The 275,247-nt window shown below is 57.1% G+C and overlaps 11 protein-coding genes across 14 annotated transcripts; 4 read left to right on the forward strand and 7 right to left on the reverse strand.

The window, feature by feature from the left end:
• Nucleotides 1-1,586: 1,586 nt before the first annotated feature.
• On the reverse strand, nucleotides 1,587-12,822 carry ENDOV (endonuclease V; the record flags this gene model as incomplete). Of its 2 annotated transcripts, none has more annotated exons than XM_082492034.1 (9): nucleotides 1,587-1,758; nucleotides 2,828-2,904; nucleotides 9,133-9,261; nucleotides 9,926-9,994; nucleotides 10,104-10,216; nucleotides 10,319-10,358; nucleotides 10,801-10,935; nucleotides 12,117-12,288; nucleotides 12,770-12,822. In XM_082492034.1, the coding sequence occupies 9 exons, from the start codon at nucleotides 12,820-12,822 to the stop codon at nucleotides 1,728-1,730; spliced, it is 819 nt and encodes a 272-aa protein (XP_082348160.1). In that variant the 3' UTR covers nucleotides 1,587-1,727. The 2 variants fall into 2 exon arrangements, 1 of the variants encoding a protein (XP_082348160.1); XR_014269788.1 differs by having other exon boundaries at nucleotides 1,643-1,758; nucleotides 1,909-2,904.
• A 9-nt stretch (nucleotides 12,823-12,831) lies between these two features.
• Nucleotides 12,832-65,790, reverse strand: RNF213 (ring finger protein 213). Its single transcript, XM_082492030.1, has 66 exons — nucleotides 65,702-65,790; nucleotides 63,969-64,190; nucleotides 62,731-63,381; nucleotides 62,141-62,322; nucleotides 61,270-61,428; nucleotides 60,787-60,980; nucleotides 60,274-60,551; nucleotides 58,844-59,112; nucleotides 57,627-57,815; nucleotides 56,900-57,098; nucleotides 56,160-56,215; nucleotides 55,716-55,869; nucleotides 54,894-55,046; nucleotides 54,129-54,227; nucleotides 53,677-53,799; nucleotides 53,101-53,281; nucleotides 51,854-52,027; nucleotides 51,420-51,578; nucleotides 50,534-51,129; nucleotides 50,065-50,230; nucleotides 49,220-49,437; nucleotides 48,511-48,651; nucleotides 48,140-48,301; nucleotides 46,556-47,696; nucleotides 44,646-44,839; nucleotides 44,097-44,249; nucleotides 39,802-43,395; nucleotides 38,813-38,949; nucleotides 38,397-38,492; nucleotides 37,843-37,961; nucleotides 37,132-37,254; nucleotides 36,348-36,421; nucleotides 35,363-35,510; nucleotides 34,877-35,012; nucleotides 34,251-34,439; nucleotides 33,649-33,788; nucleotides 33,059-33,213; nucleotides 32,536-32,748; nucleotides 31,974-32,155; nucleotides 31,076-31,196; nucleotides 30,865-30,965; nucleotides 30,416-30,595; nucleotides 29,726-29,889; nucleotides 29,529-29,631; nucleotides 28,737-28,851; nucleotides 27,657-27,867; nucleotides 26,478-26,668; nucleotides 26,032-26,160; nucleotides 25,070-25,180; nucleotides 24,584-24,826; nucleotides 23,819-23,900; nucleotides 23,158-23,192; nucleotides 22,729-22,823; nucleotides 21,803-21,962; nucleotides 21,295-21,475; nucleotides 19,111-19,205; nucleotides 18,287-18,538; nucleotides 17,846-17,978; nucleotides 17,064-17,147; nucleotides 16,506-16,686; nucleotides 16,179-16,380; nucleotides 15,956-16,033; nucleotides 15,448-15,645; nucleotides 14,536-14,625; nucleotides 14,239-14,417; nucleotides 12,832-13,696 (listed from the first exon to the last, which is right to left on the reverse strand). Exons 1-66 carry the CDS (start codon nucleotides 65,729-65,731, stop codon nucleotides 13,543-13,545), a joined length of 15,417 nt encoding a protein of 5,138 aa, XP_082348156.1. The 5' UTR covers nucleotides 65,732-65,790; the 3' UTR covers nucleotides 12,832-13,542.
• A 6,658-nt stretch (nucleotides 65,791-72,448) lies between these two features.
• Nucleotides 72,449-80,301, reverse strand: SLC26A11 (solute carrier family 26 member 11). Of its 2 annotated transcripts, none has more exons than XM_082492355.1 (16): nucleotides 79,922-80,301; nucleotides 79,530-79,722; nucleotides 79,250-79,335; nucleotides 78,346-78,425; nucleotides 77,376-77,518; nucleotides 76,913-77,088; nucleotides 76,683-76,755; nucleotides 76,233-76,283; nucleotides 75,835-75,895; nucleotides 75,408-75,463; nucleotides 75,159-75,299; nucleotides 74,911-75,038; nucleotides 74,403-74,502; nucleotides 74,001-74,134; nucleotides 73,577-73,649; nucleotides 72,449-73,337 (listed from the first exon to the last, which is right to left on the reverse strand). In XM_082492355.1, exons 1-16 carry the CDS (start codon nucleotides 80,096-80,098, stop codon nucleotides 73,243-73,245), a joined length of 1,767 nt encoding a protein of 588 aa, XP_082348481.1. In that variant the 5' UTR covers nucleotides 80,099-80,301; the 3' UTR covers nucleotides 72,449-73,242. The 2 variants fall into 2 exon arrangements, with proteins under 2 accessions (XP_082348481.1, XP_082348480.1); XM_082492354.1 differs by having other exon boundaries at nucleotides 74,001-74,137.
• A 124-nt stretch (nucleotides 80,302-80,425) lies between these two features.
• SGSH (N-sulfoglucosamine sulfohydrolase) lies at nucleotides 80,426-84,255 on the forward strand (the record flags this gene model as incomplete). The annotated part of the gene is made up of 8 exons (XM_082492356.1): nucleotides 80,426-80,513; nucleotides 80,871-81,031; nucleotides 81,264-81,369; nucleotides 81,950-82,100; nucleotides 82,363-82,519; nucleotides 82,733-82,814; nucleotides 82,898-83,101; nucleotides 83,455-84,255. The coding sequence occupies 8 exons, from the start codon at nucleotides 80,426-80,428 to the stop codon at nucleotides 84,012-84,014; spliced, it is 1,509 nt and encodes a 502-aa protein (XP_082348482.1). The 3' UTR covers nucleotides 84,015-84,255.
• A 150-nt stretch (nucleotides 84,256-84,405) lies between these two features.
• GAA (alpha glucosidase) lies at nucleotides 84,406-91,793 on the reverse strand (the record flags this gene model as incomplete). Its single annotated transcript, XM_082492059.1, has 19 exons — nucleotides 84,406-85,260; nucleotides 85,725-85,877; nucleotides 86,324-86,488; nucleotides 86,650-86,748; nucleotides 86,976-87,117; nucleotides 87,216-87,364; nucleotides 87,619-87,770; nucleotides 87,904-88,037; nucleotides 88,428-88,545; nucleotides 88,668-88,752; nucleotides 88,874-88,987; nucleotides 89,160-89,270; nucleotides 89,428-89,559; nucleotides 89,701-89,819; nucleotides 89,963-90,082; nucleotides 90,166-90,262; nucleotides 90,664-90,829; nucleotides 91,194-91,339; nucleotides 91,419-91,793. 19 exons carry the CDS (start codon nucleotides 91,791-91,793, stop codon nucleotides 85,201-85,203), a joined length of 2,637 nt encoding a protein of 878 aa, XP_082348185.1. The 3' UTR covers nucleotides 84,406-85,200.
• A 308-nt stretch (nucleotides 91,794-92,101) lies between these two features.
• CCDC40 (coiled-coil domain 40 molecular ruler complex subunit) lies at nucleotides 92,102-104,931 on the reverse strand (the record flags this gene model as incomplete). The annotated part of the gene is made up of 19 exons (XM_082491984.1): nucleotides 92,102-92,364; nucleotides 92,921-93,079; nucleotides 93,332-93,520; nucleotides 94,173-94,293; nucleotides 94,893-94,984; nucleotides 95,108-95,277; nucleotides 95,819-96,032; nucleotides 96,802-97,047; nucleotides 98,353-98,535; nucleotides 98,644-98,887; nucleotides 99,632-99,753; nucleotides 100,146-100,268; nucleotides 101,149-101,306; nucleotides 102,150-102,369; nucleotides 102,458-102,541; nucleotides 103,065-103,222; nucleotides 103,423-103,588; nucleotides 103,981-104,112; nucleotides 104,833-104,931. 19 exons carry the CDS (start codon nucleotides 104,929-104,931, stop codon nucleotides 92,119-92,121), a joined length of 3,126 nt encoding a protein of 1,041 aa, XP_082348110.1. The 3' UTR covers nucleotides 92,102-92,118.
• Nucleotides 104,932-112,194: 7,263 nt separating this feature from the next.
• Nucleotides 112,195-140,291, forward strand: TBC1D16 (TBC1 domain family member 16; the record flags this gene model as incomplete). Of its 2 annotated transcripts, none has more annotated exons than XM_082492197.1 (11): nucleotides 112,195-112,372; nucleotides 113,421-114,042; nucleotides 130,037-130,234; nucleotides 131,021-131,168; nucleotides 132,228-132,395; nucleotides 133,090-133,238; nucleotides 134,042-134,176; nucleotides 135,300-135,486; nucleotides 136,641-136,820; nucleotides 137,360-137,506; nucleotides 138,045-140,291. In XM_082492197.1, 11 exons carry the CDS (start codon nucleotides 112,195-112,197, stop codon nucleotides 138,288-138,290), a joined length of 2,358 nt encoding a protein of 785 aa, XP_082348323.1. In that variant the 3' UTR covers nucleotides 138,291-140,291. The 2 variants fall into 2 exon arrangements, with proteins under 2 accessions (XP_082348323.1, XP_082348324.1); XM_082492198.1 differs by having other exon boundaries at nucleotides 130,073-130,234.
• A 22,063-nt stretch (nucleotides 140,292-162,354) lies between these two features.
• Nucleotides 162,355-166,286, forward strand: CBX4 (chromobox 4). Its single transcript, XM_082492337.1, has 5 exons — nucleotides 162,355-162,455; nucleotides 162,577-162,620; nucleotides 163,430-163,495; nucleotides 164,196-164,262; nucleotides 164,803-166,286. Exons 1-5 carry the CDS (start codon nucleotides 162,387-162,389, stop codon nucleotides 166,135-166,137), a joined length of 1,581 nt encoding a protein of 526 aa, XP_082348463.1. The 5' UTR covers nucleotides 162,355-162,386; the 3' UTR covers nucleotides 166,138-166,286.
• A 19,803-nt stretch (nucleotides 166,287-186,089) lies between these two features.
• On the forward strand, nucleotides 186,090-188,777 carry CBX8 (chromobox 8). Its single transcript, XM_082492025.1, has 5 exons — nucleotides 186,090-186,185; nucleotides 186,588-186,631; nucleotides 186,816-186,881; nucleotides 186,956-187,046; nucleotides 187,232-188,777. Exons 1-5 carry the CDS (start codon nucleotides 186,117-186,119, stop codon nucleotides 188,069-188,071), a joined length of 1,110 nt encoding a protein of 369 aa, XP_082348151.1. The 5' UTR covers nucleotides 186,090-186,116; the 3' UTR covers nucleotides 188,072-188,777.
• Nucleotides 188,778-195,985: 7,208 nt separating this feature from the next.
• Nucleotides 195,986-200,525, reverse strand: CBX2 (chromobox 2; the record flags this gene model as incomplete). The annotated part of the gene is made up of 5 exons (XM_082492165.1): nucleotides 200,451-200,525; nucleotides 200,322-200,365; nucleotides 199,692-199,757; nucleotides 197,821-197,890; nucleotides 195,986-197,335 (listed from the first exon to the last, which is right to left on the reverse strand). Exons 1-5 carry the CDS (start codon nucleotides 200,520-200,522, stop codon nucleotides 195,986-195,988), a joined length of 1,602 nt encoding a protein of 533 aa, XP_082348291.1. The 5' UTR covers nucleotides 200,523-200,525.
• An 8,272-nt stretch (nucleotides 200,526-208,797) lies between these two features.
• Nucleotides 208,798-229,069, reverse strand: ENPP7 (ectonucleotide pyrophosphatase/phosphodiesterase 7; the record flags this gene model as incomplete). Its single annotated transcript, XM_082492324.1, has 10 exons — nucleotides 208,798-208,886; nucleotides 210,386-210,599; nucleotides 211,219-211,839; nucleotides 212,728-212,873; nucleotides 214,613-214,868; nucleotides 218,024-218,189; nucleotides 223,472-223,722; nucleotides 224,806-225,106; nucleotides 225,897-226,086; nucleotides 228,946-229,069. 10 exons carry the CDS (start codon nucleotides 229,067-229,069, stop codon nucleotides 208,798-208,800), a joined length of 2,358 nt encoding a protein of 785 aa, XP_082348450.1.
• Nucleotides 229,070-275,247: the final 46,178 nt, after the last annotated feature.

Raw genomic sequence — 275,247 nt, forward strand, 5'->3', positions numbered from 1 at the left:
CGTCCGTGGCACTGGGAGCGAGGCGAGAAGGCTGTCCTGGCGTCCCCTCGGCTGAGGAGGACTGCCCACCAGCCTCCGCACCCCTCTCCCCGGCCACAGCCAGCACCAGATGCAAACCCAAACCCAAACCCTTCCTCTTCCACCGGCCCTCCAGGCGGCCCCTCTGATCCCACGCACATCACCGGCATCAAAGGAGCACACTTCCACTGCAATGTTTTTCCCTTCCCAGTCTCTGTCCACCCACGTAACAAAAAAAGAGAAGAGCAACAAAAGCCGTTGAGATAAATTTATGTAGAAGTGAGGCGCTTTGCAGCATTTAAAACAGACCACAGTGGTCCTGACCCTGAGCACCCCCCTCCCATCCCAGGAAAACATCCTTTTTCCTCTTCAGGCTGGAATCTTACACAGCCATGTTTTTTTTAAATCAACACGCCAGAGTTTTGGCTGTGCTCAAGAACTCACGTATCTGCTCCTGTTGTTCTTCAGAAATGGTCAGGGAAAACCTGCCGAATATGACCAAAACCGCACACCTTTGGAGGAGAAGCGTTAGCTCTGCAAATTGGACGAGACTCGCTGTATTGATTCAGGGATAAAACCTGTTTGTTCTGTGCTCTGCTGCTGAAGCGAAGCTTCACAAATGGCTTAACCGATGGGTGTTGGTCCAAGCGGACCGGGCACAGAGAGCCTCCTCCTTACCTGAGACGAGCGCTCCCAGTCCACTCAGACTGCAAAAACTTGAACCTGGGATCTGGCCACCATGCCCGATGTGTGCATTAGGAGGGACCTCCCTCCCCATTCTCCTTGACAGGCAATTCCCCTTTCCCCAGAGATGATCTTTCCTTCAGGAAGAGCTGGTCTGCACCGTGAGCCCCCACCTCAGGCCATGTGGAGAGTGTGACAGTAACACCAAGCATGTCTGGGGACCACAATGCCCCTCCATCCGAGTCGTGCTTCAGCAGCAATGCCCAGCAAGTGCCCACCGAGACCAGCAACGCTAGCGCACCATGTGCCCCATGCAGATAACAACCCGCACACAGCCACTGAGTCTGCGTCGTGGCTGCATGGCACCAAGGCAGGAGCCACTGACACCAAATAGACAGGAAGCTTCTCAGGTTCTGCAGCTCAGACCTCCGAGCCTCTTCCAAAATCCACAGCAGACTGTTGGCTCCATCCCCTCCCTTGTGAGTCAAACGCCCACCTGAAACACAGCGTCCTCTGCCCGTCTGTCAGGACCAGCCAGAGCTGTGTACTGGGCTTCTGTTCCCCGGAGACACACAAAGGGAATGTGGGAGCACAGGCTGCAGGGACTGGGTGGAAGCTGTTCCAAAAACGACAAGAAGGGAAGTTTCTGTGCCACAGAGGTGTGGTGGTAGCCAAAGGCCAGCTCTGGAGTTTGTTTATAACTAAGTTAAGTGCCTCAGCAGCTCTTTGTAAATCACCTCCTGCAATTGCCCAAGTACTCAAGTTGTTGCAAACTTACAAGGGTACCTTTGCTTACACAAATATTTTTACAATGCTTAAAAATCAACCCTGAGAGATATGCCCCAAAAATTATCCTTGCAGAGGAGGTGGTCTGTCTGCCCACCAGAACCCCGCAGAGTGGCTGGCGTTGTCCTGCGCTGCTCTCCCCTGGGGCGGCGCTCGGCTGTTGCACTCGACAGAACCACAGTCTTGGTAGAGGAGAGGATCCAGTGAAGAGGAGCGCTGCAGCTTCTTCTGGCATTAGACTAATCATCCAGTTCAGCCTCCTTTTTTCCACTAGGAACAAAAGCAAGGAAGGGTCACAGACTTAAAAAGCAGAAACCAAGAAGACTAAATAACTATGTCACTTAATAAGGGGCTCAGACACACAGGTTTTGAGATACGTGGTCATAAATGCAATGAGTTTGGGTTTTCTGTCACACAGACTTCCAAACTAGTTAGCCTTTGTGTGAGCTTCAGCATCCTCCAAGGCAGGAAGGCGTTAGAGGTGTCAGAGATGCAGCTCCAGCACAAACGGGGGACAGCCAGCCTGGCCGTGCACAGGGCTACCCCCACGGCTTGGCCACGCTGTGCAACAGCCACTACAAGAGCAGAGAGAGCCCCTTCTGCTTCTGGCTGTATGACTCAAAGAATAGAGGAGCTGAGCAGAGCACGACGAGTTGCACCATCCGAGTGCTGTAAGGAATCCATATGGAGCTGCCTCAGTCAGTCACTACTGCCACCAGCACCCTTCACTGCTTCACCACCAGGACCCTCAGAGCAGAGTGGGCTTTGAGTCCTTCACCCACCCCCGAGCAGCTCTCCAGCCAGGGCTGTCTGCTCTCTATCCAGCCCGGCACTGGTGTGGGTCTGAGGGAACCCAACAACGCTCTTGGGAACTGTGCTGCAGAGGCAGCGCAGCCACAACACAAACTCCTACGCCTCAGCGGGCTTGCTGTGGATTTACACCGTTAACAGAGCGGCCGCTGGCCTCCATTATGTAAGTGGGGGGGAGTCTGACCCTCCCCTTGCTCTCTGGGGGCAGAAACCAGCTCCCTGCAGGATATTTCTGTCCACCCTCGTGTCACATCTGTGGGCGTTAGTGCTTTGCTTATCACAGGTGCCGGAAACAGGCCAAATCCCCAACGACCTTCCCCAGCCTAGGACACAGCGCTCTGCGGAAGAAACGTGTGAAGTGGCATGGGTACAATCACCAGAAATCACCCTTTATGGAGGCAGCATACCTCCTGATGTCACTTGAGCTCACCTTGTTACCTCGTCTGTCCCTTTAATGCCATTACTGAAGATCATTACATGAGCAGATCCCCTTTGGAACGGCAGCTGCTTGGGCTGCCCACACACCTACCTCTCTGGCCCAGAAGACACGACCTCCAGTGGTGAACACAGCCGCTTCCGAATATACTCCCTCGATCTAATATCAGCCTGGAATTAAGGAGGAAAATGAGTGAAAACGGATTGATCAGCCTGCTTGGTGCCCCCTCTTTGCTCTCTCAGTATGCCCCTGCACACCCTCATGTCACTGCATCACAAATAGCTTTTATACGACTCCGTTGCAAAGAGGAACCTGCACGTTTCTTTCCTTGTTTGGTTTCTGTGCCTCACCGCAAGCTGCTTGGGAGAGTGAAGACTTAAAATGAAGAAACAGAGGGTCCTGGACCAAACAGCCATACTGGAGTACAGTTCATTTCAGTAGCAGAAAGGACATTCGCTGAACCCTCGCTGTCTGCCCCTTTACTTCTCAGAGGAGTAAGGAGGTGAGGCATTGGGCACAGAGCCTTCCTGCCAGCCGGTGCCTAAGGTCTCCTCAGCCCTGACCTACCCCAGGCACGGCAGGATCAACAGCCAAAGTGGGACCCAGACTGGGCTTTCTCAGCAGATCCCAGCTGCAGCTGAGTGCCATCAGCCTTCACCGGGGGTCCCTGTGGGACCCAGAGGATGAACGAGCACAGGGCTTCCAGCACACACGGCAGTGCAGTGAGCATTCCTGCAGCGAGCACCGACACAGCTGGAATCCCCCACCTTATACCTACACTGAATGGCTCCTGATACCCTCCTCACTGTCCAGGGATGTTACAGGCCAGTGAGGATTTCCAGAGGCTTAGTAAGAAGGTGTTCACTGGCAAAGGGAGAGTTGCTGGGGTGATAGGCTGCTTTTCCATTATGCCTCATCTCTATGCCAGAACTGCAACCCCTCTTTGATGAACCCTGACAGCAGACTCGGACTGGAGGAGACCTGGGAGTCTGAGAGTGGTCTAGTGCTTTCATCCTTTGAACCGACCCAAACGACTTCTTCCACATGTAGGCACCTCCAAATGCAGTGCAGGGAAACGTAACGAGCAGCTAAGCTCCTTCACAGGCCCTCCCCAGCAACAGCTCCTCACTATCTGATGAGAGATGGAATAGACTTGTTAGAAACTTGAGTCTTCCTTCCCTTGAGAGGAGATATTCCAAAAAGTAAACTGGCTCTCCCATTGAACCAACAGAAGCTGCTCCGCCACCCTCACTCTGTAAAGGGATCACATGCTGTGATCACATGCAGTGAGTAATGCTGATGAGTTCCTGTGCATCAGCAAAACACTTGCAGATAAAGAAGCTCAAAAAGAATGACCCCCCTTCAGCCCAGGACTCTGCCCACGCGTCTGTTTCTTGGGTTCTTCTTCATCCCTTTTGCTCAAAGCTATCAAAATCCTTCAGCCTATACTGATGTACAGAAGCAGAATGTCCCCTGGCCCCCAGAAAGGTGCTGGAGTGCCAAAACCATATGCATGTGAGGGCAGATCTCTGCAGCATTACCAGGCAATTTAGCAGGAAACAGTGGCTCATAGGTCCCTCCTCAAAAGGTGAGGAAATACTGGAGCCTTTTATGGACTTGTCCTGGGGCAGCAGAACGCCCCACGGACTCTGCTGCAATAACCTCCACTGCACACTCAGTGAGATAGAAGCTGTGTCCCAGGACGATGCTAACAGGGACTCCCACTGGCATTGCAAACAGGAGCAGGGCTGCAGACTCCAGGCTCACAGCACTCCAAGATCACCTTTATAGTTGTCTTTATAGCTGTGACACTGTGATGGTCCCAAAGGATGAGCTTTTCTGGTCACTAATTAGCTGAGAAATGGAACTCTGCCCTCCACAGGGAACTGTAAATTGAGAGGGGAAGCAGAGCTACGGAGAGGGCTGTGAAGAGTTTGGGAATATGGCAATCCAGCAGGCACGTTCTCAACAGGACATGGGATGAAAAGAGAGAAGCTGGCATTACCCATTCTTGTACCCATCCCTTTCCTTCCTCTGTTCCAGCAGTTGTATGATGCAGCAACAGATGGAGAAGCACACCGCTCGTCTGCTGCATATCCTTTTCCCTAGGCAAGAGCTTGGCTCATCCTGCCTATGCGCCTGATGGGCTGGCTGTGTGATGGTAATTATGCAGCTAAAGCAGGTAAAAACATCCACTAAAAGCAAACAGAGGTAAGACACAAGCACATCCTTGGCTCTATTGCTTCCTGGCACTGGTTGCAAGGCAAGCGACTGACACACCTTTCACACTGTCCTACCTCATATGAGTCCAGAGGCGAAGCTGCCAAGGAAGGCAATGGGAGCAGTTTACACGCCAGGCCGTATCCATGCTCTGGGCTCTGCCTTCCAGTACCAAAATCAAAAGCAGTAATGTTGAGACTACCAAATTGGCAGTTTACTGCCCTCTTCATTTGAAATTGATCTTGGAGCCATCACCAAACCTCATCAAATCCACCCTCGCACAAGTCTCCGGTTCCTCCCCCTTCTGGTATAGCCTCCTGTGACATGAGCCCTCCTGTGCTCAGCAAGAAAACCAGATTGCTGTGTCTTATCCACGATGCAGGATAGCATGTAGGCAGAGTGGGGCAAGGGGAACACCAGTGGAAATCCCAAGAGCTACAGAAAGCGTTGCTGCACATTTACTGGATGTTCATGTCCCCCCGAAGAGTTACTGTTCAGCTTTCCAGTGCAGAAGACTCTCAGATGCTATCACAAGCACGCAGACCTTGGGCTCTTGAGCAACTTTGAGAATTGGGAGTTGATTTTTACATTCCCTCAAAGTTTTTTTCTTTGTTAGAAACTTCCTTTCTCAAAAACACCACTTCGCTGTGACATTTTGGAACAGCTGCTGTGCCCCACCTCAAAGGCAAAGTGTCTCTCTCCACTTAAAAAGCAGTATGTGACCTTCCCAGCTGGAAAAGCTTCACAGCATATGATGATCATGCTAATAAAGTGGGTTAACACATCCCCAGTGGCTGTCCTTGAAGCATTTGCCACTCTCATCACGGTGCTGCTTCTGAAGAGTCTCTCCCGTACCTCAAGCAGCTCCCCGCCACCCCTCCGTCCCTAGCCAGACCTTGCGGGTGGAGGCTCTGCCTGCGTACTGCTGGAAAGGCAGCTCCACAACTGCTTAACGATTCTGCAAGCTCGAGAATGAAAAGTTGTTACATAAGGGGTGGTTTGTTTGGGAGATTTTTTTCCTTTCTCTCTATAATTGGACAGTTTCATAACCGAACTGACAAATAACTTTGATCACTCTTCAGGATAAGAGATTACGTGATGTATTTTATAACAAGGGAAGGAGGTTGTTCAATAGAGTCCCTACTGGGAGACCAAGGTAGCAAGAGTCGCAACTACAAACTATTTTTCTCAGGAAGAAAAACCCCAACCACATTCTGCTGATAACATAAGCTAATGCTTGATTAGGTGGCAAGTTACGGGCCAGTCCTCACTCCTAACGCAGTCCTGAGAGACAGCTTAACCCAGCGTATTAACCAAGAGGCCAATCAATAAGATGGATAACTGCCCTGTAATAATCCTCACAGATTGTTTCTATTTTCAGAGGGGACTAGTGCTGGCATTAGGGTCTGGAATTGTTGCTTTGCCTATTTTATGAGGGGCAGTGGCGATCCCTGTGTATAAAGCAAGCTCGCAGTGGGGGGGACATCTGAAGAGAGAGAGAGAGAGTTTCAGGCTATCTGCTACTGATTTCCCTGCTGGGCAGCAGGAGCTATTCACAGAGAGGAGAGGGATGACAGCTTCCTTCTCAGTTCTCCTAAGGGCAAGTGTGTAATATTCACATGAAGTGACCTGCAGAAACTCACGGCTCTGGGCAGGCCTGCTTTTGTCCTTCTTGGTGGGCTGGAGCAACATCAGGCTGTCCCATCAGCCCCATCCTGAGCCAGCAGGGACCAGCTGGGCACGGTGCCAGCTGGAGCTAAAGGGATCATCAGGAGAGCTGGAGGCTGGTGTGCAGCCAACCAGGAACCCGGCACAGCGAGAGCAGAGGAATCGCTCCCGGTGCAATCCCTGTCAGCTGGAGAGTGTTAAAAGCTTCTGTTTCCCCGCTGTGCGTGGGGATCCTGGGTCTGAGCAAGCTGGGAGCGTGGGCAAACACTGGAGAGGGGTTTTGACCTCTGCCAGAAGTAGGCAAGGGCAGTTGCTCTCAGGAGGGCTTGGTATTGTTCCAGGGCCACTCAGTTTGAATGTTTTGCTGTTATTCTGGGATGACAGCTCCTGCCTACCTCAATCCCTGTCTGGGTAGCTCCAAATGACCAAATCTCTGCAGAAGAACCTCAAAATGTCACAAGCTGGCTGGGCAGAGATCATCTCCATGCGAGCAAAATTATGCCAGATTGGCCTTGCACTTACACGTGGAATAAGGACTGAGTGGGATGTAAACAGTGATTGTAGGTGATAATGAACTTCCCTCTGCTTTCTCTGAAAGATCACCACTCTCACCCGCATCACAGCCACAGCTCCTTTGGCAGCACGACCACACTGTGGGCTGAATGCAAATCAAACCATTTCTGATCACTGCCGAGATGGTGTTGCATGCCCAGGAAGCACAACAGACCCCATACAGGCTGACCAGCCATACCTCTAGGAAAGTAGAAGGCTTAAGTTCCCACAGCAGTTGCACAGCACTACACATGCTGCAGCATGGCACTGCCTTCACATGAACCATAAACGCAGCCTCAAGAAGGCATGAGCGGCTGAGCTCTCTTAAGAGCATTATACTTCTGGGGCTACCAGAACTTACAAACTAAGAGCTAATGATCCAGCAGTCTTTCATGACACGAGCAAAGCCACAAGCACAGCACGCATCAGCTCTGCCAGCTTGTTCTGGGGACACACCATAGCAAAAAGGCCAAGTCAGTCATCCACAGCAGGATTCTCCACAGCCTTCTACCTCCTAATTCCAGGTTTAGATGCTCAAGAGCTGAGGCTTCCAGCACTATGTCAAGATCTGTGACAGTTACCATACAGAGGAACTCCAACAGGGACAAGTCCCATGGAAAGGTTTAAGTGTCCTTGTCTCCTGCCATCCCTCTACCTCTACAGTAAACACACTCCCTTTTGGATTTTTAATCTCTCTGTAAGAAGAGCGACAATTCATTCCATCACTTTAAATAAAGGTTGCAGTTAGAGAACTGGAAGAGTCTCAGAACATAGACAAATACTGGAGACAGCTGAAAATGAAATGAGGGTGATGTAAAAGCTCCAAGACACCATTTTGTTTCCAAAGGGAATGCTCTTCCCCTTTCCTCTGCACACTCCGAACTGCAGAGCTAGCTCAGAGCGCTGCGGAGGCATCCGTCCCTTGCTGGAGGAGATTGCATAAGATCCATCAGCCTACTCCCGTCTGGCAGGCAGTGGTTTATGAGATCAGAAACTCCAGTTCTGGTGTGGACGCTTCAAGGTTTGTTTTGCTTTAAGGTGTTAGATTTTTGTCTGGTTTATAACTACAGACTCAAGATTCTGTTTTCAGAAAACACTGCAGTACCAGTGAGAAGCTCCTGTGTGCAGAGACTGCGCAACAGCCCTCGGCAGGATCACCTCAGTGCTGCTCTGAGGAGCTGCAGAGCAAAGGTGGCCAGACACCTGACAAGCACAGCGGTGCAGCAATGCGAACGGCGTGTTCCAGGGCAACGTTACAAACACGGACATCTGAACGGGCCCTGCTCCCTGGCCTGTCGCTGGGTCGGACCTGCCTGAGCCACAAACAACAGGGTGACCCTGACAGAAGGGAAGCACTTGTCAGGCTAGAAGTCCCAGAGGCTTTACACTTCTCCAGATCCTTTCATCAAGCCCTGCTGCCATTTAACTAGTCTGAAGCTGAGCCTTGGTGGCAGCTGCGGCTCAGTGACGGCGATCCAGTGCTGTCACCTACTGGCTGGCTGCCTCCTCGGAGCCTGCAGCTCCTTGCGGAGTGCAGTAGCAGGGAAAAGCCCAGAGGAGCAGCACTGCAGTCTGTGCTAGGCTCAAAGAGCCCAGGAAAACTGCATTTCCAGCTCCTGTGTATTAACACCAGCATCACAGAAGTTGACTGCAGAGAGGAACCAAGAAATCAGTCAGGCTGGGTCTGCAGTAAGGGCTGTGTGTGCTTCTGGGCACTGACTCAGAAGAACAAGCGAGGAAGAAGGAAAGATCAGTGAGCTACCGTGTAAACACCACCACAACAGGCTGGGGAAAACAGGCCAGGAAGAAGGGTGCCAGCTGCAGAACTGCCAGCTGCAGATGGGTGGCAAACTGAGGCTCTGAAACATTGCCACAGGCTTGGCATCCACAGCCCCCTCCGCTGCTGCTTCCCTGCTCCAGGCCTGCCTTCCCCTTCCTCGGCTCCCCTGCTTCTGTACCTGACGGATGGGCTCCGGGACCCGGTACCTGCAGCAGGACTTGACGAGACGCACGGCTGTCTCCAAGCACACCCTGTGACCCACAGAGATATAAAGCGGCTTAGAGCTGTTGTTGTAGCTACGCAGGACCTGTGCATTCAGAAAGAAGAAAGATCAAATACTTAAGAGGCTTATTTTAACAAATACAGAGTGGCAGAATAATTATAAGCTAGCCAGCTGCCTTCAGAAGGTGGGATGCTGGCTCTGTATTTGGCAACTCCCAGCCTTCTAGAACCTCTTCTGCTTCCCAGTATCTCCTCATAGGGACTGTTTGCCCTTTTGGACCCCTGTGGCGCTTCCCCAAATGCCTCACGCTGCTCTGGAAGGCAGTGAGACTTGCTAATGCAGACTATGTTGAAATAACACCAGACACAGGAAGTTTCTTACATCTGCCCGTTTCCTCTGCACAGCGCTCTTCTGAGTCAGATGCTCCCATATTGCATCCTGGTAAGCTGCTGCAGAATTGGCACCTCTCCTTGACTGCGGCTCACGAATGGGGGTGCAGGAGCATGGCACCTCAGGTACCATAGCCACAGATGTGAATATATCCAACACCTGAACTGTGAACTCTTTCTACAAACGTCTGAGCTCACAGAAAGGGGAAAGCAGTGTTACCAGTCCCCTGTTGACACTGAGTCTTCCTAAACTAACATCACTGAGACAGTCCCACTACAAAGACATCCTCCATTGCTCCCAGCTACACAAAGCTGGAAGTCTCAATGGCCAAATGAATAGGAAACTCCCCACAGCTTACCATGCCCCAGGCTCTCCCTGAAGTGCCTGTCAGTGGGAATGTATCTCCTTCCCTCTGCAGGGCACGAATCTAGGGATAAACACACACATGGCCAGTTGGTTAGGAAGCACGTGTATGAGGCTGTACCAATTCTCTTGGGGTATTAAAGAGCGGTAATAAATTCCCAGCCTGGCCTAACCTGCTCTCTGTGCAGCTCATCCCTGACCAAGCCGTCCACCTGCAGGAGGTTCTTGGCCACTCCAATGCACGGTAGATCCGTCAGGACTCCAAGGTGACAGGCCACACCAAATCCTGCCAACAAGAAGACACTGTAACTGCAGGACACCGGAGAACAGGAATCTCAAGCAGCAGCATGGGGACTCCAGAGAGCAGGACTCTCCAGTAAAGTCCTACCTCTGGGATGGAGCAGGCCATTCCCATCTACAAGAAGTACCTGAAAAAGTCAAAAAAGAAACGTCATTTCCTTTGCATTGAAAGCCACTTGGATAGGCAAACAGTGATGCTGACCCTGTGAGGAAAGGGAATTCTGTCTCAGTCCTTTTACTTCTCTCTATAAGGGCCTTCCTGCGGTGCTATCTACACCTGACTCTAAATGATTCGCAGCATAAGCTCTTAGTGGCTGGCAGCACTCTTCACCAGCACTGCCCACAGAAAGGGACTGCCATTGCCAGGGGAGGCTCGGCTGTTCACGGCTTGGCATCCCCGGGCCCTAAGGAAAGGGCAATAGATGCTTCAATACAACTCTGACACTACACTTTCCGCCCCACCAGTGGGAAAGAGCCAGACAGTGCAGTCTCAGGAGAGGGAAGAACACTTTCCAGCAGTACTCCGCACCCTCATGACATCTCAACTTGGGACAAAGAAATATGCCACACCTGAGGTCTGAGCCCGGGCTCCTCCTGCTGAAGTCTCTGAACAGCTTCCACCAGGAAAGGGACTTCTCGGAAGGCTAAGAATCCTGCCACGTACGGGGCGCCCACAGTCACCATCCGGCAATCCTCATACAGCACCTGGAAGCAGCGGGACAGTGCAGAGACAATGACCTCCAGGACTTGGCCGGGTGGTTCCTAACTGTTTCAGACACGTCTCCTCTAGTTTATGTCCTCTAATCTCATAATTTTTTAAATACTCTGTTTCTGGATCTCTCCCACAAAGCCAAGGCCATTGGGTTGTCTCAGTCTGCTACTCAGTTGGGGAAGGGGGTGGGTAACAGACTGCTGACAGAAGAGGGCTGAACATCACCTACCATACCCTGCTTGAGAGTGAAGTCCTTGAAACAAAATTAGGGCAGCTATTCAAATACACAGCGGGGGACCTCAAAGTTCGCCCAGTCAGAGCGTTATCAAAGAGCATCTGTCTCTATGCAGGGATAGGCCAAAAGAAACCCTGTAAGATGGGACAAAACAACGTTCATGCAGGGGAAGTCAAGAATCAAGGCAGGATTTTAATTCAGTTCATAAAAATTCCAGCGGCCAATATCAAGCTTTATTTCTCTGGTTTTTATAGGTTTTATAGTTAAAGATAATTTTTATGTCATTTTGAAAGCTGGGAAAGAGACCAAAAAATCTTTATTAATTCAAGTAAATGACTGTGGGATATGGGATTCACAGTAGTTTTGAAAAGGCTTTTACATGTTACATCCCATATTATTAGTTGATTCCCAGCAAGAACTCACAAACAAGACATCTGCTATTTGAGTGCTACAAATGCTTTAATTTCCTCTCCTGATCAGCACTGAGTAACAATGGTCCTTTTTGGCTCCTTGTGGGTAGTGGCTGAGCGATTATTTTCAACAGATACCTAAAGCAGTTACAGACTTCTGTGCCTGACCACGGACTACATCTCATCACGGTATTTTCTGATTTCCCAAGTAACTTAAATACATACTAAAGCTATCCCTCAACGCCTCCTAAATTCCCAGTAATCCTACGAACCTCTCACAATCAGGAGCAGTTTGCTTCACATCTTCCTAAACTTATGCCTAAACCCTTATATGTACTTTTTGCTCTGTTTCTCTTTCTTGCAGAACGTAGGGTTGGAGGCTTTGCTGAACATACACGCGGTGACTTGCTGACGGCCGGTGAGGCAGAGGCGCAGTGACAATGGACTTTGTGTAAGTTTTCTAATGACCCTCACGCTGAGGCACACCTGGACACAAGCCCAAGGGGTGAAGCTGCTCCCTCGCCGTTACCTCAAGAGCCGGGTAGCTGAGAACCACCAGGGAAGCGCAGGCGCTGGTGTCGTCTCCTTTGATGTAGGATAAGTCCACGCCTCCCACTCTCTCCAGTCCCGCAAAACTCGCGTCCTTCTGCCACTCCTCGGTGTCCTCCTCAAGCACGCTGGCCTTCAGCCGGGCCTGCTCGCTGGGCAGGACACAGCCGCCGTCAGGCGAGGCCCTTCCTCTGGGCTCCAGGCCTGGCCCGGCACCAACCACACCGCGGGGCCGGGAGGAGCCCACGGACCCAACCGCGGGGACAGAGCTCCGGGGGGCTCCTCTCGAGGGGCGCCATCGTTCGTGGGGACGCCGGAACCCACCCCCACGCCCCCCCCGCTCTCTCCGGAAAGGGGAGCCGGGCGATGCGGGTCCCCTCGCTTCTCCTCAGGAGGGCCGCGGGCGGGCGGGATCCCAGGGAAGGGAAGAGGGGGGGAACCCGCCGCGGTTGGCCCGGGGCCGAGGGGGCAGAGAAGCGGGAAGCCCGGCCCGGGGCCGCCCCGCCACACAGGGCCCAGCCCGGGACAGCGCACGGTTGCCATGGCCACCGCGGCCCCCACGCGCGCGTGTCCCGTTCCTCCACACCCCCCACCCCCGTGGCGCATGCGCAGGGCGCGCGGCGCGGCCGTTACCGTTCCCAGCGGCGCAGAGTGGTGTCCGGCGGCGGCGCGGCGGAGGCCGCCATGGCGGCGCGACGACAGGAGGTGTCACCGCCGTGTCCTCCACCCCCCCGGGAACGCGGGCGAAGAGCGGCCGTTCCGGGAGCGGCAGAGGAGAAGGAAGAGGCGGCGGCAGCGGGAGAAAGAACGAGCTTTATTGGGAAGGAGCGGCGGGGCGGGAGCGGGCCCGGCCCCGGCCCTGGGGCTGCGGGCGGAGCGGCGGCGGCCGCCGGGGTTAAGGCAGTGAAGGAGCAGCGTCCCTCGGTGTCTTCGTGTTCTCCCAGCTCGGTCCCCGTCCCGCAGGGGCGCTGCAGGGGCTCCCCGGGAAGGGGCCTGTTCCGCGTCTCGGTGACAAGAAATGTCAGGAGAAATGCAGATTGCGAAAAAAAAAACCCAACCAAAAAAACAACCCGCCCCCCCCCCCCTTTCCCAGCACTAGGGAAGAATGCTTTTTACAAAAATCCTTCATCTTTAGGGGTGGGCGGCTTTGTTCGTTTGGTTTCTTTGATGCCTTAAAAAAAAAAAAAAAAAAATCCCTGCTGAAAGGTGCAGCTTTGTGTTCTCCACTGTCCTGATACATGGAAGCATCTAATCTCTGCATCATCCTTTTGGTACTGAAGTTAGTAAAAAAATGAAACCCAAACGACGACCCCCCAAAAACCCCGAGCCCCTGAGCTTCCGGACACCCCCCGCCGTGTCTGTGGCACTACAGTCCCCCGCGCAGGAGGGCGGAGGTGCGAATGCCCCTAACTTTCCCTACGCTCTCTTTTGAAGAGAGCGGCTGCTTTCCATGTAGCAGTAGCGTGAGAGAGGAGAATCTCATCTGGGAACATCTCTTCCAGCTCTGTAGCTAACTCGGAGTCTTTTGCGTCGAGGTAAGGAATGAGCGATTCCTTCAGGCTGGAAAACAAAGAGCAAAAGTAGTATTAATAGATGGTGTATGGCAAACCACAAACACCACATAGTGTTTTGTGCGGTAGGAATGCTCCAACATTAGGTACAAAGAGTTTTAATATGTGTATTTTGCAATGAGGATTAAACAGCCAGTCAGGTTTATAGAGAGGCTCAAGAACCCAGAAAGGGGATGCTGCAGGCCAGAACCATTATGGCCAAGCTGCATGTGGGGAGAGCTGACGGTGCTCATCTGAGTGACTGCAGAAGAGCTTGTGTTTATCTTTAGTGCTCATGAACAGCAGCTCCTGATATATTCCAGCAGTGCTCCCAAAATAGCTGGTGTAAATGAAGAAGAGTCACACGTGCCAGAAACAGGCAGCATGTCTTAGAATTGGCTGCATATTCTAAACGTTGACAGTTGTGCTCTGCATCCAGCCGGGCAGTCATTTGCCAAGGGAACCGTTTCCATCATGTGCATTTTCAGAGGCAGAGAAGCTTAAGTTAGTAACAGCAGCTGCGGGTTGGTTTGGGCTGCATAAAACTGTTACCTCCATGTCGGTCGGAATTCATCCACAGCTTGGACACGTCTCAGCTTCAAGATGATCATTTCATGGAGCTCCTGCAGGAAGGTTTCCAGCCTTGAGTGGACAAGGAAGGCGTTGAGGAGCTTGGCAATCTCTGGACTGAGCTCATCTTTGTAGGCTTTACTGATGTCTACAAAAGGATCCTAAAAATGCAGTGAGGGAAAAAAAAAAAAGCAACTAACCAACCATACACATGTGAGCAACTTCACTGAGAGACAAAGAAACAACCGATTAGACACTGAAGTTATCAGTGTACATTACCCTTTTGAGGCGCAGAAGCTGCTCAGATTTGTGGGTAGAGAGAAGTTGCCATAGGGCTATGTTGTGCTTCAGGTGGCATCGTCTAAAGGCCTGAAAGAAAAACACATCTATGGAGCGAAACTGGATGTAAGGGATGTATTTAGGAACCTGTCCACCCCTTGCCCTGCCCACACAGGTCGAAACTGCAGAGGAGCAGAAGTGCAGAGAGAGTTCAGCAGGGAGTTCACTGAGCCCCTTTAGCCTGGGTGTAGAAGTACGTCTGCAATAGGCTTTTCTCTCCCTCTTCCCCATTTTAACTGTGGTAATCCATCTTTTTGGTACCATGAAAGGGAGCTGGAAAGTGATAGGGCTGTGTCACACTTGTGATAACATAGTGCCTTTGCCCCCTTATCAGTAAAGGGCCTCTTTTCACACATCGTTAGGAGATAAAACCTTCCCCTGTCACCACTTTTGAGAGGTAAAGGGATATTTTCAATCCTGCTCAGCACCAGGCAAGCCAGTGTCACTGAAAGCTGACTCATAATTGAAAGTTCTGCCTTTTCTCAGTTTTAGCATTGCAACTAATTACACTGACACTCAACTGAGAATTCTCCTTCCTGGTGCTGACAGAAGAGCTTGGATCTGCAGAGAAGAGTTCAGCCTTCCGCACATCCTGCACCTGACCTTTCTGTAGGGCTTTGCAAGAACCCACTGAGCATCACAAGCTATTAGATGCTCCCACCTTGCAAACACTGGTTACAGGTGAAGGGAAAATTCTTTCCCCCCACTGCTGAATATGGTGGGGAGGGAATTCTATCACATACCTTTTCAAGCTGAACTTTTGCTGGGCTAGGAGATCAGACTGGCTGGATTTAGTATAAACCAGTGCAGATTTTATCCTGTAAGAATAAAAGCTTTGCTCCCAGGGCTCACCTGCAGTACACGAGGGTTCGTCTGATCACCCATCTGCAGAACATTTTCAATGTAGTCAGTCAGAAGCATTTCAGCATTCTCTCCAGCCATGGCCAGGAATCCCAAGGTAATTTCAGTGACAGTTAGAGCATCACAGACATCACTGTAAGACTGTAGCTCCCCACTGATCATGTTCATCACAGAACTGGGAAGAGCACTCTGAAAACCATGAAGTCAAAGCAGTTGCTAACGTTAGTTTAGAGCCACTCCTCATTGCTAGCCAAGCTGCCATAGTCATAGAAGATGGCAGAGCCCCAAATTTAGGAAACTGAAAATGCTTAACTATATCCCTTTCCTTTGTATATCCGGACTGACAAAAGAAGGCCAGCTTGTACATATTCAAGGCATGCTGAGAGATTAGCAGACAAGCCTTCAGATAAACAAGGCAAGTAACAGAAGACAAACCTAACATTTCTTGGGATGTCAGGAGTCACATGCTTGCCCTGTTTCCTCCAATGCAGAAACTCACCTGATCCAGCTTATTCCTGACATCATTAAACAGCTGTTCATAATTCCGATCGTGTCTGTACACGAGGGTAGGTATTCCCTGTCAGGACAGAAACCATGGCTGTAAAGCTTTGGTAGCACTGCTAACCCTGCTACAGTGCATGCCATGCTGTAGCAAACACTGCAGGGCTCCAACATCAGCCAAGAAGTTGTCTGCAGAAAACATAGCTGCTGCCTTCTCCTACCTTTAGGGTGATGAGTGGTTTCCCCTGCAGGAATTTGCTGATGACTTGCTGCTGGATCCTTTCCAGATCAAAGTCCTGCAACGTCTCCCCTCCCTTCTCCATGCTGTACTGGCAGTTGGACAAGATCAGAGGAATCAGGTCTCTCTCAACCTCATAGCTGATCAAGTGGAGGTCAGCCACTTCTGACGCACTGATCAAGTACCTGCAGAAGCGAAAACAGTCTTCATTTCGAGCAAGAAGCCTTCATGAAGCAGGGAAAGCTGATTGTGGTAGCAAGTAATACAACAGAGCCAAAAAAAATAATGCGTAGCTGGAATAGCAACATACCTATCATCTTCCTTGGTGTGTTTGTTCACCAAGTGGATAAAGTCATTGTGCAGACTGATGAGGTAACTGGCTAAGGCTGTGGAGCAGAGGCCCAGGCCCTGGCGACGTGGCAGAAGGACCTCAAGCTCGCTGTCCAGGGTCAGGTCAGCATCACAGTAGCCTTTAGGAAGCTTAATTTCCCCTGAAATAAAAGGCAGAGAAGACTGCTGCTTGAGGTGGCCCAGAGCCAGCCCACGATGAGCACGCCTCTCCTGAGCCGACCCAGGTCAGGAGAAAGCACAGAACCTGGAAAAAGCAGCGCTCTTTCCATTACTTATAAGCATTAAAGAGAGCAAGTTCAGGTGAGACTACTACAAGAGTGAAACAAATTCTTCCATTTGCACCCAGATCTTCTTAAACCTTTAATGGCCAAGGCCAGTTTTGAGGATATGTCTCAGCATCACTGATGGGAGGAACTTGGAACTGCCGAAGGGGAGTAGTAGAGGAGCACTGTCTGACAGCCGGCAAGCTCTTGTCTCCATCACTCTCAGAACAGTGCTGGGAAAGAAGGGTACTTACCATTGGTGTCCAGCGAGCTTCTCAGCTTGTTCCAAACAGACAGAAACACATTCACTCTCCTCTGTAATAGGTCCCTCATCACATCTGAGGAATAACGGAAAGACAGACCCTTGAAACAGCTTTTACTGGCAACAGCATGAAATTCTGTAATATATGAATTTTCAAAGCACATCACTGAACTCTAGGCAACTGCTCAAACCGATCAAGAGAGACTAAATAGACATTAAACAGTTTTCTAATATTATCAAATTGAATAATTTCCTCTGTCTGTATTCTTCCGTATTGACTGCTGTTGGCCCAGGCTACAAGGCTGGATGGATCCTTGGTCTGATTCTGACTTTTAAGTACTTCTCCATAAGTACTTTAAAACATAAATAATTGTACTTAAGTACAATTGAAGGAGTTGCTACAAAGTGCCTGTATGCCGCTCACAAATGGAAGGGAAGGACATCTACTCCACCTCTTTGGCAGGCCCTACTCTAGGGCAGAGCTTAAAAATTCAACGTACCCACTGCTGCATTCAGGGATTTATCTTGCCTATCTCTGAGCAGAGTCCCCACCCCTTGTGAACAACCTTCCTGTGCTTAATTATCTTTAAAGCCATCTGATGACTTTTCCAAGCATAACTCCACAGTTAAGGTCTCCAATTCATGTGGATGGGAGTTAAAAGGGAAATATGAGGGCTTAAGATTGCAAGGTCAAGACAAGTTTTCACTTTCATTTTCAACCGGACTACCCAGTGCTTTTTGTTTCACTAATTAGTTTTGGTAGAGGTTTCTCACCTGAGAGGGGTTCCTTGAGGAAGTCTCGGATTGAGCAGTGCCTGACATCAGTGGTGTTCTGAAATCGCCTCACCAAGTCCCTCTGCAGAGCCAGAATCTCTGGTAAGAATTTAACCAGCCTCAGTTCTGGTTCCTGGAAGAGGAAAGGGGACTATGAGCAAGGTTGTCCTCGGACAAACCAGCTTTGCATACTTTTGTGGAATTACTTTTAAAAATGTTTAAAAGAAAAATATACTTTACACGTGCCATTCCCAAGATTATAGAAAGTTACAAGAATAAAGACACTGTATAATCAAACGGTGGTTTGGTCCTGGGCAGCTGGCTCTGGGCGCCCTTGCCTGAGCAGAGGGTTGGACCAGATGACCTCCAGAGGTCCCTTCCAACCTCAGCCAGCCTGTGACACTGGGAGCTGATCTCCGAACATTGCAGTCTCTCACCCACCTTCTGCAGAAACTTCCAAAGGAGAGGGACGGTGTCCTTGGCATTCTTTTGCTGGACTACATGGCCCAGGTTCTCCACTGAAATCCTCTTTCGGCAGCTCCACATCTTGGAATGATGTATGTGACTGTCCTTTGGCAGCTGGGACAGGAAGTTTACCGGATCACCATACACTATTTTCACTATTGGATTGGAAGAAATTCTCTCATCCTCTTGTATCTGTCTATTTAACTTCAGAAGTTTTTTATCCAAATCCTGCATTAAAAAAGAAAAAAAAAAAGGAAATTATATCAGAATTGGCAGTGTCCTGCCATGTTGAACTGCCACTAGAGTATAGTTCCCTAATAGCTTGATGAACAAATACGTCAAAGCGGAAGAAGAACTCCTAGGGAGGGCACATAAAGCACATACTGCAATACAGCTGTTTATACCATAAAGTTATTTTTTGTTCTCCAGCTCATTCAACTCACAGATCTTCCGTTCTTGAGATGTTGTATATGGGGGCAAAAAAAGGCAGACAGGATGCATTTGGGGCAACCACATGCCCACTTGGACAAATACTTTCAACTGAGTTAAGACATTTTTGCTTTTCTGGCTATACAAAATCATCATAGCACAATTCTAGTCTCAGATACTCATTTCCACAGGTAGAATAAAGTTTGCTGACTCTTACAAACTAAAGCTAACCTGCAGATGTGTCACAGATGGCTTGGCTTTAGGAATAGCTGGGTGAAAAGTGTAGTACAGATATTACAGCAGGTCAGATTTACAAATAAGTGGATTTTCAACTGCTCAACTACTGAAATTTTATACCGCAAATTTCTCACCTCCAGTTCAGGAACAATAACTGTGTTTGCAACAATTTCTTCCCATTTATTTCTATTCACCTTGGTGGACAGCACACCATCAAATTGAACTGGCCCTGCAACAGGAATATTTAGTCTCTTACATCTGCAATATTTCAGTTAAAAGCAAGCACAGATTCTCTAAGCTTCCACATGTGACATCCTTACGAGTTAGCTTGATGAGCCAAGAGCAATTACAGAAGTCTTAGAAGCTAAACAAGTACTTTGGTCTAGCTGGAGAGCTAAAACAGCACAGTGACTTCAGGTTTTCTGAAGCTTCAGTCCCATCATTTGTTTGAATGATGTGGATGTTTATACAAGTAATTTGTAATCCCAGAAAGGTTAAACAAGTTGTCCAAGGTCAGACCATGATCAATGACAGACCAAAGAACAGAGCTTGGAATACCAATTTGTGCTGTCACACTAAAAATGTGGCTATTGCATATAAATCCCCAGTATGACGCAATGACTCATGCCAACTTGAACTCCAGATTCCACCATGAACCATATTCTGCCATTCCTCTTCTACCAAATAGCTTCTTGGTAGTCATTTAGAGGGCAGCATATGGATTATACACAGCATGAGCTACTGCACAAGCTACCTCTGCTTGTGAGCTGAAAGCTCTGTCAATGTATCATGAGGTTATTTATTCAATAATTACTTTTCGGAATTATGCACCAAACCTTGCAAACCCCACATACTCAATGGAAAGAGAAGTGAACGATCAAAAATTCTTCACTGCCTACAGCAAGAAACAAGCCTCAAACTTCCGGATCTTCCTCATCACGGAATCACAGAATCACGGAGTTTCAGAGTTATAAGGGACCTCTAGAGATCATCTAGCCCAACTCCCCTGCCAAAGCAGGATTGCCCAGAGCACATCACTCAGGACTGCATCCAGGTGGGTCTTGAAAATCTCCAGAGAAGGGGACTCCACCACCTCCCTGGGCAGCCTGTGCCAGTGCTCTGTCACCCTCACCGTAAAGAAGTTTTTCCGTGTGTTTGAACAGAACTTCCTGTGTTCTAACTTGTGCCCATTGCCCCTCGTCCTGTCACTGGGAACCACTGAAAAGAGCCTGGCTCCATCCTCCTTCAGCCCACCCTTTAGATACCTGTACGCCATAATAAGGTCTCCCCTCAGCCTTCTCTTCTCCAGGCTAAAGAGTCCCAGCGCTCTCAGCCTTTCCTCATAAGGCAGATGCTCCAAGCCCTTAATCATCTTAGCTGCCCTTCGCTGGACTCTCTCCAGCTGTTCCCTGTCCCTCTTGAACTGGGGAGCCCAAAACTGGACACAGTATTCCAGTTGCGGCCTCACCAGTGCAGAGTAGAGGGGGAGAATGACCTCCTTCTACCTACTGGCCACACTCTTCCCTATGCAGCCCAGGATTCCATTGGCCTTTTTGGCAACAAGGGCACATTGCTGGGCCATGGATAATTTACTGTCTACCACGACCCCCAGATCCTTCTCCTCAGAACTGCTTCCCAGCAGGTCTGCCCCTAACCTATACTGGTGCTTTGCAGTCTTCCTCTCCAGGTGCAGGACCTTGCACTTGCTTTTGTTGAACCTCATTAGGTTCTTCTCTGCCCAGCTCTCCAGCCTGTCCAGGTCATGCTGGATGGCAGCACGGCCCTCTGGGGTGTCAGCCACCCCTCCCAGTTTGGTATCATCAGCAAACTTGCTGAGGATACACTCTGTCGCCTCATCCAGGTCATTAATGAATATATTGAACAAAATTGGACCGAGTATTGACCCCTGGGGGACACCACTGGTTACAGGCCTTCAACTAGACTCTGTGTTGCTGATCACAACCCTCTGAGTTCTGTCCCACAGCCAACTCTCAATCCACCTCGCTGTCACCTCATCTAGCCCATACTTCCTCAGCTTCCTAATGAGGATGTCATGGGAGACAGTGTCAAAAGCCTTGCTAAAGTCAAGGTAGATGACATCTACGACTCTCCCCTCATCCAGCCAACCAGTTATAACATCATAGAAAGCTATCAGATTGGTCAAGCATAATTTACCCTTGGTAAATCCATGTTGACCACTTCCAATAAGCTCAGCTACTGCCTGTTGGGAACGGTCTATTAGCAGAGCAGCTAAATAACTCCTGCCCTTGAAATGCTGATACAGCTTGCAGGGTGATATGGTGGGTAGTCTTCCTTACACTGGCCTGGTTGCTGATGCGGGTCCTTGAGGAGGCTGCCGAGGACAAGATGAAGGATGTTGATAGTCTCATCCACACTCTTCCCCAAAATTTTTGTCAGCTGTGCCAAGTCCTCCCGAATATGCTGCTGTAGGAAACTCACTGGGTTGTGCACTGGTGGCTTGATAATCTTCTGCAGTGACTAAAGAGAAACAAAAGGGAAGAACGAGCATAGCCAATAACATCCAGCTCAAGCACAAGGTATGCAGAGCTACAGTCTTACCAGAAAGTCTCAACTCCATCCTACAGGATTCCTGCCACTTGAACAAATAAAGGCAGGTATGTGTCTATATGTGCGCTTGCAAGTGCATGAAGGAACCAAAACTACTCCTGGGCAAGGAGGGAAGTGAATTTGGGTCTTGCATCTTGAAAGACTGCCCTAGTTACTTGGCAATATGATGAAAAGGACCAGCATACAAAGGTTTCACTACATTTCATGTGGCCACTTGGAACTATTAATGGAAGATACCTGAGGATCTTTTGTGGCTCCCAGCAACATTGTCAAATGTGTGAGCAAACGTATCAGAATGAAGACAACTGGGGACATGGCCCGATCAGACACTCCCGTTGTTTTTCTGTGTTGTGGATCTCCAAGTATGTGGCCAGTTTGAGTTCTGTCCTCATGACTCCTGTTGGAAAGTGTATATAAATATATTATTTTTTTGCCTTGACAAAAAACACACAAGAGATGTCTTTGATACCCATAGTGTCTTTTTGACCTGTAAGTTCTTTGAATGCCATAAAATCTGCCAATTAAAAGTGCTACAGGGGAATGAGGACTTCCGGTAAGTTTTGCACCCAAATAAGCTGATTTGTTTGTTTTTGCTGGCTGAATACTCTTCCTTGGACATCTCTTCCTAATAAATTTTCTATGAAAGAGGTAGCGTCCAGCCCTGTAGGGCAAGATTAGCCAGCTCTGTGCTGGATAGATGAGAAGTCACTGCTGTTAGAATTAGTAACTTTAACATTCTTACACAAGAGCTGCAAGTGCTAATCCAGAGAATTGAGGAGGAGGGAGCACAAGTTATAGTTACTGGAGCTCTGGTAGAAGTTCTTCAATCATGTTGATCCATTTAAGAAAATGTTGGCTATTACTATATGTTAGTATAGGACCACAGAAGCTATATGAGCCTGGATAAGCAGGGAGATGAAAAACCCTAAACCAGCAGCTTGACAAGATCTTATGTTAAAGCAGTTTCTGCAAATTCAGAGTTATACCAGCACTCCTAACAGCTGAGCCTGTTCTCCTCAGAGGCCCACGTCCCAGCTAACGGGGAATCCCACATGCCACCTTTCAGGTAGCAGTGTGAAGTGGTTGGTACCTTTTGCCCTGAAAGCATGACAGGCAAGCACTACATCATTTACCACTGAAAAGGTTAATGAAGCAAAGCATACTGGAATTCATGAAAGCCCGGTAGTGGTTTATGTTGTTCTCCTCCAACTTGGACACCACAGTCAAGACAGCGGCTCGTTTCCATGGGGCGGCCACACTAGCAAAAAGCAAAATGAGAACACTGAACTCCTGAGTAAGAGCCACTCCAGCAGAGAAAAAGAATGAAACAAAAATACAAGCTTTAACTGGTTAATTAAAAAAACGCTATGTACTGGGCAATGGACCTCTGCCTCTATTGTTTCCTAGATTTATGGTATAAACTGTGTTAGAACTATTCTAAATTTTACATTACAATGGCAAAATTATTAGTAATATAGAGAATTTAGAAAATGAACTACTGTGCAATAGAACATAAAAATCAGTCAATAAAATAAAACAGTTTACTCTTGAAAACACCACCTGCTTAAACCCCCCCAAACTCAAATTCTTACCTCTCCTACAGCGCAGGGGTGGCCATTTGGACATGCTATCAAGAAAGAGAAAAAAACAGGACAGTATTATAAAACAGACATTTATAAAGCCCCTGTTCTTTCCTTTCATAGGGACCATCATCTTGGAGCAAGAAATACGTTTCAAGATCTAATCAAAAGCACTGACAGCCCCAAAGCTCAAAGGAGCAATAGACTCACATGGGAACCCAAGGGATTTCTCAGTGCTTCTCTCCTTGAGGAACAAGGAATGGAAGCCTGAAAGATTCTGTTACCAAATACCAAATGGGCGGGTAAGCATGACTGCTCCCAGCCCCGGATTCCCAGTCTGCGGTAAGATCCTACTGTGGAAAGCAGAGAACTGAAAGCTGGCCAGGAAGGTGGCAAAGTGCTCCTCTTCAGCTCACACCACTAACATTGCCAGAAGTAACAGGACAGGTCTTCTGCACTCTCAAACTCTGTAAATGGCTATCAACTGGAGACTAAACAGAAGCTAAAATCACTGTAGTGTGTTACTCCCATAAACAGTAGCTATAAATCTTAATTTACAAAGGATAATTCATGCTGAGAAAAGGAGTGTGTCTGTCCTCACATTTAGAACAGTTTCATGCAAAACCCAAGGATTATCCTTCAATTTCTTTCAGACCCAGTCAGGAGCACTTACTGTACCAGCGCAGAGAGGCCACTCCTTCCCAGGACCTCGCCTGAGCCATTATATCTTCTGGCATTGTAGGCAGAAAAGAGTGCTAAGGAGGAAAAAGGAGAAAAAGGTGACAAATGAATATATAAATCTGTTCTTTCCGGTAGCAGTTGCTCACTGGTTCCTTATTCATGATGGGGAACAGAAGACGTCTGAAAGCAGAGGTCATGCAGATGACGTACATGCACATTTTCAAATTCTGCCTTTGAAAATCCACTCTTAAGAACTGTCAACATTGATCAGCCTTGCATATGCACTCTCCAGACATCCTGAACTGGATTCCTCTCGGAGTGGCCTGGTGTACCCCGGTGTGTACCAGCACATTCCCTTACGCCCTGCAGAGCCAGTGGTAGAGCAGCAGATCCCTCCACCCTGCCTCAGCCTAGGGCTCCATGAGCCATGACCCTCTAGAGCACACAGCGTATTACCCTCTGGAGCACCACAGCATGACCCGCCAAATGCTTTCAGACTTGCTCACTCAAATAGCAGCAAAAGCATTTGCCTGATACTGCTCAGGACGCAGAATTACCTTGAAAAGGTACCAGTCCAGAGCTGCTTGTTGTGCTAATTAATCCCAACAACACTGAAATAATCACACATCAGTAATTCACAGCTAAAACAGTAAGGAGGTGCTTTCGATGTGAAGAAAGCTTAGGTTATAGAGGATCTAGCAGCTACATGAAAGAACTAGCAATACGCTGAATTGCCATCTGAGTTAAATCTCTTTACCTCCATGGTGCACGGAGAGAATGCCAGATTCCTGAGGGGCTGCAGGACACGGTTCTGCCCGCACAGCAGGACAGCTGCGGTGTGAACAGCCATTTCAATCAGTGCTCCATCATGGCTGAAGCTTTGAAGATCCACTGTCAGTGACGGCAGCACATTCATCACAAGAGAAGCTGCAAAGTGCTGCACATCTGGAGAATTCAGGACTTGGGAGTTCTGGATGAACTTAGTCATAGCATCTGTTTGCTGAAAGCACATATTTAAAAGAAATAAAACCAGCATGATGTCGCTTACCAAACTGAAGAGGACTATCAGCTGCTTCCCGTGCTGTGTTGCCCCTGCTTTGAAAACATTTTCAGTCTGCTCTGATCAGGACGTAATTGTAAGCGGGGCGGAAGAACAAAAGGCTCTTCCACCAATGATTTAAATCTCATTCATCCTTATCAATGAAGCATATTTGTCACAAACTCCCAAACTGAAATATCTTACCTGCTGTTTGGGATGAAGATTTGAGTCACTAACTCCGTACAGGGCAGTGACCTCTCTGAAAATAGCCAGGAGCAGATGGACAGACTGAACAGCCGGGGAACTGCTCGACGCCTAGAAAAGAAGAACTGATGATATGGTGCAGAAGAGGCTGTAGTTGTCACAGCTAAAGTCTGACAAGGTTTCAGCTGGTTACTGGATGTACAGGCTTTAGCAGGTCCGTGGTAAGGCTCTCCCCACAAATGGGAGGGGATAGAGCTGAAATGGCTGTTCAAGCCATAAATGAGTAATCTGATAGCACTCTAGCTGATTGAGGGTTTTACATCAGAAGCCTTTCAAGTATTTTATTCTTCTAACATCCAATTGGAATTGCGATGTCACTAGGCAGCAACATGTACACACCTTCCTTCAAATCAAATCAACACTCAAGTGGAAAAAAAAAAAGTCCCAACCAGCATATAATAGATGGTACTGAGACAACCAAAGGTGCATTGTTTGCAAACTTCTTCCTGAAGATTTTCATACACAAAATACATATCGGAAAAAGGTCACAATTACACAGAAATCACATGTTGGATTTTTGCATGGCAAGATACAAGGCTAGGCAGATATGGACAGGCAGGGAGGGGGCTTAAAGCTTCTTTGATTATCTGCCTACTCTCCAGTCAGTTGGCTACAAGGTGCCTGTATTGCTTACTGTAAAATAAACTGCTGTGATACATTACAAGGGGAGAAAAGTGAGATGAGGCAACCAACACAAATAACCTCAGTTACGTATGCTAGAACACAGGTGCGAAAGTAAAGCAGACATATATGTGTCTGACAGGATAAGCCACAGCAATTTCCAAGCAAAGGCAAGCCAGGCATCTCCACTGGAATTGACACTGCCGACAGAAACACAGAGAGCTTAAACACTGGCCATCCAGAACCCACAGTAGGATTATGGTGAGGAGAACGTGCCGTACCTTCTCTGCTTCTAGAAGACCCTCAGTCTTACACTCAATCATGGCTTTCCCCACGGCATCACGCAGGACTCTGTAATTCTTGCCACATGCCAGGTAACGATCAATGTGATTAGACTGGCTGTTCTGTACCTACAAAGGGAAAAGCCCATGGTGAGCTCTGTGGACATTATTAACCAGCCATTGGATAAGCCAGCATCCCCTCTTCCTCCCAAGAACTGTGTCATTTCAGCCTTCGCAAAGAGGCAGCAGGCAGGCAGGCATGGCAATCCGAATGGCTTCTCAGTGCCGTAAGACACTCCGTAGAGAGTGAGGATAAGTCACCTTCACAACCACTCCCGCTGCGGTGAGACCCTAGAGCCATGCAACAGTAAAAACACCCCAAAGCAGCACAAACTGAAGACTAAGAGGAGACCAAAGCTATCTCCAAGGAGACACCTCTTCTTTACCTGTTGCAGAATTTCCACTGGGAACACCCAGTTAAACTTTGTCTCTGTGACAAGCTTCTGAGCAAATTCCATCCCATACTGACTAGCAATTTTCCGGACCAGGTAAACGTGATGCCAGCTGTTCTTAGCGAGGCCACAGAATCTCCTCACATTTGCCAGGTAACGCTGCTTCTCCTCTACCTGGTCTTGCTCTGGAGAGGGGGGCGGGGAAATAATAAAAAGGTTAAAACCACATCCTACCTTGTAAAACTTTTCTGTCAGAACTGGCTGTAACACCAAGCTCCTTTTACCAGCACTAACTACACAGGAGAAGTTCAGAGCTCTCTCTTCCTCAGATGCTTATCTAGAGTGTTTCCTCAGCCAGATTTTAGACAATGATTCATTTCTTCGACAGAGGACGGCACACTCTACTTCTATTTCCTTCTCTCAAGGACATGTTTTCCCATTTACTGGTGGTTCATTCTCAGAGCTCTTCCATCTTGCTCAGTAACGTCTTTCCATTGTCTCAACTGCCAAGGCGATGGTGCTCCCTAAGAACGATCTCCTGGGATGCACTTCGCTAGCCTGACATCCTCGATGCGAGGGCTGGACACTGAAGTCCCTTAGAATTACTTGTTACTGCACTTTGATGCTTCATGGACTGTAAGTATCTGAGAGTCTCCACACACTGTTCTGCTTTATTGGGTCAGCAAATCAGTTCAAAACTGCTTTTACTTTTTTTTTTTTAAAGCATCTCTTCATCCTTTTTAGCTGTGCAGAGCTCTCATTCATATAAAACAATAAGGCTTACAGTGGTCACGTATCCGAAGCATCATTTATACTTTATTCATTTATTCATTAAAGTTCAATTTAGTTGGTCCTAAATAATATTTAATTGTTAGCATCTGGAGGATAAATCTCCTTCCAAAGGTGCAACTGCTCTGTAACTACACCCTAGGGGTCACCGGCACAGCCTTGCTACTAGTTATAGAGCACTTCTAATACATGGCAAAGAGGACAAATAATGACTGATGCTCCTTACGAAAGCGAAAAGAAGAAAGCTGATGCACTCATTTTTGGCTATGCATCAAAACAAGTTCTAGCACAGCACAGATGCAATGGCTGTGTCCAGCCTGTCTCCCGTGGTGACTTTGCTCTGTACACAGCTTTTCCATTTGATAGCCGAATAATTAGACTTACCTGTGGGCTCATGCAAGTCAAAGAGTAGCTCTGCAGCCTTACTCAGGTACAAGCGGACTTTGGCTACTGCCTGCAGATATTCAACGGATGATTCCTGAGGAGTTTCTTGATTGTTCTTTGGGAGATAGTTCTCTGGAAAGCCTCTCTCTCCAGGCAGATAGTTTATATGCTTATATCCGAGGCTGCCCTCAGACTTTTCACACATGGAATCCTAAAGATGGGCCAGAATATTGCAGAACCGCTTAAATCAGATGTTCTGTGCATTGGTACTTTATACCTCCGATGCATCCTCACTGCAGTAAGCACATTAAACTTTCATGTCTCTCACGGCACCCTCCACCCCGAAGCCATTAGCTCCTCCCTGTCACCTCTCCGGTGCTTAACCTAAACCTCTGCCACATCACCAACCACCTTCTTCTGCAAGACGCCCAAGCTCTCCCCAGTACTTCCTAAGTGTGTAGCTGAGCAAGAGTTACGAGCATGCTGACTGGCCACACGCATACTGAAACACACACCACACATTCCAAGACGCCAAGCTCTACCTGTCTTTCCCTTAGCAAGAATACACATTTTGATCTTATCTACAAAGTCACCATTTTGATGAGAACTATAAGAAATGAAACCGCTACCATGCTCCCAAGTTCATTTAAAGTTGTCCAAAGCATTAAAAGTTATGCAAGGGGAGGAAAGGGAACAATCCAAACAGCATAATAATCTAAGGCTTTGCAAACAAAGTGTCTGTGAGTACAAGAAAGTAGTCGAGTAGTGGACTACTGCAACTGAAATGGCCCTGCTTGCTGCACTCCTATGTTGGAGTTTGAGTCTTCTTGGGCCTCACTTAACACTTCGACACCTGTCCAAGGTGTCCAAGAGAAAGAAGCCTTCGGAAAGCAAGGCTAGTTACTGGAGAGCAGGTTCTGATGAGGTGATTTGACATCATCTTCCTTTTGGGCTTTCTAGCTGGGCAGCCAGTTATGCGCACAAGAAACTTGCCTAAAATTGCAGAAGAATTTCTATTCTTGGCTTTTTTATTCCTGCAACAGTTTTATTGCCCAGCTCTTACCTACCCAGCACTCTTACCTCCAAGCAGTTGACAAAAAGCAAGTAGAGTTCTTTTTTATCATTTTTCTCTAGGATCTTGTTGTGCTCTACCCGGGACAGGTAGTCTTGCACGTCATTTTTCACTTCATTGAAGCTACAGGAGAGAGAAACACCTCCTTACCACAGCTGCAATACTGACGGCTACTACTTATGTTCTAAATCATGATCAAACTACTAGTTATGTCCGTGTGACAGGTGGGGGTCACTCTGGATCCATCTGGAAGACGGAAAAGCAACTGTGCCATGTTTTGCAAGATGTCGTCTAGATTCTATCATCAACAATGCTAAATTAGCATTCGTAGGACATAAGCCATCTGATCTATTTTAGGCATCTGATTTAGGAGATGGTCACACTTGAGAAATGGCTTTCTGTGCGCTGACTGCAAAGGGAGGCTGGAAGAGCTAGTGTGAATGGAGAGGTCTGTCTAAGCATAGAAAAGATCATTCTTGATTAAATGTCTGTGGATGAGGAGTATTGCTTTGCTGATCTGGAGCATCTCAATCACTCAGCCACCCATGTTCGGCACAGGTTTAGGTTAAGAATAGCTAGGTAAACCTTGGCACAGATTGGTCAGACACTTCAACACAAGCCACATGCAAGCCCGCCAAATAGCATAACTAATACAAAGAAGCGGGATAAGTTTCATTTGTAATGATTAAAATTCAATGAATAGCATGGAAGTGAGGAGAACAACGGTTTGCTGAGGTCATGAAAACCAAAGCTGAACCATCCCCTAGTGTAACAGCCATCAGTTGTCTGCCTGTGCTCACCTGTACTTCAAGAGAAGCTTCAGCATTACTGAGCGGATGATGGGAGTTTCATCCACTTCATCGTTAAATGGGGACAGGAATTTTGTGTAGATAGCAGGGTGATCTGTGGAGACAAGAAAAAGACAAGTTGGGCAGTGAGAGAAAGTGGCAAGAGAATCAGCTCCATGAGGCTGAGCATCAGGATGAAGGGAGCTCACCTGAACCTTTCAGGAGGCTTCTGTGAACAAACAGCAGATTAAGGAGCTCTTGGATCACCTCTGGCTCAGGGGGTTCATTGTCCTTGAAGCACATGGTAGTGACCATGTCTATGAAGAAATTATTGCATCTCTGCCGGAACAGGGCATTTCTTGCTATGGCATCTCTAGGGGAAGAGTAAAAAGCATTAGGACAATGTTCAAATACTGAACCACTTAAATAATGGATGAAGCAAAGCAGACACGGGCAAAAGACACTGAGGTGAGATACTTTTCCAGCTTTCCAAAATGCTGGATTTGTGCAACACTTCAGTAGTATTGTCTGCAAAGGCTGTATCACATTGACAACTGCGATCACAAATGGCAGTGTGATGCCAGATACATTTACCGAGATTTTTTTGATAAGATATCACAAAGCGATCCAAGGCAACAAGCAGTTCCCTCGTCCGATTCAGCCACTGACAGTGCTTTAGCTTTAGCTTTAGCTAAAGTGCTTTAGCTTTCCTCCCTTCTTTTGAAACAATAAACAGAAAACGGACAGGACTCATTCTAGTTCCAGAAAGAGCAGAGCGGAGTTCCCTCCACCCATTCTGTTTGTGTTGACAACTTCCACGAAGTTGAATTCTGCAAATCAGAATTTCTTCACACAACTGGCCCCGCTGCAACGCTTCCACCTGAGACAGGCTGGAGTACCTGAGCTCCACAGAGACATTTAAATTAACATCCTCCAAAGCAACTCTGCAGTATGGACAATGCATCTGCGCTGGTACTAGCCATATTCTGATGCACTTCTGACAGACCACGTGGTAGCAAGGCAGGCAGACTGGATCCTTCGGCTCTCTTAAGCAGATCGGACATGACTTCAGATCGTATCTGTGATTCAGAAACAGTAACGAGCACAGTTGTTCATGTGGTCTTACCAAAACCCTTTAATAAGATGTTAATCTGCAACTAGACCAAGAGGAGATAGTGTAAAACCTGTCGGCTAACTGCTTAGCTTCAGGGTGCAGCATAAAAGGGAAGTTATTGCTCTCCATTTGGTTTTCATTGCATTGTATGCAGCACCACCTTACGCCCAAGAACCTGCTGGCAGCGTAGGCAATATTCCTACTGGACCCTGTGACTTGTCTCAATGTCACTACCTGTAGAGCCTGTTGCTGACTTCTTCTTTACATTGGCACAGTACTTTCATCACTGCAACAAAAGTTGGATGAGTCTTCATGTCTGAATCGTGCTGAAAACACTGCAGAGGAGAAGGACAAAGCTAAATGACTCAGCTCTAACACCAGAGACAAAAATTCACATTATCAGCAGAAGCAAACAGGGAAGAGGTGAAATCACATCTTTGCTTACCTTGGCAAGAAGCAAAGTATATTTTTTCACTAAATTCACAACTTCTGGCATCAGAGTGTCGATGCCAAACAACACGTGTTCTACAAACAGAGACATGGAGAAAACCCGGTTCCAGCAGACTCTGTGGGAAGGAAAACGTGATTTCAAGAAGTGCAATTGTGAGCCGAGAGCACGAATGTAAGCCCAACATCAGGTTCACTCTAATGATCTCGCTGCTTTTCATGCTCACCACTACAGCATTTGTGGACTTCTTGTGCATCTTCTTGCTTTGCCTTTTGGTTATCAGCCCTGGCGTTTTGTCAAGGACAAAACACACAACAGCACCTAACACAGCGAGCTTACGGCATAGGAGCCTGTCCTGTGGACAGCACTGCATCAGAACTAGGACCACCGCAAAGACCTTATCATACCTCTAACTTCTGTATCAAGTAATTAAAAAAAAATAATCACAGTTAACTACTCTTTCTTCACTTCAGTTAAAGTAAACAAGGTCTGCAAGAAACTGGGGTAGCTCTCTGGGCTTGTCTTCCCAGACACAAGACTCCATCGTAGATGTAGTGAAGTTCCCCATCTCTCTCAGTCTTTATGCACATGGGATGAAGAGGAGAGACATTGCTAGTTAACAGGAACCTAATGAAAGTTTTAAATAACCCCTGAGCCCCACTGGAATGTACTGGATGATACTGTCAGATTTAGAGGGAGAATCTACGTGAGATGAGGGGGGGAAAAAAACTGGTTCTTGATGCTTGGTATGTAATTGAGTCTAGTAGGAATGTGGAAAGGTTTGCAAAGTCTTCGTCTAAGAAAAGCATCAACGGAGCAGCTTTCAGCCTGTACTAATATTCTTATTAACAGCAAGGCAAAAGAATGAGATTGTGAGCAGATCTGTGGTACATACTTGAGTTCTTTTAGCAGCTGATGACACCGACTCCCACTGCTCTGCAAATCCTTCTCTTTACAAAGAAATTCAACAGGCATATGAAGGTTCTTCACTTTCTGCAGCCAGATCTCTGGATGGGCTGTTTCCACTTGATTCTCCAGCTCTTCAGCACATACAATTGCAGCTAACACATCCAAAACCTAGACACACACACAGGGTGTAAGTATAACACAACAGTTGCATTTCAGAGTTATTTATGAACCTTAGGCTCTCAATCTGGTTTGCTATAGCATGTGTTCTACTGAATAAAGTTCTACTTGATTATCTTAAGCTCTGGAATTCTCATGCTCATGGCTTGGATCACTAGCACATCCTATTAACTAATGCACAAGCAGGGCAAACTATCTTAAATCAAATGATAACATAGCAGATTATTCCTAATACTGAGGACCCTGACTGAGCTTGTGCTTCCCACTTTACTACTGCTGAAACCAAGAGGGGACTGAACACTAGCTAATTCAGCAAAGATAGAGCTCTCTGCTAGGGCTGAGGATCACAAAATGCCTGGTAGTGACTCTACCATCTCTGAATGCGGTATTCCATGTCCTTCCTGGTTAATAAGGTAGTCAGCTACATGGGGGTGTACAGCCAGAATCCTAGAAAAGTTCTGCAGGCGGCTCTTGAACTGGTTGTATCCAAGGTGGACCCAAGGCAAGGATGGCACCGTCTCCTCTCTTCTGGGAGATGTTGCCTTCCATTCCTCTATGCAGGATAAGAACGCAGTTCGCAGACACTGAAAGTTTAGAAAAAAGTTAAAATAAAAATTAAAAAAGAACTTTTATAATTCATTTTGTACTGGAAATCCTGGCAAAAATCTCTGAAAGGATCAGTGCTTTACAAAGATGGCCTTAAATGATGTGTCAATTGTTATAGGTGGTCCTATGGAAGTCAGCTTCCAATGCATCTGCTTTGTGGCTACCTTGCTATTTGCCTCAGAAGGGGATTTTGTCTGAAAGGCAAGATTGACACAGAAGGGCGTGTTCACAGGCATCATGCTCTTCTCTCCATCCAAAGGATTTCCAGCTCTTGTTCCAGACACTGACCTGCAGTTCGTCTAGGGAGGACACACCAATGGTCAAGACAATAAAGTCTGTGACATAGCACTGGAAGAGCATCTGCCTTTCTTCCTCAGTCAGAGCAGAGAGAAATTTTCCCAGTGCAGTTTTCTGGAAGATCTCCACAAACTTCTCAGCTTGGTCTGGAAAATGAGAATGCAGAGGAAAGCTGAATATTAGGAGGAGGCTGGGTTTGACATAGCTTCTATCCTAAAGAGACTGACACCTAATTAATCACGGATGCATACAGCACTCCCCTCATTCAGAGCACTAACAAGGGATTTGAGGCCAGGCCTTCTCAGCCCTGTGCTGTATTTATGGAATCTCACCTTGTCATTAACTCTTGGCATTTCCACAGCATTTTGAATACAAGGGCACAGAATAAGTGAGAAAGACCAACAGTGAGAAGCACAAAGAAAAAGCCAGTTGCACAAAGCTCTGCTGGCTCATATGAGCACAGAGGGACTGAAGGTGACTCCAGGGTCACAGGAACCTATAGGCACAGTAGCGACAAACCAGAGTTTACAGGACAGGTGGATGGAGATGCTCTGTGTCACAAGCTCAAGCCAGGCCCTCACCTTCAGTGTTTTGGATGTACTGAGCTTCCAACCACATCTCATCCAAGTACTCCTTTATCCTCCAGCTGAAGGGCATCTCATTCCCAGCGTCAGCAGACACCATCATGTTGTTCTGCACCAGAATTATCTCTGGCTGAGAGCTAGGAGATTAAAAGGTCATTAATGCACTGGGCTTTTACCTGGGAAACGCAGAAAACAGAGGCAGGAAGCTGCAGAAAGCAAGAAATTAGCCCTAGAAGGGGATAAGGGAAAGGGAAAGAAGTGAAGGACTCATTAATACAGCTCATCCTGCCAACGGTGTAGCATTAGGACTTACTCGGTAAGCATTCCCTGGCAGAAGGGCTGTAATGGCAGGATACATGGGCTTCAAGGGCTGGGTAAGAAGTGTGAGCATGCCAAGAGCTAGAGAGCAAAGCCCAGGAGTACTGGGGATAAGGTAGAAAAAACAGACTTCTGAAGTCCCCGAGAACTGCCCTGCTGCCTTCGGCACAGCACAGGGGAGCAACCAACAGTGTTAATCTCCCAAGTGGATTTAAAGCCAGTGCTGGACTGGGCTCAGTGCTGGCAGCCAAGCCCTCCTGCTGCTCTCTCCAGTGGCTCACCTGTTCTTACCCACACCGTAAGGGACAGTCAGAAGTTTTGTATCACTGAAGATGAACATCCACAGGTTTGTCACCCACTCAGCTGCCGGCCTGACCAACAGCTCCAGATTGCCATTTCTGTCTATGATGGCAATCAGGAGAGCCAGGAATGGAGTGATCACGTTCTGGACTCGCTTCCACAAGGTGTGCCTTCGGGGGCAGAAAGAGACCAAGAAACCCAGAGGGAAGGTGAGCAATGGTATCAGCAAATCAGGAGGTGGTTGTCCTGAAAAAATGCTGACATTTGCATGTGAGAATGTCCTAATCCTGCTTTTCAGGAGAAAAAACACTACCAATAAAACACCCTACACTTCTCTCACTCGTGGCTCGCCTGTAATCCCACTGTTCCACTCAAAGCACTTGTGCATTCATGCATTCCTGCCCCAGAAGAGCCCATTCAGCTGTAAGTCGCCCTCCCTCAAGAGCCAGGAGAGGACAAAACTGCCTTCGGAGAGTTTCCAGCACAGACTGGGGACTAACACTGCAAATATTCAGATTACACAAAACTGCTGTCTCTGCTGCACAGTTGCCATTTGTAGACTTTTCTTGGAAGCCTGCAGGTTACAAGATATTGCTGCTGTCCTCACCTGAAGGTGCCTGCCTCCTGGAGAGCACTGAGGTTGGAAGCCTCCCGAAGCACCCAGTTTTTTGGGTGAAGGGAATTTTCTTCTTGTTTCTTCAAAAGGTTGGACAGACGAGCCTTTGTTATCTTCAGGAAAGAGGCTAGAAAACAACAGGGGACTTGCATTTTCTCTTCCATTGGCATAGGATCCAAATCCAAATATCACACCAAGCACAGCATTTTACAATTGTTTCAATAATCAGACAACTGGGGAAAAACCAGCCACCAGAACTAGCACAGCCAGAGAAAAAGTCACGACCTGAACTCAGGAAAAGCCCTAAAGCATCAAAGGAGTGACAGACCGGAGTACAGACACACACTCTTGGGACATTGCCTGGGATATCCACCTTGTCTACGCTACAGCACAGACCACTGACCTTTGGGTCCCCAGTGTTTCAGTGCTCCCCTGGATGCTCAGCAACACTACCTCCTGCAGCCAGGGAGCACGTACCTTTCAAGTCATCCTCTTTGGACAGAAGGCCAAGGAGAATCTTAATTCGCTTTCTGCTTCGACTAAGATCTTCATTTTGGTCCCGTAGCATCCCCACAGCACTTTGTACACAGGTCCTCAGGAGTACAGTGGTGTCCAGGATTTCACTCTTCCCAGGAACAGCATGAAAACAGAGTTCATTACTCTTCAGTTTTACACCCTTGCCCCCAACACATCCCTCTTAAAACAATTATAGTGCTCTTAGAAAGGGCCAGTGCCCCTTCCATCCCATCTCCCAATTTTCCTCTTATCTCAGGCTGCATGCAAATCCAAGTTCTTCTTTTGCTATCAAGTACACGATGCAACTTCTGTGGCCCTTTCAAATTGGCATGCAACACAGCATTTGTATTACTGTAAGATTCATATGGGGGAAAATTCAGCAGTTCAGGGAAAAAAGTGGAAATTATAAACATGACCAGGGAAAATATGCCCTCTCTGGGAGGTGCTTAGGCACTAGAGGGGCAAAAGCCACATGTAGTCACCCTCATACTGGGCATCCTCCAGACGATGCTGTCAGGGGAATGGGTGCCAGTCTTAACATAGCTGCAACGCAGCAAAGTCCACAGCCAGCTCCAAGATGGCTTCAAAGGCACACCTCAATCAGAAAGCACAAACAGCTGGAGTGACAGGCACAGAATCACAGTTCTCAGCTTCAGGGTGCAGAAAGACAACAGAAGCTTTTAAAGCTGATTTTTAAAAATTAAGAGTATGAAATAACTAAGGAATTAGAGGGTCCTTAGAATGGTTTACTTCTTTAATGATGCTGATTTAGATTGGGCTGCAGGGGGAGGAATTTGTGTCTCATCATTAACATTCATGACGCAAATAATATTGCTGATGGATTTCAAGTGAATGGGGATACAAAAGGTGCATGGCACCTATGCATGACAAGGAGCAGAGAGCCATACTGAGAGCTGAGAAGCAAACAAATGTATTCTGAACTGACCTCATAGTGCTCTGCTTCTGACACCTCCACCTCGTTTTCCTCCTGTTCTTCTCCATTCACAGGCAGAGCTACAACTAAGGTGTAGAATTTTTATTAGAAAGATGCAGTACACTTCTGCATCAGTCAGATAAGAGTTTTTTTAGCAACTGCATCCCAGAGTAGCAGAACATCTGTCAGAGATCCATTAGCACCTGCACGAGTAGCTGAGATCCACCTCTCAACACAGCTACAGCTGCTAAGGCTGTCAAGCTTCATGCAGCAAGAACTGGAAGAAATACGACACTCAGAGCTAATGCACTAAGCTCTAACAGAATCCTGTAGGGCAGTATGGTGAAAGGAAAAAGTGTAAGAACAAAACTGAGGGGAAAGAAAAAGTCTTTTGTAACCTTCCTACAGATATGAGTGATATTCCTACACGCAAGTGATATTCTCTGGAGTGATTCCTTGTCAGTGTTCTCTGCTGCGCAGCATCTGCTGCCTCCCATGCTGAGACAGAGTACTCAGGGTGTTGAGCTGTGCAAATACCACATTTTTGTCAAGAGAAAAAGGGAAAACTACCAAATTAACTTACTTGATGACCCAAAGTTGCAGTAACGAACTAAATACAAATACAAGTTGGTAGCCATGTGGTGACCCCCACAAAAAACTGATGCTGAGCAGGGAAAATCATTAGATATGTTGTAGCAGGCAAAAGTTCCACTAGCACCAAGTCTGGGGCTGCATCTCCCCTTTTCCCCACCGGCATATCAACACCGCTGGCTGGCACAGCCAGCATGCAGCTCACCTTTGGTTTTACCCGAATCCTCACAGAACATCTGGCTGATGGTGAGGTTCTGCAAGGCAGTCATATCGGAGATCATGTCCTTGGATCTGTGGAGATCGTCTATATGCACTGACTGCCACAGTCCTAAAGGCAGCGGACAACAACAACAAAAAATAAATAAATCATTTCATGCCTGCAGCATGCTCTTCTAGAAGAGCTTCCCAAGAATTATCTCCCAGTACCTGTGGGCTAGCAGTTCACATTCAGAGTTCACTTACTCTCACTTCTTGATGTAGAAAGGGAAAGCAGCAATTCATTTTGAACATACCAACGCACACTACCCTGACTGACAGGGCATGCACGCTACCCAGGCTTTGAGGCTCTTAGAACCCACCACACACAGCAGGAACCTTGCCACTGAAAGCAGAACACATCAGCACGGAGGACAATATGCCAATGCAGTTAGCATTGTGTTTGTTCGCTGCTCTCCAGCTGACTAGAAAGAGGACTCATCCATCAGAGGGCAAGGCAAGGTGCTCTCACAGAGGAGAGTGGGACTCCAGGGTAGTGACTCCCAGGGGCAGTCCCCGTGGGTAAGGGGAGCAGCTCTGACAACCCACAGGACGCACTGATTCCAGATTTGAAGCATTAAAAAGGAAGGTGAACAAGAGAAACGTTGCTCTGGTATGTTTGCTGGTTGAAGAGTGAGGCGCAACAGATGGCCAGACCCACCTCCGTGGAATCCCACGTAGGATGTTCCTCCTTCCACCCGGGAAAGCTTCATAATAAAGTAAACAAAGACAGAGACTTCTCCCAGGTCCACCTTGTTGATTTCATTAACAACAGTGTATCTACAACAATAGAGGAAATGCTGTTGACAGATCAAAGACAGACAAAATTTCATGGCCACAATTCTTTCCCCCGTACAGACATAAGCGACTCACTCAGCCCTTCCTCCCATCTGGCTCTGCTGAGCCGCCACCTCGAGCTATGCCTCGAATGATGCCCCTGAAACTCAGCTCTTCAGGACTTCTGCAGCCCATGGCAAGAACTCATATTTCAAAGGGGATTGTCTGGTAATTTGACCCATCCTAGTTTGTTTTGATTTGGGTTATGAATTATTATTTGAAATAAAATTAGTGCTTCTAGATTCATTCTACTACAGAATAAACAAAGGATTACACATTCCTGATTCCGAAATCCCCAAAACAGCACTAATAATCAAACGGTGGTGAGGAGTCCCCAAGCAGAAGAGCTAGCTGGGAACCACTTCACACTTGACTTACTTGGCTGAGGCAATGAGCTGGGCATTTTGAGAGCCATCTTCAAAGTCTGTCTGAATAATAAGGACTTTATTTCCTGATGTGGCATCAAGGAAATCTCTGAAGAGTGAAAGGGGATTTTAAAGAAGTCACAAAGGGTAAAAAAAAAAACATTAAAGACTGTAGTAGTAATCACTCCACATCAGCTTTGTCGGCTGCAGGCAGGAGATTAAAGCACCGATCCTATAGAGATGGTGTAACTTCAAAACCCCCCTCAGTATAATGGAGCCAATGCAGTTTGCACCGAGGCAGTCCACTGCTCAGCACAGCACGGGCTCTTGCCTCCCTTTGCCACATGTGCTACTCCAAACGTTCTGCCCACGCATCTTCCCCCCAGGTGATGTCCTATTCAGAGCGGAATAATGCAAACCCAGACTCACCGGATGCCCTTCAGGAATGAGTACTCTGTGTCAAATTGCTGCAGGAACAGGATTTGAGGCCTTTGCGCTTTACCCTGTACTTCTCTCTCCAGACACGCAGCGTCAGCACTGGTAAGAAGCCTCGAGAAGGTGGTGACCTGGGAGTGCAAGATGTAGGTTTGTTCTTTGCTCAGGAATGCAGCAGGAAGGCAGCACTTACTCATCTGTGCTCCCGGATGCTGCTAACTTGCTGTGGAGCTGGACTGCACCCCAAAAAACACATTTATTTGCCTTGCTAGTAGGCAAAGGGTCAACATGGGCTGTTCCACCAACCCAGGGCCACTGCTGGGTAGCTCGACAATGACTCTTGGTGCTGCCAGAGACGAGGCAGTGAGGCAGCCGAGAAGGGGCAGCCAAGGCTTTGAGAAACTTCTCGTGAACCCCTGCAGCGTGCCCTCCCTGCAGCGCTCGCAGGGAGCAGCAACTCCAGCCCCCAGAGAAAGCACGTTGTTTCCATGGGAGGCAGGAGAGAGAAATTCTCCAGCCAATCGCAGCTGAAGTTCTTTAGCTTTGGTACTAGGCAAAAGTAAACCCATTAAAGGCCCACAAGATCTCTGGCTGTTTGTGGCTTAGCTGGGTTAAAAGCTTTTGTGTCTTTAAGACCAGAGGCAGAAACAAAGAAATGAGAGTTCAAAGGCTCCTGACAACTTTTTTCTGGTTTGCTGGCTATGTTCATGGAGACAGAACTCCTTTCAAAGTAAAGAGATGCCCAAACTCACTTAAAACCCCCACTTGCCAGGGAGCATCACACACTGCTTCGTGCATAGTGGAGGTATGAGATTCTTCAGGATGCAGTAACACACCTGCCGAAACACGCACCTCTGCACACCTGGGCGCTGAGCGGCAAGGCTGTTACCACGCTCCCTCGGGTGCAGCCGTAGCGCGGCCCTGGCAGTATAAACCTCAGTGCAAGCTGGGAGGGTTTGGAGAGGACGCTGGAGGACACCTACCTCTGTAAAGACCGTTTGGTACCCAGACCCAGCGTGGACGTGAGCTCGGAGGAAGTCTGCAAAAGACGTGTGTTGCTGCTGCTTGAAGTATATATTGGCCAGAGAATCTGCCATAAACAAACCCACTGAGTTGCAGAGGCGGATCACAGAGTCCGGGGTGGCACAGTTCAGCAGTGCCAGCTGGGCTTCTTTCTTCACGCAGGACAGGAGTTCGCTAGGAGGACACACTGGTTTCAGCCTTTCCGTTGTCTGCAGGACCACGGAGGCACAGGTATTGGAGTGGTAGCCCACAAACACATCAGAAGGGCTGTATTTCTGCTTGCTTATGAGGTGATCTTCTGTATTGGTTGCGGTGAACTCACGCACCCACTTCTTCAGCTCTTTCACAATTTCTCTTTGCCCCTTGTCCAGGACAGTACTGATATCCAGGTAGTGCTTCTCCAGCCGGTTGATCAACGGGATGGGGAAGTGCTTATATACCACATCTTTCTCCTCAATGACTATCAAACGGAACTTTGGGTGCACTCGGCACTTCACCCGGTGGGTGCCCAGTCCCAAATCAACATACTTCTGGCCAGCAAGGTACACGTAGTATTGATTGAGGGCATCATAGAGGCTTTCATATAGGTTTTGCAAGTTGAGGAGCACAACGATTTGACCAGTTTCCATGCAGACCTTCACACGGTTGATGTTCCTGCATATCTGGGTGTACTCTTGGTCCTTAGGAAAACTGGAGCCAAAGATAATTTCTGGCTGTTGCCGGGCAGTAAAAAAAGCTTGCTGGAGGATCTGCAGTGCTGCATAATTCTCAGTCAACACAAGCAGGTACCTGCAATCACCGTCCTGAACACTGCTGTAAATGTTTTGTCGTACCAGCTCAATTCTACTGATATCGCGAGCACGTATTTCTCCTTTTTCTGGTAACTGTGAGGTGAATATTTCCAAGGCATTGACATCATCTTTGCCCCCAAAGTTACGAAGAACAACTTCAGCTATATCTTGAGGTGTCGGCTCGCTTTTGGAGCTCTTAGCTAAGGCAAAAAACATCTTTATGAGGCTGTAGTAGTCACGTAGACCAAAGAACTCCCTGTCTTGGGCCTTGCAAATATTTTCATATGCATCCGCAAAGTGACAAAAATACTGTTCAACCTTCTGCAAAGCCCCTCGTGCTGAGGAACAAATCCCTTTCGCACTTTCTATGAGCTCTTCTTTGCTGGGGTCACCCCGTGAGACAAAGATGCCTCGATTCATTTTAGCAGGGTCCAAAGCCCAGTTGGAAATCCCGATGAAGCCAACCTTTTTGTGAGGAAGAGGGACATCATCTATGCAGCCATCTTCCAAAAGTGGATGCAAAGTCTTCAAGGGCATTTTGGGAGAGTCTTCTGCGAGCCCAATCTCATCCAAAACCACCACTGAGACGTACTCCTCTAAGTTCTTCCCTTCCTGGAATCGAGCACAGTGCTTGAAAGTGCCTATGATTCCTTCTGGAGTGGAGAGAGGGCTGCACTGAAAAGACACTAGGTGGATCTGCTTCAGGTCCTTGAACAAATCTGAATGAGCTGCTTGGCCCTGCATGGCATCAGCCACAATGGTTTTCGCAAGGGATTTGGAGCTCCCAGGCTTCCCAACAAGAAAAAGAGGGATTTTCAACTCAATGCAGATGACCATCATAAAGACATTTTCCTTCAAGGCCAAGTTTCTTGCTATGGTATCTCGGAGGTGCACACCATTCAGAAATAAGTCCTGCATCAGGGAGATTTCTTCCAAAATTTTTTTCTGGCTATCGTAAGGTTTTGGAAGGACCTTGCTGATAGCACTCCTATATGCCTCCTTTTTTTCCAAAGACGCATGATAGCAGACCCCAACTGCTAGCACCAAGGACCAGATAATGTTGTTTCTCTCAACGGTGCTCTTTGGAGCTCTCTTCTCAGCGAAGTACTTCTCCAGTTCTGTCAGCAGTAGTTTACTGTGCTTGTGAAACCACTTGAAAACTTCCATGCAGCGTTCCACATCCCGCAGGCTGACAAAGCTGCATTCATCATCTCTCTGCCTCATGTATTGCTGGGAAGTGAAAAGCACTTCTGTAATTACCTCTGCTTCAAACGGCATCATTGGGACATGCTCAGTAACTCTTTGCACAATCTGTTGTATATACATTTTTTCAGTTAAGTTGTTCAGCTGCCCAAAATCCCACACTAATGGGATCATGCTGGGTGGGAGTGCATGGACCCGGTACACAAGCTGTCTCAGTGGAATAGACCCAAGCTTATCCTTCGTCTCATCTGCTTTGACACGGTAGCCCAATCCAGCTAATTCCAGGCGTTGAATCATCTTTGGTGTGTGCTTACGATAAGGGTTGCAGGCTGCTATGATCTGCAAGCCAGAGCAAGAGACCAAAGGCTTCCCCTGTACTGTGTGGTCGCACAGAACTTCCTTGATGCTGCTTACAGCCTCTGTTGTGTTGGCTTCATCGAAAAAGAGGACTGTGTCCAATCCGTGCTGCTCCTTATTGGTTTTAGCAAGGGCTTCTGCTTCTTTGATCCTGGCGTAAATCATCTCTGCAGTAGTACCTCCATGAACTTTTACAAGCTTCATGTTCTCTACCTCTACATAGCTTCTGCGTAACTTGCACAGAAAATTTATAAGTCTTGTTTTCCCGCAGCCTGTTTCTCCCATGATGACAACTGGGATGTTACATCTGAATCGCATCTCAATAGCCAAGATTTTTAGCACGTTGTCTGTTGTGAGCTCGTATGTCTCGTCAGGGTCTATTACCCAGGGGATTCCCAAAACCATGCAAAGCTTCTCCAGCTTCTCATGACGAGGCAACTGATCAAATTGAATATTGAAGGGAACTCTTTGGAGTAACAAGCCATTGTACAACTGTGAAGTCATGACATTTCTCTTGATAATGCTGTCATTCAAAGGATTAATGGCATCAACACCACCGCTGCCATTAGGCTTAAAGTGGAAACCAATGAATGTCATGGACACACGATCTTCATTGAAAAACAAATAAGGATGAGGCTCAGACTCCCACTTTTTCCTAATGCGGAAAGGAAGAAGATCTTCTTCTGCAATGTTCTCCAGGTTGGAAGACTGCCTTCCTGAACTTTGATCAGAAATGTTTAGGGAGGGTGTTGCAAAATCCCTGGCCATTAAAATCATGAAGGTCACGACAAAGTTTTTGAAACCTTTCAAAGTGTCCTGGACAAAGTCAGGGTTGCAAAAGACAGAAGCTTCACAGTCTCTCAACTGAACATTGAGAAACCATGTGAAGTTTCGGAGTTCTGACCAGGAGGGATCTGTGATTCCGCAGTGCAGGAGGAACTGCTGCAGGCATTCTGCTGGGCTTCCTTCCACAGAGTGCGCTTCGTAACAGAACGTGTCCAGATTGTACCCCTGATCATGTCTTTTCAGATACTGGAAAGGTCTCTGGAAAGCCTCACTGCAAAATTCCTCCTCATCCATTCCTGGATCTGAAACATCCCCAGACTGGTTCCCAAGCGTCTCCATTTCTAGTACTTCCTTGGGAGACTTGCATGTTACTTTAGGGAACACATCAAAGAAATTATATTTCTGGCTCGCTGACATCTGGAGTAGAGGAAAACAAAATAATGTCATCACAAAGCTGTAGCTCTAATCTTCTTCAGCTTGTTTAATCCGTTCTTAATGGTATTCTTGTCTAAAATCACAGACCTAACTGAACAACAGCGGTTAGGCTATACAACCATGACACTTTTCCCACTGTGTTACTTCTTCTGCTCAAAGTGCATCACATCTGTTAATCCTATTTCGTCCTACAGTCTCCTTCCTGTAACATTAGTGCCGTGTTACCTTCAGCCCCTTCTCAGTGCTACCTCAAAGAAAAAGAAAACTAAATGCAAGAAACTGTTATTTACCCCTGTCATTTCTACACTCTGTTCTTATAGCTGCATATAAATATTCTAGTACTTTCAAACATGCAAAGTAACATGAGGAAGGTTAGATTTTCCATTTTTATGTCTCCTATAAATGTTACAATGGGCCAGTGAGGCTTGGACTAACAGGCCTTCAGAAATTACCAACCCAAGAAAACCACAACAGTGTAATTTACTGTATGGTTTTAATATCACTCTGTACAACACCAGGGACACCACTTTGTGATGGACACGTGCAGCACAACCCAATACAAACAGGGAATTACTATGCTATGTTTACAGTTATAGTCTCTACAACTCACGTGCAGCTATATACACACATATGTGCAAATGGACTGAGAAATTAAAGGAAATCAAGTATTGCTGTGTACATACATGTCTTGCTGCTTTGTTTGGCACTGGTGATACCTCAAGGATTTCGATGATATACAAATGGCACTTTTGTCGTAGCCACATATTTCCATTATTATCTGTCAGATACTGCAAAACCAACAGCTTGAATAGAAATTCTGGAATTCCACTTCGTACCTATCATGAGAAAAGACACAAATGCATTTCCTCTTTATTTACTCATCATAACTTCACAGGATTATAGAACAGTTAAGGGTGGAAAGGATCTCTGGAGACATCTTGTCCAACCCCCTGCTCAAAGCAGGCTCAGCTACGGCAGGTTGCCCAAGACCACATCCAGACAGGTTTTTAATCTCTCCAGGGTTGGAGACTCTACAGCTTCTCTGGGCAGCCTGTTCCAGAGCTCAACACCTTCATGGTAAAGAGTTCTTTATGTTATTTACATACACAATAATTAGAAAACACATCCTAGTGAAATGGCTTACTAAGAAACAAAAGCTTTAAAGAAACAACTTCTGCAAAGATCCACACAGAACTTCTAGCGTAAGGCAGCTGTGGGAGGGATGTACTTACTGAAGAGGTGATATCAAAATGGAATATCATGGGCTTTGTCTGGTGTTTTCTCTTCAGAAAAGGCAGAAGAGACTTTAGTACTTTATCTTCATCCACTTCTGGTTCAATTAGTCTGATGGTTTTCAGAAGTTTTGTATAGTCAGGCTGCTCTTCTTGCAGTCTCTCGTGTAGCCTCTTCACATACAGAGATTTCCCTGTTATCATAAAAAACATCAAAAGAACTAAAGCCATAAATATTGAATAAATCATATTAATGTCATAATAGAAAGAAGGAAGTCAAATGGTTAAGTACCCTGTCCTCTGAAATCCCTGAACCTTCCTAAAAGGCATTCCAGAAGAAAGCCTAAATCTGGTTAGAGCAGCTGCAGCCTGGAGTCAAAGCCATTGTTGGCTACTGAAGGCTGTCACTATCCACATGGCTTGCTTTGCTTAGACCACCCGAGAAAGGCTTTACTTTTTATTAGGACTTGAATCTACTCTATCATGTGGTTGTTTCTGAAGTCAAACACTGGGGGGCAGGGGGGGAAATGGTTGTTGTCAAGATAAAAGCACTCTCAAGTTTCCTATCCTGTAGAAACTAATTTTGCCAGTGTTTGGGCAAAGCCAGTGACTCGGGTTTGTTGTTTGCAGTTGGCTGTAGCCTGCATCTGCTGCTCCCCAGATTAACATGGGGAATGGACAGACTGTCCACTGGCTACACCCCATCACACCCTTTACGCTGGATGTAGCGCAGGAGCTGGCTGCGGTAGGTTCATTCCACAAATAGTTCCCGGTTACGGGTCTCTGGGTAAAGCTCTCTCTTCTGACCTTTTGGAAGCTCCACACTCACCCTCGGCAGTATGAAAGGTTTGTAACACAACAAAAAGAGTGGGTTTATATAGCTTTCCAGACTGAAACTAAGGCACCAGCCTTTCACAGGTAACAGCCAAGAGCTGCCCTGCATTTCTGAAGTTTGACAAAGGATGTAATTTGTTACCAAAACTGTTTTGTATTTTCTCACCAGTCCCTGGAAAATAACGCAGCACGCTTTCCCTTTTGAGACCAACGTTTTTCATTGGGGTGGTACTCTATCAAAGCCCAAGAACGGCTGCTGTAAGGAAGAAGCGAGGGCTGATATTGCTCCTGTAGGCATGCACGAGAAGTACTTCAAAGGAATTATAGAAGACTCAAAGTTTACACAAGAAACACACACAGCTGGACAGCCAAAGCTCCTTCTGGACTACCAATCTCCAACAGGGGACAACAGCTAAGGAACAGGGTGAGAACACAGCTGCCACACAGCGACTCTTTCCCAGTATTTTTTCAGTGATTTGCAGCTCAGGAACTCCAGTGTCAGAGATAGCATCTTTGTGCTTAATAGCACTTGATGGATGTTTCTCTCATGACTATATCTAATCATTTTTTAAGGCTGTGTAAAGCCATGGGTTCCACAGTTTAACTAAACACTGTTTGAAGAACCACCTCCTCCTGTTTGCTTTTCAGCCTGCCAAGTAGTTTTACTTAATGCCCTCCAGCTTTCTGCATTAGGAGACAGGCAACGATCGTTTCCTATGCAAGAAAACCAGGCAGGCTTTACAACCCTCGTCCCATCTCACATGTATTTTCCTGCAGGGATATTTTAACCTCAGGAGGTCATATTCATCTTATCCAGAATTAGCTATCTAGTTTATGTTAATGATGTAAGTCAGCAGAAAGAGACAGATGTCCGAATAGCAAGATGAACCATCTTTAGAGATGCTTATCTCAGGACAAGATGAGCTGTCCTTACAGCTTTCATCTCACTCCACTGACTATAGTCTGAATCATTCTTTTTGACTAGATATTTATGACTTGGGCAGAAAACCTGGCAAGGTGAACCCCACTCCAGTTTTTAAAACTCAGCAGACCCCGCTTTGCATGTGACATCTTACCCACGCCAGCTCTTTTGGAGGACACAATCCCAACACACATATTGTCCTTGAACACAGAAGCAGCTGAGCTTGAAGGCTGAGCGACCCTGTAGTGGTGCTGAAGGTATCGCTGGATTTCAGCTAGCGGCCTCTGAGGTATCATGTGCACTTTGTACTGGCTGAAGACAGAAGGGATGTAGCTGTGCTCCCTCTCGCAGTTGCAGAGAATGATGAGGCGATAGGTGCTGTTGCAGCGCTGCAGGTGTTGGAATAGTTCCTCTGCTCTGCAGCTGACATCGTAACTCAGCTCATCTGCGTACAGCATGGTGTAAATTTTCTCTCCTCCACTGCAGGGAATGAGGCACCTCCTGAGGAAGAGCCCCACTTGCTCAGCAGTGGTCTGAGGAGCGCACAGGAGAACTTCGTCAAAAGTGGGAAGGGGCTGGTTGGGGCTGTTCATGTAAATAGCCAGAGCAGATGTGAGCACCTCAGACCGAGGGCATGTGATGAGGTTGGGCTGACCAACACACAGAAGATCCTGTGGAAAGTCTCGTGTGACGTGATCTCTCTCCCAGCTGGCCAGATTCTTCAGCCACTCACCAAGCGTATCAATATCCAGGCAGTTTGGAAGGAAGGAGCCCATGTTGCTCATGTAGCACTCCCAGATGCATTTCAGCCGTGCAGTCAGCTCCTTCTCCCCATCCAGCATCACTTGGAAGTCAGAAATAGGCTTCCTTGAGCTGGAAGGCACCTCACTCCTGGAGGCTCTAAGGACATCCTGCTTGGTGCAGTTGTGTTTCAGGAATGAAAGCATCATCAGGGCTTCCTGGCTGGGCATCCCCTGCCCCAGTTCTGTGCACAGATAGACCAGCTGCTCCGCAGTGTAGTAGTTCAGGTAGAAATGCTGGAATCGTTTTTCATACATGAAGCTTTTCCAATTCTCCAGGAAACTCTCCATGGTCTTGCAGAGGCCTGGGAGCACAGCTGCCATAGCTCCTTGCCCTTCCAGCACTGGGATCGGTTCCAAAGAGAAGTCTATAAGAACGCATGATTCTCTTTCGGGTGAACAATACACACGGGCAAGCCAGGAGCGGAAGAGCATGTTCCCAGCTGAATACAGGTCTATAAAGGCCTGTGCAAGTCTTTGGACATTGGAAAAGATCTGTGTAAGGATAGAGGAGAGAGAAAAAAACTAAGCTGATTTACCAAGACAAGTCCCAGTCACTAAACCACAGGAAAAACTGTCAGTGAAAAGCAAGGCTTTAGTCCCAAGCCAGGTGTGTCAGGCCTTGTACAGTAACTGCGGCTTTTTAACAGCACTGTTCCCAGGAAGCCAGTAAGGAATCCCCAGCTTGCTGCGAAAGCCCAGCAACCCTCCCGGCAAGAAGCACCCCCGGTGCAACCAGAGGACAAGGGTACCAGTGCACTCCCCAGTCTCCAGCTTAGTTTCACCTTAACAGGGAACGCAAGAAGCAGGAACATCTATCTGCCTGTTACTATTCACCCCAGCAACTCAGCTGTAGACCACAGTCTTAAAAGCTTATATTCAAGGCAAAATCCAACCCCAGCCTCAACATCAGTAACCCACTGGGTTTGAAGCCTGACCTCAGAGAACTTCTCCACCTCCAAGCCTTGCTCTCCCTTCGCCGACATGAGCATCAGTTTGTTCTGCAGTTCACGGAGCTCTGCCAGAGAGTATTTCCATGATGCCTCGTTATCCCCAGAGCTCCCTGGGAGGGTGAAGCGCAGGACATTGTCCAAAGAAACCTGCCAGAGAATAAGTCATTAGCAGTGATGTGCACTGAGGTTCTACTCCTGAGGTAGTGCTATATGCCCTGCAAGGGGAGCGCTTAGAAGGCAGCAGCCCCAAAAAGGAACTGTGCAGAGTGGGAGAAAAGCTTCAGCACATTTCTGACAGTCCCCAACACGCCAGCAGTGTTGTATGCAGGAGGGGAGGGAAAACCAGGCAGCCTCACCTTTTGGCCATCAGCTGGTGCTCTGAGAACATATATTCCTCTGCTGTTGATGGCAGCTGCCAGCGACAGTGACGACAGCTCCACAGACCCGTGGCTCTCTTTCACTGTTTTCAACCACTCTAAGTGCTGAGCTGAAGCACGCTGTGGGAAGAGAAGACATGGCACTGCCCTAATCACTCTGACTTGGCACTTCCTTCCAGAGTTACATCTGTGTTCAGGACAAACAGCTTGGGCTGGCATAAGAGTTTCAAGGACAGGGAAGGAAGAAAGGAATGACTACTGGCCACAGCCTGATCTTTCTGCACAGCTGTCCTTTACCAACACCATGAGAGGCTGAACAAACAGAACCCACAGTGCTCCAATGCCTCTTGCTATAGAAACGTGCCCTGCTGCAAAGAATACGACAGAGTTCCCAGCCATCTGCCTGCCTTCTTTTGCATCATCATTCCAACTCCTACAAGAGCAAAGCTACACCATGTCACACTTGAAAGCCTCAGCAGTGCTCTGGAGAAATCCGTGCTATGTCAGTTACTGTTGCTGCAGTGAATTTTTGTGCCACAGAAACACAAAATATTTTTCTTCCAATAACAAGAGCTGCTGTGACATCCTCACGCAAGTGCAATTTGTCCTGTGCAGTCAATCCCCCAGAAACTCTTGGAAGGCAGAAACGCAAAAGGATACAGAGAGGACTTGCTCCAGCAGAACTCACCAGTTTCTTGGGAAGATTCTCATCGCTGTCCAGGGCTCTCCACAGCTTCGTCAAGCAGCGCATGAAGTCCTCAAACCCTGATTCTTGCCTAAGCTCATAGAGCAGGGAAGAGTAGCCATGCACAGTGTCATGGAAACACGCCACACGGTCCACATCCATGTCATTTTCCCCAGCAGAGATGGAGGCCAAGTCTACAAATACCTTCAGCTCATTTATATCTTAAGCGAGATAAACACATGAATGAACAACAAATGAGGCAACTTTAATGCAATTCCACATCACCAACTTTTACAGAAAATGCAGAAAAAATGTCTTTGTGCAACTTCCTTCCACTCATCCTGCCAGCAACTTTGCTAGGTGATTCATCTGCATTAATGACATCCTTGGCCCTGATCGCCACGAACAGCAGATTTGCAGCCGTGATGGAAGCAGTACAAAGGGGGGGGTGGGTGTGTCTGTGCATGTAAGACAATTGAGCTGGCAGACACACAACTAATCAGACCGCTGCCACCCTGTTAAACGGATGGCCTCTGTTCTCTTAAATAACCAGTCTGAACTGAATAGTAGAACCTATTCCAACCCATCAGATCGAGCCCAGCTATCGGGCAGGGTAGCTACTGCGTGCTGCACAACACTACAGTAGCATGAGCACATTTAAAGGGACTACTTCATAGCACGTTCCACACTGAAACCCGTAAGAGATGCTTGTAACTATCAATATCAGATGCTGTGAAGGCATAAAGCAGATAGCAGATGGGTCAGAGATATGGCATTCCTTCTGCCCCCACACAAACTGGCATCCCTTCTGGTACCATCTGCCTAATTTCTGGGTGAGCAGCACACACCTTTCAATGCTTCTCTGACCCAGCAGACAAACTCCTTCTGCTGGGCCAGCTCCCCCAGACACCCACGACGGTTCACAGTGATCCCCTCCAGCAGTCTCTTGGCATGCATAAGCTCGGGGCTGATGGAGTCCAGCTTTTGTGTCTTGTACGATTCAAGCTTTTCTGTCTACAAACCAAGCAGTGAAAACAAATGTTCAGTCTGGAAATGGGAAATTCAATCCGTTCTCCAGCAGGGAAAGGAAAGCCCTCTGCCAAGCCACACCCCAAACAGAGGAATACCATCTTTTCTCTTTTAAGAAATACTACACAAAAGCACTTTGTTTGAACACTTAATTTTTATCTCAAATAAGCATTCTGAGACAGGGAACGGCTCTTGACAGACTGGAATAGGCTTGTGGGAAGGTTCAGGTTTACCCAAGCCTTCTAGCCATCACCCTGACAGTACAGAGCTGAAGAACTGCATACTTACGATGTCCAACAAGTTTTCTAGGACTCTGAAGTCACCAGAGAGGTTTAAAATCTCTTTGACATTGGCAATGATCTTCGCAGCATCAAAAGTTAAATGCATTTCATGGTATTGCTGGATCTGCTGAAATCGCTGATCAACCCAGTCTCTGTCTTCTCCAGGTGCAAGCTCACATATGGTATTTAGTTCAGTTCTGATATCTTCAGGATGATTTGTGAATTCCTGAAAAATTGTATCAACTGCAGCAAGTGTGAGACTTCCAGATCTGAGATCACCATACAGCCTTCCATAGTTCGCAAAACAAGGGAAGATTAGACTGCTGAAAACATTATCAAGGTCCAATGTAGGAACAATGTGGTCCTCCTCCTCCTCCTCTTCTGAACTTTCATAGTCCTCTCCTGCCTTCTGCGCTGCTTCTTCCCAGAACTGCTGGAAGATCAGGCTGTCCTTAAGAGAGTGCATTTTCTGGGCAAATTCTTTCAGCTCTGGGCTTAAGCTGTAGTAGGTCCGTAGGGGTCTCTTTCCCACATTCACAACTGTATTTAGTCTTTTTGAGCGAAGATCTTCCAAGTGTTCAAATTCCACTTCACCTACATCCACTTTAAAACAGAGAGATAGGTCAGAGGTAGATGAGATGTCTCTCTTGTGTCCAGCTTACTGCATCTAATCTGCCAAGCTGCATAATGCTATGGGGCACGTGGACCTCTACAAATACCATTTGGTGCATAAGCACTCATTTGATCCCTCAAATGCTCTGGGTTTACGTGCCCCACCCCTCCTCATCCTTGCTGTGGTTTAGAATGAAACCTGTTTACCAAGCCTAGTTGTTTTCAAAGAAAATTATGTTTTCTGGAGTTGCCACTCTCAAATTGCTCCCCCAAAACACTACCTTTCACAGATGCCTGCACCTTCCTACACATGCTCAGAAAGGTTCCTATTGCTTTTTTCTCCTTCCTGAGAAGCGTTACTTCTTCTTGCCTCCTCTGCAGCAATTCTTTCAGTTCTCTCTGGAGTAGTTCTTTGTCTTCACTTAACAGCTGCTGGTGCTCTGAAAGAAAACTCATCTGTAGTCACAAGGCAGATACTTCCCACCCCCTGCACCCATGACTCAGGTTTGGATTTGCAGTCTCACAAACACCACAGTGAAATGCAGACAACACAAACTGGAGTTGGGAGCTCCATATAAAGGACAAAGACAAAGGCAGTACTGCTAACTGCTGAAGCACCTAATTCGCATCGCTAATCAGCAAAGTAGGTTAACCCAGTAGGCCATCGGTCACTACAATGTAAGCCAACAATGCCACTTTTGGATAGTGCTCTTACTTATCTCCCAGATACAGATGAACTGTTTCTCATGCTGGAAAATCTCTTCCAGATGTTTCACAAGGATACACCCTTTCCAGATGTCAGCAGTGACACTCGTAAACACAGAATCTGCTGTGGCCATTACATTCTTTGCTTCATCTGTAAGTTTTTCTAGGAGCTCTGTGTTTGTTCCTGTTCCAGAAACAAAGCATATAAAACCTCGATCAGCCCTGCTTCACAAAAACTAGGCAGAATCAATAACTATTCAATGTCATGATACAGAGTCCTTTCATTTCACATTCGAATCCCTACCCAAAAGTCTGTGAACTCATCACACCACTCTCCAACCCCTCCAGCTCTGGAGCTCCCAACATAGGAAAGACATGGACCTGTTGGAGTGGGGCCAGAGGAGGCAACAAAGATACTCCGAGGGCTGGAGCCCCTCTGCTGGGAGGACAGGAGGAGAGAGTTGGGGGTGTTCAGCCTGGAGAAGAGAAGGCTCCGGGGAGACCTTGCTGTGGCCTTCCAGTGCCTAAAGGGGCTGCAGGAGAGGTGGAGAGGGACTTTTTACAAGGGCATGTAGTGATAGGACAAGGGGGAATGGCTTCAAACTGGAAGGAGGGAGATTTAGATTAGATATTAGGGAGAAATGTTCCACTTTGTGGAACAGGTTGCCCAGAGAAGCTGTGGCTGCCCCATCCCTGGAGGTGTTCAAGGCCGGGTTGGAGCAACCTGGGCTGGGGGGAGGTGTCCCTGCCCGGGGCAGGGGGGTTGGAACTGGATGATCTTCAAGGTCCCTTCCAACCCAAACCATTCTATGATTCTATATTTTTTTGAACAGAAACAGCTAGGATCTCAGGAAAGCAATTCAGAAACCTTCCCATGGAGAGCTCGTACCCAAAACCTGTGGAGGAAACATGAGCCATTTTGATCCATTCACATGGCCAAGACTTTTGCATTTTTGTGTAGCAACAATTTATTAGAATTTCTCAGAGAAATAAGTTATGTTCTACAAATCCACTTGATCTACAGGTTCAGCAGTCCAGTACAAATCCTAAACTGGCTGCAGTGGATTAGCACAAGAGGAATACTAGCTCACTTCTTCTTAGCCTTTCTTCTCCAAAACCAGGCTGAACACCTTGAGATAGGGAACAAAACAAGAGCAGGACAATTTTTCTGTATTTGTTCACTGCTCTGCAAAGTGGGAGTGGCAAGGCAGAGAACAGCTTTTCATAGAGTCCTATAAATATAACTAACAGACATACCATTAAAGCTGAAGATATGTTTGATGTCAGGCCACGTAAGCACGTGGTGCAAAATCTCATCAAAGTCATCCTCAGACTGCCCACCCTTGACTGGCCATGACTTCACAACAATAGTTGATACAAGCTGGCTGAATCGGCCCATGTTGTAGGAAGATATCTTCTCGAGGAGATTTCTCTGCGTCTGCCCAAGACACACAAGACAGAGGGGAGGAATGCATCAGTGTTTTGGATGATACTGCGTCCGTCTTTCTCTCGGGATCGGACACTGATGTCAAGAAGTCACACCTTGGAGGTGTGGCTGAGGCATATTCCAAAAAAGCTGTATGACATGACTGACACCAGAAGCCATGATGGCAAAAGCACTACAAGTATTTTCATGGACCCTTTATAAGTGGATCCTCATTTCCTGCTTTTTTGTCAGCATTTTTTTTGTTGGTTTAACAAACTTAAACAATCCACAGCAACTCAGGCAATGAGAGCAATGTGCAACTCGCCTTCCAGCACAATGCACAACCCCACACTATGCAACGGGAAATTTAACATTTCCTTTTCCTACCTTGAGGGAAAAGGCAATACCTGGCAAGCCGCAGTTACAGCCTCTGTGGCACAATTACAGAAACACCAGCCAATGGAAGAGTCAAGTTCTGTAAATTTGCAGTACTGACAGCAGTAGACTAAGATTTGGTTAACAGGAAGCTCCTATAAGGCAAAAGGCAGATTTCTTATCAGGTTAAAAGTTTCCAAAGCGTTTCTCTTCTGAAAGCACGAAGGAGTGCTGCTATTAAGACAACGAAAGGCTAGCAGGCTACTGGAGTCTCCGACACCAAGAATACAGCATGGTACAGTTTCGTGTCCAATTTTTGAGCCTCCAGAACATGGTTTATAACAGGAATGGCAATGTTTAGACCAAAGCCACAGTGTTTTCGTGTGCCTATTCAGGCTCTAGAAGCTATTCTCTAAGCATGGCAGATGACTGTCTATCTGCTCTGAACTCAGCCCATGCAGTGACTGCCTGCGGTCCCCCCTACCTCCTGAATTCTTCTCTCCAGATCTGCAAGTAAAGTCTTCTTCCACGTCTCAGTGAACTGTCCATCTGGAAAGCGGATCTTCACAAATTCATCCCAGGCCTGCAGGTGAGAAGCAAACAAACCCAAAACACTAAGTGCTGAGATTTAACATTCAAGTAAGTAAATTAAAAGAACTATGCTGAGGAGAGGCCACACACTCATCAGACAGTCTGCAGTCCTTTCAGATGTTTCCATCCAGAAGAAGAGCACTCCCTGAGCTGCAAAAGGCAGCTTCTAAGCCCCAACAGTGTCAAAATGTCCCAGTTGCTAGAGGAGACATTTGGATGAACCACTTCCACCTTGGTGCTGGAAAATCTCCCTGGGAGGGCTGGGAGCAGAGCAAGGCAGACCGTAAGGAGTTGCCCTGCGCTTTGCCTGCTGGAAGGCTTGAAGGACGGCCAGGAGGACGTACAGGGTGAGCAAGACAACAGCTCCAGCTAAACACCAACAAGGGGCAGCTCCTCATCCCAGCAACACGTCTTTGAACATCCAGGAAAAAGGAGAAATAAGGTGAGCTGAGCAGCACCAATTAAAGCCCTTTGCTTTTCAGCCCAATAGTGTTCAAAACAAGGCAGCCTCTCAGCTGGCAGTCCACACTGCCTGTCCCCATCTCATTCCTTACGCAGCCACAGCAGCTACGGTCCCCAGCAAAGAGCCATTAGGCTAAAGACTATATGGTTAAGCTACAGTAAAATGCTTTTTTATTCGTATTATTAGATGACAAACCCGAAGTTCCCAATGAAAAGAAAACATCACACGCTCTAGGTGTTCGACCAATAACTTTTTGCTTAAAGCATTTCGGAACCAGGTTCGAGTGTCTCTCAGAGCTTCATTGAATACTTCTATCACTGGAATTTCCTGCCCAGCATCTTGTGGAACCTGCTGCACAAACGGGAGAAGGGAAAAAAAAAAAAAAAAAAAAAAGGAACAGTTCAAGCAGGAGAGCAACGTACAACTGATTTAAATGAGTATTTCTAAAAGAGAAGGTCTAGATGCATCCAAGGCATAAACATGCCCAGCAACAGAGACCCACCACTACTTGAATAAAGGATAGATGGAGGGTGGGAAAATGCAATGCTTGTAAATAGTTTGCGCTTAAGAATGCTTATTCCAGGAAGTAAAGACAACATATGTTTAAGGGAAAAAAAAAAAAAAAACAGACATAAACCAAAACCCATGACAGCCAACTAGACATTTAACCTTATTTTCAATAAGAATAATTAAAATCATTAAGTGATTTCACAGCTTTTAGAAAGTACCACAATCTTGGTTAATTTAGAGTATTAAGTTTTCTAAATTGAGAATGGACATGATCTATCCCTGGGGGCATTCAAGGCCAGGTTGGACGGGGCTTGGAGCAACCTGGGTTGGGGGGAGGTGGCCCTGCCCAGGGCGGGGGGGTGGGAACTCGATGATCTTCAAGGTCCCTTCCAACCCAAACCATTCTGTGATTCTGTGATTCTATAAAACCAGTCTGCTGTACCATTTTAGTAATAATTCTTAGATATCTTGTTCATATCAACCCATGAATGGTTCCTTGGTACTCACTGCTGTGGGCTGAAGTTTGGCAACCTTTGAAATCATCATGGCAGAAGTGGCAGGAATCGTGTACCACCTCCCCCACTTCAGGTACTTGCAGACCTTCTTGTGCAGCTTGAGGCAATAGGTCAGGCAGGACTTCCAAGAGCGAGCTTCCAGAACTCTGAAGGACAGGAATAAAGAGGAAGAATTTATTTTCTGCTCAGAGGAAAAATAAAAAAAGAAAAAAAAAGAAAAAAGAAAAACCCCACCAAATTCAATACAGTGTGGCAACTAACCATCCCTCCCTCAGATGGATTTAAAAAATGTTGGTATTTGAGAGGGATAGAAATAGAGGATTCTTCTATTCTTACAGATTTCAATGCATATATTCAAGCTACAAGGATAACCCCACCCCACAGGCACGGTGTAAATAAAATGAATGATGCTCCCACAAAAGTGCACTTCAGTTACCTGGCCCATTTCTCATCCAAGGTACACAGCAGTGTCTTTAGAAGACTCTCTACTTGCTAAGAATAAAAAGACAGAAATCTTACATTGTGGAAGGAATTTTACAGATCGGTTTCTCATTAGTTGAGGGGATGCTGTGAAAGAGGGAATTCAGTATTCTTCCATGCCTTTTCCAATGCTTTTATGAATACACTATAAAATTGCAAGAATTATTTACTGGATATCAGAGTCAACATACAGGTGGCTGTATTATTTGTACAAACGAATAATAGCACTTCTTACAATCTAGGGGTTTAAAATTTATTATTAGTAGTTGCAAAGTGCAGTTCCTGCTGTCCTCCCACAAATATAAGTGTTTTCACAACAGGCAAGCACATCTCTCAAACCAGCAGCGCCTTGCCCAAACAAACCCCAAGAGCTGTGCCAAAAATAGTTTCAGGCAGCCGTCTGAACATCTCGGGATTAAAATATTTGCCATCAGTGACCAAGAGCAAATCCAGATAAGCAGACCCTTCTCGCATTACCGTCAACATTTTTTGCTACAGACACACCTTCTCACCTTCTCTTAGGAGTCTTCTACTTCAGAGCACCTATTTTTGCTTTTAGCTAAATTTTCAGCTCTTTGTGATCTGACCTGCTACCAACCACGTACCCTTTAGTGACAGTCAGTTCTGCTAAAAGGTACACTACAGCCCAGTTTCAGCCTTTATCCCTTAGCTGGGTAAAGCTGCCAGAAGACAAACCTCAGAACTGCTCCACGAAACGTCAATGTTCTCTAATCTGTAAGAAACACCTTGAAGAGTAACTAACAAATCACTGGAGAAGTCTTGTATAAATTCAGCCAGGCTCTTCAGGGGCAGCACAGAGATCCAGGACTTGACCAGAGTCCTGTCGAATTCCATCAAGTATTTCTTTTCTTTCATTAGTTGCAGTAGGGTCCCCCTGGAGGGAAGACAAAACAAAATCTTCAAGTTTTCAAGGTAGAAAAGGCTAAGAGCTTGTTCAGCCCACAGAGGACTCTTATTCTCACTCCTGTGCTTTTTTCATTTACAGCTGAAGATCGGTAGAGACCCAAGACTCAGTGATCGCAGAAGCAGTGTCAAACTACTAAGCGGAAGCACTCAAGGAGAATAAACCCCAGGTCTTGCTCAGATTCTGCACAATGCGTATCATGAGCTGCTTTAACTCACACCAGGCATGACCAACTGCGCAAGCTGCTCCACAGCTTGCAGGGTTAAGGGTGGTTTGTGTCTGAAAGGTAATATACTGCACAGCTTTGCTATACACCATAGTCTCTGAGCAACCAATGTATAGTTTGGTGTTGAGACACTAAATACCCACCATCGACATGCTGTGTTTGTGATTTTTTAAAAACAAGGGAGGAAAAAGAAACAGGAGATAAAGTAAGGTGATCACCACCAACTACAATGTCAAGGCACTGGATAAAAATAGTAATTCTGGAAAACTCACATATACTGCTTCTTCCTTATTTCAGCAAACGGAAGCCCTTCGAGCCCTGCCCAGGTATCTTCTTCCATTGGCAAGTGGTCATGCTGCAAAGGAGCAGCAAGGAAATGCAGAAGAGGAAGAATCCACACCCACTGGTCTACTTGGTTATCAATGCACCTCTGGCACAACTCTGTCAGGTGAACCTTCAAACTGAAAAAAAAAAATACCACAACAAACACACACAGTAAAAGAATAGCTTTTTGCAGGACCCAAGAATGTCCTTGGGGGTGAGAGCAGACTCCATCTCAATCTCAATCTCAGTCTCGCTATGTACCTTCAAATAGCTTCTGGTGATTATTTTAGCTCAATCTTGTCTTCATTGAAGATTGTATATGGTAAAACTTTAAGACTCACAGCTGTAATCTCTCTGCACAGACTTAATACAGCATTAAGAAGAAGTAGCAATACTTTATCTACAGTTTCCACATAAGCCCCCCCCCCAGCTCAGTCAGGGATGGGGTGACACAGACACACAGAGCCAGGCATTCTAGGGACAATTCGCAGCCTCCTTGGTTGGCCTCCAAAAGGAAATTTAACAGCTGCGGCTCGGCAGGTGAAGTAGAAATTCGAGTGCCAGATAAGCAGTTAGATAACAGTCTAATAAGCAGGCACTCCGAGGAAAAAAATCAACAAAAACCATGTAATGATGCACACCAGAGGAGACAAGAAGAATCCAAATATGGCATTTAAATTTAAAGGAGTAAACACACGATGATCCTGATCATTGGAGTTTTTAAGTATGAATAGCAAACAGGTAAGAATCTAGAAACTGCTTGACAGAAAAGGGAAACAAATAACATTTTTATATACAATGAAAACCCAATAGTTTTAACTCAGTTTACTAATCTGACAACAGTGACAAGCTGCAACAAGGGAAATCCTGTTTGGACAAAAGGAAAACATTTTTCACATCAAGAAAGGTATGTTACTGTAAGAGGGCCCCAGAGAGGTTGTGCAATCTTCATCCCCAGAGTTTTTCAGAACTTGACTGCAACCTTGCCTGGACGTTAGCTCTGCTTTGAGCAGGAGGTTGGAACAGAGACCTCCAAGGATACCTTCAAATCTAATTTTTTTTCTGATTCTCTGACACTAGAGATCTGAATCCCTTACTGTTTTATCACAGGGTGCTACGCTCGCAGCAAAACCAGCACTTGTAAGTGCTCCAGTAACATACATACCTGGTAACTGCTGCAAAAGTCTTTGTGATTTGATGATTTTCATCCAGTATGGTTTGTTGTGACACCTTATCCAAGCACAAGAGGCTACACAGGTCAGCCAGATAGTTTTTAAATGTTGGCAGCTCGAGCCTTTCAACTACTGTGAGAATGGTGAGCCCCAGAGCTAGTTTACTTTTTATTACTATGTCCTCCTGCGATGCTTTTGCACCTTCTGGTGCAAGGAAAGGAAGCGCTATTTTCCTCATATATTTCAGCAGCAAATCATTCACCTAGGACAAAGAAGGGAAGAAACAAATCAAATACAGCATTAGCTTCTCAGCAAGTCTTTTTCTTCTGAAGCCATTTTCTTCTGCCAGTTACAGTGAGGAGACTCAATAGTCCTGTACACCCCACGACACGGTGTGGTACTGGGATCTAAGTATACGTGGTACTGACCACCACCAGAACATCAGGTGCGATACCCCGGTACCTGTGACGATTTGGTGCCCGTCTCTGTGCTACCACCTCCCACTGCTCAGCTACTGCCACACCTCCCCATGCCCAGCAGAGCTGGGGAGCGTCAAGGGACTGGGGCAGATCTCAGGAAGGGAAACGGTGAGCTGAGCAGTTGTACACCCAACGTTGCCTTATGTCACCATCGCACACCGCAAGCTGACTCCAGCTTAACAGTGGACTCTGGCTTTGTTGGGAGTCAGCAAAAGGAGAGAGATTTCTGTCCGTATCCACAGCCCCCAAAAGCTATGCTGAAACCATGTCCAGGGGGTCCATACTGTGGTGCTTGGTGATACCAAAATCACCCTTCTGAAAACCAGCAGCGACATGAAACACCCGTGGACTCTGCTGAGCTGGGCGGGTATGCCATCTTGTGGCCTCTGCTGTGTCACCAGGAGGAGGGAGGCTGCAGAGAGTTAGAAACGAGCAGCCTTGATACCAGTCCGAAGCCACAAAAAAGACATGACATTTCTGCCACGTTTCATAATTATGCCAGGTAAGAAATTTAGGACTCCAGAAGCCCTGTCTGCATCCTGCTTAGAACTGGACCAGGAGGAGCTCATCTCAAAAAAAAAAAGCAAGCTTGGAGTTCAAGATGGGTGTAGAGAAGTTGGTGAAGAGTGACTGGCAGCAAAATAAAAGGGCCAGGCTTAGGAAATTAACATCCAGACACAAAACCCACTCAAGTAAGAAGTCGCCACATCACAGCTCTGCTGCTGACCAGTATGGGATATTCAGAACAGCACCTAATTGCAAAGGTGTGCCTGAAGTTCCCAAGGCAGATGGTGGCAGTCACCCCAAAAGGATCCCCACCGGTTCCGTCACACCTGAGCTTTCTGACTGGAAAGCAAAATTAACCCAACAAGGTCAACAGCAAAATTCTGTGTTTAGTAACTGAATGTCTGTTTTCTGGTATCTGTTAAAAGAAAACAGCTTACCTGCTGCGTCCCAAAGTTTAACTCTGTCCATTGCATTTGCCTGCCGTCATATACCCTCGGGTCTGTTGTAACGACATAAAACTGTTTCAGCTGGAAGAGGAAGTTTCTCAGGTTGTCGGGACTCCAGGTTCCAAGAATGCTGAAGATATTTTCTAACATAATATTTGCAGCTATTATCTTCCCTTCCACCACGTCTTTGGTTTTATCGCGAGAAAATATCTTCAAAACGTTTTTCATTACAGAAGCCTTACACACAATATCATCATACTGATGCCATTCTAGAATAAGCAACACAGATGAGAACACAGGAAAACAATCATTTGAGAAACAAACACACATTCCCACATGCCTTCACTCTTTCAGCTGGCCACAGAAATACCCGCACTGACCCATCAGGTTTCCAACTTCAGATAGTGCTGCCTAATAATGATGCTAGTCCATATAAAGGAAGAGATCACCCCACCAAAAAAACATGGATCATCCCAATGTGCAGATCCACTCAGAAAAGCTCACCTCCATTGCTGACCAAGTAGCCTCTTATGAATAAGCAGCGATTCACATGACTACTTGATACTGAATTCTTGTAAATAAACTCGTACTCCCCTTCACCACAGCTAACCCAGTATTTGTAAGGAATGCATTTATTAATGATTTCTTTTCCAAGAGTTACAGTGCCTTCAATGAGGTATCCATGTTCTTCTAGATTCCTAGGAAAGACAAAACACAGCAAAGGAAGACAAAGGCAGGCAAAGGACATGTCAGCTGATCTATACACTTCCTTTTCCATGCATCACCCCATTTTTAATAGGAATGGTGATTATTCTTACATGATGAAAGTTTCAGAATAGTTATCTCCACTATGAAAACCCTTTATAGCAATACCCACCTATGGACATATAGCTACAGTCTTACATATTCAATGAAGTACCACACTGCATCCTGTTCTCCAGAGGCAAAACACTCCCGTGCCTCTCTGTGACTCACGGGGGTACTTACTTGGTGCAGACCAACTCACAAATGTTTTCCTTCCAGTTTGCATAGGGAGAAATGCCTTCAGCCCTGATGAACACTTTATGGGTCTCAGGGTTTAGTTTGAAGTCTTTGGATAATATTGCATGGAAATATACTCTAATACAATCACTTGGGCTCACAGAACTACAAGAAAAAATTAGAAGGAAAATAGAATGAATTCTAATTTTAATTTTTTTTAAATAGCAAAAATCATTATAAACCACAAATAAGATCCAAGCCACAGGCTTACTGGATGCAAGACCCATAAGCTCTGTCAGCAGTTCACTCAAACTGATGCTACATAGCAGGCCTAGTGTAAAGCCTAGTGCAAAAAGGAAAAATGGGTTCCTAAAGGCAGCATGAAATGCTCTGGCCACGTGCATCTGGGCCACCGCATTGGTAAGCTAACAGAAATACCTCACCCAGCAGGGTCAGCTGCAATGGCTATGCTTTATCCCTCTTCCAGCACATACGCATTAAGCAAAACAAGTTATACTAATCAAAACAGCTCTTCACACCTTTAATCTAAAGAGTTACATGTGTAACGCACATGTTCATGACAGTAAGAAATAAGAGGGCAATCTAATTTTTTTATTCATCAGATATTCTAAAAGGCTCAAGTACCAAGTGTACCACATTACCCAGTACATGACCTGTGCTGCAGTGCTGATTAAACATTAGCTCTCTTTTGCATGAGCAATAGTCTACCTCAGTTTTAAGGCAATTCTATTTCCACATATCCAAGATACATGCAGACTTAATCTTAGTACTTCAATCCCCTGCCTCAATCATGAGTCCCCTAGTACACCAAATCCTGTAAGTAAAGAATGCTGGCGAGCAGGAGGGGTGTTCTCACCTTCCTTTAATCTTATCCACAGGTTTCTGGTTCCCTTGTTGCTTTTTGTCCTTGCAACCGTCTGTTACAGGTGAAGCATCATCATTTCGAGGAATCACAGGTCCTTTGGTCTGACTTGTCCCCTCAGCGACTACGCGCACTTTCCCACTTGGGGTCTTCTTTTTCTCCTTTGTGTCTTCATTCTGCCACAGGAAGACAAACAATGCCCATTTAAACAGGACAACTTGGAAGTACCTCTGCAGAAACATCTGACATCTCTGCAGAAGGGTGGAGATACCCAGAAATCACAGCATATAAACAGAGATCCACCAGAGCCCAGTGGAGAGCACACCTGAAGGGCGGCTAGGGAAGAGAAGTTCACAGCTCCTGGGGGTAACTGAGCAACCACTCACTGAGAGCGCTGTGCTAGAACTAACACACAGGACAGCAAAACTCAAAAAAGAAACACTTCACAGTGCTCCCTGCTTTCACCCCATATCTCCAGCCTCGTGGTCTTCAGATTCACTGACAGCACAATCAAGTCACCGTTATAAGGGGACACTTTGCCCATCACAACCAAATGCTCACCACAGCGTTCACTCACAACTTACCTTGGAAGTCGGACAGCTCACTTTCTCCATGGTGTCTCGTTCTTCCGTCCCGGCCTGCGAGCTTTTGATCACCGGTGCAGCCTTTGCGTCTTGACTTGGACATTCAGCACAAGGAGACGCAGGCTTACTTTGAGGCACTCCTGCACCAGGAGATGGCCCAGAGGAAAGGCTCGCTCTCCCCGCTGGGGAGGCCACCTTCCTACTGCTACCCGAGGACTGGGAATCTGGCCTGGCTTCTGGAAGGCGGCCAGCGTCAGGGGCACCACTGCCCCCTTCCACGATACTCCTGACCTTCTCCTTTGGGGCTGCAGCGCTTGGAGATGGGGCAGACGCATTATCCGTGAGGCTCTGCTTCGGTGGGGTCATCACATCTACGCTGCTGTGAACGCCTTCTGCAACCGCTTCCAGGCTGCCAGCTGCCTTTCCAGAGTCACCCAACGCCCTGTCGCTTTCATGTGCGCCTCCACGCTCACCAGCAAGTACATCAGCACCCGCTTTGGCTACTTCACTGCCCGGGGTTTGGACTTCTTGTGGAATAACACCCGTATCAGGCAATTCCGTGGTTTGAGCTGGTGCTGTGCTTAGAGGAGGCAAGGAGTCCTGCTCCCCGGAGATGGAAGGACCCTTCTTTGCTTTATTCCTCTTCTTTTTCTATATTAGAAAAAAAAAAAAAACCAAAACAAAACAAAGAAAACACCAAGCTAAAGAAGGAACAACACAATGTCTGTTTATTCACTGTCAAAGATAAATTCTGTCACTTCCTCCATTGCAGCTAGTACCAACATCTTCCTGCTACACTGGGTCAACGGGGAACGACCACGAAGAGAAGGGACAAGACCAGCTACCATCTTCTATAGCCGGTGAAATGCAAGTAACGCTTGACAATTCTGTAGTTTTAATATCAAGACTTTCTCAGCAGGTACGCAGAGCAGTGCCGAGCATGATGCTCACTAACGAGATCAGACCAATTGATTACTAAGCTGGCTTCTGTGCTGTTTCCCTCAGTGCAGCAAAGGCACTGTTAGGGGGAGCTGTACCGCTCAGCACATCAGCTCTCTGCATACGCAACACTTCACGTAAGCAAACACATCTACAGTTTGCCTAGGAACACAGGCAGCAGCACCCCCATGCCAGCCAACGGGATTTGTGGTGGTGCAGCCCAGCGCCATTGCTTTGCAAAAGAGATTGCAACAAGTTACCCACTACTCCTGCTCCTCGGCACCGACAAAGAGCCTTACCCTCTTCTGCTTCAAGTGTTGCTGGAGCAGCTCCAGCAGCAACGCGACCTCCTCCTCCTCCTCTGTTTCAGTAGAGGAAGGAGTCCCACATGCAGTGCATTCAGGCATGGTCTCTGAGGTATTGATCAAAGCTGCCTCAGGGCCTTTGGTCTGACTTGTCTTCTCAGTTACTTCGTCCACTTTCCCACTTAGGGTCTTCTTTTTCTCCTTTGTGTCTTCATTCTACGATAGGAAGAGAAACAATGCCCAATTAAACAGGAGACCCTGGAAGTATATCTGCAGAAACATCCAACATCTCTGCAGACAGGCGGGGATGCCCAAATATCACGGCATACCGGACAGCTTTGTATTTCTGCAAATACTAATCCCTCATGGAGGAAAGCTACCGGTTAAGGAAAATAACACATGGAATGCAAGAGGAATGCAACCCAAACACATTGCTGTTGAGAGATATTAGTTGTTTAGTTTAAATAAGTAAGTTTTAATTAGAATAAATTACTTAGGGTTATAGTACAGTGTGATTTATGCTGTTTGCTTAGCTTTACTTGGCATGAGTAGCTAGCTTTGCCGAAGCCTTTATGCTGCAATAGAGTTAATTTTCTTAGTAATTTTCCTAGCAGCTGGTATAGTGCCATGTTTAGTCTTTTAGTATGAGGAAAATGATAACACAATGGTGCTTTGGTAGTGTTTTCTCTAAGTCTGGGACTTCTCAGTTCCCCATGTTCTGCCAGCGAGCGCAGGTGCACAAGAAGCATAAACCATAAGATAAGGAGGCTACAACCATCAGCAGAGACTGCAAATCAACAAGACAAAAGCAGTCAGCAGCCAGCCTGCCTGGACACAAAAGAATAATCCAATAAGGCGTCAGAAGACCCCAGACCAAAAATCACAATTGGACTAAAAGTCGCATGAACAGCGCGTGAGGAGTGTGCGAGTGGCGGGTCTGTAGATCACAAAGGTATAATTGCCTAGGGACTTCTTTGTCCGACGTCCCTTTCTGGAGGCACCCAGCTAGCTGACCCTGCTGCTGAACCTTTCAATTACATTATTTATTTTTGTAATATTTGACGCCTGAGACTCTGCTTCAAGAAACCCAGGACTGAGCCTGAAGGAGGAAGGACGCCTGAGAGTAAGTGCATGTGTGTGTGTGAGGAGTCAGAAGGGACACCCATCGGCTCCATGGAGCCACCTGCTGCGAAGTGACCTGGTCTTAGCAGTTAAAGACTCAGGGCGGTGTGTGTGCAACTCCTTGAATGGTGCGTGAATGCTCAGGCAGTGGCTTCTCCTTTAACGTTGGTAAGAAATGAGGTCAATAAGTCACATATCGCCAGAAGATGGGGCATACAGAAAATTAAAGACAAACAACAGCAATTTACAGCTTTACAGGCCAGTCCGTGAGTGGAGCACAGACACCTACAAAGCATGAAGACATCCTCCTTGGAGGAGATCCACCAGAGCCCAGTGGAGAGCACACCTGAAGGGCGGCTAGGGAAGAGAAGTTCACAGCTCCTGGGGGTAACTGAGCAACCACTCGCTGAGAGCGCTGTGCTAGAACTAACACACAGGACAGCAAAACTCAAAAAAGAAACACTTCACAGTGCTCCCTGCTTTCACCCCGTATCTCCAGCCTCGTGGTCTTCAGATTCACTGACAGCACAATCAAGTCACCGTTATAAGGGGACACTTTGCCCATCACAACCAAATGCTCACCACAGCGTTCACTCACAACTTACCTTGGAAGTCGGACAGCTCACTTTCTCCATGGTGTCTCGTTCTTCCGTCCCGGCCTGCGAGCTTTTGATCACCGGTGCAGCCTTTGCGTCTTGACTTGGACATTCAGCACAAGGAGACGCAGGCTTACTTTGAGGCACTCCTGCACCAGGAGATGGCCCAGAGGAAAGGCTCGCTCTCCCCGCTGGGGAGGCCACCTTCCTACTGCTACCCGAGGACTGGGAATCTGGCCTGGCTTCTGGAAGGCGGCCAGCGTCAGGGGCACCACTGCCCCCTTCCACGATACTCCTGACCTTCTCCTTTGGGGCTGCAGCGCTTGGAGATGGGGCAGACGCATTATCCGTGAGGCTCTGCTTCGGTGGGGTCATCACATCTACGCTGCTGTGAACGCCTTCTGCAACCACTTCCAGGCTGCCAGCTGCCTTTCCAGAGTCACCCAACGCCCTGTCGCTTTCATGTGCGCCTCCACGCTCACCAGCAAGTACATCAGCACCCGCTTTGGCTACTTCACTGCCCGGGGTTTGGTCTTCTTGTGGAATAACACCCGTATCAGGCAATTCCGTGGTTTGAGCTGGTGCTGTGCTTAGAGGAGGCAAGGAGTCCTGCTCCCCGGAGATGGAAGGACCCTTCTTTGCTTTATTCCTCTTCTTTTTCTATATTAGAAAAAAAAAAAAAAAAAACAAACCAAAACAAAGAAAACACCAAGCTAAAGAAGGAACAACACAATGTCTGTTTATTCACTGTCAAAGATAAATTCTGTCACTTCCTCCATTGCAGCTAGTACCAACATCTTCCTGCTACACTGGGTCAACGGGGAACGACCACGAAGAGAAGGGACAAGACCAGCTACCATCTTCTATAGCCGGTGAAATGCAAGTAACGCTTGACAATTCTGTAGTTTTAATATCAAGACTTTCTCAGCAGGTACGCAGAGCAGTGCCGAGCATGATGCTCACTAACGAGATCAGACCAATTGATTACTAAGCTGGCTTCTGTGCTGTTTCCCTCAGTGCAGCAAAGGCACTGTTAGGGGGAGCTGTACCGCTCAGCACATCAGCTCTCTGCATACGCAACACTTCACGTAAGCAAACACATCTACAGTTTGCCTAGGAACACAGGCAGCTGCACCCCCATGCCAGCCAACGGGATTTGTGGTGGTGCAGCCCAGCGCCATTGCTTTGCAAAAGAGATTGCAACAAGTTACCCACTACTCCTGCTCCTCGGCACTGACAAAGAGCCTTACCCTCTTCTTTGACTTCTGAGAAGAATCACTGGCCATGCACTGAGGTGCTGTCTTCAAGCTACCACTTTGAGCTCTTACACCCACACCCTCCAGCGATGATCCCTCTTCCTCCTCTGTTTCAGTAGCAGGAGTCCCACCTGCAGTGTGTTCAGGTGTGGTCTCTGAGTTATGGATCAGAGCTCTTTTGTTCTCCATCAGCAATCTTCCCTCCTTCTTTTTCTCAGTGGTGGAGGAAGGCCCGTCAGCACCTTCTCCCTTCACATCTCCTGGAGGCTCTGCTCCTGTGTCAGTTACTGGAGTGAGCTCCACCTCTCTTCTTTCTGCAGTGGATGCAAGGTTCACTGTTAAACTAGAGATTCGGGAAAGAAAACAGTTCTCAGCTGGTGGTGAGCAAACAGCGTCTGCCACTGACTAAGTGTATCAATTGAACACACAGAAGCTGCTCTGTTGTTCCCTAGTCAACAGCTACCACAGCAATGACACCATCCTCCCTAGCACAGCCTCCTTCCCTCTCCAAGGCCCCTGCAGTCGGTAGCAGAATAATTAAGATAAGAAACCACTGTATTGAGGTACTGATCTATCCCTATCCTACCACCAGCTAGTATGCTATGGCCAAAGCAGCAGGCGCTGGGAACCACAACTGTCTGTCAAATATGCTCACGGACCCCCAAGATGTGCGGTGACAGTATGTTGGCACTTCTCAGCTTTCACAGCCTTCTGGACAGGCTGTGTGACCTCTACCATGCAGCTGAGTGTTATGTCCAGGAAGGCATGGGAAACTCCTTTCAACATTTTTATCCAGTCCTTAAAACCTGTGAAAAGGCAGCTCGAAGCTGAGTCAGGCATCAGAGTAGATCTCTACTTTCTGCAGAGCTGTTTCTCAGGCTCTTCAGCATTGCTTCTACCCTGATTATGAGAGCAAAAGCTTTTAACCTCTTTGAGTGGAGATCAACCAACACCAAGAGACACTGATTTCCTCAGGGTATTTTTGGGAGCAGGAGCACAAAAATCACGGTGAAGATAGCTCACAGTCCCTTTGAGTATTACAGCCCAAAGGCTGCACCATGCTTAATGACAGCAGGTTGTTTTGTACCTGAAGCAGGCACCTTTTGCAATATTGTTTCACATCCAATTTAATATCATGCCATTATCTGAAGAATTTAAACTCTTCCCTGAGCTTCTCCTGCTCCTTAGTGACTCTGTTGACAAGGCTTGACCTGCACACATTTACCTACTGGAACTCCCTGGTGCCCCAGACGCAGAGCATATTTAGCTGGTAAAGCACTACAACTCCTTCCACCACCTTTAATCATTGCCAGAAGCAGGAACAAAGCTTTCGGACCACCAGAACAGATGCTTTGGATGTTTTTCCTGGAGCATTTAAGACCCGGAGATCCTGGGTTTGTTATCATGCCATTCTGGATTGCAGAGTGATTTGCTAAGAATTGATCTTGTTGGGAATACAGCAGGCTGATTCTGATTTAGTGTATTCTTTTAGGATCCTACTTCTTCATATCAACACACCAAAAGCAATTCTGGTGGCCCATATTGCTCTCTCTCTAAGCAAATAAAAGATTAGGAAATCTTTCCCCCAATGTAACTGTATTAATTATCTACTTGATTCTGTTACTGTTCATAGAGGCAGAATTGGAGTCGTGTCAAACAGAAATTCAGGGAGTGAATTCTAAAACTAACAATAAGCTGAAGATAGGAAATTCTAGTTCAAGAGGGACTAGTCCTTGTAACACAGCATTCCATAAAAACGGCACCAGTTCATTGGCAAAACAGCAACTAGTTCAACACTGGAGATCTGAGTGTGGAGAATGTGCGTAGGAGGTGTCAGCGACTGACTCGCTTCTCTCTCCATCCCCCTCCAGTCACTGCAAAGCAAGGAATACGCCATCTCTGGTCAGCAACACAAGGGAAGTTTGAGATGAGAGCAGCATGTGATGACCTGGCCAGAGCAGAGCAGCCCAGAGCCACAGAAACACCGTGACTAACATGAGAACCAGTGGACAGCCGCAGCCTCTGGTCAGCGTGCAGCCCCAGGGCATGCCAGACCCCGCACGGTGTCCCCCAGCTCACCCCACATCATGTCCTCCTACCTGAATCCTCGTCCCCAGTGCCGGCGACGGCAGCCAGCTGGGCCCCGCATTTGCTGCAAGAACCGGGAGAATCATCCCCAGAAACAAAGTGACACGCACAGCGCTTCATGTCTCCCAGCCGCACGCTCGGCGAGGTAAGCTTTTTCGGAGCCACAGAGGGAGAGAAAAGGATGGGGCAGAAAGAGAAATACAAATATTAATGTGAAGTAATGAGCCTTTGTCACATAACCTTCCTCCCAGCTCTGGTTTTTCTTTTCAGGACTCAAACTGTGACACTCGAGCCAGGCCCTCGCTCAAGGAGGGAACTGCCAGTGTCCCCCAGCTGTGCCAGCTCACTGGCTGGGGGGGAAACCACAAACGCTTTAAAGAATAAACAAATAGAAATAGCTACCTCACTTTGCACAGAGACTTTTTAAGATTAAACGCACTGGGAACGCACCGGGCCCGGTGGGCCGCAGCGAGGGCAGCGCAGCCCGGCAGGCCTGGACGCAGGGCGGGCTCGGGCGGCGTCACTGACAGGCCCCGCGCTCTGCCCCCGGCATCCCGGAGGGTGCTGCTCCCGCCAGGCGGGCGGGGAGCCCCGGGGAGGACTGGGGCCGGGCCGGGGGCGGGGGGGCCGGGCCGGGGGAACCGTGCGGACCCCGCAGGCCTCAGCCCCGGCCCTCACCTGCACCGCCCGGGGCGGAGGCGGGGCTGACCCGACCCTTGGGCGGAGCCTATATGCAAATGAAGCACCGCTCATTCCCCGCGGAAAGTCACGAAGCCCCGCCTCTCCCGGGTGGATATGCAAACGAGCCGGGCGGATGGACCAATGGCGTGGCGAAGAGCAGGAGGAATGCAAATGAGGCCCGTTAGGTGAGGGCCGGCGGGCAGGGGGCGGGGCTGCCTGCGGCTCCCGGCCCGTGCCGGGGGCTCCGGGGCACCGGGGGGCACCGGTGTGGCGGGGGTGCACCGCGGGGGGGACCGGGACCACCAGGGGGTAGGGGTGTCCCGAGTGCACGGGAAAGAGAGAAGAGGGGAATGCCCAGGACGGCCGGACCCACCGCGGGGGGTCGGGGCGCACCGGGGGGTCCGGGTGAACCGGGGGGCGGCAGCGGGGCCCGGAGCCCGCAGCGCGCCGCCCTGCCGGCCCCGGCAGGCTCCCCCTGCACCGGAGCTCCCCGCAAGCCCAGTCCCGGTGCCGCCGGCCCAGCCCGCAGCGCTGCCCCGCCGCCCGCCCCGGCCCGGCAACGCAACTCACCGGGACCGGGACCGGGACCGGGACCTGCAGCGCCCGCTCCGCCGGGCCGCGCCGCCGCCTTCCCGCCCCGCAAAGTTTCGCTTTTCCGCAGAGTCGCTAAGTTTCGTTTCTGGGACGTCACCGCCTCCGCCGCCCCCCGCCCGGCCCGGCCCGGCCCGCCCCGTGCCGCCGCTGGCCGCCTTCCGCCGGGCGGCTCCTGCCGCGGGCCCGCCCCGCCGGGCATCCTCCCGGGCAGCGCCGGCGGCGGGGGGCGGCCGCCCTGCTCCCCCCGGGGCGCCCGAACCTCGCCCGGTACCTCCGCACCCGCGGCCCGGCGCGGCGGGCTTGGGAGAGGCTTTTCATCCACCTGGGGGCCGGTTCCAGCCCAGAGCCCGATGCCCGCTGCGGCTGCCCGGGGCCGGCGGGACACTGCCCGGAGTTCAGCCCCCTTCTCCTTCCGCCCGAACCCGGGTCCAGCAGCTCCCAGACCTCCAGCAAAGCCCCTCTTTTTCCTACTTTGGGCTGGTGGGGTGGAGACACACCAACCCCCCACCAAGACCTGGAGGGAAATGTCCCTCAACCGATCAGCACAGGAGAGACACGGAGCTGTGGGAGCGGGGCCAGAGGAGGCCACCGAGATGCTGGGAGGGCTGGAGCCCCTCTGCTGGGAGGATGGGCGGGGAGAGGTGGGGGGGGTCAGCCTGGAGAGGAGAAGGCTCCGGGGAGACCTCAGAGCCCCTTCCAGTGCCTAAAGGGGCTCCAGCAGAGCTGGGGAGGGACTGTGGGTCAGGGAGGGGAGCCGTGGGACGAGGGGGAACAGTTTTACACTGAAAGAGGGGAGATTTAGGGTAGATATTAGGAAGAAATTCTTGGCTGTGAGGGCGGTGAGCCCCCGGCGCAGGGTGCCCCGAGGAGCTGTGGCTGCCCCATCCCTGGAGGTGGTCAAGGCCGGGTTGGACGGGGCTGGGAGTGACCTGGGCTGGGGGGAGGTGGCCCTGCCCGGGGCAGGGGGGGGACTGGGTGGACTTTAAATGTCTCTTCCAACCCAAACTACTCTATGATTCTATGATTTCTTGTTCCCATCTGGTCTCCGAGCTGCTGCAATGACACAGACAGCAAATGGTCATGAAGAGGCTCCTCAGGCCGCTGGAGCGGGGCTGTGCCAGCGCTGGGGCAGCTGTGGGGTGTCTCACCCTCCTGTTACGTGCCCATGCCCCCCCCAGACAGCGCAGGGATGCGGGAGGGGGCCTGCTAGCAGCAGTGGGGAGGGCCAGTGTGCTGGAGGGGAATAGATTGTACTGGATCCCATAGCCAAAAGTGGAGACACAGCTGTCTCTCTGTCCCCGGATCCAGCCACAACCAAGCTGGCCTCGTCTTTGCCATCACAGAACGGTTTGGGTTGGAAGGGACCTTAAAGCTCGTCTCGTTCCAACCCCCCTACCCTGGGCAGGGACACCTCCCACTCGTGCTCGCACACTCTCTCACACACAGGGCTTTGAGCACACACGCTATTTACACACAAACGGCCCTTTTAACCCCCTTACCCCTCTCTTTTCCCCGTCTTGCCCCTCCCAGCATCCCAGGGAAGGGAGTTACCTGAGCCCCCTGCCGCTGTCTCGCTCAGCTCCTCTCCGGCCGTGCAGAGCAGCTTCCACAGCACGACCTGAGGCAGCGCAGGGGCTGCAGCCGGCTGCCTCGCGACGTGAAGAGAAACGCGTCGAACCTGCTCCGGCTCTGCGCTGCTCACTCCATGTCTGGGGAGACGGACGGACGGATGGATGGACAGAGAGGGCACATGTGCCCTTACAGTTCTGCGAATGCTTCTCTGCTGCCGGTGCAGCGAGGAACTCGCCGCCCAGCGTTGCTCCGCTGCAGAAATGCTCCTCCAGCCTGCGGCACAGGACCTGGTGGCCCTCGCAGGTTTGTGGCTCCCGGGCACCTCTGCTGCCGCTGCAAAACCTGCGGAACCTTTAGCAGGAGGAGGCGTGCCCCAGTGCGCCTTAGGGCATTTGAGCAACCGCGAAGACCGAGCCTGGTTTCACTTTCTTTTCCTTGGTTTGCTAAGCAGCGCCCAGAAATTAGAGCTTAATTTTTCCTTCCCACACAAAAGTAAAAAGCCTTCCCCAAAGGAAGGCGGAGATCATGCTGACTCATTTGCAATTACTGCTTTATTATACCCTCCTTATGGGGGTCAGCAAAGGGCAGCTCAGGAAAACTGCTTTCTCCTGAACCCTGTCCCTCGCAGCCCTGCTGCCTGGCACCACTGTCGCTTCTTGCACCCATTTCACAGCAAGGCAAGCGCAAGCTGGTGTCACGGTGCCTGTCCCCTTGGGTGCCTGGCGGGAGTCAGGCGAGGGGCTGACGGGGGGACAGCCCAGCCCTGCCCGATGGCAGCATTTGGCAGAAACCCCCACAAACCAAGAGGGATCAGTAAGGAGTAAAATCACCAATGTTTTTAATCTCATGGCAGCCTGAGGTTGGGAGCTGCAGCATGCCCTTGGGCTTGGAGGGCAGCGCCAGCATCCCTGAAACTCGCTTTGACAAGATATATGCTCTGTGTCAGAGTTCAGTATGTCCCAGAATAAGAAAAGTCTCCAGAATTAAAACAGCTGATTTAAAAAAGACAGCATCTTCGAGGCTGTGGAAGGCCTGGAGGAGGGATGGCTTTTTCCTGATGACTGTGATAGGGAACGGTTTTGCCCCATTAATCCCTTCCACGGACCGTCTGTCCTTGACCTCACTCTGTCCTCCCCTGCGTGGGACACGGGGACAGTCCCAGCCCCGACGGTTGTCCCACCAGCCGCCCAGGAGGCCGGACAGGGGCAGGCAGCTCCCATGGAGGGTGTTGGTGGGATGTCACCGGGATGTCACAGCCACCGCTCTGCACAGCACAGGACTCTCAGCCCCGGCACAATTGAAGGCGAGGAGCTGGCAAGGCAATGCTGCCCCTGAGGAGGTCCCAGGCGGCTCCTCGCCTCACTGGATGAGCCCCGCGGGCAGCAGTGAGCTCTCAACGCTGCTGGTGAAGGGGGATGTCCTGCCGCCCCCCGGCTCCGCTCCTCCGCACCGCTCTGAGGGAGGAGGGGGCAGAAGGAGGACAGAGTTAACCTAAGGCTCAACAGGAATCCCCCTGGCCAGGGTGCCCCCCATTCTCTGGAGGGGCTCCTGCTCGCCTTCCCGGCAGCCCCCGGCTCTGCCGCCACGGTGCCTGATGAAGGTTGGACTCCCGGGCTCGTCTTCCAGAGCCCCACTCCGGAGCAGCCCGGGGACCCCAACCCTGCGAGAGCACCCGGGCAGCCCAGAGCCTCACCTGCCTCCTCCCGGCTGGGGAAATGCTGGAATCCTTCTAAGTCTGCAGACAGCAGGACTTGGAGAACAGGGTCCTGAGGGCAGAGAAACCCGGGCTGGGGGAGCCTGCTGCTGGCCCCTTCCCAGCTCTCCAGGGCTGCGAGCCCCCCAGCCAGCCCAGCGCAGGGCATGCAGCCCTTCCCCGCCGCCCCGCATCCCACGGCTGGACGCAGAGGCTGCAGCCTCCGCCTCTTTGAGATGAAGGCGCTACCAGAAGAGAGGCAGCAGTGTCCTCGCAGCCGCCAGCGCAGACGGTGTGGGGATGGGGGCAGCAGCTGGGCTGAGCCCATCGCGCAGAGCCTCCCCTGGGGAGCAGAGCTGCCGCCCGGTGCGGGGAGCGGCAGCGGGACCCGGCCCGGGGCCGGCTGAGGCTGCGTCCCTCGTACCTGCAGGCTGCAGAAGGCCAGCGAGAGGCCGTGCTTGCGCAGCTCCTGCAGCAGCTCTGCCAGCCCCACCACCACTGTGTAATCGATGCTGCTGATGTGGCAGCAGTCCAGGATGACGGAGCGTGGTGGAGATGCTGCTGGAAGAAGAGCATACGGTCAGGTCCCTGATGAGTCCAGAAATGACCAGCCCAGGGGACACGGCCCCAAAAGCCGGAGCTGTGGCTGGAAGGGGTGAGACAGCGTGGGGAGAGCAGCAGCAGCCAGGGAAGCTGTGCTGTCCCTGCTTGCACCCACAGCCTGCAGGTCCAGGCAGCACTTGCAGCCCCCCCAGCAGGGATCCAGGTGGGCACTGGGGTACAGCCGGGCCCCCAGGACGAGCCGGTGGCCCGGGGAGCACCGTACCTGCCAGCGCACGGGTGCACACGGTGTCCCGGAGGCACTCGATGGCTGGGAAGTGCAGGCTGCTCCCCAGCTGCACGAGGAGCACGTCCCCCTCCAACACCTGCGCAAGACCCCGGAGGAAGGGGACAAGTCACAGAGAGCTCCAGGTTGTCATCTGCCCCCACCCCGGTGGGGACAACTGCCCATGTGACAAAGCAAAGCACCATCCCAGCTGGAGGGGGACACGCGGGACCCCCCATCTCTCAGGGAAACCCCCCTCCCACACACACCCCAGCGTCAGCAGGAACAGGGACAGCGATGGCTCCCTCTCCTGCTCTCAGCTCCTGGGATACTCCTTTCCTCAAGCTCCTTGAACGGAGTCACAGCAGGCTGGGACACGGGACTGGGGGGGAGCAGGACAGAAGCATCCTGCACCCCAACACTCTGCTGCCCTCGGGAAGCCCTCTCCCGGCCCCCCGCGCCCTGGAGAGCCCGGCCGGCCCTGCCGCATGTGAGGAGGGAAGCCCACCTTTATTGGGGGCCTGGCGATGGAGTAGAGGAGGAGAATCCCTGAGACCAGCACCCCGGCCACGATGCCGTACTGGACCTCCCAGAAGCAGAGCAGGAACGTCACGCAGAGGGGCACAAGGTCCAGCCCTGCAAGAGAGATGACCCAGGCTCGGCTGCACTTTGTCCTCATGCCACAGGGCCCTGCGGGATGCTGCCCGCTCTGCAGGGAGAGCTGTATTGCACCAGGGGGTCATCTCGTGCCCTCACTTTTAACCCGCCAGAGCGTCCTGAAGATCCCAGCGTCAAACATGGGGACCACAGCCGAGATGATGACGGCGGCCAGTGCCGCTTTGGGGATGTAGTAGAAGAGGGAGGTGAGGTATGCCAGCGAGAGCAGGACGAGGGCACCTGCGGGAGACAGAGCTGCAGTGTCCCCGACCCCCAGGGTGCCCACAGGGAGTGGGTGCTGGGCACGGGGGCCTGCAGAGCAGCCCACGGCGGGGTTGGGGGCTCTACCTGTGACGAGCCCTCCTGCGGGGGTGCAGACGCCGGATTGCGCATTCACTGCTGTTCTGAAACGCAAAGCACCACGCTGTCCCAGGCTGCGCGGGGGCTGGCAGCTGCCCCCACGCGCTGCCCAGAGACCCCCACCCACCCTGGAAAATCACCGATCCCATCAGACCCCACCAGGTAGATACACCAGCAAGCTCAAGGCTCCAAGCCTGCAGCGGCACCGCAGGGCACGTGAGATGGGAGGGAAGTTTGCCACGGGACCCATGCATAGCCCAGCAGCCAAGGTGGGCAGCTGGGGACCAGCACACGAGCTCAGGGACCCACCGGGGTCCACACAACCTTTTGCCCAAGACTTTGTAGAGCCCCGTCACCGCACAGCCCCAGCAAGTGTCCTGCGGGCTGGGGTTCCGCTCCCCCTCCTGCTACCCACCGGCCAAAGCTGCCCGTGACGGGATACGATGAGACGAAGGAGCCCAGGACGTTGGCGAAGCCTGCAGTGGGGAAGGAGAGGGGCTGGGGATGCAGCAGCTATGGGAGGCACCGCCTGGTCTGTGTCACTGTCATCACCTCCTCCATGCCTGGGCTGGTACCCGGGGCCGGATCGGAGCCCGTCCGGCCATGTGAGCCGGGCTCAGGCTGCTCTGGGAATTGCTGAGCTGTCAGAAAGGTGCGGGGTGGGGGCAGCACGCAGGATAAGAAAGGTAAAACTTCAGGTAGACGCAAGACTGCTGAGATGGGCAACTCTGGTAGCTCAGGGGCTGTGGGACACACGGTGGCACTCGGGCTGGATCCCCTCCCCCTGCCCTCCTGCTCCAAGCAGCCTCTTACCCAGAGCCAGCAGCTCCTGGTTGGGGTCAATCCGGTAGTCGTTCTGCGAGGCTGAAAGGAGATGAGCGGCATCACCCCGAGCTTCCCGCAGGAACAGCCCGCCACGCGCACGGAGGAGGCCAGCAGCGCCTGGGGCAGCCATGGGACCCCATCCCGGCACCCCCCCGGGCGCAGGAGCAGCCCTCGGGACAACTCTCGGCTCCTGCACAAACTCTGGCTGTGCACAACGCGAGGACCCCCCAGCCCCCTCCCCAGCCGGGCCGGGGGGAGCTGCCTGGCCAGGGGAGGGGGTCGGCATTGCCCCACGGGATCCCTCCTGGGTCCCAGTCCCACTGTCAGCCAAGTCCCTCCCATTGCCCCCATGGGAACAGCACCCTCCCCGGCACCCCAAGCGCCCTGCAGACACCCCCCCGCCTCGAGCACAGGTGCAGGAGCCCGGCGCAGCCGTACCAAAAGCCTTGGCAATCGCAATGGTCTCCAGCAGGCCCATGAGCGGGACCACGGCCAGCCCGACCCCCATGTCCTGGGAGGGAAGGACGCAGTGAGTGCTGCCACCGAGGGAGGAGGGTCACCCCACAGCAGAGCCACCTCCTCCCGCTGCGCGGGGAGCTGGTAAATGCAGGAGTAAGGAGACAGCAGCCCGTGGGGAGCCCAGCCTCCGCCGGCCAGCCTGCACCCACCTCCACCATGCTCCTGAAGGGGACGGTGCCGTTGGGTATGGCCATGGAGAAGCGCGGCAGCCGGAAGGCAGGGAGGCCCTGGGGGATGCTGCCGGTGAGCGTGAGCGGCTGGGAGCCCATCACCTGGAAGGAGTAAGCAACCAGGCCAGCAAACAGGACCACGAGGGCGTTGCGTGCTGCAGCGGAGAAAGCAACCGTGATAAACCTGCCTGGAGCCCAGGGCAGCAGGAGGGATGGCAGGAGGTGGGTACCCAGGCTGCCGAGGTCTTCCAAGCCTTAGGAAGGAGCACACACAGCAGCAGGACCGTCCTCGGGACTTTGTCATCCCCAGCCCAGCTCCAGGTCTCAGCTCCTGCCGACCTGGGCTTTACCCATCTCAGGCTGTCTCTTGCCGGCCCAGAAGAGACGAGACCCCAGGGGGGACGGCCGCGGGAGGGGAGAGGGCAGGGGATGGCCAACGCACCCGTGGCAGAGGTCCAGACGATCAGGTAGCTGACCCTGGCAGCCAGCGGCTCCGCATGGGCAGCTCGGGGCAGGCGGCTCTTCATCTCCCGGAGCCCCGCCAGCACGGCCAGGCAGGCCAGCCCCAGGATGGCATCCTCAGCCCTGCAATGGGCACATCAGTGCAATGGGCACAACACGCTGCGGGGCACAGGGAGAGCGGCCCCAAAGTGCCGTGGGAGGAAGAGCGTGTGCCCGGGCACGTGCCGCAGCTCTGCAGGGAGGTGCATAGCTCGCAGGGACGCTGCCAGCACCTCTGCACCGCCGGCAAAACACGTCACCTCTCTCGGGGGCAGCGGGAGCGGGAGGAGGGCGTCTCCCCCAGCCAGCGGTGTGATGCTGATGGATTTGTGGGCTCTTCATCAAGAGGGAAGCAGGACCCCTGCGACAGGCAGGATCTGTGCAGTGGGATCTGCCTCCTCCCTGTCCCGCTGCTGCCCCTCACAGCTAGGCAGGGAGGTCTTCTGTCCGCTGTGTGGAAGCCCACCCTGTGTGTCCCTGTGCTGTGTGCGAAACCCGGACTGGGGCACAGCCCCCGAGCCATGGGTGCAGCTAACGAGAATGGGCGGAGGGCATGGGGATGCCTGAGCTGCCTCTTGGACTGTCAAAAATTGGAGGAGGACTTTTGACACAGTCCCAAGGATGTGCCTCTGGGCTGGCAAAATCCTGATGTTCCTAACTGGGAGCAGAAAATAGGACAAGCCTGCCCCATCCTTCCCCCTTAGCAGCTTGGGAGCCTACGTGCTCACCCATCTTCGAATCTCCAGCTCAAATGGAAATGGCTGAGAACAAGCACTTGTGTGACAGCGCTGGACAGACACTGAGAAATCGGTCCGAGGTGTGACCGAAGAGACGGGGAGCAAAGCCGCGGAGCCCGAGCCCCCTGCAGCTGCAGGGGGACGGAGCAGGGCAGGCGCAGGGCCGGTGCTGACCTGGTCTCCCCGATCCTCCGCAGCGTCTCGTACACCTGCAGGAAAAACTGCCGAGGGATCCCCCGCAGCCCCAGGATGTTCTGTGCAGGAAGACAAAGCCTGGTGAAAGCCCAGCACAACCCAAGCGGCCGGGCGCTGTGGAGGGATGGTCAGGAGCACCGGGACTCAGCCCTGGGCACCCGCACGGTGTCAGTGCTGCGGGTGGGAGAGCTCCGCAGCGACCACCCCCGCTCCCCCATGCACCCCAGGACGGCCCCTTCCCTGCGTGAGCCGCTCAGGGCTCAGAGATGCTCCGAGATGCCTCCACCCCGTCCTGCACACACAGTCCCAGGAGGGGGTTCCGTTTGGGACCCCAGCCCAGCCTGCGCAGCCCACCCCCCCTGTGCACCGTGCCGGAGCAGCAGCAAGGGCCCAGTGCCTCTGCAGCAGCTCTCGCTGTGACCGCAGCCATTAGCCAACCCATCCCCGCTGGTTCCTTGCGCAGCCTCACACCATCTCCCCGAGTCTTTGATTTCGGTTAACCACAAAGGAAGCACTGCAGCCCCAGAGGAGCCGGAGGGCCTCGGGGTGCTGAGAAGCCAGCGAGGGACCGGCGGAGCTGCAAACCCACGGTTCCAGGAGCATCACCCAGCACCTCCCACAAGTAACCAAATAAAATGTCCTGGTTTTACTGGTTGCCACCAGCTGGTCACAGCCAGAGGGTGCATTCGCCATGGTCTGCTCAGAGCAGAGCACACAGGGACCCACCAGAACTGCTGTCAGGGGAGACGTGTGCCCGCTTTGGGGGTCCTTCCTCCCACACGGAGCACATCGCCCAGCCCAGTGCTAAATATCCCAGTTCCACAGCACAGCCGGCTTCTGGAGAGAGCAGGCAAGGTGTCCAGAGCAGACCAGCAGACCCTACCTTGACCTGGTTGAAGCTAATGGTGATGGAAGCAGCCGATGTAAACCCTTTAATGACTGGGTAGGAAATGAAGTCCAGAAGGAAACCTGCATGGGACGGGCGGCAGTAAGCACACTGCTGGCCCCAACGGGGAGCACAGGGTGTTTGCACACACACAGAGCTGTCACGAGCGTTAGCAGGACAACCCCAGTGTCTCGGAGAGCACAGGGGATGGGGGAACAACGACAGGATGTACAGTGATATCCTAAAAATACAACCACGCACGGCAAGAGCATCTCACCGAGGTGCAGGAGCCCCATGGCCAGCTGGACGCAGCCGGAGAGGAAGGCGAGCAGGATGGCATAGACAGGCTCGTGGAACGCGTAAGAAGAGACAAGCAGCGACATGATGGCGGTGGGACCCAGCGTCACGTCCTTGGCGGTGCCCAGGAAGCAGTAGACAAAGCAGCCCATGAAGGAAGAGTAGAGGCCGTACTGCACGGGGACAGAAGCAGCGCCGGCGCAATGCTGGGAGATGCCACACACCTCCAGGACGAGCAGGGCCGGGCTGCCCTCGGGTCCCTCCAGCGCCCGCTGCCAGCCCTGAGCGAACCCGCGGCGTCTCCGGCTTCCCGACCCGCCGCCCGGTGTGGGTGTCCCGGGGGCTCCGGTGCCGGGGGGCACCGCCACCCACCTGCAGCGGCAGCCCGGCCACCTCGGCGTAGGCCAGCGCCTGCGGCACGGCGGTGAGCCCCACGGTCAGGCCGGCCACCAGGTCCAGCTGCAGCCAGGCCGGGCGGTAGCGCGGGAGCCAGCGCAGGACCGGCAGCCGCCTCCGCACCGCCGGGCACCGGCCGCACGGCAGCGCCATGGCCGGGGCGGCGTCCCCCCGCCCGGCCGCCTCCCGCCCCCCCCCCGGGACGCGCCGGGGGTCGCCGGTCACCGGGGGAGGAGGAGGAGGGGGGGGACGTGCCGGCAGCCGCCCCGGGAGGCCGCGCACAGCGGGTCGGGGCGAAGCGGTCCGGGGATCCCCGCGGGGCCCGGAGAGCCCTTCGCTGCCGCGGGGCCGCCGGCTCCGCCCGGGCCGGATCTGAGCCGCCGGGGCCGCCTCATGTGACCGGGGCAGAGGAGGAGCCGCCGAGCGCCGCCGCCGCCCGGCCCTGCCGCCGCTGCCGCTGCCGGTGCCGCCGCCGCTGCCATGCGGCCCTGGGTGCTGCCGCTGCTGCTGGGCGCCCTCCGGACCGGCGGGGCCCCGGCCCCGGCCCGCAACGTGCTGCTCCTCCTGGGTGAGTGCGGCCGCCGCCGCCCCGGCTGAGCCCCGGCACCGCGCCCGCCTCCGACCCCATCCCCGGCACTGGCCCCGCGGCGGGGGTACCCCGGTCCCGGGCTCGGGGCGCCCCGTGAGCGGGGGGAGGGACGGCCCCGGGGGTCCCGCTGCATCCCCTCTGCTGGGACGGTCACCGCAGCACCGACCCCGGCCCGGGGCCCCCTCAGCCCGGGGCACCCCCAGCCGGGGCACCCCCAGCCCGGGGATGCCCCCGGCGTCATTAGTGTCCCCTGGGCTTTGCCCCCCCGCACGGTCAGGGTCGCGGCGGGGGCCGGGCCCGGTGCTGCAGGGCTCACCCGCACCCTTCCCCCTGCAGCAGACGACGGGGGCTTTGAGAGCGGCGCCTACAACAACTCGGCCATCCGGACACCCAACCTGGACGCGCTGGCCCGGCGCAGCGTGGTCTTCCAGAACGCCTTCACCTCTGTCAGCAGCTGCTCCCCCAGCCGGGCCAGCATCCTCACCGGCTTACCCCAGGTACGGGCACCCGCACGCACTGGGGTGGGGGCTGCCAGTCCGTGGCAGGGGGTCGGGGGCGGCCAGAGCTGGCGCTCTTATGGCACAGTCACAGGACTTGGCGGTCCTGCCCTGCCCGCTGACCCACGCTCTCCCCCCTGGGACCTGCACGCACACTTGGCGCATGGTTGGGCTTGTTTTGGGGCCAGGCTGGCAGGCATTGTCCAACCACGTTGTCTCCCCCCGCCCGCAGCACCAGAATGGGATGTATGGGCTGCACCAGGACGTGCACCACTTCAACTCCTTCGACAGTGTGCAGAGCCTGCCCCGGCTGCTCCGCCAAGCACGCATCCGGACAGGTAGGGAGCCCAGGGCAAGCGACACGGGCAGGGAAACACTCCCTCTCCCTACACCGAACCCCATCAGGCAGGAGCGCTTGGCGGTTCACCTGCCTGCGAGCTAGCCAGCACCCACTGCACCCGTGCCCACACTCTGCACTGATACCTGGGTTTCACTTCACTTCCCCCCATCGCTGCTCCTCTGCCATCCTCGTTACACCTCGCTTTCACTTCTGTCCCCCATCCTGCTCCTTCCCGGCTCCCAGGTTTGCACAAGGCTCGTGCTTGACCTAAACTCCCACCCGGGCCACCCAGCTGCTCTAGCGCTTGCCCACGCCTGTGACCTGGGGCAGTGTCGCCCCAGGTTGGTTCCACTTTCTGAGCAGATGTGGAAGTGCCTCTGCAACCGGCAGAAATGGCTGGGGAAGCCGGCAGCATCTTCACTCTCAGCACCGTTTGCTGCGCACAGCCCGTGCTGCAGCAGAGGAGGTGCGTTGGCCCCCTGGGAGGAGACAGCAGCAGCAGCAGCAGCAGCAGCAGCAGCCAGTGTCCTCCCCGTGCTCCCCGCTGCGCCTGCATACGCCTGTCTGCGTTCCTGCAGGGATCATTGGGAAGAAGCACGTTGGGCCCGAGAGTGTCTACCCCTTCGACTTTGCCTACACAGAGGAGAACAGCTCGGTCTTGCAGGTTGGGAGAAACATCACTCGAATCAAAGCGCTGGTCCGGCAGTTCCTGCAGAGCCAGGACGAGAGGTGAGGCGGACGCTGCGTCCCTGGGGCGGGCACGGGAGGGGAGAGGGAAACCGGCCTCGCTGAAGACATGTCTCCATGTCACAGCTGGTCACAAATATGAAGGGACACCTTGCCTCTGGGTCACCCCATAATCCAGAAACCCAGATGAGGTAGGAGTTCTCCCGCCGACCGCAGCTCGCCCCTGCACAGCCCAGGGAAGGTCTCTGGGGAGGTGGGCAGCCCTTTGCCGCACCACCTCCACCTCTACCCTTTCCACCTCTAGGCCTTTCTTCCTCTATGTCGCCTTCCACGACCCCCACCGCTGCGGGCACTCCCAGCCCCAATACGGGGCCTTTTGTGAGAAATTTGGCAACGGAGAAAGTGGCATGGGCTGGATCCCTGATTGGAAACCACAGCTCTACCGCCCAGAGCAAGTGCAGGTGGGAGCTCGTGGGGCCGCGTGGGGCTGTGTGGGGCTGTGTGGGGGCTGCATGTGACAGCAGCCTCCACTGGAGCCAGGGTGGCTGCGGGCTGACCCCCACCTCGGTCACTGCCATCAGCGTTATGGGCAAGAGCTGGCAAAGGCCGCCCTGGCATACGCGCGACCTCCTGCCCCATGGCTGCCACGTGCCGCCTTCCCTTTCTCTGTTTAGGTCCCTCACTTTGTTCCAGACACACCGGCTGCCCGGGCGGACCTGGCAGCCCAGTACACAACCATCGGGCGCATGGACCAAGGTAGGAGCCACAGGGACCAGGCTGGTGCCGGTGAGCACTGCGGTGCCTCCTGTTCCCCCTCAGCTCTGCTCCTCCGTCCACAGGGATCGGACTGGTCCTGGAGGAGCTGCGGCGTGCCGGCTTCCACAACAGCACGCTGGTGATCTACTCCTCCGACAACGGCATCCCCTTCCCCAGCGGCAGGACCAACCTGTACCGGTCGGGCACCGCCGAGCCCCTGCTGCTCTCCTCCCCGGAGCACACGGGGCGCTGGGGACAGGTCAGCCAGGCCTTCGCCTCCCTCCTGGGTAAGAGCCCGCGGCCCCCAGCAGGGAGCGGAGGCTTGCAGAGCCGTGCCGGGGCGGGGGGTGAGCTGGTCCCCACCCTCCCCACGCCATAACCCAGGGTCCTGTCCCAGAGGACAGCCTGCAGCGCGCGGCATTGCCATGGCCGGCCCAGGGAAGGGAGAGGAGGGACGGCAGAGCAGCAGGGTCCCCTGCAGGGTCACCATCCCCATCCTGGGGCTCAGCTCTGCGCCTCATCCCAGCACCCCCCTCAGCCCACGCGGCAGCAGACCCCAGGGACCTTTCTGCCCCTCTCCAGGGCTGAGTTTCCTCCCGCGGGCACCAGCCCCTCCGCTCACCCTTCTCTTCCCCTCCAGATCTGACACCCACCATTTTGGACTGGTTCTCCATCCCCTACCCATCTTACAGCATCTTTGGCACGAAGCGGGTGCAGCTCACCGGAAAGTCTCTCCTGCCAGCGCTGGAGTCGGAGCAGCCCTGGGCCACCGCCTTCAGCAGCCAGAGCCACCACGAGGTGACCATGTACTACCCCATGCGAGCCGTCCAGCACCAGCAGTTCCGCCTCATTCACAACCTCAACTACAAGATGCCCTTTCCCATCGACCAGGACTTCTACGTCTCGCCCACTTTCCAAGACCTGCTCAACCGCAGCAGGGCTGGGCAGCCAACCCACTGGAACAAGACCCTGCACCAGTACTACTACAGGGACCGCTGGGAGCTCTTTGACTGCAGCCGTGACCCCACCGAGAGCCAGAACCTGGCCCCCGACCCCCGCTACGCCGCCGTCTTCCAGCAGCTTCGCATGCAGCTCTTGAAGTGGCAGTGGGACACGGGTGACCCCTGGGTGTGTGCCCCCGACGCTGTCCTGGAGGAGAAACTGAGCCCCCCGTGCCGACCGCTGCACAACGAGCTGTGAGCGGCACCTCTGCCCGGTGTCCCCCATTGCCATGCGACAGCCACACGCTGCCCATCGGGCACGGGGGGTCGGAGCAGGATCCCGTCTGGGCCAGTCCCAAATCCCTGTGTGACACGCTGAGGCTCTGCTCTCTATCGCAAACACCGCCCGACCCCGGAGCGTTCGGGGACCCTCGTGCCTTTATTCTCAGCCAGGGGAGCCGCGGGGCCAAGCTGCTCCCCAATAAAGCTCCTGGAGGAGAGGTCTGGTTTTACCTGGAGCCAAACACGTCCCTGCCCGCTCCCAGCACCACGACCTCGGTGCAGCCCCCCTGCTGCCAGCCCCGCCGCGGAGTGACAGCCGCGCACCCCGCGGGGAAAAGGGGCCAGTGGGTACCAGCGAGGAGGCGGTGGGGGTACAGTTTAATTTAATAAAATATACAAAGTGCCCAGAGCCCCCGAGGTGCGCAGGCTCAGGGGTGATGGGGGGCGTCTGCCCCTTCCCTGCGTCGCAGAGGCTCGACCAGAGCTGCACGGTGGGGGCCGGGGCTGGAGGCCCCAGGGCCAGCGGGACGGACGGGCCAAGGGGCTCCATGGCAGGGCTGGGACTGTGGGACCTGGCAGGGGTCCCCCAGCGCTCTGGGAAATGAGCGCTGACCCCCCCGGTGGGGGTCCCCGCTGTGGGGCGAGGGCTGAGCCGGGGCTCAGCAGCACTGTCAGGACAGGCAGCGGCAGAGGGGGGCACGGACACGGCCTGGGGCTGCTCCCAGCAAACAGTGACTTTATTCCCAGCACTGCTCCCTCGCCCCCCCGCGTGGATCCCCCTCCCCAAAAACACAGCCGGGAGACTCCCCGCAGTCCCTCAACAGGTTACCAGTTCCGCATGTTAACAGGTTTGCTGTCTCACAAGGCACTTGGGGTTTTTTCTTCCCCCGTTTTGGAGGAGATGAGGGTTTCCCCATCCCCAGGGGTTGTGCAACCCCCCCGCGACGCGAGTCCAATGCACCCACCTCCGATGAACTCACGTCAGCCAGAAGGGAGCCCGAGCCCAGAGCCTGAGCCCAGAGCCCGAGCCCGAGCCCAGCAGCCGCGTTGGGTGGGCAGAGCCGCAGCAGCTCTGGTTCTACAAAGGAGGGGGCGGATTTGGCCCCTGAGCCGAGGGAGCAGCAGTGCCTCTCCCCACCAAGCAGCGCGGGTCCGGCGTGGGCTCAGGACCAAGCGATGACAAACGGCTCCCACATCGGCAGCGACACGGGGACCCTCAGCACCTGAGGGGTAGAAGGGAGGGTCAGCACGGTGAGAACCGGCCGGGCCGCAGCCCAGGGGGGTGTCACAGCCAAGGGGGGCGTCCTGCCCCCCTGGGGTGCATGCAGAGATGCAGCCTGGCACGGCCCCGGTCCCGCAGCCCCCCCGGGAAGGGCGCCCATGGCAGACAGCCCCAGGAGCAGAGCAGTGCCACTGCTCCTCGCAGAGCTCCTGTCGCCACGTACCCTTTCCATGCCCCCTCTCCCCATCCTCACCCCCCTGCACACCCTAATCCTGCCCCCGCCCCAGGGCACCCACCTGGCCCGTGATGGGCTTTATGCCCCTCGGGGACAACAAAGCGGATACCGTGCCATCGCTGGGGCCAAACCCCACCAGCCCCTTGGATGAGCCCCGGGTCCCTTCCCAGCCGCTGGCCGGCAGCTCCCCCCCACCGCCGCCCCCTCCCATGGTGGGGACGAGCACTGGCCTGCGTGTCGCTGCGGTAGGAGAAGTCGCCCACAAGGGCACCGTTGGCCAGGACTTGCCGGGGAGGGCTGGTGATGCCCAGCACAGTCACGGCCTCCAGCAGGACCCCGTCGAGGTGGGCGCTTGCCCGCAGGAGCTGGCTGAGCACGGCGCCCTGCAGGGACAGGGGGGCTGTCACCCCACGCTCCCGGGTCCCAGCCACCCCGCACGCGCCCCGGCTTCTCGACGTGCCCTGGCCCACGCGCTGCCTCTCTGCAGGGCACCGAGCCCCGGGGAAGGGTGCTCTGCGGTCACTGGAGAGGGGCGAAGCCATTCATCAGAGGGACGGGGCTGGAGAGCATCCGCTGCGGGTGCAAGAAGAGAGCTGCCAGCTCCTCCGTGCAGCCTCTCCCCCTCCTAAGGGGGCTCCTGGGGGGGTACAGCCCCCGTGGGACCCACCACCCGACCACCGCAGTGCTGTAGCTGCTCAGTCTGGCACTCTCGGCACGACACAGCGTGGCTGCACCAGGACGCGGTGCTGCCTGTGACCATGCGCGCCCCAGGGGCACCGGGACCCGCACGTGGCAGCGAACACCCGTGCCCCAGTGCCCCCTCGCTCACGTTCGTGGCCAAGAAGAGGATCTCGGTGTAGTCCCCCTTCTCAAAGGTCTGCCAGCTCTCCCCGTCGTCCCAGAACAGGTCTCCCCTGGCGAAGCCGTCCGGTGTCAGCGCCACGACCAAGGCCATCCCCTTGTTGCGGGACTCGGCTGTGCTGAAGGCAGGCTCCTGCGGCACAGGATCCGGCACAGCTCTGAGCGCTGCCACAGCCGCTTTCCCCCAGCCCCGGCCGAGCACCGCAGGCTCACGGCTCGCGCAGCCCTCAGCCCTGCCCCAGGAGCTGGCCAGGCAGGTCACAGCAGCGTCACCGCAGCGCGGAGGGGGCTCACCTGCAGGGGCAGGATGTGCCCTGCGCGGACATGGACATTAATGGTGTCCAGGGGAGCTGGCAAGAGGATCCACTGCCCTTTGCTGTGGATGGTGGAGTCCTAAATAACAACAAAAATAGAGCAGGCGTAAGGTGCAGCGTGCCCAAGGGGGTCCCAGCCCACCGCCACGGCCCTCCAACGGCCACAGGCGAAGGCAGATGAGGGTCCCGAGCACAGCCCCGGGGGGCCGGTACCAGCGGTGGGGCGCAGGGACAAATGCAGGGCCCCGCAGCGAAGCCCCCACGCAGCCCCCCGAGAGCCCCGCGGTGCAGCGGGGGAGCACCCACCCCTGCGAGGCTGTACCACGTCCCCGCCGGGAAGTAGCCGCTGACTTTGGTCTGTCCTGCCTCCAGCACGGGTGTGACGAGCAGCCCCCCGCCCCACATGAGCTGGCGGTCCACGGCCCAGGTGTTGGGGTCCTTGGGGAACCTGGGGAAGGACGGGGAGGGCAGCGCAGCGCCAGGGAGATCCTGCACCCACCTCCCGCTGAGCCCGGTGGGGACCGGTGCCCATCGGCACTCACTCACTCGAGGAAGAGGGGCCGTGCCACCGTCTCCCCGGCGGAGTGAGCCCGGTGGAAGAGGGTGTAGAGGAAGGGCAGGAGGGAGTAGCGGAGGCGGAGGGCGCTCCTCATGGCGGCCTGGGCAGCCGGGCTGAAGGCATATGGCTCCTGCGGCTGCAGGGGAGAGGCCGAAGGGGGATGCTTGGACCGCGAACGGAGTACCAGTGGGCGCCTTTTGGGGATGTGGGATGGACTCCCTGTGGCATGAGCCCGGCACTGATGGCACGCAGCCCCGCAGCTGCGCCAGCCCCCTTCCCACGCAGGCAGGGCAGCGCCGCGCCTCGCACAGCCCCGCAGCACCCACCCCCGCCTCCCGCCCAGCCGCCCCCTGCCCGCTGCCCCGCGGGGCGAGGGCTCCCGGCACTCACCCGGGCGCCGTGGTCGTTGTGATTCCTCATGAAGGGGTAGAAGGCGCCCAGTTGGGTCCAGCGCACGCACAGCTCCTCGGACGTGTCACCCGCGAAGCCACAGATGTCGGCACCCACCAGCGGCACCCCAAAGAGGTTGAAGAGCAGCACCTCTGCAGAGGGGATGCAGAGGGCATCGGGGCTCAGTGGCACCAGGGGGACAGAGCCCACGGAGAAGCCCCCAGCTGCGGGGGAGGCACAGGGGGGAAGCACGGGTGGATTCGGTCCCAGCACCCCGCAGCTTACCTGGTACCGAGTAATACAGCTGCTCCCAGTCGCTGCCGACGTCCCCTGTCCAGTGCCCAGCATAGCGCCCGTGCCCAGCGAATGTGGAGCGCGAGATGACGAAGGGGCGCTTGCCGCGGACCCTCAGCAGTGCGCTGCGGGCAGGACGGGGTCATCTCAGCACCAACTGGCCGGGGAGGGGGCTCAGCCCCCCGCCAGCGGCTCCCAGCAGCCGCACAGAGCTGGCACATGCTGGGGCAGACGCCCAGTGCCATCTCGCTCACGGGGTGGGTGACATGGGACAGTGCTCCAGACACAAACCGCCAGCCCTGGGGCCAGCACGGCCGCACTGCACCAGCTCCAGCCCCCTCCAGTGCCGGGCTGGCCGCAGCGGGCACTGCACTGTGTTATAAACCAAACCCTCGCCCACCCACCAAATGCCCCCCATGCCCAAACTGCCCACGCTGCAGCGCGGGGAGGGCCCTCTCCCCAGGGATGTGCGTCCTCCAGGACAGCAGGAGCTGCGGCACGAGCCCCGGGCTTACTCATGGGAGGCGATGGCCTCGGTCAGCCCGTACAGGCTGTGCACGTTGTAGTGGGAGGACAGGTACTGCTGGCTGGAGGCACAGATGGTCCCGGCTTGGAGGCGTCCCCCAAACACACCTGCACGGGAGAGGTGGTGGCGAGGGCGAGCTCGGAGCCCGCTCAGCTGGGACCAGAGCCTCCTCCGGCTCCCCTGGGGCTCCCCGCACCCCCGGGCAGAGCCTGGTACCCGCTCCCCGTACCTGGCACATAGGGGGGCTGCTCCAGGCTGTTGTTGGGGCACCCATCCTGGGAGCCCTCCACGAAGTTTGACGGCTCATTCATGTCCTGGGGAGGGAAGGGGAGGGGGGGGAGGGAATGGAGGCGCTCGCTGCCGCACCAGGGCCCAGCAGAGGTGCAGGGCAGGAGCCGGGGAGCCGCAGCCGGCAGCTCTGCCAGGGCCACTCACAATCCACATGCCGTCGAAGGGCACTTGGTCGTGGAAGTCCTTCACCATGTCGTGCCACCACTCGTGAGTCTCTGGGTTGGTGAAGTCTGGGAAGACCGTCGGGCCTGGCCAGACCTGCGGGAGGGAGGCAGCAATGGGCAAAGCCCCGCAAAGACCTGCTGCGCCCCACAGCCCCCGCGTGCCACCCCACTGTCCACCATGGCCGTTCCCCGGCTGTTCCTCTCCAGCTCTCAGGGCCCCACTCGAGCCCCCTCCCGCGGGGACTGGGGCTGCTCCCCACACGCACCTTCCCGATCAGGGGCTGCCCTGTGGCGTTTCGGATGAACACCCCCCGCTTCAGTCCTTCGTCGTAGGGCTTGTAGGTGCCAGGAGGCCCCGAGCTGCTGATCCCGGGATCCTGGCGGGGCACAACGCCGGGGCTTCACCAGTGAGGGAAGGGAACAGCCTCCCCCGCTTCCTCGGAGGAAGCTCCATCACCGCCCTTGGGGCAGCCGGAAACCCCGGTGCCAGCCCACCCCTGCGGGAGCCCCGGCACGGCCAAGGGCTTCACTCACCACAATCATGATGTACCTCAGGCCACGGCGGTGGAAGTCCTGCACCATCTCTGGGTAGTCCCTAAAGCTTTTCTTGTTGAAAGTGAAATCCCTCTTGGCATCCGCGTAATCCAGGTCGTTCCACTGCACATCCTGCGGATGGCAGTACCGGTGCTCGGGGAGGAGCAGGGCCCCCCACACGCTGCCATGGGACCCCTGCCCCACAGAGGCTCCCCATCAGTCCCCCCACAGCAGCTTTCGGGCAGAGGCTCCCAGGGAGCAGCTGAGACCTACCAGGGGGAAGCGGGCTGCCGACATGTTGGCCACGACCTGCCGGGTGATGTCGGTGGAGGAGTAGCCCCAGCGGCAGAGGTGGAAGCCCAGGCCCCAGTACGGGGGCATGAAGGGGAACCCTGGAAGCAGGAGGTGGCCCAGCATCAGCACCACCATCACCCACAGATGCGCTCTGCCACGCCGGCCACGCCACGCCGCTCACAGCACCCCGGCCAAGCCATCGCAGGAGCACCCATGTCCCCCATCCGCAGCTCAGTCCTACCGACAACATCCAGGTACTGCCGCACCACACTCTTGGGGTCGGGGCCCAGGAAGATGTAGAAGTCCAGGATCCCACCCGTCGTGCGCCAGGTCAGAGCCGGGCTGGGCTGCAGGAGCACATCTGGGGAGGGACGAACACCAGAGGAACAAGCTGAGGATGGGGCTGGGGGCCAAGCCCACGCCCAGCACCTCTGCAGGACTCACCCATCGCATTGCTGTTCAGCAGAAAGACACCGTGGGCCGAACCGCCGTCCTCCATCACCAGGTAGAAAGGGTGGGAGCCGTAGAGGTTGACCTGTGGCTGGAACAGAGCACAGCGTGGTGCCAGCGAGGCTCCGCCAGAGACCCTGGCACAGCACCCACCACCCACCCACCCGCCTGCCCCTCGCCGCCGGCCAGGAGCACCATCACAGGGCGCACACCCAGGGCTTGTGGCCCCAAACACCGCCCGAGTTGGCAGAGTTCTGCCCCGAGCAAGAGCCCGGGACTGCTCGGGGGGAAGCAGCTCCCCAGCAGCGCAGAGCAGAGCCCCAGGGGACACAAACCCAACCTGGGGACGATGGGCTTGCCCAGGGCTGAGGCATCCCAGAGCTCAACCAGCACAGACACCTTTCCCCAGCCCCAAATACAACATAAGAGGCCGTGGGTCGCCCCTGCCAGCACAGATGAGCCGTCTCCCTTCCCCTCAGCCCCGCTCCGTACCACGGGCGCCATGTCCCGGTTCCAGAGGGTGACCCTGGTCCACGCTGTGTCGAGGACCAGCGGCGTCAGGTGCTCCCCCAGCCCAGAAATGAAACGGGAGGGCAGGGAGGTGGAGATCTGCAGGAACTGGTCTGCGAAGAAGAGGGGCGCGACGGTGGTGTTCAGCCTGCCGGAGAGAAAGGGAGGCTCCGGGAAACAGCCCCGGCAATGCCCAGTGGCTGGGGAGGAGGGAGGGCTGCCAGCCCTGGGCAGGGACACAGATGTTCATCACCACATGACACAAAACCAGGTTTTGGATGAGTTCTGGGATTCCTGCTCCCCTTCCCAGCCACCGAACTGCACAGGGGGTCAAAGCAAAGGCCCCGCAGCCGCTGACTGCCGCCCCGCTGCCGTCCCCAGTGACCCCCGCTGCACCCCGGCTCCCACCCCGCGCATCACTGTGGCCGCTGTCAGGTCCTGCTTCCAGACCGAGTCCCTCGGGGAAGGCGAGGGGAGCCCGCGCCCTGGCTCGGGGCAGACTGGGCACTTACAGGACCTGCCCGCTGCGCTGCCGGTAGACGACGAGGCCGAAGGGCTCCTGGTTGACCCGCAGCCCGTAGAGCGCAGCGGCGGTTCGGCCGCTCGCCCGCGGTGTGGCCATGGGCACCTCATAGCGCTGCCGCGCCGCGTCCCGCAGCTGCGGGGCAGAGACGGGGGGGGTCGGCCGGGGCCGGGGGCGAGACACGACCCGGGGGCAGGGGGGGGCCGGGCCGCACCGTGAAGCGCAGGCGGGTGGGGGTCTCCAGCGCCAGGTCCAGCCGCAGGACGCCCACGTCCCCCGGCAGGAAGGTGGGGGCGACGCGGCGGAGGCGGGCGGTGTAGCCGCTGGCGGTGGCCGTCAGGTTCTCCGCCCGGTAGCTCCGGTAGCCTTGGGGGAAGAAGCACCAGGGCGGGCCGGGGCCGGGGCCGGCCGGCGAGTAGCAGCAGCCCCGCGCCTCGCAGTCCGCCCGCGCCAGCAGCCGCTCGGGGCCGCAGTCGAAGCGGTCGCCCGCGGCCACCTCGCAGCCGGCGGCCCCGGGGCTGCGCGCCGCGGCGGGGACCAGCAGCGACAGCACCGCGGCGGCGGCGGCGACGAGCCCCGGCCCCGGCATGGCCCCGCCGTGCCGAGCTCCCAGCAGGCGCGGCGGGACCGGCGCACGTCACGGCGCGTCCGCGGGGCGGGACCGGCCCCGAACCGGCGCCGTCCGCCTCCCGCAGCCGCCCCGGGAGCCGCCGCCGCCCCCGCCCCGGGCCGGAGCTCGGGCAAAAGCCGCGGGGGGAGCCCCAAAGTCAGGGCGGCACCTGCCCCCTCAGCCCCGCCTCCAAGCGACGGCTGTTACAGCACACGCAGCTTTATTTGTGTATTTATTTAGTAGGAGAAGCTGCAGCCTCCTCCACCAAGAGCAGAGGGTTGTGCGTATTGTGTCTGTGGCTCTGTCAGGCTTCCTGCGAGCCGAGCCTGGATTCCAAGCACTGCCCGAGCCACTGGAGAGGCCGCTGGTGCTGGGGATGTTCCTGCCCGACCTGGCGGATGATGGCATTAATGGTGCGGAGCCGGTCCTGCAGTTTCTGCTGCTCGTTCCTCCAGGCTTGTTCAGTGCGGCACAGGGGAGCGTACTTCCCTTCCTTCAGTGCCTGTAGATGCTTCTGGCGTGTCTGGTAGGCCACAATCTCCAAAAGGTTCTGAGGAAAGCAACAACGGCACTTACTTCACACAGAAAAGAACTAAGAAAATTACAGGATTTGTAAATGTCATATTTTGAAATTGAAGGGCTTCTTATAATGGGGACTTCACAGCAGTACCCTTTTTAACAGCTAAACAGCATCCCACGTCTGAGTACAGTCATGGCACAGACTTCCATAAATCAGAGAAATACCCACACCTCCAAGGCAACCCCTGCCAGGACAGAGCTTCACTGAGTTAAAAATGTCGCAGGAGGTCATTCAAGACCTTGAGCTGGCCCTCAAACTGGTAACATGAGTAGCCAGCTGGCACTCACAGATGTTACTAGATATTTTCAAGATGCAAATGATGTCTGGCTGATGTTTCCAGATGAATGCTGCCTCACCAAGTATACAACGGCAGCATCAGCTCAGTACCACTCGGAGCCCTCAAAATGTGCTCAGATCACTTAAAGTGTTGCTAAAATCACATGCCAAGCACGCCCAGCTCAGGGGGTGGCAACAGAAGCAAGCAGCAGGTTTGGTTCGCCTGCTGCAAGGAAGCAGACGCGCTCACCCATCGTTTCTTGTTCCGAAGGCATTCTGTGTCCAAATCGAGGCCATCGGACTCAGCCTGCAGTCTGCACAATTCTTGCTGCTTTTCCAAGAAGGAGGCACTAAGGGATGCTCGGGTGCTCTCCAGCTCCAGGATGGTTTTGTTGCAGTCTTGAGTGTTCTAGTAAATGGAAGAGGAGGAAATGGCAGATTCTGGTTCTTTAGTTCAGCTGCGTTCCCAGCCATCTTCCCAGAACTATTTTATTTTATTTTTAATGAGTTTGCAAAGCCTGCCCCCTATGAGTGCTGTACCTGGGCAGGTGCAGGGTCTGTGTACCGACACCCCGGGTGTCTGTGCTAAGTGTGCACTGGTGCTCATTACAAGGCAAATACAGGCTACGTGAACTCTCGCAGCCCTGCTTTACTTGCTCACCTTCTGGGTTTCACTGATCTTCTTTCTCAGCTCCTGTTTCTTGCGGTGGAAGTCACCCTTGGTGATTCGTTTCTGATCTGTTTTGTTCTGACCCTCTCCACGAATCGCTATCGCCTCTCTATGAGAAACAGATGCCTCCATATCACGAATCATCTTCTCCTGCTGCTTCATCAGCTGGCCATAGCGGACCTGCCATTTGTGAAGATATAAAATAGGCTGAAAATAACAAACTGAAGTCTTCTGCGTGGCACATCCCACCATCATAAACCAGATACACATGACAAATGATCCTTGGCAAGCCAAATTTGCTCTAAATCCAAACCTAGTTTGCCCTGTGTGGATCCGGAAGGCAGAGGGCTGGATTATCAACTCACATAAAGTAATCTTCAAAATGTTTCACTGCAACTCATTAGCAAAAGCAGAAGAGCAGAAGCATCCAGAGAATGAAAGGGAAGAGGTGCTTTGCCACAAGATAGAAGACTTCCCTAACCAGTGATTAAGATGATGCAATATTTAGTAATCAGTATTTATTTACTTATAAATTGGGGTCACAGAACAAGGTGGCAGATGTATCACATTTTAAATAGATGTCTCACATATATCCAGATTCCACTGCAGTCTATTACATAGCATGTACAAGGAACGCATAATGTGCATGCATGCTGGATGTATTTAATTCAATCTAGCTGCAGGGTGGTAAGATTTCCCATACTGCTATGGCCTTGGAGGTGCTACTTCTCCAGCCTGTTTCTCATCTCTCCTGCCTTATGTTTCAGCAAGTCCAAAGCCAAACACATTGTGTGCAGCTTCCCCTCCTCAGTCCTCTTCCCCAGTGGCTTACTTGCATCCTATGAATCTCTGTTCTCATGGCTTGGAGTTCGCCTTGTCCTGTCGCAGAATCCACCGCTGCACGCATCTCTTTTGTCAGCTGGATCTTTTTCTCCCATAGCATGATTTGATGCCTTCAGTGACAGAAAGGGAAAGCAGTGCCTTTGTAAGCAACAGAGAGGATGCTCTCTCTGTGCATCAGTGGCAGCACACTCCCAAGATCGAAGCTGAACATAGAGCTGAATGGTTCAGCAGAAACTTATACGTCCTGTATGCAAAATCTTAAAGGGCAGCAACAGAGCAACGTGAAATCAGACAGGAAGCTCCGCAATTTAGAAAATGGCAAGAGGACTGTACAAACAAGCATGCCCAGACTGACAGGGGGCTGCTGGGCCCCAGTTAATTGCCCGATGCAGCACACTCGCTCCAAGTTACTGGCAGAGGAGACAGCATGCAGAGTCTTCCCACACAGATCTTGGCAACATCCAGCACAAGCACGCTGGAATTGTTAAAGCCAACATCCTCTCAGCTCTTGCTGATGCCAAAGATGGCTAAAGCACCCTTCAGTTTCTGTGTTTCAAAAATTCATTAAACTCATTTTCACCTTCTTTAAGGACGGAACCATATTTGCTGGCACTGGTGCAGTTTGATGACTGGAGAAGAAAGGTAACATGGACACATACACAACAGTTCAAAGACTGTGGCACAAAGCAAGAATCTCTCTGATACCTACTCTGCTTCCACCAGGCTGTTTAGGAGTCTTTCCTTCTCCTCAGTCAGTTGACTGTGTCTCTCCTGCATCTCAACTGATTCTTTTTCTGCTGCCTAGATTTGGGAAGCATAAACCAACACAATGTTGTCAGACTGAGAAAATTTTACAGGATCACTGTTTGCCTCCGATCTGCATGGGGGGTTGAGACGTGGAAATGAAGTGTCAAGCGTCTGTACCTTCAGAGAGCGTATAAACTCATTCTCTGTGATAATGTTGCCATGTTGCAGCTCCTCAAAGCTGCTGTTGTTCTTGTTGATCAGCACATTCAACTTTATCAAGTCATTTGACATGTTCCTCATGTGACGTTCGATGTCCTTCTGTTCTTTTGTTTCCTGCTGAATTTCATCTACAGGTGAACAGAAGAAAGTCTTAAAACTCCCACAAACACTGGGCTGAATACAGGCAAGGTGTGACAAACTGCTATTAGACCGGCCAACACTGCATGTGGAGCCACTTGTGTCCCAACACACCCAGCCAAAACGTTTTTCCACAACCCCAAATATCAAGGTTTTGAAAGAGACTACTGTGGAAAAGAGTTGGTTTTCATCAAGGGAAGCGGTATCATTGGTGGGGACATTTACCTACCAACTATTTGCAAACTTTATTTAAGAAGTGTAACAGATGACATGGTCGCTTAGGTTTTGACTGTGTCAGTTAAGACAGCAGGATCAATCATTATAGGAAATAACAACATGCAAAACCACAGGTGCCTGGCTCTTAGCCCCCGAGTATAGTACTGGGGCCATTTGCAGTATTGCTCACAAATACAGAGGAGCACTGAGAGCATTCTTTGGTGAAGGTCTAGCATTACTCGTCTGTAAGCCTTCGCTCCCTTTCTTCTCCATTCACAGATTAACATTTTAAGAAAGAGTTAGGGAATGACTTACTTTCAGTGCGCACTTTCTTCTGCTGCATTATTGTAATCTGTTTCTTTAACATATCCAAGGAGGCTATTTTTTCCTCCCGTTCGTGTGTTAACTTGACCAACTCTTTCTGCTGATTGAGCCAGTACTTCTGCAGCGTCATCACCTCAGAATTATATTCTTCTATCTGCTTGGTTAGTTTGTTGATCTCAATTTCCAATGGTCCCAATTCTTGCCCCTGTACAAGGGCAAGGTTTGGGATAAATCAGGCAGAAGCTGCTGGAGCACTTGTTTATAGCATCATTGCAGAAGGCTGGTCCAACTGCTGAGATTCCTACTAAATACTTCAGTTATACTGTTACTTTGTCAGTTAGTTACTTTCTGCTTCTATTTCCCACGAGTTGGATGGGACTCATTCCTGACCTCACAGGAATAAATGCAACAGAAGCCCGAAAGGTTCTCAGACTCTGTGGTGAGAGGGCTCCTAAGCTCCTACAACAGGTACATCTGGACATTCAGAAGTTTGCCAAGTGTACGCCACAGTACTCATTTTTGCATTGGTACCCATGAAGATCTCACAGCTCACAGTGTTAGGGACAGGTCTGGGTATCATCTGAATGGGGCCAACCATCAAGCAACTTAAGTCACCCTGCCTGTTCCATTCTCCCCTTGTCAGACTTTGCAGATTTTATAATGAGGTCCTATTTACTCCCAGAGTATCGATGTCATTCAACGTTTCCATCAGATGTAGACAACTCCCTGCAGAAACCTGTGCTAGGCACACCCTCATTTCACAAGAGTTCCCTAATGCCAGCTCCTCTTCACATGCATTAAGAACTGTTTGACAAATGTAAACATTTATATTAACTATTGCAGCTTTTAAATCACAATAGTGATGCCTGAAAGTTTTAACCATCCAGCATTTATGCAGTTACATTTATCAAGGGCATCTGTGGTCACCACAAAGAATAAAATCAAGTTTGGGATTGCAATGTAAAGGTACATACCCCCTGCTGAGAAAGAATCATCTCCAACCTCTTGTTGTACTGGCTGATGACACCTCGCTTGTTCTCAATCAGGACGCTGCACTTTGCAATCTTACTTTCACTGTGGCTGATCAGATCATGGACATTTTTTATTTCCTTGTCCAGCTCACAAAGTGTTTTTTGGAGAATTGTCAGCCTGCAGTTGGTATGAGTTGAATTCAGAATAACCTGGGCAATATCATTCTCAACCTTGGAAAAATGCAGCTCCTAGGAATATAAACCGACAGAAACCATATTACTGTCACTAACAGCAGCTCATTGATTTGTAATGCCCACTGATCAAAGCACAGGAGTCGGGGGACTTAGATTCTACCCTCAGGTCTGTGCTACAAGCCATACATAAGCTACTTACCCTCTCTGTACCTTTGTTTCTCCATCTATTGATAGGAGATAGCAATATTTACCTCTGCCGTAAGGCTGTCGAAAAGCATCAAGGAGCCTAAACATCCCCAAACCCTTTAAGACAGCACACTCGTCACTTCTGCAATTATATTCCTGCCTAGATGTCTCTAGTTACCTGGCTAACAGTAGTAGGACATTACTATATTGTACCTTCTCCACCATACCTAACAAACATGTTCCTCTCCTAACAATCACTGTACCAGCCAGCAAGCGTGGCTGGGCCTTTTGCTTGAGTGCAGTATGAGTGCCGCCAGGTAACTTTCAAAAGCCTGTCTGCTACTTCTGCACGGCCCGGACCACACTGCGAGAGGTTACAGTCTGCTTTTTTCCAAGGCTGTAGTCTCTGCACCATATTCTGCTGTGCAACACAGATGCTAACAGGAGTCAAAGCGGAGTATCCACCTGTTTGTGTATCTGTCAGAGAGCGGGCTGGAGAGGCCTTTCTCACAATGAAAGCCAACCCTGGAAGCCTTCCAGTTACTTAAGATACGCCCTTGATTTAAAAAAACTCAGGGGCAGGCTGAAGGAACCCAGAGAAATAGAGGTGTGAGCGTGTTGTGTTAGTGCCAGCCCACACAACTCGGTATGATAAATACTATGCTGAATCTTCTAGTTTTTCTATCTGTACCAGTTATACACTCCCAAAGAGAGCAACTTATGCCATGAAGAACTGTGGGTCTGATTTGACTATTCCTCGGACTGTAATCCTTACTTAGAAACTGAGAGCATGCCTGTATCCCATTCCGTGATGCAGTACAGAGGTATAAGTTAATGTGGAGTATAGAAGTACCCCATATCCGCTGCCTTCCTGCAATACATAAGAACTTGGACCACTTTATAGGCAACACTCCCAGGATTCATCATTCTGCCCCATTTTTTTTTAGTAAAGAAACACTAGTATGTTTTGTGCCAGGCCTTTTTGGAGACACTCTCGCATGCACCAGAATCCTGCAATAAGATCACTGGAAGAACTAAATTGAAGTTGCAAACCCAGCAGAGCTCCAATTACCGACCTGAAAGCCAAAATGAAGACACTGACAAAACACACTTGAGAAACGCTGCTCTAGGCCGTTTCCTTCCCTGCTCTCCCAAATGGAAGAGATACCATACCAGATCAGTTTTTCTTCTATGAAGTTTTGCCGCCAGCTGTGAGAAGTGCTTTGTGGCTTTGCTGGACATCATCTGGTCCTGAACCTTTGCCATGATTTCATTCTCCATCCGCTCTTTGGCATCATTTCTTTTCTCTATATCCTTACTGATGGACAGCAACTCATTCAGATGAGCACCTTGATCCTAAAAGGTAAGGAAGACAGAGACAGGATCACTACAACTGTTTGGGGAAGGGGATTAAATACCCCTGTCAAATTCAAAAGTACTCTTCCTCCAAGTATCTCTTCTCACCATCTTGGTCCTGTTGAGGGCCTGCTCTGTCTCATAGAGAATGCGAGTATAGGTGCCAGATTCCACCTTCAAGGCCTCCTGCCTTGAAAGGCACTGGGCAATCAGTTTCTTTGTCACGTTGGCATCGTTCTCTGAACGGCTCAGGGTGGTGACAAGCAACTCATTCTTCTCCTCCTCCTTCCTGATCGACTTTCTACAGCCATGGATGTCCATTTCCAGGGACTTGAGGTCATGCCTGTACTTGCTGGAGAGGCAAAGAGGACAGAAAATCACCACAGGAATTGATTCACGTGCTGACCGGTCATCTACAAATTCCTCTTTTCAAACATACTATTGCAGCAACAGCTGGCCAAGAAGGCAGATCTTTATAAAGGCTCGTCTGCTGTGACAGTGCAGAGTGATCAGAAGATGGATGGCGACATTAAGATTTAAAAGCAAATGTATGTAGGAAAATTAATTCCTTCTTTCAGTCTTGTCCCCAACCCCCCATTCTTACCAGGACGCCACCATATAAAAGCACATTGTTTGTTCTCAGAGAATCAGGCAAGCTTTAAGACTCCAGACCAAATAAACACTTCCTTTGGCAAAAATAGGAAGGTTTTCCTGAAGATTTCTAAAGGCATCACAAAATCCTAACAGAAAGTGGTAGATAAATCCTTCTTGCTGTCTAGCTCTGTGGATTGAGAGATGTTGCAAAGGTGAAGAAACTCTTTTAAAGGTATAAAATATGAATAGAAAAACTCTAAACAGCTTTAAAAACCCCACACATTTTGAGTGAGAGCTGTGTTTTGGTTAAAGACAATAGTAACAAAGAACTGTGTTTCTTATCCTTTAACCTTATTATGTGCTTTAGAGGAGCGAACTTGTTCTGGCTGACATATCCTGCACATACAGTGATAAACTTGACAGAAGACATACTGCCCCTTTTATAATCCCTCCTGTCCAAGTGATTTGAGGTCTCTCCGGGGACTGTTTTCAGCCACCATACCTCAGCAAGTCTTGTGTGGCAACATAGGCCTCATCCCTCTGCTTCATTCCAGCCAAGCTGCTATTCCAGTGGTTCATCAATCGCTTTTTCTCCATGTTAATAGCCTGTACCTCCATACACGCCTAGGGAAGAGAGAGTTGGTAGACAGGATGAATCTATACTGGGTTGTGAAACCAAACTTATGTTACAATGCAATATTTTTCTTCTGTTCATAATACGCTGGGCAGGAACAGCTTCAACTACTATGTGTCTGGTTTATTGTCACACCAGACCACAGAGCATAGGTCTGCAAGGAACAAAAAGTGCTGAGAAGGTGTGTGAGGAAGTGATTTACAGGCGATTCTTAAGGACAAAGGGAGAAAAAAAAAAAGAAAAAAAAAAGTCTTCATTCCTGCAAACAGGAACAAGCCATACAGCTCTGGCCTAGATTGTACATACCACGTGAGCATGTGCCAAAGGGGTCAGTCCTTCCAGAGGGAAATATTAACCAGAAGCGAAAAAAGCACCCTCTTACCTCATTTACTGCTTGCCGAGTTACTTTTGTGTCCTCTGCCTGGGCCGCAAACTGAGCTTCAAACAGAGCTATCTGTTCTTGTAGTTCGTAGGTTTTTCTTGTTAAGCGGTCTACTAGAAGATCCTAAAAAGTCAAAGCCAAACAGTTTGGGATGAGCAATATAATCTCAGTCTTAACCAACTATATTCTACAAGAATAACATAGGCTAGAAAAGGGATTAAATCAGCAACTGGATTAATTGGATTCCTACTGAAACTTTTCCATTCATAAACAAATGGCTTATGAACGTGACAACTTTCAAGTGAATGAGACCTTCATTGCTGATGTTTTATTATTCCATTTGCAGTAGTAAATCGATACTTCAGGTCTGAAGCAGCATCCATTCCTGTCAGCATGGATTATATCGTGACACCTCTCCAGCAGCTGGGAATCTTATTACTTTATGTTTTAAAATCCTTTGTTAAAAAACATCTAAATCCATTTGATTTCAACTGTTTGCATGCAATTCTGCATTAATAATAATGTCTGCGTCCTGCTGCAAGCAGAGGGCAGCAGAGGGAGCTCGAGCACACCAACCAGCTCAGTTCATTTTCAAAGTTCACTTCTCACTCTGAAACTCATTGTGACTCAGAATAATTCACGATACTTGAACATATGATAATTCTTTACTAAATATCTTTCTGCCCCGACACCTCCTTTGCTTGAGTGAAGAGTGATTTACTAGTATAAGCTTGTCAAAAACCTTTGGGCAGTATATACCACTACTTAGTGGTGGGGATTCTTCTAATTTTCAGAAAAGCCTGCTTTTGCAGGCGTTTGGGTGGGTTTTTTTGGTTTTGTTGTGGGTGTTTTTCCCCCAATTATTTGGGAAAAATATCCCCACACTTCTCCCATGGTTCAGTCGCTATACCCTTCTTTCTGGTATGGCAGCATGTCCTCCAAGACTCACCACTAACTGTGCTCTGTATTTATTTATTTACTTTAAAGCAGTTTTACTTGATACCTGCTTTTTCTTTTCCACTTCAGCCTGGAACTTCTCTGCCTCAGCCTTCTTTGTCGACTGTTTCATCAGTAAAATATTATGATGCATATCCTGGTCCATATTCTGCATGTAGAAGAGATGCAAGGCCAAGTTTTCAACCTGGGTCTGCATTGCAGAAACTGGGGAGGCAGGAGGAAAAATATTTACAAAAATTATGTTTAAACACACACTTCAAACAGAGATAAAAGGGAAAGAAATATAGAAGCACCCAAAACAAAACTCGCACATGTACCTCTCTGATATGAATTTCCTCCCTGAACTTACATCAGCTGTGGAGTATAGTTCCACAAGCAAAGCTAAAAATCTCGATTAGCAATTTGTTGATTCCCAGCAGACAGAATCCCAGGAAATGAAAGAAGGGGCCTCAGGAGGCTGTGAATCCCACTCCTCTGCCCCAAAAAAGAACTGTCTCAGTCTGTTGAATGCTTCTCTAATTTTTTCAATAACCTGCAAAATGTTCTAGGCAATTTATTTTAATGCTCAGCTATCCTTAATATTGAAATTGTGTTACTGTTTCCTATCCAAATGCCTGCAACACAAAAAGAACGAGTCAAGTCCATTTCTTTGGCTGGGATAGGCTGCCACACGGATGCTGCGCTCATACTCCTGGATGCCCCTATTGACCTATGACCATTGCGATCTCATCACACCCTTACAGAGGCACAGGCAAACATAACAGAGTGATGGGAATTTTCCTCCTGCTAAGTCTCAGAACAGCTTACCTGCCAGGAACAGTTTATGTTTTAGCCTTAAAGACTTTCTTAGAAGTACAACATATCAACACGATCTTAGAAACACTAGATATTATATGGTAACCAGGAACATTTGTTAAAATTTTCAGTGAGCGCATTATTCCTGACAAATTTTACTGTATTTTTCAATCCAATGCTTGACTTACATTCAAATTCATTTCTACACATAGTACTAGAAGTAGAAAATATTAAAAGGACTGTCTCAGTCACCTTTCTTGCGTTCATCATCTGTGTTCTGACACATTTTCTTGTAAGTAAGCCTCAGGCCCTCCAGTTCCTCCTCCAGCTGCTGACGCACTGTGGCTATCTGAGAATGGCGGTCATGGCTCTTCTCCACTTCCATCTGCAGATGGGCCAGCTGCTGCTGTGCTCCATAAAGAATCACCCCGAGCTCTTCTCTCTGTACTTTGCTCTTCTTTGTCGCTGTTCTCTGTAAATACAAGAGGAAATCAGCTACCTCACTTCAGTTTGGACAGGGATGGGCTGTGGTGTGAAGGCAAAGAAAGAATGCTGTATACCAGTTCCTGAAGCTCTAGGTTCACTTTTTCCATCTGCTTCGTAAGGTAATTCTTCAGGGCAGCCTGGAATCTCCTCATCAGGGGCTGTAAAGAAGTATGATATTGATAAACTTTAACATGCTTGTGTAAATGAATTATGAAGAAACCTTACCGCTACTCCCACTATTAAACGAAACATCATGTTTTCTGCCATAGACACTTGCATTCTTATTTTAGCTACACTCACTGTAACAAGTGAGAAGGTTTATATAGCAGGTAGTTGTTGACATGAGGAAATGCATACTGAGAATATCTGAAAGTCAGAAACATATCAGAAGAGCTACATCTGAGAATCCATCTACTTATTCTTGCTGCAGGTACTTCTCCTTCAGGAGTACTAAAGAGCATCAGATTTGCCCACTATGTTGCTTACTTCTGAACCTGCAACTTCGAGGTTAATATTGAGGGAGCAGACACATGCAGGAGTTAGTACTTTTGCAAAAGCTATTTTTAAACATGTACTTTTAGCATACAGCTAAGCCACTACTTACAATTTACCTTGCACATTTTATACAAATAAAAATAGTAAGTCTGCAAAGAAGAGTGACAAGACTTGAGGACTTCTCACATGTTCTGGATCCAAGACAACCAGCTCTGTTTTTTCTACAGTTTCCTCACTTCTTCCGCTTATTTCTTGTTCCTCAGCTCCACGCTGTTGCCATTCCTTTTCCCATCTTTGGTCACCATGCTCACCAGTAAGCTGACCGAATTGCTCAAAGGCAGACTCTGAATAGAGAGAAATAGGTTCTCCAATGTTACCTGGACCCCACCACCATCCCCCCCCCAAAATGAAAGAGATAAAGACTTAGATTTCATAATATTATGCCTCCAGCTGGATTAACAATGAAGAGAAAGGGAGAAAACTAGAAACTGTGCTTGATAGATGGTATCAAGTATTGTACTATTAATAAGGAACTGAATGGTACCTGACTCTGCGCAGCTGTTCAACTCCCCTGCCGATGCCTGCAGAGGAGCTCCTGAAGACGTATGGGAAGGGTTTCCTCTCTCTGTTATTGGCTGCTCCATGTCACCCAATTGAGGATGACAGCTGTCTAATTCCACAATGTCTGAGAACGACTCAGGAGATTTTTCCTGAAACATAAAATCCATCACCTGAAACAGCTTTTCAATCTAATTCTATTTGCCCCTAAAAATATGCTTATTTTTGTCATCATGAGACTTGAACAATGCAGACAAAGAATCAACAAGAGGGCCACCTTCTAAAATCAGCGCACAGATATACTGGCAGAGCTGTGTCACTCAATTGAAAAAAAAAAAACTTTACACATATACAGCACAAAGGAAACTCTCCAGTTTTATCAGAGCTCTTGTATACTTCATGCTTGACCAATTAGTTTCTCTCTGTTCCAATTCTGACTGGTATTGTGCTTGCAGCAATAAAACTGCACCAGGAGAATGTGAAGTTACAAATATTGGTCATGCATTCTGCGAATAAGATTATGTATGTTATTATAGTGTCTCACTTCTGCAGAACTAACCAACAGCTCTGTAACTCCATAGACAACTCTTTCTGCTGGGAGAAATGTCTCTTCTTGGTCCTCCAGAGGAACAGACTCTTCCTCTTCATTGTCGTTCCCGGTCTCTGCTTCTGTTGCCTAGCATATAACACAGGCAGAACGCAGAATAGCGGCATTCTAACGGGTTTTGTACTTTGTTTAATGTTAATGCTATGGTATTCTAACAACTGCTTTTTGTCACAGGGCACAGAAGTTTAATTTAGGAGTTTAATCTCATTCACAAAAAATGGTCACCCAGCTAACATTAAGATAGTAAAGATCCTGACAAAAATTCTACACGCCACTTTTAATTTCACATGTGTTTCCAGCTCACATCTATAAAAAAAAAAATCCAGCCCTTAGGGATTTATTAAAGAAAGCGTTCCAGCTTGCACTATAAGTAGTCAAATTATTATCTTCTTTCTTTTTAAAGAAACACTGTTTTATCCCTTATCATCATTTGCCAAACTGAATAATGTGCAGTACCAATGGAAGAAAAAAACCTTATCACCAACAAACCTCAAAAATAGAGCCCAAGCATGCCCATCTATGAAATGTGAATAACTACCTTTTCAAAGCACCTACAGCAGAAAGGTGCTAAGAACCGAGTGAGAAGCGCATACTTCAAGATGCTGCTGACACACGGGACTGCAACTAAATCTGCTTTTCAGTGGCTTTTTTTTTTATATACACTGGGAAAGACTCCAATAATTGCATGCCTGTTTTAGTTCTTCCTATTGAAACTGCTTCCACAAAGATGTCGCTCTGTAAGGAACGTGTGGGAACACGCTGCCCTGTTAACGTTTCCAAGGAAATCACCTCCATAGCAAGATGCGACGGAACTCTGATGATATCCCGCTCAGCGGAGCCGAATTCCACCCCAGATCCCTCTGCTGCGGCACCGAGGGCCTCCTCCATGGGGCTGGGGCTGGGCTGTGCCTGCAACCAGAGCGTCCCGCAGAAGAGAGAGAGAGTGAGTCCCAGCGCGGCTCCCTGGGGCCCGCCGCCTGCAGGCCGCCCCTCCGCCGCGGGGCTGAGCACGGGCACGGGCACACTGGGGACCGGGGAGGCCGGGCGGTACTGGGCCGCGGGTCCAGGCCGGACAGCACCAGGCCGCGGCGGAGCCCCGCACTCACCCGCCGCCGACACCATCTTCCCGTTGCCAGGCGACGCGTCAACACCCGGTCACGTGAGCGCTGCGGGCCGCACCACCTCAGCCCGCGGAGGGGCACTCGGGCCGCACCACCTCAGCCCCTGAGGGGGGGGGGGCTCGGGCCGCACTACCTCGGGCCGCACCACCTCAGCCCGCCGGGCGCGGCCGAGGCCTGCGGCGCCTCGGCCGCCATGGCCGCGCCAGTCCCGGTGCGGGCCAGCAGGTAACGGCACTGAGGACCGGGAGGGGTGTGCTGGTGGCTGGCGGGATCTTTCTTTGCCCGCCCCTCGCGGAGGCAGCACCGGGTCAGGCCGGCGGGGGGCGGGGCGAGGCGGGGCGGGGCCGCCGCGCGGACACACCCCCGCCGGGCCGGGCAGGGCCGGGCGGAGCGGGGGCCCGCCGGGGGCGCGGGGGTCGGCGGTTCGAAGCCCGCCCGGGGCCTGTCCGGTCCGTCCGTCCGCCAGAAGTTTCCTCGGGGTCGTCTTTGCCGGTAAAAGCGCCGGGGCCGCGGGGGGCGTCTCTCGCCAGGGGCGCGCTGAGCGGCGGGGCCGGGCCGGGGCCGGGCTGCGGTGGGCGGCAGCGGGGGCTGCCCCGGCCCACCCGCGTCCGCGGGCCCACGGGACGGCTGCGCCTCACGCCTGTGGCTGTCACACGGGATCGTGCCCGGGGACGAGGCGCCCGGGTGTCCTGCCCTGACAATGCGTCCATTTTTTGATCCCACTCTTTGTCTTCTTTTGTACAGCTTGGGGCATTTCTATGATTTCCTTACTTTTGGGGGGGTGGTTTTCTCTCAAATTGCCCCAATATCTGCCTCTTCGTTTGCTGAGTTCTGCTGTCAGCAGAGTCGTGAAGATGGATGGTCGGGATCCTTGGCAGTCATTTGATGTACGGCGGTCAGGCGCTCCGGGGCAGGGATTAGATGTTGATATATTGCTCGCGGTGTCGCTGACACTCTGTAAAATCACTCTGCTGCTTCCTCTCCCGGCTCTGCCCCTCGCTCCGGTGCTCCGACCGCTAGCTTGTCTTCCAAAGGTATGATCTTCTTAGTTGCCACTCTGAATAGGAATAAGAAAAATGAAAGATCTTTTAAGAGAAAATAGTAGAAATGTTAAGAGCCGGACAGCTCAGGGCTCACTGCTTCTTTTCTGGAAGCCGCCTTTGAGTTTGCAGTCGTAGAGAAGCTCGTTCTTGTTCTGGTGATAACTTGGCTAAAAACGGAGAAGTCCCTGAAAGCTGCTTTTCTGACTCTGCGCTGGATTTGCTGAATATCTGGGTTTATTCTGCGCGTCTCGCTGTGTGGTTGGCCTAAAGCTGGAGAGCCGGGCTGGGCAGAGCGTTGCCGTCGCTGCCTGCAGGCACGGTCCTGCCTCTGGCAGGGCAAAGACTATTTCGAAGCGTCAGAGTGGGGCAGAGCCGCGTGGTCTGATGTCTGTGGTATTAAGGAAAGACTTTGCAATTAGTTCATCGATCCAGCTGTGAAACCAGGCTCCTGGGATTTTTTAGCTGCTGATATTTAAAGATCTGGTACTGTGAGCGTTATCAGGCCACAGCTACAGGACATTGGAAATAAAAAGCCATAAAACCATTACCTACTGCACAAGCACTGTAGTTAAGCAATACGAAATGACGTTTAATCTTGGAACAGAGGGACATATGGCACAAATAATTTCTCAGCACTAAAACGTGTGTTGTGGTTTGACTTTTAGTGCTGGAGGGGTGGTAGGCTTCTTGTTTGCTTTTCTATACCCAAGCAGGTGTGGCTAGGAGCAGCCGGCAGCCTCCGATGATAGCATTTCATTTCCCTTTTTATCTCTGAGTCACAAACTTGCCGTATTTAGTCTGCTGTCCCTTTTTTACCTTCTCAGCTGAGATGCATCTGAGCGAGATCTGTGCCACTGAAGTGACTGGAATTGGAGTTGTGCGAGTGTCAGGGTTTCCGCCGGCGCTGGTGACTGCTGTTACTCTCCCTTTACTCTGTTCTCTGTGTGCCACTGCTGCACCAGCAGGTCAGCAATGAAAGGCTTTTTGGTGACCTACATAATTCTCCCCATGAAATGGGATGACTTCAGAATGGCTCCCTATGGTAAACTTTTTTCCTTGATTTGGCTAGGTCATCTTAAATAGCTCCAGCTAATAGCGAGTAGTTTTGAAAGCTTTCTCCTCCCTCCCCCCCCAATGTGGAGGTGTTGCGATACAAAGGGAAGGTCGTTACAAGGGCTCTCGTGTATACATAGAGAGGTATAGATCAAGTGAGTGACTAGCTGAGAGTGGCACAGAAAATCCAGTCGGAGGACTAGAAGGAAGCTGCGATCCTGCCTCCCGGGCTCCTGTACTCCGTCTCCGGTGGCTCTGCCTTCCAGCGCGCTCCAACCTGTGCTGGAGCTGCCAGAGATGCAAACCCAGCGTTTGCGCTTCCCAAGGGGAGGAGGAGGCAGGAACTTCCACAGTGTTTGAGACCTCCCCGGTGCAGTGACTCTGTGCTCCTTAAATATGTAAAACCAAATTTAAGTTATTAAGGGCAAAAAGGAAAAAAAGCCTGTTTTTCCTACTTAAGGCATTTCACGCTTAAATTTGGTGCCGACGTTTGACAGCTCCTGTTTCTCCTCTGTGCCCAGACACGCTGTAGGTCTCACGTTTCGCTTCAAGAGCCCTGTAGCTTGGCTTATTTCGCTTGTGAAGCTCTTAAACTCTTGCACAGCAAATCTGCCCTTGGAGCCGCAAGACGCGCTGCCAGGCAGACGGCGCTCAGCACTGTGACCTGTCGGCTGCAGCCGGCCCCAAAGCGCTGGCTGTCATGTGCCTCTATAGGCTAAACTTATTTGAGAGAGAAGCCCTGCTGCCTTGCGTGCTCGTGAACCGCTCTGGCAGCAGCGTGTGCTGCACACACAGGGAGTAATGCGCTCCAGCCCGTGCCGGAGCCCTGCGTTGCCCTCCTTTGCCAGAATACAGGAATCCTGTGCGACCGGAGGCAGCAACATTTGGTCCAACAGCGTCTGCCAAGGTGCGGGTGCGATCTGCCAAGCCAAACAGGATTTTATTGTTTATCGGTTTGTGAGGAGGGGAAGGGCATTTCTATGGGAAGCGAGCAGCCGGTGCTGTTTGAGATGCTGCTGGCTGGAGCTGGTCAGGCCCTTGTGAAGAGGCTCCTGGGGTAATTTCAAGAGTTGGCTCCCCAGCGCGTTTCTGAGATCTCGGTTAGCTGAGAAGTGCTGGCATTGACTGGGAGAGCAGCCAGGGGCTGCGCGAACAGACTCGGTAGCTGTAGCAAAGATTTTTAGTGGCGACAGTTGATGTGTGGGAGAAGAAAATGTATGTGTGCTTAATAAATATTGGCACTCGGCAAGAGCTTATCAGCTAATTCAGTGCCTCAGCTTCTGGAGAGCTGGGTTGTCTCTGCCACATTGAAAATAATCCCTTCAGATCAGGGGATAAATAGAAAGTTAGTATGAAAAATACTTTTTGTTTTAATGGTGCTAATTTAATGCCGACTGAGCTGTAGGATGATTCCCGCCTGCCTTCCCGGGCGCGCACAAGAGGCCGCAGCAATACCCGTTTCTCCGCACGACCCAGGCCCCCTGGACTGTGTGTGCAGACGTTGTCCCAGACAGAAGAGGGCTCAGAACAGAGCAAACCCTGCAGATTTGGTCTCTTTTTTACTTGATGGTTTGTGTTGTATGAACTCCTGTCTTCTGGGAAGGAGAGGCACGTTCACAAGCTGTGTTTCAGAGACTTTTGGGGTTGTACAAGTAGGCTAGACAGCCTTCAGAGGTCCAGTCCGTCATCTGGTCCTAGCTGGGGCTGACTGCCTGTCTGTTTCTACAGCCTGTCTTTGAAACCCCTGTGATGGAAATGGCCTCTGCAGGTTGCCCTGTTCTGGTACACCATTATCCCTGCTATTAGAATGACTAAATTAGATATTCCTTGCCTCAGTTTAGCTGCCTTACTATTCCTCCTGTCCTCCATAGACAGCTCTTCCTTTTTTCAGCAGTGACAATTCACACATATGAAGACTTTTAATGCATTCCCCTTTCTTTAATCTTCCCTTAGCAATCTTTTTCCATGCCCCAGATCGCTCTTGTCGCTCTCCCTGAAACTGTCCAGTGACTTGCATCTGTTTTTCTTTAATGCTGCAACCAAAGCTACACAGAATTCCCTAGCCTGTGGCAGCAGTGAAATGATTAATTTGAGTCTTGTTGGTGATATTTATATATCGCAGTATAGTTGGTTATTTATTTGCAGCATCGTGGTGGACTCTGATTTCTGATGCGTAGCTCTTCTGCATGACAAAGGCAAAAGACTAAATTTCCATGCTGGCAGGACATCCTATTCCTCACCTCCTGTCTTTTTTGTTGATGTTGTTTCCTCTTTCCAACCTGTGGGTGCGTGTGCGTACCTGCAGCGCCGTCCACCTCCACATCAAGGCAGTGCTGAAGCAGCAGGTGTTCTGCAGCATCAAAGCGGTATTTCCTTTTAAGTTCCTCCTGCTTTCCAGGGAGCAGCTTTTGGTCTCTTACCTGTTGCTTTGTTCTTTCTCTGCTAGGTAAAAGCTAATTAAATGTTGCCGCTGTTGGCAGAGAAGTCCTGCACCTCTGCCTGCATTCCTGAGAGCCCCTGGAGAGCTGCAGTAGGACATCACACGAGCTCTTCTTTCATACGTGCGTCTCCATCTGCTGTCCTCAGCAGGAAAAGCTCACTCATGTTCTCTGAGGAAGCATTCCCTGGTCAACAGCCACAGCCACCTGGTACCACCTTCCTCCTTTGCCTATGCAGGTTTTGTGCTTTTAGAGTTCTGATGAAATAGCTGACATGGCTGAAGTTCTGGATAGCCAGGCTGGTTTCAGTCTTGACAGCAGCGGGGCGTAGCTGAGCACGCCGTGCTGCCTACACAAGGTGGTGGGAACGGATGACCCTCATCAGATGTGCCGGAGGCTCAGAGCCTCTGGTGCTGTACAGGTTGCTCCATGTCACTGCTTCCGACTCCCTCAATGCTGTGTTGAAATGGTGTGGTGTAACTTGGTGGTGGGAAGGAGGAACTGCAGCAGATTTTACCGCCTGTGTGCTTGCAGGGTGCAATGAGAGGAAAGGGGGCTTGCTCTTTAAATATGGTTAAGGCAAATTACTTTCTCCGAGATATAACCCAGAGCCTGAAACAGTACTGTGTGTTTTGGCCATCTGGACAAGAGCAAGCATATGGCTCCATTGGTGTTTGGTTTTTGGGGCTGAGAGGTGAAGATACATGTTATGTTTGGAGCCAGAAGGAGACATGGATGTGAAGGACTTGCAAAGTAATCCTCTTACCAAAACACTTGTTGGGCACAGTGCGCAGCAGGGTTGAGGCTTCTCTGTCAAGTTCCAGCAAAGAATGCAATGCAATGCAGAAACTGCTTATGCTGTGATTCAAGCTGACAAATCTAGCGATTGCCAGTTAAACCAATAGTTTGTCCTTTAGTGAAGGCTCTGTCAACTACTTGGCAGTCTCATTTGCAATCTTCTGTATGTACAAATCTGTCAGAATCAGGACAGCTATTTTCCTTCCCTGCAGCTTTCGCTCTGCTCTTTGGGAAGCGCTGGTTTCTGTTTGCCCTCGCTGCCTTCTTGCTTCCTCTTTTTTCTGGAGATACCATTAAAACCGTGTTTAAAGAAATCAGAGCTATGCAATGTTTGATGATGCTTTGCGTTAGGCCCCTAAATGTTTCCTGCACACAGTGCCCCTGATAGTACAAGTCAGGGCCTGTCTGCTTTTCTTTTTATTCCTGGCTACCCCGTTGCATGCTCTGCAGACCGTGGTGTGGGACTTGTCACCAGGAACACACTGAGCTGATCTCTCCACGCGTGACCCCTGGAGCTGGCACCGTGACGGTCTGTGCTAGGTCGGACTGGCCTGTTCACAAGCAAGTAAGGCCATGTAAATACAAAGGAATAAAAGTCGATGTTTCCTCTCCTCATGTACTTTTGGCAGAGCGGAAACAGCCGTGCCTCCGATGGTCTGCTTCCCAGGTAGGGGCAGTAGCAGCAGGTAGAGCCTGCTCTGCGTCGAATTGTGTTGGGCTCTCTGTGGGATTGCATTGTGCAAGACCCGCCGGCTGTTTCAACACATCAAGTCTTCGTCCTGATCTGTCTGCTAAGCAGTTTATGGCTGGTGTCGCCCCTCCGGATTCACTGTAGAGCTCCTCATCAACAGCCCCGATGAGGAGCACGTCTCATTTGAGTACAACACTTACTCAGGGGTTAGTTGGGGATCATACCCCACACTTAGCTGAAGTTACCTATTGATAGAGGAGATGCTTGCCTTGAGTTGGCGTGCCTTACGCTGCTGTTGGAGTCTGCCCGCTCTGTTGAACATTGCCACTTATCTCTGAAAAATCTCTATTTAACCATCACTGCTCAAAAACCAAACCAAACCAAACCAAACCAAACCAAAACAAAACCCCAACCCAAAGCCCTCAAATGCATAGCAAGATTATGCCAAAAATTGGTAAGCACAAGATTAACTTGTTTGGATTAATGATTTTTCGGAGATCAGTGGTCACTGTGGATGAAGCAGTGGCCCCTTGTTTAATGTCATGGTCTCAGCAGTTTTTCTGCACTGAAGGAATCCTCCAGGGTCTGCTCTGACTCTCTTTGACATCCCCAGGACAGTGATACATCAGGCAGCTCTGCATCGCTGAGCTGTTCCCTTAATGGGCAATTTTCAGTGACAAGCATTACTTTTCTGTTTCCTCCCCACAGTAACTATTAAAATGTGTTTTTTTACTGCCTTCATATTTCTTTGTTGCAGAGAAAACATCCTGGGATTCTGTACTTTAGCATCTTTAAAACATAGAGGTGATGTTACAGATCCAGAGCATTTGGAGGCTTTTGCTTGAGTTGTAGGATTGATGGGAGACCTCTTCCTTCTCAGACAGCGGTACGCACGTGCTGTGCTGTCGTTACATTTATTCTAATGCTATCCTTCCCTCCTTCTTGGCAGATCTTCTGAATCTGGCTCCTGATTAAAGTGGACAGATAATGGAAACATTTCCGTGGCGATGTCTCTGGGGCGACTCCTCCGACGTGCCTCTTCAAAAGCTTCTGACCTCCTGACCTTGAATCCTGGTGGTGGCAGCAGTTCAGCTTCCATACTTGATGGGGAGATTATCTACTCTAAGAACAATGTCTGTGTCCATCCACCTGAGCTGCTACAAGGCATCGGGGAGCATCATCCAGGTGATAGGGTGTTGCAGACACTGCTCACTCACTCTTTGCTCTCTCCTGGGGTGTGCATTTGTATCAAATTCTACATCTTGGGCTCTAAAGAATGAAGAGGTGCCGGTGGGGAACAGGGCAAGGCAGTCTTATGGAGGACTAAGGAAAGCCATCCACAAGCCGATCCATCAGCTCATCTTTTGGTAGGAAAATTGATGATGTTTCTCCTTTCTCTTCTGGTCTAGCGTGGATTTACCTGTTTAAGTAAGTCCTTTTGTATTGCCAGAAGATGGACAGTTGTCTTTTGAGGACAGTAACTTCTGTCACTCTTTCAAATACTTGTGTTGTTCAGGGAAGCCACGTATCCTCTTGTAACTGTCATTGCTAGAGTGGCCTCAACAACCGTTGGTAAAGGGAAAAGAAAGAAAACCTGATTGTGACTGCACGCACTGGAGTAAATGAAGATAAATACTGCTCTGTCCCTTTATTCTCATCTGTTATTGCGGTCTTTGATGTTTTCATCAAAGAGAGCTGTGGCTACTGGCTTGGCTTCACAAAAGTAATTATTCCGCGAATACTGACCCACGCTTCCCTTCTTGTGTGCTTGACCTTTTTGTTCCTACTGGCTTTCAATGAAAATTGTAGCCCTTTAGCTACACTAAGGTAAACATTCTTGAGAAAGAAATGTTTAGCTGGTACTTGAAATTGTTTAACTAGCAAATAGTAGAAGTTTTTCATGTGGCAACATATTTCAGAATTTACTCTTGATTAGTAATCCATCCAGGAAGTTGAAGTATTTGCATGTCATCTCTATGTCCACTTAGGCCAGAGGAAATTTCGAGTATTCAAAAGACATATGCAGACTTGAAATTATTTGTAAATACTGAATAATGTTGAGCACCCCACAACTGATTTAGCCGAATTCTCTCCTGGTAAATAAAAGGGTTTGTTTTGCCCATGTGTAATGGTGGTGAAGTGGGGGGAGATGGGGAAGGGCAAACGTCAGATTTACACGCTTGCCCAAGAATAAAGCTGGGTCGTAACTGATTGCTGCTTTGCTCTCTCAAAGGCTATTTGTGCTTGTACATGGAGAAAGATGAGCTTCTCGGAACCACGCTTATCCTTGCCTGGGTGCCGAACTCACGCATTCAGAGGCAGGATGAAGAAGCCCTCCGCTACGTCACTCCTGAGAGCTCCCCAGTCCGTAAAGCTCCCCGCAAACGCGGCCGCCACACTCAGGGCTTCGGCATTGTCCAGCAGGCTTCCCCCACCGAGCAGAGAGGGGCAGTAATCCTGAAAGGAGAAGACATCTTGACTGTGTCACAGCTTGTGAAAGATGTGGCTTACGTCAGCTCCCCCTCTTCGGAAGGGGAGAAGCTCTCCCAGTGCTGCCTGGCGGCAGACGGCACCCGCCGGTCCCCCCAGCCTGCCCGCAGCGACTCAGGAATCCTATCGACAATCAGTTCTCAGGAGGAGCAGAACAGGTCGGAGCTGTTGGTGGAGGAAGGTCTGGACTGCAGGCCAGAGCCAGGGGAGGATGAGGGCTCCTTGGAGTTGTCTGCTGATGACGTGAGCAGGGACAGTACTTTTGACTCTGATTCTGATGCCTTCTCTTCCCCATTCTGCCTCTCTCCCATTAGTGAAGCCCTTGGGAAAAGCAGTAGTTCTGTGTTTCTGGATAATGAAAGCAGGTGAGTGCATAATTTTCTCTATTTTCTGGGCAAATACCTGGGGTGTTGCTTGCTGAGCTTGGAGATGCTGAAGGAATTTGGAGAAATGCGGATTTGATGGGTGGACTGTTCGGTGGATGAGGAATTGGTTGGATGGTCGCATCCAGAGGGTGGTGGTCAACGGCTCAATGTCCAGATGGAGATCAGTGACAAGTGGTGTCCTTCAGGGTCCATATTGGGACCAGTACTGTTCAATATCTTCATCAATGACATGGACAGTGGGATCAAGTGTACCCTCAGCAAGTTTGCAGGTGACACCAAGCTGTGTGGTGTGGTTGACATGCCTGAGGCATGACATGCCATCCAGAGGGACCTGGACAAGCTCGAGAAGTGGGCCCATGTGTACCTCATGAGGTTCAACAAGGCCAAATACAAGCTCCTGCACCTGGGTCAGGGCAGCCCCTGGTATCCATACAGGCTGGGGATGGAGGGATGGAGAGCAGCCCTGCTGAAGACTTGGGGGTAACTGGGGGGTGAAAAGCCAGCCATGAGCTGGCAATGCGTGCTGGTAGCCCAGAAAGCCAACCGTATCCTGGGCTGCATCCCCAGCAGGGCAAGGCGGGGGATTCTGCCTCTCTGCTGCGCTCTGCTCTGGGGAGACCCCCCTGCAGTGCTGCCTCCAGCTTGGGGGCCTCAGCACAAGAGGGACATGGACCTGGTGGAATAGGGCCAGAGAAGGCCACCGAGATGCTGGGAGGGCTGGAGCCCCTCTGCTGGGAGGACAGGCTGGGACAGTTGGGGGGGGGTCAGCCTGGAGAAGAGAAGGCTCCAGGGAGACCTCAGAGCCCCTTCCAGTGCCTAAAGGGGTTCCAGGAAAGATGGGGATAGACTTTTTAGTGGGGCCTCTTGCAATAGGACATTTGGTGATGGCTTTAAACTAAAAGAGGGAAGATTTAGACTAGCTGTAAGGAAGAAATGTTTTATTCTGGGGGTGGTGAGGCACTGGCCCAGGTTGCCCAGAGAAGCTGTGGCTGCCCCATCCTGGAAACATTCCAGGCCAGGTTGGACGGGGCCCTGAGCAACCTGGTCTAGTGGAAGATGTCCCTCCTCATGGCAGAGGGTTGGATTAGATGGCCTTTAAAGGTCTCTTCCAACCAAAACTATTCTATGATTCTATGAAATTGAGAAGCATTCACAATGGCATTGAGCTGAATATCTTGTCTTGCTTCAGACTTACTGCAGACACCTGTATCATTTACAGGAAGTTGTTTGCTGGCCCGTCCCGCTTCTGCTCAGTGAACCCTGGCCCCAAACATCCAGGGCTGTATATGTACAGGCTTTCAGGTGAACTGTCTTGAGCCCTGGAAGCAGCATTACTAAATGAAAAAGGTCCTTTGTTTGTCTAATTGGCGCTGCTGAGGAGATGTGCTAGTTACTTCTTGTGGAGAGCCACATCAAAGCGTCTGTCTGACTTCTCTGAGCTGTGGGTGCCTCTGCAAGGCACCATGTTGACACAAAGCCTGCATGTATGAGCTTGTTTTGCTGGTGTTCAGAACTTGGTCCCACTTAAGACATATAAATATTAATTCTTGCATGTCTAACCTGGGTATTTTAGTCAACACTGGTATATCTAAACATCAGCGCTTCTCAGTGGCATCTGCAGTGAACTCTACATAGGGGAAAGAGGGCACCTTGGCAAAGCAGTAATGAACAGTAGGATATCTGTATCACTTACTGTACTGATATGCAATGTTTCTGGCGTTCTGGTCTGTGCGCTGTGCAGCGTATCACTCGTTTCCATCTTGGGGAGGACGGGTGTGCTGTGTTCATGAATCACCGTGGGGCTGATTTTAAGGATAGAGCTCAACTTTGAAACTACACCTGAAATGAGGAAAAATTAATTCTCCTTTGTGTATTGGCAATGTACGGACTACATTAAGACTTGACATTTGAAGAGATTTTGCCTCTTGATTTTATGGGCTAATCTCAAGCCCAGAGAATGCCAGTAAGAACAAGGTTTATGAAGGAAGTATTCTAATTGATTCAACTCTCTCTGGATATTTTAAAACCCTTCAGCGCGGTGATCTCAGACTTTTTATCAGCTTTGCATTTGGTAGTGTCTGAGCAGTATGCTTCCAATCCGCTGCGAGCCCGCAGGGTTTTCTGGGCTCGAGCTCTGCAGCAGCTGGGTGGGCAGCGGTTTGAGCAGCGCCGCGGGTGGGCCAGCACGGCTGTCCCATCCCATCTCATCCCGTCCCATCGCATCTCCTGCCATCCCATCACATCTTGTCCCATCCCGGTCCATCTCATCCCATCCCGTCCCATCCCACGGCAGCTCTCCTCTGGCTGCAGAGGGGCGTTGCAAAGCAGGTGGGGGGGGTCCGGGATGGGCTTTTGGTTTCCAAATTGTGGTGAACAACGTCAGTTTGACAGTGACCTTTTTAGTTCTCTAAATATGATGCCTGACAGTCTTTTTTGACAACTGTTAATGTAAAAGACTTTGGAAACTACATAAATGTCATGAAACACACCTTGAAAAAATTTTACAGAGAGGCCTTTGCACGATTAAAAATAATTCCTAGTAACTAACTTTATGTTGTTGGTTCCCAGGCTATTTATCCTGTTTGGATTGTGTTCTAGCACTGGGCTACTGCTCGGGGGTTGAGCCTTTAGTTGCATACACTGTCAGAGAATGTCGTGTTGGTTTAGAAACCTCTTGACCTCGACCTAAAAAAATCAGAAAAAAAACAAATCCACTGCAACTAAAGCCTCTGTTTGTTTAAGGTGTGTCATTTCTTTTTACTTGAAGCAGCACTGACAATCTGTGTGTTTGACCTGTCTCTATCACTCTGAAAAAAGGGAAGTCTTGGGGGTTTGGGTTTTTTTTTAAGCATTTTTTTTAAATAAAGCGTAAATAAAATGCTTCTGTGAAGATTTCTGAGTTCCAGCAGTTAGAGATTCTTAAAGGAAAAACATTCCTGTCTTTCAGTGTGTGTGTGGGGAAGCTGTGACCTCAGCTGTGCCCCAGTTCACCCGTACACCCCGAGGAAGGGGTCATTATCCCCACTTTAGAATCACAGAATGGTTAGAGGTGGAAGGGACCTTAAAGCCCATCCAGTGCCACCCCTGCCCCGGGCAGGGACACCTCCCCCCAGCCCAGGGTGCTCCCAGCCCCGTCCAACCCGGCCTTGAGCACCTCCAGGGATGGGGCAGCCACAGCTCCTCGGGGCACCCTGCGCCGGGGGCTCACCGCCCTCAGGGTAAAACATTTCTTCATTATAACTAGTCTGAATCTCCCCTCTTTTAGTTTAAAGCCATTATTCCATGTCCTATTGCAACAGGCCCTGCTAAAATGTCCCTCCCCAGCTCTCCTGGAGCCCCTTTAGGCACTGGAAGGGGCTCTGAGGTCTCCCCGGAGCCTTCTCTTCTCCAGGCTGACCCCCCCACCTCTCCCCGCCTGTCCTCCCAGCAGAGGGGCTCCAGCCCTCCCAGCAGCTCCGGGGCCCCCTCCGGCCCCGCTCCGACAGGTCTATGGTGGTTAGAACAGGTTTAGTGGTCAGACGTGGGAGTAGCGAGGGACATGGTCAGAATAATGTCCTAACTGCTGACAGCCAGGAGACTGGACTCGTCCTGGGGAAGTCCCAGTCCTTGGCCTGGGCCCCACGGCCGTGTGCTGGCAAGGGCGCCCAGCAGACCCCACGGCGTGTCCCAGGTGAGGAGCTGGTGCAGAAGGGTGCCATGGGGAAGGAGCCTCACGGTTCAGCTGTTTAGCAACGCTTGTGCCCTGAGCTGCTAATAGCGCCGGGGAAGGAAGGAAATACAGTTTATTGCATCTCCGCCGCCTTGCCTGTGAATTCCCGCAGCGTTGCCCCGGTGTTGCGCAGCCTGGCTCGGGCGAGCCCTCTGCCGGCTTCCTCGCTGCTGCCGAGCCCTGACAGCTCCAGCCGGGCAGAGGCTTTGCAAACCCCCTGCTCCTGCTCCTGGTGGACTTTTCTTTTTTCTTTTCTTTTTTCTTTTTTCTTTTTTCTTTTTTCTTTTTTCTTTTTTCTTTTTTCTTTTTTCTTTTTTCTTTTTTCTTTTTTCTTTTTTCTTTTTTCTTTTTCTTAACTCCTCTGGCACCAGTCTGGAAGCCTCGTACAGTGTATGCAGCACTCATAATTTACAGCAGATTAATAAAACAGACCCTTCATTGTTTGGGACTTCAGACTTAAAAGGCTTTTGTCCAGTGTGTCCATTTTTTATGCCAATTTGTTCTTCCCCATAGAGCCCCCTCGCATGATATCTGCAGGATCTTACAAGCTGTTTGAGTTGGAGATTATGCATAGAATAGTTTGCAAAAGTCTTGTCGAAAAGTGTGCTCTTATTTCCTGCGTTCATCCCAGCATTTGGGGGGGCGGGGGATGCTGTTTCAGAAGTCTCTACAAGCACGAGAACAGCTTCCTTGTTTCTTAAGGGTTTGGATTTTTTTTTTCTGCTGGCTGCTTCCCATCTGAGCCAGAATTGGAGTGTGAACAAAGTTTGTGCTGCTGGCAGATTGTTTCAACTCTTTTCCCTCCCTACCCCCCGGTCACCACCTCCTCCCTGCAAAGAGGAACGAATGTTTCTGGTTATTTCCCTCTGCACTGGGGAGCTGTTGTAAAGAGAACTCTGCTTTTCCCCGTGGTTGTTTCAGAAGCTGGAGCGATGCATTGCATGGGTGTTTCAGTCCAGCCATCTTTCTTTCTGTGCAATTAGATAGCATCAGAAATGGAAAAATGTGACAGTGTGGAAGAATTAAGACATACATGTAGGCTCAGATCAGAGGCGATCAGGAGCTCAGCAAGCTGCTTGCCAAAACCTGTGTGTGACCAGGAGTCACAAGTCCCGTGTGCCTCTTGGAGCATCCCCGGGGAAGGTGGCCTGGCCTCCCGGGCAGGGGGGAGCCAACAGACACGCACCGGCGCCCGCAGAGCAGGGGCAGGGAGAAGGAAGGGAGGCGGGCTTGGAAGCATTTGAGTTGCACGACGAGTCAGTCATTTTAAGTCAACAACTCGCCTTGTAGAACATAAGGAAATAAAAGCATATCCATTGTTTTGTTGGGTTTTTTTCCTCTTTGCTTCTCAGTTTGACAGGCTGCCAGGGATCCCATGCGGCGATCGATGCTTTCCTCCCATTTACACAGTTCCTCAGGCTAGGAGCTAGGGGAGGGTCCCATCACCGGCGTACACATTCTTGCCTCTCTTTTTAGAGGAGCCTGGCTCTTCTTCTGCGTAGTGCACTCATCTCTCATGGAAAGGTGGCTTTACTCTCTGGGTTTGTGTCCTTGTCAACTTTGGGGGCCCCTTTCTGCTCATAGTACATGGTTCCTGCAGGGAGGTAGCTGACATGGGAAATGCCTGCATTGATAGCGGCTTTGTCATTGGCTGCATTTCTGTAGGAAAGGAGGGATACTGGAAATAAATTTGTTCCGTTCTGTTCCTTTTCTCCCCTGTCACCGTTGTTTGCTGTCTGTCAGGAAACATTTGCCTTGTGGTCAGAAGGGCACTAATTCAGGACAACTGTACTCTAGACCCAGCTTTGGCTTGTTGCCGCCCTGCTAAATTTCTCAGCTTCCATTTTCCCCATCAGTAAAGTGAAACTAAAAGCCTTTTGTTACATCCTGGCGACCAAATAGCATCTGACACCTATATAATGTCTTTCAACCAATGCTTCTGAAGTTATTTTAACTGACCATGACATCAGATCTATACCAATCGGTTGCAGAAGCACTTAGTGTTCTGTAAATGGGGTTGTTGGGGTTTTTTTTGTGCCATGCCAGAGTGATCCCTGGCTAACAGGAGCGTTCCCTAGCAATGGGTCATGGGGCTGCTAAAGGCTTTTCACTTCGGTAATAAACTGCAGTTGCTGTTTCTTGACGAGCACCGTGTAAAAATGCTGAAGAGGACAAAGAAACGCTGGCACTGGTTCCTTCACTAACTTCAGGTTGGGATGTTGGTCAATACAGTCAGAGTTTGGACCGAGAAGCCTTGCTGGTGGAATTGTGTGAGTGGAGCTTGGGGCAACACCTGGCCAGAGGCTCGAGCTCTGCGAACGGTCCCGCGGGTGATGGACTAGGCGCCAGCTCACACTTCCACAGCACTTGCTTTAAAGGACAAGCAGAAGCGATATGACCAACGTGGTCACGGACATCAATGCAAGAAAGAAACATCTTTCATAAGAAGGTGATAATTTTAGCAACCAGTAATAAAAATAATGAAACATTTTCATAATGGAGCTGAACAATGGTACAGTTCTCATGTTCTTCAGCAGACATGAATTCACACAACGTAACTACTACAGACGGTCTAGGCAAAGCACACAACACACGGAAAAACTCCTTTGGCGTCGCAGTTGATGCAATTTTTGCAGATGTGTTGCACATCCTGTTGTTAAGTCTCTTCCCAGGGAGCTAATCAGTAAATTACCTTCTCACGAGGGAGCGGAGGCGCAGCGTTACGGAGGGTGGCAGCAGCTGCAGGAGCGGGTGGTAACAGAGCGTACGGTGTTGCATCATGTTGTTTTGGCAGCTCACCTGAAAGGCTTAGTGCTGTTCAGACCTCTGCAGAATAAACAGGAGGCAAAATTATAGGGGAAATGAGCTGAAATTAGTGTGAACTGGCAGGAGCTCTGGAGTCATCAAGAGGTTGGGAATTCATCGCTGTTGTAACAGAAGTGATTATATTCTTAGAACCAGGGGAATTGGTCACAGACTTCAAAATCTACTGTAACTTCTTGCAGCATCTTGTGTCATGCTATCTTTTGGTGATTTCAGCCTTGGGGATGAGTCCGTGGGGAGCCTCGCTGCTTTTGGTTTGGGCTCCCATTCCCCAGGACCTTGCCTGAACTAGTGCGATTTATGATCTAAGACACCAAAGCACCTAATTCCGCTCATATCTAAACCAATGCCCAGGAAAACAATATCCCCAAATCCCTCTTCCATCAGAAAGACAGTCCTGTTTTCCTTCTCTCTGAGTCGTGGGGTAGGTGTAGACTCCATCTAAGGCAGTACTTTCAGGAGGTCTGCATGGAGCCGGGTCCTGGGAAGAGGAGTTGGCCTTAGCTGTTTGCTGTCAGCAATGCTGTGTAATCAATTAAAGTCATGGGATAGTTCATAGAATCATGGAATCATCTACGTTGGAAGAGACTTTTAAGATCGAGTCCAACCACCAACCTAACACTGCCAAACCTACCACGAAACCATGTCCCTCAGCACCACGTCTGCCTGTCTGTTAAATACCTCCAGGGATGGCGATTCCACCACGTCCCTGGGCAGCCCGTTCCAATGCTTGATAACACTTTGGCTGAAAAAATTTTTCCTAATATCCATCCTAAATCTCCCCTGGTGTACCTTGAGGCCGTTTCCTCTTGTCCTATCGCTTGTTACTGGGGAGAAGTCATTACTGCCTGCAAAGCCGAGAAGGTTGGACAGATCCAAGAGATTGTGGAGGCATACAGCTCGATCTTGGTTTAACCTGAAAGAGGGGAGATTTAGGGTAGATATTAGGAAGAAATTGTTGGCTGTGGGGGCGGTGAGCCCCTGGCGCAGGGTGCCCCGAGAAGCTGTGGCTGCCCCATCCCTGGAGGTGCTCAAGGCCGGGTTGGACGGGGCTGGGAGTGACCTGGGCTGGGGGGAGGTGGCCCTGCCCGGGGCAGGGGGGGGACTGGATGGTCTTCAAGGTCCCTTCCAACCCAAACCATTCTGTGATTCTATGCAAATATTTGAACAGCAAGAACATTAATTATAGCAGGTTTGGTTTTTCCCCTCCATTGCCAGATTTTCTGCGGAAAACTGGCAGCGAACCCGAGATGAGGAATCGCAGCCGGCGGGACTGTGAACCTATTTATTTGGGAATTTCAGGAGTGGAATCAGTGGGTGCCGAGAGCAGGTGATGCCCAAAAACGCCATCCCAGGGCCGGGGGAGCGATGGAGGAACAGAGAGGAACCTCCCCAGGTTTTCGGGTCTGCTTAGGAGGACGAGGAAGCTCTAAACTCTCGCTTGGGATTGGGAGCCGTGGCCGTGGGCGAGAGGTGGCCGTGGGCGACCGGCCCCGCCGCTGGGTAGAGCGCGCCCCCTGGCGGCCGCGGTCGCGGCCGCCAGGGGGCGCGCTCTACCCAGCGGCGGGGCCGGTCGCCCACGGCCACCACTCGCCGCCCGTGTAGAATTGCAAGGAAAAAGGATTATTCATAAAAAAAATGGCAGCGGGGGCTTGTCCTAAAGAAACAGGGGATTCCCAAGGGAGCGGGACTCCTCTTCCCGGGCGAGCGGGGGGACAGGAACAGGAGGTTTCTCCGGGGGCTTTGCAATAAAGGGCTTTTTCCCGGGATATTGGGGGTGTTGGGGGATGAGAAGCTCAACACGAGCTGGCGATGTGTGCTTACAGCTCAGAAAGTCAACTGCAACCTGGGCTGCATCCCCCGCAGCGTGGCCAGCAGGGCGAGGGGGGGGATTGTGCCCCTCTGCTGCGCTCTGGGGAGACCCCCCCCCCAGTGCTGCCTCCAGCTCGGGGGGTCCCAGCACAGGAGAGACATGGACCTGCTGGAGCAGGGCCAGAGGAGGCCCCGGAGATGCTGGGAGGGCTGGAGCCCCTCTGCTGGGAGGACAGGAGGGGAGAGGTGGGGGGGGTCAGCCTGGAGAAGAGAAGGCTCCGGGGAGACCTCAGAGCCCCTTCCAGTGCCTAAAGGGGCTCCGGGAGAGCTGGGGAGGGACATTTTAGCAGGGCCTGTTGCAATAGGACATGGAATAATGGCTTTAAACTAAAAGAGGGGAGATTCAGACTAGTTATAATGAAGAAATGTTTTACCCTGAGGGCGCTGAGCCCCCGGCACAGGGTGCCCCGAGGAGCTGTGGCTGCCCCATCCCTGGGGGTGCTCAAGGCCGGGTTGGACGGGGCTGGGAGCGACCTGGGCTGGGGGGAGGTGGCCCTGCCCGGGGCAGGGGGTGGCACTGGATGGTCTTCAAGGTCCCTTCCAACCCAAACCATTCTGTGATTCTATGATATTATTCTATGATATTCTTGCATTTCTTCTGTTCCTCATTTATACGATCGTAACGCCCAGGAATCCTAATTGAGAGGGGAGATAAATGGTACTGGCGGGTATCCACAGCTTTGTGAGGGGAGAATTGCGTTAACTGGGTCGAAATACAGAGCGTGTCCCCTCTAAAAGTACAGCAGTATATGCAAATAAATCTGCATAGTCTCTGTCGTCTTGGCTCAGTCCTCACAATTATAACAGCATTAAGGATTTACAATAACTCTGAAACATGCTTTTAGTCAGCTCTCCTTTTTCCTCTCCCTTTCTGCTACTTGAAGAAAGCTCTCCCCTTGGGAAATGCGCATTGTATTGTGGAAACAGTGAAATTCTCTCTGGGTGGTGTTGGCTCTGCTAACACTGGGTCAGGGGCAGCGCAGAGTCCGGGGAGTTGGTTAACTTTGTCTGTCAGTAAAAAGTCCCACTGAAATTCCCAATTCATTGCTTAGAGCCAAGAATATAAGAACAAAGGTAATCTTCAGGGCTTTCAAGGGACCAGCGTTTTGAAGGCTTGATTGTAATTAGCATAATTAGTGTAGAATTTTATTTTTGCATGGATAGAACAGAGGAAAAAAAGGCAAAATAATCCATTGATTTTAAATATAAAATAAACACTGGTAAGAAAGGTCCCTTTTCCCGTCTGGAATAGGCTGAAAAGCAAACATTCTTTTTCGGGCTTTGCTGAGAAATCACTTTTTCCATCTAAGGAATGATTTTTTTTTAAAAAGTGTTGTGTTTCGATTGATTTATTAATGAGCTAAAGCCTAGGCATGAGGTGCCCCTTCTCTGTATGGATTGTAAAAATCCGCCATTCAGCTTTTGGAATATTTTCCTTCCTAAAACTGAAGGTAACATTTGCATCGTTGAGCAGCATACGCTCGGCTCCAAATGATTTGTTGTGTTTGGCTTCTCGGGAGCTCTGTGTATTTTATTCATGAGCGTCGAAGTGCTCATTCTGCCCCGCTACCTCACAGCCACACGAAGCCGCAGCGAAGAACCGGGCTGGGGTTTTACCTCCATCGCCTACACCTGTCTGGAAGCCCCCGCTGCCAAAAACAGATTGCTTGGCTTTTCGCCGAGGGGTACGCGTATCGCATTCCGGACTCGGATTGGGCGGAGGAGGTTGAAACACGCACTGATTCACTACGAACTTCTGATATTTTTTTCCCTTCCCATTTACATTCAAAATAATTGACTCGAGAGTTCTGGGTTTATTTTGTTTTCCTGTCGGGTTAATTTGTGGCAGTTGGGGGAACCCCGTGGAGGGGAGCGGGGCTGTTTTTCTAATGCCCCCCCCTTGCTGGCTGAAGTCGCTCGGCTTCCCTTCAGGCCACCGGGACCTGGAGGAACGACTTAGGAGCAACAAAGCCCCCAGTGTGGTGAGGCTGCTGGCGGGGCGGGACGGCGGCACCAGCGCACGGGTCGGCCCTCGTCCGCCGAGACCCGGGGATGAACGGCGGTTGATGAACGCAGCGCTGGACGCTGCGTGTTCCGGCTGCGCGGGGTGGCGTGTGCGCCCAGGGACGGCGGGAGGGTGCTGTAAAAGCGGATTGCAACAGCCCCGGAAAGCATAACAAATTGTTTTGATCTTTATTTCTCAAGGACACACCAATTACGCTTATCAGAAGGCAAAGCTGCATAATCGGGTTTCCTTGAGTCCCTCGTTTCGTCGTGTTAAAGCGTTTTATTTGTCGGGGTTGTGTTCGCGGGGTTAATGTTAATTCAGAGCCCCGTCCCTGGCCGTGAACTTGCGGTGGCAGTCCAAGGTCAGGGGGTGAGTGCCGAAGCTGCTGCCCACCCCGCAGCACGCGCCGGCGAGGCGGCCGGCCTGGGGACGGCTGGCAGCCCCAAACCTCCTTCTGCTCCTTTCCCGTACCGGGAGGGAGGGATTCCAAGGCTTTTAAGACACAAACAGATTGTTCCTTGAGTATTGTTAATAACATTAACAGGACGAAGAGTGGCTAACAACGATACGCCGGCTTTTAGAAGCGCTGTTGAATATGCTTCCTGGTGCCGAGCATGAAAGGATACAATTATTTTTCATAACCTTTTATTTTCCCTTTACGGCAAGCTAAGCAAAGCAAGTTTGTCAGCGGCAGAGTGCTCCTAATTTGGTCTCCAGTGACCTCTGGAGCCGTGATTGGCAGCCGGCGTCAGGGAGGACCTCGCGCCTGCGAGACAGAAACGAGCAGAACAAATGCCGTAGGACAGCTTGGGTTCCCTGGAGGACGCGGGCTAAAAAAGGTGAAAGAAGTGCAATTACAGGAGGTTTTCAGCACAGAAAGTTAATTAGCTACTAAATAGCATTTAGTGCAGTTCAACGTGGGGAAATTTATGTTTTGAAAGCAAACAGATCAATGGGCAGCCTGCGGAACAAGCTTTTGGAAAGTCCACGTTGGCATTCGTGTACTTTGTACTGTAACGTCCTGGGCAGTTTTTCACAGGTTTCCCCAACAAATAGGAAGGATTGTTGGATTTCCACGTGTGTTTGCAGACATATAGATACATTTCCACATGAGGATGTTTTGACATCTAATTTCAGAAATTCCGGTTAGGCTTTCATCCAGACTATCCAACACCTTTTCCCCTGTTCAGCGAGGTCAGTGTAAATCGATTCTGTTCGGGCTCCCTGAGGCAAAGGAGCTTCAAGTTCCAAATATTTTCAGCCACAGGGTGAATTTAACACAATTCTTAACCTAGTTACTTGTCTGTGCTGATCAGACGCGAGGGCGGCGTTTCACTGCCAGTGTCCGGCTCTGCGCGGCCATGCTCCTCTGGAAGCTGGTGCCATCCCACCATCTCCTTCCAGTCCTCTGCGGCGCAACTCGGAATGACCAGAAATATTTCAAAAATTTTTTTTTAATCCCAAATTGCCAATCTGTTTTGTTTAGCACCTCTTTTCTATGTCGCTGAAGTCAGCGTGTTTCACAACTCGTTATACATGTATATTGTCAAGGACACTTTTTTTAATCAGAACAATAGATTTGGGTTCCAGGTGCCTGATACTACGTCACTTGTTACAGTCGCTGCACTAAATTTTCGGGCGTTTTGGGATAGCTTTGAACTTTTATTGATGGATTATTTATTTGAAGCAATCTGTCTCAGACGTTTTAGGCAGCCGATGCTGCCATGAGCTATTTCACCTTGCTGGAAAGAAGAGGAGCCTGGAAGGTCAGTGCCTGTGGGGAGTAGCGGAGAAACAGAGAAATACTAACCCCTGGGGAGGAAAAGGGGCATGTAATTCCCGTTACATGGATGCTCATACATTATGATGATACTCATTGTCTGTAAACGATGCTTCGCAAGCAGCGTGCAGGAGGAGCTGGGGCTGTGAGGAACGCTGTTATTAGGGAAGGCGCACTGGGGTACAGCGGCGACGGAGCCAACGGAGGAGGGTTCGGCTCTTGCAGGAGGCGCTCTGAGAATCTGAGAGTGGGGTGATGCACGCTGACAGCTTGGGTGACTGCCACATCATGGCTATAATCTTCAGCCCCTTTCCCTCTTATAATTACATTTGTCACGTCATGTCGTAAAATGAGTTATTAGATCTTTGTTGCTGAAATAGTCTTCCCATGTAATCGGTGCAGGTCTCTGCCCTGGCTCCATAACAGAAATAATAATTGGTTTTATCTCTCTGTATGCTGTAGGTGTGTACAACTGCTGTGACTGAACAGTAAGTCAGGTCCCATTACTACATCACCGCGCGTCGAGAGTCTCACTCGCAGAGCGGCTGACCTCCTCGGATGGGGCGGGCGAGAGAGTTCCCGAGCGGTGGGAGGAGGCTGGTGGCTGCCTCATGCGGGCGCTTGCTTCCTCGGGGGCTACAAAAGCTGGAGGAATGTAGATACGGTTGGTTGGTTGCTGTAGTTGATTGGTGAGGGGAGAAAATACATCACCTCCTGGTCTCGCTCACCAGCAAGAATGAGATGTATTTTGAGACAAAAGACTAATGGGACTTCAGTAAGGGCAAAAGGCTGAAGTGGAATCATGAATATGTCTGTGGGTTTCCTGCTTCGGGTTTTGCTAATCCTCCTTATTATTTTTTCCCTGTCCCTTTTATTCCCGTGGACCATGGCACTTATTCTCTTGTTTTGCTGAGCAGTGCTGCTTACTAGCTGGCGCTCTGTTTTTCCTGGATCCCACAACCCAAAGTCTCTCTGGAATGTTCCTCCAGCTATTTGCCTCTCAGTGCTTCAGCTCCCTGCTTTTGCAGGGCACTCTGGTATAACTAACTCATCCAACAGATGTAATAGTCTGACAAACAGTAAATTGGAGAATTCTTCCCTTGCATCTGTGTATCTTGTGTGCCTAGTTAGAGGACTCTCCAAAATCCATGAAATTAGCATTGATCATACTACTCGATGTTACTTAAGTACAGAATGATCTCAATATTAAAATTATTTTTAAAAGTAGTCCAACACATTAGAATAATTTCCTCTTTTTTTTTCAATCAATATATACAGGAAAAAGTAATTTTGAACACAGTGAGGTTTTTTTCTTAACTTCCACAGTGACTAAGTATGCACCAATGTGTGAGGTGGTACTCTCTCTGTGTCTGTGCTATGTGTGAGTGTACGTGTTTACCGACCTGTTCGAAGGGCATTGGTCTTTCAGATTTTGTCTTCTACATCCATGAAAACACTGGAATTTCCCAGGGCTGCAGCTCTGAGGCACCATGCTTATACTCACTGGCTTTTTGCTGTCCAGAAAGGGTAAATCCACTTACACGTGTTGCTTCAGATTGCTTCCGTGTACGCTGGATGCGTGTACAACTTGTAACTAGTGGCTAAAGGTGAACCGTAATCATTTGTCTTAAAGAAGCATCTCCAGAAAATATAACACGGCCAGCACCTTTGTGACCGGCCTCTCTGGCCCCTGAGTAGCTGCTTGTGCATCTGAAGCAGATTTTGGTTACGTAGCAGAAGGAACTGCAGCTGGCAATAGCCTTCCGGGCTGAGGAGCTGCACAATTCCCAGGATCAAAGTGAACCTGCCCGGCTCTACCTATAACTGTAATTTCTTGGCAGTCATCTCTCTGCCACTGGTCGTTTGAGATGATGCTCTTGAAGGATGGGCTCATCGGCCCCTGTGACGAGGGAACCGCAGGACAGTCATCCTCACAGCCACTGCGTCTTCCAGCCCTTTGTCGCACTCACCAGCTCATCTTTGCAAGAGCCTCAGAAAATTGGTTGCCTCTGCTTAGTCTTTGAGCTAGTTTGAGTCATCTCTTCCAGGAAAATCCTGTGTAACCAGCTGTGGCTGTTACGAAGTGTTGCTCCATAAATACCAGCTGCTCGTAGCGAGCAGTCCAGCACAAGTGTCTCGTACCAGCACCGCCATTGCTTTTGCATTAACGTGGGATACTGAGTGTTTTAGGAAAGCGGTCTATTTTGCAGCTTTATCGGAAAGTAACACTTGATTTCTCACAAAGGCCAGTACAGTTTCCATGGAAAAATTCACAAGGTGCAGGTGCTGGTGTATAGCTGCGCCTGTGAGACGGGGAGGGTCCCGGTGTCTACCCTAGAAAACTGCGCATTCCTCTTTGAGTGAGTTTGGGTATGTCGTATGGTCCCTGCTCACATGGCGATGTTGCCGTGTCACTTCTAAGACCTCAACCTCCGAATGGCTTGAATGTAAGTTTTGCTTTGATGCTTTCTTTCAGAAAGATGGAGCAGCAGAACTTCGCAAACAGAGGAGCAAAGCCGCGCTTTTAGCTGAAAGTAAAACAGAGTTCATCTCATCTACATAATGCTGCAGAACTGGAGAAGGGGGCTCAGGGATTTATTTCCCATGCGTGTGGGCGCTAAGGTTTTGAGTCATACATTTGAACAGGGCGGCTCGCAGGGGCTCGGTTAAAAATTTAACCCACAACTAACTGGGATGTCCGGAGACCTGTCCATTGGAATGCAGTGACCTGAACAGTGGGTAGATGCTGCAAATAAGGCTGGTCCCTGTGGAAGAGGCACTGTGGCCAGGCTTGGAAAGCATACTGATGTGGTGTGCTGCAGATGCATGCTGAGTGTGTGATTTTCAGCGTTCAGTGCCTACATTGTTAGATAAGCGGATTAGAAAACATTGCATAAAGTGGCATTGCAGGGGGCTGTCTTTATACCTGCTACTTGCCTTGTTTTGCAAACCCTGATTTCACAGCGGAACCCATTCAGAGCTTGCGCTGAGATTGTTCACATGTATTGGCCTTTTTAAGAATCAAGGGGTCACAGTTTCAGATTCACTTAATTCTCAAAGCAGTGATATTTTTCTTTTGGGATCGGGGCTGGTGGCAGGCATGTGGGCTTTTTTAATCTCAACTCAGTTTACTCTTAAAGATAAATCTCTGAGGCGCAGTGAGCTCCTACCGGATTGGACAACGGTTGGGTTCACTTTCTCTACTTTGCAGTGGGTTAAAGCGCTCATGTGTAATTTCCTGCTCTTAACTCTCCGAAGTTTCAAGTTTGCAAATGGAAACCATTTGCCTGAAGTTTGTACACACGAGTCCAGGCTGGTCAGGTCCACTTGCGAAGGTGTAATGAGAAACTCAAGTTCAGGGGAAATGTCTTCGGATCTTACTGGGCGCAGAGGGAATTTGCCAGGTGAGATCCCTACTCAGTGCTGCCGCCTGAATGCGCTGGCTCCTCCCGTCCCTGGGCTAGGGGTTGGGGTTAGGCTTTGCCTGCTCAAAAGTCAGTGTTTTGAGGAATGTTTTTCTCTCTCGCCAGTTCCGTGTGGAATTCAGAAATGGACCCAAAATAGCATGGGATTGGGGGATGGTAGGGAATTAATTTAAATAAAAATAATTTGATCTCTTATGTGGGCTGTCGGTTATTGACGCCTTAGACCTGCACCGAACTCCAATTTCAGAGCTCTGTCAAAGGATTTTTCACTTGGAGCACTCGTGGTTATTGCGTGTAAGTGCCACCTTTGGCTGATGGTCTTGCAGCGCTTTCTTCCTCCACGCTCTCGTCTGCAGGGACGCGTGTGACAATCGCATGACCTGCTCCACCAGCTCTGCCTCCAGCCTCGACACCAGTGCCCAGTTCCAGGAGAATAATGGGCCAATGCAAGGCACCAGATGGGACGAACAGCAGAAGGTGTTTGCCCTCGAGCAGGTCTGCGGTGTCTTTAGAGTGGACCTGGGACAGATGAGATCGCTTCGCCTCTTCTTTAGGTAACGTATTTTTGTGTGTGATATTTGTGTGAGCTCTGGATCAGTGCACACTGGGCTGTGGAGACAGATGGCTCCTGCAATTCTCCTTGGAAGTCTTTCCCTAATGGTTTTCTCCAGGAAAGCAAGTGTCAGCCTTCCCTAGGAGAGCCTCTGAATGACAGTTTTGGGGCCTAAAGGATTTTTTTCCCTAGTAAGGTAAAGGTTGCTCTTAGCTATCTTACCCAAAATGTTTTAAATAACCTGGAGGTGTGGAAAACATCTCTATCTATGGTACCTTCTCCCTTGCCTGCCCCTCACCGGGGCTCCTTTAGAGTCTTGCTGCTCTTAACCTCTTCAGTTATCTTTCAAATTATTACAAAAGTTATTAAAAACATTTTTACTCCCTCTTTTCCCCTCTCACTCCCTGCCTCTTTAGACAATGCTGTGTGCAACCAAGTCTGCTCATCTCTAGGAGCTGCCTTTGTGTACTGCCTTAGAGTTGCTGGGTCAGACTTCTTGGGTTTTTCTCCAGGGAAGACAAAATTTAATTCCTTCCCACGACGGAAGGGTAAGAGAGTGCCGTTACCAGGCATGAGTGGAGCTTCTTGGAGGAGGTGAGGGTCACTATGGCCTGGTCCAGAGCTGTAAGATTACTTCTACGCTCCGTTTTAAGGGACAACTTGATGCTACACTTCTGTGTAATTTGCTGTCCTCACGCTCTCATCTGATGTTCCCCCTCCCCGCTGGACCTCTCGTTATCCTGGGCAGTAAATGCAGGTTTTTCTGCCCCGTTGTTTTGCCCCACAGCGATGAGGCGTGCACCTGTGGACAACTGGTTGTCGCAAGCAGGGAGAGCCAGTACAAGATCTTCCATTTTCACCATGGTGGCCTGGATAAACTGTCCGAGGTGTTTCAGCAATGGAAGTACTGCACAGAGACCCATCTCAAGGACCAGGTACCTGAGCGGGGTTCATGGGGCAAAGAGGGTTTTTCCAGCAGATGTTTCGCACTTAGGGTTTTAGCCAGGGGAGCGTGTTGGAGAAATGAAGTGATGAGTTCGCGTCACCGAGTCAGGCAGAAAGCTACAAGGAGTTGGATGTTGTTTAGGATGCAGCTGCGAGTCGGACGCGAGGTCTCTGTTGTACCGGCTTATCCCCATCCGTTCCTGTTCTGCCTGTGGAATATGGGGGAGGATAATCCCGAAGACTTGCTTAGGTGGTTGTTTTGCTAGACGTGGCAACCCGACAGGTCAGCCCTGCGCTTTAGGCGTGTAAGGTGGCTGGGAAATCTGCAGTGGTAGGTCTGAAATTCTGTCAGAGTCTTTCATCCATTTTGTGACGCGCAGCACACTGCACTGGAAAATGTTTTGACAAGGCATCTTGCCATATTTCGTTCAATCTACATACAAATGTGATAAGAGCTCTTTAATTATCTGTTTAAGATACTGTATGTGCTTATTAGAAACAGTAATTTTTAAATTTCCATCCTTCCCACAGAGCCCCCTGCTGCTTTTCTTATTATGGTCGCATGGGCTCACTTTTTGCATTGAACAACCTTTGATTTTTAAATTAAATGTCAGCTGCAGTCTTGCACTGGGATCATGAGTGCCCTTAGAGAGCCTGGCAGTGCAGTTCCCTGCTTGCCTAACAGCAATCCCTTTGTATATGGCCAATCATATGTAATTTATTGCAGGCATTCCTGGCAGGGTGAAGTTTTGCTGTAAGCAGCATTAATTCAGTTTCAGGTCAGGGATAAGATTGGGGGAGGAATGGAAACATTTTTTTTTAAGATGAAGCTGGTTTGTGGTACTCAGATTTTTAATTATTCTAATCACTCTTGCTATTGTAATGGTTGGAATTTTAAAAGAAAACCTCCCCGAGTGTAGCGCCTCAGTGCTTAATCCTACATGAACCATGCGGAAGGCTTTTCCTGCTCTGAAAATGGCTGGGTTTCATACTCTGCTGCCATCTCTGGCTCCTGCCTCCAATTTTTTGTTTTGTTTTCCCCTGGTCAGCAGCTCACCGATGAGAAAACGTGTATGCAGTTCTCCATCCGCCGTCCCAAGCTGCCCTCCTCGGAAACCCACCCGGAGGAGAACACGTACAAGCGTCTTGACGTGTCTGCCTGGCTCCATCACCTGAATGAAGCCGGGCAGGTGGAAGAGGAGTACAAGCTGCAGAAGGTGAGAGGGGTGGCTGCTGCCCGTTTCATCCCTTCGCTCCTGCCGCGGAGTGCGAGTCCCCAGGCAGAAGCTGCAAGAGTTTGCTTTCGTGCTGGGGGCAAGAACAGAGCGTTTGAGAGTGTAAAGACTGGTGTGTAGGTCTTGGCCGGAGCTCTTGCTGGGACTGCAGATGAGTCCGCGACAGGCAGGGTGGTGGAGCATCTCCCTGCCCGGGGCAGGCGAGCTGTCCGGCTTCTCGTGCCGGTTGGAGTTAGTAAACCGCAGCGTCCAGTGCTAGACGTGTTTGCGAAATGCAGTGTGAGCAAACCAAAGAAAGAAAAATTGAGATTACTGTACGGAATAATGCAGGGCTTGCCGGGGAGCACTGGGTCCAGGTCCTGAGAGAGAAGTTTGCAGTGAAATGCAGTGTCTCCAAGATTGGGGATTAAGCCGTGACATGAGAACGACACGTTAATCATAGAGCCTCTCCAGGGGGGGTTATTGACATTGAAATGAGCCCGATTTGTGTCTAGTCTGGGAATAGAAGGCCAGCACTTTCCCTCTAAACATGTGCAAATTGCAGGAGCTTGAATCAAGGCGTCACTTGTCAGGAGAGAACTGCAAAGCCACCAAAGCATAGTAGCGGGCAGTTTCTTGTTGCTGTTTTGGGGAATGTTAAAACTGTACCAGTCATAACTTTTGCTCCTTCTTCCAGGCTATTTTCTTTGGTGGGATTGATATTTCCATCCGTGGGGAGGTGTGGCCCTTCCTGCTGCACTACTACAGCTACGAGTCCACCTCTGAAGAGAGGGAGGCGCTGAGGCTGCGGAAGAGGAAAGAGTACTTTGAGATCCAGGAGAAAAGGTAACGGAGCAGCTTCACCCTCCCCTGCTCATCCCTCCTCAGGCCTGAGGTCGCAGTAGTGCCGCTGGTGAGGTACGGAGTCTCTGCCTCCTTGGCTTCAGGAGAAGCTGGCTGGAGTGGAGTGGAGAAGCGAGAGGGTGGCAAAGGAGGTGTGTGAGGCACAGCTGACCCCCTGAGGGTCTGGAGCTGGTACCATACAGCTCAAATGGGGTCTTACTTGGCGTCTTGGAGCGGGCTCATCCCTAGCATGTAGGGAAGCTTATCTCGCAGGCGGGACTACAAGCTTAACGTGCTTGGTTTAGAATGCTGAAGGTAAAAATGGGATCTTATATGTCTTTATAAATATATCTGGATATAAAAATAGGGAAGAAGAAGGGATATCTAATTCGAGGTAATTATTACTGCAAGAACTGTGTGTTGTAAACTGGTTGTGGGTACATTTAAGCTGGAGAGGGACAGTAGTGTTATTAATTAGGAGACAATTAAAACAGAGTGGTGACTTCTGGTGTGCCACCCACAAGGAGCAGTGGAGAGCAGAGTCCGACTGCTTCTCAAGTGGAGTCTATCGGAGAAAACACATCATGTTGTCCCATTTATAACCCAGGAGGCTCCTTCTAGTAATCTGTTTGGACAGAAAATCTGCTGTTCTGGACAGACCTGCTTGTGTGTTTTTCAGGTGATGAGAAAACTCTGTACAGGAATAGTTTTTCTCTGCAAACTAAAGCTGAAATAAGGCTTTTTGTTCCTTGTGGCCATCATATTTCTCTCTTGGCAACCTACTCCTGTTGCTGCTCAATTTCCAGGCTTTCGATGACTCCAGATGAACAGAAGGATTTTTGGCGTAAAGTACAGTTCACGGTAGATAAAGACGTCGTGAGGACTGACCGCAGCAACCAGTTCTTTCGAGGGGAGGACAACCCAAACGTGGAAACTATGAGGTGAAGTGTCTGATTCTAGTGTCCCAAACAACGTGTCCTACTGAACGTGCAGAAAACTCTGTAATCCCCCCTGGCCCAGGCTGCCCAGGGCGCTGCCTTGGGAGTGCTGAAGAGCACCGTGCGTATAGCGACTGTACCGAGTGATGCAAAAACAAGGACTTCTTCCCCAGTGCTTTCACTGCTGCTTTGGTCATTTACTTCTTGACGTAGTAACACTGCTCCCACCACCTACCTTCCCGGCATCCACGGGTACAGAAGCGGTGTGAGCCCTCTGCGGCTGTGGAGGGTCATGGGCGCTGCAGCAGGGTTGTGGGCAGTTGCTTGGGTCTGTGGTTCTCCTGACGGGGTGGAGGACGAGCACACCAGAGTCTGCTTCATGGGTGTGTGACTTGTAAATGTGTGCCTACAAAACAGTTGGATTTCATCTAACGGTATGGCTGGGAACCTCATGGATGTGTAGGCATCAGCAGTCCTTTCCCGTGGGCACTTCATTTCTCTTCTCTTAGTCTTTTTAAATTCTCATTTTCTTTTTATATTGAACACGTTCTCCTGGAATTTATTTCACCGGGCTGATGTTTGCAGCAGAGTTTATCTGTATGTGTTAAAGCACCGTACACCGGGGTCGCGTGTCTTTCTACCTGAGATGAACAGTGTTGCTTGTTCCTACTGCACTGCTCCCAATGGGCTGTACTGCGGCTGGAAAACAGGAGCCTAAGGAGTTCTGTTCAAATCCATTGTCTTAGGCTGCTGCATGCTTTTCAGAGTTCTTGCTGCCCATCCAGAAACCTCTCTGGATTGATAAAAAATGTTGTAATCCAAAAAAAAAAAAAGTAAGTTCCAGTTATGTATAGTGTTAGTGTATCTTTGTTATGCATCTAGATATCATTCTTCTAGGGAAAGCGTTGTGTGGGATGCAACATGCTGCACAGGTGCTCAAAAGCTGACAAGCCTCTGGGTGCAATTGCAAGCTAATCTTTTAGATGGCAGGAGTGATCTGCCGCTCTTCTGCGCTTTGCCTCTCTCAGCCTGTGTGCTGGGAGTTGGGGTAAAGGGACAGGGCGCTGCGCTCAGCTGTGACGTGCCCTCTCAGTGTCTCACCTCTCCGTTTGTATCTCTTCTCCAGGAGGATTTTGCTGAACTATGCAGTATTTAACCCAACGATTGGATACTCCCAGGGGATGTCCGACCTGGTTGCCCCGCTCCTGGCGGAGGTCCTAGATGAGTCGGATACTTTCTGGTGCTTTGTAGGATTGATGCAGAACACGATCTTCATCAGCTCACCGCGGGATGAGGATATGGAGAAACAGCTGGTGAGGCTGAATGCTGAGCTCCCTTTCGCCCTGTCTTCAGCTTCTCCTCTCCCCGGGCAAATTAGAAGAATGCCATAAAGCAGTAACCCGGGCTGTCGTGTTCCAGCGTGCTGAATCGCACTCCAAAGCCACAAAATACCTGATGGCTAAAATTAATCCTGGGTGATTTGGGCACCGCAGAGATAGTTATAGCCAATAAATTGTTAGAGTAAAGTTGACTTGGCTATGCTAAAGGGTGCTGATTCAAGGAATCTTCTATGATCAAACATATTTAGGACGCTGCTTGCATTGTCTTCACACTTCTCTCAGGCAGTGAAGACTCACTGGTTCATTTTTGTCCTAATTCTGGGGCATTTGGTGTGAATGTGGCAGAGGAGTTGATTGAGCTGCTGCCCTCTTCTTTGTTGGTTTTTTTTTTTGAAGGTCTTAATATTTTTAATAGGTTTTCTAAATTATCTCCAAATGAAAAGCCTTATATATCTGACAGAGTTTCTTAAAAGAAGGTGAACTTGTTTAAAACTTCAGACTTTTTAGGTTTTCACATGAGCGTCCGTTGTTTTCTGGTTAAGATCCTGAAAAATTCGTTCTAAACCTGAACAATCCTGTCCAGGTCATGATGGCACCAATTTAAAGTGGTAAACTTGTGGTAGAAACCCCATGGGAGGCTGCTGGTGAGGTGCAGTTAGTTAATGTACAGATTTATGCACTGTAATGTGCCTGTATAGTCAGACTTTCCAAAATCACTTCCATATTGCTCAGCCTCTATTGAAATGAAATATTGCCAGAGATAGCTATGTCCTTCCTTCTCTCCAGCTCTTAAGGCTCTAGCTGCTTTCCCCAGCCTGAATCTCTCCCCTTCTTTCTTTTCACAACAGGACTGTGAATTGTCATGGGATTTTCTTTTCACCCTCCATCCTTCCTCGGGAAATAGCTGCCGTGGCCCATGAGATCTGGCCTTTAATGATAGATCCAAGCGTGCTCCTGGCTGTGCTGTAATAGACAGGCTGGAGCTTTTTGCGAGAGCAGAGCCCCCCCGGCCGGCTCCGCGGGAGCCCAGGTCTGGCCGCCGGTGCGGGGCTCCCAGGGGGTGCGGGTGAGGGGGGCGTGAGTCCATGGACACAGGGCAGTAGCTCAGCTCAGAGCATCTTTTCCAGATGTACCTGCGAGAGCTGCTGCGGCTCATGCACCCGCGCTTCTACCAGCACCTTTCTTCCTTGGGCGAGGATGGCCTGCAGATGCTCTTCTGTCACCGTTGGATCCTCCTCTGTTTTAAACGTGAATTTCCAGATGCTGAGGCTTTGCGCATGTGGGAAGCGTGCTGGGCTCACTATCAGGTTAGACATCTGGGATGGGCACAGGGCGCTTCGGGCGCCAGGGTGTTCTTCGCTGAATCCTCACCGTCTCAGCAAGTGTCTCAGAATTTCCATAAAGGCTCTTAGTAGCAAAGTATCCAAAATAAATAGGTGTTGCAGAGGGTCTGTAACTATCAAAGGGTTTAGCTATGTAGCAGGAGGATGGACACTTGCCTCTCTTACTTGAGGATGTCCAGGCACCAAAAGGAGTTTTTTCAGAAAGTGCTGAACATCCAGTTCTGAAGTTCAGATGTCTCTTAAACAGCTGAAAAATGTCTTCCCAAAAATCACTAGTCTGCCTTGAAAGCTGTGGTGCAAACCTCACTGCCATGCTGGAAAGGGAAGAGACTTCGGCTCAGCTGTGGTTCAGAATTCACCAATAACGCACGTTCTGTATATCACTGGGCAAAACTGGAGGGAGCAAAAAATCTCACTAAGGATGTGCTTGTGGAGAGTTGGGGAGGTTAAGTCAGACCTCTGCCTCCACCTGCTGTACTCCAGCCCCTCTTTTCTCATTGCAGACAGACTATTTCCACCTCTTTATCTGTGTGGCCATCGTGGTGATTTATGGGGATGATGTCATCGAACAACAGCTGGCCACTGACCAGATGCTGCTGCATTTCGGCAACCTGGCTATGCACATGAACGGAGAACTTGTACTCAGGAAGGTAAATGCCCGTGTGCTGCCGTGGGCTGAGCCTCGGGTCCAAGAGATGAGTCAGAGCATTGAGAAAATCAGGGACTGACGCTTCATCTTCCGCATCTCCTGTATCCCCCTGCTTGTCTGGAGCCTGGGAGGGCGGGATGCTGCTGTTTGCCTGGAACCAACTTTTGCAGAAATAAGGGGTAGTTGTAGAGTGCTTAGGAGGTAACGGTGTGGTTGGGATAACCCTTGCACATGCTCAGGGAAACGGCAGACAGAGCTGTTGGTCTTCGTTCCGCGGTCCCCAGTCCACCTCGGGCTGGGAGCGACTGCAGGCCGTGGGGTGTGCTGCAGCGTGCGGCAGCTGCTGTGACCTGGCGGTGTCCCCAGTGCCTCGTGTAACCTCCAGGTTTGCGTTCGGGGGGGGGGATGCTGCTTTGCTGAAGCTTTGACTCTTCTAAGGCAGCCGGGCAGGAGGCTGGGACGGGAGGCCACGGGCTACCCCTGCTCTCCGTGTTCGTCCCCTGGTGCGCAGGGAATGACTTTGTCTCTCTCCCCTCCAGGCGAGGAGTCTGCTCTATCAGTTCCACCTGCTGCCCCGCATCCCCTGCAGCCTGCATGACCTCTGCAAGCTGTGTGGGACAGGAATGTGGGACAGTGGCTTCATCCCCGCTGTGGAGTGCTCTGGCCATCACCCGGAGTCTGAGAGCTGCCCGTACGGGGGACTGGCGGAAGTGTCTTCTCCTAAACCAGGAAGCGAAGGCAAGAGAGGCTTGAAAACACGGGACGTCTTTGCTTTCCGAAAATAGCTGTAGAGGAACAGGGTGTGACAGCGGAAGAGGGAAGGGCAGGAAGGATGTGCATAGGAAAAAATGTTGAAGACAAAAATGGAGGGATAGCTTGTCAAGACTCCTGAGAAGACTGAAAGGTGGAGAATGGACAAGGGATGAAATCATTCTACAGGGAAAGCAAAGTCTGGTGCACTGGTGGTGGAACCTGAACGAAATGCATCAAACCAGGAACAGTGTTTGCACGTGTTTGGATTTGATTTTGTTAGAAACATAAAGCTTTTCTAGGTCTTAACAAGGAGTTTTGATTCTGCCTCTGGGATTGGACTGGTTAGCAACCAGAACTCTGATACTTGCTGATGAGAAATGAGAACACTGAAGAGAGCCAGGTACAACCAGCAGCGTTTGTGGGTCAGGTGGAAGGAGCAGAGCTGTGGCAAGACCTCTCTCTGTGATGTCCCCTCATTCAGAACATGCCGCACACACGCACTCTATGCTTCAACCAAAACGTGCAGCTTAGTGGCTTCTCTCTAAAGCCATAAAGACCATTTTAATTACAATCTGCCAAAAATAAAACTTCAGACTATAGGGATTGCCAGGAAGGTATCTGTTTGTTGGCGAGGAAGAACTGGTCACCTAAAGGTTGTGTCTCTCGCCTTTTCTTTTTTTAAACGGTATACTGGCTGGCATGATTTTTTTTCCATTTGTACAGAAAGTGTACAGCCACGGGTCTTACAGCACTGCTCTTCCGTAGTCACGGGATTTCACAGACACCTTTCAAAGTTTACTTCTTCGTGACGTTACAGCACAGCTGTTTCTTTATGCTGACAACTACAGACTTTAGACACTTGTTTATGGAAGTCTGTTGTTTCCAGTATGTTTCCCAATGTGTTTCCTTTGGCTCTTCTCAATTACTATTTACTGTCCTTACCCGTCTTTCCCATAGGCCGTAGCACATGCGCTCCAAGAGGGCTGCGGGCTGCAGTCTCCTCAGCTGCTGCCAGTACTGCACCTTCTTCCGCATCCCAAAGGGAAAATGCAACTTGGTTTGTTGCAGTCATTTTTGCTGAACTCTGTCTCTGATAAAGGTTTCCCTTGAAGTATTTTTGAAAGGACATCATGTTTCCCCTCTTGTCTCCTAAAAAACTCCCAACTAGAAGTGGAGCTGGGGCCTTGAGCACGGCCACGTTGCCAAACGTCCTTACCCAGTTCAGCGGCATCCAAAGGTGTGTCCTGAGCCAGCGCGTGTGCCAAACAGAGCCGGGAGAATAGTTTCCTTCCAAGAATGAAAAAGGAGACGAGGTGACAGTGGGCTGCACCGGCTTTGCTGCATCCCTCTGCACGGCGTGTGAAGTCTTGCAGCCTTTCCCAGTTGTCTTGCTCCCTCTCACTTCAACCACGCTGCTCCTCTTGTTCAACTCTCTCTTGGCCTGGCGGGGGTGGAGTCCCTGCTCACTTTTCAGCTTTGCCTGTCAGGTCCTGTTAGTAGCATGTGTGGAAAACCCCGTGTCCTCGTGCGTAGTGCCACAGCGGGTTCCCGCATCTGACAAGCAAATTTCTCTCAAAGTCTTTCTGCGAGGCCGTACCCAGAGCCTGTTGTGGAGCCCGCCTGCCCCGTAGCTGCTGGGGAGGGAGGCTGGCCACTGGGGTGCTTTGTGTGAAACCAACACAAACCAAGTGCGCGCTGCCTTGGGACGGGGAAGAAGACTTGACCCTATGTGGGCACCGCGCCAAAGAGTGGCTGTTTGGCAGAAGGACAGTTTGGCTCCTGATCTGTGTGCCTTTAATTCAGAAGATGAAAACCTTCCCCTCGATGAGAGCAATGGTGAAACCTCCTGCAGCACTGCACACCTCCCAGGTAGCCCCATAGCCCGGCTTCGAGAAGTGCCGAGGCTGCAAGGCTGCGGGCGCATGCTGGCGTTGTAGGGGGTGACACCTCGTGTAAGGTCCAGTGGCTGCTTTGCTGTGAAGCAGGGAGTTCTTCGAGATTTATGATGTTTCAGTGAATAATAAAAGTTTGTGTGAGGCATTTGTGTGGTACGCTGCTGTCCAGGCTGGGTGCTGTACCCTATAGCTGGGGACAGCGCATGGCTAGACACCGTCCCCACAGCTTGAGCGGCTCCTGCTGCTGCTGCAGCGAGAGGCGGGATGGGCGCTGGGTCTGCGTTGCGCTCTGATTCCAGCCTGGGCATGTGCAGCAGCGCTCCGTGTATTCATCTAGAAAGGAGCTCTGAGTGCCGGCGGCTGAATTGGGGTCAGAAAAACCACATGTCAGAAAACGCCAGAAGCATCTTCCTACAGAACGGCCTGGTGGCACGCGGGCAGGCGCCACCTCCCCATGGGGACGGCAGGAGCCAGGCACCCACCGCCTGCTGCCACTTGCCTCCTCGCATGGGACGGGCATCGCCGCCAGGCCTCCGCGCCACCGTGGCTCATCCGCCAGCACCAAAGCAGCCCGGTGCCTCCCCGGGAGCGGCTGCTGCGCGGGCAGCTCTGCCGGGCTCTGCGCACCGGGCACGGGGCGGGCAGAGCCTGCCTGGGCTCTCCGGCTGCTCGCGGCGGGCTGGGAGGCACCAGCAAACTCCCACCAGAAGATCCGGAGCTGGTTTTGCTGCAGCAGTCGTTCCCAGCCAGTAGAAGACAATGGGAAGAGATGAAGTAGATAATTTTTAGCATTATTTTTCCACTATTAAAATGTCATTCAGCAATGTGGAAATCACTCAGGATTTGTTTAGTTAAAGACTCTGCACTGCAGTTTTCCAGCACGTGGGAAAAGCTGTTTTTTTCTGTTTGAAGCCGTGCTCAGCTGCGTGGGAGCGCATCGCTGGGACCAGCGTGCCACCCCTGGGCCAGCTCACCTGCGCCTGGTGTCCCCTGCGGGTCCCGCTGCCAGCGGGAGATTTCAGGTGTCTTTCTGCTGCAGCTCACCACGGGGACTCCCCGCGCTCCGCTCACACGCGGAACTCCGCTTTGCAATACTCAGAGAAATAGAGACAGAACTGGTAAATAAAGAAACAGGCTGCTCCCTGTTTGCCAGCAGCAGTCACATCCCGGGTGGTTTGATTCCAGTCTCAGCCTGTTCATTAACTCCCGATGCCATTGTTAAATTCACGCTGGATACCCACAAAATTCCAAGGTTGTTTTGGGGGGTGGGGGGGGTGGGGGGGCACAGGGACCTGAGGGTGTGCGGAGCCAACGTGGAGCCTCTGGCAGCAGCTGGGGAAGGGTCAGGAGCAACCTCGGGATTCCTCTGTGGTGGAAGAAAGGCAAGAAGTCAAGCGCTGGGCAGGGCAGCGGGTTTCCGAGGTTCTTCCGACCTGTCCCCAAGATCGCCTTTTCCTTTATCACACTCTTCGCCATCTGAAAAAAATAACGAGGAACAAAAAAAGAAGCGAGGCTTGTGGCCCCTGCAAAGGAGTACAGTGGATCCTAGAAACAATGACCCTCATGCGGCTTCTCTCCTGAATCGCTGCCCTGTTCATTGAATTAGCTGCAGCTGAGCAGCCAAAAATAGGCCCTTGCAAAGGTAAATAGTCAGCATAAGCCTCTTTAGACTCAGCCTTGAGCTGACACATCCTTCTGCCTCCTGGTGCCGGGGGGAAGGGGAGCAGGGCGAGCAGGAGAAATAGAAAACTGAGTCCTCGCTGCTGGCGGCGGTAACACTACGCGTTGTAATCCCAGCGGGGAACCCGATCGCCTGCACCTGGAAAGCTGAGGAGAGCGGTGCGTCTCCCCAACACCTCCTGGGACGGGGACCGGGCCGTGCCAGCCGTGTCCCAGCCCACCGCCCCGCGCGGGGGCACACGGGGGGCGTCAGCGAAACGGCTGCGTTTGTCGACGGCATTAAGCGTTGACCCCAGAGCGGGGCCGGGCGCGGAGCAGCGATGTTCAACCAAACGCTGCCGGAGCCTCCCGCGCTGGGGAAATGTGCGCTTGTGAAGTGGAGCGAGGAGGCGAGGGCTGGCGTGGTCTGGCCGCCCGGGCACGGGGTGTGTTTGGACACGGCTGTTTGGCTGGTTTGTGCCAGGGACGCCGTCTGTCAAATGAAAAATTACAGTGCACAAGAACAAAGAGACTCACCTGAGTTATTGCAAGCAGCAAAGAATTTAAAACCCAACTTAGCTTGTCCCCCGTGGGCTGGCTGATTAATCCCAATGTCTCTCCGCGTTTGGGTCATAAAAATAGACCAGTCTGGCCGGCTGTAGTTCACGGCCACATCCCGCTCCAGGGCGCTGGCCCGGCCCTGCCTGTGCTCAGCGCTCTGGGGAGGGCTCCGCACGCCGTTGATTTCTCTCATTTAAGCATTTAGAAACACAACGCGCAGTGAGGCTTCACACCGCCCGGGAAGAAAAGCAATAGCTGGGGCGAGTCCCCGGCGGGGGCCAGCGGGAGCTGTGCCGGCGGCTTGGACTTGCCACGGGGCTGCCGATGACCCTGCGGCGAGGAGCTCCCTTGTGAGCGGCCGGGCGGGTGCTGCCCATCCCAGGGCCACTGGTGCACCAGTGGAGAAAGCCCTCCTCCGGCCGTGCACAGCTCAGCCCCGTCCCAGCCCTTTCCCACCCGGAGTCGCACCCCAAAAGCTGCCGGGTCCCCCCTTCCCCCTCTCCCCGTAGGCGGCTCCAGAGTCAGGTTGCTCTCACGGCAAAGCTGGAAATTTAGAGGATGCTCCTTAAATATTTTTGTGGCCAAGTTTATTGTAGTCTGTGCTTCAGCCGAGAGCTTCAACATCATCCAAGTACCTGAGAATCGCCGCTCTTGAATGGAGTTCATTTCTCCTTCTAGTTACGGAAGGCAACTCCCTCTTAGTTCGAGCTTAAAAAGGGCTTTGAAAAATAGTTCTGCTGTGAAGGTTGGGGCTCCCCGCTTCAAAACCTCTCCAGGCCACAGAGCTGAGCTCTCCCTTCGGGCCATGCCTGCCGCCGAGCTGGGCTTCCACCATGTCCCGCATCCCTCTCGGCAGGTGCCCGTGGTCCCAGTTCACCCTCCTCCTCCCCAGAAAACTGATGTTTTCTAAGATAAAAGCAGGATCTTTTCAGAGCTTGTCTTCTGCCCGTGCCTCTCCGCCGGTGGCCATCACCGCTGCTCCGGGCCGCCGTGCCCGGCTGTTGTGTGGGTGCTCTCTGCCTGCGCCCCCCCTCCCCGGCTCACCCAACCTGGGGCAGGAGGGAGCCGAGCAGCGCGCAAGGATGACCCCCCGAGGTGTTCAGCCAGGGAATCAGGCCCCTCCTCACATTTCATAGGGTTTCCGCCTTCAAAAAACTATTTTTAGGCAATTTGATGCTGTAGTCTGGAAATTGCAGTGGTCAAGTAGTGTGTGTGGTACCTTAACCTTAACCAGTGTCTCAGTGTGCAGCGGGAGCTCTGTGACCGCTCATGTCCGCAGAGCCAGCCTCGAATGGGTTAAAAGAGGCCAAAATTTTCAGTTTAAAAATGTTTGATCTGCTGAACCTGTCTACAGCCATTTGCCTTGATGTGCCCATCGGAGTCCTTTCTGGAGCACGAGGTCTAGAGGACGGCCACTGCCCTCCCCAGCGCATCGCAGGGCGAGGGGACGCTGCGGTGGGTGCCGGGCGGAACACCCCAGGGTGCCGCCGCGCTCAGCCCTGGGCTCCTCCACCATCGAGCTAGACACCATCTTCTATTTTAAGAGCTGTCTGAAGGTCCCGCGGTTTGGTGAGGCTTCTCCAGCCCGGTTTCGTAAGAGCACGTTCACCTGCCAGGCGGAGAGCGGCGCGTGTTTGGATGCCGGTAGGCTTAATAAGAAAATATTTGGGTAATGTTGTCACGAAGCAAGTCCCGGTAATGAACCCAACAGGCCGGTTTGGTTTTGGGGCGAGATGCTCGAATGCACCGAGCTCTCGCCTGGGCCACTCGCTGAAGGCGACCTGCAGCGCTCTCCCCGTCGGCGCTGGGGCAGCGCCCGTGGACCTGCGGCGCTGCAACGTCCCTCACCGCGCCTCGGGGGGGAATGCCGCCCTTGTGCTCCACCCCGGGGGGTGCTTAAAATAAATGTTATGCTTGAAACTGATGAAGGAAATGCAGCTGATAGAAACAGTCGGTGCTGGAGAGATTCTCCAGCGGATTTTGGCTGTGCGAGCCCCTGAGCTCTCCAGCCGCCGGCCGGGAGTGGGGAGCGGGGCTTGGAGAGGGACGCAGGGGCTGCGCCGGGCTCTCACCCCCGGCATCAGGACGAGACGCCCCCTCTCGCGGAAGGCTGGGCTCGGCCCCGGCCCTGGGAAGCAGCGGGATCCCTGCCCACCCTCATGGCTTTGGTGGTTTGTTTCCAAACCCACCACTGCCTGCAAGCTGCTGTCATTTAAACTGATGTTCTGCAGCTCACCTTTAAGCCAAAGCCCCAGCCGGTCTCATGGGAAGGCAGTATCAAAGGGGGGTGGGTTTTTCCCCGTTTCCCCTTGCAAGCTCGCTCGGTTGTGTTCGGCAGGCTGGCACCTCTGCAAATAAATAAACAAACAGAGCCACGCCATGGTGCAGTGGCACAAAAAGCAGAAAAACAAAGCGAAATCAAAACACATCCACCTGTTAAAGTCCCTGGGGCCGTCCCCGGGGCCGCGACACGCGAGCGTGAACACCCAGGTTAGGAGTTGTTTTCACACCGGGACCTGCTCCACCCCGGTGTCGCTCTGGCTGCACCACGAAACATCCTCCTGCTTTGCTGGACTCGGGGCGCTGGAGGTCCGCCCCATGAGATGAGAGCAACTCTACTACCGGCACTATTTTTAAGCAGAATTAACCAAGCGCCTGTCTCTGCGCGAGGCCTTCTCGGCAAAGGAGAATCGCCATTAAGGCACTGGGGTCTCTCCGCAGCCCGGCTGGACGCGCGGAGCCCTCCGCGTCTCCTGGGCGCCGCGACTGACCCAGCGACGCCAGACACACTCCAAAACCACCGGCGTGAGCACGGTGACAGCTCAGGCAACCCCGTAAGAGGGACCTGCTGTCAGCTGGCATTTTTATTAGTGCTTTTTGCTGACTGGAAGAGATTCTCCAGCCGCCCCCACGCTCCACCGTGCCCCGATACTCCAGGTCCCTCCGAATTCAGGCGGCTGCAAGTTCAGTCCCTGCCAAAGCTGCGGCTTCGCGTGGCGAAGCATCAGCGGGGACCTGGAGAAGGAGCAGCCTGAAGACTCTTCCTGGGATTTTTGATTTTGTTTGGCGTGGGTTTGTCTTTCAGGAACCAGAAACAAGTTAAGCTGCTTCTGTCTGCGGCTGGTGCTTGACTAACCTCGGCGGCGGCAGAGGCGGCCGGGAGGTGGCTCAGCCGCGGTGGCTGGCCGGTGGGTGTCCGCAAAGTCCTCTGCTCTCCAGAGGTTCCTCAGGTGCTTTCACGTGTGGGAGAGGTCAGCATCCCGCAGAGACACGCAGGGCTGGGGAGGGCGTTTGCTGCCTGCACTGAGCCGCGATTGTATCTCACTTTTCACAGCCTCATACAACACAGAAAAATAGTCTAAAAATCTAAAATCTAAACTGACTGTCCGGGGAGCGGCGCAGGGAAGAGCCTCGCTGAGCGCCGCTGCCATCCCAGAGCACCCACTCTCGCCCTGGTCCCCCCCCGGCCCGGCCGAGCCCCGGCGGAGCCGCTGGCTCTTTGGGGGCTGAGCTGGTGTTGGTGCGCAGCCCACCGCCCCCGGCTTCTGCTCTTGCAATGCCTCCGGCCCTTCCCGGCTCCCGGAGGGAGGCAGGGCAGCGTTGCTGAAACACCAGGAGACCCGGGGAATGGCTCCTTGCCCAACACGGAGCCTGGGCTGGATCAGCGGCCGGGCCCCGGAAGGGTGCGTTGCCCCCTCAGGACTCGGCCCCGCCGGCTGACAGCCCCATGGACCCCGCGTTGCCCTGGGACCCCAACCTGCCGCGGGCACAGCCCTCGAATCCTGTCCCTTGGCCACCACGATGCTCTTCACAAGCCCCAACGCAGCACCCAGCGCTTGTCAGCGGCTCCTTTTCCGCAGCTCCTTCCTCCCACACCTCAAGGCACGGGGGATGCTAAAGCCACCGTCCCCTCCAAACCCCAGCAGCCCCCCAGGAGCACCAAACCGCCCTTCCCCTCCGGCTCGCCGCACCCCGGGGTGCACAGGAGGCACTGGGGCTCTGCCGGACGCCAAGTGCTGCGGGGACCCGGCAAACACCCCGGCTGAGCGATCCCACCCCGCTGTGTGACCCCGAGCCCTCGGCGCGGAGCAGAGCCCACACTGCGGGTGAAGGCAGAGAGCCCTTTGGCACCGCTCGTGATGGGGAGCAAGGGCACCCGCTGGGAGGGCTGCCGGCGGCTCCGGCAGCCGGGTCCCAGGTCCAGGAACCCAATTCCCACATATTCCATGGGAGGGTGGGCACTGAAATACTTCCAGTGGTGACTGGACTCCCTGGAAACAGCCCAAACACCGGCCGGCCCTTAGGCCCTCTGCCAAGGCGATAAATCTGCCCCAGCGCCCACGCTGCGGCAGCGAGCACCGGGAAGGTGCCCGGTGAGCGGCAGCCGCCGTGCTGCCGGCTCTCCCCAGGGATCGGGGCCAGCGGGGAGAGCACGCCCCGGCCCCCGGCGCAGCCCCCAGCCCCAGTGCCGGACGGCAGCACCGCCGGCTGCTTGCCGAGGGTGCGCAGGGATGCAGCACAGCCAGGACCATGCTGAGAAAGGGGTGCCATGCGAAGGCTGCAGCAGGGCTGGGGGCACCAAGCAGGGTGCGGAGCAGCTTCCCCAAGCTGGGAAATGCTGCGTCCCCTCCTGCAAGCGTGTGGGAGCAGGGTGAAGCCCGGGTGCCGCAGCCAGCCTGCCCCCAGAGGGGTCACAGCCACCGAGACGCAAGCGGACGGCAATGTGCCTCTCCGCCAAGGCTGCGCCGTGCCTTCCTGCTGCGCGGCAGCCGGGAGGAGAGGGTTAAAGAGCTGCCAGAGCGGGGAATGAGACCAGGGAATTCAGCTGCTGACGCAGGTAGGAGATCTGCAGGCGAAGCATCCCTGTACAGACACAGCAGCGTCACCCTCACCGCTGCTTTGGAGCTCCCCCGCGATCTCGAGCACCACACGGGGAGTGGGCGACCAACTCGGCTCCATGCAGGGAGCAGACCGGGGGCCCTCCCTGGGCTGTCACCCCACATGGTGCTGCCCCGGTCACCCAGGACCACCCCAGGGTGCCCACCCCACTCTTTGCTGCCACAAACACAGCCTGACCCAGCCCTTCTCCTGCAAGTTGCTGCTGGAAGGATGTTCCATGGCATCTGGATGCTCACAGGCATTATGGAGGTGTGGGGCAGAGCCGAGCTGGAGCCCCACTGGGAGGGTGGGCACCACGAGGCAGTCGGTGAGGGTCCACACATGCTGACCTTTCTGTTCTGAAAAATCACTCATCAGCGGTTTGGGTAATAAAAAGACTTGGAATAAGCAAGGCTGAGATTGGTGGCACAGGAAGAAGCGGCCACCTGAGACCTGGTGCTCTTGGGGCTGTTCCCCTGCGCAGGGTGGGACGGAGTGGGATGGGATGGGACGGGACAGGACGGGACAGGACAAGACAGGATGGGATGGGACAGGACGGGACGGGACGGGACGGGATGGGATGGGATGGGATGGGATGGGATGGGATGGGATGGGATGAGGGGGCCCATAGGACCCCATCACTTGGCTTCTCCTGGGCTTCACAGGCAACACATGTGAGAGGGAGAGGCAGGCAGTGCTTCTGCTGTGGGTGGCCAGGGGGGAGCAACAAGGGGAGGAGGGGGACCTGGGAGGAGATACAGCCCTGCAGAAAGCCGGGGGCAGAGAGGACACGGCCCCCAGGCCCACGCAAACAGCTGGAGCAAGCCCTGAGCTTGCCAGAGCTGGGATGGCCCCCGAGAGCCCTCTGGGGATGGGGGGTCCCCTGAAACAGGGGCGGTTTCCCTCGCAGGTGCATCGCCGCTGGCGTACGGGCTCTGCCGCGCCGTCCCTGCCGGAGGACAGGGCAGTGGCTGACGCGGGGCTATGGACCCGGCGTTACCGGGGTGCTTCTGCATCGGGCTCAGGGCTCCGGGGAGCAGAATCGAGCGGGGGCTGTTTGCACCGAGCCCCTGCCAAGGCCACGTGTGCCGCCCCTCCAGGAGCCGGCTGTGAAGTCAGGCCCGATGGAAATATAATGGGATAATCGATGGCCCATTGTTGCTGGGCTTAATTTAGCCATTCAGGCGGGGAACGAACAGTGTGAACGTACGTAAGCAGAAGCCAAGGCGAGGGATGAATCAGCCCCGCGTCCTCTGCGGCACAGGGGCTGAGCGGGCGCAGGCAGCCGGTCTCACCTGCACCTGCAGCCCCCGGACCCCCGCGGGGATGTGCCGTTGATGGGGATTTACTCCGCTTTGTGTAATGCCAGGTCTAAAATGGCTGCAGCTGGGCTTGGTGTCACACACCTGCATTGGCAAACCCCCCCGTAGGCTGAAGCGGGAGCGAGGATGCTGCTGGGAGTGCTGGGACAGGGACCTGAGCTGAGCACCGGGGACATGGCCTGGGAAGGACATGGCTCGGGAACGACACGGCTTGGGAAGGACACGGCTTGGGAAGGACACGGCTTGGGAAGGATACGGCTGCCACCACAGCCCTTCACAGCCACTGCCCAGGAGCACCAGCAGCGCAGCCCCAGGAAAGCCTTCCAGCCTTTGCCCAACCCAACTCAAAAGACCCCAATAAATGCCATCTGAGGGAGTCCCCCCCACCCCGTCCATCTCGCCAGCTGGAAGCACATCCCGACGCACGGCCCTGGCTTTGCAGCCTTCAAACTTTGCCCTGCTGCTCGGCGGTGCCCACCCCGATACCTGGGGAATCGCCCTTCCTTCTCACTGTTTATCTTCCTCGCATTCCTCGGGGCCGGCTCACACCCCACCCTGGCCGGCCGGCAGCGCCACGGCACATTCAGCCTTTCCTCATCAATTAGTCACTGTTCTGTGATGGGTCTGATATCTGCCCCCCTCTGCCATTCTCTCTGGGCTTTGGTGAGTGTTTCAGTCCCTGCCGGTAGGGACATCCCTGGGGTCAGCCAGAGCAAGTCCCTGGAGGGAACGAGTCCTCCTGCATCACCCCAAAATCTCACTGCCTCCACTTTTTTCCCCATTATTGCCCTCTGGAGCTGGCTGGTTTGACGGCATTTACTGCACCGAACACCTCCCAGCTCTGCTCCTCAGCTTGCGTTACAGAAGGTGCCACATCAGCTCAGCTCAGCCGAAACACTTGCATGGAGTTTGCCACGGCCGTATCTGCCACCCCGATGCGTCATGAGCTCTCGACCTTGCTGCTCCTTCCCCTCTGCCTCAGCTCCTGCCCCACCATCTCCCCCTCGAGACACCTCCGAGCCGGAGCCTTCCCCAGGAGGGATCAGCAGTGTGGCTTCAGCTTGGATTTCGTTTCCGTGCTTTCGGCCCGTGCCAGTCCCTCCTGGTCCCTCTGATTCCCATGTCTTGGCGTCTGCAACACCTCCTGAGTTAGTCTCAGCTGCAAACGCCCTCCCTGTGCCGCGGACCGCCACTGCCGCTGCCACTCCGTGAGGGACAATGTTAGATAAGAGCAGTCCTGGACCCCCAGCCCTGGGGAGGGCACTGAAGATGAAGGCAGTGAGCCCCTTCCCGGGGCTGTGTGACCGGCTGCACCCCTGGCCGTGCCCATGCCGGACCAGCCGGACACGCTCCCCAGCACCCTGCGCACCCACGGGTGTTGGGGTGGGGGCCTGCCCATGGGGACAGGGGCTGCCTGGCCCTCTCCTGGGGCCAGCGGGGCACAGGCTGTTCTGCAGGGCGGCATCGGGCTGGGGGAGGCCCAGAGCATCCCCTCCGTGGGGCGGCCCCACAGCCCCGGGAACAGCCCCAGCCCCCAGCCCCAATTCCCGGTGGCAGCTCCCCAGGACGCCCCCAGCACGGCGGCCCCGATGCAGCGGGCCCAGCGCCAGCGCCCTCCCCACGCTGCCTTTTATGGCCCTGCTGCAGCCGCGGCCCAAACATGGGCTGCGGGAACAGCGGAGCTGGGAGCCTCCCTGGGGCTGGCCCTGACGAGGGCTGCCCCGGACGGCCCCTCAGCCTGGGCAGCTGCGCTCGGGGAACTGGGGCTGAGCGGCAAAGTGCCCCATGGCGGCAGCACCCCGCTTACCTGGGGGCTCCCCAAGCACCCTGCAGCTCTGCATCCCTGTCCTGCTGGCCCACGCAGCCCCATCCCTGCCTCGCACACCCCCGCATCCCTGCCTCACGCACCGCCCTGTGATACTCTGCCGCTGTGCACAGTGTCACTTCGCACCTCCCCGTCCCCCCCCACCGCACGGTGCCTGCAGCCTTGCTGTGCCCTGGACCAGCACAGAGCATCTTGCACCAAGCCGGGGCAGAGACACAGCCCCGGTTTCGCTCACAGCGCTGCAGAGAAAGGAGGTGCCAACGGGCGGCGAGACGAGGGGCCGACCGGCACCGCCAGCCTTGGGAACCCTTCTGCCGCCGGCACCCGGGCAGGGCTGGCGGGGATGCTGCGGCGATGCTGCGGCCGGGTGCGCCGTGCTCCCCACCGGGGGAAAGGGTGTGCCCCACCGAGCGACACGGGGTGTGTCGGGAACGAAACGACTCGACCGTCCCCACAGTGTCACCCCCCGAGAGCGGGCTGCTGCCTGCTGACCTGCTGCCTGTCACCGTGGGGCTCCAGCAGCTCCTCGCCTCCGCTTCAGAGCCAGCGCGGGCTGCGCCACAGGCTGGGACACGCGTGAGACCTCACCCGTCAGCGCCGGCCGCGCCGGGGGCAGGAAACGCAGCGTGGGCTCAGTGAGGCCACCGGGGCAGAAGAGGGAGCAGAAGCGGGAGCGGGGCGGCAGGGCAAGGCTGCTGCCGGGGGGAGCCTCGGGCTGTGCCCCGGGTTGTGCCGGGGCTCCCGCTGTCCCCTCCGGCGCAAGCAGCGCGAGGAGGCTGCGTTTGCTGTGTTTCCTGGCTGCGGGCGGTAAATCCTCGGGGACCAGGACAGTGGCTGTGCTTTTAATGACAGAGCTCCATGAATCAGCGTTGCAGTCATCCGCACACCCTGCGATCCCGTCTGCGGTCATCAGTGTCACCAAAGCCCCCAGAGCCCGGGTGACACCGCAGCCCTTCCCCGGGCTAACGCTCACCTGCATCCTCTGGGCTCTGGCATACGGCCCTGCTGCTCTTTGCCGGTCGAGGTGGCAAAGCCGCTTTGCTTCACTCCTTTCTCAGATTTTCCTGACCCTTCCCAGCTGCGGGAAGACTCTGTTGCAGCCCCGGCAGTGATGGTGGGGTCCAGTGCTGGGGGTTTACCCCAGCGAGCAGCGACCAAGCGGGGCAGTGGCGCAGCCCTGGCTCCCACCACCGCTGCCAGCCTGGGAGGATGCTCCTCCGCAAGGAAACCCAGCCGGATCCCACCGCTGGAGCTTGAAATTATCCCCGTTGTGATGAGAAACAGGGACCGTGTTTCCAACAAGAGCTCTCGACCGGGCTGGTGGGGGTCCCCACTGCACAGAGCTCCTCTGCAAAGGTCCGCGGTCAACCTAAAACAGCTCAGCGGGGGCGGGGGGGCGGCGCCACTGAGTGATGGGCTGTGCGGAGGGGGACAGGAGGGAGCGCGGTGTTCCCTCGGGCCCTTGGCACATGGCTCCCCAGGCACCGCAGAGGCTGCCCTCGGGCGGCACCGGGGACACGGAGCGAGTGCTGTGCACACATGGCAATAAGAGCTGTCCGGGATGGTGTCCCATGTGTGTCCCTGTCCCAGACTGACCTCAGCCCCAGCGTGTCAATGGGGGTGAGTGGACCCTCATGTGCACCCCAGAGATTGCAGCAACCACAAGATACAAAATCCAGAAAACCCCTGGAGCAGGGAAATGCACTTGGGGTGAAGTTCAACACACACACCCCGGTCAAGGCCGTCCTGTCCATCCCGGGAGCGCTGGCACTGCCGGCCCTGGCGAGGGGCACACTGGGGGGTTTCCAGTGCCAGAGCAGCTGCAGGAGAGCAGCAGAGCTGGTGCACGTGTTGAGGAGGGAAGGAGCGAGCCCAGGAAGCGAAGCACCTCTCGGCTGCCCGAGAGACAGCTGGAGTTCCCAGAACCTGCTCAGCATCCCCAGGGGAAACCAGACAACGAGCAGCAGCCTAAAAATAGCTGCCCAGGGCACATGCACTCGCCCGAGAGAAGGGGAAGTGAAAAGGGAGATGGTCTGCAGCTTTCCAAGGAACAGCCCCCGGCCCAGCCATGGCCCCACTCAGCCCCGCGCAAGGAGGGACCTCTCCATCCTTCAGAGGGACAACAGCCCTGTCCCTGCGCCCGCTGACTGCTCTGCCGGGACATGCCATAGCCATAGCCATAGCCAAATCGCTTGCTGCCATTTTCCCATGGGTGACTCTCAGCGCTGCAGGGTGGCCGGTGCTGGGCAACTGTCACAGCACTGCTGCTGCTGCCCGGACGCTGCCGGTAGCCCCCGGCAGCCCTGTTGGGCTCCTCGCCTCCACCCCAGGGTGATTCTTGCTCAGGTGAAAACAGTGCGTCCCAGTGGTGAGACCCTGTCTGCTTGTGCCATCCTGACAGCTCGTCCTGGGGACACGGCGCCCGGAGGGGCCCAACCTTCCCATGGAGCTGCCATCCCCCTGCTGAGAAGGTATTGTCCCCGTTAAAACATCCCACCGAATTATAAGCAGAAGGAGAGGACTCAGCAGAGGTTTCCCCTGCCCGGAGAGACCCTTGATGTGGGGGTTTCTCAGGCTGCAGGGCTCTCTGGGTCGGAGCACCCTGCTCCCCCCTTTGCCACTCTCCTGTGTGTGAATTGCAAAGTCTTTCCTGCAACACCTTTGCCTGAACATTCAGCAGGAAAAAGCATCTGAGGGTGAGGCACTGGCACCCGCAGAGCCCAGGACAATGTCGCTGTGGGGCAGGACGAGTGCAGGATCCCAAGAGTCCGGTTTGGATCCCATAGCAAATACTCATCTCTATATAACCGAATACAGGTAGGCCAAGCAGGGGCGGAGGTTAGAGCCAGTCTAAGCATTCAGCGACCAGCATGCGTCTCCCCAGTAGTGCTCACCCAGCTCCTGCGTGGCTGTTCCCAGTTGCCTAAACGTGGCGTGAGCCGGTGCGCCTGCGGCAGTGGCCGGCCGGGAGCCCAGCGCGTGCTGTGTAACGCACATGCAATGGACTGGCGGATCGTCAGCCTTCCTACGCTGTGCACGTCACGGCCAGGCCCAGGGCTGAGCCTTCCGCGGGGGCGGCGTGACCCACGCTGTGTGCGGGCGCCGAAGCCCCGCAGGGCGGCAGGAGCGGGGGCACGGAGCAGACCCCCACGCTGCGCGATGCCTTCGGAGAGGGGATTGAGGCCATCGACCCTCCGGGTTTCCGCCCTGCAAATACCGCTGGGCTCCCACCCCCGGGCAGACGCGTACACTTCCTAATGGGTTTAATGCAGTTCCACTGGGTTGGACTAAGCAGCTTTATGGCAGAGAGCTCTCTGGTGACAGTGGCAGGGCCGGGGGGCGGCCAGCACGCCCAGTAAATCTTTCCAAAACCTTTAAAAACATAAATGCTCAGTGTAATCCACTGAGAGGATAAAGTGCCGGGGCGGTCACTGGGGCTGGTGAAATTGTCTTGCAATCAGCTGTGGGCTCACGCTAGACCCGCCGAGGCGATGCCGGCAGAGCAGCGCGGGCGGAAGGAAGCCAGCCGGCACCCCGAGGCGGGCAGCCGGAGGGAAGGGCTGCCGGGGAGCTGCGCCGCTGCCTCGGCTCAGGTGCAGGCAGGATGGAAACTGCCTGACCACAGACCCGCGCACGCTTCCTCCCTCTGCCTGCGCACAGCAGCGGCGTGCAGGCGGGTGAGACTGCCCGGCCTCGCCGCTCGGGCGTGAACCAGCGGCGCCCTTTCGAAACTGAGACGCCTCTGTCAAACGCTGCATTTTGTGGCCACCGGACGCCAGCGGTGGATCTGCCAGAGGGGAGAAGCGCAGGGGCCACAGCCCCTCGCTCCTGCACGGCAGCACTCGGTCGAGTTGCGGCTGCGCAATATCCGCATCCACAGCACGGCTGCCGGACCCATCCCAGCAGCGCCCGGCTCACGCCCGAGGGAACCGTGTGCCCGGAGCAAGGACCCCATAGCCATTTGTGTGAGGAGAGACTCAAAAGCGCAGCCCCGAACCCACCCGCTGCGCGGCCACCACGCCACAGGCTGGCTGCTCCATGGGAGCCGCAGCTCGCGGTGCCACCGGCCAGGACACCGCAGCCCTGGGGACACTGCAGGGCCCCCGGGTGACTCACAGCCCCCAGAGCTGCAGCGCCCGAAGGTCCCCGTCGCAGGCGGCGCGGTGGCGGTCAGCACCTCCGCAGTCCTCGCAGCAGCTCAGCCCCGGGCTCAGCTCTGCCGCGCTCGGGAAGGGCCGGGCAATCTGCCACAGCCACCAGCGCTCTGCCCGTATGCCAGCCTCTGCCGTGTGCCATTCCCGGACCATGAGGCAGAACGTGTGCCGACAGGGCCCTCTCCTGCTCCTCCTCCTGCAGCGCCCCGAGACGACCCAGCCCAAACCGGTAATTATCACTTCTGTCTGTGGGCAATTCCCGATCTCATGGCGGCGCTGCGCAGGGAGGGGAGGCCGGGGTGCCAGTCTGGATCAGTGCCACACCGTGTCTAATCACGCCGCCAGAGGAGCTGGTCCCGGCAGCGGGTGGGAGCCGGAGCCGTGGCTCGGCGGTGCCGGGCACTGCACGAATGCTGCCGGGCGGCCGTGGGAGCAGAGCCCCTGCACGGTGCAGAGCACGGAGGTAAAAGTTATGTACCCACAGCACAGGTCCCGGCACGGCAGGGCTGCAGCTTTCCCCGCTTCCCTTTCTCTCCCTCCTCCCCGTGCCCCGCGTGCCGGGGGCAGCTCTCCACGGGGCCGTCACCCTGCCCTTCCCCGGCAGCCCCAGGCACGCTCTCCTGGGCTGGGATCTTAGCAGATCAATCAATCAAAGCAAGCACTCTACCGCTGCACTCAACTAGCTTGGCACCACCAGCTCAGCTGCCTCTGCAGCTGGGGAAGGGCTTACGGATCCTCGTCCCTCCGGGGAGGAGTTTGTGCACGGGACGAGGTATCTGGGCTGCGCCTCTGGGTGCGCCGGGCTCGCTGCGCCCCAAAAGCCCCTTCTCCCGGGGCTCAGCCCGGCTCCTGCCGGGAGGGAGAAGCAGCACCGAGTGCCCGGAGGCTCAGCGGGGAGGAGGGGGCACGGGGCCATCCCTGCTCCGGGGGGACGAGCGCGTGGGCCAGGAGCAGCGCGGTGCGGGGGGAGCGGGGGCCGGCGCTGGCATCCCCGCGGGCGCGGGCAGAGCAAGCTGGCTTTGCAGCCGCGTGAGGTGGAGGAATCAGGTTTTGCTGCATATGGCAATTGCAGCAGCATGTGTTATTGCTGTGGTTCAGGTGGTGGTTTATCTCCCGAGGATGTTTTTGGGACTGGTTTTCCCTGTGTTTAATGTTCTCTCAAAGGTGATGAGTTTAAAAGAAACTTCAGGTAGAGCTGCTCCGGTCTTCTCTGGGTTTGGTTTCTGGAATGTCAAGGGAACGCTTTCGTGTTTCACAACCGCAGCGCTTCCAGCAAGGCTGTCCCCCTGCCTGCCCGTGCAGAGATGGAGCGACCCAAGAAGCTCCGGCTGAAACTCTTCCCTGGAAGCTCCAGTTAACCGTCCGCCAGCGCAGCTTCATCCTGAGCCCTTATCCTGCCATCAGCCCATGCGGGGCAACCCCTGTGCCCGGTGACTGCCTTGCATGGTCAAGACTTTGTACTAGATACAAATCTTAGATTGCCTTCCTGGAAAGGGATAAGAACCCTCCTGGAGGTGTGTGCTTTGACTCACTTTATTAGGAGTAGTTTGGTGGTTTTGCTCATTAAGGCGTGCGATCAGAGGCCAGGCTTCTGTTTGCTGCGATGGGGGAAGTATCTGCCTGGAGGCTTTTGTCCTTCCACCTTCGGTGTGGAACGAGCTGCAGCTCCTCAGCCCGGCTCCTAAGAAAAAGGGAATTTCTCACTCTCCTCTGGAGTGTGTTGGAGAGTCACATGGGGGAAAAGCCCTTGGGAAGCCCTGGGAAGCCACAGAGGATCATTTCTCCCCAGTGTCTCTGTCAATGGCGTTTCCAAACCACCACCCTAATCCCCACCCCGACCTGCTCTCCTCAGCAAGACGACCTGGAGCCTCTGATGTTCTCACGCTCTCCGCAGCGGGCGCAGGGCAGGCGGCAGCTCCCATCCACCTGGAGAACGGAGAAGGGAGAGGAGAGGAAATCCAGAGCCACCTCCAGGCTGTTATGCCTGGGCCAGGGCCAGCCGGAGCCATCCCGGCCCCTGGCCCATGTGCGGGACTCCGCTGTTCCCCGTGTGGCTTTTGTTGCAGAGGAACCTTTGTTCAATATGTTTTACTTGGGGGTTTGTGTCCAAAATTAAATCTGACTCCAGCAGCTTCTCGTTTGATTTTGTGGAGCGGCTTGAAAGTTGAGCTGTCTGGGGCTTGCAGCGTGTTGGCACTGTTTATTTTTCGATGGAAGTTTTTGTGATTCCAGTGGATGGAGAAGATTGGAAAAGCTTGCACAAAACATCTCAGTCCTTTCACAACTCTCTGGGCAGCTGAGCAGCTCCTCGCTGCTGCCACCAGCAGATTGCAGCCTCGCCGGGAGACACATGCGCAGACCCGCTTCTGATGGAGAAAATCTCATAATTACACTCAGCTGCCAAGGAACAGCATCGGCTTAAGTGATAAGAGGAGGAAGAGAGCTCCAAGTACAGCCCTCTCCGGGGCTGCTCGAGGAGCCGAGGGGGGCGGCAGAGGAGGTGCGGGGCAGGAGGAGGCAGATGATGTGCGCCGGGGTCCCTGCGGTGCGCAGGGGAAGGGATTCCCATCTCCCTCTGCCCCAGATCTACGGCACCTCCCGCTCCCACCGGGCAAGGGGAACGCTTCCTGGGAGGGAACGCTTCCCGCTGCTCTCTGCCTGGTGTCCCGGGCAGTCCCCATTGCTCTGGGGATGTGGGGCACGCGGGACCTGCTCCCACCAGGTGGGTGCTGAGCCCTGTGCTGTGGAAGGAGCGTCACGGCCAGAGACAGAGGACTTCGGTCCCTCTTTCCTCTGAGTTTCTCCTGACTTGCCCGACTCTAAGAAGATTAAAGACAGATGGTGTCCGAGGCTCCCAGGCTGGCACCCATGCTTGAGGCTGGGGGTGAAGGCACAGCGGAAAAGGTCCCTGGGGAAGGGGGGGGGGGTCCCATCCGAGTCCCCAAGGGATGGAGTCGCCTGAGAACCTGCTCTCGGGTGCTGCCCTCCCCGCTTGCGCAGACTGCAGCTCTGCAGAGCGGGGCTGTCGCCTCCTTCCTCATCGGGGGCTCCGGGGCTGAGGGGAGGTGGGAGAGCCAAAATGACGGCTCTGGCTGACGGTGCCACAGGTACTGGGTGTCTCGGCCCCTCCATTGGCTACACGGCAGCAGCGTCCATTGTGCATTGTTAAACCGCTGTGGAAGCACACCGTGTACTCCTGACGAGTGTCTCGTTCTCGGGGATGTTGCACGCAGCCTCTCCCGGTTTGCACTGGAAGCGGCACCAGAGAAGAGAATTCATCTAACGTGGCCCCGTGTGCACCCGCAGCAACTGCAGCAACGCACTTGTGAAGCCATTTAAATTTCCATGTGATGACCCAGTTCAGGGCGGTTTTGCCTCTGGATTTTCCCGCTGCTGCCTCCGGGTGGGTGGTGGCAGCTCCAGACCCTGCTGCCGTGCTTGGCTGTAAGGCCACCGCGCTTGCTCCACGCTGGCAGCCCCAGCCGCGAGTGCCCGGACTCTTCACGGCGCTTTCCGGAGCGTTAGGCGATGCTGGGCACCCTCCGTGCTGGTTTTCTTCCTGCAGCAGCGCCTGAAAATACTCTGGTGTGCTCGGTGGCCCTGTGTGCTTTGCTGAGAGCGGTGTGGAGTGAAGAGCTTGTTGCAAAGGGGGTTTTGCTGCTTTGGAGAACCGGTGATGCCGGGGGCAGGGCACGTGTCACTCCAGCAGCAGGAGCCGAGGTGGTGGGGACGCTCCAGGGGTTTTCAGTGCACGCGTTGGAGTGACTTCCAGCCCAGCTTCCAGCAGAGCTGACTCTTCCCTCACCGTTTGGCAGCAGCCCTGGCCAGCAGTGGCTGAGCTGCTCAGCACCGGCGCTGGGTTTGAACTGCGAGGCAAAGGGGCAGCTCGTGTTTAGAAGGAGACAATAATTGCAAGTCAGATTTGCTTGTTCAATACTCTATTGACAGATTTGCCTTGGCAACCTGGAACAGGGTTTCATTGTGTGCATCGTACCTCGTGGCATCCTATTGATTGGGTGGGTGGGTGGGTTTTGTTTTTTGTGGGGTTTTTGGTGTGGGTGGGTTTTTTTTTCCAAGCCTACCTACTCATCCTTTTCTTGTCTTTCTCCAGCATGGTGTTGACCTCAGCAAAGGCAATATTATAATCCAGTTTTCAGACTGGCCACAACTTCACATGCAAGCCAGAGCTCACAAAGGCAGAAGGGCAAACCCCGAGCCCAGCTGGCCAAGGCTGCAGGCGGCCAGGTAGGAATGAATGGGGCCAGCGCCCTCCCCCTCTCTCCAAGGACACCGTCATGCGAGAGAGTCGCAGAGCCCGTGCCTGGCCGCCTGTGAGAGCGGCCTTGAAGGAAACGCTGGAACTATTCATGAATTAACTTTCTGTTGTTATTTGGTGCTCAGCCTGGCGTGCTCCTGGCCTGTTCGGGCTCCAGGAGGAACCGTCGGCCCTGTTGGGGCAGAGGGGAGGAAAAGCTGAGCCCCCAGACTGCAGCCTCGGACCCTCCGTGGCGGAATTGGAGGATTACAGCTAAAAAAGAAGCACTGGTTTGAATTGCTAATAGTGATGCAGACTAATGAGCAACATCAGAAATGATGGCATGTGTAATCAGTGCTGCTTGATAGCAAGCATGCAGCAGGTCTGCAGGAGCTACTGGCGAAAGGGGCGAAGGGAAGCGGAGCATCTTGTGTTTTGGAGAGGCAGAACCCAACCCGAGCGAGGCGCTGCCACAGAGCTGGCTCTGTCTCCGGGGTAAGAACTTTATAAATAATGATGAAAAGAATAAACCTAGACACACATCAGCTCTGGGTAGCAGGAGGGAACATGGCCAGCAAGTATTTAAGGGGAAATTGCCTTGGTATGCTTCCTAGCACCTGCAGGAAGCCCATCTGTCTCCGGCTGTTAGAGGTTTTGTCTTACAGCTGCGCCCCGGCAGCCCCCACTCAGGATCAGGCCCTCGCCGGGCCGCCCACGGCACGGGCACTCGGGGGGCAGCCGGAGCCCCCGCACTCGCTCGGCCCGTCGGCGCCCTCCCACTGAAAGGAGCGGTGCTCCTATGGACCGTGCTGTGCGGATAAAGAGGAATCCGAATTTTTGCACAGGTGTGTGGCAGAGGGGAGGAACACCCACAGAACGTGTATCTGCCCCTTGTAGCTGCCTTATAAACAGGCACGTCATAAACAAAGCGTACGGTATTAAACAACTGCGATCTTGGCTTTAAAAGGCAGCGGTTGGCTCTTGTTTCTTTTGGTTGGAAACCCTTTTTCTTTTCTCATCCCTCTGATATGCCCCAACCAGTCGAGAAGAGGCAGCAGTTAGAAACATTTCCTGCTTTCCTTATTTAGGATATTTTATGTGGTTCAAATAAGGTGTCCTCTTTCGAACTGACAAAGGGAAAGATGTATCAGTTCACGAACTGCTTCTATCTGAGCAAGGTAAGAGAAAATCACCACCATTACAATCATTACTGCGAATCATGTGCAATCAGCCCAGTAACAGAAAGCAGATGAACATCCTGCAGAAACCTACAGGACGGGAGCTGGTGCTGAGCTGCGGGAGCCACGAGTCAGGCAATGATTAAAATGCTTTTAATACCGGTTTTCAGTGCTGCTTTCACCTTTTTTTTTTTTTTTAATATTATGTTTCATCAGCGGCCTGTCACACTGCTTCCGAGGCAGGTTCTACAGAGATGCCAAGGATCTCTGGTCACACATTTAAAACGATATATTTATTTATATATATATACGTATATATGCAGCCAGCCCCCGCCCTCCTTATCCCCCCTTCCCCGCTGTGTCCCGGGAAGAGCCGAGCCCTCCCGGCCAGGCTGGGCCCGGATCCGCCGCGGCTCCGCAGGCTGGACGTGCTCTGCAGCTTACCCAGATTGGAGGGGAATTGCACCAAATCGCGCTCGTCCCTGGGCATTTAGTTTTATTGCAAGCATTAGTGGTTTGTGCTCGGCTTGTCTCCTCTGGCAACAGGAGAAGCTTGAAATGTCAAAGGGGAGGGTTAACAAACTCCGCTGGCATAAATTTCAGTGAATGTATGTTTCTTAGGAAAACCGCTAAGTTAAAAAAAAAATTTAAATCTTCCTGTCTGTGCTTTCTTTCGGCTGCTGTTCACAATGGATAATAATTCTTACATTAAGCCCCTTCGGCCCTCCAGGGAAATCAAAATTGTAATATCAGTTTGCTTTTTATTGGCTCGGCTCTACGATCGCGGCGGCTGCGTCTTTGTTATGGTCCCCGGCGCGGTGACATTCAGCGGTGCCTCCCCGGTGCCCCCGCACCGCCGGGCCCGGGAAGGGCCCCCGAAGGCGCGGGCTGCTGCCGGACGGGGGGGGCGGCGATCGGGAGAGCCGCGGGACCGGCCCCGGGGGGGACGGGGAGCTTCCTCGGAGGACCGGGCGCTGCCGCCCGACCCCCGGCAGAGGAGCCGCTCCGGGCCCCGGTGCCGCTCGGGCTCGGCCCCGCCGCTCCCGCACCGCGGCAGAAGTTGCCGGGAGTCCCCGCGGGCAGCCCCGGCCCCGCGGGGCGCGGCCGCCCCGTCCGTGGGACGGCGGGACGCGGCGGTCCGGCACATCCCGGGCGGGGGCGGCGGCGGCGCCGGGACCCCCGGCCCTGGGGCGGCCTCGCTGCGCACCGGCCGCGGCGCTCCGGTCCCGCCCCGGCACCTGCGGGCACCGAGCTCGGCCAGCCCCGGGAGGGTCCGGGGGCTCCAGGCGGCGCCAGCCCCGCCGGCAGCGCCTTCCCGGGAACAGCCCCACGCGTGTCCGCGTCCCCCGCCGGCTCCCGCAGCGGCGGCGGGGAAGGCCCGGAGCTGCCCGTCCCCACGGCGGGGGCTGCGCGGAACCGCCGCGGCTCCGCACCGGGAAGGTGCCCGGCCCGACCCTCTCCGCCTGCCCGGGGGGGAGGTCGCCCCCTTTCCCGGAGCAGAGCCCCCGGGGAGGGGCTGGGGGGGGTCCCCCGCTGGCAACCCGCGGCACGGACACGCGTGGGCCTGGGCGCGCTCCCCTTAACCCGCGCAAACGAGAAGGGAGGGCGCGGAGCCGCCCGCCCCGGGCTCTCCCCGGCGGCCCCGCGGTCGCCGCCACCGTTCGCGGCTTCCGGCACCGGGCGAGGGAAACTCGGCACCGGCACCTGCCCCGGGCCCGCTCCCCCGGGGCGCTCCGGCCGGCTTAGCGACGGGGGGGACCCCCGCCGGCCCCGCGGCCGCGGGGACGCGCCGAGCAGCGCGGCGACCGGCCCGGCGGCGGAGCGAGGGCTCCGGCGGGCCCGGGGCCGCCCCCTCGCACCCGCCCCCCGCCGCCGGCCGGGCCCCACGGGAGGAGGCGGCGGGCCCGGGGCGTCCCCGGGGGCCACGGCATCCCGCGGCGTGGACCCCTCCCGGGGGGCTCGTCCCCCGCTCCGGGACACACGCACACATCCTCCGGGCGTCCGCCCCCCCCCCCCCGGGCGGCGCACCTGCCCCGCGGGCTGTGCCGTGGGGGCCGTGCTGAGTCACGCGTGGGGCGGGGGGCGGGGGGGGCACGGGCAGCCCGGCCCCCGCCCCTCCCCGCTGCCGCCCGGCCCCCGCCCGCCCCCTGCCCGCCTCGCTCCCCGGCAGGTCTGCGCCAATCCCCCGGCCCCGCCGTTGACGGGCAGCCGGGCCCGGGAGGCGCCGCCTCCCTGACGTCTCGCTCCGGGATTTGCACGGGTTGCGGTGCCGCGGCGGCCGCGGCTCAGTGTCTGTCGGGTCGGCGGCGGGAGCTGCCGGAGCCGGAGCTGAGCTCGGCTGCAGCGGCGGCCGCGGACGCCCGGCCCGGCCCGGCCCGGCCCGGCCCCTCCCGGCTGCGGCATGGAGCTGCCGGCGGTGGGGGAACACGTCTTCGCGGTGGAGAGCATCGAGAAGAAGCGGATCCGAAAGGTGAGGAGGGCGGCGGGGAGGAGGGGGGTGGGGGGGTCGGTCGGGGGTGGGGGGGTGGGGGGTGTCGTCGGGGGGCGGCGGGTCCCGCTGACGCCGTGTCTTTGCCTCCCGCGCCGCGCAGGGCAGAGTCGAGTACCTGGTGAAATGGAGGGGATGGTCGCCCAAGTGAGTACCGAGCGGGGATGGGGATGGGGCGGCCCCGGTTGGAGGGGCTCCGCCGCGCTCGGCGGCCCCGGGAAAGGGCCCCCGGTCAGGGGGCGGGCGGGCGGCGAGGAGCGGCGGCGGGGCCCGGCGGCGGCGGGAGGCGAGCGAGGCGGGCAGGCGGCGGCTGATGTGCACCAGAAAATGGCTCCTTCCCCCTTTCCCTCCTCGGGAGCCGGGCTCCATATTGCAGAACCGAGCGGGGAGGGCGGGCGGGCGGGCGGGAGGGGGGGGGGGCGTGGGGGGAAAGGGGGGGGGGGGATAACCGCAAAAATAACCCGCGCCGCCCCGCAGCCCCCGAGAGCCGCCCGCGGAGGCGGAGGCACCGGCGGCGGAGCGAGGGCGGCCGCTGCGGAGTATTTGGGGTTTGCATGACAGTGCCGGCGGGGGGGGGTGGGGGGGGGGGTGGTCGCGGGGGGGGTCCGCGCCGCTGTTCCGGACTCGGCGGACGGGTCCCTCCTCCGCGCCGCGGCCGCTTTCCTGGGTCCGGGATTTGGAAAATTTCATCATGACATGCCTGGAATTCCTCCGGAATAATAACTGCGCTAAATAAACAGTTCCGTCCCCGTGCGCGCCCCCCCCCCCACACACACACCCCCACACACACACCCCCCCTCGCCGCCCATCCCCCTCCCCCGGGAGCCGACCCCCGGACCCCCCTTCCCCGGCGGGCCCGGTGCTGCGGGCCGCCAGCGGGGCACCCCTGCCCGGGACCCCGGCCCCCTCCCGGCGGGGCCCCGCGGCTGACGGCCGCTCTCCCCCCCTCTCGCAAGATATAACACGTGGGAGCCGGAGGAGAACATCCTGGACCCGCGGCTGCTCATCGCCTTCCAGAACAGGTGAGCGGCGGCGGCGGGGCCCGGGAGGGCACCGGGAGGGGCGGCGGGCACCGGCACCGCTTCGGCAATTGCAGATGCGTCACGGAGCCGGGGGCCGCGGCGGGGGGGGGCGGGCGGGCGGCGCGGGACGGGCCCGGGCCCGGGCTCGGGGGCGCGGCCCCGACGGGGCGGGCGGTGCGGGGCCGCCGGGCGACGCCTCCGGTTCAAGGTCCCCCGCGCCGCGCTCCCCCCACGCCGCGCCTTGCGCTCCTGCCGCCCGCCCCGGGATTCGATGCCTGCGAGCGGAGGAGGCGGCGCTGCTGCTGCTGCTGCTGCGCTTGGACGGGCTTGGGCTTTTTTTTTTTTTTTTTGCCTTTTTTTTTTTTTTTTCTTTCCGTGCATTTATTTCCTGTAGTATTTTGGCGCAAACTGTAAACTTCAGCCCCTCGCTGCAGCAGGGGGAGGCGGGAGCGGGGAAGTCGCTTCGCCAGGCGCCCGCAGCCTCGGCGAGCCGGCCGTGCCCCCGGCCCGCAGCCTCCCGCGGGACCCCCGGCCTGCGGCTCCGCACCTGCGGGCGCCCGGCTCCCCTCGCACCGGCCCGCTGCGACGTGCGGGGTCGTTGGCAGTGCGGGAGCTGCCGTGCATGGGGCGCGGGGAGGGGTGCTCCCCGGGGATCCGCGTGCCGCCGCTCGGGCCTCGCCGTGACTCTGTGTTCCCGCAGGGAGCGGCAGGAGCAGCTGATGGGATACCGCAAGCGGGGGCCCAAGCCAAAGCCGCTGGTCGTGCAGGTAAATGCGCGGTGGAGCCCAGCCCCGCACCTCCCGGGCAGCCTGTTTGCAGCGCGGCCCCGTCCCCAGGGAGCCGCTTTCAGCGGGTTTCATCATGCTGAGGAGCCGTGCGCGCAGCCCGGGCGCTTCGCAACGCCCCGGGGACCCCCAGGCCCCAGCGCTGAGCTCATCGGGCGGCCCCAGCCCCCCCACCCCCCCTCCAGGCTGCAGGGCAGACCCGCTGCGCCCACGGCCCCGCGGCATTAGCAGGCTGCTCGCAAGCTCGGCAGCAGCGGTCCCGCTCGGCCCCTGTTCCCAGACAGCTGATTGAAGGGTGCTTTTCTTCTTTTCATTGCTTCATTAATCTGGAGCAATGCGCGGGCTGTGAGCTGGAGTGGGCTGGGGCTGCCTGCTGGAGGACGCGGCACCCTGCGAGGCAGCGTCCCGTAACGAGAGCCGCTGGAGGGGCGGGGGTTTCACCAGAGCCTTCGGCACCTGCCGGAGCGCCGGCGCCTCCTTCTCCGGCCCCGGCTGACCGCGGCCCCTGGCTTTGTGTTGCAGCTTCCCTCCTTCGCCCGCCGCTCGAACATCCTGACGGGGCTGCAGGACCCTGCCGTGGACAACAGGCCAAAGCTGGATCTGGGCTCCTCCGGCAAGAGCCAGCAGCACCAGTATGAACTCAACAGCAAGAAGCATCACCAGTACCAGCCCAACGGCAAGGAGAGCGGCATGAAGCACCAGTCCCACAGCAAAGGGAAGTATTACTACCAGCTGAACAGCAAGAAGCACCACCACTACCAGCCGGACCCCAAGATGTACGAGCCCCATTACCAGCCCAGCAGCAAGGAGCCGCAGAGCCAGGCCTGCTTGGACAGTAACAAGAGCCCCCTGGTCGCCCACCCGGACAAGTGGGCTCATGGGCCGGCCAAAAACCTGCTGGGCCCGGTCAAGAACCTCGCTGCGGAGAGCAAGAACGGGGCCGAGAAGAACCTGTCCAGTGGCACCGGGCCTCCCCCCAGGGACAGGGTGACCAGCAACGGCCTCGGGGGCAAGATGAAGATCGTCAAGAACAAAAACAAGAACGGGCGCATTGTGATCGTCATGAGCAAGTACATGGAGAACGGGATGCAGGCGGTGAAGATCAAGTCCGGGGAGCCACCCCGGAAGCGGGCTGCGGAGGAGAGGACTCCTAAGAAGGGGGGGGAGGAGAAGCTGGAGGCTTGGAGGAAGCCGGGGGAGGAGAGGGTGGTGGGCAGCAACGCCCTGAGCAAAGCAGAGGGCGAGGGCCGGCAGCCCCCCGCCGAGCTGGAGGAAAGCCCCCAAAAGACTCCCCTGGCCAAGGAGCCGCCCCTCCCGCCGGTGGAGCAGCCCCTGCAGCTCACCACCAAGCCGGACCTCGTGCCCTGGTCCCTGAGTCCCGTCTGCGAGCACAGCCCTTCCTCCATGGGACTGAACCTCTCCAGCCCCGGCTCGCGGAAGCGCTGCCTGTCGGAGCCGCACGCGGAGCGGGAGCCGGGCAAGAAGCGCCTGACCTCCCGCAGCATCAGTGCCCCCACCTGCCTCAGCCCCCCGGCCCCGGAGCGGCCGGAGCCGCCCACCCAGCCGGAGGTCATCCTGCTGGATTCGGACCTGGACGAGCCCATAGACTTGCGCTGCGTGAAACCGCGGGCGGAGGGCGAGCTGGCCCTGGCGCAGGTGAAGCCGGAGGTGCCGCCGGCGCCGGCTGAGAACCCGGCCACAGAGCCTCCGCAGCCCCGGGAGGCCGCGGAGGAGGAGGAGGAGGAGGAGGAGGCTGAGTCCCTGCAGGAATTCAAGCCCTTCTTTGGGAATATAATTATCACAGACGTGACCGCAAACTGCCTGACCGTGACCTTCAAGGAGTACGTGACGGTGTGAGGTGGGACGGCGGCTGCTCCCCGTGGGAGCTGCCTGCCCATCCCGGGGCCGCCGGCCCCACAGCCTCCCTCTAAGGTACTGGTGCCCCTTCCCCGGAGCCCGCGTGCCCCCTGCCCGCGCCGCGGCGGCCGAGCCTCCGCCGAGGGGATGCCGGGGCAGGGCTGGGCACGGTGGCCGTCCCTGCCACGCAGGGTGTCCTCGCCGCCGCTCCCGCCCCGCGGCCGGGGGCTGCCCCGGGACCTGCGGGCGCCGGGACAGGCGAGGACGGGGCCCGCCAGTTACTCAGAGTTATAGTATTATATTTTAACAGTGCTAACTTGTCGAGTGATTCTTGCTCCCGTTTGTACGTGGTGTTATTGAAATGTATTGTTTGAGCTGAAAGCTGGTCGCTCCCCGGCCACGCTAATATATTTATTTGTAGGTATTTATATAATGAAATATAAAGCCTAGATTTATGGAGTCCCTAGATCACCTTATAAACTATATCAAACGAATATTTTCTGTTCTCCTTTTTAACCATTCAGCATTTGTTAGTCTCGTCCCCTTGCCCTCCTTATGACCCACAGGACCATCCCTGGTATATATTTTTTGATACTGTACACATGTGGTGTTTCTATGTGCAAAAAAAAAAAAAATCGTTATCTAAAGCTAAACGAGCTATTATAGAAATTGCTGCTATTAGAAATGTCTAAACTATAAGCTTCCAATTATTAATTGCTTGAATGTAAATATTAAATGGAGATGTTGAAAGTGCATTTGATGTTCTGCAGCTAGCGTAGATCGGACGGCAAAGCCCGGCTGCTGGGAGGTGGAGCGCGAGCTGCCAGCGGCGCTTCCTGGTCCGAGGGCTGTGTCACGGGGGAAGAAATGTATCATGCAATCATTGCAAAGGACTATAAACCTTTACAAAAACTACCAGGATTTGGAGTGCATTTGTTACTGCATCCGGACGGCACGGAAGGCGTCCCCGCGCGGGCAGGCTGTGGTTGGGCCACCCCGGCGCAGGTGCGCACCGGTTCCCATCGGCTCCGGGATGCGACGTATCGAGTGTAGCTCTGGCTTTTCCCCAAAAGCGCCGGCGAGAGCGTGCCGCCCACGGTGCGTAAGGGCGCCCCGGTGCCGCCCAGGCGGGCAGCAAGGCGGTAGGAGGCAGTGGTGCGGTGTTGCCCTCTCCCCGCAGTGCCGAGGCAGGGCTGGGCTGCTCCTGCTGCGTCGGCTCTGCGGCGGGAAACCTGGAGGGCGTCTGGGACGGCGGCTGCCGTGGATGGGTGATTGCTCGTCCCCAGCCTGACGCTGCCACCCCGGCGGCGCTACCCCAGCACTGGGGGCGGTCGCGATTAGACGAGGAGCTGAACTTCTCTGGAAAGGAAGACGGTCCAAATTCCACCAATGAGCCTGCGGACATATGAACTAGATTAATAATTGCTGGAGTCCACTGAAAATACAGTGCAGGGCTAATTCTTTACAAAATGGCTCACATGAAGGTGGCAACCTCGCGGTGTGCCCGTGGAGCCCGTCTGCATGTGGCTGCCATACAGCGCTTGGTCCCCGCTCCCCCCGGGATTCCCTGTAGCCATCCCAAGCAGAGCCGAGCGCTCGGACAGTAACTGCCCCCGAATCTCGCGCTTGCCGGCCTGGCTCCGTTGCCGGCCTTTTTCGTCTTGGGCTTTTCTTGAAGTTAATTTCTCTTCCAGAAAAGGTCTTGGTTGAAATGCCGTCGTTGATAGTACATTAATCTGTATGGACAGGAGCCTGAGGCGGGTGAGAAGCAGAATTAATTGGTCTGGGTAAGGTGGGCCCCGCAGTCATACTGCGGCCACCTGAAGACATGGGTGCGTTGCCGCTGCCGCGTGCGAGAGCCCGGGGGCAGGTTGCACCCTGCGGGCTCAGCCCCGGCTCCCGCTGTGGCATGGCACGGGGCTGGCCGGGCGCGCGGCAGCGCCCTTCCCAAAGCGGAAATAAACCCCTCCATCCTGTGCTGGCCGCCTCTGGGCCGCCTGGGCTTCCCGGGCTTCCTTCTATTTAAACAAACACAAAAATCCTCTTGGCAACTGTTCCTCGTCGAATCCTGAGGACTATGTGGCATCCATAGAGCGGTGGGGCAGCATCCAGCCGGGTGTCCTCTGCTGGGGCTCCTTCGCAGTGGGAACCAGTGCATGAGCTGGTTCAGCCGAGGAGTTGCCTACGGATGTTCTCGTGCCAGAGCCAGAGCCCTTTTCCGAGGCAGGCTGGGTTAATTTGGAGGTAAATCAGCCGTTCGGTGTGTGGATGCCATTTTCTCAGCTGGGACAGCCTTGGAGGCTTGTACCCAAGTGGAGCAATCTCAACTGTGGACGCTGTTGGCGCAGACGTTGGTTTTGGTCTGGTCGGTGTAGCTCAGGTCTGCTACTCGGCGTGCCAGTGCGGCGGTGGGAATGGCTTCTGGGAGCTTACGGCAGAGAGCTGGCTCCATCCCAGCCATTTGGTTAAACTTCTCCGTGTGGATGAGGTCCTCACTGAGCCTGGTTCATCTCTTCTTTCGGTTGACGCTCCGTAGCCCATGGAAACTCGTGCGATGTGTTTGGTGCCTGCGATTCTCACCTGCCTGCATGGGGACCCCAAAATCTGATCGTATGCATGCGGGGAGCAAGCAGAAATAGGTGACCTGTGATTAAAATCAACATTTCGCCTGTTAGCTGTGTTGAATTTTAAGAGGGTGTTAATCAACTCCGCGTGTCGCCGGGGCTGTGCGAGCGCCGGGCAGAGGCAGCGGTGGCCGAGGGTGCCGCAGCGCCGGTGTCGGGGGCAGGCGAGCCCCAGCCCGTGCCGGGGGGATGCCCGGGGATGGTTTGGTGGGAAGCGTTTCCCGGCTGTCCCAGCCTTCGCTGGCAGAGCAGACAATCAGAAATGATGCATTTCCCTTGATTAATTAAGCTAATGGTTATCTGAAAACAAAAATGGCATGGAAGAGGAGACGCATGCTCAGAATGCAAAATGTGATTTATGAAAGGGGAAGTGCGGCTCGACAGACAGCGGCAGGAGCCAGTCCAGGAGCGGGGCTGGGCAGGCGGCTCGCGCTGGGGCAGAGGGGCTGCAGAAGGAGAACTTTCTCTTTAGCCAGACAAAGGTAGATGGAAGCGGCGGGGTTTCTGCCATGCAGCAGGATGCGTCTGTTAAACGTGGGCTTTGCAGGCTCCTGGCCAAAGCCTGAGCATCGCTGCTGCTGTCGCGAGCCGGGTCAGCAGCTTCCTTCTCTGGTCTGTAGGTGTGTGGCACTCTCGGCAATGAGGAACTGTTTGCGGGTTTGCAGTTGTAGTTCATTAACACCTTAAAAAATGGATAGTGTTGTGTTGTCTGTTTTTAAGGAAACAACATTCCTCTGAGCGTGTGCTTTCTGAGCCTCCCTTCCCTACGCCCACCGCCGCTCCATGAGCCGTAGAAGCACCTAAAATACCGTCTCTGCTGGCAGTAGCTGTGGTTTGTTTGAGGCACCATTTCCCGGAAACCACATAGCCAGATATTTCTTGGATTAATAGTTTGATCATGTTTATCACAACTCCAGCAGCTTCCTGTGCAGTGAAAGGTGTGATAAGTAGTTACTGGTTTAAAAGATACACCCTCCCCTCGCTCTGTGCCCATTGGCTGGAAAGATCAAGTGTTTGGGGTATGAATTACTTACTCATACCGCTCTCCTTCCGTATTAAGTGCATCGAACCTAAATGCCTGTTACTGAGCAAATTGATGTGAAGTCCACTATGACTTCCAATGGTTATCAAAGTGATCCAGGACGAGATGGAGCGTCACCACGCTCCATTAGGAAGACTGCTGTGCGCTGCGTTTACTGTATTTCCCAGGAATGCGTTAACCTCTGCTTGGTTTGGATTTATTCCAGACAAACATTTTCTGATTTAAAAGGAGAATTTGTGTTCGTATTTTAGGTCTTCTGAAAGGATCTGAAGCATCCACCCATACGCGGCCGTGCTGAGGGGAGGGACTGCACTGCTTTCAGCTTCTCCCCTCCCCGGCCATGGGGGTACCAGCGCCTGTACCAGCTTTGAATCCGCTGAGCTGCATCGCCAGCAATTGCCATGGCCCTGTGCAGTTTCAGCGGGTGCTGGTGCGGTCCCCACTCCACAGGAGGTGACGGAGACACCGTCCCCAGGGGACAGCCACAGGGCAGCTGGCAGGGAGAGCCCTGGGGCTTGGTAGAAGAGGTTGCATCTCTGGGGTGAGGATGCTGTTAAGGAGAATGATGTTAAATAAACACACGACACAGAGCTGACATCTTTTAATCAGAACAAGAAATAGCCTCACAGGGACTGGGGGACTTTTAGGTGCAGACTGGGAACAAGAGAGGGGCTCCTCTCTGGAGAGGGGCAGAAGGGGTAAGTGGCCGCATGCGGAGGGAAGCGGAGGCTTTCCCAGGCAGTCGGGGCACTCAGTGCTTTTGCTCATACATGGGTGGGGGCAGCTCCTCCGGGCAGTCATTGCATACATTTTGTGGGCTTTTTCCTTTATTTTTCCCATTGCTCTCTCATTTTGCCATGTGATGTCGGGAGCTGACCGTGTGACTTTGCCAAATGCGGTGGCCTCAGCATCTCTGCCCCACTGGAGAAGCCAGCGACAAGGTAAGTCATTTGTGGTCACACTGGGGGGGGGGAACCCACTCTTCAGGCTGCATTTTTCCAGGCCCATCCCCATGAGCACGGCGGGGGCTGTACGGTTTGGCCGTGCACATGTTGACTGCTATAAACCATTTCAACTAAAACTGCATCCAGTGGCACTGGCGCGGCAGCAGAGGTCTCCGTGGAAGGGTTTTGCTGGATTTGCCGTGGGACTGATGTCCCTCTGTCTGGGAGAGCGGCTGTGGGAGGGGAAGGCCAGCGTGCAGCCCCCCCCCTGCCAAACTGGGGTGGCCGGGCGAGGGGGATGTGAGGGGGATGCGAGGGGGCTTCCCCTGGTTCTGCCCCGTCCCCGAGCCCCCTCCCCTCCCCCATCCTGCGGGGCTGCCCCTGGTTTGAGCAGTTGGACATGCCTGGCGGTAGGAAATCCTCAGTCTCCTCTGCAGATAAGATCATTTGGATTCAGCCCAGATTCATGCGAGATCTGTGTTGGGAGGAGACGACCGCAAGGACACTGCTCTGTTTACGTTTGCACCAGAAGAGGAAAAAGGCTGCACTGTGCCCAGCACAGCCCGGAGCATCGCCAGGCACTCCTAGAGCCTCGGCAAGCGGCTCCAGAGGGTCCCCTGCGCGCAGGAAAGCTCCTGCCTGCACCCTGAGCGGGGAGAATCCAGTTAAAGACAAAATGGAGCAGTTCACGTGCTCAGGAGGCGGCTGCCATCAGCTGTATCTGACCCAAGCGCGGCTCTGCAGCGTAACCGGCCCTTGGGCAGCATCCGTGTGGCGCGGGAGAACGGTCCTGTGAGCGAGATGCCGGATGGAGGAGATGGGGGCTCAGCTCCCGGGGCCCCCTCCCCACTCCTTGGAGGGACACCCCGCTGGCTGCAGGGAGTGACACGGGAGGGGGACGGGGTTGGAGGAGGTGGGAGAGGGGCCGTGGTGGCAGTGGCCGGGCACTGTGCAGCCTGCTGGGGGGGCACGGGGAGGAGAGAGGGTCCTGGTGGTGTTGCTGCTCGTAGGAGCCGTCCCTGGGTCTGTGCTGGGGCATGAGGTCTCATGGGCACTGAAGGGGTGTTATTGCGTGACAGACCTTGGGGTGCAAACGGGAGAGAAATGAGGGTCTCTGTAATGATGACACTTTGGGACAGGCACCAGCGGGGGCTGAGAGCGGCCGTGGTCGCACCCCCTCGGGCTGGGACCTGCCGTGGCCCCCGTCGCAGGGCGAGATCCCGGGCTCACCCGGGAGCAATTTGCTGGCACCTACTGAAGTCGTTTCTCAGAGGGAGCCGTCAGTTCAGCTGACACCTTGATGTAGTTTAAAGCAAACTGCAAACATGAAGATTTATTTTTATCGAACAAGCAGGCATATAAAACACGCTGTGCAGTGCAGCGCAGCCTGGCAGGAAGCACCCTGAATCCCAGGAGTCGTGACTTCGGCACGCCGGGCCGTGTGCCGTCCCTGGCTGACCCTGCTGACAGCAGCCCCCTGGGGTTTAAGGGTGGGGAGAGGAGGACACTTAATCACCAACTGCCAAACCCTCTGGGATCACTGTCAAACACCAGGACCGTTTTGCAAGGGGCGGCACTGGCACCGGTGGGGATGACAGATCCTGACCCAGCCAAGTCGCAGAGGTAGAACTCTGCTGGTGTTACTGGCTCTCTGTCCCAGGGAGGTACTGGGAAGGGGGGTACAGCCACATTCCCATCTTCCAGGGAGTTACACATTGCCATGGCCCCAGTGCGGTTGCAGCTTCAGTGGTATAGGCATGTCTCAGTCAGAAGTGCTTAGTTGGAGGTGAGAAAGGGAATAACCTAAACCTTTAGGAAGTATTGTGCTGTAGCAGCCGGGGCAGAAAAGTCGTACGGATTCAGAAAATAAGTTAAACAGACTTAGATATTATTATAAAATGCATTCATGGGCAGCCTGAATGGAGGGTCTGAGCTGATGGAAGCTTTAACAAGCATGTATTTAATGTTGTATATAAAGACTGCTGGGCAGGAATTCTTGTTGTGCCACTGTAAAGCCACATCTCCCGGTCTCCTGGGAAGCCCCTGGAAGCTCCATCTTAACCTGCGGTGGGGCCGAGCCTGCGCTGTACAACACAAGGAACGGCGGAGTTCGGCAACAGAGGTGAAATGAGCCGCAACCCAGATCTTCCAGAGGGAACGACCTGCCCCTGCCTGGGGTTTTGCCCAGAGACGGGCCCTGGGTCCCCCAGGTTTGCCCCTTTCCCCTCTCGCTGACCCCCAGCGCGCGCCTGCATTGCTGTCCTTCATGAAGCACAATAATAGGACAACCGGGATGAGTCGAACTTCAGAAGTTACCTCTTGGCTGAAGCTAAAACTGGAAAATTGCAGCCCACGAGCTGCTCTGAGAGCAGCAGAGGCCGGAGTGGAAATTCGCACCCAACATTTCCCTCCTGCCCGGTGCCAGCGGTGGCCGGGTGAGTGCGGGGGGGCGAGCACCAGCTCGGGGGTGGCCAGTTGGGACCGGGCTGGTCCGGCCCGGGCGGGGCGATGCTCCACGGTGCCATGTCACACGGCGTGGGCATCGCCACGCCAGCCCCGAGGCAGGGTCGGTCCGCAGCCGCCATAGAGAGCGGGACCCCGGCACCGGGGCTGGGGGCGAGCGGAGCTGCCCTCCGCGGCGAGCAGAGGCGAGCCGGCGGGCTAAAATGGCCACGCTGGGCTGCGGGCGTGGGCTGTGCCATGCGGCAAGGGTTAACCCCCCCGGCAGGCATGCTGGGAAAGGGGAAGGCAAAACTGCACCGGGAGAACGGGGGCGGGGGGGGCGGGCGGCGGGCAGCGCTCCCCCGGCGCTGGGCACAGCAGCGGGGACAGCCTGGGAATGCCCTTTGTGTGAGCCGGGGCGTCGCGGTTTCAGAAGGTGGGGGGCTTGGGGGGGGGGTCCCTGTCTCTCGGCACTGATTCTGGGGGTCCGCGCCGGTATCTCCGGCTCCTGCCCCCCCCGGGGGCCGAGCGCCCGCGGCCGCCGCCGGTGCCGCGGAGGGGACCGAACGGTACAGACCCCGCTGGAGGGGCCGCGCAGAGCTCACAGCCGCGGAAGGAAATTACTCCTATTTTGTTTAAAAAAGAAAAAAAAAAAAAAAAAAAGGGAAAAAGCGTTAGGTTCTTTTAAACACCAGATATAAGCTTTGGAGAGGGAAGGTTTGTTCCGTATCACGGAGCCACCGAAGCAGCTCAAAGCACAGAATAAATGGTAATTTTTACATATGCTAGTAAACGTTAATTTTCACATATGTTAGTAATTCCACATGGCCTGAAAAATGAAGGATGAAACGTTGTCCCTGAATGTACCCATCCATTTGCAGTGCGGTGCGAGCCAGGCTGTCATTTTAAGATCAGGAATGTATTTTACAGCCACTGCCCTCTGCGTGCGTTGGGTCCAGCCGTGACACTGTCCTTCCTCCGCCTGTGTCCTTCTGGCACATGAAGTCACCTGCAACAGATAAAACAGGGAGATTCATTGAGGGTTATGCAGAGAAGACGATGTGGCGGTCAGACACCAGAGGTGCCTCGACTCTCCCCAGCTGCCTGGTGGAACGATGCCTTATCTCGAGTTTAAGGGCTCGACCTGACCCTGAGCCATTTTTAACCCGAGGTGGGAAGAGCCCTCCCTGGGTGTCCCTCTCCGCTTTGAAAAATCCTTCACTCGCTCCGCGGTATCTGCCTTCCTGATGTTTTTCATTCTTGTACCTCTGCAACCTGAAGCAGACCCACTTTTCCCGTGTTTGATGCTCCGCTTCTTGACGATGCTTTAACTCGCAGGACTCAGAAATAACTCCCAGCAAACGCAGTGCAGAGAGACCCGACAAGAGGACATCTAATCTCATGTATCACATTTCCATAGTTTGTGCTGCAAGCAGCAATTTGTGGTTCGGCAGCAACGGCTGAGTAGCGACGAGCATTATCACAGGAATTCCTTCCATCTCTCGCCTGACTGTGTGACAAATAAGTCTTGGCCGTGGCATTGTCTTTTCTGCTTTCGGACTAGTAGGCTTAACTCTTCTTTGCTTTCCCCGGAAAGGCAATTTTAGCTTTGCCTTGTGCACCTCCGTTCCCCGTACCTGAGCATTCGCCGCATGTGCCGGGGGAGCGGGACGCCGCGGTGGCACAGAGAGGCCGTGAATAAAAGGACCCTCGTGGGGGTGGGGTGGGGAGAGCTGTCAGCGAGGTGCGTGGGACGGCTCCGTGCGAGGTGGCTCGCCGGGGGACGGGGACTCTGTACGGGAGGGACTGGGACTGCCTCCTGTGAGATGCTGGGTCGCTCGGGGATGCGGTAACCGGAGGGCTCTTGCAGACAACGAGCCCGGCGGCCGGTTGGTGCGGGGCTGCGGGGCTCAGCCACCCTTCGGGGGCCGCGGGACCTTCCCCCGCCGGTGAGGGGAGGGGTCCCAAAGCGCTGCCCCCTCGCCCGTCTCCTGGAGGGGGACCACAGGCTGGAGGGGCCGAGGGCTGAATCCGCCCGGGGGGTCCCGCCCGGGCGCGGGTCCCCCGCCAGCACCGGTGCGGGGTTGCGGTCGGGGCTGGCTCTGTCCCCGCGGCCCTCCCTCTTCGGGGAGCGCTGTGCCCGGAGGGGTTCCCATGCAAACCTCCGGGGCACGCGCCGGCCCCTCGCTCGGCCCCGCCGTGCCACCGGGCACCGGCCCCAGCCGTGCCCTGCGCGGGGCCGTGTCACACGGGGGGCGGGCCAGGGCCGGGGAGAGGACAGGGAGAGGACAGGGGCAGCACCGCCAAGGAGGAGGGTTCCCCGTGTTTGAAGGGGAAATTGGAGGCAGAGCGGGCTGCCGGTACTGCCTCGGTGTGTGGCACTGGTGAGGCGCTTTCGCGTGTACCACAGTCTCCGGGAGCTCCGAAGCGACACTGAAATATGGGAGAGGAGTCGGGGAAGAGGCCGAGGGACGCCGGGGGGCGCGGCCGGAGGCGGGGGGGCTCCTCGGCGTCTCAACGGGAAGGTTAAGGACATTTTGATCAGCCCGTAAACCTCTGCGCAGGGGAGAGACTCGGGGTTTCAGCGGAGCTTTCAGCGAGTCAGTGAAGACACACGAGGATCCAGCGGCTGAGGTCCGCGCCAGCAGGAGCTGGGCTGGAGCGCGGTGCCATTTTCACCGCGTCAGAAAAAAAAATAAAAATAAAAAAATAAATAAATAAACCATACAGGTGGGAGGGCAAAAATGGGGTCTGCGTGGGCACCGCTCCGGGATGCGCCGCCGGTCAGCGCCGGGCTGCTGCGGCGGGATTCGAAAACGCAGGGGGTTACACTGCCCCCCCCGCCCCCCCCCGTCTTAAGCACCACCCCCCCGATATTTTATGCACCCTGTGATCCGCCTTGCCCTGCTGGGTTTGTATCCTTATCCGCTCTGACTTTTATGAGATAAATTCCCTCTCTCCAGGGCACTGGAGCGTTTCGCTGGCGGCCGTGCCCGCACCCCGCCGCACCCCGACCCCCGGGGGGGCGGCCGGAGCCGGGCGGGGGGCGGCCCAGGCGGCCGCGCCGTGGGGGTCCTCCTTCCCGATGCCCCCACACGCGGCCGCGGCGCTGCGCGTCCCCGCGGTGCTGAGTGTCCCAAGTGCCCGCGGGGAAGCGGAGCGGAGGTGCGAGTCTCCCCGCCCCCGGTCCCGCGTGGGACACGCAGCGCTGTTTGCAGCGGGACCGCGGGGAGAGGAGAGCGGGGACGGGGGGAAGCACCGGCTCAGACGACAGCGGGGGGGGGGGGGGGGGCGGGGGAGCGGAGGTAACGTGGGGAGGGGGCAGTTTCGCCCAGGAGAAGCTGGAGCGGAGCAGGGCAGAGACCGGCGACCCACCCCGAGTCGGTGCCGCACCGGGGGCTCCGTAGCGGTCCCGGCGTCGGGGGGGCGCCGCAGCGAGAAGCCGGGAAGTTGGCAGGGACAAGATGACCTGCTGGCGTGGCCCGCGGGCGTCCAGCGCCGGGGGCAGGATGAGGCCCCCTCTCGGCACATACAGGGCGAGCGGGAGGTCCCGGGGACGCCGGCCGGCCACGTCCCTCCGCGGGAGGAAACGTCCCGCGGTCCGGGCAGGAGCGGGAGGAAAACGAAACGGGGGCGAGAAAGCGGGGGAGAGCCGAAGCCCGGCGCGGATGGGGCGAGGGGCGGCCCGGCGGGGCACGGGATGCCCGGCCCGGTTGGTGCCGGTCCGTGCCGGCGCGGCGCGGCGCTCACACCTGCATTGCAGCAGTGGCGGAGCGCTGCCGGGCCGGCGGGCTCGGCTCTCGGCGCGGCGCTGCATTGCAGCACTGCGGGAGCCCCCTCCTCCCCGCTCCCTTCTCCTCCCGCCGCCGCCGCTCGGCTCCGGAGGCACGGCCCGGCCCCGCCGCCCTCCGCTCCCCCTCGCACGTGGCATCTTCCGCCGCCGTCGCCGCGCTCGGGTCTCCCGCGCCGTGACACGGCCCGGGAATGCAGCCGTGGGACGGGGGACACGCACCCACCCTGCTGTGTCCCCTGGTCGGTGTCTGTCGCCGGCGTCCATCAACCCCCGCGCGGGTGGAGGGACCGGCCCGCCCCGTCGGGGCAGCCCCCGTCCTACCCGCCCGGCCCCGCGCCTCCCGGCACAGCCCCGCGGCTCGTCCCGGCTCCGCACCGCCCTCCCCGCCGGGCTGGCCGGGCTGTGTCCCCCCGTCGGGCAGCCCCGGCCTCGCGTGGGCCACACGCTGCTCGGCGCCATCCCCACGGGCTTCCCGCGAGGGCGTTTGGGCCGGTCCCGCGGGGAGCCGGTACCGCCACCGGGACAGAGCAGGGCTGAAGGGCGCTCTACCGGGTGGTCCGGCCCCGAGGCGGACCCTCCCCCGACGGGACGGGACAGTCCCGCCGGCCGTCGGGGCACTTGCGCTGCCCGTGGGGCGGGCGGAGGGAGGCGACCAGCGCCGCGCCCCCGGCCCAGCGGGAAGGGAGACCGCGCTCAGGGCTCCCTCGCCTGGGGACGGCGGCCCGGCGACCGCTGCCAGCCCCGCGCGACCGGGTCCTGCGTGGACCCAGACAGCCACGGCCCGCGGCCGCTGCGAGCTCGGGACGCGAAGGGGAGCGGGGCGATGCCGGTGGGAAGGAGCTGGCCGCGGCCGGACGTCCCGGGACCTGCCCCGCTGCCCGGTGCGGCGCCGCGGGGGCGGAGGGGAGCGGGGCCCCGGGCCGGGAGGGGGGGGACGGGGGGGCGCCCGCCCTGCCACAACGGGGGCCGGTTCCCAAGGCTCCCGCGCTGTCTCTGCTTTGGGAAAACGCCAGCACGGTAACAAAATGGCGGGGAAAGGGTGGGATTGTCACGGCGAGCCCTGCAGCGAAGCCCGCCCGGCCCCCGGCACCGCCCGGCCGGGCTCGGGGCGGCCGTGCCGGCGGCAGGCGGCGGGGCGGGGGCCCCCCCCCGGGCTCTGCCACCGCCCGGCCCCGCCGCCCGGCAGAGCTCCGGTGGAGCCGCAGCTGCAGAAAATGGCTGCTCGGCGGAGCCCGCTGAATCCTGCCATGGAGGGGGGGGGCACGGCAAGGAAGCGGCGCGGCCTTCCCCGCCGGCCGCGGCCCCCCCGGGGAGCCCCGGGGCAGCCGGCGCGGGGGGCGGCCGGAGGCTCCGCCGGGCGGCGGGACCGGAGCGGAGCCCGCGGGGCGGCGGGGCCCGGCGCGGAGCCTCCCCCGGCGGGGCCTCACCTGCGGAGGGGCGGAGGGGGGAACGCGGGGCAGCCCGCACCGGTCGCGCCCGACCCCCCGCGGCGCCGGGACGGCACGTGCCGGCAGCCCCTGCCCGGTGCCCGCCGAGGGGGAGGGCAGGGCCGGCTCCGAGCCCGAGCTCCCGCCCGCCACCCCCCGTAGCCCGCCTCGCCGGAGCTGCCCGCGGCCGCTCCCGCAGCGCCCGCTTTAAAATAAAATAAAATAAAATAAAATAAAATAAAATAAAATAAAATAAAATAAAATAAAATAAAATAAAATAAAATAAAATAAAATAAAATAAAATGGAACCGGACCGTCAGCGCGGGCGGGGGGACGTGGCTCGACCACGGCACCGGCTCCGCGGCGAAGCCCCAACGAAAACTCGCCCCCGCGGCCGCGCACAGTGCCGCCGCCCCCCGCCCGCCACGGCGGCCGCCTCCCGGCGCCTGCCCACGGGGCCGGAGCGGGCACGGGTGGGTGCGCGGCGGGCGCCCCTCTCCCTCGCGCGGCCGGAGGCTCGCGCCCCGCCGGTAGTTTCCGCGGGTGTCCGTGGGGCGAGGGGACGTCCCAAAACCGCGAGTGTGGGAGCCGGGCTGCGGTGGTCCTTCCCCCACGGCAGAGCGGCCGGGGGGGGCTGCCGTGTCCCCTCCGCCCCGTGGCGGCTGGACACGGGAAGGCGCTTCGCCGCGCCGGCGGTGCGCGCACCCCGCGTGGCGCCTGCGTGTGTGGGAGCCGCTGTCCCCGCCGCGCACGGTGCGAAGGACGCCGGTGCCTTCCGGGGAGTGCCCGCCCGGAGCCGCCCCCCCCCTGTCCGCGCACCTCTGCGGGAGGAGGAGGGGGAACGGCCCCGCCGGTCTGTGTCCCCCGCAGCGCGGCCACCCGTGTCCGCGCATCGCCGCGGCTCCCCGCTCCCCCTGCCCTCGCGTGGTCCCGTGTCACCGCTCGCCGGAGCGGAGCGGGGGGGACACCGCGCCCGGGGTCTCTCCTGTCCCGCTGCCCCGCCTGCTGCGGGTGGGACGGACCCGGTCTCCTCCGTGACCCAGATTGCGGGTACCGGGACCGGGCAGGGACCAGCGGTCCCGCCGCATTTCGGGAGCGCCGCGGGTGCCCGCGGTGCCGTCGGTGCCCACGGAAGGCGGCGCTGCCCCCCCTCCTCCCGCGGCGTGCGGGACCCACGGGGCGGGAAAGGGCAGCGAGGCGGCACCGTGGGGCGGGCGGGGCGGGGGGGTCGCGGCGGGAGGGGGGGGGCAGGGGGCACAGTGCTGGGGGTCCCGGCGGGGGTCACCCGTGGGAGTGGGGGGTGTCGGCTCCGCCCCACGGCCCCGGGGGCGAGGGGGGGCGCGCGGGGCCGTTCCACTCGTGAGAGCCGGTTGCTGCGATACCGACGGGCCAATGAGCGCTCACCAGCTCACCGCGGGCTCGGGCACCGCTTCCTTATATGGTGCGCGCCGTCCGCGGGGCGCCGCGCTCATCGCCATATAAGGGCATGAACCTAAATACAGCATCTACCTTGGGCGGGGTGGGCGGGGCCGCGGCGGCGGGACGGGGCGGGCGGGGCCGGCACCGGGCACCGGGGACGGGGGGAGCGGGGACACGGCCGGGCCAGGCCGCTGATGCCGCCCCCCCCCCCCCCCCCCCGCCCCTTCCCTGGGGGAAGCCGCCGCCGGTCATTAGGTGGAATGCAAATGCGCCGCGTTTCACCTCTAATTGCTTTTGTTAAAAGCGGAGCGGCGGGGCGGCGCGCGGGCGGGCGGGGGCAGAGCAGGGCGGGGCCGGGCCGTTCCCCCCGCGACCTGTGTCATCTGTCACATCCCAGCCGAGATGCCCCCTTCCTCCCACCCCCACCCCCCCACCCCGGCGGGATCGCCGCCACCGGCGCCGCTGGGCCGGGCACCGCCGCCCGTGCCGCCCCGCCGGGGACGTCGGGTGGTCGCTGCCCACTCGCGGTGCTTCCGTGACCGCTGCAGCCGGAGCCGCGGAGGAGCAGATTTCGTCCTTCTGCCGTCCTTGCGGCACCGACGTGGGCAGCAGCGCGAGGGGTCGGAGCCGCGCCGGTTAGACGGGGGGGGTGTCCCCCCGAAACGTTCAGGTTTCCTCGCCCGACGCAGCCCTCGGGTCGGTTCCTCCTTCTCTCCCCTCTGCAAACAACTCGTGTGTATGTTCCTACAAATAATCAGCAAATTTACAAACCCCGGAAACAAAAGGTCTTTTGTGCAGATTGTTCGCCGCCCGGAGCGGGGCGATAAAGCGGCGCCCCCCGCCCCGCCTCGCCCCCGGGAGCGGCCCTTCCCGCGCTCGGGGGTGTCGGTGCGACCGGCGGCGCGGCCGCAGGGGGTGGCCCCGGGGCCACGACCGGCCCTGGGTGCGTGTCGGCACGCCTGGAAACGGGGAGCCGGTGCTTTGCCGTGGGCGGTCTCCGTGGGCGCTCCCCGCCGCGGGACGCGGGTGGGGACTCCGCCGCTCAGCCTCGCCGGAGCAGGGGGTGCGCTCGGGGCACGCCGCCCCCCCGGGGCCTGCAAGGGAGCGGGTACCAGTGGCCGTCGGGACATGCGTGGAGGGGCGCCCACGAGCAATGCCGACGCGGGAGACCCTCCGACGGTTCGCGGGTGTGTGCTGCGGCGGAGGACGGCGGCTGCTCTCCCCCGCGGGGACCACGGAAAGGAGCCCCCCCCGGCACCGCCCCGGGGCCTGGCACAGCTACCGGGGCATCCTGCGGGCGCTTCGTGCTGCCGAAGCCCGCGGTGCGGGGGGGGACTCCCCGGCGCGGAGGGGGCGGCGGTGCCCCCCGAGGGTGGCTGGACCGCCGCCGGCTGAGCGGCGGCCGCAGCCGCCATTTCCAGTAGGACGGTGCCACCTATGGAAAGCACCTGGAATTAATCGGGCCGGCGGGGCCGCGCCGGGAAGCGTCGCCCTTCCGTGGGGCACCCTGGGGACGAGCCCGGGCCGCGCCCGCCGCCGCGCCCGCCGCTCCCCGCGCCCGCCCCCGGGGGCTGAACCGGGCCGGGCCGGGCCGGCGGGCGGCAGACGGGGGCTCGGTAGCCCCGGTCGGCGGGGCCGCTGCTGTCCTTCAGCACCGCCGCCCCGGGCCCTGACGCCCCGGGGAGGATGCTCGGCTCGGCCCCGAGGCGGCGGGGGGGTCTGGGGGAGGCCGGCCGCGGCGGTGGGCTGCTCTTCCCGGGGCGGTCCCCTCGGCGGCTGGCCGGCGGTAAGCGGGGGATAACGACCAACGGGGCGGAGAGAAGCGGCCCTGACCCCGCTGCCCCGGCCCGAGGCGGGGTGCTCGGCGTGGTCCGGCCAGCGCAGCCCGGGGAGGGCATCGTCCGACGCGGAGGCTCCGCGGAGCTTGTCCCGCGGGCGACCGAGTCCGGTCGCGGCGGCTCCATCCCGAGCCCCGCCGGAGTGAGAGCGGCGCCGGGCACCTGGACGGGGGGCGCTTGGCTGGAGGAAGACGGGGGGAAGGCTCCGGGACGGGCGGAGGGCGGCGGCGGGGCCGCACCGCTGCGGGGGGTGGGAGGGAGAAGCGCGGACCGCTCCGCAGCCGCGCAGAGCGGTGCCCGGCGGCCGTCCCGAGGGGAGCTGCCTGCGGTGGGGGCGCCCACCCGGTCCTGCCCGTCCCGGCTGCCCGCCCGGTACACCCTCCCTGCACCCTCCCCTTCTTGCTGCCCCCTCCCCGTTCCCGCTCCCCTCCGCAGCCCCGCCAGCCCCAGGAGAAGGGGCAGCAGCCGTGCCCGGTGCCGTCCCGGGATCCACCGGGCTTGAGCCGTGCCCACCGGGGCACGCTGCCTGCCCCCCCCCCGCCCCGCCGGCCGCGGGCGCCGGAGTCTCTGGAGCCCCCGGGGAAGCCCTGCCCGGGCGTAAATTCGATGTCAAACACATCGACACGAAAACTTTCTCGCGCGGGAATTCCTGGGCTGGTGGGAGTGGGAAGGAGAGGCCCCGCGGGGACACGGCTGCCCGCACCGGGTACCCCCGCGCTCCGGACAGCGGCCGCCCCCGCGGCCCCGCCGGTCACCGGGGGATGCCGAGGGTCGGGGCGCACGGCAGCGCGGTGCCGCGAGGGAATGAGGTGGGAAACGCGGACGGGCCGGTCCCGCCTGCAGCGAGCCCACGTCTGACCGCAGCCCCGTGTATGGCCCCGTCTCCGTGCCTACCCTCGGTACCGGGGGGGCAGGTCCTGCCCCGCCCGCCCCCTCCCGCGTGGGGTGCAGGTGCCGCAGCCCGGGGCCGGTCGCTGCCTCCCCGCTTCGCCCCGAACTGCTCGGAAACGAAAAGGCAGCGCGCCGGCGGGCAGGCTGCCCCCCAGCCCGGGGCAGGGGCGGGGGCCGGCGGGGGTCGGCGATTCCGCGGGGTCCCCGTGTCCGCGCCGGCCCCGCCGGGACAGCCCCGTACCGGCTCGGGGGAGCGTGAATTTGCTCCGAGGCACGTCCCGGCTCCGTTCAGCCGCCGGTGGAGGAATCGTTTTCCCGCCCGGCTCGGGATTTGGACCGGGACGGGAGAAGCCCGGATCCGGACCGGGCGGCGGGAAGGGTCGGGAACCCGGGACCGGCCGCCCCGAGGGTGCGGGGGCGTGTGTGCACGCACGCAGGAAACTCGCGTGGAATGGGGCTCCGAGGCGCGCTCTGCCCTGCCCGGCGGTCCCCACGGCCCGGGCGGGCTGCAGGACGCCTCTCCCGGGACATAGGGTCCGGCCCGGCCGCAGGGTCGGTTCGGGCACTCGCGGGCGCTGGGGCTCTGCCGGGTGGGGGACCTGCTCGGCCCCCGCTCCCCCCGCGGTCTCAGCGTTGGGGCCACGCTCGGGCCGCCCAGGAGAAGGGGGCACGGGGGAGCGGGACCCTGCCGTAGCCGGGTCTCCGACCGGCACCGGTAGCCTCGGTCGCCCGGGGAACCGGGCCGGACCGGGAGCTGGGCAGGATCGTAGCCGTCCCGGGCGTGGGTATCCGTGGGGCGGAGCAGCACGGTCGTCGGAGCGCACGGGAAGCCGCGGGGAAGAGCCCGGCTGCGGCGTGGGGATCGATCGTGCCGGCGGTTGGGTGGGAGCCAGCTCCCTCCCGCCCCGCCCGCGGCCCCGGCTCAGCCGCGCTCGGACACGCGTGCTCGCCCCGCCACCCCCACGCGCGGCCCCGGCAGGGGCAGCAGCCCCCGGGTTTCGTTGCAAAGCTCGCAGCCGTGGAAACCCCCACACGGCGAGAAACGAGGGGGGAGCCGGGCACTCAGCCCCGCGGCGGCCCGCTGAGCCCCGAGGAGCTCATCGCACGAGTCCGGGCGGGGGGAGCGGAGATCCGGCGGTCGAGCGGCGGATTTGGGGTCAAACGGGCGGAAAGGGGGTTTGCCGCGGCGGCGCACGCCCGCGCCGGGCCGGAGCCGTCCCCGAGTCCGCGCTGAGCCCCCGGACCCCGCGGCAGGGCCGGGGCCGGCGGGGGCGCAGGGCGCGCGGGGGCGAGCGGCCCCCCCGCGGCCGAGAACCCGTGGGGCACCCGGGCAGCTCCTGCCGTTTACCCCGGGACCGGGGAGGGCGGCCCGCGCCCGCGCTCCGCTCCTGCTCCCGGTGGCCCGGCCGGGCGGGGGCCGGCGGGGCTCCGCAGCGCCGCCAGCCCCGGGCCGGGGGTCCCCGGGTCCCCTCCGGCTGCGGGACGAACTGCCCGGGGGAGCAGAGGACGGTCCCGCCCGCCACCGTCTCGTCCCGCGGCGCCGGAGCGGCGCCGTCCCGCTTCTCCCTCCGGGCCGAGACCCCCACGAACGGGCGGCAGCCCCGGTCCTGGCTCGCCCACGGCTCGGGGGCTCCGGCCGGACCCCCCCGCAGCGGCGGTCGCTCCCCGCTGCTTTCCCCGCGCCGTTCTCGTTTGCGTCTTGCCTTCTCCCTGCCCCCCCGCACCGCGACCGGGGACGCAGCCCCGGCCCCGCGCGGGTCCCGCGTGGGTCACGGCGCGGCACGAAGCCATCCCCCGCGCTGGTGCCCGCGCAGGAGGCAGCTAGAGTCGCCGCCTCTCCCCTCTCCGCCCCCACGCGTGTCTGTGGGGCTCCGCGGTGCGACGGGGCAGAGGCGGCGGCTCAGCCGGGAGCTCCGCGGCCCCTCAGGGCTCCCGCGCGGCGCCGGTGCGGGAAGGCTCGGCCCCGGGACCGTGCTTCCCGCCTGCACCGGGGACACTGGCAGCGGAGATGCGGGGCAAACACCCGGTTCCGTGGGCGGCAGCAGCCCCACGGCCGCGGGGATGGGCCCCAGTGCGCCGCCGCTGCCCCGGGAGCCCCGAGCAGCGGGAGGGAGGCGGGGGCGGCGGCGGCACCGTCGGGCCCGGGAAGACGATCCGTCCCCCTCCCCTGCCCCGCGACCCCCGGCCGGGCATTGCGCCCGCGACCCCCGGGTCTCTCTTCCACGCGGGAGCGGGGCCCGGGCCGCCGCGTCCACGCCGATTCACGAGCCGCGCCCGCGACCTGCCTTAATTAACAACGATTAATTCGACATTAACGAAAAACTCGCCGGGACGTCGCTCGCCAGGGGCCGGGAGGGCGCGGGGGGTGCGCTCCCTCCGCGCCGGGCAGGGCACGCCGCGCAAAACGCGCGTGGCTGCAGGCGTGGGGCGCGGAGCCCACGGGAGCCGCCGGGTGGAAATCTCCCCGCCTCCTCCTCCCGTCAGCACGGTTTCACCTCGTCCGGCGGCGGCGGGAGGACGGCTCTGCCCGCGGGGACCCGACCCACGCGCCCCGCGAGTCCCCCGTGGGGTCACGGGGGGCCCGGGCTCCCACCCGCGTCCCTCCCACCGCAGGGGAACCGTTGTTTGCGTGACCCCCGTCGGAGGTCCGGGCCCGCCCGGCTGGAGGGACCGCGAAGGGCACGGCGGCGACAGGCAGGAACCCCCGGGAGACAACGATCCCGCGGGACGGGGACAACGCCGGGGCCCTGCGGTCCCCGCTGCCGGTCCCGGCGTCCCCTGGGGTCGGTGGCTGCCCCCGGGCGCCGTCCCCATGCCTGTAGCCCCTGCACCGAGCAGGCGCACGGGGGAGACTGTCCCGCGGCCGCCACGGGTGACACCCCTCTCCGGAGCCGCGGAGAGAGGCAGCGGCCTCTTTCACCGAAGAGGAGGCGGAGCCGCATCCTCGGGGCCACGCCCACCGTGGGGTCTTCCACGCGTGATCGCGGCGGCCGACCGAGGCTCTCTCTCCCCTCGGCTTCCAGCTCTTTCAGCGGGAGGAGAGCCGCTGGCGGAGGGGGGGGGGGGTGTCAGGTCCACGAGAAGCCTCGTCCCGCGTGGACAGCGCCGCAGAACCCCACGCAGTACCAGTCCCATTCGCGGGGGGTCCGCCCTCCGCGCCACGCCCCTCTCCGCTCCGGGGCGGGGGGGTGGGGTGGGGTCCCCGGAGCGGAGCGGGGCGTGGCGCGGAGGGCGTGGCGTGGAGTCCCGCCCCCCATGAGCCCCGCCCCACGCTCATCGGGGACGCGGCTCACGTCGTTGGGGGGGGGGGCTGGGGGGGGGGCGGGACGGCGGCGCGAGCCAATGCGGCGCGGGCGGAATATTCCACCCGTCTCCGCCAGCAACAAGTGCGGGGGGGGCGGGGGGGGGGGTGTGCGGAGGGGGGGGCGGCGGCGGCGGCGGTGGTGGTGCGGGGGGGGGGCGGGGGTGGGGGGGGCCGCGTCGCTGACGTCAGCGGGCGGAGTATTATGGTCTGGGCTGCGCTGGCGGCTGCCTGTGTGCTGCGAGCGGCCGCGTAAACATGGAGCTCTCGGCCGTCGGGGAGCGCGTCTTCGCGGCCGAGGCCCTCCTCAAGCGCCGCATCCGCAAAGTAGGTGCACCCCCTTCCCCTTTACAGCCCCCCCCGCGCCCTGCGGACCCCCCCCGGACCCCTCCTTCACCCCCACGGCTCGGCCCCGCCGCTGCGGCGGCCCCGGCCCGGTTGCGGTTGGGGGCGGCTCTTTCTCCCCGCCGCATGCCCGGGCGTGCTCCGCCGCTGCCCGCCCCCCTGCCAGCCTGCCCACCCCCTGGGCTGGGTTTTTTTTTTTTTTTTCAAATAATTATTATTTTTTATTATTACACCCCACCCCCTCCTCGCTCGCTCCCCCCCCACCCCCTCCCGCGCGTGTTTTCGCCACGCGGGTGTTCGCGGAGCCGCGGGTGTACCTTTGTCGCGGGCGTTTGTCGCCGTGTCCCCTCCCCGCGCGTTTATTTTTCCTCTTCGCATCCGCAGGGGCGCATGGAGTACCTGGTGAAATGGAAGGGCTGGTCGCAGAAGTAAGTCGGCCGTGTGTCCGCAGGGCGCCGCGGGGGGGGCCGGGGGGGGGCCCCGCGCTCCCATTGTGGCGGACGGGGAACGTGGGTCCCTGCCCTTATTGCCCCGTTGCGTTTTTTATTTCGCTTATTTTGTCCCTGTTGGTGGCTCCTGACGCCGCTCCCTCTCGCTGTGCCCCCCCCCCAGGTACAGCACTTGGGAACCCGAGGAGAACATCCTGGACGCCCGGCTGCTCGCCGCCTTCGAGGAAAGGTACAGGGCCTTCTCCAGCCGTAGCCGGGGCGCTTGTAAATGTGCTGCTGCCTTGTAGCTATGCTGAATTGAAGCTTTGGTTTTTTTAACACCTCTAGGGAGCGAGAAATGGAGCTATACGGGCCCAAAAAGCGAGGCCCCAAGCCCAAAACCTTCCTGCTAAAGGTAAGGAGTACCGGAGTCCCGCGCGCTGGCGCCGGCCGGGGCTGCGTGCCGCAGCGGGGAGCGGGGCCCTCGCCGGCCCCCGAGGAGGATGCTCCTTGCGCAGGCGGCCCCTCGTCTCCTAAGTTGTAATTATGCAGCCGGGTGGCAGGGTAATAAAGTCACCGGTTGATTTATCTTCTTTGCAGGCCCAGGCAAAGGCAAAAGCCAAAACCTATGAATTCCGCAGTGACTCTTCCAGGGGGATTCGGGTGCCGTATCCCGGCAGGTCCCCCCAGGAGCTGGGCTCCACGTCCCGGGCTAGGGAAGGACTGCGGAACATAGCCCTGGCTCCCCAGGGCAGCTCCAGCACCAGCGCCCCCAAGGGAGACGGCATCCGGGACCGGGTGATCCGCGTGGAGGAGAAACCCGGGGAGACCCCCAAAAAGAGAGGCCCGAAGCCCAGGAAGGAGCTTTACAAGGACCTGGCGGAGACTCTGGATGCCTCCAAGAGGAAACTGGGGGACCCGGGGGACAAGGTGGGGGACTACCTGAAGGCCAGGAAGATGGAGGAGGCGGCGGCGGGGGCGGCCAAGTTCGGCTCGGGACACAGCGTCATCCAGCTGGCCAGGCGGCAGGACCCCGACCTGCCCGGCACCCTGCCCGGCCCCAACCGAGCCGAGGCGGGTGCCAAGCTGGGAGCCGCCGAGACCTACCCTCCGCGGCTGGCCAAGCACCGGGCGGACTTTCTGGACCCCAAGGGGCAGGGGGGGCTGGACCCCGGCGGGCCCAAGCTCCTGCACGGGGCGGTGAGCCCGGGCGCCGTGGGCAGCCTGTACCGCGACGGCGTGGGGGGCCAGGCGGGGCGGCCCTCCCTCATCGCCAGGATCCCCGTCGCCAGGATCCTGGGGGACCCCGAGGAGGAGTCCTGGAGCCCCTCTCTCAACAACCTGGAGAAGGTGGTGGTAACTGATGTGACCTCTAACTTTTTGACCGTCACCATCAAGGAGAGCAGCACGGACCAAGGATTCTTTAAGGAGAAGCGATGAGTTTGGCGGAGGTGGTGCTGGGGTTTTCTTCGGTCAGATCCAGACAAAAGCTTGGTTAGAACTTGGTGGGCTTTTTTTTTTTAATTTTTTTTTTAATTCTTTCTTTTTTCTTTCCTTTTTTTTTAAATTTTTTTGTGTCCTGGAGAGGATTTAGAAACTGTCCTAAATTCATTAACTCATTCTTTTTTTTTTTTTTCTTTTTCCCACGTCTTACATTTCGTTGGAAAGATTATCTCTAGAGTTATATTTTCTATTAGATGTAAATATGTTATTTAAGAAAAAAATGCTTATATATATCTATATATATATATTTCAACTCTGAGTTGTTTTATTTAAATGGAGACAACAGTGACTGCTCAGTTGCTCTTAGAAAGGACAATAAAACTGAGAACTAACAGAGTTCATGCATCTGTTGCAGGAGCCAGTGTACATAACGAACGATGTTCATAGCTAATTATGTTCTGGTTTTTTTTTAACTGTTATTTTTCATATGATGCTATGGATGGTGGAGGGGGAAGGTGTTACTCCCTCGGAGGGCAGAGTGCCCTGATTTCTTGATTGTGATATAAGGTGTTGCTTGTACAATCAAGTGTGCTGTATCCAGAACTGTTGCCCGTGACAGTTGAAGTGAGCACTTGAATTTACAGTATTGTTGGGGAGGGGGCGTTTCCGGTCTAACAAAAAAAATAATGTTGCTACAAAGTCGGGGCGGGGAAAAGCAGAAATCCCTAAAAAGGCTAAAACTGTTCTAGCGAAGTATTAACTTGAATTACCTTTTCTTGTGAAGGAAGAGGCGGTTTGTGTGTGTACGGTTCCTGAGAGGGGTGATACTGAAATGCACTTTAATAGAGTTGTCGTAGCAGTTGTGGGAGACGGGACTGAGCTGAGAATCTGTTTTCATTTTGTCTGGTCGCTTGATTCTGTTCCCCCACCCACTTTAAAAAACAAAAAACAAAACAAAACAAAACCCCAGAAAACAAACCAACACCCCCCCCCTCTGTTTACATTCCTGAAATGCCAGAGAGGTTTGGGAGGGTAGCATGTCACTGCCCATATTTAGATGCTTTATACTGCTATAGAAAAGTGGATTTTTTTTTTTAATTATTTTTTTTTTTCTTCCCCAACACAGTTCACTTCAGACTGTTGGAAGACTCCAGATAAAGTGTTTTGTAATATCCACATCACTGACAAATCCCAGAGCCACCTTTATGCATTCAGAGACAATAAATATTTCCCTTTTCTTATGCTAGTTAAACAATAGCCAAGAGGCGAAATATTCCCCTGCGCGAGCAGCCCTGCTGACTCGGGTGGCTTTTGGTGGCGTTGTTTCTCCTGGCTCTGGAGGACCCTGCGGGTTTCCTCCCCGGGATGGGGCCGGGCACGGCCGGGGGCTTCTGTGGCTCTCACCAGTGCGGCGGTTGAGCGGCCGTGGGGCTGCGGCCCCCGGATCCGCTCACCCCTTCTCCCCCGGCTCGGTGTCAGCCTGACCTGGGGAGGGAGCGGGTCCTTCCCTGGGTTGTGATTTCGGTTGAGCTGCAGGAGGTGTCCCCGTCCCGACGCGTTGGGCTGAGCGTCTCTGGGGGTTGGAAAGCACAAGTCTGTCCGGCGGTGCCCGAGGGTCGGGACTGGGCCAGGTCGCCCTTGTCCATTCTCGCCATCGCCGGCTGCCCCAGGGGAGCCCCCGAAGGCTCCCGGTTCGGGGGGTGACAGCACACGGGGCCTGATGGGCGAGGAAAGGGGCTGGGGAAGGAGCAGCCCTCCGCTGCTGGGCCCAGCTGCAGCTCCACCTTGGCCGCTCTCCTTCCCCATTCCCTTCTGGCACCTTTGTCCGATGGCCCCGCAGGAGGATGCAGTATTGACTGTACAAAGGGAGCCGTGTCTGTCAGTTCTGCATTTTTTGTTTGTTTGCTTGTTTTTCTTTTTTCTTTTTTTTTTTTTTTAAGGCATATTTTGTAAAATTGAGGTTTTTAACTTGGCTTGTACGAAGAACCAATGTGGTGGTTTCGGTGCTGGTGTCAGGGGCAGCCGACACGGGCCCCGTGTGTTGTTGGAGGGACGATGATGGGATGGAGCTGCCCGTCCTCCCGCTGCCGCCGTGCCAAGGCTGGGGGATGCCTCCCTTTGCGAAAGAGCCCGGAGCCGCGCTCCTGCCCTGCCGGGACGCGGTCGACATTTGGTGTGCTTCGCTCCAGCCCTGTGTATACGTGTGCGTCCGGACACACATGTATATGGAGCAAAACATACATGTGGGTATATATGTGTGTATGTATATAGCGACGTATATACTGAGTGTGTGTGCGTGGGGGTGTGTGTGTGAATTATTTAAATCTAAGACTTGTACAAAAACGATTTGGCTAAATCTCAGTCTCAGAAGTGAAGCTTAACTACGTGTCTTCTGCCAGCCGTGAATGTCCATATGAGACCTGCTTTTTATGTGAGTTTAAATATATACTTTGTAAATAGAAACGTGTCTGTCTTCCCTTTGTGGCCCTGGGGCGGAGGGGGGCGGCGGTGCAGGGCCGGGGGGGGCCGGGAGCATCGCGGGGTGGGCCGTGGGGGCCCCGTCGGGGCGGGCGGCTCTGCATCCCCCCTCCGCCCGGGCAGCCGCGGCGGTGCGGGGCCGGGGCCGGGCCCCGACGGGGCGGGGGTAGTCCAGGCCGCCCCCGCGGGGGTCCCTCCGTTCCGAGGAACAACCCCGGGGCCGCCGCTCCGCCCCCCGGGTACCGGGCCGGGCCCCGGCGCTGCCCCGGGCCGCGGCGCTCCGCCCTTCCGACGGGGCGGGCAGCGCGGCGGGGTGCGGGCCGGGGCCCGGCCTTTGTATTCAAATGTGCCCCGGCCGCGCAGGCGGAGGGGGGGTGGGGGGTGGGTTTGGTGGTGTTTTTTCCGAGCTGTGTCCTCATTAACCTCCTTTCCCGGCTCCGCCGGGTGAAAGGCGCGGACCCCGCATTATGGGAGCTGTCAGCGGCTGGGCGCGGAAAATGAGTGTCAAGGAGGAGCGGGAGAAAGGGCCGCACAATGGCGCCTTTCTCCCCCGGCCCGGCGGGGGGGCCCTTTCACACGGGCCGCGGCGGGGCCCCCGGCGGGGCGGGCGCGGAGGGGGCGGGGGGGGACGGGGCACCGCTGGACGCGGCCCGCAGGAGCCGACGACCCCTCCCGGTGCCGGGGCGGCTCCGCGCCCCTCCCCGGGGCTCCGCTCCCTCCGACGGCAGCCCCGACGGCGGAGCCCCGGGGGCCGCTGGGTCCCTCCCCGCCGCGGCAGCCGCCCGGTAGGAGCCGGGGCCGGGAGGGGGCCGCGTCCTGCCCGGCCCCCCGGGGGGAGGTGGGGGGATCGGTTGCCCGGCCCCGGTTCCCCTCAGCCTCGCCCGGGCCCATCCCGGTGGCCCTGCTGCAGCCCGGGCCGGCAGCGGCGGGAATACGGTGCCCCGGGGAGGCGGGGGGGGACGCGCCGGGCCCCTGCGGGGCTCATAGGGATGGGGGACCCGCAGCAGTAACCACGCCAGGCTGAAAAGTTTAAAAAAATATTTATTGATAGGCTAAAAAAGAGCAGTGGAAAAGTTATACAAAACCCCCACCCGACGCAACCATCGCCTAGTGTTTTCCTGCAAATAAATTAAAAGCAGCCTAGAGGTCGCGGGTCTACACTAGCGTTAGCGTCCCGAAGCACTAGAAAGCACACAGCACGCACGGCGCGGGGCCGGGCGGTGAGCGGAGGCCGCGGAGGGAGCGGAGAGCGGCCCCGCAGCCCCCCGGCGGGCCGAGCGCCTGTCCTGCTCCACAACGCCCTTACGCTTTCCCAGGGTAATAACATCTCCAACTTTTGTTCTCTGAAAATAAAAGCAAACAAACAGCTGTAGTTTAAAGCAATTATAAGTGTCATACAGGAACGATTTGGCTCTCTCTTTAATTAAACATACAAATCAGACCAGTGACTGGCACAAGTTACAAGAACAATCGTTTGTTTTCACCCATCCCTCGATTTCTTTCAGCAAAAACCTTCTCTCCGGCTCTGGAGCCCTTCTCGCCCAGCTCAGAAACCCAACGCAAACCAAACCCCAAACCATCCCCATCCCTGCACGAGCTCCAGTTTTTTTTGGTACAAAATATATATATAAAAATAGACTAAGTTTCTAGGGAAGATGGCTGAATTGGCCACCTCTTCCAGTCCAATGGAAAACAACAAGTATGCTTAACCAGATTATGCCTGGAGAAAATATCCATTCAATATACAAATACTGCAGGACTTTCCACATCGGAAACCCCTTAGAAAATGACAAGTGACAAACCTTTAATTGGCTGTTTGACACACGGCTGAACACTCCAACCCATAGCAGCAAACTTAAAAAAAAAAAAAGGAAAAAAAAAAAAGGTAGACCTTGAATACTAATGGTACTGACTGGTAAACAGGGTCTGCACCGGCTTTCAACCCCTGTCCACAAAAGATTACAGTAAATCACTCACATAATGTGCCTTTGAGAGGCAAACTCCAACAGGAACCCTTCGCTCAGATGCCCCAGCGCTGCCGGGAGCGCCGAGCCTGAAACAGGAGGGCGGGAAGGGGCCGGGGAAGGAGCGCAGGAGGAGATGAAGGTCACAAAAAATTTCTGGATTATCATTTTCACCATCCTTAGACCTTTGGAATCGAACCAGCTGGTGAGCAAAAGGCACAATAGCAAGTGGCGACAGCAGAGTCCTGCTGCTACCGGGAGGGGACCCACCGGGGAAGGGTGGGCGATGGAGGACAGCCACTCGCCGTGGGGATACACGCTCCCCGGGGTGCGCACCTGGGCCCAGCGACCCCCCGCCCGGCCAGGAGGCAGGAGCAACCCCCCCGCGGAGAAACGCTGGTGAGCTTCGAGGGGGCTCTGGAGGAAACGGCCATATCGGAGCCGGCGTGCAGCGAGTGCAGCACCCACTGTCGCAGTTCGTCTCCTGCACCCTCTGTGGACGCTTGGTGCCCGACCCCTTCTTGGAGCATCCTCAGATGCTTTTTTTTCCCCTGCTCGGGGACACCAGCCCCCGCATCCCATTGCTCTAAGCAAGAGCATCCCTGCTCCCTCCCCGTGAGCATCCCTCAGCCCTGCGGCAGGGCTCTGCGCGATGGCTGGGTGTCCCACTGGGGACCAGGACACATCTCCCCATCGGTGTCACAGCTGTCCCCAGGACCCTGTGACCCCCCTCCCCCCCCACCTTGCATAGGCACAAACCTGTCGTGGGACTGGTGTCGCAGACAAGGCTGAGATAAGGACAGTCCGAAAGGCACATTGTCATTCAGTTTGGATTTGCAAAGGCCAAGTAGCAAACATTTGGTGTGTGGGGAAGAGCGTTACCCCCGCGCTCCCAGATTCCTCGATTCTTCTCCCAAAACGCTCGGATCGCCAGCGCGAATGCACACCCAGCGGAGACCGTGCCGGGAGCATTCGTTTCTGCTGACACAGGCCAACGCTTCCTTGGACTGTTCAAAGCAGCGGTAGCTCATTTGGCAAAGGTAAAGACTTGAAGGTAAACAGCACAGACTGTGACATTTTGGCACTGTGGAGCTCAACGGAAACTCTGTCCTTGGGAACCTCCTCCGTGGACAACACTCCCTCCTCTCTCTCCCCTTGGCCCTTTGCCTCGCAGACCAATGCACCGCACGTCGCCGGGCCGGCAGCAGAGCAGGGCTGCCGGGGTCCCCTGCGCCCCCCCCCGCCCCAGGCTGCCCGACACCGCGGCGAGGTGACGTTTGGGGCTGCCTGGCGGCACCGGGGCAGATCTGGAGGTGGCCGAGAAGCCTGCACGGGCCCGGCTGCAAGCCATCGCTACGCCTCCCCCTGCCCCGGCTCAGCCCCGGCTCACGCAGGACGCCGTGCTCAGCTCCGTGCCACAACAAACGCAAACCCACAACCAACAGATGTGGGGACTGAATTCAAGAGCCAAGGGAGAGTGTCTCCGGAGCGCGGGAGTCCATCCCGGCAGAGGCTCAGGGAACAACCATCCATCCCTTGAGCAGCCAGGCAGCACGTGCAGCCAGCGCCGGCTTTTCGTTTCACCTGAGAATTGCAGCGCCGCCGGCCAGCGGCAGCGAATGCGACTGCAGTGGGCTGATGTGTCCGGGGGGGAGGGCCAGAAGTACCTGTAACCCCCAGTTTGGTCCATTCCCCTCTGCGCTCCTGCGTGTGACGGCCCTGCGAGTCCCCCCACCTGCGGCAAAGTCAGACGCCGTCCTGGTGCCAGGTCAGTCGCCCAGTGAGGGCGACCCCCGAAGCGGCGTCTGTTGACGCACACCCGGCGAGGCCGTCGGGACAGCCCTTTGCGGCACCGCCGAAGCACGCACCGCCACCTGGCACACCGCAGCCTATCCATCTCCTCCGAAAAGGAGTTCAGCACTAACAGAACTAAAATGACCTCAAATGCTACTAAACTCTGCCTGAACTACTGCTGCTAATTTTGGCTTGTAAGAGTAATCTGTAGTAGGGAAGAAACCTTCCATAAAAAGCCCCATCACCGGTTGCAATCACAAGCCATAACGAAGGCTGCGGCTGCTGGCACGGGAGGGCAGGACGGAGGTGAAGGGCTGCCTTGGGCTCCTCGGGGAACAGCGGACTGAGGCCCCCGCTGCCTGGCCCTGCGCCTTCTCCCTCGCCTCTCCTTCCCTGTCCCACCGCTCCAGACCACCCCTGCGGGTGTCCTCGATCACCTTCTGAGCCCTCTGGCTGGAGAAAAACGTGGACGATCAGAGCGAGTCAAACGCAGTGAGCGTCCAAGGCTGCGCCGGTGGGCTCCCAGAGGGGAGGGCTCACCCACCCCCGGCTCTCCCCGGGCGTTGGGTTGAACCGCAGCACCGACCTCGCAGACACCCGGCAGTCCCAGTACCAACCTACCTGCCGCTGGAAGGGTTCGCGTGTTCTGCAAGACTTAAAAAAATATTCCCTGACTCCGTCCCTACAAGAGCTGGAAGCTGCTGAATGGGAGGGGGAGACGCTGGCGCTGCTGGGATGAGGCAGAGGAGCGGCGCTGGGGCTCCCGGGGCTGCACAGCAATTTGTGCTTCGCTTTCCTCTGCAGCTCTCGCTGCCTCCCGAGGCAGGACCCTCCCCGGCAGCAAGGAGGTACCCACTGCCGGCCGCCCCTCGCTCTGAAAGAGGCACCTCTGACGCCCCGTCTCATCAGTGGCATCCCGGATTCAGTCTTCCCTAGACTGGGTTTATTCCCCTCCCTCAAAAAAAAAAAAAAAAAAAAGAAATATTTTTCCCTAATAAAAATGTAAACAATATTTCCCTATCAGCTGGAAACCACAACAGAAACGTTGTGGGCTTCACCATCATTGGAAGTGACCTTGCCCAGGGGGGTGGCTGGGCTGGATGTACCCTGAAAACCCCCGTGTACAGCCGCCCCCCGGCAGCCCCCGGGGGCTGGGAGCAGCGGCCGTTTCATTTGGATTGATTTGCGTCTCCCCACAGCTCACAGACAGATTCAGGGGGAGCCCAGAGGAAAGAAAAGGCTCTCCTTTTCCTCTCCCCGGTATAAGCGTGGCCCATCGCAGCTCCGCACGCTCTCCCCACTGCCAGAGAGCCGCAGACCTCCTCACCCGCTGTTTCAAGCTGCAAAGCAAAGACAGGCGCGTACAGTGAAGCCTGGCTCAAAACTTGCCAGCCTGTCACCCCCGGCAGCACCAGTGCCCCCGCTCCCGCAGAACGGCATCAGCCGCCTCCGCTCGGGGCACGGGCTCTGGGAGAGGATGGAGAGACGGCGGGAGGGACCCACCGACCCGCTGGCACTTCTGAGCAGGTTTCACTGTGTCTTTCTCAAGCCCCTCTGGACACGAGTCCCAGCAGGTCTCACGCGTTCACTTGAAGAAAGAAAAACCTGATGGAAGAGCCGGGCAAAGCTGAGGGAGGGGCTGAAGGACCTTCTCCCTCCTCTCACGCTCCCGGGCTCAGTATTGCCGTAGGTTGAAAAACCCGACGCTGGTGGGGGACTCCTTGACCGTCACTGTGATCAGGTTAGCGGTGACGTCGGTGACGAAGACGTGCTCGATCAGGCTGCGGGTGGGTTTCCAGTCCTGGCTGGTCTGGATAGAGACAGACATGTTCTGACCCACGCCCGGGAAGGAAGCCGAATCCCGGTCTGAATCCGAGCTGGTCTCTTCGCCTGTGCTCACTTCAGAAAGGGCGGCCGGCTTGCGGCTCTCTGTGCCCGCGTGCCCCTCCTGCGTGCCGGCTGTGCCGCTTTTGGCCAAGTCCCTGTCGCCTGCCCGGTGCGCCTGCTTCTCGCTCTTGCTGCCGTCCCCTCCCGAGAGCACGCCGGCGCTGGCAGCGTTCAACCCGGCACCCGCTGAGCCGCCCTTCGTGCCGCCGGCACCCACGCTCGCCGCCGCGCCGCCGCCAGAGCCTTTGGCCAGGGCGCTGCAAAGGTGGCGAGGGAGGCTGCTCCCGCCGGCCGCGCTCGGCCCGTTTTTGACGCTCTGCAGGTTTAGAGCTTGGAGGTTCAGCTCCTGAGTGGAGGCGGGCTGGCTGCCGGCCCCGGACGAGCTGGCCGGCATCTTGCTGCCGTTGTGCAGCATCTGCCCTCCCGCAGCAAACCCCGACTTCTGGTCCCCTCCAGCACCGCTGCTGGGAGCCTTGGCGGCCTTGGCTCCCTGCGTGCTCAGCCCGAGCTCCCCGCACCCTTTCTGGCTCCTCATTTTTAAGTCCAGCCCTAAGCCGCTCTTCCCGGATGCCTGAGCCTTCAGCGCCAGCCTGCCCAGGGGCGAGGTCTCGGCCGAGTTCTGGCTTTGGGACATCCTGTTCATGTAGTGCACGATGGAGCTCTGCCAGCTGATGGCCCGGCTGGGGCTCGCCGAGCCGCTCTTCAGCATGTTGGGCAGGTTCTCCGCCGACGACCCCCCCGAGCTGAGCCCAGCCAAGGCGCCCGGCGGGTCCTTCAGCACGGCCACGCCCGAGCCCTGCGTGCCGTGCTGGGGCTGCAGCTTCCCCAGCAGCTTGGCGCTGCCACCCACCTCCTTCCGGGACGTTTTCAGCACCTTTGTCAGGTTCACGGTCCTTCGAGCCGCTTTCTGCTCCGGGGGAAGAGGTTTCCGCCCACGCTTCTTCCTGGAAGCATCTTTCGTGTCAGGCTTCGCCACCAGGATCTGAGCTTTCTTCTGCGGTACGGGATGAGTCTCTCTGCTGCGGGGACCTCTCTTTGCTTCCAGGTCACTTTCATCCTCTTCCTCAGAGGAGGAGGAAGAGGAGGATGTGGAGGAAGAGGAGCTACTTGACTTAGTTTTTGCAGGCATCTCCGGTTCCTGTGAAGCAATGGAGTGAGACGGGGAAAGAGTCAAGACATGTTACCCAAGAGTGGTTCTACGCATGGCGAATCCTTCAGCGTTGCCTGGCCAGTGCCTCAGACACACACGGGTTCTTTCTCCGCGTTAGCTGACCTGCTCGACCTCGGCCAGAAAATGAGTGAGGGAGCGCACAGCACAAAACTGACCAGGCTTAAATACCAGGCGGGACCCTGGTGCCAGGGAGCTCTTCTCTCTCCTCCTACACCATCGCCATCGCAGCGACGGAGACGTCCCCCTCGCAGGCATCCGCATCGACCCACCCACCGCTGCAATCTGCGAAGCCCCTCACCCGGGCTCTGTAGGCATCGCTGGGTCCTCACCACCCTCCGGAGGCTGAGCACCCACCGCCCCCTGCGCTGTGCAGACACCCACTGGTGCCTTCCAAGGCCAGAGCCCCTCCAGTGCCGTCATGGCTGTGGATTCCCACCACAACCAGGACTCACCACGTGTTTCCTGGGCCTGCCCCTGGGCCGCTTGCCCCTCTTCCGATTCTGCACTTCTTTTTCATGTTCCCTGAAAAAACAATAATTAATGACAATCCAAAATCATCCTGGTTCCTTCCTTTCTTCTGTCATTAACCCCCCGCTCAGGACACTGAAGGCTCAGCTCCCGTTCCGGAGCCTGAGCAGTGCTGGAGGTGTCCTTAACCCTGAGCAATGTGTGCGATCTTACAGAGTCCGAGCGTATCAGTTAGTTGAACCCACACTGTTACGGCCACACCGCACCCAAGCGCAAAGAGCCCCAAGAACTGTGTGGAGACCCGGGGACTTGTGCAATCAAACCTCTCCCACGCAGCACCTGGACCGTTTACCCTGCGGGACTGGCACAGGTCACTGGAAGACCTGGGCTACGAATGTGATGCAATGCAAGAGAAAGAACTACAAAGTGAGGTAAAGGTTATAAAAACTGTGGCCTTAGGACGAGGACAGCTATCTGGACGCCGGAGGACCCGGCTGGCTCAGCGGCAGTATCTGCCCTTATTTACTGGAGGAGAGGTGAAAGGACAGAGAACTCCCCTCGCACACAGCGTGGGACTGAGCTGAAATGGATTTACCAAACTAATCACAGAGCTCAAATCCTTTGCCATGCAGGACCTTCTCACTGGTTCCCTTTGTCCCACTGGTGCCAGTCACAGCCCTTCCAAGGGGAGGCATCGAGGTTTGTAACGCCACCGCCGCGAGCAGCTCCCCGCTCTGCTCGGGGAACCGGGGCGGGCGGGCAGCGACGGGGGAGCAGCCCTGTTTGCATCCCTGTTTGCTACAATAACATCCCCACGGCAAGACGCTTCCAGTGGTCAGCGATGGACCACACGGCGTTACTCATCCCGAGTCAGCGGCTCTTCCAATTTGTGGTAAAATTTGCAGCTTTTCTGGTACAAGGGGACCACAGCAAGAAGCAGTACAGCCTCCGTGCGGAGGAGCAGCAAATGCATTCCCTGGAAACTCTGCAGGTTCTCTCCCTCGCTGCGCTCCTTTCGCCTCTCCTGCACCTCCTGGTCTGGACACGGCGGCCCAGGCTGGCAGCTACGCAACGCCCGAGGTGATCGTACGGGGAATGTTTTCAGACTATACTATTTTATAGTTCTCCGTTTAAAAAAGACAGCATTAAGCTATAATACATATGGATAATGAAAAACTGTGCTGTCTGCACGAACCACCGGATTCCATTCTTAAAAAAATGGATCCAGAAACAAGTTATAATTAAATCCTATCATAAAGTTTAATGATTTTTATTAATAGGGAGCCAAAATATTTGGCAGCGCGGTGCTCACCGTAGCCAGCTGGCCAGCTTTGCACCTCCGTGCGTGATTCCTGGTGGGTAATAGCTGCAGAACAATTGCCGGTCCCCACTTGGCGCTGGGCAGTAGCCCCGGCCCTGAGACTGGACACCATTTTCTCCCACCCGTTACTTCCTCACCCTCCCATAGCTCTGCCCTCCAGAAGTACATTTTGGTGCCTTCCAAGCCCACCGCTTCTGCAGTCCCGGGCACCATCTCCCCACCGGGGCCTCCAGTCACCCCCCAAACACAGTGAGGATGGGGAACGAGGGCGGAAGGTCTCTGCCGCGCTCCCACTGTACCGCCAGCGCGAAACCAGCCTGTGCACCGGGCGGTGAGCTCCCCGTGCGCGCCCAGCGCGGGGAGAGGCGTCCCAGGTGGACCCCAACTGTAATTTCAGGAGCGGAACAAAAGGGCCGTGCCACAAAAGGCAGGGCGAGCTTCAGGCTGTTGTTTCCACAACTTCCACCGCACGCGCAGCCAATTAGAAGTTAATTGACTTTATCGTTCGCTTAGAAATATTTATAGTTTGCTCACTTCTTTTGGAAAGCGAGGAGGAGCCGTGGATCAAGGATGTTCTCCTCGGGCTCCCAGCTGTTGTGCCTGCAACACAAGAGACGGGCTGGGCGAGAGCGGGGGGCCGGTGCCCCCCCCCGGCCCGGCACCGGGGAGTTCATCCGAGGACAAACGGGCCCTTCGTGCCGCCCGGCCCGAGCACCGGGCGCCGGGCCCGGCGGGGGGGACCGGGGCATCCCCGCACCGGGGGCCGGTACAGCGCCGTCCCCGCGGGGCGGGCGGGGGAGAAGGGGCCGGGGGAGGCGGACCGGGGAGGGAGCGGCCACGCTGCCGCGGGGCTCTCCTCGCCCCGCGCATCCCGGGGGAGCTCCGGTTTCCGCGGGCGGGCGGGGGGCGCGGGCCCGCCGGGGGGGGGGGGGGGGGGGGAAGAGAGGGTGGGGGGCTCCGGGGGCGGCCGGCCCGGCCGTGGGGGGGTGGGGTGGTTGGGGGGTAAGCGGAGCCCCACGCGGCGGCGGGGAGGGCCGCGGCCGCGCTTATTTGTAAACAAAAGGAGCGGCGCGACCCGAACAAAAGCGGCCGGGGGGGGCGGCACCCCCGCCCCGCGCCCCGCACCGCGCACCGCCCCGCACCGCCCCGCGCAGCCCCGCTCACTTGGAGGACCAGCCCCGCCACTTGACCAGGTACTCCAGCTTGCCCTGCGGAGAGAGACGGGGAGAGGCGCGTTAGAGGCGGCGGAGGGGGTGGGGGGCGGCGGGCGGGGGTGGGGGCGGCGGGTCCCACCTTGCGGAGCCGCTTGCTGAGGATGCACTCGGCGGCGAAGACCTGCTCTCCCACGCTGCTCAGCTCCTCCATGGCCCCGGCCCCGCGCACACGCACACGCACACACAAGGGGAGCCCCCGGGCGCGCCCCCGACGGCGGCCGCGCGCGCCCCCGCCCCCCCATCCCCGCGCGCCCCCTCGGCACAATGCGGCGCGCGCGCTCCCGGCGGGGAGGGGGGGGGGGGGGGGGGCTGGTGAGAGGAGGAGGAGGAGGGAGGAGGAAGAGGAGGAGGGGGGGCTCCCCAAATTCCCCGCTGGCCAATGGGGAGCGGAGGGCGGGGCGTGCCGGCGGGAGGTTCGGGGGGGGGGGAGGCATTGTCTGCGCGCGACCCCTCCCCTTCCTGCCCGCGCCGGGGGGGGCGGCCGCTGCCCGGCCGGAGCGGGGACAATGGGGACGGCCCGGCCCGGGGCTTTGTTCCCCGGGAGGGGCGGCTCGGCTGCGCGGGGGGGGGGAGATGCTCGGCTGCGCGGGGGGGCGCGCCCCGGCCCAGCCCAGCCCGGCTCGCTGCCCTCGCGGCCCCCGGCTCCGCCGCCCCCCTCTCGGACAGCCCGGGTCTCCGCCCCCCCCCCCCCGGGGACAAAGCAGCGGCGGGGCCGGGGGCGACCCCCGCTCAGCCCCTGCCGGGCCGGGGCAGGCGGCGGCTGCGGCACGTTTTTGGTTGTGAAATAGTTGGTTATAATGGAATAAAGCCTATTTCCCCGGGGGGGGCGGGGGGGGGGCGGTTGTGTCAATAGCCATCTCGGCTCACGGGCTCGCAGCCAGGTATGGCCGTGCCCACACTGCTCTCCCCGCCGCCGAGCCCCGGTACCGACCACATCGCCGTACCGACCGTGCCGCGGTACCGACCACATCGCGCTACCGACCGTGCCGCGGTACCGACCACGCCGCAGCACCGACTACATCGCGGTACCGAGCACATCGCGGTACCGACCGTACCGTGCCGCGGCACCGGCCACGCGGCGGTACCGACCACATCGCGGTAGCGAGCACATCGCGGCACCGACCCCACCGCGGTACCGACCGTGCCGCGGTACCGAGCGCGCCACCGGGGCCGTGCGAGGCGGCGTGGGGAGCTGCTGCGGGGCGGCCGTGCGCGGTGGGCGGGGAGCGCTGAGCCATGGTGCCGGGGCGGCATGGAAGGAGATGAGTCAGCACCGCCCGGGGCTCGCCGCGGCCCCGCAGCCTCCGCCGCGCCGTGCGGGACCCGCAGCCACACGCCGCTCCGCCGGCCCAGCGCCGGGGCGCCCGCGGGGCGCGGGGACTGAGCGGGACCCGGACGGGCCATGGGGTGTCCCGGGCGCGGGGGGCTCCCGGCAGCCCCGGGCGGTGCCGTCTCCGGTAAGCGATGCTGGATTGCGAAAAGCGGTTCGAGCCGCAGGCTGGCGCGTCGGGCTGTCCCCGCGGCTGCCGGGGAGCCCCTGCATGACGGAAGGGGGAACGCGCCGCTTCGCTCGCGGCGCGGGGCGGTCTCGGGGTCCGTCGGGCAGTGGATGCGCCCGGGGTGCTGGGTCAGTACCGGGCAATTGTCCTAGGTCGAGCGCTGTCACCTTTTATTGTTTTCTTTTTACAATTGCCGTGGTTCTCCCGGTGACCGGGAGAACAGTCAGAAGCATTTTTTTACCAAAGGTGACACAGAAATGTAACCCAGCACTGCACTTTTTCTTTCTCTAGAGTCGATTTACCTTTCATCAGCTCTGCTCTTTGTGCGCAGCACGTCTTAAATTTTAGCAAAAAAATGTGTGTGACTTTCCATCCCTGCACGCCCGAGCCGTGTGCGCACACAATACGGCATTCACGGTGGTGTGTGTGCAGCTCAAGTGACCGGCGTGCCGAGCACTCGGGGCGAGCGGCGCGTGGGGCTCGCCCGGCCACCGGGATCTGGCTCAGCGGTGCTGAGAAATGAGCCCTGAAATGAGCCCTGATGTGGGTAACGCCGGGTGGGCTCATCTCCCGGCCCACCCTGGGTGCCGGTGTTCCTGAGCTCCCCGCGAGGACGCAGCAATAGCGTAGCTGCTCTCTTCCTTCCCGGAGCGAAGAAGAAAAGGCTGGGGTGAGCGGAGGTGCTCTGCTCGCGGCTCGCTGAGCTGGGAGAGGCTGGGGATAGGAAGCGGGAGCAGCCCTCGGTGTTTGGGTCGCTTTGGGGACCGAGTGTGCAGTGTTTGGGCGGCCGGTGCCTGGCATGGGGCTGTGGCAGCAGCTTTGTCCCTGACCCCTCGTGCCCAGCCCCGAGCAGTTCATTTCCAGCAAGGACCCACGTTTCTTTAACGCTGTACATCCCAAATGCCGCCCGTGTTCTCGCTCACGCCTCCGCATCAACCGGGAGCTGAGTCCCCTTCGCCTGTCGGGGGGAAAAGGGCTGTGCCTCTCCCATGGACTGGAAATCTCCGTTGTACCCCCAGGGGTTTACTGGGAACCAGTCCTGGTCAGCACCTGGGCTGCGGTGGGCTCCGTGCTTTCTGCCAGTTCTCCCCAGTTTGGAGCTGCAGGTTATTTTGCGTAGTTTAAAAGCTGCGTGCGATGGCCAGGGCAGAGCGGGTGTTTCCTCGGAGCACAAAGCGCACCCAGCCCTGGATGTTGGCCCTCCCGGGTGGCAGCTTTCTCAGGTTGATCACAAGTTTCCCATTATTTGATGTCTTTAATGGAACCATGGGGTTAAATGAAAAATCTCACTTTTTCTAAGGAAAGAAAAAAGAAAAGAAAGATAACAAATCACTCTAAGCATAAAAAAACCTTGAACTTGTGGCTTTGAAGATTTACAAAAACAGGAAGCGAATAAAAAAATCCTACATTTGTTTATATGTTAAAATCTTGTAAGTTTTAACATTGTGATTCAGACCGTTTGCTCTTGAGCTCAGCAATAGCAAAATGATGCTGCTGGGAACGCAGCTGCCTGCCCCTTCCCGGTGCCGGGGGGCCGGCCCGGTGTTGCCCGGCTTTCTCTTTGGTATTTCGGGATGTTTTAGTGATGAAAAAGAAAAAATTGCCCGTGAGTGTCTTTTGCCCTGCCTGTCTGCCTTCTGCTACTGCCTCCAGCTCCCTGGGACGGGCAGGGACGGTGTCTGCACGGTGGGACCGAGGGCAAGGAGGGATGCGGCTGTGAAGGGAAAACCCGGGGAGTTACGGGTCCCGGCACAGCGGGATGTCCCCTTGCTGCTGAGTCGGCCAGAGGGGACTGTCCCGGCGATGGTCTTTCCTCGGGCATCACTGGCCAGAGCCACCGCAGGCGCTGCACCGACTCTGGCTGCTGCCTGGGGCAGAGCTCCCCGGGGAGGTGCCGGAGGAGGTACCTGCCCAAACTGCCGCTCCACCTGCCAGTGCCTTTGGGCCAAGTTCAGTGTTCTCCATCCCTGACAGAGATGTCACCTTCCCAGAGAAACCTGGGAACACGCAGTAAATAGCTTGGCTGCCACATTCCCCAGCTCCAGCCGAGCTAAGTGACAGCGGAGCCAAAAAACCCAGCGGTCGCTGAGAAGACCTTTGGCATCTTAAAAATGAGACTCAGACTCCTGAACTAATCTGGTGGAACATAATTTTGTAGCTCTTCCCGAGTATGCCAGACATGCCAGGAATGCTGCGTATCCTGCCTTGTGTCAGTAGCGGGGGGCTGTGGCACTGGGGTGGAGGTTTGCTGCCAGAGAAAGGTGTTCAGCTGCGGACCGGACTTTCCCGGTGGAATCAGTGGTGCTTCTGGTGGGTCAGAGGGTTTGGAGCAGCGTTGCAGGAGCGCGGCGGGGAGCGAGAGCCCATGCTGGCTGTACCAGCGGCGAGGGACACGGTCGCTCCCTGGGGGCTTGCACTGCAAAGAGCCGCGGCCGGGGAGGTGCAGGGTGGGGGTCAGGGCCGTGGCCATTTCCACGGGGCATGTGGACCCACCAGGAGGAAGGAGCGGTGGCAGGGCCACCCTGCGCTTCCCTCCAGTGCTGTGGGCTCGAGGCTTTCCTGGGTCGGGGTTAACAGTGACGGGGATTTCTGAGGGGGTGCCAAGCGCGCGTGATATTCCTGAGTTCAGAGGATGGAGCTGGGGCCAGCTGGGGGGGGGGGCGGCTGGACCACGGTAGCCATGTTTGTTGTGGGCAAATGGTGGCTGTTTTCCCAAGGCATCAGCCAATTGAAGCACAGAGATCTGCATATCATTTGGGCACCGCAGCCGGGTATGGAGCTGTGCAGCTTGCAGGATGGGATGACCAGTGAGCACATCGTGTCCGGGCCCCGTGGCGGTGTGCGGGGATCGTAGGGACACGTGCCACCCCCAGACCAGGCATTTCAAGGGGCAGCAGTTTTCCTGCAAACTGTGTGTACGCCATAAATAAATACATGTATGTATATGTTTGTTGTTATATTACCATCTTGGAGCAGCTGGGACCCCCGGGTAGCAAGCGTCTTTCCAGTGCAGGAAAAAGAAAGGGAAGCAAATGGTGTGGAAATGCATAGCAAATTGGGATGCAATACTCAGCGGGGCTCTCCCTGCTGTGTGACCCCCAGCCCCGGGCAGGGGGGCGGCGGGGAATGAATTACTCGGGGATGGGAAGGCGGGGGGAGACACAGCACTCGGCGGAGCAGGGATGTCGGCTGAGCACAGCCGCGCATCAGGCGGCGGCTGTGTCTACCAGTGCCCGGTTTGCCGGCGAGGGCAGGCAGGGCTTTGTCTGCCGGGTCAATGTTTGCTGGAAACGCCACGTGGTGAAAGCGTACAAGGCGTGAGACGCAACGGGAAGGGCTGGGAGAGGCCCAAAGAAGGACACGCCAAATTTGACAGCCTCTTCTAGATGCCAGGGTTTGCCGGGGGAGATGCTGGGCTGGAGACAGTTCCTGGGCCGGGGAGGTGTCAGTCTGTCACTGCTCTGCATGTCCGTGGGGTTAAACCACAGGGGGAAGGATCTGCCTCACCCCTCCGGCCTGGGGCTTCCAAGCATCCTCATTGCGGGGTTGTGTGTCAGAGGGGAGGAAAGGGCCGGAAGGTTTAAGTAAGCGTGTGACGTGTGTCTCCAGGGCATCGCTTGGAGAAACCCGGCGTGTCCTGGCGCAGCCGGAGCTGTGATGGGTGCCGAGTGCTGGGGGACACCCCGGGCCCAGCGGCTGCCAGAGGTGGGTCCCGGGCTCGTGCCGCTGAGAGCTTTAGCTTTGTGCTGTCACCGGGGAGGGGGTTCCCCCCGCGCAGAAGCCACCGAGGCCTTTCACGCCGAGACCTGGCGGCAGCTTATGGGGCCGGAGCAGCCGCCGGAGCTGGGCGAGCGGCCGGTAGCTCCGGGCACCGCGCGTTTAACAGCCAACGCGGTGCTCCTGGACGGGGTTTTCTCATGAGCTGCCCCCCCGCCCCGTCGGGGCCGGGCTGTCCCGGGGCGGGGGGGGGGGGGGCGCCGGGCGGTGAGCGCGGCTCGGGAGCCATCGCCCGCCGGCTGCCGGTACTGCACCGGGGCACCGGGACACCGGGACAGCCGCCCGCCCGCCGGCCCCGGGGGCAAAGCGAGATTTTGCCCGAGGTGCGTGTGCGGGCGCCCGGGGCAGCAGCGGCTGTGCCGGGGCGCGGGGAGAGGGGCGGGGGGGCGCGGGGAGAGGGGCGGGGGGCAGAGGGAGGAGCAGGGCCGCGTCTCCGGATGCTCCCGGTTCTTGCGGTGCTCAGAGACACAGTGTTGGGAGGATGCTCTGTGCTGTAAATGCAGTTGGACTAAAGAAGTACCATGTTCAATGCTTTCTTTTCTCTTTCCCCGCGCTCCGAGCGAAAATAGCAGCTCCAGGATACGTCTAATGGCAAACTGTGTGATTTCAGGGGCAGTGGAAATTTTCCTGGCGGGGGTATGGCAGGGTTCAGTCTTCAGCCAGAATGGTATCTGCCTCACGGGAGGTTTCCCTGACAGAGCCCCGTCTCACTGAAACACTGCCTGTTGAGTCAGGAGCTAAATTCCTGTTCACAGATGAGGCAAAAATCAGCTGTTAGGTAAGGATTCATGTCAGGAGGGTGGTCACTATAAACTCCGCGTTGCCCGAGTGGGTCTGGGAACAAGACTGGGACCAGCCCTACGAGCATCCTGCTCTGTACCTGCCGCAGCCAGCCGCCGGGCACCCCGGGGACGCCCGGCACGGGGCATGTGGGGCCTGGCAGGGTTGGGTTATGAGCTCTGTGGGCTCTGACTGCCGGGGTCTCAGGGATACCAGCTTCACAACCGGGCTGGCTGCCGCTGTCTGTAAAATGGGCACAGTAGTGCTGACCTGTGCGGGAAGTCCCAAGGTCGCCAGCAGGATCACTGGGAAAGTTGCTATGCACTATTATTATTAATATTATTTTAAATAACATTTGCCGTGCTGGCCCTTGTGGCTCCCCTTTCGGAGCCTCCCCCTTGTTTGGTGCCGGGCTGTTTGCGCTGCGTGCTGCCGGCCTGACCCCCACCCCCAGCACGGTTTCAAGCCAAACATTTTCTTCCTGTTTTTCCGAGCGGAGCCTGCGTCTCCTGTTTCATCTCGTTGGGTGATGCAGGGAAGGCAGCGCGAGCAAGTCTCTATGGCAACAGATGTTTATCGAGCCCCTGAGATGAGGCACAGGGTTGGGGAGAGGCACTTCAGCATCTGGGATGGGGTCCCGGGCAGCTGCCACCCTCCCGCCCCGTGGGAAGGGCAGGGAGCAGGGCTGTGGGGCGGGGGGGTGTCCTGCTCCCTGTCCCCTAAGCCCCAGCGCGGCGGAGGGATCCTGGGCTGTTTCCTGCAGAGAGAAGTTTGGCTTCGTATGGGGGCCCTTCTCAGCCGGGGTGCATCAGCCCCGCTGTGGAGGGGGGACCGGAGGGGTGGCACAAGCCGGCACAGGTTCCGTGTGGCCGTGGGCTTGGGAACCGCGGGGCTGGGCGTTTGCTGTGAGCCGTGTCACGGCCACATCCTCTGTCTCTCCAGAATGCACCAAGGGTTAAAGTGCCCTCCCAGAGCTCTCGGGAGCTGATTCAGGGCTGCAAATGGGTTACTCTGATTCAGGGCTGCAAATGGGTTACTCTGTCAGTGCTGCTGTGGCACAGCGCAGCCGGGGCCCATCCTGCCCGCGGGTGTTGAGCTCGGGGGCACGTAGGTGGCATTTCCCAGTTTTGTGACAGTCATAAGGAACAGAAAAAATTGGTCAGACAAGTAGAACAATGCTCAGGGCACCCGGGGCTCTCGGGGCAGGGGCTGGAAACACTGACTGACTTTGGGATCCCTCCGAGGCCCCCGGGCCGGGTGGCTGCCTTTGCCGGAGCAGGGCTGGTTCTCCCGACGCCGCTGCTGCAGCCGGCTGGGCCCTGCGGCCGCAGAAAGGAGCTGCCCTCGCTGTCTCCTCAGCGTGCCAGGGCTGCCCGCTCTGTGCCAGCGCCCAGCACCGTTTACAGTGGGTTTCCGGCGCACTCAGAGCTTTGATATGCTTTTAATTGCTTTAGGTGCTCAACAGGTATGAAGTGTCCCTTGTCCCAAAGGAGTTGGAGTTGCTCTGCCTCAAGCTGACGGGGAAGTCGGGGTAACCTTGTCAAGGTCAGACTGTCCATCAGTGCCAGCTGCCACAGTGGTGCATCCCCGTGTGCACCCAAAGCTTGGGAGAGGCCCCTTCCCTGTGTGACTCAGTTGTTCTGCAGGAACATGGATCAGTAATATGGGAAGGTTTTGGGAACTCTGTACAGTTTTCTGAGGCTGGGACTGGTTGTCTTCATGAGACGCGTCCTTCCTCATCTCTTCATGCGTTTCTGGTAGAGCTGCCATGAACTCGGAGGCTGCCAAGACAGGAAAGCACAGCACTGCTGTTACTGATTTCATGTGCACGCAGCCTGTGGGTATCGTCTGGGGCGGCGCGGTGCTGGAAGTGCCGGGAAATTAGATTGAGGATCACTCTCAATGGGTCTCCAGGCACATGTGTGCAGTGAAGGCAAGCAACAAACTTATGTCCTCATTTCTCGTGCAGCCACATGCAGCCACACACAGAGCCACAAGCAATGAAGCATTCACACACTTCCCCCTCTTGATGCTCACTCAGCTGCTCCCCAGCCTCAGCCGCACGCAGCGGCTGGGCGGCAGGGGACGGTTTGGCAGTGGCGGGCAGGAGAGAGGTCCAGCCCTTCTTTCTGGCCCGGCAAACGCCCCTGGGCAGTGTCGATGCTGACCCCGGCGGGAAACATCCAGCGTCCCTCTGCTTGGGGTGCAAAGGGTCCGTTGTGCCCTGTGGGGGCCAACGCACAGCATGGGGTTTCACGGACGGACAAAACCCGGAGTGGCCAAGGGCAAAGAGGGCACGGTCCGGCCCGGACAAGAGCACTTCCCGGGGTACCCCGCACATCCTGAGAGTCAGTTACCTCTGGGGGGGCGTTAGAGCATTCCTCCCCAGCATCCCAGAACGAGAGCGATTCCCAGCATCACCGGCAGCTTTTTGGCGGGAGCGCGCGGAGCACTGGAACCTGCAGTGAGGAGGAGGTGGGTGTGAGGTTGGTGCCGGTCCCCCTTCGGCTGCGGTACCGGGGCGCTTCTGCGGGGAGTTTGGCACCCACAGCCGCCCGTTCTGCCCCCCGTGGGGTGACGCTTTGTGGCCTCAGCACCTCCGGGCGCCCCCGCTCCGGTGTCGGGGGCGGTCCCGCGCCCTTCCAGGGACACTCCGGGGGTCGCCACCCTCGGGGGGACACCGGCGGCGGACACCGGCGGCTGCGGTTGACGGGGTCGGACCCGCGGCCCCCGGCCCGGTCCCCGCCGGTGCCCCGGAGCCGCCGGGCGGTGGCGGGCGGTGGCCGCCAGGTGTCGCTGTTCCCGCGGGAATCCCGCCGCCGCCGCGCGCTGCCGGTGCCCGCGCGCCCCAACCGGAGAGGGGGGAGGCGGGGGGGGAGGGGGGGGGGGCGGGGGATGAGCCCGAGGGACCGGTGAGGGGACGGCTGCGCCGCCGCGCTCGGAGTTGCGGGCAAAGGATCCGCGTCCGAGGGGCGACCGGTGCCGAGCGGCGTTCCCGGGGGCGTTCCCGGGACCGGCGCTGTTTAACGGCTTTGTCGGCGACATGGACGGGGGGATGGAGGGCGCCCTCCGCACATCTGGCGGCGACACCGAGCTGTGCGGGGCGGTCAGCACGCCGGAGGGGAGGGACCGGGACAGGCGGGAGAGGTGGGTCTGTGCCAACCCCACGGGGTTCAACGCGGCCAAGTGCAGAGTGCCGCACGTGGGTCGGGGCAGTCCCACGCACAAGTGCAGACCGAGGGGAGAACGGATGGAGAGCAGTCCTGGGGAGAAGGACCTGGGGGTGCTGGGGGGGAAAGCCCAGCCATGAGCCGGCAATGTGCGCTCACTGCCCAGCGAGCCCCCGGCACCCCGGGCTGCATCCCCCGCAGCGTGGCCAGCGGGGCGAGGGGGGGTTGTGCCCCTCTGCTGCGCTCTGCTCTGCTCTGGGGAGACCCCCCCGCAGTGCTGCCTCCAGCTCGGGGGGTCCCAGCGCAGGAGAGACATGGACCTGCTGGAACAGGGCCAGAGGAGGCCCCGGAGCTGCTGGGAGGGCTGGAGCCCCTCTGCCGGGAGAACAGAGTGGGAGAGGTGAGGGGGGTCAGCCTGGAGAAGAGAAGGCTCCGGGGAGACCTCAGAGCCCCTTCCAGTGCCTAAAGGGGCTCCAGGAGAGCTGGGGAGGGACTTGTTACAAGGGCATGGAGTGATAGGACGAGGGGGAATGGCTTCAAACTGGAAGAGGGGAGATTGAGATGAGATATGAGGAAGAAATTCTTCCCTGTGCGGGCAGTGAGCCCCCGGCGCAGGGTGCCCCGAGAAGCTGTGGCTGCCCCATCCCCGGAGGTGTTCAAGGCCGGGTTGGACGGGGCTGGGAGCGACCTGGGCTGGGGGGAGGTGGCCCTGCCCAGGGCGGGGGGGGGGACTGGATGGGCTTTAAGGTCCCTTCCAACCCAAACCACACTATGACTCTATGACTCACGCAGCATGGGCTTCATGATCTCCAGGGAGCCATCGTGGCGCTCAGGGATGATGCCCAGGAGCTCGCAGAGGAGGGCGTAGACATTGACGCTTTCAAAGGGCTCAACCACCAGTCCCTGCTTGAAGGCCGGTCCCACGGCGCGGAAGATGGTTTTCATGTTCATGTCCTCATTGTCAAAACCATGTTCCCCTTTATTGAACTGGACCTTGTATCTCTGAAATGGTGAGAGAGGATGTGAGTGCCCAAACCCTTCAGCCCCTCCCAGCACGGCCCCAGGAGGCAGCAGGGACCGAAGGAGCAGCACTGCTGGATGCCTCCACCTCTCCTGCACGTGGCTCTCACGTGTCACGTTCTGCAGCCACAGGATTTAACAGTCTGTTTGGTTTCTTTGGGTTTTGAGGTTGATCTAATGATGTTAAACTTTGCAGAAGTGGAGGGTGCTGCCTAGACACAGCTCTCAAGCACTTAAGCCTTGCAAATTCCCTCCTTAAACATCATCACATCCACATTTTGCTGTATTGAGGAGCTTCACAATGGGAAGCTGCCTGCTGGCCTTGACTTTGGGTCTTCCCTTAATGCCAGGCTTGGAGAGGATCCTGCAACTGATACTCTGTGTTCATGCAAGTCCTGCTCTGAGACTTCTGGACCTTTTATGTTCTGAACAGCAGAGAAGGTCTTTACACAAAGAGCTGGAATTTCTGTCTGTTTGTAGGGAGCCCGATCAACATGAAGGTGTAAAGCTGGGTAGGTACTGGGGTGCCATGAGAAGGACAGGAGGAGGAGAAAGGCAGATCCCCAAAAGACTGTAAGATATGTCTGCGCATACGTCTTACCCCATGGATCACATATCCTGGATCACCGTACAGCAGGAGCGGGGTGATCCGGGGATGGTTGGCGTAGTGGAATCTCCTCGGAAACTCTGCTTTCTTGTACACATGTAATTTTGGGTGGGCGTTTTTCAGGACTGAATACACATGCTCTAATTTTCCTTCTTTTGGCACCAGTAGTCCATTTGGTCCATAATCTAAGAGCTCGAACTGGATATCTCGGAACGTGAAGTTATTTATTGCCCCGATGTGAATCTCGTTGGTCTTTACGACAGTCTCCATGCCATGGTCAGACGTGATGATGAGGTTGAGGTTTGATTCCAGGCCACTTTCCTGGATACGCTGCCTCAAGTAACCAATGGTTCTGTCTACCTGCTTGATCATGTTTTTTCTCTGCGTGGATTCAGGGCCGTACTTGTGTCCTGCTGAGTCCGGCTCACCGAAGTAGAGGGCGATGAAGTCGAGCTTGTTCACCGTGAACCATTCCATGGCGGTGTCGATGTTTATTCTCCAGTTGGTTTCATTGCTGTAGTTGAACACGGGGGACTCCACCAACTTCATATTCACTGCTTCTCCTTGATACTTTGCTTTTCCTCCAGGGAAATGGATAGAGCCTGTCTTTAAACCCTGTTAGTGGAGACATTGCATAAACTCACCTGAACTCGCTCTGCAGCATCTCTCCATCTGTCGGTGCAACCACCTACTAATGCAGTTAGTTTGTTCAGCCCCCTAATGTCTACCTCTGCCTCTAATGAGGTTTGCATGCTCTTTGCCAATTAAAAGTGATTAATTGAAAGCACTGCCCTTCCTAGAACTCCTGCAAGTTGGTTTTCTCACTGCGTTAATAACAACAGTTATAACTTTGGAAAGAGCGACCCGTTTGTACCTTGCATGGACCCTGCGGCTCTTGGCCATCAAGACATCAGGTGTGCTTTACTCCAGTCATATAAGCACTCACCCGAAGTCAATGGGGCCGATTTGGCAGGTAAATACAGGCAAAGGCACGTGTCTTGGGCCAGGTCTCAGGGGCTGTCTCAAAGCCAGATCCAAAGCCTGCTGGGGTCTAGGAAAGCCTTGCTGTGGTCCCCAGTGAAGAGGGGACCAGCCCCTGACGCGGCCGCCCAGAGGGTCCGGGCTGAGGCTGCAGAAATGAGGTTTGTGCCGTGGAGCGTATGAAACCCCGGGCTTGTGATGCTCCCGAGCGACCTGGCCGAGGTTTCTTTAAACAGGAAAAGGATAACCTGCTTTACTACTGCCTTAATAAAGCTGAAATGCATCTATTATTTTTTGCTGTTTTTAATAGAATGATCGTAATTATTCCTGCTGGCGTCTGGGGATTTCTTTTTTCTTTCTTTTTTTTTTTTTTTTTGCCGGTCTAATTAGCCTGTCGTTTGCAGCGAGGATGTTAGCTCATGGCCACTAGAGATCGTGGCTTGCCCGTAGCTTTTCCTACACGGTCGCAGGCGGGAGCCGCCTGTGCCGGGGCTGTGCCAGGGAAGCGGCCGCCGCACTTGCCTGTCTCTGTGCGGTGATCCAGATGGGCAGGCTGCCGTTGTCCCACCAGCTGTCCACGCCTTGCGTGCTGTAGTAGGGCAGCTTCAAACCCGTGCTGGTGTTGAACCACATGTTGTGGATCACCCCGTGGTTCTCCAGGTATCTCCCTGTCAGGGGAGAGGGATGCGGCGGGGCTGAGCCGGGCTGCGGCCAGGGGGGTCTCGCCCCCGCGCTGGGCAACAGAGCTTCTGCCTTCGCACCCCGTCCCAGCTCGCCCTTTGCCTCTGCTCTGCCTCCTCCCTCCCCCTGCCGCGTACAAAGAGGGGTTCCCGGGGCAGGGAATGAGATGCTGGGGGGGATGCCGGCTCCTCGCCAGGACCCCGAGCCGGGGCACCCTCATCCCCGGAGGTGCGGTTCCTCCTGCCCTTCTCGGCGCAGCCGGGGGTCACCGTTATCCTGCATTTAACTGATCGCTTTGGTGTTTGGCTTTCTCTGTTGTTCTCAACCCCAGAGGTCAGCAAGCAGCAGAAATCCCCATTAGAAATGAGAGACTTGTGCTATTTTTATTATTCTGGTCCTGAAGACTGCGCAGTTACTTCTGCGCGATATCCCCATCCTCCCTTGTATTGACAATGCCTCCCTGCCTTCTCTCGTCAGCAGATTTCATTAGCATGTTCCACTCTTTTATGCCAAGGTTATTAATTAAAATCTTAAATAAGATTGGCTCCAAAATCGATTCCTCGGGAATTCCCCTGTTGCCCTCCCTCCAGCTTGACAATCTCCTCTCAGCATCACCTGCTGCCCTCTCCCTGTAGCCCGTTACTTCCCCACATTACAGATTTTGTACTAATCTTCATCTTCTCCATCTTAACTAATGATTTCCCGTGTGGCGCTGTATCAAGTACATTACTGAAGTCCAGAAAGATTAAATTTAGTGCATCTCCCTTGTCTAAAAAATCATTTGTCTTATCAAAGGAGGCTATCGGGCTGGCCTGCTGCTATTTGCCTTTGATAAATACAGGTTCGGTTCTGTCCTTTGTGCAGCTATTGCCTTGTCCCTTGCTGATGGGGAAATCTAGATTAGGAGAATATTGTATGGAATATTATTTTGTGTTTGTGCCTTTTAAATTATATTTGCGTATTTGCAATGTTGTGTTATACTCAAATATGTGCACAGATTAGACGCTATCGGTATTTGGCACCTGTGCAATATAAATAATACAGGTATGCTAATAAAAACAAAGGGAGGAACTGGAGCGAGACACTGATTTGTGCCAGAGTCACTAAAGTAAATGAAGCCTTAGGCCACACGAACTGTACTTTAATCTTTGTTTTATGACTACAGTAGATAGGGAAGTGTAAGCAAACTTTAACTACAGGCAGTCCCGTAACAAAAGAGTAGGAAATGTCTCACGACACAAACAAAAAGGCGCCTGGAGGCTGCGAGAGCGAACAGAAGGGAAGACCCCAGACTCCGCAAACAGGACTGGATGAGCAGAAGCGCCGTCGGGAAATCAGGCGACCTATAGAGACTATAGATCCAGCAACAACCAGCAGGCACCCAGCTCGAGCCGCGTGCGTTAGGAATAACTACACCCGCAAGAGTTGATCTGATCAAGCGGGACTCGGGGACCAGCCCTGTCGGGTGCCCTCTGCGCAATTCCTGCCGTGGTCTGGGGGGCGGCTGCATTATTCCTGTGACGTCTGCTGCTATTGACCTGTGACAAGTGCAGGCTCAGCTCTATCGCTTTCTGCAACTGCTTCCAAAATACAGCTATTCTAAAGCTTTGCGTGCCGCTGAGGCTGGACGGCTGCTTGACTTCGTTTCCTTCACTGCTGCATAAGCCCTCGATCTGCCCTTCCCCAGCCCGCGCTGCTCCGCCTGCTCGCGGCCGGTGGGACTCACCCGTCAGCAGCGTGAAGTGGCACGGGCTGGTGATGGTGATAAAGGCGGGAGTCATGTACCGCGCCTTCACCCCCTCCGCAGCCATAGCGTCGAGGTTGGGGGTGTCCACGTCCTGGTCGTAGTTCCACCGAAAGCCATCGAAGGACACCAGGAGGACTTTGATGCGGTTGGGCACCTGCTGCACGGGGATGCAGCTCGCTAAAGAGACGGCAGTGAATACAAAGCACAGCGAAGCGAGCATCTTCATGCCCTTGTGCTGGAATAGCCCAGATGTGCGGAGAGCTCACATTAATACCTGCGGGATGGGACTAAGGTCAGGTGTTATCTAATCTCGCAGTTGCTGATCAGGTTCATGGCCTCAGCCAGCACTTAGTATCCGAATGAGCCACTCTGTTTTTTGTCTGATTAAAGTAGATTAGCTTAGATTTCCTTCTGAGTCAAACACCAAATGTGCCCTCTCCATCAGTGCCGTTGGGTGCAACTTTAGCGCTCAGGAATGGGAAGAACAGCCCGTGTGGCAGGAGGCTGCCTTCCGCAGGCGGCCCGTGTGAAACCCGCCTCCCCGCCGCCCCGTGCCCCCGCCGCCGTCCTTCACCCCGTGCTGGCTCCCTGCCATCTGTCCTCTCCGCACTCCTCGCTTTGGGTGCTCTGCTCTTTGGTCAGTAGTTCACCTTCAAAAGGCAGCTCACCCCCTCCCAGGGCCACTCGTCTGCCTCAGGAGAGGTGCTCAGAGCCTCAGAAAGGAGCTCGGGTTTACCCGGGGTCCTCGAGTGAGGCTTTGTGGAGGTACACGCTGGGGAAGGAGGCTCCTTCCCGGATCCTGGCTGTGCCAACGACCCCCAGAGATGCTGCAGAGGGCGAGTGTGGCTCTGAAGCCCCCGTGTCCCACGAGCCAGCTCTGCTGCTCGGGCTCTGCTGCTCGCCGCGGGTGACACTCATCCGCTCGTGCGCTGCTGAGCTTCGCCATGTCAGCATCCCATTTTATCAATATCTGCTTTTTTTTATGACTTCTCTGGGGTTTAATCGTTGCTGATGACTCATTTCTCAGCAAAACTGAGTTTAAGGATTTTGTAGACTCAGGTAACAGAGGTTGCCTGGGTTCCCCAGGGTCTGAACTCTCAACCTTTGTGTCTTTGCTGATCTCCCTCTGCTTGGGTTCCAGATTTATTCCTTGGTGCTTCCTAACTGCCCAGCCATCCCCCTCCCTCGCGGAGCAGAGCCGTCTCCGCTGGTTTCTGCGGCCCTCTCTGGGCTCATTCCTTGGCGTTTCTGCCCCGGGGCTGAGCTGGGCAGATGAATCTCACGCGTGTGCCATGGTTCGTCTTTCCTGGCCTGTGACAGTCTCTTTGCAGATCTGAGCATTCCCGAGTGTTCCTGTCTGGACCGATTCCTCAGGGTGCATCAACATCCGAGTCTCCTCTTCCCCTGTGCTTGTTGTGTTTCCCGGGTGTGACACGGGATATTCGTGCAAAGACGCTGCAAGAGGTTTGAGCAATCCCACCAGGGACCTCACGGCCGACACAAGCCAGGAGCGCAGCCCTGGGCGCTTTCGCTGCAGGCTAAGGCGAGCCCAAGCCCCAGTGGGACGGAGCCCACGCTGAGCCCCGAGCCCACCCTCCTCCTGCTGGTGGAGGGCATGGGGTGGGTGTTGGTCTGATGGCAGACCCAGGGGAAATGCCTTCGCTGGGAGCTGGGGCTGTGCTGGGCTCTGTGGGGCTCTGTGGGGCTCTGTGGGGCTGTGTGGGGTGTGCGGGGCCATGTGGGGCTGTGTGGGGCTGTGCGGGGCCATGTGGGGCTGTGTGGGGCTGTGTGGGGTGTGCGGGGCCATGCGGGGCCGTGCGGGGCTGTGCTGGGTGCTGTGATGCCAGAGGCTGCTGGTGGGACCGGTGCACCCTGGGTTTGGCCGGGCTGGAGCGGAGCGGTGGTTCCATTGGTGTCCCGTCTGCCCCTTCCAGTAGCTGCTGCGTGTCTGGAGAGCAGCGGGAGAGGAGCCGCTGGCCGGGCAGCCCGCCGTGCCAGCCCCGGCACTGCAGTTCACTCAGGGAACTGTTCTGTTATCAGCGTTTGCTGCCCTGGGTCCGATAGCATCCTTTCAGCAAGGACAGAGGGGCCTGGCAGGCCCTGAGGGTTTAAAGGGCTCCTATGATAAAGACGTTGTCGCTTACTAAGCTCAGGGCAATTCCTAAATATTCAGCACGTTGTTCTGAGGTGGGTCGGTAAGTCCCCGTGCCATTGGTAACAGCACAGGGGAAGGTCCCGATAAGTTATCGTGCTCTTCGGCTCCACTGGGAGGGAAGAGGCTAGATAGAAGGAAGCACTGCTCTAATCTCAGAGGAATATTTAATAACAGGAGAGTTTCAAGGCACATCTTGATATTTAGTATCTGGGGAGCACGAGGCACAGATAAAGAACACCACCTTTGGCCACGCTGCCCGGGGACGCTCTTCATCTCCAGTGAAAAAGGCTGATGCAGTTGATCTCGCTCCAGCGGCGCTCATCCCAGGAGCAGACGCGTCCGAGGGGCCGTGGCTGCGCTGGGGCCGCCGTGGCCCTGCTGGGCACCCTCCGGATGGTGGGCCCCTTGCTGAGGGCGCTGACCCTGCACCTTTGGAAGCAGTCGTGAGAACGCGCAACGAGCTGTGCTCTGACGGTGCGAGTCCCACCACTGCATTGGGGAAGATGGTCCCTGCAAAGGCGCATTGGGGACGACTCTCTTCCCACGCTTGTGTGCCAATTAACTCGGTGAAGACAGATGAAGGGGCTGGAAAATAGAAATCACGAGCACAGAGGAGTCACCCGCCAGTGGAACTGCTCTGTTTGTCCGAAACGCGCCGCGTGGGCGCCCGGCCTCTTTCCAGCCTTTGGACGAAGCGCTGTGCCGAGCGCCCCTCGGGCAGAACCGCAGCTCCCCTGCGGCGTGCCAACCCCCGCGGGCAGCGCCGGGGTCTGGGCTGGGGGGAGCGGTTTGGTCAGGCGGGCAGCGGCCGGGCGGTTTTCCTTTTTTATTTTTCATTTTTAGATGGAAAGTCCAATTGCAAATTTCTCAGGGGTGCCACAAATTTCAGCCAGGAGTGTCACACCAGGGCAGTCACCCAGCTTCGCGGGGCACGTGTCCGCGGGGACCCGTGACCGGCATGGCCTGAGCTGCTCCCTGGGGCTGGGGTTCAGGAGCCGGGCGATGCCCTGGCAGGGCGCCGCAGAGGACACTGGCTCCAGGGGGAGGGGGCTTGGGGGACGCTTTATAAAAGCCCTCCACACCCCTGAGAGCCCTTTTGGTGCTGCTCGGCCTGAGCACGGAGGGTGGGAGCGCTGGGAGGTGGAGGGACGGCAGAGACCCGGGGCTGAGCCACCTCTGGGGAGGCAGGATGGGTGCAGGGTCTGCGGGGGGCGGCTGCTTCCCCCGGTGCTTGCCGGGGTGTTGGCGGGCAGGATGGCTGCGTGGGGCACGGCGTAGAGGATGAGTCGATGGAAATGAAGTAGGTGTTCTTCTTTGGCTCGCCTCGCTGTCCTGCCTGGAGTAGCTCTGCTCCGTAGACCAGTCGCGCTGTCCCAGCGGTTGTGGCGTTGCGTATGCAGTCTGTTGGAAAGAGGGCGAAGGAATGAAAAAGGGAAGAGAGAAGGTGGCCGGGAGAGTGAGGAGAGACTTGAAGAAAGCGGCTGGAGGTGCCCTGGTTTGCTCTTTATGCTACGCCTGTCTCCATCAGTTTGGTGCAGCTCAGGCGTGTGGCAAATGTCTGCGGTGCTCCTCTTGGCTCCAGCGCACGGCCGCCTGCGCAGCCAGGGCGCACCAGATAAGCACCGGCGTCACGAGGCAGAGCGGGCACCCGCTTTTGCTCACACCCGCTGCTGTCCGGGGACGGTCACCACCGTCTGGGGGTGGCCAAGCTGCTTTACCCCAGGTGTGGCCAAGGAACTGGGATGCAGGTGAAGAAAGTGCTGATAATGGCCTCAAAGTCAGGAGCAGAGGGGCAGCGACAGTGTGCTGCGTGAAATCAAAAGCCGGGAGCAGCCCCGGCCGTAGCCTGAGCCCTGAGGAGGAGGGAGGGAGGAGGGTGCTCCAGCCAAGCAGCTCGTGAAGGCTGGAGAGGAACATAATGAAGTTCATCACGGGCAAGTGTAGGGTCCTGCACCTGGGGAGGAATAACCCCCTGCACTGGGACAGGTCAGGGGGTGATGTGCTGGAGAGCAGCTCTGTGGAAAGGGACCTGGGAGTCCTGGGGGACAACAGGATGACCACGAGCCAGCAATGTGCCCTGGTGGCCAAGAAGGCCAATGGCATCCTGGGGGGGGGATCAAGAAGAGTGTGGCCAGCAGGTGGAGGGAGGTCATCCTCCCCCTCTGCTCTGCTCTGCCCTGGGGAGGCCACATCTGGAGCGCTGTGTCCAGTACGGGGCTCCCCGGGTCAAGAAGGACAGGGAACTGCTGGAGAGGGTCCGGCAAAGGGCTGCGGAGATGCTCAGGGGACCGGAGCACCTCTCTGATGAGGAGAGCTGAGAGCCCCGGGGCTGTTCGGCCCGGGGAGGGGAAGGCTGAGAGGGGGTCTCATCAATGCTGATCAATATCTGAAGGGCGGTGGCGAGAGGACGGGGCCAGACTGGTTTCAGCAGTGCCCGGCGATGGGGCAGGAGGTAACGGGGACAGACTGGAACACGGCAGATTCCGTCTGAACATGGGCAATACCCCACACCGCGGTCGGGGGAGGGTGTGGGGGGGCTGTTCCCGGGACCCCCCGGGAGGGCCCCCCCGCGGCGCGGCCGTGCGCGGGCACCACCGCCAGGCGGCGCTGTTCAGCCGCCGGCGGGGGGGGTCGGGGGAGCGCGGGGGGTCCGCGCTGTCCCCAATCGGGGCGCGGGGGGGGGGTGTGAGGGTGTGTGTGGATGTGTGTGTGTGTGTGTGTGTGTGTGTCCTGGAGGCTGCGGGGTAGCAGCGGCGGGTCCTGCAGTAGCCCGGGGGGGGCAGATGGCCGGGGACCCCCTCGGGAGGGTTTGCGATGGGCAGGGGGGTGGTGGGAGAGGAGGTGGGGACCCTCCCCGCAATGTCGTGTGTGTGTGTGTGTGTGTGTGTGTGTGTGTCCGGTCTGGGTGTCGCCTGGTTTTCTGTTGCCAGCCGGGACAGGCAATGTGCCCCCCACCCCAGTGCTTGCCCCCCAAAGCGGCGCTGAGCACAGCCGTGTTGGGTCCGGAGGAACGTGTGGGAGGGAGGGAGAGGTGAGGAGGGGGATGAGCTGGTCAGATCTACCCACGGTCAGCGCTCGAGTCTGAGAAGGGGCAGGTGACGCGGTGCTGGGACCCCCCAGCCCATGCCTGGGTCACAGGGCAGCCGTCCCCCTTGGGGTGCAGGGTCTGGGAAGGGGGACAGTGACAGGAGCGTGTCTTTCATAGCCCGTGGTGACAGGATCCAGTGATGTGTGGGATGGAGCGTGTGTCCTGTGCCCCGGGAGGGCCAGGAGCAGCCTCCTGGGGTCAGGGAAATGATTTCAGTCCCGGTGGGAGAAGGGAGCCCACCCCCTGGGAGGGACCTCAGGGGACAGCCGCTTTTCTCCTCTTCACAGGCACATATAGAAACTCTGCCTGAAGCACAACCCCGGGCTCTGATGCTCTGGAGACATCACTAGCGGTGTGCCTGGTCCCCAAAGGCCCTCCTGCACGGAGATCGGTGCGTTCCCCGCTGGCTCGGCTCGGGTCAGGCTCTGGCCACCAGGTCTCAGCAAGAGCGGTCAGGGGAGCAGCAGCGGTCAGGATGGAGGGCGACAGCCTCGGAGGAAAGGTGAGGGGAGCAGGGAGCTGGAGCAGCTGGAGGTCGCGCTGGGCTGGCGGAGCCGGGTGTTTGGTGGAGGCCAGGGCAGGGTCTGGGTGCCAGGGCTGAGTCAGCCGCAGCGCTGTCAGCGAGACCTGCAGGATGTGCCCCCTCGCCGCCTGGGGCTGTCTGCCTTCCCCGGCGCTAAATGTGCTCATGGGTTGAAAATCAAGACTCTCTCCTGAGGAAGCCCCGTGTGCGGTGACTCAGCTGTGCGCCGGCACCACCCGGACGGGCTCCAGAGCGCGCTGGGTCTCGGGGGGCACCAGGGCATCTCTCAAGGTCGGGGCCTGGGCAAGCCCTGACTCGGCAGGAGCTCTGTTTTCCTGGGCTGGTGCAACGCCTTCTTGGGAGGGTGACCTCTTTGCCATCCAGTTTGCACTTCTTCCATGTGGTGGCCCTCGGGGAGCAATCCGGCACAGCGCTCAAGGTGAGGAGAGGGGCAAAGGGACGAAAGCAGTGAGGAAAACAGCCCGGAAGCCGTCCTTTCTCCGAGGAGGCAGCTGTCAGCCGGGCAGCGTGGGTGCGAGTGAGGCTTTGCGTGTCTCCTGCTCTGGGTGACGTCCCCAGAGTGCCCACGGCCCCCCCCCCTCCCCCCCCCCCGGGCTGAGTCCCACAGCAGCGACCGACACCTGAAGTTCACTGCAGCCTTTGGTCCGCAGGAGAACGGCCCGTGGCTAAAGCCTTGGCTCTTGCTCTCCACAGCCAAGTGATGTCCCTGCGTGATGATGATGATGAGGGGCTTGAGTCCCTTCTCTTCCCTGCCAGCACCGGTCCCATCCCCTCTCGCGCCCTTATCGCTGTTACTGAATACTCACGTCTGGTCCAGAGTCAGTGGTGCTTCTCAGGGCTCAGCACGAGGCTTTTCAGCAGGCCGTGGCCCGGGCTCCTCTTCCTGCTCCCGGTTGGGCGTCTGAGCCCCAGGAGCGGGGCAGGGTCAGCCCTGTCTCGTGGCTGCAGCCCGGCTCTGCCCTCCACCCGGGACGCTGCCGCTGCTGCTCAGCGAAACCCGCTATCGACCGCTCCACCAGAGCCCCGGGCTCTTCCTCAGCTTTCTGAGCTAATGGCTGTGTCTGCCTCCCATTGATCCTCAGCTGCAGAGCCCATTGATTAAGTACATTTCTTATTACACTGAATGGTATTTTACTCCTTTCTGTGCTTACCTTGTGCCAGATGCTCACCCTGTGCTCCTGCCTGACAAGGAGGAGAATTCCTCTGGGCCGAGAAACGTCCCTCCCCTGTGCTGCCCTGCTCTCCCCCCCTCAGCCACCACCCCTGCCCTCTCCCTCTGCCTGACTGGCCTTCCTCCTGCTTTCCCTGCCTGCCTCTTCCCCCTGGGCCGGGGCAATCCCTCCGCCTTCTCTCTTCCTGTTCTTTGCCCCTCAGTCCCCGCCGCCATGCCCTCCTTGCAGGTCTGATTTTCTCCCAAGCAAAGCAATGAGGCAGCCGCGGTTCCCAACGCTTCAGGAGGGCTGCGAGCCGCCTGGGACAGCCTGTCCTGTACGCTGCCCCTGCGCGGCTCCCGCTGCCCCGCGCCAATGCCCCCGCTGGGCTGCCAGGGACCTCGCGCTGAACTCCTTTCCAACCCGGTGGTGCCTCCGTCCCTGCTGCTCCCCGCAGCGCCCCTCCAGCTGGGCAGAGCCCACCACCCGCAGGGCTGTCCTGCCTCGCTGGAGTGGTCATCGCCTTTCTGGAGCATCTTGGCTGTCTGGGGTGCAGCTCTTACCAGGAGTGTTCTGGATGATGTCTTATGGGCTGCATCCTTGGGAGGCTGCAGGTTTCTCTCGCGGTTACTCCCTGGGGCTGGTGCCAGGCGAAGGGGAGGAGATGGGTCGGCGAGTCAGCTGCCGTCACCCACTTGGGGCACAACCATCTCCCTGTAGGGTTCACTCTAACTTTTCTGCGGCACAAGGTGGCTGTCAGCCCCGCAGCTGGAGCAGCCCTGTCCTGCGCTGCTGGCCCCACCAGCAGCCACCAGCCAGGGCGAGAGGCACCAGCCGGGGCATGGTGTTCTCCTTCGCTTCCCCCCCACAAACACCTTCGTGCTCAGCACGCGCTGCGTGTTGCCTCGCTCTGTGCCTCACCTCCTTTCAACTCTCTTGCATGCATCATTCAAAAGCCATAACATTATTGGGCATGAAATATTTACTTAACTGAGCTTTTTGCAAATATCCCCCTCCATTATTTTTCCTCCTTTTGGGAGCAGACACTGCTTCTCCTGTGCTCTCAAATGGCTTCTCTTAAATAATACAACAAGAACATATGAACACCCAGTAGCCTTTTTCTTTCTCTTGAAATACCCATAAATATAACGGTGTCACCAACCCATTACAGCTACCCCAGGACCATGGCTCGGGAACACCCACCAGCGCCGGCCCAGCCTGCGCAATCACCTTGCTGCTGGAAGGGGGACAGACAGGGAAGGCGCTTAGGGAGGGAGTGTAAATACATGAGGAGATCTGACATGATGCAGAGTATTAATATTAATTAAGAAATGTTCCTTTCAGAAGGGGCGTCTGAAGCTTAGCAGAGGGAGTACAGGACTGAGCGCTCCCAGTCTGCTCCCAGCTAGGATGCTGGGCCAACTGCTCGGAACAAAATTTCCTACAGCAGCTGAGCGGCTCGTCCCTGGGAGGCCAGCCTGAGGCACGGGGGTGCTGAGGGACGCTCCCCACCGCAGGCAGCAGGATGTGCAGTCCTCGACAGCTCGTAGAGAACAGGATAAAGTTCTTCAGGACATTGAGAATGCCAGAAAGGGCGGATGTTTTTCTCAGAAGTGCATGTGTGTGGGGGTGGTGAGCACGGTCTCCCCGTGTATGAAGGCATCCGGCTGCACATCCACAGCTTTCCGTGCCGTGGACTGGTGCTTGGGTAATGGGTGGCTCTTCCCACAGAGGGTGCTGTGGGGAGACCCCTGTCAGGGGCCCGACTGTGGGCCGTGCTGTGCCCCGTCTGGGGCTCCAGCTCCCAGGCGTGGGGTGTGCTGTACCCAGCGTGGGGCTCCTCGGGCATGGGGGTATTCCCTGGATGTGCTCCCTGGGCACGAGGCCTGTTGGGCCTCACCGTGGGGGTCCGCCCCCGGCTGTGGGGTGGGCGCGGCGCGGGGCGCGCCCGTGGGTCCGGCGGCCGCCGGCGCTGTCCGTGGTGCTGACTGCGGCGCCCGGGGCCGCTGCGCGCTCCCGCTGCGCGCTCCCGCTGTTACTCCCTATTGATTCCCCCGTTTCTATCAATACGGGCTCAGAGGCGTCATCCTCCCCTACCACCCCCCGAAGGAGAGGAGGTCGCGGGGGCAGGCGGAGCGGCCGCCCCCGGCCCTGCCGGGAAGGCGTGGCGGATCTCTGCAGGTCTGGCCGAATGTTGGTGTGGTGCTGGGGCTCTTTTTCCCCTCTGGGAAGGGGTAAAGTCATCTCAGAGGGAGGAAAAACTGCAAACAGCAGGAAAAAGCCACACAGAGAACACCACTGCAGTAAGGAAAAAAAAAAAAAAATGAAAGGACCCTGATCCCTTATACGTGTGTTGTCATTGTCCTCATGGGCTCTGCGCCTCCGGGATCTCACTGCCTATAAGGAAACAAGTAGTTAAATCAAATGTGTTGGGAGGAGGACACGGGGGTGTACCTGATGTTGTGTCCCCCATCCAGGAGAGCGGGGCTAGGGAGCTGTGAATGGAATACCTCGTCTGCCTGCACCCATCTCGTTTGCTGGCCACTGTCAGTAGTAGTTGGGATAGTTTAAATCCAAATCTGATCAGGCAGAGTTGTGGGAGAATCTTACAGTGTGAGTGGCTGGGTGGCAAAATGGCAGATGAATGCTGCCGACTCCAACTAATACAGATGAGAACGTATCCTTAACTACAAAACTATGAAGCTGGCCTTTAATTTAATATTTCCTACTCAAGAAAAGAGACCTCGCAGTCACTGTGGGTAGTTCTATGAAAATGTCATCTCAGTGCCCAGTGTCAGTCAAATAAGGAAAATTGCTTGTTAGTAGTCATTAGGAACGAGACTGAAAACAAAACAGGCAGCAGCATTATGCCAAGGTATAATACGCTGTGTCGCAGTGCAAATGCTGTGTGCGGTTTTGGTTGCCCAATCACAAAAAGGAGGTAGTTGAACTAGAAGGGTAAAGAAAAGGATGACGAGGCTGATCAAAGGCACAGAACAGCTTCTGTGTGAGAAGAGACTAATAAATTAGGACTCTCTTGGTTAGAAGAGAGACAACAGAGGTGATATGGGATAGAGTTCTATAAATTCAGGAGTGGTATAAAGGTGAGTAATAGGAAACGGATATTCACTATTTCTCATAAATAGGCGGCATCAAATGAAACACTTGGGCAACAGGTTTAAAACATAAATGAAGAAAAGGATTTTATTTTTTTTTCATGCAGTGCTTAATTACGCTGTCAAACTCGGCACCACAGGGCGGTTTGGGGCCCCACAGCCCCTGGTTCAGGAAGCAGTTAGACACGTTCGTGGAAGTTGGGTGCATGAGCAGCTGTTGTGTGCGGGATGCAGACGCAAGGCCCGGCACAAGGAGTGCTCTGCTGTTGACGGGCAGGTCGGGCGGTGAGAGGAGCCTGCCCGGCACGTGGCTGCAGCCCGTGGTGTGCCCTGCAGCCAGCCCGGCCTCCCCTTCCTCTGCCAGCGTGGAAGGGTTGGACGCGCGGGCTGGGCACGGCCCCACGGGCGGTGGGGAGGAGCTGGGGAGCAGAGACAGGTTCTGGAGCGGCTCTGACCCGCGGTGCGTAGCCCGGGCCAGGCTATGGCAGCTCAGCGCACGCGGCCGTTGCTGCTCTGTCGTTCCCTCTCCTGCGGTAACCTGCTGCGACCACCCCTGGCCCTGCCCGGGCTTAGCTGGCCACGGCGTCAGCTAGCCACGGCTTGGGACGTGCCTTTGTGTCGCCGAGGACCGTTTAAGTGTTTCCCTGTTACAGCCAAACGAGCAGACCTTTCCCTGTAATGCCGGCAAATCCCTGTTCCTGAGGAGCCGTTAATTGATTTCCCTTTCCATCGCGCCTCCCCTGCCTGTGGCTGTGCTGACACCCGCCTGCCCGCGCTCCCCCTGCCCGCGCTCCCCCTGCCTGCGCTGCCCGTCAGTGCCCGCGACAGGCAGATCCTGAAATTATTGATAAACACTCATTGGGGCTGGAGCCTGGGAAATTGCCAGCAACCCCAGCGGATTTCTCTCTTGCCAGCATCATTTTTCTTGATGACAGCATGTTCCGAAGTTTGTCGGGGAGGGGGCAGGGCCTCCTGGTAACTTTTTTTTTTTTTTTTTCAGTTTTATGCATCGGTTGTTTTAAAAGATCCCTGCGTAAAAGGAGAGAGGAGAGGCTCAGGAGCTAGCGCCTGCGGTTATCTCTGCCCTCCAGCCCGTCCCCAGAGGACGGGATTCTGCTCTGAGCTTTGCCTGTGTCCCCCCTCGCGGGTCAGCCCCGCTCTGCCGTCCCCCTCAGCGCCTCTCCAGGCTCAGGACTTCTGGATCCCAACGTGATGGATCCCTGTTTCTTCCTCCGAACCCTCCGCTCCCGCAGGCCGTTACCCCGTGTCACGGCGCGCACGCGGGCGAGGGCGCCGGGCCGCGGTGTGAGCAGGGAAAGGAGCCCGCGCGGGCGCCGCAGCTGGAGCCAGGGCTGTCCCGGCCGAGGAGCCCGGCTGTCGGAAGGGCTGGCAGCCTGCCCTGCCCGGAGAGCACAACCCAACTGGGTGACCCGCCATGGCCGGTCCCCGCCAGCCCGGCGCAGTTTGGCCCGGGGAGTGCCCTGTGCCCGGCTGACGCAGCGCATACAAACGCGGGCGGTGCGCCGGGTCTCTCGCTGTTGCTCTTTCTGGAGCTTGCAGCATTTTTCTCTCTGCTAGGTCTGCTAATTAGAGGGAGGTTGTGGATCAGGAACAGAGGGAAACGTCCTTCTGTGGTTCTGGCGCTAGAAATAATTGAGCCATTTTTCACCTATGGCCAATCTAATTCTGTCCACATCTTGATTTTTCTCTTAATAGCTTGGGGATACTGTTGGCAGCCGTGGGATTCGCAGCCATGTCCAAAGCTTTTCAGTAATCGCCTGGATTTCATGCTCTCTCGCTAACTGGTTGCTGGTGGTTTCTTAGTTTTTGCCTAAGCTCCTCCGGGGATGGGAAAGGAGCTAATTTAAAGCCAAGCTGCGGTCGCCTTTGAACCGATTTTCCTCAGTCCCTCTCCTAGGGCAGCGCTGCAGGACAGGGCGCCCGGTGCGGCTCCTCCGCAGTCAGGAGCCGTCGCTCAGGTCTGGTTCCCGTCCCTGTCCTGCCCTGCCCTGGCACAGGCAGCGTTCCTGCCTCTGTCTGTCCGGGCAGGGGCTCCCGTCACCCTCAGGGGTGCCCCGGACCCTCCCCTTCGCGCACAGGGCACGTCCCATGGTGGGCGATGACGGGTAGCGGCTCCGTGGGGTGCCGTGGGGTGGGAAGCAGCCCCGGTCTGCGCTCCCCGGGGTCGGTCCCGCGCTGGGGCGGTGCGGGTGGGGGCTGCGGGGAGTGGGGCTCCCCCCGCTGGTCGGGGCGCGGGGTCAGCAGCGACCTGCGCACGGGGCATCGCCGCCCGCGCGGGGTGGCTCCGCAGCAGCGGCTGCTCTTGCTCTGCGCCTAATGAGCGCGTTCCTGCACACCCCGGCGCTCCCAAACCAGCAAACACCCCATTACAGTTGTCATGGAAATTAGAAAGTGTGGCTGCTTGAGTTTCCTCAGCGCAGGGCTCCGTGTTCCCAGCGGTTCCTGCATCAGAGAGCCTCTCGCCGCCCCGGTGCTGGAGCAGCTCTCCTGAGGTGGCCGAGGCTCTGCGGGCACCCACCGCTCCCCCCAGCACTGGTGCTGGGGCCGGTGCCGCGATTTGGCGTGTCAGCTGCCGGGCAGCCCGGGAAAGTGAAGATGTTCACAGCGAACTGAAAGGTGTGATTCATCAACGCTGGTCCCCAGAGGCTCGGGGCCTGTCAGGCACCAAAAAATCCCATACATCACGGGGGGAAGCTGCTGCCTCTCTTTTTTTCTTTTTTTTTCTTTTTTCTTTTTTTCTTTTTTCTTTTTTTCTTTTTTTCTTTTTTTTCTTTTTTTCTCTTTTTCCATTTTGTTTTTCTGAGTGCCATAGTGCTGTGAGGCAAACGGTGGGGCAGGAGAGGGGCAGCAGCGTGAGAGGTGGCCCTGGGCATGGGAGGTTTCGGCTGATGGGCTGCGGGGACTGACGGACGCAGCTCGCCTCCCCGTGCGTTATGGAAATCTCTCCCCTTCGCCCGCGCGTTTGGAGGTGGGGAGGCTGCGGCACGAGGGAGGAGGTCTCCAGCCTCCGCGCAAGTGAAGGGGCTCAGACATCTTCCCCAGCTGCACTCTGTCCTCCGCGTTTGTCCCTCTGTCTGCCCGTACACGTGTGCATGCATCTGTCTGCAGATTTGATTGTTTTCTTCTTTATAACATTTTCTTTTTCCAATGTTTATGGGCCATGGGATTGGAAGTGAAGCATCTACTTAATTGCTGTCAGGCAAGGAAACGGGTTATAAAGCTGCCAAGGGAAAAAATAGATCACACTGGGGTAAATGCGGGGGAGCAGGGCTGATGTAAGGAGGAGGGGGAGGAAGGCTGAGGGGTGGGAAGAGACGGAGAGGGGAGAAAGAACCGGAGGGGAGGGGCAGGCAGCAAAGGGAGCTGGCTTGGGAAGGGATGTGGGGGGCTCTCCCTGCCCCCAGGCTCAAATGGCATCTTCTGTGCCGGGCACCTTTGCTGGCACCGAGGGGTGAAACGCTTCCCAGAAGGGAAGGGTCTGTGCTGGGAACACCCCGGGGCTGGGGCAGCTCCTCCCCACGGTGCTCTCCTGCCTTGCAACACCACCGCTCCTCTACTCCCGCACTTCCAGACATGTCCTGACACCGCTGAGCGTGCGAGTGCCCGCGCTGGGGCGGCGGGAGTGAGGACGGCCGAGCGCGTGGCCATGCAGGGCTGTGCCGGGGCGCGAGCCGACCTGTCCGCCTCCCTCGGGGCTCTGCCCGTGGCCCCCAGGACGGCCGCCTTCGCCTCCCTCGTGCTGCGAGCGGGGCTGCCGGGGTGCTTTGTGCAGAGGGGAAATCCGGGAGAAGGCAGCCCTCCCCATCCTCATCCTCCTCATCCTCCCCATCCTCCTCATCTTCCCAGTCCTCCCCATCCTCCCCATCCTCCTCATCTTCCCAGTCCTCCCCATCCTCCCCATCCTCCTCATCCTCCCCATCTCCTCATCCTCCCCATCTCCTCATCCTCCCCATCCTCCTCATCCTCCCCATCCTCCTCATCTTCCCAGTCCTCCCCATCCTCCCCATCCTCCTCATCCTCCCCATCTCCTCATCCTCCCCATCTCCTCATCCTCCCCATCCTCCTCATCCTCCCCATCCTCCTCATCTTCCCAGTCCTCCCCATCCTCCCCATCCTCCCCATCCTCCCCATCGCCGGAGCCTCCTGGCTGCTGCCGCTCCAGTTCCAGGCTCTTAGCTTGCAACTCTCTTCATCTGCATCACTTTCTTGTTTCCTTCATTATTTCCCCCCGTCTAACCCTCCACCATGTCATCTTCATTGCACGGCTCCTCCCTCTCCCCGTTCACCACATTACTGCAGCAAGGACTCACTTTCCCATCTTTTAGTCTCAGTGCCATACATAAAAGCGCTGTGATGGCCATGGCGTGATAGCAAAGACAGAACTTAATTTCACAGCATTTTCATATAATACTCCATAAAACTGAACAAATTTGCTGGAGTCCAAATCCATCTCATTATGCAGAGTCATTGAAAGGGAGGCTTTTACATTCTGGGACTGAGTGCTCGACGAGGGGATGGTACAGAAGAAGAGAAAAATAATTAATTAGGTGCTGCTCTGGATCTTTGATCCTGCTTCGCAAGGCACATTAAGCAAAATGCCTGGCTCATGAATAAATGCTGCACGGAGTCCTGTTTTTCTGACCCCGCTCAGAACATTTTCAGCGAGTCTGAGGTGTATGTGGGGAGATCCCCGGCCGGAGTCTGTGCCCCAGGAGCAGGGCAGGGAGACGGGGCAGGGCAGGGAGGAGGAGGAGGAGACGGGCAGGACATCTCCCCGGGGCAGGAGCAGTGGGCTGCAGTGACAGCCCCACTGGCAGGGTTACAGAAAGCAAAGCGCAGCTGCAATGCCCTGGCAGTGTGCTGGGGATCGGGATGGGATGAAGGAGCTTCCAGCTTCCCCGGAGCTCTGCTGAGGTCCCTGCTACCCCCAGTGCTCCCAGAGGTCCTGCCCGGCGCACCCAGGGCCGTAGCCCTGCCCTGCCGGGGGAGGCTTCCAGGCGAAGAGCCGTACCCGCAGCAGTCTGGGGATGGTGCGATGTCTCAGGGTCCCGACAGCGATCCCCCCCCCCCCCTTTACATTTCAATTTATTCTCTGTGCACAGCCGCAGTCAGTCTCTCAGTGTTTGTAAGTGAGCTTGGGGTTCATTTGGGGTTTGTGTTTTTTGAGTGATGTGATTTGTGAGCGGTAAGGATGGAGGATGCAGCCGAGCCAGACGGCGAGTGGGCTCGGGGTGCACCAGGCGAAGGGGTGCCGGGGCAGGGGCTGCGCTCCGAGCCCTCGGCTGAGCTGGGAACGAGCTGGGAAGGGCTCTCTCCACCGTGCCGGTCACTTGGCCAGAACAGATGATTAGACCGGGCAGTGCTAACCCGGGCAGGGGAGCGGGAAGCCTCAGGGAAGCCTTACAGCTTGGCTTTATTTGCCAGCATCCCCCGATGCCCTGGCATGGGACCGAGCGCCGGCCGGGGCTGCCGTGCCCTGCTCAATGGGCACTGCTGCTGCCCCGTGGCAGGGCGGCGCGGTGCGCTCGGGGGCGGCCGCGGTGCCGGGAAGGGGGATTAAAAATGCACCAGCAAAGCAATCCTGCAGAGGAGAGAGCTCGCTTCACCTCGCGCTGTTAATTAATCTCCGAGCCAATAAGGATGCTCTCATCTGGTCTTTACTTAATCCATAACCCAGAAATCCTCAAATTATGTCATTTGTTCAATACAGATGAAATTAATTACTCTGGGAAATAGGCAACAAGTTGCATTTCTGATGCCCCTTATTGCATAATCAAATCTACGAAGTGCTTTCCGTGCAGCCGCAGCGGCAGCGGGGGATTGCCTGCAGCAGGCATGAAATACCGAGCGGCACCCGCCGTAAATCTGGCACGGTGCTGACTCTTACAGGAAGGCGATGGCCGAGCGAGGCCGGGGCGTCTCTGCAGGAGTGCCGGCGGTGCAGCGAGGGCAGCGCGGCCGCCGCTCTCCCCGCCCAGCAGAGCCGCCGAAGAACCTGCACCGAGGGCTTCGCTGCCCGCCTCGGCCCCGCTGCTCCCTCCTGCGCCTGCCGCCAGCCTCCCGCTTATTTATTACCTCTTTTTGGCATCACGGATAGAGCCTGCGGGGCTTCCTGCGGGATCCAGCCCCCCCGAGCCTGCCCCCCTCCCCCGGGGCTCTGCAGGACGAGTCCCTCCGCCTGGTGGCTCTGAGGAGGCGAGGGGAAGGTGCTCAGGGTGGATCGGGAGAGCTGGCCGCAGAACGGCAGCGATTTACTCTTCATTGGAGTTATCGTGGGGAGGGAGAGCTGGGGCGTGCGCGGCAGCGGCTGCGGCAGCGCGGCAGGGGTGGGAGCAGGGTGCCGGCCCCGTGGGTGCTCTCCCCCGTGGGTGCTCTCCCCCGTGGGTGCCCTCCCCCGTGGGTGCCGGCCGTGCAGCCCGGGGGGCCTCTGCTTTGCTGGGGGGGGGCGGGGGGTCACGGTACGGAGGGGGGGGCAGGTGAGGCATTGCCTTTCTGCCAGGAGGGCGGGAGTGGCGGTATCCCCACGGCCAGCCCCACGTGCTGCCTCCCCTGCCTTCACCCCCCGGCGCGGGGGCTGCCCTGGGCACGGGCTGGCTTTGCCCGTGCCGGTCCCCCCCTTCTGCTGCCGCCCCTGCCCTTCACCCTGGGCTCAGATGGGGCCTCTTTAATCGCCTGCTTGACAAACCGGGGCACACCATAAAGCGCTCCGGCGAGCCACGGCAGCCGTCGGCTGGTTGCCCCCTCGCTGGCTGCCCACCTGCGTGCCCGCGGTGAAACATCCCAGCGCCACAACTGGGAGCGGCCCTGGCACGGCAGGAACCAGTGCCCACGCCAGCCATCACCCACGTCCCCAACACCTCCGAAATCCCCCCTGAGAGGGGGCTGCAGCCTGGAAATGAGCCCTTCCATCCCTGCTCCTCCTGAGCGGTTCTCCCCTGCGCTGGGAAAACCCTCAGAGGTTTCTGCTGGAGCCTGTTGTGGGGGAGCCCGCGTGCTCCAGCACAGCTAGAGATCTTGTAGAGAGCACTAAAGACCGTTCCCAAAGGCATAAGAACACAATTTGCAGCCCAAGCGCGCTGCCTCCTCCCGCGGCTCAGCTGCAGAACGCTGCTCTGGCGTCTGAGCTGCCGCACGGCTCCGGGGGTCGGCAGAGCATCAGCCCCGGAAAGGCTTAATTAGGGAATGGGCTCTCGCAGCGGGACGATTCCCAGGCTGGGCTGCCCCCACCGAGCCCCCCCCCCCCCCTTTTCTGGGGGTCCACGGGGAGGCGTCTGGGGAGCCCCAACCCTTCCTGGGGGGATGGTTTTGGTGGGTCAGTTTTCTGGAGGGAAAAATTTCCTGTAAGCTGTTAAGGCAGGTACCGGCTTACAGACGACTAACGTGTTAAGAGCTGTTGTAACAAAAAAATCCATACTAGCTGTTTGCTAAAATGGCAGTAATGAATTGAAAAATATTACAAGCTGATCAAGGCAGCGATTCCGAGGCATGTTGGGGCCCTCAGCCCGGCTCGGCGGCTCGCCCGGGTCACCAGGCACAGTAAAATCTATTCGGAGAAGATAGAAATGTAATTTCTCTCTGCCCTATCAATTTAAATAAATTAACTATTAGATTAGCTGCACTTAAAACAAAACAAGAAATCAATCCCACCAGCCTCGGCTGCTATTAAACTACGTTTTGCCCCACTAAATCTGTAATTGCCAAAGGTCCCCGTGGAAGGGGAGCAGCCCACCGCGAGGTGCTGCTGGGGGGCTCGGGCTGCGCTCCCGGGGTGGGAGGGAGGTGCGGGGGCAGCGGCCGGGGGGGACGGACCGACTGCTGGCCCCGAGCTCTCCCGCCCCTGCCAGAGCAGCGGAGCCTGAGATAACGCCCGGGCGAGCTCCCGCCATGCCTGGGCTCAGCCGGGCAGCCCGGTCCCAGCCCGGGAGAGGCGCTGAGGTCAGGGCTGGCTGCTGGGGTGTCCCCTGCGCGTTCCTGGGGACTGCCACCTCAGAAGCGCTTAAAGCCCCAGGGCAGGTGGTTTGGTTTGATGTGTGATCCCAGTGCATCCTCCACCCCGGGTTTGCTTCTCCCAGTGGGTTAGCAGAGCCGGAGCCCTGCCCAGAGAGTGCTGAGCCAGGGTGCAGGCAGCCCATCAGGCAGAGAGGGATGGAGGCAGGGATGGAGGCAGGAGGCAGGGATGGGGGCAGGGATGGAGGCAGGGATGCAGGCAGGGATGTGGGATGCAGGCAGGGATGCAGGCAGGGATGTGGGATGGAGGCAGGGATGGAGGCAGGAGGCAGGGATGAGGGCAGGGATGGAGGCAGGGATGCAGGCAGGGATGTGGGATGCAGGCAGGGATGCAGGCAGGGATGTGGGATGGAGGCAGGGATGGAGGCAGGGATGGAGGCAGGGATGTGGGATGGAGGCAGGGATGGAGGCAGGGATGCAGGCAGGCATTCCCGCAGGGAGCTGGGGAGGGCAGGAGTCCCCGGGAGGGAGGGCAGGTTTCTGAAGCAGCATTTCATACATGGCTGTTCCCTTTTCTTTATTTTCCTGCTGAAACTGCCACCTTGTGCAAACCTGCTCGAGCTCCTCAGATAAATTAGCATCTAGGGGATTTTTTTTCCTCTGCATTTTGCGCGGTTGCATAAGAGGGAAGAACAGAGGAGCCCAAGTAGCAGATTGCTTTGTGGAGAAGTGCGGCACAGCCGCAGAAAGAGCTGCTGTCTCCCTGCTGCTAACAGATGTCATGCGTTCAGCTGGACGAAGCACACGCGGGTCATCTGGGCGTATGCGGGATCGGGTGGGCGAGCGCGGGCAGGACGGGGAGACCAGGGGGGCGAGCAGGAGTTGGGGCTCATCCCCGCACGTCTGCTCGTCTCCCGGCTGCGGCGGGTGTTCCCAGGTCTCCCGGTTTGCGGGATGGCGGGGCCCGGCAGGAGCAGTCCCCGCGGGCAGCCGGCCCCGTCCCTCCCTCCTGGAGAAGGCGCTTTCCCGCTGCCGCTGCTCTCTGCCTCTTCGCCACCTCTCCCCGGGGATGGAGAAGCCCCTTTGCAGAGCGACCCGGGGGGGCTCAGGGTACGTCTGCGCAGGAGCTGGGGAAGCTGCTGGGGCTTCCCAGAGGGTGCCATTCCCGGAGAGAGGAGGAGGAGGAGGAGGAGGGTATCGGTATCCACTCAGCCGCCTCTCTCCCTGACCTGACCCCATTGATTTGTACCGATCGGCGGCTGATGAGCTGTGCGAAGCGATCGGTACACCTGCAGCTCTGCGAGTGGATGCGGGGAGGCAGGGGATGAGGGGGCGGCGTTTAACCCTTCCTGTCCCCCGCTGCGGGTCTGTGTCCCCCCCGGGGCTGAGAGGTTCCTGCTCAGGTCCCGCTGGCCAGGCTGTGCTGTGTGTCCCATCGCTACCTGGGGACAGACGGGCGGCTCCTGAGTCGCGCTTGTCCCTCTGACCCACGTCCCATCCCGGGACGTCCCCTGCCCGGGGATGGCCGCCAGCCCGCCTGGCCGCTGCCTGCGAGTTACCTCCCTCAGGGATTTATTGCGCGTGGGCAGTGGGACCGATGCCGTGGGGGTCCTCGGGCAGCACCGCGGTGCGATGGCATCCCCACCCCTCCCCAGCGTTGCAGCCCCCTCACACACGCTGCAGTCCTGTTTCCCATAAAATTCCAGCGAGGGGCCGGGGGGAAGAAGGAAACAAAAAAGGGGGGAAAAAAGCCCCAGAAAGGCTCAAAGTTGCAGAAGGGTGAAGAAACTCGGGGCAGACGGAGGGAGGGACCGGGAAGGGGCCGTCACACCTGGGGGTGCTCGGGGCAGCTCTGGCCCCTGGGGAGGGAGCCGGGGCGGCGCTCAGCGGCTGTGCCGGGGCAGCGCTCAGCTGTGAGCGCTTTCAGAGCCCTCAGCCAGACGGGATTTCTCTGAGGCATAAGTAATGGAGGTAAATAGGATTATCTCACAAAAGGGAACGGCAAAATAATAAACATCCTCATAAAAGCAACGCCCCAGTAAATGACTGGGGCCGAGGAGGTGCCGGGACAGGCCGCCGTCCCTGCAGCCATCCCCGGGAGCGGAGCCGCGTCCCTGTGGGAGCACGCCGAGGAGTCATCGTCACCCGGAGAGCCTGGCCAGGACGCTGCGGAGTGGCCCGCGGCAAGCGGGGAAGCTGCTTGTCAGGACCTGGTCCGACTCTACGGCTCCTTGTGAGTGCACAGCTGCGGCCGTGTCGGGCTCGGTGCCGTGCGTCTGGTTCTCCGTGTGAGGGGAACTTGATGTCCTGCGTGGAGTGCTCGGCGTTGTGTACGCTCCGCAGCCTGGAGACACGGCTGCGCCGTGGGCAGAGGTACCTAAGCCCGGTGGGACAGAGCCCTGCTGTCGGCGGTGCGGGGGCAGGCTCGGCTGCGGCGGGAGGGGGAGCAGAGTGACGGGAGACCCCTCCACCAGGCAGGAGATAACGAACCAGGTCCGGGTGTGGGAGAAGCGGGGAGTGAAGCTGTGTGCGAGGGGTGGAGGCTGTCGCAGGCGGGGGGAAGCGCTGCCTGTGCGCTCCCTGCACTCGCTGCGGTGCTCTCGTCGGGACGCTGCGGGGGCCGAGGCACAGGCGTCCCCCCCCGACAGTGTTACAGCGACAGAGGCTGAGGCTCCGCCGGCGGGGAAAGGCTCTTCAGCTGCAGTGGCAGGCCGGGAGCCGGTGGGAAAGATGAACAAAATTGGTCTCCTCCACATCACTCACTCGAGACTCCGTCAGACTCGCCACAATTAGGAAAATTCACATGGAAGGCTTCATTTGTAAAGGACCAAAATAAGAGAAAACGTTTGGCCCGGAGGGAAGCGGAGAAGGAATTTAAGCTGCGTCTCATCTTTCATCATTTGCCTTCTCCCGCTCCTATCTTGGCAGCCCTGGTATTTTGCTTTGTCTCCTTCAGGTGACTAATCATTAGACTAATTAGTTGCTAATCAATGTTTAATTAAAACTTAGCTGTTAATTACTGGAGGTTCTACTGTAGGTTGGCTATGAAATGTTATGAAAATACTGTTAAGGGCAGTTCACAAGAAGCCGCCCTCTGCCCCTCGTCTCTGGTGCGTCCCTTGGCGGGGTCCCTCCCCTGGGACGCTGCTCTCCCAGCCGAGGAGCTGGGACGGGGGTTGGGGGCGTAACGCATCCGCACGGCACCACCGCACCCCGCAGCGCCCACTGCAGTCGGCTCCATCCCCTGGGACCGGACCGTGGTGCCGGGGGGCGGCTCAGGAGCATCCCTGACGCTTTCCCACGAGGCAGATGGGAAGAAATGTCTTACCCTGAGGGCGGTGACCCCCGGCGCAGGGTGCCCCAAGGAGCTGTGGTGCCCCATCCCTGGGGGTGCTCAAGGCCAGGTTGGACGGGGCTGGGAGTGACCTGGGTTGGGGGGAGGTGGCCCTGCCCGGGGTGGGGGGTGGGATTGGATGGGCTTTAAGGTCCCTTCCAACCCAAACCATTTGGTGATTTAGGAGGCTGACGAGCATCCATCAGCCAAAAGCTAAGTGCAGCGGTGTAGCCCCCGTTCCTGCATCCCCCTGCGCAGCCTCCGTCTGGTCCCTTCAGCCGCTCTGGCAGCCGCGGCCGGGCAGCAGGGCCCGTCTCCAGGGACGGAGGCTTCGTTACGCACCTCTCACTGCGCGCAGGAGCCCGCAGGTTGTTCATGCACAATCCATTGAAAAGAGCCCGTTAAATATTCCACCAGCGATGGATATGTAGGTCACCCAGGTGTTCTGCTGCCTCCAGGTACCAGCTCATTTCAGCCCTTGGTGGGGAGTCCGCGTCGGCTCATTAATTCTGCGGCTGCTTCTCCCTCCCCGTGTCCTTCTGGAGCGGGGCTGGGGGGGCTGGCGTGCCCGGCCGGCAGCGGGGGCTGGGGTTGTGCAAACCTGGGGGGGTCCGCAGGGTTGGGGATACCACCTCTCGTTCGAGGGCCCCGAACCCCTTTTGGCTCCGTAGGGTGGGCACCTGGAGGGGGTGGCCGGGGGAGCACCCCGGGTCAGGGCAGGGGACCCCCAGGACCCCCACCTGGGGGCGCCCCGGGAGCCCTCCCTCCTCGGGGGCTGCGCTGACCGGGAGGGGAACGGGCGCTTTGCGAGTGCTGTACATACGCTAATGATGCGATTCACATTCTCCCCGCTCTTTACATTCCTTATTTCACGTTACTTGTCATTTTATGGCTCATTTTAATTTCTTGCGAGCAGACCCATAGGATAATAAGGTCTGGTGCTGCAGAGGGTCCCGAGGCAGACAGTGCGTCTCCATCCAGACAGCGACGCTGGGAGCACCGCTAATGCGCCTGTGTCTGCGTCGCGCGGCGGCGTGTTCCCGTCACCTGGGGGGGAGCGGGGGGTTTCTCTGCAGAAGTGGAGAATTTAGGAGGCTGAGCAGCGGTTGACGCACTGGGGCCCATGGGATAACGGGCTCCCTGCCTCTGCGCTCAGCGCGTCCCTTATCCCCCTCCTGAAAACGGGCGCCTCGTCAAGGGGCCACTGTCCCCAGCCGCGTCCCTGTCACCCAGACGGCGTTTGCTGCAGAGTCGGGTGCTGCGAGGCGGCGGGCGGCTCTGGAGCTCTCCTGACCGAGGCACTGGGGAGCCTCAGCCGCTGTCAGGGCGATGTCCCTGTCCCGGGATGTCTCGTCCTCCTTCCAGCTGCGGACCAGGACTCATGTCACTCCCCACGTTGCCACTAAGCGAAATATGATTTACTCTGCCCCTGCCCGAGTGCGGGGTGGGGGCTGCAGGGCAGAGCGTGCGGGTGCCGTCGGTGTTCGCTTGCTTCACGCCACTGCATATGGTTCTCTTTGGGAAAAAAATGTTATCTTGTTTTCTCCTTCTAGTTAGTGAGAGATGCTGACAACGGACCAGGGTTCTGGTGGTTTGGATGGTGACGGTGCAAGGAAAGGCAGCTGAGTTTAGAAGTAATTGCTTTGCCTTTTGCAGAGGTATTAGTGCTTCCGTGCTGGCGGTTACAGGAATTAGCTGAAAGTATTGGTGACATAAATACAGAAGCAAAATTATTGCTACTGATAATCACTTTCACGTGTGTGAGAGAGGGCAGAAGCAGGAGGAGGGCGCAGGGAGTTGGAGGGGCAGGAGCTCTGGGCTCCGCGGTGCGGGGCCGGCGCCACCCCGGGCTCTGCTCCAGCGGCCGGAGCCCTGCGGCTGCGGGACCGGGGCTGTGCGGGTGCAGCTCCGCTGAGCAGCGATGCTCCGCCGGGGTCCGAGCCCAACCCGGGGGCAGAGCGTGAGGAGGGACCACAGCCCCAGGGCTGCCGAACGGCACCTTTCCCGTAGCGGGGTTTGGCCCCGAGGGCTCAGCTGGGTGGGAGCTGGGGCAGACGGGGTCCCCCGCTCGGGGAGCTGGAGGGATCCCCCTCTGCCGCTTGCTCCGGGCAAGCCCCCATCCCTGCGGAGACCTGGACCCCTCAGCCGCCGCAGGGCTGGAGGGAACGTGGGGTCAGCGTCTGGGGAGCCATCCAGGAAGCAATCACTGGATTTGTCTTGAGTAGCAAGCGGAGTCGGACATTTTGCTCCTAGAAAACCATTAACGAGCCGAGGAAGGAGTCGGGTTGTGGGGACACGAGCAGAGCGGCTCCGGCTGAGCGGCTGCAGGCGGCGTGCTCCAGCCGAGCAGGGAAACTCGCTGTGTCGAGGGCATCGCTCCTGCGGTGTCCCGGCCACCGCCCTGCGCCGGCGGGAAGGTGGCCTGGTGGCATCCCGCCTCGAGCGGGTGCGGAGGTGGCCGCCAGCCCTCGGGACCAGGAGGGTCTCGGCAACCGGGAGAAGCCGAAGAGCTGCGAGCACGGAGCGTGTGAAAAGGAACTGGTGGGATCCTCCTGTGGAGCACAAGGTGTGTGTCGCGGGGCGGCTGATGCCCAGAGGGATGCGCAGCCAAGGCCAACGGTCGCGGTGGCGAAGTCCTCCTGCCCCGGGGTCCTGGTGCGCACTGCCCCGGCTCCTCTTTGGACGGAGGAGCAAACTGGAGGGATTTAAGGCATTGTAACATTTTGGCGGTTAAAACGGGACTAGAAGACGGCGTGGGAGGTGGTACGCTGAAGGCCCCACGCGGAGGTGGGTGCTCACCGGAGGAGCGGTGGCCCCATGCGGCAGCGGCTGTGGGTGGGAGCGGAGGATGCTCCCGCGGAAGAGCCCGCAGAGCCCCTCGGGAGGCGGCTCTCCTCCGGATCGCGGAGCTGCGGCTCCATCGGGAGCACCTGAGGACGCGGCCGCGGCTCCGGTGACGCGCTGCTCTCCCGCTGTTTGTTTCTCTCCAGCTCCGGCAGCGCGGTTCCTCGCCGGCAGCGTCCTCCCCCGTCCCTGCCCGTCCCTCGGCGGCGGGGCTGGCTGCGAAATGTAAACTCGAAGGCTGGGAAGGAACCGATCTCTGCCGAAACAAGGCCATTCATGCTTTCACATATTAAATTCCATGCAGAATATTAAATAATTTCCTCTTCGATGATCCCAGTAAATTTAATTAGCTCTTGTTCCCCCGATAGAGTTGTCTCTGTGATCCTGAAGCGCAGCGTTCGGGGCGAAGGGGAACTCGGCTGCTATTGGAAGCGGCGCCTCCCGCAGCGTGTGCGCTGCGGCTGCTGCCGGGGGCGGGTGGCGCTGGGGCGCCGCTGCGTTTCGGTTCCTACCGCTCCGCGCTGGCGCTGCTTCGGAGCGGGATCCCGGCTCCAGCCGCAGCGGTGGGGAGGAGGGGGCCGCGGCGCGGAAGCCCCTTCCTCTGCGCTCAGGGCCTCTCTCAGGGCTGCAAAGATGATGAGGGGAGTGGAGCGTCTTTCTTACGAGGAAGGGCCGAGGGACCCGCGTCTGTTTAGTCCGGAGAAGAGAAGACTGAGGGGGGACCTCATCAACGCTTATAAATCCTTCAAGGGCGGGTGCTGGGGGATGGGAACAGTCCTTTTCCAGTGCAGGGCAGGGTTTGTAGATGGTGTCGGTACAGCTTTGCTCAGAAACCGGCGTGAGGTTCCCTGCCTGGAGGGTGAAGGCGCGGGGAAGGGCAGGAACCTGCTCCGGGACAGCGGGGGCTGGGGGAAAACCAGCAGGGTTTGGGCAACTTGGCCAGGGCCTTTTCTGTGGCCACTTAGAGCCATGTCCCCAGCGGGGGGACGGATGGAAACCACACAAGTGCCTGACATTCAATAGAAGTGTTTGCTGCTGACCATTTTGAGATTTGGGTTTGGGTTTTTGTGGGTTTTTTTTTGGTGTTTGGTTTGTTTTTTTTTTAACTTTTAGAACCTCAGAGGAAAGAGGGGGAAAAAAAATCCCTTCCTGATGGAAGCAGCTAATAGCGGGTTATAAATGTGTCCCTGGCATGGTTCATTAGCTGCCGTGACACGCTGAGAGCGATGAGCGGTGTGATACCAGCAAATCAATTCAGAATTTAATCTGGAAAAGAACGTGGGGAGGTCGGATCATGCAACATGCTACCGAACATTTCTTCTCAGCCGAAACAGAGCAGCTCTCCTCTCCCGGCGCTCCTCCTGCCTGGTTGCTGTGCAAAACGCAAAATAAATAAATAAACAAGTACCCGATTTACTGATGATTAATTTGCATAATTAGTGCTGTGTCAAATCACTTCACCGAGGTGCAGGGCACGCTTTGCCGTAGATGTTTGCATGGACATCTTTCCAGGGTTACTCAGGCTCACCTTATTTCACGTTTAAAGGTCCCGTAAGGGCGCAGCATCGGCGGTGAGGGGGTCTCAGGGGGTTGAAAGGGGAGGCGGGAGCCCGGGGGCTGCGGGGCGAAATCCCTGCCGGCCGTCGCCTGCCCTGTCCCGCTGTTGGAGCAAATGCCCTTCCCGGACAGTGTGTGCCGCCGCGGGTGGCCGCGGTCCTGCAGCCAGGAATGAGCTCAGCCCTCGCGCTGCCCTGCGGGCTCCGGCCAACGTCGGCTCCTCGGAGAGCGGCAGCGATGTGATGGCTGAATCCCGGTCATTTTGCGTGCGCTTGCTGTGCACCACGGCTCCGCTCCGGGCGAGCTTCGGGCAGGCGTGTGGGTGGGCAGCGGGGAAGGAGCCGTTTGCCGCCGGCTGGGGGCAGGGGCAGTGATGGGGCCGGACCCACAGTCGTGGTTTCAGCCGGGATAGACTCCCTCACTCGCAGCGGGTGCAGCGCTGTGGTTTGGGTTTGGGAAGGAAGTCGTGTTGGTAAAACACCGGTGGGTTTGGTCGTTGCTGAGCTCTCGAGGCCTTCTCTGCTCCTCACCCCCCGCCAGCGAGGGCCGGGGGGGCACACGGCGTCGGGAGGGACACAGCGGGGACAGCTGACCCCAGCTGACCCCAGGGGCATTCCGCGCCGGGTGACGCCACGCTCAGTGTGTAGGTCTGGGGGAAGAAGGAGGAAGGGGGGGACGTTTGGGGTTGTGGCGTTTGTCGTCCCAAGTCGCCGTTCGGGGGGATGGAGCCCGGCGTCCCCGGGGACGGCCGAACACCCGCCCGCCCGTGGGGAGCCGGGAACGAAGTCCTCGTTCCGCTTCGCTTGTGCGCGGCTTTGCTGTGCCCATTAACCTGTCTTTGTCTCGGCCCACGAGTTTTTCCCCACTTCCACTCTTCCCATTCTCTCCCCCATCCCAGCCGGGGGGAGCGGGCAGCGGCGGCGCGGTCCTGGCTGCCGGCTGGGCTCGGACCACGACGCCCGCGTTGATGGGAGGGGAGAGCCGGGCATCCCGGCGGCTCGGCAGCACCGCTGCGGTGCGCCTCTTGATTTCTACGAGACTTCCCTTTTTTTTCATGGTGTTTCCTGACACTGAGCGCTGCCAATGCTGCAGAGTCGATCGCGCGGCACCGGGGAAATCCCAGCAGCGAGGCCGGCGGCGCTTCCCTCCTCAGCCTCCCGCTGCCGGGCAGGGACGCGGGGACCAGCACCGAGGTGGCTTCAGGCTCTTGGCTCTCCCTCTCCTGGAAGGGGGGAAGCGGCTGCAAAAGGCCCCGCAGGTGAAGCGTTACATCGAAGACGTAAATTCATTGACTGTTTTCGAAGCCGCTGCGCGCGGCAGCCCCGGTTGCGTGCCCCGCTCCCTCCCGCTCCCCCCGCAACCGGTCTCAGATTGTTCCACTGATCCCGACATTGTTTTAGTAATTGACTGATGCGATGCAATGTTCGCTGATTTAATAAGTTTGTTAGTATAGTAGAGGTTCAGGATTTTGCCGTTAATGTGCAGTGACAATCACATTTTAGATTTGCTCATTATGTTGCGTAACTTAGCTATGCAATCTATCGTAAATTATATTTAAAAAAGCATTATTTCAGAGCACGTTAGCATGGCTCTCCCTTCCCCTCTCTGCGGGGCTGGAGAGTGCTTTGCAGGCTGAGCGTGTTCGTGGCCAGACGTGCATTCAGCTCCTCGCCGCGTATCGCACGTTCCGCTTTGGGTTTTTTGGGTCAGGGCACCTGACACTTGCCAAAAAAAAAAAAATATCTGGGTCCTGCCGTGTCGTCCCACCGTCTCCATCACAGCCAAGGACGGCGCAGGTACCCGGTGTTCCGGCGGCTCTCTGGGGAGGGCTCCAGCTGGCCCCGTGCCCCCCCGGCCCTCTGGCGCACCGCGGGCCCCGCGCTGCCGCGACACCCGCGCAGGTGGGTAAGCGTCCCGCCGGGGCCGGGCTCCAGCTGCCGGTGCTGTGGCGGAGCTGAACACGCTGCAAATGTCCCACTTTTTCGGGCAGAGGCACGAGGAGGCGCCTGTGGGCACCTCGAAGTGGAGGGTCCCCGAGAGCTCGAGCCGTCGTGGAGGACTCGGAGGGGCTGTCGCCTCCTTGTCTCGTCTCTCTGCCGATACCCATCGGCGCCTGGTGCCTCTCAGAGGCGATTTCTGCAGATCTGGGACTTGGCGCTGTCCTTACTGGGCTCCACAGAGGGATAACGGGGACAAGATGCTCAGCCCTGGGGACAGAGGGGACCTCGTGTGTTGGGGTCCTGCTGCGTCCCGCGTTCACTGCATCCGCGGTCAGGAAAAGCCCAAGATGGAGCCGCAACAGGTCTCGTCATCCAGACATCATTACTCCAGACACGGTTATGAGAAGGAAAACCTCGTCATTGTTAAGGGTAAAAACAAAAAGGCAGCAGTAATTTAGCGACTCTGCCTCCAAACGAAGGCCCTAAATGGCAAATAGACTGTGAAATAAGCTAAGAAAAAAAAAAAAGCAAATATTTTTTCCAGGTTAATATTTGTTCCCTCTGGCTCACGCAACAGCCTCCCCGAAAGGGGGGTTTGTTGACTCGCGCTTTTTCTAACTGCTTCTCTTCCCTCCGCTGTCGCTCTCACGCAGTCTCTGCCATTATCCCCCTTCTGCTCCTCCTCCTCCTCCTCTCCCGCGGCCAGCTTCAGATGCTCGCCCTCCTGGAGACCCCCGGGCGGGTTCCCCCGGTGGGTTCCTCTCCCCGTGTCCCCCTGTGGGGGCTGGGCACGCTGCCGGGCTCCGGCCTTTTCCCGCTGGGGTTGCCTAGCAATCCCGCAGCAATCCCGCAGCAATCCCGCAGCATCGCCGCCTCTCCCGCTCCGCTCGGCACACGCACGCCCCCCCGGTCCGCAAGGCTGCGCCTCCGGAGCGGGTACCGCTTCGCATTTCTAGGAACAGATGTCAACAGGGACCGGGCTCGGAGGCTCGAAACGCAGAGAGAATCGTGCAGAGCTGCGCTCTCCCCGCGGTCCCGCTTCCTCGTTCTCCGAATCTGCTGCCTAAAGCGTCTTCAGCCTCAATGAGCCGTGAGAAGCGGCCCGGCGGGGCACGGCGCGGAGCCGTCCTGGCGGAGCGCTGCCTTTGTCTGGCGGCGGTGAGAAGAAGGGCCGCTGCCGCCCCGGCAGGGCAGGGGGCTCGGCTGCGCCCCGGCCGGCTAAAAACATACTCGTTTATCAGACACAATGGCTGTTGAGACGTATGAGGTGCGTTTGGTGCATTTCATAGCCCTCGTTCACGTTACGGCTCTGTATAACCCCGGCGATTCTCTCTCGAGTGTTGCTCAGAGCCCCGGGGAGGAAAGCGAGCCCCTGCCAGCAGGGGAAGGGGGGGGGGGGCTGCGTTCGGGGGGCTGCGCGTGGGCGCTGCGGAGTAACGGGATGTCCCGTAGGGGGGCCCTGTGCCGAGTTCACGGGGAGCACGGGAGGGCTCAGACAGGCTGCAGGGACCCCGGCAGGGCTCAGGGACACGGCGCCCGGAGGCTGACCGCAGACCTGGCTGGTGGGAACCACAAATGGATCATTTCAGCCAGAAAAGGGCGCTGAGCCCCATCCAGTGTCTCCCGCAGAGCTGCAAGGGGCAGTGCGCTGCCGCGGCGCTGTGTAACGTCCCCAGGGCTCCGGGGGGGCTCGAGGGGCCCTCGGGCAGCGCCTGGTAGAGGGGACCCGGCCGGCAGGGCAGCCACCACGCCGGCGGGTTCCGAGAGACTATTGCTTCCAGCTGGGAACGCCGGGATCGCTGCCCAGAGGTCCTTAAATTCGATTTAAAGAGAGGAAGGGTGAGGGGCTGAGGCACGCGCGGAGCTTTAGCGAGTCCGGGGTCTGCTGCAAACGCGGGGCCTGGGGCTCTCCTGCGCTGCCCCCGTTTTCCCAGAGTTTGCAATGAGGAATGGGAACGCCGTTCCTCGCCGCCGTCCTGCCCTGTGGCTGCCGGGGGGGCCTGGGCATCGCAGCCAGCCCCGGGACGCCCTGCACAGGGGTGGGCTCAGCGCCAGGGGTCCGCAGGGACTGGTGTCGCCAGAGCGTGTGGAAAAATGGCATGAAGGGCTGTGGGGGACGTCCCCGCGCACCCGCCGGCAGCAGCACCCCCAGCGCGCTGCGGGGGCGGCCCCCTTCATCCCTGCTGTAACCCAGTGGGGTTTGGAGGGAGAATCAGGGAGGAAAAAAACGGCTCCTTTTCCGGCTCAGAGGCGGGAGCGTGTGCCGAGCACCCACCGAGCACGCTGCAGGGTGGGAGATGCCTCGCCGGGGGGGGGGCGCACCGTGAGCCCCTCGGTGTGGGGGGACGCGGGTGGGAGTGTGTCCTGAACACGGGATGGGGACACATTGGGTGGGAGCAGGTCCTGAGCCGGGGGAGGGTGGGGTGGGTGAAGGGGAGCACGGGGGGGCGCGGGCGGGAGCATGTCCTGAGCCGGGGGGGAGCTCGGGTGGGAGTGTGTCCTGAGCATATGGGGGGAGCACGTGTGGGGGGAGCGTGTCCTGAGCACAGGGGGAAGAACGCAGGTGGGAGCGTGTCCTGAGTGCGGGGGAGGAAGGGGAAGGCGGGGGGGGTCAGGGGGGGCACAGGTGGGAGCGTGTCCCGAGCACGGGGGGGGCAGCTCGGGCAGGAGCGTGTCGTGAATGTGGAATGGGGGGGGCGCGGGTGGGAGCGTGTCCCGAGCGCGGGTGGAGGGCGTCGCGGGGGGGTCGGAGCGGCGGCAGTGGGGCCTCGCCGGGCCGGGAGCGGGAGGGGGGGTCCGGCCTCGGGGACGCCCCCCCCCGGGCCCGGTGGTGGGGGGTGCGCAGGGGGAGGGGCTGCCGGGCGGGGCGGGGCGGGGCGGGGCGGGGGCGGCCGCACGTGTCCCCCCCCGCGGCGCTCGGCGGCGGGCGGGGGCGGGCGCGCTCGTTCGGCGGCTCCGGGGGCGGCGGCGGCGGCGCAGCCGTGTGCGAGGCTGCCCGGCGAGGCGAGCCCGGCCCCGGCCCCGCTCCCGCTCCGCTCCTGCCGCCGGGCCGCCCCGGTGGCCGCCGCTCGGGAGATGCCGCTCGGCGGGAGGGGACCCGCGGCCGTTCTGCGCCGCCGCCGCGGTGGGGACCTCTGAGCGCGTGAGTCACCGGGGCGGAGGGGGGAGGGCGCGGCGGCGGCGGCGGCACCGGGGAGCGGGGCGGGGGCTGCTGCGGGCGGGGGCAGCTCGCCCCGATGGTCCCCCGGGAGCTCGGTGGGAGGGGGGGTGATAGGGGTCCGCCGGGAGCCGCGGGGAGCGCATCCCGGGGGAGGGCTCCGGGGTCGGGGAGGGGGTCGGGAGCCGCCCCGCTGCGCTCCGGGATGAAGTTTGGCCGCGGCGGGCGGGGGCCGGTGCGGGAGCGGGAGCCGCGGTCCGGTAACGGAGCCCGGTAACGGCGGCTGCGCGGGGGGGAGGCGGCAGCGCTGGATGCGCGGGCGAAGGGGGGTTCTGGCACAACTTCTCATTAAGTTCGCGCTGTAGGTTCTTAACGGATGTCTTAATTAGGTGCTGTTGTTAACGGGAATACTGCGCTTAATTAAAATCGCACCCTCCAGGTGAAGGTAAATTGTCAGAAAAAGTTGGGCGAGGTGGAGTCTGGATTAATGGGGAGGAGGAGGAGGAGGAGGAGGATGAAGGGGGGCTCCTGCTCTGGCTGGCCGGCCTCGGGGAGCGGGCAAAGCCATGGGGGCAGCGCTCGGCCCCCGCTGCCGATGGGCAGAGCCGGGCGAGAGAGACATCTTTCCATGTTTTTTTTTTTTTTTTTTTTTTTTCTCTTCCTCTCCTGAATTCCTACCCGTCCCCAGCATTTTCGTGGCGAGATGGTCTGGCTGTGCCGGGGCGTTCGGGGCTCGCTGCGTGGGAAGGGGATGGTGGGAGAAGGCCTTTGGGAGTCGCCGGCTTTATTTGGCGTTGCCGTTAGCCGGCCGCCCCGTACGCCGGCGGTTCCCCCCTGCCTCGGTGTGCGTGCTGGGAGGCTGCGCTGCACGCAGCATCGCTGCCGAACGCTCCGAGGCGGATGTCTGAAGCAAGCAAATGTGGTGCGGGGGTGGCCGTGGGGATAGGCAGAAGGGTGGCAGGAGCCGGGGGCACGGACACGTCCCTCTGGCCGGAGCAGCCTCTGGCTGCTCCGGCCAGAGGGACGTGTCCGTGCCCCCGGCTCCTGCCCTGGAGGGAGCTCTGGGTGCGCAGGCGGAGGGATGGAGGGGGGGGAAGCAGGGATTTCTCGGCTCCTCACTCGGCTAAGCGTGACATTAACAACACCGACTATTTTTGGTTGCCTTTCGCGAAGGTTCGGAACTCGCTGGCTGCCTCCGCAGAAGCCAGCCTGGCCCTCGGGCTCCTGCCGCCTGGCTTTCTGTCCCCTGGGGTGGGGGGACACACAGAGCCCGGGGATGCTGTGAGGTTGGGGAATCCCTTACTCTTTCTTTTTTTTTTTTTTTTTTTTTCTCTCCTCTCCTCCCCTGCTCACTCTGCCCGGTGTTCTCTGGGGCTCGTGGTTTCGTCTCGCAGGGCTTCGAGGGTGCGTTCCACTGCCCTGGTGTTATTGGCGTTCCGGCGGTACTGGGTGCTGTGCAAACGCAGATGATGGCAGTCTCTTCCCCAAAGAGCCTCCTGGTTCCCGGCTGAAATGGTTGAGGCGTGATAAAGCCTCACAAAAGCGAGGACTGAAGGCTATTTTTTCTGGATAATAGCTGGAGGAAGAGCCTGGAGTTGATAATTTTGTGTGGAGGGATGATTGCAGCGGGTTGGGGCTGGCAGGGCTGCCCAGGTCTGGCCGGTCGCTGGGAACTTGTTCTTGGCTCCAGGGAGCCGTGGTGAGGCTCCGCTTGTTATTTCACTAAAAATACAGGAGATTTTCCCCCCATCTCCTTTGAAGTGATCTGTGGGATTGTTCAGCGCCGCCGAAAGCTGTGGCACGGGGGCGCACGACGGCTCCGCTGCAGCGTGCCCTAAACCTTTGCCAGGGTTAAGGGGCTTCTGGGGCACAGCTGTGGGATCCTCTCGCAGGGACATACGTTTCGTGCAGCGAGCTGAGGGGGCGGGTTTGGAGCGCGGAAGATGAGAGGTGCGGAGCCTGTGGGCCAGCTGGCCGCTGAGCTGCGGTGGCCATGAGCCCAACCCCGGGTACCCGATGGGGCGCAGAGGGACCGGGATGGCGCTGGGAATCCCCCAGCCCAGCATCGCGCCTCTCGCTCCTTCCCCCAGTTTAGGAACCGCACGGGGACAGACCTCGCAGAGCGGTAGGCGCCGAAGGAGCCGTCACCGAGGGGCACCTCCCTGGAGCCCGCCCGGTGCCAGGCAGCGCCTTGGGAGAGCGAGGCTGCCGTCACCGTGGGCAGCGCTGTGCTTGGCCGCGGGGCTGCTGCGGCGCCGTCCCTGCCCTGCCTGCTGCTCCCGGCGGCGAGAGGGACCCGGGCAGGCTGGGAGGCTTTAGGGTGTTTTGGGATGCTGACCCCTGCTGTGTGCGATGCTGCCTTTGGAAAAGCGGCTCCTCCAGCTCTCCTTTCCCACCCCCGTCCCGCCGTGCGCGCTCTGCGTTTTCCCCGCTTGCACAGTCCCTTTTTGATAAGGATGGGGATTTTTTTTCTCCTTTTCAAATAAAGGGCCCCTTTCCCGGTTGCGCTCATTTCTCCAGCTCCCTTTGCTAGAACATGTCATCCCTAATTACTGTGCTCGTGTCCCAGGCGGTGGGATGGCCGGGCAGCCCGCGCGCTGCCGTTGCCTGCAGCGGAGCCGTCTCTCCCTGCTGCCGCTGCTTCCCGAGGTTTTGCCTCACCGTCCTGTGCAGCAGGCTCCTTCTTCCCCACCCGGCGTGGGACGGTTGAGCTCGGTTGCCACCACGGCTGCGAGGGACCCCCGGGTGTCCCCGGCCGGCGGGGAGCGCGGGACGGGGCTGGAGCACGCGCCGGCCAGGCTTGGGCATTTGGGGCGACACGAGTGTCCCCATCAGGCGTGCGCCTCGAGCGGCTCGTCCAGCACGGGCGATTTGCTCATTCAGTATATAAATAAAAGTTTTTAAGTGTGTGCATTTACTAAATTAGTTTGTCGTCACAATTTTTCAAATGGATCAGCTGACAGTAGATAAATGCCTCTGAAGGTTATTGAGATAATAAAAGGCATGAGGGAAGTTCCTTAATTTATTTGAGTTCTCTTTTAATTTGCAGTCTTACAGGGTGAGAGTACACTGAATAATTAGTTCTTAGGAATGATTTGGTCCTTTCAAACAACGGTGGACGAGGAAGGGGAGCGGGTGGTGAGGTCTGAGGCTGAGCTCGGTGGAGAGGGGTAGAGCTGGAGGCGGCGCGGTGCCGGGAGCGCGGTGCCGGGAGTGCGGCGCTGCTCGGGCATGGCCACAGAGCAGCACGCAGAGGTGGTGGGGTGGAGCGGTTGGCAACATCTCTCCTCTGCGCACATCTGGAATAAGAAAGCGCCGCAGAGCGAGGTGCCTGCCCTGAGGCTGTGGGGCGATCCGGTGTCTCAGCTGGCTTTGGCGGGTGACCCGCAGAGCCGCTTTCAAACGGCTCTGAACGCCTTTTGCTCATCGGCGATGAACACAGTGAAGTGAAAAGGAGACGTATTTTCAAGCGCCTGAGCCCACAGGCTGCCCACGTACCAGCCCAGAGCCCGCGGCCGCCCTCCCCGCCCCGGCCGTTGCTGGCACTCGGCTCGGGCTGCCCCGGGGCAGCCGCTGCCCCCGCACTGGGCAGTGCCCGCGTCCCAGTGGCGCGCGGGGCGGCAGCCTCAGCCCAGCGCTCCGGCGCCTTCTCCCACTGGGATGCTCCATCCCTCGCCCGGCTGGGATGGTGGGCCGGGGTGCCGGGTTGGGGTGCTGAGCGCCGCCGGCAGCATCTGCCTTTTCCCGCTCCGACCTCCCGCGGAACAGGCAGGGGCTGCTGTCGGGGCTGTTCCAGGGCTTTCTGCTGGAACCGTTTGAGGTATTTCGAGATGCGCGTTCTTGCAAATTAATTGACAGGCTGAGAAACCAGACGAGGAAGCAAAATTTTCTTCTCTGTTATTTCATTAGTTATTGAGATTAAATTTTTTTTTTTTTTTGAAACTTTATTTTTAATAAACCAATCTAAAGCTAGCGCTCTCCTGTGCTCGGCTCGCACGCTGATGCTCCAGGCATCATTGTGTCTCCCAGACTAGACAAGATTGAATTTCTAATGGGCAGAAATGAGCACACGAGTGCGGGATCCCTTTTCATGTTTCATTATCCAGCGTGCGCGTCCCCCCACCCTCCCTCCCCCTCGCTGCCTGGCGCGGGTCGCCCTGCCCGTCCCTGGCTTCGCCGGGCAGCCCCGATCCTGGTCCCTCCGTGGCATCTCCTGCCCTCCCCTCTCGGCCCTGGGCATGCCCCGGCGGCACAGTGGGACCTGTGCGATTTCAAACTCCCCTGTGTGTCACCCCCCACCCCCCCATGTCCCGATACCCCCACCTCCGCTGCCCAAAGCTCCCTTTCAGGTGGTTTTCCCTCTGCGGCTCTCGCCGTGTCCCTCAGGCCACCGTGGCAGGAGAGCGGTGACTATTTGCAGCGGCGGTGCTCGGCCGTGCTGGCCGGTGCGCGCGGGACCCCGGCCCGGGGAGCGGGGGGGGAATGGAGCAGCGCGGATGCTCAGCGCGGGGCTGGGGGTTGCCAGTGTGTTTTTTCTCCCTTCGTTATTTTTTGGCTTTAGTGGTGGGAAACTGAGGCTGTTTCTGCTCCCGTGAGCTTCCCGGGCCGGCAGTGGCTCCGGCGCTCGGCCCCTCGTCGCCTGGGGAGCGCAGGGGCCGCGGGGCCCGATCCTGCGGCGCAGGGAGCGGGGACGGGGGTTTCCTCGCTGGGAATAGCGGTTTCTCCCCGGCGCTTTGCTGTTGGTTTTCCCGAGCATCGAAGGAGCCGAGTGCCCGTGTGGGCCCCGCCAGGCTGCCCGCGGCCCTGCTGCGGGGACGCCTTCTACCTGGGAAAATAATAATAATAAAAAAGGCTCATTCTCCATCTCGGGGGGCGCTGCTGCGGGGGAGATGAGGTGCTGCCCACAGCCCCCCCCGGGCCGGGGATGGCGGCTGCCGAGCCCAGCCGGTTCCAGCCTCTCCCCCTCTGGCCGCGGTGCCCGGCGTGTGCGGTGCCCGGCGTGTGCGGTGCCCGGCGTGTGCGTGCCCAGCGCGCCCTCCCGGCTGCACCGCTCTGCCTGGACGGGACATGGGTGAAAATGGGATTTAAATATATGAGAGGCCCTGGACTCACTGGGGTTTGAGTGGGAGCGCTGTGCTGGCGGTGCCGTTGGGCAGTCTGATGGATTCAGGATTCCTTAAAAGTGGGGCCGCGGGTTCTGTAGTCTGCTGAAATCATCCCAAGGAATCGGTGAGCATCGCGCGTGCCCGGCCGGTGCTCAGAGAAACGGGGGCTATTGAACCGGGGGAAGTCATTGCAACCAGAATTTATGGAAGTGATAAGCCAACTTTTGACAACAGGCTCAGCTCCTCTGCAGCTGGGAGAGAATATTTTCCTCTTGTCGGATCGATAAACAATTAATTCTAAAGCAGGGAGCTGGAGAAAAAGGGAGCGTTTTCCAGATTTCTAAACTCTTAATCAAGCTCTGGGTAAAACATAGATGTGAGGATCTGAGACCGACTGATAAAATCTTGACCTTGATAACTGGTTCCTCAGTCCCCGGACTGCAGATGATACTTGCTTCGCTGAATAAATCCACTTTTAAGTATAGAACTTGTTCCTAGATATTTGTGCTTCCAACGTGTTTCATGTAGCTTTGCTTAATAATCTGCTTCAAAATGCTGACTTTCCCCCCGCTTTTTAATTGAATTCTAATTTCCATTCAGAATCAGCTTAAATTAAATGAGTTTTAAAGCGTAGTAAATAATACATATAATTCACTTAGTCTAACCATAAGCTGTGAAAATAAAGAATCCCAATAACTATTTAAACCTGCGCACGGTGCATCCTTCGCGTTAGCAGAAGACCCGGCATCCTTTTGCTAAATGTAACGCCTTTGTGAATTGGCCAATAAGAGAGAAAAATTAATTTTAAGCTGGTAACCGGAGTCCAGATGGAAAGGCGGTGACGTGCCATGGGCTACCAGCGCTGTGCCGGGGCATTCGCCGGCCGGAGTCGGCCCCGTGGGAAGGGGTGGCCGTGCGTGCGTGTCTGTGGGTCTGGGAGGCTCCGGGACACCGGGAGCGCCGGCAAACCTTTGGGCTCTGGCAGATCCTCCATCAGCCGCCTCTGCTACTGCTGTGGCTGATGGAAACGGTGGGTTTTGATGAAACTTCCCCAAACAGCGTTTGGGTCCATGACGCCTGATGTGCACGGCGCTGTGGGGCTGTGGATACGGTCTGTTTGCAGACCGGGGAGGTCTGCTCCCTCTCCAGGAGGTATGGGGGTTGTCTGAGAGGCCGTTTTGTAGGAAAAAGGGCTCAGGGATCTCTCAGGACTTGTGGTTTGGTGTCTGGGCGGTGGAGGAATTTGTGCCGTAGCGCTGCAGCAGGCACCGAGCTGGTGTGAGCTGCTGCCTGCGCTGGGGACAAACACCGCTTGGCTGTTTGCTGGGCCCGGGCAGGGTGACCCCCCAGGCCGGGAGGTCACGGCCCCGGCGCTCCGGCCCCTCTTCGGCGGGTGGGGGTAGGGGCTGCGGCGCCGCCGGCGCGGGGGCTCTGTGCCGCTGCGGGTCTTCAGCACGTACAAATGGTGGATGCTGCTGGAGAGCATCGCTCTGCGCCGAGGGGCTCTGCAGGCAGCCCCGGTAATCTGCATGTCAGCGCATCGCTGCTGCAGTCGCCCGGAGCCCTGCTGCCGCCGGGGCCGGGTGCATGGGATGCTCCCGCTGCGATCCGGAGGCTCCGGCAGCGCCGCAGTGGGGGAACGTGCCAGCAGCGCCGGTGGGGCTCTCCCCGTGCCCCCTGTGCGGGAGTGGGGCGCAGCCGCAGGACCCCCCCGCGCTGTGAGCAGGCGGGGGCTGCACGGGAGGGCTCTCGCAGGCGCATCCGCCTGGGAAGGTGCTTCGTGGAATATGCAAATCCCGGTATGGAGAGGGGCCTGAATAATTATATGCATAGCCAGATTTTTTTTTTTTTTTAAATAAAGCTATCTACAGTATATTGCAGAAGTAATTAGGAATCCTGAGCTGGCTGTATCTCGATCTTTATAGCAACATAGCTGATAAAGCATGATTCAGGGACCTCGTTATCTTTTTTTAAAGAAGTTTTTATTTAACTTCCGTGAAGTTGCCATGGTTACTCCTGTGCATGGCTTCCCTGCCTCTCTCGCCTTAAGTGCAGCTGCTAGCGCTGAGAATTAAAACATCTACATTTGGAGCAGCCTTTCTCCCCCCACCCCCCCAATCCTGGCTGCGCTCCCGTGGGGGGAGCGGCTGTGGTTCGGGAGCCTTCTCCTTCCCTGACCCTGGAAAAGGCATCTTTCAGCTCCCGTGCTTGAGCGGTTTGGCGTGGTGCAGCTCTGCCTCTCCCCCCCCCCCCCCCGCGCAAACCACCCGACGGGGAGAATTCGGGGGGTGGGGTTGGGTCCCCGTCAGCGTGGGACAGACAGCACTGCTCCCCGCGCCGAGCGGCCTCTGCAGCGCTGCGGCTCACCTGGCCGCGGCTCGGCGGACGCGGTGGGACGCTGAGCGGTGGTAACGGCCCCGTCCCCATCTCTGACCTCCAAAACCAGGGCCGGGGCTCTGCCTCCTCGTCCGGGACGGTGCGAACCTCGCTGCTGGTGGTGCGGCTCCCTGCTGCCCCGGTGCTGAGCCGAGCTGTGGTCCCCTGCCCCCGCGCCCGTGCTGGGAGCCCGGCCCCGCGCTCTCCTCCTGCCCTGGGACCGGCTGCCGGCTTGGGCTGCTGCGGGGGGCACGGCGTGGAGGACACGGGTGGCTTTGTGCAGGCGTGGCAGTGGGTACCCCACGCTGCAGCCCCTGTCCCGGGTGAGGGCTGCTGGGATGGCCCGGGGCGGCTGTGCCGCGGTGGCCTGGCCGGTGCAGGAGGCCTCCGGCTTCTCCTTTGCTCTCTCGGGGTCCCACGTGGCCCCGGCAGCCCCGTGACGCCTGTCGCCCGCGGGAGCACCCTTGCAGCCCTCCCCCGAGGCAGACCGGGGACGTGCTGGTCGGGCACTTCTCTCGCAGGGGACGTGCCACTGCGGACCCCCTCCATCCCTGCGCAGCCCCCCGGTGCCGCGGGAGGGTTTTGCTCCGGTGCAGGCAGGGGGAGAGGGCCGCTCCGCCACGGGCAGCGGCGAGTTGGGGGTGACAGAGATTAAGCGGCTTGCCAGCACGCGGGATGCCGGTCATGTGCCGCGGCCGCGCAGTGCGGCGCATCCACACAGCCTGGGGTGTCCCCCGCTGCGGGGCACGAGGCTCCTGTGGGGCACGGGGGCTCCGGGGCTGCCTGCCCGGGATGGAGGGGGACGGTGGCGGGAGGCGCTGGGAGCGAGGACCGGTGCCCCGGAGTCCTGGCTCACTCTGCATTTTGGCTAACGAGGCCTCGTTGTCCAGGGGCTGATGGAGGTGGGAGGTTTAATGAGCCCATACGAGCCTCTGCACCGGGAGGCCGCGGAGGCAGGCGCGGGGAGCCGAGGTGGGGTGTGAGATCAGCCCGTTTCCATGGCGATGGCCATGACATAAGATGGGGACATGAGATGTTTTGTGATAACGCGTCTCGAGCCAGGCAAGCCCAAGAAGTTGGGGAGCTGCGGAGGCAGCGACCCCCCGACCAGCCACGGGGCCGGGCACTGGTGGGGACGCTGGAGGGTGGGGGGCCTCCAGCAGGGAAAATCGTTGTTCCACCAGTTGGGTTTGATGGGAAGGAGAAGCCGCGCTGCCGCCTCCTCCCGCCAGTGAAGGGCTTTGGTTTGTGCTGGAGGGGGCACTTGGGTCTCGCGGGTGCTTTGGCACTGCCGCACCGATCCACCGTGCCGCAGCACCGGGCAGGTAATGAGGAGCCCTGTGCCGGGCGGGTGATAGCGGCCGTCTGTCCAGGGCAGGGCTGAACTCTGTCCTCATTATGTCTGTCAAAGTTTTGTCAAGCTTCCCCTCCTGCTCCTCTCGGCGTTTTTAAGCAGCGGAGGGTGGGAGGGTGCGTGGGAGGTGAAGCCGCACCAGAAATAATTCTGCGCGTTCGGGGGTGCGATCAGCGCTGCAGGAAGGCACCGCTCCCCGGCAGCCCCGCTGCTGCCCGCCGGCTGTTTGCCGGGTCCGAAAAGTCCCCCAGATGAAGTGAGCAACTCTTATTTGTTTGTCTCCCCTTTCTTCCGCCTCCCCCCCTTTCCTTATTTCTCTTTTCCCTTCTCCGTTTTCCTTCCCGATGAAAGATTTTCTTGCCGTGTCAAGGCAATGTGACCTGGTTCCGTAATAAAGAGGAGGCTTATTAGAATTAAAGCCCAACAGTGTTAAAAAAGCAATCTTTGCAAGATTGAGGCCATGGGGGAATTGTAAATTCTCAGCAAAGACCTCATTTAAAGACTGGGATGAAAACACATGCGCGCGCACGCACCGAAGCCTTGCGCCGCGCGGGGACGTCTGGTTTGGAGGAGAATTTGGGGGAGGGCGAGGCGGCGGAACAGTGCCCGGATCCTGTTGGAGTTGCCCGGGATCCCCCTGTTAGATGGGCGCCTTCCTGGCTGCGCTGCGCTCGCTCCGTGGCCGGGGCCGCTCCGTGAATGTCCCTTGGGTTTGGGTTTGTTTTCCTTGTTCCTCTGGGGACACCCTCCCTGCAGCCCCCCCCTGCTCCTCCCGCATCCCTGCTCATCCCCTCCCGGCGCGGCCGCCCACCCACCGCGGCGGTGGGAGCGATGACAGCCAACGCCGGCGTGCAGCCGGTGAGTCAGGCTGCCCGGGCTCCCCGGCGACTCGCCGGCTCCCTGCGAGCCCCGAGGGGTGCGGGGCTTCCCCGGCTGCTCCCCGCAGAAGTTTCCCTTGGGGTGCCGCGGGCGCTGGGTCGGTGCCGGGGCCGGCGGGGAGAGCCGGGACGGGGGTGTCCCTGGGTGGGGTGAGGTGCACCGGCTCCGCGGACCCCCTGCCCCGGCACTTGTGCTGGGTGCTGTCTGCACAGCTGCCCCCCACGCGCGCGGCAGGGCGTGCAGGGACTCGCGGTGTCCGCAGGGCAGAGCGGCGCCCGTGGCGTGGTGGCGGCTTTGGCCTCATCCTGTGCGGAGCGTGTTTCCCTCCCGCCTCTCTCTTTGGCAGCGCGGATGGGACTTGTGGCCCGAGCACGTTGCGGTGCCTGGGGAGAGGGGCTGCGCTGCGGGGAAGTGACCCCACTGCCCTCCAGCAGCTCCCCTCTCCCTCCTCCTCCTCCTCCTCCTCCTGCTGCTGGTTTTTCCTCAGGGAACGGCTGCGGCTGCGCTCCCGCGGCCGTCTGCGGGCAGTGAGAGCGGAGCGAGCGGAGGGGCTGTCAGAAAGGCCCCGGACCTCCCGCTGCCCGCGGAGCAGCAGTCCCTGCCCTTCCCCACGGTGGTCTGTTGTCATGATTTGCTGTTATCTGTCTAATTAGAAAGTGAGCTCTCCTGGCGGGGAGCTGGGCTGCTCTCTGGCTCCGAGTGCCGCACACACCTGTGGTGCGGGAGAGATGAGGGCATCTTAAGCGAGCGAAGGGGAGAGGGCAGATGCGAGCGGTGATCAGCTCGCCTGCCCGGGGTCGGGGCCGCGGGAGGGAGAGCTGCCCACCGCCGGCCGGCCGAGGGGAGGGGGCTGCTGGCGGCTGGGGGTGCCTGGGCTCGGTGCTGCCTGGGGGGAGTGTGGGGCAGGGACCCCCCTCCGGGGTGCTGTGCCACTGCCCTGCTGCTGCCTGAGCGGGCAAAGGAGGTTTGGAGGCCGAGGCGCACGTGGATGCAGCGGTGCTGCTCTCCAGACCCACGCCGGCATCCGCTGTGGCCGTGTCCTGCTGCGTGGCCGGCGCAGCCGGTCAGTTGGTCCAGCGCCAGGAGGAGCAGTGTAGCTGGGCGCTGAGTTCTGAGGTCTCCGTCAGGGCTGTTAGGGATCATAGAATCTTGGAATGGTTTGGGTTGGAAGGGACCTTGAAGATCATCTCGTTCCACCCCCTGCCCTGGGCAGGGACACCTCCCACCAGCCCAGGTTGCTCCTCGTGAAGGCTCCTTGTAGCTGCCGTTGGCGTGGTGCGGAGGTGCACGGCTGTGGCCGTGACTGGGACCTCTGCAGAGCGTGTGCTGTTGAAGGGCTTTGCTCTTCCCTGCAGCGATGTGCTCTAACGGATGGGGCGTGAGGAGACTCTCGTTGCAGCCCTCAAAGCCCGTAGGTGCTCTTTTGCGCTTGAACTTACGCCACGCCGGGGAGCCGCGGGGGTGGGGGGTGCTGCAGACCGTGACCCAGGTCAGGACTTGAGGACCACCGGTCCCCTCCTGCTTGAGCCCTGGTGCGAAGCGGCGCCGGTCTCGTGTGTGTCTGGGGTTGCATTTATCCTGAGACGTGACTTCGAAATCGGGGTGTACGGTGGGGTTTGGGCAGAGGGGCTCCGGGGGGGGCATCCTGGTCCTCTCCCGTCCAGCGGATCTGCTGCCAAGACCCTGAGGAGCAGCCGGAGGGCTGCAGGGGGGTTTCTTCCCGAAGGGGTCCGAGCAGACCCCTGCCCTGCTGCCCGGGGCCCGTGGGAAGGTGAGGCTGGCGCTGCCACCTCCCCCTAACGCGCCGTTAATGTAATGTCAGGTCTTGGAGCCTTTCACTTCGGGATAAATGGCCTTTCCACCGGAGCCTGTGAGAGCTACTCTGACGTTTTGCTACTGAGTAGAGGTGGGCAGGGGAGAGTCGGGTGTTAGATGGGGGGATAGGCAAGAGAAGCAATCTCTGGGAGGCCATCAATTTGGATTAAGCTTTGTGGACTGGGATGTAGGGTAATCACCATCCTTCATTTCGGAGAGGTAAGAAACAAGTCAGCTTCTTTATGGGTCATTATAGCTGCAGCAAGAATTGCTTCCTGACTTGTGGGTGCGCATCCCTGCTGGGCCGGAGGCGATGGAGGAGGGTGTAAAGCTGGAGGAGCGAGCTGGCTGCGGCAGAGCACGCTGGGGCAAACGTGGCTGTGGAGGTGCGAGCCGGGCTCCGGCAGAGCCGGGTGCCGCCACCGCTTCCCTCCCTGGCCGGGGTGACCCTTCGCGGGGGCTGCTCCCTCCCACGCTGCCGGGTGCTGGAGCCGGTGGAGGCGAGGTGGGCGGTGGGCACCTGGGCTGGTGGGGGCTGATGGGGGGTTTGCACCCCCCTGCTCCCCGGGGAGCCCGGGTCTGGACCTGCCCCGGGGGTGGGATCCCGTCCGCTGCCCCTGCAGTGCCTCCAGCCCCATCGGGGCGTCCGCTGGCGGAGACTCCCCATGGGTGTTGGAGTGGCTCTTCGACCAGAGCTCAGCGTCCGCCCGCTGGCACGGCCCCGCGGCGGGGGGGGGGACCTCCTGCGGCGGGAGGGGGGACCGGCCGCTGCCCCGCTCTGTTCCCGCGGCATCCCCCACTCTCGAGCCCTGCGATGGAGGAGCTGCAGAGCATCTCCCCGGGCCTGCTGACAGCAGCGCTCGCCAGGCATCCTCCTCCTCCTGCCGCCCGCGCACGCCCACGCGCAGCCAGCGATAAAAGGCTCAGCCCCGTAAACAAGGGGGAGAGGAGGAGTGATGAAATGGAAATGGGGCAGCGGTCTGAGGCGGGGGAGCGCGGGTGTGAAGCCTGAACCAGCTGAGCTGAGCTGGTGGGGCTGGTGGGGCTGGTGCGCTGCCTGCTGCCTGCCTGCTGCCTGCCTCCTGCCTGCGGCCGCTGTGGGGAGAATGGGGAGATGCTTGCGGGCCGGCAGGGAGGAGAAATCCGTTTTGGACTCGCCGAGTGGAAGGCCTCTCTTCCCTTTTGTTTGTACTTTTTTTTTTTTTTTATATCCAAGTGCTTCATTTTCCAGAAGCTGTCATTTTACATAAACCTCTCAGCGAGGTACATCCATTCCCACTGCCAAAATCTCCATATCAAACACTTGTAACATGCCGCTGAACTGACAGCCCTGACTATACACGCTCCGTGGCTGTACAAAGGGATGCTGCGTCGGTGAAGGATATAAATACACGCATTGAAATGACACGCAGCGCGCTCGCTCTCCAGCTCGCTCTCCCCTGCTCTCTTGCTGCCCAGTTAAAATTGATCTGCAGCATCGGCACAGGCGCCCACAGCCCTCCCGGCTGCACCGCTGCGCCCGCCCGGCACTGCTGTGGGCGGAGGGGATGCGGCACAGCGGGCTGCTGCGGCGGGCACGGGGTTTGGGTGCTGCATGCGCCCGGGGGAGCGCGGGAGGCAGGCGCCTGCGGGCAGTGACGCCTGCTGCGCGGGCAGCCTTTGCTGGTGCGGTGCCTCGGAGCTGAGCACGGGCTGAAGTGGCCTTGGCGCCGCCCGGGCAGCAGGCAGAGGGATGCAGGATGCAGGCGGGATGCCTGTGCGCGGGGGAGGGGGCCGCAGCACCAGTGCGAACCGTGCTGGAGTGGAAAAAGGGCTCCTCCATCCCAACAAAGCACCCGAGTTTGCCTTTATTTTAAAAAAAGGGGAGCTGATGGAAAGGCACGCCGAGAGCCTGGCGCCCCGCGCAGCCCTGCCCAGCACTGGGAGCGCGCTTGCAGCCACTGCGGGGTCCGCAGCCCCTGAGCACGCTGCACCCCGGGGATCCTTTTCCAGCCTGGATGCGGCTCTGTCGGCACCTTCTGCCTCGCAGCAGCCGCGGGGCGGAGCGCGGCCCAGCCTTGCTCTGCCGCGGGCTGCGGTTACGAGCACGGACCGTTGCTCTGGGACGTGGCCCGTCTCCCCCTGCCGTGATGCGGCCGCCGCTTGCCTGCCCTGAGTCCCCCTTGTGCGGCGAGCGGCGGCTCCCCTGCGGTCGAGGTGCCTGTGCCGGCGGGGCGAGCAGCTGCCCCGGCCCCCGGGACGGTGCCACCCCGGGGTGACCCACACACCCCGTGACTGAGGAGGAGTTGGGGCTGCTTGGCTTGAAACTCTCTCTTTGCCTCAAATCCCGTTTTAATGGGAATATGGGGGCAGAGAGAGTTAAGCAATCAACCGCTTTCTTTTCAAAGGAAATTCTTTTCTTCTGGATGAAACTCAAATCCAACCCCAAATCTCTGTTTCTTTGCAAAGGAGAAGGAGGGAAATGCAAAATGCGCTCCCCATCCCCCAGAGTCTATCAGTCTCGCAGCTGATGAGCAGAGCCATTCCTGCTCTTCCTGGGATTCCCTCCATCCTCTTCAGCAAGAAGCCGCCGCCGTTGCTGATGGTGTCGTAGCTGCGTGGTGCCGGGGCGGCCATCGGCACCGCGGGGCTGTTCCCCGGGGTGGGATGTGGCTGTCCGGGGGGGCAGCGGGATGCTGGAGCAGGTCGCAGGGGAGCGGGCTCTGCTGGAGGGCCGAGAGCTCCTGCGGTCCCTTACCCCCTCCCTGGGGCTGTCTCGTTCCTTCTGGACCTGCCGCGGGGGTCTCATGGCCGGTGCAGGCCCCACGGGGCTTGTGGCCACGGGCCAGCGCCAGCCCGGGTGGGGGGGCTGTGGGTCGGGGAAGGGCAGCAGTGATAATTGGAGTTGTGGGGATGGGGCCGCGGGGAGGTGGGGGCTGCGTGCTTGGGGAAGCTGCGCCTGAAATCCCAGTGAGCGGCGGCAGCGGCCGGGGCTCTCTTGGTTCCCTCCTCCTGTAGGAACCCGTGTCCTCCACCGGCAGCCAGAAATGGACGGAGACCGGCTGTGCCTGTGGCGGGGGCCGGGGCTGTGCCTGCGGGCTCTGTGCACCAGCCAGGACCTGTCCCCGCGCGTGGGACCTCGTGGGGCATCCCACGATGGAGCGGCGCTGGCGGGCGCCGCCTGCACCCCCTCGCGCCCTTGGCCACCGCGTTAACAGCCCCCGCTCCGTAGCAGCCCCTCAGCAGGGTTGGGGTGAGCTCCTCCCGCGCTGTGGCCGCGGCCGGTGGCCCATTGAGCCGCTCAGGGGCAGAACAACTCCGTCCTTCCTCCGGCCCCGCTGCTGCAGCGCTCGGAGCAAACCGGGAGCAAAACTCCGCGGGACGCGAGGCTCGCTGGGCTCGGCGGGCTGCGCTCGCTGCGTTACGTGGCTGCGTCGCTCCATCGGTCTCTCCGTTACCAGTGGAGCTCTCCGGGCACGCGCTGGCCGGTGCCATGGGCAGAGCACGTACCCTGTCGTATGTGGTGCTGCGCTTGGAGGTTTCTGCTGCTCTTACAGACAGGAACCTCGACGTGGGAAATATGAGAGTTATTTTTTTTAATGTAGTACTGTTAAAATGGTTTTTAATTGAGTTCACTTCTGCAAGTTCGATGATAAATTTTTAAGCACCTCCACTTGGAGAGACAGGTCTGCGCTCGCCTCCTCCGCTTCTCGCCTGAGAGCAGCTCCAGGACCTCAAGTGTTTCTGTACTGCCGCTTGTCTCCATCCTCAGAAGTCCTCCGGGGTCTGTGTCCCCCAGCTGAGGGGACGTTTGGCACGTGTGTGGGGGGGTGGGGGTGTTCCCAAAGCTCCCGCCGCTCTGCTGCCCGGGCTGGCGCTGCTGGGGGATGGGGGGATGCTCTGGGTCGGGTCTCCGGAGACCTGAGCTCGGCCGGGGCTGCCGGGGGGCTGCGTTATTCCAGTGGTGTGTGGGGAGGGCGCGCTTGCAGCCGGTGACCCTCGGGGGGGGGGGGGGGAGGCTCTGCTCTGCCTCGTGCCTGCAGCTCCTTCCAGCCGGGGGGAATCGGCCTTTCCCGAGGACCCGAGAGCGATCTGCCGCCACCGCGGCCGCGGGTCCGTGGGGGGAAGCAGCTCTCCCCGGCCGGGGAGCCAGGGAGGGCGAGGGCAGCAGCGGCGCAAGCTGCGATGCCATCTGCCGCCCTCGCTGGCAGATAGGCACAGACCTCACGTCCCCAAACCACTCTCTTTAGAGGAGAGAAGTGCACCCGGCTGGCAGTGCTCCCGGGAGCCCGGCCAGCCCTGACGTGCTGGGGCTGGCAGCTGCTGGGGCTGTACCGTCCCCGGGGGGCTCTCGCGCCCACTGGGTGCCCATGGTGGGCTCGGGGCGGTCCCCACACCTGAGGGTTGGGATGCCCTTTTCCCACCTTGGAGAGAACCATCCAGGTTTGGCCCTGGGCTCCAGCGCCGGGCTCAGCCCGGAGCCCCCCGTTCGTCCCGAGGGAGCGGTGACCGCTCATCCCGGCACTGGGTGCCAGCCCGGAGGGGACGGGCGCACGGCTGGGCTCGCGGCGTGTCGGAGCGTGGGTGTTTGGGGCGGGCGCAGCTGTAGCACCGGAGAGGGCTGCTGCTGGGAAGGGGCTCTCCTGGACGGACTGGGTCCGGCTCCGCGCTTGCTGCGGGGGGCTGGTACGGCGCTGCTCCGGTTTCTCATTTCCCAGTCCGGGCTGGCTGGTGTGCGCACACGGCGAGGGGGCGGCCGGCCTGCGGCGGGAGCAAACGGAGCACAGAGCGCTGCGTAGTTTGAGACGCAGCCCCTTCCATCCGCGGCTGCGCTGTGGGGCCGGGTCCCCGTGGCCGTCGGAGCCCCGGGGGTGCTGTAGGTGCGGAGGGGTTTGGCACCCGACCCCAGAGCTGCTCCTGGGCATCGCCCCCCTCCCTCGGTGCCCCCGGCCCCGCTCCCCTCTCCTCGCCGCTGCCGTGCACGGGCGGCTGTCGGGTGCGCGCGGTGGGCGGTTGCGGGACGGTGCATGCTGGGTTTGCCCATCTGCTGTGGGTGAGGAAGGGGCTGGGGGGGGCTTTGGGTAACAGGCTCAACTGGAGCATCGCCCTTGGCTCCGTCCCCTCGCAGGAGCCGGCGGGGCGGCACCTCTCGCCAGCGATGCCGGTACCCGCTCTTGGGTAGGTGCCCGCTGTCCCGCTGGCAGCGGCAGCTGCTGCCGCCGAGCCCGGCCGGGATCGCCCCCGGTGTCAGCTGCCTCGGGGCGGCCTTCCCTCTGTGTCCCTAGGCTGTTCCCTCCCGGCCCGCCTGCGGCACGGCCGGAGCGCTGCAGTGGAGAGGGGGCGGCAGGAGCGGGACAGAGGGGGCGGTGGGGCTGTGGGCTCCCGCTGTGAGCGATGGAGGGAAGATGGTCTCTGCCGGCAAAGTTCATGAACGTTCATCACTGGTGATGGGAAGTTTTTGTACGTGCTGATTAACTGCCTCCCTCTGACGTGACATGGTGAGATAAAATATGAGCGACTGCATTCTTTGACTTAAAACTTAATTAAAACTATATATCAAAAACGTAAGACCCTAGGCTTAATAAAACCTGATAAAATTATACTAATACACTTCAATTTCAATCCAAGGCTCCCTGATGGAAGAGCGTGAGAGGCTGAACCCATAACTAGATTAGAAACACCTCCTATGTAATATTTATGGCGCTGTCCTGCTTGAGATGCATGGCCTCTGAGGAAGACTCTGGCACCGTGATGAAGAGGAGTTGTCAGCCCGGCTTACGTGTAAATAGGAGAGGGGGCGAGATGGGGCGGGTGTGCTCCTGGCAGGGGGAGGGCGACGCTGGGGCTGCGCTGGCCCCGGAGGATGAGCCCAAGGAGGCAGGGATGCCGCTCCCCCCGCCGTGCCCTGGGGATGCCTCGGCACCCCAGCCCTGCCCGCCGTCCCCGTCCGCAGCGCCGGTGGTGCGTTTGTCGGGCGGGGGGGAGAGGCCGCGAGCTCCGGCGGGTGGGTTCTGCCCGCGCGCTCCTGGCGGCTGCCGAGAGCTGTTGGCCGGTTTGCAGTTACGGGGTGATGTATTGAGTGAGATGCCGCATGTGGGATTAGGGGCTTAGAGCCGGAGCGCTGCCACGGGGAGCGGAGTGGAGAAAAACCAGCCTGGGAGTTCGCTGGGCGGGAGCGTGGCCGTCCCGGCAGAAAGGGCGGCTGTCGAGCTGCAGGGGGGAGCGGTGATTTCGGGGTGGTGGTGCCCCTCCGCTGCCTCCCCTCCAGGCAGAGGTCGGCAGGAGCGCCCAGTGCCCCACGCGCCGCCCCCGGGCGGGATCCCCGCAGCGCAGCCCGGAGAATCCCTCCCGCTGCCAGTGCTCGCTCAGCCTTTCCCCGCTGGCCCCACGTCCCCAGAATTTCACTTTCCGGCAGAAATGTCCCGGGTTCGTGTCTGCAGAGGGGTTTGTGCCCAGGACAGGTGTCTCCCGCGTGTATTTGGTGGGGTTTGGGGTTATCGGCGCGGCTCAGCCGGCTGCAGTGCCACCGTGCCGCGGTGAGGCGGGAAGCGGCTCTGGCAGACTGCTAATGTGGAGCATAAATCGTGGTGGAGACAGGGTAGGTCAGAGGAGGGAGGCAGGACCAGTAAAGCACTGCGGTCAATGAGACTCTGTCCTTAGAGGAGAAACCGGGGTGTAATTACAGAGCGAAGGGAAAACACGCGGCGATGCTCTACAGGGACGGGCGGCCATGGGAGCGCTGCCGGGCTCCTGCCCCGCTGCCCCCCGGGACGCCCCGCGCACCCCGCGCTGTGGGCGCCGGCGCCCTTCCGTGCCGCACCGGCTGACGCTGCCCCTGCGTCCCTCGCTGCCGGCCCTCTCCCCGCTCCAGAGGGCTTTTGGGGGCTGTGCCCCCTTTCTGATGTGTTTGCGGCAGTGCGGAGCGGTGCGCTCTCGGGCTCTGCAGCGCTTGCAGCCGGTGTTTGGAGCGGGGGCGTTCCTGCTGCCTTCGGCTCCTTGGGTGGCACCGAAACCCATCGGCACAGCCTGGTCTTGGCCGAGGCCGATGCACCCCCAGTGCCGGGATGGGATGCTGAGCATGGAGGGGCCGCGGTGCACAGGGGGTGCAGAGCCCTCTGTTTGGGCTGGGGGTGCAGCCAAGGGCTGGGGGGCTGCCGGGATCCGGTGCTGCCGGAGGGCTCTGTGGCCGTGTCCTGCGCCCGAGGGCCGTGGCCACGGCCGGCCCCACCATTCCCCCCTCTCCTCTCCCTTCCAGGTGACCGGGCGCCTGCCTTCAGGGAGCGCTGATGTGCGTGCGTGCTTTTCCAAGGCAGCGGCAAGCCTGCAGCGAGCGGCCTGCCTTGACCCCGGCGCGGGAGGGGGGCGAGGCGGGTGCTGGGCTGTTGGGGACCTGGTGGGCAGTGGCACCGGCTCTGCTGGCCACAAGGTCCCCGTCCCCTTGCCCCCTCCCCAGAGCCCCCAGGAGCTGGAAGTTGGGGTGGAGCAAAAGGAGGAGGGACGGGTGACTGCAACCCCCTGCCCACCCCTGCCCATCGCTGCCCATCGCTGCCCATCGCTGCCCTCCTTCCCCGGGCTTTGCCCCCGTGCGCTCCCTCCACCGTCCCTCTCCCCAGCCCCGCGCGGGGACGGCGGTGCACGGTGCTCCGTGGAGCTGTATTTTCAGAGACTGCGGGGGATGTCGTGTGTGTAAAATTAGCACTGCCTTGTTAGTCCTTTTCAGGCTAATTCGGAGTGAAATGCTTTAGCAGCGGTGGGCTGATTCTATCAGGAGAACAAGAACTAATTAAATTCACTCTGACCATCAAGCAGTAAATTATTTATACCCAGACAGATGCAATCTAATCTGTAGCATCCAGCCCCACTGAACTCGCATCCTCCTCGGTTTGGGGTGAGGGGCAGATGAAATGCGCAGGGGGGCGGGGGGGCGGCAGGAGGGCTGGGGGGGCAGAGCGAGGGCAGCCGGGGGAGGTAGATCCGTTTTCCCCACCAGCACCGGCGCTGCAGTGGGACCCCTCTGCCGGCACTGCCGGGACCCATGCCGGGGAGCCGGCGTCAGACCCCTGCCCTCGGCCGGCGGGGTGGCAGGGCGGCGGGGAGGTACGGGAGTCCTCCTCCTCCTCCTCCTCGGGAGGAAGGCAGAGCACCGTGCAGAGGGGAGGGCAGGTTCTTGCCCCCGTGTCGGGGTCCCCATGGGGGTCCTCGTGCCACCGTGCCATCTCCATCGCGCCCCCCCCGTGTCTCCCCCAGGCCCGGTGGCCACGGGCAGCCCAGCTCAGGGCAGATACGAACTGGTACCGTCTCCTTAAGGATTTATCTTTTTGGTTATCTGACCCCGGTGTCTGATTAGATCATTCCTGCCTCTCCGTGGAAACATGAGCTTTAACTGCTTAAAAGCTGCAGTTACTATTGAGCCGAAATCCCTCTCCTTTTCTCGAATTGAAAGAGTAAAAAATGAGGTTGTAAAGGATTCCGGCAGCCTGGGAAACTTCTCCGGTTGGGGTTGGGTAAAACACTGTGTTAAAAATCTTCTGGCCGCTATTTCTATTAGCGGGGCACGAGGAATTAATCGCGGAGCGGCCGAGGCGGTGGCGGTGCTGGTCCGTGCCGCCCTGGGGAAGGAGATGTCCATCCCATCCGTGTGCGGGTGGAGCGCGGGAGCACCGCTGAGGGCTCTGCCCGGCACGCGGTCCTGTGCCGTCCGGCACAGAGCAGCCGGGAGCACGGCCGGGGCCCAGCGGGGTCGGCGGCAGGACGAGCAGGGCTGGCCTCGCGTGTTCTCCAGCGGCGGGTCCCCGTGGGGCCGGGGAGGGGGCAGGCACCCAGCGCAGCATCTCCCCCCGGAGCTGCCCCACGGCTCCCCCAGCCGGGGGGTGGGAGGGGGTCCGCGCCTCTGGAGACGATTTTGGGCTCTCGCAACATCTATTGAGGTGTTTAAGGATAAATCGGCCGATATGGGCTGGGTTCCCCCGGTCTCCGGTGCGGGGGGCTGGAGCAGAGCTTTCTCCAGGGCTGCCCGGGAGCTCTGCCCGGTCCCGGGAGGCGTGGGCGGGCTCTGGGGCTCACCTGCAGCACTCGGTGGCTTTGAACCGATACTTTCCACAACAAATATATTTTTTCCATACTACTCAGGGTAAAGGCGCAGACAAAAGGCTCCGACAACATCACGCGTCGCAAAGCCCCGTCAGCGCGCGCCGCTCCGCTCCGCTCCTCTCCAGCTGCGCTGCCTTTTGGGACGCTTGAGCCCAAATGGTGTTTGCGTTTGCACCGGCGATTAATCTCTGTAGCAGGGGAGGGAACTCCTATTATGAATCAGGCTCATAACTCTCGGCGCACATATTTCCAAAGCCCCGTTGAACTATTAATCCTGGCGGCTCCCTGGGGCAGGGAGGACGGAGGGGGAAATGTCACCTTGTGGCAGCAGAGCTGTGATAGGCAGCCAAGGCAGCCAGCTCCGTCCTGGAGATGGCTCCTGGTCTCCAGATCACTCCGGTGGACCATGTGGCCTCACAATTGATTTAAAAAGGGAAAAAAAAAAAAAAAGAAAAGAAAAAGGCAACTGCTTAGCTCTGGTTTTGCTGCTGCTGAGAGGACAGATTTGCCTGCTGGCAGCTATCTGCCATTAAATGGATGAGCTATTCAAGTGTGGGTTATGGATTTAGGATCAGCCTGACTGTGCTGGAGCAGACACACGATGCTGAGCCCAGATGGATGTGTGGTCCGGGATGGGGGCCCGGGGGGAGCTGACACGCTCTTTTCAGTCGTGGCAGAAGGTGGGATGGAGGAGCCTTCACCGGGAGCAGATAACCTTGCAAAGGGCGAGAAGCTCCTCCAAACCCCTCCGTCCGCGGGGGCGGGCGGTTTGGCCGCGTCCCCTCCGGGCTGCGCGCGAGGGAGATTCCCGGAGGGGGGACACATTGCGGCCTCCGCGGGCAGAAAGGCTGACGGCGCAGCAGGAGAGGCGAGCCCGCGTTTCGGCTCGTGGCCGAATTGGATAACAGGAGGTTGATTAAGCAGACTCCGCTCGGAGGAAGGAATTGGGAATTTCCCTCTGGGCTCAGTGAGATGGGCTGGAAGGGACCACGGGCCGCGTGCGCGGCAGCGCTGGCGGAGAGGGGTGGGATGTGCCGGGCGATGGGGCTGGGGCCGCTTCATCCCCGTGACCTGCCGTGCCGTGGGGCCGCAGCCACGCAGAGCCGACTGCAAACCTGTGGCGGGGCTGAGCGGGCACGCTCCCGGTGAGATCCCGGTGAGATCCCGGTGAGATCCCAGCTTCCTCAGTGCCTCTTCTCCATGGCGAGCTCGTTGCACGCTCGCAGCCCGTCGGCAGGTCGGTGCTGGCAGCCGGGCGCGGGAGCAGCTTGCCGGGACAGCCAGCCAGTGCCACCGCCGTCCTTCTCCCTGCTGGGCGGCACCGGAGAGGACCCTTCCTTGGCTTGAATGATTCAGAGTCTGGGAGCAATTTCCAGGCTGCAAATACCCCTTTCCAGCCCCAAAGCTGCCACAAACATCCTTGCTGCTCCCGCGGGTGCTGCACACACACGGCCCCGGCACCCGCGGGGACGGTCGGGAGCGAGCAGGTCCTGGACCCGCTCCTGCCCCGCCAACAGCCAGCGAGGAGAGGGATGGATTTTCTGGTTTTGGCTCACGAGGGTCGCTTGTACATTGAGCAGCCGGAAGATGAAGCAGTAGGAAGGCGTCTCCCGGTGTTGCTCCCCGTGGGGCGGGATGCCACGTGCTCGCAGCCCGGGGACGTGCCCACGGTCCCAGCGCCGCCGTCCCCCATCTCCCTGGTCCGCAAACACTCCCAGAGCCGCCGGGCGCGGGCAGCGGGGGGAATCCGGCCCGGCAGCGCTAGCACAGTTCAAGAAATGCGAACATTTACATTTTTTTTTTATTTTTATTTTCCATTTTTGACATTGTTCCTCAACCCCTCTATCGCGCTCCTTGTTAAGCTGTTAAATCACTCCATTTATTTAGTACGAGCATTGCTGAGAGCTCATTTTTATCTTGGTGAAAACCAGACTTGCTCATGGGCACATAATGAAATTGTATAAATATACCCTTAGCTGGGAATCTAATTTATTTTTCCTGTTCATTATGGGGTAGAAGGCCATTATGAGATGTATAACTTTTTTTTTCCCAGTGCTGGAATTGAAAGGCTGGTGCGGGCTCTTTTTATACTGATGATTTCGTCCTGATTCAATTTAAAGCTGGTTAGAGCTCAAATACTGTAGCATAATTGACAAAGATCAGTGCGGGTTGTAATGCTAATGTCTTGTCTGCGGCTCCGGCAGCGGCGCTGGGCGAAGGCGGGTTGGAAGCCGTGTCCAGCAGAGAGCGGCTGGGTCGTGGCGTGCCGGGACGGGGACGAGGAGCGGGGCTCAGCCGCCCGGCAGCGGCGCATCCCTGGGCATCCCCGCCGAGCCGAGGGAGCGCGGAGCCCGGCTCGCCCCGTGCCGTGGGGAGCGGCGGTGGCCCAGCGCCGGGGTCAGCGGGACACGAGTCTGTCCATTTGTCCGTCGGGGGGATTGATTTTTGACCGTATTGATATTGCTATAAAGTCATGTTTATAGAGCTATAATTAAGCGGGGCCATTTAGCAGGCAGTGTTAAGTGCTGAGCAGATTTATGGCACGGTTCAGCCTTCTGCGGTGTTATATTTCACCATGAAGTACACCGGGTTTTTATGTGTTCTGCGATTGTGTTCGTTTGACAGTGATTAGTATAATGGGGGTTTCCGGGGTCGTGTTGCCAAGCTAAGGAAACAGCAATTACGGTCCCGCTGCAGTATCAACTTAATTGCATCCATTTGCGAGCGACACGAGCGCGGGTGCGCGGGAGCAGCCGGTGGGGCGAGCCCCGGCCACCCCGCGCCCGCCGGCCCCGTCCTGCCCCTGCCCGGGGCACGCTGCTCGCCGCCGCGCTGGCTGCGGCCCCCCGGCTTGGCGGGGAGCAGAAGGAAGGGCACAGACTCACGGAGTCACAGAATGGTCTGGGTTGGGAGGGACCTCCAAGACCACCCAGTGCCACCCCCAGGGACACCCCCAGGGACACCTCCCGCCAGACCGGGCGGTCGCTCAGAGCCCCGTCCAACCCGGCACCTCCTGTGCGGGGGCGCGGGGTTGCCGCCTGGCAAGGGGTGGCCGCGGTGGCCTCCTGTACACGCTCAACCGGAGTGAAGTCACCGCTGCCAGGGTGCCGGTGGGTTCGGGGTGCCGGTGGGTTCGGGGTGCCTGGTGCTGCGGGAACAGGCTTCTCCTCGGGGGTGGCAGCTCCAGGCTGTCACCGGGGCTGGGCTCTCTCTGATGCTGCGTTTCAGCCTCGCTCGCTTCCACCGTGTGACCGGAGCTTGCCACTGGCGAGCGGCGGTGGGGCCACGGGGCTGCCGGTGCCCCATGACGGTCGCGAGTCTTTCCCCCGCGCTTGGGAGCTGCGTGGCCGCGGGAGGAGCGGGCCGAGCGCTGCGGGCAGAGCGGGAGAGGCGAGCCGACGGATCAGAGGGCGAAAGTGCCACCGGTGAATTTGCAGCGGTGCAATTAGCGCTAACCTTGGCGCGCACTTGTCAGCCTTTCCTTTGAACTCTCTCCCCCAACGGCTTTCCTGAGATCTGGAGATTTACCGGCTCAGCTGTTCGCCATCCTGATAAGTTGCAGGGAGGTTCTGCAGAGCGGTTAATAGAATCCCGGTGAAGGCTGTGCGAGAGCCCGTCCTGAGCATGGGGGATTTCCGCGCCCTTCTGCGGGTCCCGTCCCTTAGCAGGGTGTGGGAAGTGCCCGGGGGGGGCGATGGGCAGGAGCCCTGCCGTACTGCCGTACCGCCCTGCAGGCAGGGCCCGGGGCCGGCGGGGGTGGCCCTGGTGCGGTGGTGCCATGGTGCCGCGAGCACCCTGCCTGCCCTGGGGTGGCTGGAAGGAAGCGGCTCTGCCGGAGCTGGGGAGGGCTGCGTGTCCCGCTGCATGACACCGGTCCCTCGCCTGCTGACCTAGAAGCAGCGGAGCGTCGCGTGAGGCTCAGGGATGCTCAGCCACGAGCGCGGTGACCCCGAGTCTTTTCGCCAGTGTGGATGGGGTTGGGAGAGGGCAGTCTGCCTTGCTCTTGCCCTTGCTATGCGCACTTTCCCAATTCACTGCAGGAATCAGATGGGCTTTTGCCGACTAAGAGGTGTTAAACGGCTCTAAATACTGTTCGTGCTGCAATATCTCCACCACAGCGTTTAATTGAGTGCCACAGAAATGCCTATAAATAAACGTAATGCGCCTGTGCCAGTACCCTCCTACAGCATCTCGGCGCTTGCGAGGAAGCCGACGAGTGGCTGGTGCTCGGGCTGCAGCTCCTGCCCTCCCCTCCCCGCTCCTGCCCTTTTACTTTTTTTCCCTTTTTTGCCCCCGCTCCGAGTGGGTCCAGCGCTGTGTCAGTGCTCCCCTGTGCTGGCCGGCCCTGCCTGTCCCCTGCCTGTCCCCTGCCTGTCCCTCTGCCGCGCTGTGGCTCTTTGCCCCGACTGCGGGAGAGCTGTTGCCGCTGCCCCGGGATGCGGCACCGGCACCGTCCCTGTCCCTCTGATGCCGCAGCGCAGCGCCGCATGCGGCCGCGTGCCCGGGGAGCCCGGGGGCGTCGAGCCCGTGTGGGGCGGTGGAGCCCGCTGGGATGCAGCCGTGAGAGCGGGGACGGGGGAATCGGGAGCAGCAGCCCGGTCTGGGGCTGCGGTGCCCATCGGGACGGGACTGGGAAGCTCCTTGCAGATGTCCCCGCTGCGCCCGTTGTCCCCGGGGGCCGCATGCCAGGCGCTCGGGCTGCACCTGGGCATCAGCCGGCAACTGCGGGGAACGAACGCCAGTGTGGGAAATCGGGGAGCGGAGGGAACGGTGCGGAGCATTTCGCGGCTGTTTATGCTGCTCCTGCACCTGTTTTGTGTCCGGATTCCTTTGTGATTGGAAATTCGTACTCACCAAAACAGACGGATTTCCCACCAGACTGCCTTAAATCTCGGGCAGATCAGACTTTGAATCCAGGCAGACAAAACGTGTGTTGTGCTTTATCTATTGCAAAAGGTACTTTTTGGTTGCCGGTGTGCAGAGCTGCCTCCTGAGGAGTGCTGCTGAATTCCTTCCACGTTCCCCTCCCAGAGCCTTTATTAGAGAATAAACAAGAAGCGGAAGGGAAGGGAAGGGAGGAGCGGGCAGCCGGGCGCTCCTCGGTGTGCCACGCGGCTGCCGCGGGATGCGCTGGGTGCGCAGGGTGCTGGTGCGGCGGGTGCGCGCACCGCGGGCTCCCACCCTGGCGGTGGCCGCAGGGCAGGGGACGGAGCTGGCTGCGTGCACGGGGCTGTCGCCGTCGGCACCCCCGGCCGTGCTGCGCCGTGTGTGTGCCCGGGCGGGCGCTGGGGGGGCGGCGGGGTCCGTGGGGTCCCCGGGACCCCCCTGTGCCACGTGGCCGGTGAGACCCCTCTCCCTGCAAGGGAGCCTTGGGGCCTCGCTTAGGATCCTCAGCCAACTGAGGTCCCTAAATAGGATCCTCAGACTCGTCATTTGACTGCCTCTTCAGTGCTGATGAGCCACTCTGATGTTACTATTTAAAATCCTAATTGCTTTAATCAGCTCGCCTTTAGCCGCAGCTCAGCCAGCGGAGTCCAGCGGCTGAGAGCTCTCCTGCTCCCTTCCGCCCGCAGCCCCCTGCGCTCGCCAGGCGCAGCTGCCGCCCGGGCACCGCGCGGGTCACAGCATCCCCCGGTCGCGGCACCCTGCGGCTCTGCGCCGGCATGTGCCAGTGGTGGGGTCAGCCGCAGGGGTGATGGGCCGGTGGGATGGCTGTGGGGTGACGGTGGGATGGCGGTGGGATGGCTGTGGGGTGGCGGTGGGATGGCTTTGGGGTGGCGGTGGGATGGCTTTGGGGTGGCGGTGGGATGGCGGTGGGATGGCGGTGGGATGATGATGGGATGGCTGTGGGATGATGGTGGGATGATGGTGGGATGGCTGTGGGATGATGATGGGATGGCTTTGGAATGGCTGAGAGATGGCTGCGGAGCTGAGTGCGGGTCTCCTGGGTAGGGGGAGGACAAGGACTTTAACAGATGAGGAGAAAAGGAGCTGCTGTTACCATGGGCTGAAAGATGTCAACACTTTAATGAGGTGGGAATTCCCTGTGTCCTCTCCCGTAGCGCCCTGCGCTCGCCTTTATCACCATTAACTCCTTTCCAGGGTAGAATCACTTCTGTCTGGCAGGACCGAGGAAAACCCCCGGTCCTGCTCCCCATTCCCACGCAGCGTGTGGCCACCCCCCAGGAGAAGGGGGACACGTCCCAGCCCGCGGCTGCGGCTTTGTGCGTGCAGCCACTCTGCTGGTGGGGGCGCGGGGACGAGGTGGCGGCGGGTGGGCTGCAGCCAGTCCTGTCCCTGGGCTTGGCGCCCTCCGGACCCCTCCTGCGCCTGGTTTGGCTCCTCCGAGCCCGGCCCCGGGGTGATGGTGATGCTGCGTCCCGGCTGGTGGCGCGGCGTGGCGCGGGGGCTCGGGGCAGAGCTCTCCCAGGCTGCGCTCGCCGCCGGGCTCGCTGGCATGGATGGCAGTGCGCCGGATTAAAATAGCGCGGTGCTTCCCCAGCTCAGGAGCCTCGAGGCAGGACACCCATGCAGCTGCGCTGAGGAGGAGGAGGAAGAGGAGGAGGATGCCGGCTGATCAGCGCCTGACACCGTCTGCGCTGGGCAGGGGCGGAGGGGCAGGAGATGAGAAGACCCAAATCTGTGGGCACAACGCTGCCACCACGGCACCCCCTCCCCGCCAGCGTCGCCCCTCGCCGGTTCTCCTCAGAGGTGCGCAGGCGCCGGGCGCTCCCCAGGGCTGGTTCCCTTCCTCGGCTCGAGGCTCGGCGGGCAGGAGGGATGCGTTTGCCCATCGCCAGGAGGGACGTGGCAGAGGAGGGACGGGGAGCGGGGCGCTCAGCGCTGGCAGGGGCCGGCAGCCCGCAGCCGGCCGGGAGGAAATGAGCAGGAAGCTGCCCGCTGCGGCCGGTGATGCCGCGTTCCCTGCTGGGGCTGGCGGCGCTCTCTGCTGCAGCTCCTCCTTTCTTGCCAAGCCTGGCAGCGTGGAAGGCGTTTGCCAGGGGACGGTGCCGGCGCCCCGGGCGTGAGCGCCAGCTCTTGGGGAGAGGCTGCCCCTCGCCTTCTGTCGTGCCGTAACTCGGCTTCACCGGGGCGGTGCGTCCCACCTGCAGCCCCTCTGCCAGCGCCAAGCAAATCCCGGTCCTCGTCCCACCGGGCTCGTGGGTGCGTGGCTGCTCCAGCCTCCGGACGCGTCCCTGCAGGGCACCAGTGGCTGTGGGGAGGTGGCCCCACACCTCTCCCCGTGGCGGGTTTGGTGCTCAGGGCTTGGTGCAGCCCGGCCCCATGGCACAGTCGCCGGTGCACCGCTGGGCTGCGCGGTGAGGAGCGGTGCAGGGGCTGAATGGGCGATGTGCCGCAGTGGCCCTGGGGCTGTGCTGTCCCAGAGTATCTCTGGATGAGCAGAAAACCTCATATGGCGGATTGTACAACTCGCAGCAGACTTCCCGGGGAGCGAGGACATCTCCGCATTTATTCAAGGACATCCCTTCTCAATTAAATCCCAGCATGGGCTAAACAAATGGGCTGCTGAGATCAAAGTGGGTTTTTTTTCCACTTCCCCCCCCCCCAATTTTTTTTCCCCAGGTCATTGAAAAGATGCATTGGAGGGAGAGTGGTGTGTTTGGCTTCCATTTGCCTGGTGGTGAGGAGAAACGCCCGTTAGATTCACTTAGTGGCGTTTGCCTGAGTTAGTGGAGAAGCAGAGAGTTTGTAAGTGGTGGTTGAGTGGTGATGGCCCCGGGAGGCGCTGGCGGCGGTGGGATTGCCCGTCGGCGCAGGGTTGCCCATCCCACACCCGGAGATGAGCAGCCGATCGCCGCTTCGCCGCAGCCTCAGCCCCTCGGTGCGGCACCCGCCGGCACCGCGCTGGGCCCCCTCGGGGCGCTGCCCCGTCCCGCTGCAGGTGGCTGCGGATCGTCCCCAGGACGGGTCCCTGCGGGGCTCGGGGCCGGCGCTGGCGCCCTCACCGCGGGGTCGGCCCCTGCCTGGCCCTGTGCCGGGGCTGGAGCCCACGCGTCCCCCCGCTCCGCCTCGGCCTCCTGCGGGATTGATGGCGTCGTTAAAGCGTCAGGCTGGCCCGGGGCCGGCCCCGCTGCGGGACAGGATTTATGGTGGAATCTGCCGCGGCGAAGGTTTTATCGCAGCCGTTAAACAGCCGAGCGTGCGCTGGGGGGGGCGGCGGTGCCGGGGGCGGCTGGGCAGGGTCTGCCCTTGTTTAGTGCCGGTGCAGCGAGGGTCTCCTCTCGCAATCATCGTTAATGATGGGGGTCGCTCTCCTGGGGACCCTTCGGATGGGACCAGTGCCGGGAGGCCGCCGAGCTGCGAGGGGGGGGTGATGGGATGCTGCAGCTGCGCGGGGGCGGCCGTTCTTGTGTGGGGCAGAAGGGGCCGAAGTGCTTCTTGTTTGGGCAGTGACACCCGGCGCAGTGTCCACGGAGGGGCATCTGGAGCCGTGAGCTGCCGGTGCCGCCTCCCGCTGGGATCCCCGCGGCTGGGGTGGGCGCCGGGGCTGTGCCGCGCAGGCAGTTATTCGGTGCTGGTGCCACTGCCGGTCCTGCTGGTGCTGCGTTCTCCTCAGCATCTTCTGCCGGTGGCCAGGGGCCGGACAGCCACCGGTGCCATGGTGGTCCCTCCCGTGAGCATCCTCACACCCCCGACCCGCTGCCTGCTATTGCTGTGGCCATCGCCGCGCTTTGTGCTCTCCCCGCACAGCCCTTCGCAAGCACCGCAGCCGCCGGGAGACGGGAGGACATGCCGGGGCGAGGAGCCGGTGCAGCACCATGGAGGCGTACGCCGTGTGGGTGTGCCAGCAGCAGGCAGCGTGGGACCGCGCTCGGTGGGAGCCCCGAGCGTGCAGCGCAGGCCCCAGCGCTGCTGTGGGGCACTCGGCGGTGATTTTGGCGCTGTTCGGCCGCGTGCAGCCCCGGGGTCCGCCCGTGTCCCCCAAAGCCGTCCCGGCGCAGGCGCTGGGCACGGTCGGCACAGCCGCCCCCGACATCCGCGGCGGCGCGGGCCCGGCCTCCTCCCGCTCCCTCTGTCACGGATCCGTCTGTTAAGAAATCGATCCCTTTGCCACCAGCCCTGTCTCCTTTTTTCCTTTTAAATGGTGTCACTCTTCTATTTCCTGGCCTCTCTAATAGATTTTTATATAATCACTACAGT

This window comes from Vanellus vanellus, assembly GCF_965231255.1.
Source record: "Vanellus vanellus genome assembly, chromosome: 17".
Lineage (NCBI taxonomy): Eukaryota > Metazoa > Chordata > Aves > Charadriiformes > Charadriidae > Vanellus > Vanellus vanellus.

Excerpts from the sequence above, each read along its gene's own strand:
- SLC26A11 (XM_082492354.1), bottom strand. The coding sequence starts at position 80,098 with ATGGCGCTGCCGTGCGGCCGGTGCCCGGCGGTGCGGAGGCGGCTGCCG. Across the intron at positions 79,723-79,921 it reads TGGCCGGGCTGCCGCTGCAG|TACGGCCTCTACTCTTCCTT; the intron begins GTGGGTGGCGGT and ends GTCCCCGTGCAG. Across the intron at positions 75,300-75,407 it reads CGCAGGAGGGCTCGTCACAG|GTGCCCTCGTCCTGCTCTCG; the intron begins GTAGAGCCCCCA and ends TGTCTCCCGCAG.
- CBX8 (XM_082492025.1), top strand. The coding sequence starts at position 186,117 with ATGGAGCTCTCGGCCGTCGGGGAGCGCGTCTTCGCGGCCGAGGCCCTC. Across the intron at positions 186,882-186,955 it reads CTCGCCGCCTTCGAGGAAAG|CTTTGGTTTTTTTAACACCT; the intron begins GTACAGGGCCTT and ends GCTGAATTGAAG. Across the intron at positions 187,047-187,231 it reads CCAAAACCTTCCTGCTAAAG|GCCCAGGCAAAGGCAAAAGC; the intron begins GTAAGGAGTACC and ends TCTTCTTTGCAG.
- RNF213 (XM_082492030.1), bottom strand. The coding sequence starts at position 65,731 with ATGGAGAAAGTGAGCTGTCCGACTTCCAAG. Across the intron at positions 57,816-58,843 it reads ACTTTTGCAGCAGTTACCAG|TTTGAAGGTTCACCTGACAG; the intron begins GTATGTATGTTA and ends TTTTTTTTTCAG. Across the intron at positions 29,632-29,725 it reads AAGCCTCCTGAAAGGTTCAG|ATCACCCTGCTATCTACACA; the intron begins GTGAGCTCCCTT and ends TTGTCTCCACAG.
- CBX4 (XM_082492337.1), top strand. The coding sequence starts at position 162,387 with ATGGAGCTGCCGGCGGTGGGGGAACACGTCTTCGCGGTGGAGAGCATC. Across the intron at positions 163,496-164,195 it reads CTCATCGCCTTCCAGAACAG|GGAGCGGCAGGAGCAGCTGA; the intron begins GTGAGCGGCGGC and ends GTGTTCCCGCAG. Across the intron at positions 164,263-164,802 it reads CAAAGCCGCTGGTCGTGCAG|CTTCCCTCCTTCGCCCGCCG; the intron begins GTAAATGCGCGG and ends TTTGTGTTGCAG.